General features: G+C 38.7%; 2 protein-coding genes, 1 long non-coding RNA gene and 1 pseudogene across 16 annotated transcripts; 1 reads left to right on the forward strand and 3 right to left on the reverse strand.

Moving 5' to 3' along the window:
- Positions 1 to 17,117: 17,117 nt before the first annotated feature.
- LOC143685844 (uncharacterized) lies at positions 17,118 to 56,259 on the reverse strand. The gene is made up of 4 exons (XR_013176773.1): positions 56,169 to 56,259; positions 47,803 to 47,870; positions 32,774 to 32,849; positions 17,118 to 18,387 (listed from the first exon to the last, which is right to left on the reverse strand). It is a non-coding gene; the product is annotated as an uncharacterized LOC143685844 (long non-coding RNA).
- Positions 56,260 to 89,037: 32,778 nt separating this feature from the next.
- MYL4 (myosin light chain 4) lies at positions 89,038 to 124,552 on the reverse strand. Of its 13 annotated transcripts, none has more exons than XM_077164020.1 (10): positions 123,811 to 124,008; positions 111,289 to 111,414; positions 109,257 to 109,413; positions 106,662 to 106,689; positions 100,929 to 101,078; positions 99,168 to 99,341; positions 98,990 to 99,022; positions 98,578 to 98,655; positions 97,961 to 98,005; positions 89,038 to 89,240 (listed from the first exon to the last, which is right to left on the reverse strand). In XM_077164020.1, the coding sequence occupies exons 2-9, from the start codon at positions 111,348 to 111,350 to the stop codon at positions 97,977 to 97,979; spliced, it is 711 nt and encodes a 236-aa protein (XP_077020135.1). In that variant the 5' UTR covers positions 111,351 to 111,414; positions 123,811 to 124,008; the 3' UTR covers positions 89,038 to 89,240; positions 97,961 to 97,976. The 13 variants fall into 13 exon arrangements, with proteins under 13 accessions (XP_077020135.1, XP_077020131.1, XP_077020134.1 ...); XM_077164016.1 differs by lacking the exons at positions 89,038 to 89,240; positions 123,811 to 124,008 and adding exons at positions 97,315 to 97,475; positions 124,429 to 124,548; XM_077164019.1 differs by lacking the exons at positions 89,038 to 89,240; positions 123,811 to 124,008 and adding exons at positions 97,315 to 97,475; positions 124,429 to 124,536 and having other exon boundaries at positions 111,289 to 111,411.
- On the forward strand, positions 124,116 to 222,659 carry CDC27 (cell division cycle 27). 2 transcript variants are annotated; one of them, XM_077164013.1, is made up of 19 exons: positions 124,116 to 124,295; positions 155,422 to 155,497; positions 159,893 to 160,040; positions 166,753 to 166,878; positions 172,011 to 172,108; positions 172,919 to 173,073; positions 173,179 to 173,390; positions 174,337 to 174,451; positions 176,670 to 176,785; positions 182,775 to 182,874; positions 183,524 to 183,731; positions 183,929 to 184,101; positions 207,059 to 207,211; positions 207,905 to 208,113; positions 210,283 to 210,400; positions 213,612 to 213,740; positions 217,432 to 217,506; positions 219,733 to 219,889; positions 222,087 to 222,659. In XM_077164013.1, the coding sequence occupies exons 1-19, from the start codon at positions 124,269 to 124,271 to the stop codon at positions 222,167 to 222,169; spliced, it is 2,478 nt and encodes an 825-aa protein (XP_077020128.1). In that variant the 5' UTR covers positions 124,116 to 124,268; the 3' UTR covers positions 222,170 to 222,659. The 2 variants fall into 2 exon arrangements, with proteins under 2 accessions (XP_077020128.1, XP_077020129.1); XM_077164014.1 differs by having other exon boundaries at positions 183,932 to 184,101.
- LOC143687243 (DDB1- and CUL4-associated factor 13 pseudogene) lies at positions 133,314 to 135,002 on the reverse strand (annotated as a pseudogene).
- Positions 222,660 to 225,324: the final 2,665 nt, after the last annotated feature.

Raw genomic sequence — 225,324 nt, forward strand, 5'->3', positions numbered from 1 at the left:
AAAATTGAGTCCTGATGTCAGGTGGAAGGTAGAATTTGAAAGTGATGAGCCTGGATACTTAGCTGAGGAGATTTCTGAATTAAATATGAAAGTGTGGCCTGGCTTCTCCTTGTAGCTTCCAGTAATAAGTGAGAGGAAAGGGATAAATTGAGCATTGAAGTTATGGGTACAAAGAAACAAGAAGTTGAAGGTTTGAAAAATTTTGAGCTTCCAGAAAACAAATCTCAAGAGAATAGTGCCCCGTGTGAGGATTTAACTGAACATGGAACCAATCAACATTTCAACATGTCAGGGATGGAAATGCAGTTTTCCAGAAGGGATCTGTGGGAAGTCCCATGGTCTGACAGTTGGGCCCCCTGGGTGCTGCATGCAAAACTGACAAGTTTGTTGAGAGATCTGTTTGAACAGAATCACTGCCATAAAAGGAACAGGAAAGGGACAGATTGAAGGATAAATTACTTCAAAGGCAGAGCCATGGAAGCCAAAGTCTGGAGCCAAGACAACTCAGGCCAGGAGAGTGGACCCACCCATGCATGTGGAAGGGGTGAGTCTGCCCCAGAGTTTGCAGAGGGCCAGCCCTCTTCTCCTCTGCTCAGGAAGAGTGTCAGCATCCCAGGGCTCTCAGATGCCTTAGGGGTTGAGGCCACCTGTCGATCAGGAAGAATGCTGCCCCAGGCTTGAGAGAGAGTGGAGCATATTCCCTAAGGACTGGGGAGACCCTGGCTACTACCCCACTGTTCTGAGGGGGTTGAGCCTGTGCCCCAGAGATGGAAGAGAGAGTTTGGCCACCACTGCAATGCTTGAGGAGGGGGGACTAGAGTTCAGCTGTAAAACCCTGGACTTGGGGGTGGGGTGGGGTGGACAGCATGGCTGTCTTCCCAATGCTCAGAGATGCTGAAGCCCTCACCCCAGGGTTTGGAGAAAGCAGGACCAGTGTACGAGCCCTTGGACATGAGTGGATGGGGAGGCTGCTGCTCTGTCAAATCCTAAGACCAGCACATCATTCTGTAGGTCACTTTCAGACCTGGACATCTAATGAAGTTTGCTCTGTAGGTTTTCGGAACTGTTTGGGCCAAGTGACCCCTGTGTATCTTCCAATTTCTCCCTGTGGAAATGGGAATGTTTGCTCTATGACTGTCCCTCCTCTGTCTTTTGGGAGCAGATAACTTGTTCTCAGTCTCACGGGTCCATAGCCTGAGGGGAATTTTGCCCCATTTACACTGGTAACTGATTTTGATGAGACTTTGCACTTTTACTATTACTGAAATGATTTAAGTTTTTTGGGATATTGTGATGGAATTAATGTATTTTGCACATGGAAAGAACATGTCTTTTGAGGTCCTAAAGGTGGAATGTGTTAGTTTGAAGCTGATACATGCCCCAGAAAAGGCCATGTTCTTTGAATCCATTCCTGTGTGTGTAGACCTTTAGATTAGGTTATTTCAATTGAGATGTGAACCATCGCATTCTTAATAGGCCTTACTTAACTTACTGAATTCCTTTCTAGGAGGATAAAACACATACAGAAACTAAGAGATGAAATAGAGAGAAGCACCCAGAGAACTTTAGAGAAAAAGCCACAGACATAGAAGCCAGAAACTAAAGCAATGAAACTTGGAGGTGGAGAGCCAGTAGACATCACCCTTGCTATCTGACAGAGGAGCCCAGGCTCACCAGTAACTGGTCTTCAGAGAAGGTATCGCCCTGTTGGTGCCTAAATTGCAGCATTTTCCTCGCCTTGGGACTGTAAATTTGTAAGCAAGTAAATCCCCATTGTAAAAGCCAACCCATTTCTTGCATATTGCATTTCAGGAGCTTTAACAAACTGAAACAATGGTCCATACAGAAAACCTTTCAGACCTGGAAATTCAGAAACTATTAATGTGGAAAACCAGACTTGGGACATACCAGACAAAGACTTTGAAAAATGATCTTCAATATGCTCAAGAAGATAAAGAAAAACATGGGAAAAGGATGAAGGGATATCAGGAAAATGAAGACTGAATGACATGGTAATCTCAATAAAGAGATAGAACTCCTAAAAAGGAAACAATTAGAAATACTGGAGTTGAGACTACATTTGAAATTCTCAAAGTCCCTGGAGGATTTTAAAAGCAGATTAGAACTGGCAGAAAAAAGAATCCGTGACCTCAAAGACAAGATAATCAAAATGATTCTGGCTGAGAAGCACAGAGAAATGAGAATTTTGAAAACTGAGCATAACCTAAGGACCTGTGGGACACCATCAAGTGCACCACTAAACACATTTCAGGGTGTCCCAGAAAGAGAAGAGAGAGGAAGGGGCAGAAGGATTATTCAAAGAAATAATGGCAGAAAACTTCCCAAATCTAAAGAAAAAAAAAAGAATATGTGTATTTAAGAATCCTAAAAGGGCAGTGCACTGGTGGCTCAGTGGCAAAATGCTTGCCTGCTGTGCCAGAGACTGGGTTTGATTCCCAGAACCTGCCCATGTTAAAAAAAAAAGAATCCCCCCAAACTCCAAAAGGATAAATTCACAGAGAACCTTGCCAGACACATAGTAGCCAAACTGTTAAATCCTAATAACAAGAACAGAGTTCTGAAAGTTGCCAAGAGAAAAGCAACCTGTTAAATGTACAAGGGAATCCCAATGAGTTTAGCATCAATTTCTCATAAGAAATCACAGAGGCAGGGTGGCAGTAGGATGAAATATTTAAAGTGATGAAATTTTTAAAATGTTCACCCAAGAATTTTACCTCTCTAAAGACTGTATTTAAAAAATAAAATGAGAGGTGGTGCAAGGGTAGTTCAGTGGTGGAATTCTTGCCTGCCATGCAGGGGACCTGGGTTCGACTCCTGGTCCATGTAATTCCCCTAAAAAACAAACAAACAAAAACCAAACAAACAAAAATTCAACAAATGGTGCTGCAATAACTCACATGGAAAAATAATGAAATGTGACCCCGCTATATAGCATACTAAATAAATAAATAAATAAATAAATAAATGAGAAATGAAGACATTTCCAGGTAAACTGCGAGTGCTCATCACCACTGGGTCTGCCCTACGAGCGCTGCCAAAGGGAGCTCTTCAGACTGGAAGTAAGGACACTGGGCAGTGGATTGAAGTAGCCTAAAGAACTAAAGATCTCCAGTAATGATATGGGTAGTTGCAAATGCCAGTATTGTTGTAACACTTTTGGTATGTAATTCAACTTTTTACTTTTTACAATTTCTAAAATGCAAAGGCATAAAACATAATGAAAAATCTATTGTTTGGGGCATACAATGTATAAATAAATAATTTGTAACAAGTACAACACAGAGGTGGGGGGTGGAGTGGTACAAAACAGTATGTGAGTATGTTATTTAAGGTAAGTTTGCCTCAACTCAAACATGATCATTACAGATTTAGGATATCAGATTTAAGCCCCACAGCAACAACAAATAAAACATCTGAAAAATATATACAGAACGAAATGAGAAGGGATTCAAAATGATACCCTCAAAATGAAAAAATAAATGGAAAATAGGCATTAATGGAATGAAGAGGGGATATTTTATTGTCTGTTTAGTAACCAGATGTATTACTACATCCGTGCTGTTTCATCAGAAGAAGCAAAAGCTTTCCACAAGCCCTCAGGAGGCTTCACCTGAACAGGTGTAAATGGCAGCCCCTTCCTACCTGACCACAAGGGAAATGCGAGCCCATTTCACTCGGAGCTGGGACAGGGGTGCCCGGGACAAACAGAGGCTCTCCAGTAAGAAGGAAGGGGTCCGGCAGCGCTGTCCAGTGTGTACCCGAAGCAGCCCATCAGCAGTCTCATAGTTGAGACATTATACAACTAAGATTAAAGAAAAATGAAGGCTAATATTTTCTGCTACTTATCACATATTCTGTTGTATAATTACTGCGTACCAACATAAAAACCTTTTACTGATTTCTGATTTTCCCTGACATGGATTATTGCCCTTATGACAAGGTTTCTCAATAATTACATCTTAGTACTCTAATGCATTACAATAACATCATAGAATATCTATTTTTTTCATTTCCCTCTGCTAATTATTAATGAAAATTCTTATCAGTAGTAATAATCTAGAGAAGGAGGAGAGAAAGCTAACCATTAAAGACCTGGGTACACACCTGTTCACCCAGGATAAGTGCAGAATAGGGTCTTAACATGGGAATTTTTGCTAGCATTGCACACTGGAGGATCATGTAGTGTCATATTGATTACATATGCAATATGGGTTACTTTCCATTGCGTGTGTGAGTGATGGAGAAGATGATTCAGTGAAGAAGCAGCGTTCCCACTTGTTGAGCTTCTTCTAGCCGCGAGGCGCTGTGCTACACCAGCTCAGGGCTTCGTGACCTCACAGCTCATGTCCCTGAGCTGCGCGAGGACTGGGCTTGATGGTAAAGGAGGCCTGCTGGGTTTCTGCAGCACTTCCAGCCACTCTAACTGCTCAGAACAACAACAATAAAAACTGTGGGGCGGGCAACAGTGGCGCAGTGGCAGAGTTCTCGCCTGCCATACTGGAGACCCGGGTTCAATTCCTGGTGCCTGCCCAGGCAAAAAAATCAAAACCAAGAACAAACCTGTGCACTTGGCAATAATGATCATAAAAGAACAATAATATTCATGTTGCAATGACACAGAAGTTACTGGCGCTACAGTATACGGTTCTAGCATCGGTAAAGAAGAATTATTCATCATCTCTGATTATATCCTGGTGTATAATTACTGAAGCTTTGTCTGTTGGTTTCAACTTCATAAGAAGCTCGAACTCGATGTCTGGTTTGCATAACCTGCTCGCCAGCTTCCTTCCTTCCCTGCCGCAGTCTACTAGATGGAGACGCTAGATGGAGAATCTAGCTCCACCAAAGGGTTAAAACGCCTAGGAAGAAAGTGGAGATGGATGAAAAAAATAACTTGAACCTCACAGATGTTTCAAAGGGCTGGTCGAGGTGCAAATTGCAGAGACATATCGTGTATAACTTGTAGCGCGCCCTGCCTCTCTCTATTTGCTGATGCTTGCTCTTCTGAGGTCTTGCCTTACATAAGCCCAGCTAAACTGCACAAGCAACATGCTCCACTGTCCCTGCAAGGCACCTTGAGTGGGGTTGGCTTGATTAAGGTCGTGCCCTAAAACCAGGTTGTGAGCTTCAGGACATGGGAGCCCCACGTGCCCGCACACCTGTGCAGGCAGCAGTGCTCGTAGCTACCTCCCATTCAAGAAGGACATGGACACGCATTGTGTGGCAAAGCTGAACACTCCGTATCAGTTTTCTGGTTTCCTTTTCATATTCCACTTCACTTTTTGACATTTTTGATATATATCATGGAAAACCATTTTCTCTTCAAGAAAGAATAGTGATTAAAGGCCAAATTCAAGTAGAAAACTTGAAGTACATGAGGGCTGAGGTTTATTTCAAACATTAAAGATAGCCTTGTATTTTAAAAAGTTTAAAGCTTAAAAGTATTTTGGTGAAGGTTACATTCCAAGTTCGTATCTTAAACACTGAAAATTTTAGCGTTTTGACTTAAACTCCCCAAATCTAAATCTTTAGGCATCAAACACTTTGCCACAGACCTTTAGTATATAACTCACACTTTGAGATTTTCCATAGCTACCATTAGGGAAGACTAGACAATGTGACAATGGAAATAACAGTGCAAGGAAACCTGAAAGGTCACTTTCTCAGTGAGACAGAGGATGTTCATTTTACAGTGTATAAACAGATAAATCTTACACACCTTCTGCAGTTTAAAATCAGGCTTCTTAATGACAGTTTTAAAACTGGCTTGCCATTTTATTTTAATGACAGCTATGATAAATAGGCTACTTCCAGAAAATAAAACAGGGATTCTTTACATCAAATTTTCAGTGATGTTTCAAAGTTAGCTGTAAAATATTATGCACCTAATATCACCTAAAGGCCTTGCTATTTTCTTTTCCATACACCTTTGGATTGTAACATGGCAGGTAAATCAGAAGAAATGAAGGAAGGTGAACTATAATAATAGCATCCAAAATCTACTTAGATTTACTTCTGAGGGAGCAGGAAGTTCAAACAGCTGCTCTTCCTTCCTATGTCAGATAAAATAGCCTGTCTACCCTAGCAGACAAAGCGCAGTATAACACGTTCTCTCATTTAAGAATTAGTGAAGGCTTTAGCCATGAGGCTGATACAATGTATCTTGACCAAGCAGGCGGGACATGTTCCTGGGCTCCCACTTAGCTCCACCAAGAGCCTGTACCAGGCTGGGGTCCACCTCTGCCGGGGTCCTGGGTTTAAAGGGCCCCAGTGCCTACCCCACCCTGCCCGCCCACTTGGAAGGGGCCTCAGCAGTGTGATTCCACAGCCCAAGCCCTGAACTGCTCTGTGGATCTTCAGATCACAACTACTTGTGTGTTCAGTAAGTGTGTCATCACCTTTATTTTCACATGGAAAGTGAAACTCTATGTGGTTTAGCTATTTTCATGTTTTTCCAATAACTATGGGAATTGACGTGTCCACTATGACAGAACATTGCTTATGGCATTAACACAGGAAAACCATTTTTAATATGGAATTAAAAATACAGTGGCATAACTGTTTTCTCTACCAAACCACCAGAAGTGTTCCTGTAAAACTAAAAGGCCATCATTATTAAGATGTTCCTATAAAATTGCAATAACATGTTAGGAAAAAAGGCACAATGAAGATCAGCCAGATAGAGCAGGCGCTGGAGGCAAAACTGCATTCAACCATGTGACAAAGAATAGGCCAACACCATGTGATGGAGAAGAGGCCAACAGGTACAACCTATACCACATGACAGAGAACAGGCTGGTAGGTACAACCTACACCAGGTTTCAGAGACCAGGCTGACAGGTACAACTTGCGCTGCATGATGGAGAACAGGCCGACAGGTACAACCTACACCGCATGATGGAGAACAGACCAACAGGTACAACCTACACCGCGTGCTGGAGAACAGGTCAAAAGTACAACCTACACTGCATGATGGAGAACAGGCCGACAGGTGCAACCTACACCGCATGATGGAGAACAGACCAACAGGTACAACCTACACTACATGACAGAAAACAGGCCGACGGGTACAACCTACACTGCATGACAGAGAACAGGCCGACAGTACAACCTACACCATGTGATGGAGAACAGGCCGACAGTACAACCTACATGCTGCAAGAACAGGATCAGCACCTCCAAGCTGGCACTGGAACGTCTCAAAAACCCATCTTATCTTTGTCCTGACTACAGCACGCCACTTGCTCTTAGCAGCGTGTGTCTGCTCTCAGTCTGATTCCCATTTCTTAGAGGAGCTTTTTTCCTGGGTGGGGCAGTGGTCCGGGGACCTACAAGACAACTTGTCAGTCCAGATTGGAACTAGAAGCAACCGATGAGGGGTCCACATTATGATGCTAAATAGCAGGCACACGACCCAGAGCATTTCCCCTCAGAGGTGTGGTGTCATTACCACAGACTCCCTGTGTGTCTGCAGCCCCAACGTGAGGCCAGCAGCGTGGCAGAAATACCCCACTGGTCCTAAAGTCTCGAGCCTGGTGGTGACTTCATAAGACTGGTGCCCCCACGAGCAAGGAGCCTGACTTCATGAGATTGGGTGGCTGGCATCTCACTGGTCATGTGGGGAACTGGACTTGGGTCTGAGGCTACACTTCAGCCCCTAGCACCTTGCAGAGAGACGCCTGCAGTGAGGAGCAGACCCCTGCTCAGCTGCAACCCTCCCCTGAGATGCTGCCCATGGGAGCCTGGCCCCCCTCACCCCAGCACGCACAACACTTGTGGGCCCCTGCTAGGGGGTGTTTCCCAGTGTGTTGGAGGCACCCAGTGGCCAGTCACCCTGGCAGCCTGGGCAGGTGGAACTTACAGTCAGATAAGGACTGCATGGAGTAGTGCACATCGGACGAAGGCCTTGAACTGTGAAGTGAAAACTTGAATGTTTCCTTCTCCTTTTCCTTTCCTCCATCTTTACTCCTCTTTTTCCCAGTGTCTTTTGTATCTGTTTTCTCTGGCATTAAAAAAAATTATAATAAATCTTTTAACCATAAAACCTCAAACTATGTTACGTATTCAGTAAAAATATCATAAAATGGCCAAAATCATAGCATTATTTAGATGTAAAACCGTAGTCCCAAGCTTCCTAGAACAATACCCCCTTGCAATGAGAAACACCAAAATGAAGAGAAAACTTTGGAAACTGACATGTGATGTGAAAGACACGCAAACGTTTTCCTATTAGCCACTTTACATAAACATGTTTCATGAAGATGATCATTTGAATACAATTTGTCCACAAATGTTATAATGCCAAACTAATTTTCTCATCCTAAAACATACAAGAAAAACAGCAAAACATACCTTAAGGTTGAGTCCTAAGTACGGAGCCTTCTCAGACCTTATTTGGGGCCCCATGTCAAGGAAACCCATGTTCTGCTCCAGAGCATCTTCTGTTGGGTCCAGAATCAGACTAACATGCATGGACCCTCAGTGCCCTGTCTGCATGACTGTGCCAGATGCCCGGGTGCCCAGAACCATCCCCACTGTGTCAATTCCCTTCATATCTAGAATATCTACTTCTACGAAATGTCTTCTCTCCACTTAAAATTTTCCCCCAAGAGTTTTGTTTCCTAATAAATCCTGCCAATTCTGAAAAGAAGCTACAGATCTCCTCCATTTAATTCTCTGCATCATCTCCTAATATCGTATTACCATTAGTCAGTTTAAATTTTATTTTTAATTTGCATAAGCAAAAACTCTGGCATTAAAAGCATGTAAACCTGTGTCATTTCTTAGCTTTTACAATGGATTTAATATCTACATTAGATATGAAAACAAAGGCAGTGATAATTCCAAACATAGAATGAGGCATTTAACTGGGAAGCATAAGTATAAAAAAAAGTTTATCAGAATTTTATTTTATTTTTTAAACTTCTTTGTTGTACAATATTACATATATAACATCTCTGCATCTGCTGCTTCCTCTACCCCTTTGGTAGTTCCCTCTCATCTGCAATCTCAGCTCAGATGTCCTCATAGAATCCTTTCCTCATGCCTCACATCAACAAACAGAGTGTCCTGCATCAAGGCTCATGTTTAGCTTGTGGAAATACCTTTGTATTTTCATACTTTGTTAGAAAATTCACCACTGTTAGTCTCTCCTACTAGATGGTAGGCTCCAGGGGGTGAGTCCCATGTCCGTTTTGCTCACCAAGTTATGCCAGTTCCCAGAGTGCTTTGGCAAGTAGTGCATTTTCAGGCATGGGTGGATGGATAGATGGGTGGACAGACAGATGTGTGGACAGACAGATGGGTGGAGGGATAGATGGATGGACAGATAAATGGATGGATGGATAGATGGATGGACAGACAGATGGATGGGTGGATGGATAGATGGGTGGACGGACAGATGGATGGGTGGATAGATGGGTAGACTGACAGACAGATGGATGGATAGATGGGTGGACAGACAGATGGATGGGTGAATGGATGGATAGATGGGTGGACAGACAGATGGGTGGATGGATAGATGGATGGACAGACGGATGGATGGACGGATAGATGGATGAACAGACAGATGGATGGGTGGATGGATAGATGGGTGGACAGACAGATGGATGGATGGGTGGACAGACGGATGGATGGATAGATGGGTGGACAGACGGATGGATGGATAGACAGATGGATGGATGGATGTTAATTTGTGAGACATGAAGAAGGGCTTCTAGGAACAAATTAATTTTGAAACACTTGGCAAAACCAATTCCACCAACCTCATTTGCCTGCTTGTCCTGAGCTATGGGGCAGCGGGTCATCCTGGCTGGGGCCTTGGAAGGTGGGTGTCACTCACAACCATGGCCTTGGACATTTTTAAAGAGCATCTAAAGTAATAAATTCTGGGCAGTATACTGTGGGAAATGCTGGTGGACAAGATCTTGGTGGGAAATAATTCTGAGAAAATACCAGTGTTTTATAAACATAAACATTTGAAAGCTTGTGCTAGATGCCACTGAGGCATGTGAGGCATCTGAGCATCCCTAGTATATGTAATTCCCCCTTACGGTACATGCTTTGTCATTCATAAGCACTGGGATATTTTGGAGACTGAACAAAATACATAATTAATTGATACATTTCCCACTTTGAAAAGAGAAATGATCTTGCACTTTGTAAAATAACTTGAAATTATTTTATCTTCAGATTTAAACTTCTACCTTACAGTAAGTTATTGGCAAACCATAATCTAATCTTCATTCAGTTTACATTCCTTGAAACAAAAACAAGGCAAAATGGATGACTCTTCTCTTAGCACACACTACATACAGCATGTAAGAAAGATGCAATTAATGGAAAGTGGAAAGGCAATGTCTCTCCCATTATTAATTCTATATTAATTTAGTATCATCAAGCAGACAATTGGCTTTCACTTTTAAATAAAGCAATGCATTGAACAATTATTTACAAATTCTTTACAAATTCTAAAATCCTAGGAACGGAGCATCCCGATTGCCTGTCTGTTTTCATAATACTTAAGAAATGATAATGATAAAAAAGAAGCATCCATTTCAACAATGATGATAAAATAGCCATATACAATATCCTTACTTAGTAGCATTTTGATAAAAGAGGCCTTACCCTTTGAAACTCTGTCACTTTTCTCTGGCCCTTTGAGTGCCGTAAATGAACTTTAAGGTTTGAAGTCTTTTGCATCTTTCACTTCTTTCCCTGCTTCCTTTACTTTGGCATCTGTCAGCATCATTTTGTTTTCAGAACTGGGCTCGTCTGACAGCTTAAACTCAGGCAGAATTTCTTTCAGAAACTCCCAAACTTTGTCCACATAGCGTGGGCTTAGAGAAAGGACACCAACGTTAATTTGAAGCACCAATAAATGAAGCTTCTCCCTCCACATCAAGAAATTACTGACAGGAAAAGCAACTTGACATTTCACAATAAGGATTTCAACAGTTACTTCTGTTTTGGTAAAAACTCCTGAGGGATGGGGACAGGGAGTGAGGCCGACAGTGCAGGGAGTGGACGGTGGTGGCCGCACCACTCGCATCGCGGATGTAATCAACAGCGCTGAATTATGCATTCTACTGCATAAAATGTGTCATTCACATATGTGATGTAACGGGACATTTCACAAGTTTAAAAACATCCAGGGACAGGCACGCCGCCAGCCGCGAGCCCGGAGCCCTCCGCAGTGAACAGCACACCTACAGGGCTCCTCGCCCGGCCGGCGTCAGGCGGCGCGTGGAAACCCCACATTTCCAGCCCGTCCCTAAATAAGCCCGCAGCTCCTCCAACAGAGAGACCCACACCACACTCGCTGATTCCACCAGCTTTTATCGCCTGGTGGGGCTGCGCCGGGCTCAGGGTGGCCTGGCTGGGAGGAGCACAGGCATTGCTCGGGCAGCGGGTGACCGGCGCCTTCCCGGCAGACAGAGGCACCCACCCCGCCCTCCTCCCTTCTTCCCCGGGCCCCCGCCTCCTTCGGACACCCCTCCACCGCCCATCTTGAGGAAGTGGGCTTCCTTCTTCCCGCGCTGGCCACCTACACTTTACTAACTCTCCTCCGGGGATGCACAGTCTTGCTTCCAGCTCCCCCGTGTACACCCCTGACCCACGTCTTAGCTCCGGCTCACACCTCTCTCCTGACGTCCGAACACCCACTGGGCATCTGCCGGGAAAGGCAGAGGACAGAAAGAACGAAAAAACAAAAGCTTCCTGCAACACCACCCACTGCTTAGCCCCATGTCAGGAACCTAAGAAGGACCAAGGGCCCTCTCCTCAGAGCCCTCCCAAATGGCCCAGCCCTTCCACTGCAGGCAACCTGAGTGTCCCCCCTGAGTGTCCCCTGCTCCGCAGAGGCTCCCAGCAAACCCCGACCCTGCACAGGCCAGCCTCTTTGGGGCCTTCCCAGAGCACCAACCTGATCGGCTCCCTGTCCTGCCGCCGCTGCTGGATGCCAGCACACCACCATGAGGACGCTCTGCCAGCTTCCCCACCAGCCCGGCCCACCGCGGGACCCCCGCCCCAGCCCTTCTGGAGCCCAGCGGCCCCCAGCCCAGGTCTGCAGAGCCACGTGTGTTCCGGGACCAGAGCCCGCTCTCCCCGCCTCTGTGCTGTCCCTTCTCTCTGCTGGCTTCCCCACTTCAGCCCACTGTGTCAGCGTCAACTCATCCTTTGAAGTTGGGAAATTAGGCTGCATGATCCTGCTTCGAGTCCCCAAGAGTCTTTCACACGCCTCTAGTGTAGCCTCCGCGGCACTCCTAAAACCGCTCCCCCCACAAATCCTGAGAACGTCCATGCCTTTGAGCAGTCCTCGCTCCCAGCACGAGGGACAGATGCTGAGAGAACTGTGGGGCCCCTGCCCTGTGGCCCCGCTGTGGCCGATGGGGACAACCACGAGAGGGACAGAGAGGAGGACACAGAGAGACAGTGATCACCTTCAAGAGGAAATGAGAAATGGATGGGAGGATGCGGCCTGACCTGGGGAGGGGTCGTTTAGGTTGGACAGTGGCATTTATGCTTGGGGAGACCTGGGGGGAAGGAAGGCCCTTCCAGGCAGAAGGAAAGGAAGAGCCCCCGGAAGACCAAGGGGTAGCCTGGGTCCAGCACCTGAGGGCAGCCTGCGAGCCTGTCGGGGTGGTGGGTTGAGACACGTGTGCCCATTTCACAGCGCGGACACCCAGAGAGACCCCCAGCCAGCCACGCGCTGCAGCGAGCCACAGAAAGTCTTCAGAGGGGAGGGGGGCACGACCAGATTTACAGTTCAGAAAAGCCCTCAGCCCGCCTTGGGGGGGCTTCCCAGAGGAGAGCAAACTAGATGCAGAGAGAGCGGCTGGGAGGTGAGGTCTTCGTCGCCATGAGCAGTGGTGCGTTGTCAACCCGGGATGCCGATAACGGAATGTAGGAAGTGGGCAGATTCTGGGTCCAGGCAGTAGGGAGGGAGAAAATCATTTAGCCTTTCAGCTCGGGTCACTGGGTGGCCAGGGTGCTGGATGAGATGCTGTAGGAGCAGAACCAGCTTCAGAGGCTGGGAATCAAGGGTTAATCTTTGAACTTTGAAATACATTTATGACACCCAAGTGACTATATCACTTAGGCAATTGTGTATATTTTCTGGAGTTCGGGAAAAGTCCATCAGGCATGCAGGTGAAAATTTGAAAGTCAATGGCAAATCAATTATTCAAAGTCATGGGACAAGGAGCTCTGCTGCACAACAGCATTTGGTGGTTGAAGAACCATCAAAGAAGGCAGAGAAAGGGCAGCAAAGAACCCAGGAGAAAGTGTGGGACAGCATCCTGTGGAAGCCGAGTAGATGGTATGTGGTGATGAACAGGTAGTGGCCGCAGGATTTGCTGACTGTAAGGACAGCCTTTCACTCGTGTGAACTCGTGTGATGAAGGAAGCACAAAGTGGGCAAGGAGGAGAGACGAGGAGATGAGGAAAATGAACAGACCACTCCTTCACTAGGATTTCTTCTGGGGGAAAAAAAGTGAGGTGAACTCTTGGCTGGAAAGTCCTCACTGGTTTCCTTGCACATCTCTGATCTTCTCCAAGTCCAAACTGCCTCCTGCTCATGGGCTCCAGGGGCCCAGCAAACAGAAGCGGGCAGCAGAGGCAGCCTGTCCCCTGCTCTGACACTTAGGTGACAGCCTGTCCCCTGCTCTGACACTTAGGTGTCACAGTGTCGGTGCTGAGGTGTAAAGAGGTGTTAAACGCCAGGCAGCCACACAGCTAGCAAATTACAGAACCAGGGTTCAACAGCTCTCTCTGATTCTGAAGCCTGTAGTTTCTGTTTCCATCTACAATACACAGAAATGCTAGGCTGGGACAAAGGGTGCTTCAAAGATCACAATGAGCCTGGACACTAGGCTTAAAGTGGAGGGAATGGGTGCTGTGCCCGGGGAGGACACTCCAACCCCGTGGAGCTGCCCAAGGGCCTGCTCATCTGGGACAGTTACTTCCCACACTGTCGGCTACCGCTGAGGTGCTTCCAGCATCACGGAGAGTGGGAAGGCATCTTCTGACCATTTCAAATGGCAAAGCTACTCATTTTAGGAAAACAGAAGAGGCAAGGTCAGCACTAACAGATGGAGCAGTGAGTGCCAGCCCTGTGCTGCTCACCAAGTGGATGGGGAGCTGGAGACACAGGACACGCTCACACGGAAAACACTCAGGAGCGAGCTGGGCCCGCAGTCTCCTTGGCCCAGTGAAACCGCGGCTGGCCTGCCAAGCGCCTCATGCACTTCCCTTTCAAGGAAGAGAAACAGCCACTCCTGAGAGCTCTCTGGGCCTGTTCTTGCATTTTTCTGTCTCCAAGGCCCCTAGCCCTTTCTAATACCTAGACAAATTTTCCCGATATAATGTGGACAATCTAAATGGGGAAAAAACAGAGTGAGAATGAGACTTAAAAGGAAGGATTTGCCTTAACCTTTATCTTCAGTGCTGAAGAAATGCCTAGAGTTTTGCCTTAACTTCCCTGTGATTAGCCGTTGAGCTACGGAGGACCATGTCATCAGAAGCCTGTCAGAGGGTGGCAAAGAAGCAAGAGATCAGAATAGAAAATTAGGGATTTAAAACTTGTGAACTGTCTTCCTAGAGCAAACAGAAGATTGAAAGTAGTTTCATTATTTTCAAAATTACAAGGGAACCATTTTAATAGTTAACAATAAACTTAAGGATTTTAGATGTTCAATTTGCATGAATTTCTGATTGATTATGAAATGTCAACAAGAACAATGTAAATAAAAAGGCTTAAACTTTTAAGTCAGAATTACAGAGCTAGGCTTCAATTCCGACACTTCCCATTTTCAGCTACATGAATTTTGCAAGCAGACTCACTTCCCTCATCTGTAAAACAGGGGCAATGAGACCTGCCTAAAAGGTTTTGAAGAGTGAGTCAGAGAGCATCGGGCAAAGCAGCATGGACCTGTGCCTTCAAGATCGATGGGCTTCCATGAAACAGAAAAAGTGCTGTTTCACATCATAGCATTTAACATGGTGCTTGTGCATTATTTGAGCCCTGGAGCCCAAACTGAGATGTGATTTTTATGGTAGCAAGATGATGACAAACTGCAGCGGGAAGGGACCTGATGCTGGTGGCAGCAGTGAGGCAAACAGCCCAGGAAAATTCAGAGGTTGGGCTCTGCATCTCCTCACCAGTATGAACCCATTTCCAGGCGGCAACAGTGGCGCTGACTTTGCACAGCCTGCCTCCTAGAGCCGGAGGGGCCTGGCCAGCAAGTGCAAGGACAGTTCCTGCAAGGGGTGCTGAAACAATGTATGAGACAGGGTGGGGCCTGCCCAGAGGCACCGCTCATCCCTGCTGCCTGGGTAGTGCCAGGGACACGGGAGAGAGTGACAGAGGGGGTGGGGAGGTGTACCATGCCATGTGCTTCTTTCTCCCTCCATCCCTTCCTTCAAAATGTATACACACTCCAATCTGGGGAGGTCACCAAAATAGCTTTAAAGTCCAGTGGTAGATGGCTTCATACGAAGTTATGATTTAGGGGAAATTTTTCAAATCATTGCAACTTTTCGTCACATATGCAGGTCGACCAACCAGCCCCCTTCTGATCTCAGGCGTCTTCTGCCATGGGCAACACACTCCAGTCCACTCACTAACTCCCACGGACACTCACTGGCAAGGGAGTTGCTATATCCCACAGCCAAATGATTTGGAGGATGCAGCTGCTCTATTTGTCCCCAAAATAAGTGCTAAAAAATTCATCATCACCATTACTACCCACTTTATTCTATAGAAGAGGTTTGTGTAAGCTCCATATGTTGAAATACTTTAGAAAATCATGGTGAAAAGTTGGCACACTTATTTGTCAGTAAAGAAGGTTAAAATAAGGAGAGATGCTTTCATCCAGTACCATTCTGCATTGGAATCATTCAATGAGGACATCGTTTGAAGAATACTTGAAAGGGTCAGATTGACATAAAAGGGAGCACTAGCTCTGAAATCAAAGAACCCAGCTAGGACTTTCCGTGACCTTAGTCTCTAGGATGTACTTTCCTTCTTTTCTCTGTAAATTGTATTGGCCAGAATTGTTATGACATGCCCAAATTTTTTCAAAAGTATATATTGCAAATTTATTATGCTTTCGGAAGCTTAACATTAAAACCAACAGCAGAGTAATAAGATATGTTACCTGTTCATGGCAGAACAGGTTTCAAAATATATTTTCTTTTAAGTGTATTTAGTCAGTAAACAGTCTTTTGTAAAAGTTGTATGTCTTTTCTGTCAATATCTTTGTTATATTTGCAAATATAAGATTTACACAGTGCTCCATCAAAAAATATATTTTTTGAAATCTATGGAACTGCACAACACAAACAGTGGAACCTAAGTTAAATCATGGAATATAGTTAATAGTACAATTATAAAATTGTGTTTCCATCAATTGTAATAAATGTACCACACCAACGCAAGGTGTTACTAACAGGATGGTAAATAGGAATCCTGTATTTTATGCATGATTATTCTTTAAGTCTCTAATTTAGAAAAAAAAGGATTTATCAGTGATCACTATTTGATAAAATACATGTGAGTATAAATCATTTAAATAAAATCCCTGGCTTTGCTATTTGTACATTTCTTCAAAACACCATAAAGAAAAACCTGCAACTGGAGTCATTTACATAGTTCCCTTCCCCCCAAATTCACTACTTAAAAAGCTTCAAATGCTTTAAACAAACAAATAAAAAACAAGAAGAAGCTAAAGCAATATTCAGCTTGAAAGAATTTATCCTGCCTGGTGCTTAAGTTATATAAATAAAGAGAACAATTAGTGACCAAATGCTTCTAGCTCACCATCCTGTTAGCTTTTTTGGTGCTTCAGAGCCATCTCCAGAAAAGGTGAATTTCCTGGAATTAAAACACAGGTTCCTTCAGAAAAATGGAGATGCTGGTAAAGATAATTCAGGTAAATAATGCTTATCACTTCCCCTACCCTTTTGCTATTTAATTGTGCTGCTTTCCAGGAGGTGAGAAATTTGGAGAAGAGAAAAATGAAATCCTCCAAGCCAGGTGAAGAGACTTGGGGCAGAGCTGTATCTCATGATGTGTTGAAAAGAAGTGACCCAGCCTCTTCCTCTGTTGCTTTTATTCCAACCAGACATATGAGCAAGTGACTCGGTACATCAGAACTCAGAAGTCTCCCAAATCACAAGCAAAGTATAAACAACACATGCCACAGCTGGGAACTGTCCTTTTGTGCCTCCCATCAGCACAAAACACTCCCTCCCAGGGTGTGAAGATATTACTGGCCATTCAGTGTTCCCAACAGCAACTGGAGTTTGGATGCAGTGTCCCCAAAACACAACCCAGAAATCTCCCAAGTCTTCCCCTTGTTCTCTTAAAAGAGAGAGAATGCACCAGAAGGTACTTCATAGAATAATAAAGTCCTACATAAATACAAAGGCTTATCACTACTGTTGTGTTTCGATGTCAGGAAACCAGGCCACTTATTCCACTATCCTCCACGGTTCTGGCTGTCTGCTCTCATACAAGGCATCATGCCTCTTTTTCTCACTTTCTCTAGAGAACTGAGTCACAGCTTCACACAGAGGGGATGGCCAAATACCTGAGGTTGGGGACAGTCCAAGTCTGAGTTGGTGGCTTTTCTTTGGGGGAAAAGATGTGGTTGGTTTTAAATCCTTTTGGTTCCCAATTCAGTTTTAAGTCCCCATGTCTGATCCATATGTCTGTGTATTCTTGGAACTGCAACCCCTGGTTAATTGAGTGCTAAAGGTGGATCAGGAATTTTGCTTGATCAAGTTCAACTTAATCTGATTGTGTAAAAAGATCTAATGGATGGTATCTGAAAGTGAAAGTATTTCTAAATCATTCAAACAAAGACAATCAACTTGGTTTTGTTGATATTTGAGGGGGATTAAGAAGGAGTTAGTTATATTTCAGCCAGTCTTGGGTTTGTTTCTATCATGGCAAATAAAGCAGCTTAGTTTTATTAGACGAAAACTTGTGACCTATATTTCTTTATCATGCAGATAAAGGGTGAGCTTGAGTGTTTTAATCAGGTTCTCCTGTGAATGCATCAAAATTGGATCTCGTTCACAACAATTCCATTTAATACCATTCTGACACTGTGACGGGCATACACCACAAACCTGCACAGTGTCTCACAGCAACTTCCCTTGGCACTGCCCTTGGAAGCCATTACACCTCTGCTCCATGTTTTGTGTCTGCCTGGGAGCCAGCCATGCTCCGCTGCTGCCCAGGGCTCTTGGCATCCCCGCATCTGGTCTTGTCTGGACTCTGCAGCATTGGTGGGTGCTCTTTCCTTTGGCAAAACAGTTCTATGCTGCTGCCTGATGTGCTGGGAACAGGCCAGGAAGTTCCTACAAAGATCAGGTCCAAAATTAATTTTTAAAGGTTCAGAATTTCTCACAGCCAGAGTTCAACCTCCTTAACCTTGAATTGTCTAAAATGTGTAAAAGCCACCAATTTTCCAAATTAGGAAGCTGTTTAAATGGTTCTGAGGATGAATTTTAAACCCACAGCTATTTTTCTCTTGTGTACCTGATAAAGCCTCTGGTATTGGAGTTCCTGAATAAAGGCTTCAAGAATTCATGAGGCAAAAGACTTTGGTCCTCTTTCTCAAAGTAATCCTAAAATCCTGGTCATGTATCTGAAATCTTTGCCAATTGTCACCTACACAGGAAACAAAGAGTCTTAAGGAACTGAACACTCAAACTAACAATGTAAGAATTTCTAACTTGGATCCCAAGATTCTGGAGAAGTTTTTCTTGAAAACTGCCCTCATGCTGTCTGCTATTTAATGTACTCAATCAGAGAAAAGGTAGGAAGGGTTTAGAAGTTAAGGAAGGCTTAAGTAGAAGAAAGCCAGGCAATAATTTGGGGAGCTTTTTTCCTTAGAAAACATTGATGTCTCTTTTCATAATTAAAAACATTGCTTTTCAAAAATTCCATTTACCCATAGGATCCAGTTGGGACTGTCATTTGTGGCATTTTCCTCTGCTTAAAATTAAACTGGAGATATGAAATAATGAGAATAAACACATTCACAAAGCCGGAAGCTTGTGTAAAGGTTATCGGGGTTGGGTGTGGGGATAGGAAATGGGTAGCTAATGCTTACATTGTACAGAATTTCCACCTGATGGAAGGAGTTTGGGCACTGGATATGGTAGTGATAGCATAAAATTGTGAACATAACTAACAGCACTGAATTATATATTTAAATGTGGTTAAAAATTGAAATTTTAGGTTGTAGGGATGTTACTAAAATACAAATAAAAACAAAAACCATAGGACTGTACAACCCAGGGAACCACATTATAAACAATGGACTGCAGTTAATAGTACTGTAAGAATTCGAGAATTCGAGAGTTTTGCCACGCAAAGGAGGACTCCAAGAGACGTTCTCTCATGCAACATGCAAGGGGTTTATTTTCCACACATGCGTAGGGCTCACTGAACACACAGGAGCAGAGAGGCCCCGTCTGAGTTTGCAAAAGCCTTTTAAGGGGTAAGATGAGGGGGGTGGGGGTTGAGCATGGGTCACAGGTGCTGTTTTGCAAAAAAGCAGATAAGAACAGTTTTACAATAAGCATTTCTTCACAGTTTTACAACAAGTAATCTTGGCGCCAGGATTGTTTATCTTCAGCCTGATGGGGCCCATAATTCTTTTCTTTATAATTCTTAACTCACACCAAATGCATAGCCGTGAATATAAAATGACACAAATGCTTTTGCTGGATATTTCAGAAGCTAAAATATATGTAAATAGCTAAATTAAGCAGGAAAAATTAGCTACTGTTAAGCTTTATAAAATTCCCTTTTACAGTACAACCATAAAAGTGTGCTTTCATATATTGTAACAAATGTACCACCCTAACGCAGGTTGTTAATAATAGGGTGGTATTTGGGAATTCTGAATATCATGCATGATTTTTCTGTAAACCTACAACTCCTCTAATAAATGACAAAAGGAAAAGGAAATTAAACCAGAAGCTATAAATGCTATTCTCAGAATTCCAATTCCTGTCCCACCCCCCCACCTAGCCTGTTTTTTATAAAGCAGGAAATATATATATATATGTATATATACACCAACAGGTTTTCAACTAGATTCCAGGTGCATAAATTTCTTTTGACTTTAAAGAGTCTACTTCAAGCCATTAAATTAATTAAAATGCTTACATGGCCCATATTAGCTTTAATTAAATAATTATATAGTCAGTAAGAAATGAATCTATATGGAAAAGAACCTGCTGTGAAGAAAGAAAATAACCATTTTAAGATTTGACATGGAAGAATAGATACTGCAGGAAAACTTATTTCTGCCTTATAATGGCGTTAATAAGCTCTCCTAAAAATAGCAGCAAAGTTTCTCATAAATATTCACTGTTCTTTAATAGGTATATAGAAATACTAAAATATTTATCCTGAATACAAACAAGAAGCTGGACACAGACTCCTTCCTGGATTGGGGGATTCTTGCTAGAGAAATCAGTATTACCATAAAAATAATCATATTTGGAATAAAAGAAGGCTGCCTACAAAATAGGAATCTTTGCTTCTTGCCTTCAAGAAGCATGTTTTAAAGCCTTGTTCCCAAAAAGCAACTTCCCATTACCTCTATTCTCCCATGAGAAAAAAAATTATAACACACTAGTTCAGCTCAATCATACCACCTCCCCCATTTCATCATCTTATATTTATTATAGCAGCTTTATGTATCCAGTGGGAACTGAAAAAGTGAGCGGCAAAGTTACCACTAGAACAAGCTTCTCACATCTTTTAAGAGATCCTATATTTTAAAAAGCTCAAATGTAAAGGCTCCCAGGCCATGTGAGAATTTGTACTGTAGCACGAAAACCAGGAACGAGGCCGCAGGCCTCCAGGAATGTTCCTCGAAGTTAGAACAGGCTGAGACTAAGGATCCGTACTTTCGGAAAGCAGGTTTTATTTGCTATGGCCATAAGGCTCAGTGAGTAACCTCTGCAAGTCTGAGTCTCGAACAAAAGGCAACCTTAGACTCTTTGACATGTGAAAGACAAGGTAAACAATTGGCTGATTTAAGCTGAGAATGGCCAAGAGCTGAACCATTGAGGGGCCCCCATCCCAGGAATGTCTTCTTTTGCCTATGTGCATTTTCACCGGTTCCTGAAGGCTAGGGGAGGGGGTTTCTATACCAGGAAATGTGCCTTATCTCACTTGCCTGCAAGGAGAGGGTGTTTGGGGATTTTCCACAGAGAGCACAGCTGAAATAGAAAGAGGGGAGGCCTGCCTGCTACAGTACAACATAATTCCTTTAAAGAAGGCCCAGAGGAGTGGGAGAAGGGTGTAAGGGAGTTTTAGGACTTTCTGTTTGCTTGATTTTGTCCTTGGAGAGTACTTTACATGTGGGATAAACCAACAAACATTTTTGAGATCTACTATGATTAACTCATGAGACGGCTGATTCAACAAACCTTCAAAGCTGGAATCATTATCCCTATTTTCCAGATAAAGGAACTGAAGCTCAGGAAGGTTCTATGATGTGCCCAGCATCACAGACCAGCTCAGAGAGAGCTGTGATGGGAACCTGGGAATCTCTGACTTCAGGTCCACTCTGCCGGCTACTCTCAGGGAACAAAGAAGAGGTCCTGGCTTCTTGACTATCCTGCACCTTGGCCCATCATGTCATAGTGTGTGCTTGTAAATGGCTCAGTGGCTTAAAACAAGTTAGGCTTATATCATGCTCATGCTACCTATCCAAAGCAGATTAGCTGTAGACTCTGCTTGCCAGAGTCATCCAGAGACTCAGCCAGCAGAGGCTCTGCCATCTTATTAAGTCAATATCTCAACACAATGCCTCAGCAATCACCTCAGCTCACAGTTTACTCATAAATGTGCCTCATGTATGGGTGTTTCTCACTTTATATAATAGGTGTATTCCCCCCCAAATGTGTTTTATAAACCAAATTTTAAAAAGATAGACTTACTGCCTGAGTTTCTGAGAAAAGCTTATTGGCCAAAGGAATATAATGTCAAAAGTCTTTTAAGAGAGGGTGAAAAGATTATCCCAAGTTATACTTTTTCTGAGAGACATTCCTTGTGAGCACGGTGAGTCTCTGGCACGGTACACCAGGTTCAAAGACCTTCAACCATATTTGTGAAGGAATGGATGAAGCCCAGTTTCCCATCTATGGTTGACCACAATTCTCATAAAGTAATCATTTCTCCTTGCATTTGAACAGAGCTTTCCTGTTAAAAGGCTTACATTTCCCCCAGATGAGAGTAGAAGGAGCATGAACCTTGATGTCAGGCGAGAGTCCTGACTATGGTTCTGTCTCTCACTAGTTGTGACCTTGGACACATTGCTACACCTCTCAGAGCCTCTGTTGCCTCATTTGTGAGTTGAGACTGAGGCCAGCTCCTCAGGACAGTTGAAGGGGTTTAATAAAGTCCGTGTATTAACATGTCTAATACAGGCCCCAGCATGAAGAAAGGACTTCATAAAAGGTGATTTCCCCTTCCTTTTCTGTGAAACAGGACGGGGAGCTTTTATTATCCCCATTTTACAGATGAGAAAGTGAGGTCCAGAGAGACAAAGTGGCTCACCCAAAGTGTCAAAAAGCTGGCCCACTTCTCAGGCAGCTCTCACTAGCACACCACCTTGACACACCACATGGGGATTCAATGACTGTGCATGATAGATATTTGTCCAGAATGTGTTTATCACATGCATTAGGGATGATATGCATTCTCTGTGTAGTTGTGTCATTTGAATTTGTCTCTCCTTCCTGACAGGGCTGGTCACATCCTATGAGCTGGGTCAGGCCTCTTGGCCTCAGTACCTCAGGGGAGGGTACTCAGTGAGCACTTACACACGAGTTGACTGTCCAGTTCTTAGACATCTGTACAACCAGTCAGGATACAGCCACACCTTTAACAACTGTACTGGTTTGAAAGGATGTATGTGCCCTAGAAAAGCCATGTTTTAATCTAAATCCCATTTCATAAAGGTGGAATAATCCCTATTCAATACTGTATGTTTGAAACTGTAATCAGATCATCTCCCTGGAGATGTGATTTAATCAAGAGTGGTTGTTAAGCTGGGTTAGGTGATGACATGTCCACCTATTTGGGTGGGTCTTGATAAGTTTCTGGAGTCCTATAAAATAGGAAACATTTTGGAGAACAAAGGAGATTCAGAGAGAGCAGAGAATGCTGCAGCACCACAAGCAGAGAGTCCATGAGCCAGTGATCTTTGGAGATGAAGAAGGAAAATGCCTCCCAGGGAGCTTCATGAAACAGGAAGCTAAGAGAGAAAGCTAGCAGATGATGCCATGTTCGCCATGTGCCCTTCTCACTTGAGAGAGAAATCCTGACCATGTTCACCATGTGCCTTTCCAGATGAGAAAGAAATTATGGCTGTGTTCACCATGTGCCTTCTCATTTGAGAGAGAAACCCTGAACTTCATTGGCCTTCTTGAACCAAGGCATCTTTCCCTGGATGCCTTAGGTTGGACATTTCTATAGATTTGCTTTAACTGAGACATTTTCTCAGCCTTAGAACTATAAACTAGCAACTCATTAAATTCCCCTTTTTTAAAAGCCATTCTGTTTCTGGTATATTGCATTCTGGCAGCTAGCAAACTAGAACAACAATTAAGAGAAGAACTTGGTTTTCAGAAACTTTATCATGCAAGGCTGTCAATTACTGGGGAATAATTCCTCATTTTAGGGTTTTGGTGAGAAAATAGTGACACAACTTAAAATGCTGAGAGGAATGATTATTGTTGGGGACCACCTCCCCTCCTCTCATGTGTTGCTTGGTGATCTTTTCTGCTCTGACCAAGCATGCATTCTTTAGCAGACACAGACTGAGCTCCTGCTGGGGGCAGGCAGGGTCCTAAGCCTGGGTGATAATGGGGAAACAGGCATAATCCCTCACCTCATGGAACTTACAGGGACTCAAGGCTGCCAACATATGAATACCTTTAATATTTGTACTTATTTTAATAGTAAATAATTCTAGGAAGGACAAGAACAAGATACAAGAGATAACAGAATTGGGTGACCTAATTTAGATTTTGAGTTTGAGGAATGTCTCTATGGAGAAATGGTCTTTACATTGAGACCCGAGAAAAATGGGTTGACATTAGTCAGGCAAAAAGTGGGAGAAAGATCATTCCAGGCCGAGGGATCTACAATGTGGAGCCCTGAGTTTGGGAAGAGCTTAGGATGGAAAGAACACCAGTGTCACATGTTGTGAGTGAGGGAGAGGTGTGAGAGATTGGAGATTGGTGGTAGTGCAGGGGAACCAAGCTGTTGAAGGCCCCGTCAAGTTGCAATAGAAGAATTTTAAGGGGAGGAATCATATGATGGAATTTATGTCTTAACAGATCGCTCCACTGTGTGAAGAATGAATTCAATTTAAAAAGGGCCAAAAAAGTGGAAACAAGACCAGGTAGGAGGCCACTGCAGTGGTTCCAGTGAAAGAAGGTGGTGGCCTGAACTCCAGCACTGGCAGCAAAATGAAGAGACATGGTTGAAATCATGAAATATTTGAGGGACAGAATTAACAGGACTTGGGATGAACTTGATACAGAGAGTGAGGGAGAGACACTTGACAGCAAGAACTTCCATGTTTCTGAGTGTCTGGACTGATTTACTGAGATCTGGATGGGAAGCAAACAGACAAGGAGTTTAGCAAGATTCACATTCGGTCAGTTTGCACTCAAGATGGCTCTGAGTAATACAAGAAGAGGAGATTATTGGCGTAGGAGTTTGGAGCTTAGATACACATTTGGGAGAACTTGGCAAACAGGCAGGACTACAGCAGAGGGCTGGTGAGATGGCCTAGAGAGAGTGTGTGTGTAGAAAGACCCCTGAGGAGACCCTGGAGCTGAACCCAGCTCTTTGAACAAGTTGAAGGAGTTGGGAAGAAAACCAGAATGAAGTGTCACTAGAAAAAAGAAAAACTGCCTGGGGAGGAGGGAGTGGTCTCAGTCAAAAAGTTAGGTAGAATAAAGCTTAAATAGTGTTCAGCCACTGAGGCCACATGGAGGCTACTGGTAACCCAACAAGAGCAGCTCCTTTGGAGGGTAGAGGATGAAGGAGAAAGCTGAGCCAGCTGAGCTGAGAATGGGAGAAGCAATGAGATAGCTTGTGAACAGTTCCTTTGAGAAACTTAGCTCTGAAAGGGAGTTGAGATAAAGAAGCTTGAGGAGCATCGGGGACAAGAGAATTATCTTAATAGTTTTTTTAGGGGTAGAGAAGTATTAAAGCACATTTGAATGCTGAGGGGAAGGAACAAAAGGGGAGGGTAAGAGAGAAGATGCTGGAGTGAGGGGAGTGCTGGTTCCCTGAGAACACTGGACCCCACCTCCCCGTGCCTCAGGTTCTGAGTCTCCTGCTGAGACACTGAAGGGAGTGATTTCTCCAGTGATGCCTGGCCCTGGAGTCCTGTGGGGCATATAAGAAGGCAAACACCTGGCGACAGAGAGAAGAAGAGGCTCTGTCCCCACTGGAGAGGAGAAGAAGGAAAGAGAAATGAAAAGGAAAAAAGAAGGAAGGGAGGGTGAAAGTAGAGACTGGATATGGCAGTCCTGCTCCTTCGGCAGTAAGGCTGAGCCTTGATGGTCTGGGGTCTCCAGCTGCTCAAGGCCCTGAAAAATTGTTTGCTCAGACTTCAGGTCAGTTAACAAACCTCATCTTTCCTGCAAATCTCAAAATCTTGACAGTCCTGCGAAACTTCCAGGGTAGAAACTTCCACCAACATCCCATGGGTGAGAAACCTGACTTTGCTGTGTTTGCAACTGCCGCCTCGGCCCGCCCCTTCTCTGGGTTCTGAGTCACAGAGGATTGTGAAGATTTCTTTTCTAATCTGGCTAATTTCATTTCAGTGAGCTGTCACTCAGACTAGAGCTTTCTCTCTTCCAAACCCGTCACGGTCCCTGTAGTAGAGATACAAGCATAGGCAGAGAGGAAAGAAGGTGGTTACATCTGGCAGAATTCATCCACTCTCTGAGGCATGAGATTTGATTACCAGTCTTTAATATGCATGAAAGCCAATGTTAATATTTGCCACAGAATTATCTAGCTCCCTTTTAAATTCATCTATGATGTTAGGCCCTTTGACCCAAGAGGTAGGGAGTGCCACAGGCTTTCATGCTACTTAATGCCACTGCCTCTTCTGTAGCAATAAAGCCTCTCTTGAAATATAAGACATAAAAACAATGAAGTGGCCGGTTTCTGGAAGTAAATAGTACAATTCACTGAAGCATCTGCTTACTTTATAAAACAACCAAATAACAATGATTCTTCAGCCTCCCACCTAAACCTTCAGTCAGTCTTCTGCACATGAGATTTTGTTGTTGTTGTTATCATGTTGTGACTGGCATTCTTAGGTCATTGTTTTAAAAAGAAAAAATTTTTTTTAAAAGCTATAACTGGCTTACATGCTTATTGCCCTATACATTTTTTCTCAGCCTTTCCCATTTTTTAACCCGTATTTGCCAACCTTTCCTATATTTATTTAAAAAGAAAAGTACCATTTTTTGTGAGTTCCAAATCCAATATCTTTCAGGCTACCAGTCCCTTATCAAAGGTGTGACCATTTTATAGCACTGGGTGGTGAGGAGCTTGGGGGCAATCTCTGAAACTGTTGGCAGGTGGGGAATCTAGAATTTAAGAAACAGAATTTACCCCTTGTTCTAGTTTGCTAGCTGCTGGAATGTGATACGCCAGAAATGGAATGGCTATTAAAAGGGGAATTTAAAAAGTTGCAAGTTTACAGTTCTAATCCTGTGAAAATGTCCAAATTAAGGCACCAACAAGAGGTTACCTTCACTCAAGAAATGCCGATGACTTTCAGGGTTTCTCTCTCAACTGGAAAGGCACATTGTGAACATGGCAAAGTCTGCTAGCCTTCTCTCCAGGCTTCTTGTTTCATGACGCTCCCCCGGGGGGGGGCATTTTCCTTCTTCATCTCCAAAGGTCTCTGGCCACGTGGGCTCTTGTGGTTTTCATGATTCTGTTGTGGCTCAAAAAAAGGACTCTCCAAAATGCTTCCTCTTTTAAAAAATTCTAGTAAACTAATCAAGATCCACCTGGAATGGGTGGAGTCACATCTCCATCTAATAAAAAAGTTAATACCCACAGTTGGGCGTGTCACATCTCCATGGAGATAATCTAATCAAAAGATGCCAATCTATGCTATTGAATAGGGATTAAAAGAAAGGGTTGCTCCCACAAAATTGGATCAGGATTAAAACATGGCCTTTTTAGGTTACTTAATCCTTTCAAATAGCACACCCCTTGGCTTCGTTCTCTACAAGTTTAAAGAGCTCACTTTTGCACTGCCTCTTCTAACATCCATCAGTGTCTTAAAAGCCATTATTCAACATAATGTATTTCAAGTTGTTGACAAGGAGACACTTTTGAAGCACCTGCTCACTCTCCTCCTCTCCTTGCCCCCCAGAGCTCCCTCCGAGAAATAGCAGCTTTCTTCCTCTTGTTCAACTACACAGGCATTTTGGCCCTCTCATAGGACCATTTCAAAATGCTCTATCTTTGTGATGTAAGTTTTTCTTGTGCTAAAACCTTTCATTTTCTCTATAGAGCACTTGTCACACTGCATAATATAAGCCAGACAATAGTGGCCTAGAGTGAAATAACAGCTGAACAAAATCATCTTCTATGGAACCACTAACGGGTAGTCTGCCTTTTGAAAGCTTCTTAAAAATTAAAATATAGATGAGGATAAAGGGCAAGGCTTAAGGAAAAGTCAATAGAACCTGACAATGTGAAGACTTAACCTCTGTCTCAGTCAACTCATTAGAGTTTTGAGTTGTATCACCAGCCAGAACCTTCTCTATTTTTCTAGGGCCAAGTGCCCTGTCAGAGCTTGGCAAAAAAGAATTGTTTTTTTCTCTCCATGCTGAGTTGTTACAAACTTAGAAATCACAATTCATTTTACAGATCATTATACATTTTGCACATACTAAAAATACATTGAAATCAGCATGGGTACATGAAGCAACATGGTTACATAAACATGTAATGACAAGAAGAAATTTTGCTGTAACCATTTTTATAAAGTATATGACATAGATAATATCTATGAGTTAGGCTGCTCCTACCATTTTTACTAATTTCTATTTTTTTTTCTTCGGATATTAGGTTAATGTTCAAGGTCCATTCTGGCTTTAGCTTGCAAAAGTAACGTCTAAGAGCTAACATAAAGGAAATAAAATTTTTTTTTTAAGGCTGCCTTGTGACTGGAATAAAAATATCCACCTGGCCATTCACCAACACTTCTCAAATGCCAAAATAATGGTGGTTATTCTTGTAATTTTCATTGAGGGTTTCCAGTGCCAGACACTGTCCTAAATGCTTTAGTGCATTAGTTAGTCTTATCCTCATGATAGCTCTATGAGGTAGTTGTATTAGCACTCTTAATGATTAAAACAGTAAATTTAGGCCCAGAAACTGGAAGTAAGTTACCCAAGGTCCTGGTATGAATTTGCCTCCAGAACCCAGGCCCGTCTTCACCAATACCCTATACTGCCTTCCTGGTGGATCTGTGCTGTGGCTGAGGAGTAACCTGAGCAGTGACTGGTGACATGTGGAGAAAATCGAAATTATGGAATCAATTACATGACCAAAGAGGGTGACATTTGGAAACGGTATGAGACCAGATTTATAAGCAGAGTCCTCAAATCATCCCCCCTAATGTCTTCTTCCTAGAAGGTCCCTCTTCTTCTAATACCAGTATCCCTCTCACCCACCCACATTCCAATGTGGTTTTGGGGCCCTGACATATGCTCACATGACCCCACACCTCACACCTGAACTGAGTCAGTCCAATCAGAGCCTTCCTAGCATCTTCCGGGGACTTCAGCTGGAAGACTTGGGGACTGTGGGCAGCTATGCGCAGGAGCCCGTCTGTGGTGAAGGAGCATGGACCCATGAATACACGCACAAAGATGCTGAGGCTGAGGTGGGAGAAAGTCCAAGTTGTGCTCAACTATCCGGCCTGGTTATTCCCAGTTTCTAGCTGCAAACCTGTCTCTCCTGCAGTTTGGTCTGTGGAACTTGTACTTGTATTGCATGAGCTGATAAATACCCTCTTTTGCCACAACAAGTTCAAAATGGGTTTAGGTCATTTGCAATGAGATTTTTACAACTATCCTGTACATTTTTCACCAGATATCTACCTCAGCAGGAAGGCAATGATAATTCAGTTCATGGTGATTATGCCTCAACATCTGAAAGTCACACAGTACTAATTCCAAGGGTTGCACTTTTATTTACAAATTAAAATACTTAAATCTCAACAATCTGATTTCCTTAACACCCCTCCCCCTCCCCATTTATATTCCAGTAAACCCGGACAATTTGGGCTAATTATCTCATAATATTATTTGCTCTAGCATGAAATTTTTTCTTTGAACTATCTCTTTAAAAAGGACTTCCCAGGTAAAATAAAAGGTTAAGCAAACACAAGGCTAGCTGTCTGGAAAATGTAAATCAAAGCCATGAGACAGCACTTAATACCCCCTAAGATGACAAAAACTAAAAAGAAAAATCACAGATTAAAAAAACACACAACAGGTGTGGATGAAGATGTGGGGAAATGGAACCGCATGCCGGCTGGGGGGAATGTAAATGGTGCAGCCACTTTGGAAAACAGTTTGGCAGTTCTTCAAAATGCAAAGCATAAAGTTCCCATATGACCCAGCAATTCCATTCCAAGGTATATGCCCAAATGAAAACATACACCCACACACACACTTGTACATGAATGTTCTCAGCAGCATTGTTCATAATAGTTCAAAAGCGGATACAATCCCAACTTCCATTGCCTGATGAGTGGCTTCATAAAATTGGGCAAATCCATACAATGGACTACTATTAGACCATAAAAAGGAATGAAATACTAATACATGCTACGATATGGCTGAACCTTGAAAATATCATGCTACATAAAAGAAGCCAGACACCAAAGCCCACATATTGCATGAGTCCGTTGATATGAAATGCCTGGAATAAGTTTATCTATAGAGATAGAAAGTAGAGTAGTGGTAACCTAGGGATGGAGGATTGGGGGCGAAATGGGGAGCAAATGCTCAAGGGAATGAAGTTTCTTTTCAGGTTGATGAAAATGTTTAAAATTGATTCTGGTGATGGTTGTAAAACTGTGTGATTACACGGAAACTATAGAAGGGTAAACTTTCAATGGACAAATTGGATGGCATATGAATTATATCTTAACCAATCTGTTATATTTTAAATATCTATAAGAAATCTATTTCATTCATATGGGAGAACATCTGAAGCATTTGATTTCAAACAGACCATGTGCTAATTACTTACTTATTCCTATCTCTTCATTAAAGTAGATTCTGGAAAATATCACTTGTGCAACAAAAATAGTTTAATTTACCTTTTTTGTCTTGCTAATTCATTTGGACCTTCTTCCCAATTAATATAAATTAGTAAGTTCCAATGATAGTTGATATAAACTTAGTAGTCAGACTTTCATAGAATGCATAAAGGACATAGTCCTTGAGGTTTTTACAGTCTAAAGATGATGATGTCTGGAGACTTTCCTGAGAAGAGGATTACCAGGATTTACAAAGAGCTCACCTTTGCAGTTGAGGCCACAGGTTATGCTAAGACACAGGATTCCCACACACATATTATCTCTTCCTCAAAACTAGTCTCCTTATTTCATAGTGTAACTCAAATGCAAACTACCCCCAGTAGGCTGTTGGCATGATCGAGGTCACACTGATATTTATACCCAAATGTCACCAGCTCTCTGCCCTACAGCAGATTTTTCTAGAAGCCCTCACAAGAGCTGGGCACTCCACTCTCTCACTGGACATTTGCTGGGCTTCCTCCAACTCCTGCTGAGCATCTCAGCTGTAGCAGGTCTCTGCTGCTGCTCCTCGGAGCTAACTCTGCCCTACCCAGGTATTGTTTCTGTACTCTCTTATGGGTACCTGAGAGCTTCACTTTTCATTCAGTTCTCACTGGGCCAGAGTTACACTTGGTACTGAACAGAAATGGGGGTCACCCTCTCTCTTCTTAGGAGCTAGATGCACTACTGGTTTTAGGGTAGGATCTAGATTACCAAAGCATAAATATTGACATGAGGGGACAGTCAGAGGACAGCCAGGAGAGCAGGAAGAGGTCAGGATGCACTGCTTTCTAGGGTTTGAAGCACTGAAAGGTCTATAATTCAGTTCTGCCAACTACACATCTTTAACCTAGGGCCAAGCCTGGGTGCAAAGCCTCAAATTTAGATTCAAATTTCAAGTACAATTTAATAAAGCAAAACAAAAATAGAAACAAAAACTCCACCTAAGGAAATCTATTAATTTCTTCCTTCAAAATGTATTCATATGCAAATCATTTTGGCATATACTCTCCTTCCACTTAATTAGAAGATAACTTTTGCTATTTTTTATCACCTTCTAAGAACATGTCTCTCTTTACTGACACCATAAGGCAAATTCATAGCTTTACTATGAGCTCAAAGCCATGTTGGGTAGAAGAAGCACTTGATAGCTACCCAACCCTTTAAAAAAAGGGGGGGGGATGGTACATCTTCTGACTTTTGATAACTAGACATGCAGAGGCTTCCTGGGCAGTGTGTGAATAGCTATGACCTGTGGAACCTAGAATCTCATGTGCCATATTCGCTTATTAATATTGCTGCCCTCTGGATAGAAGAGTCAAAGGAAGGTGAGAACCTGGTATCTGCCCATGGGTAGATGTAAAATCAGGTAAGTTTCATGGCATAACTAGATAATGATTTCAAAACAGTATATGAATGTACGTGAGAAAATTCAGGGCTAGAAGACACTAGAAGAGTATTTTATATGGGGAAACTGCTTAAAGAGTAGTAATATGTTATTTTAGGATGATTGTGTTAAATAAAATATCTGTGTGGTAGAAGGAAGCTGTACAACTCTACTTCCTAAATTTGGAAGGGGTGTTTACAGGCTGAATGGGCTCCCAGTAAATCAAGTAAGGGCATAGGGAACAATTTGCTGTGTGACTCTGGGCAAAGCTCTTCCCTCTCTGGGCCTCAGTTGCCTCATCTGAGTTGAACCGAAAAATTTGGTGTGTCTCTGGCACTTCTAATATCCAGAGAGACATAGACTGTGGCTGTGTGCCTGCACAGCAGCACAACAGGTCTGCCAACTGGCCCAGCTTTTGGAAGGATTTTTAACTCAGCAGTAGGTCTGCCACTAAAGGAGGTCAGTGAAGAGGATATTATCCAGATGAAGTTCCTGGGATATTGTCTTATGATGCTGAGAACAACCTTCCCTTTCCTTGGTGCATCTTCTCTAGAGCCTTCATCAAACTTCAGGACAGATGGCATCCCTCACTTTTGTAATTCAGAATCCTAGCAACTTCTTTGCCTTTTCTCTAACTTTTATGTTGCTTGATGGAGTTGATGAAATTTCTTTCTAAATTCAAATGCTCTAATTTATCTTTTTCCCCAGGACTTCTCTCCATCTCATATGCACATTGAGTTACTTAATCAATTTTACTATCATGGACTCCCTACTTAATTAAATCTTAAATTTTATCATCAGAATATTTTAGGGAGTTAATATGTTAAAAAATTTAAAGTAATTTTTAATTAACACCATAGCATGCTCATAATCACAGTTTCCATAAACTTCATTAAACATGTGGAATCCTCATTAAAAGGAGCGTTTGAACATAAATACTTACCATTGTAATACTTACCACTTTTTCCAAAATATAATATGGTGGACTTCTCAGATTAATGAATTATACCATGCAGCTGCTTTCTTTTGTGAGGCTAGTAGAAATAATATTTATACATTTTAACATTTTCCAAGTTTATAGCACTAGATAAATACAGGATAAGGACATTCATAACCTCTGTAGTAATTTATGGTTGAATTAGGATCTTGGAAAACAAGTTTCTAGAATTTAACATCAACACAGGTGGTGTGCGCCACTTCCTGCTTTTGACTCATTGAAAGCCTCTTGGTCATACACTCCTCCATGTTCTTTTCCCCCTTTCTGTCTTATTAAAATGGAAATGCCCCTCCCTTACCCTCTTGAAGCCAAGTTTTAAAGATGACAGTGTCACCATCAGCTTGGCTGATGGATCAGAGCCCCACCATGGCCTGCATCTCCTCTGGCTCCTATCCCTCTCCCAACTCAGATCTTCTGTTAAGTGAGAAAGAAATAAACTTCCACGTTGCTGAGCCCTGAGGTGTCTGGACCTGTTTGTCACTAGGGCCTAAGTTCTCCTAATCACACAGGTTCAAACATGTCAGTTTCTGGCATCCAGTAGGGCTCCACCTGTGGACTGCCCACTACCCCTGGGTCAGCTCAGCTATTGGTGACTGAGGCCTATGAGCCAAGCCTGCTGAGATGATGGAGAAATTAGTCTTGACCTATTTTGGGAACTGGGGTTGAGAAGAAAACTGCATGCATCTCACTTCTAGGAAGAAGGAAAAGCACTGAAACTTTACACTCAATCAAATTCAGAAGAATGAAGGTTTCTGAGCTCTTATTTTAACTGCAATGAGTCCTTGCACTTGAAGTCTTTGTTTCCTGAAGAGTGTCAAGTTCAGTTTCTGGAATTTTAGTTCATTGTTTAAAAGTAAATTTGATAGAAATAAATAAAAATAATATCTCCTCGTAAATTTTTCTTTCAAGCTGCTAAGCATTTGATGTTTTAGAAGAAAAAGAAAGAATAAAGAATAGTATTAACATTATCATGATATCAAGAGATTGGACTCAGGGAATCTAAATAGCTTTAAGAATAGGACAAATAGGACAAGTGGTGAGTTTAAAGAGAAATCTACTGTATTTCAAGTAGATAAGGCTGTTTCCTTTGAGAGAAAAGAAAAACACTACCTTAAGCAATGATTTCTTAGACTTTAAACACAAAGCACAAGCAATGAAAGAAAAAATAGATAAATGGGGACCTCCTCAAAATTAGATACTTTCATGCTTCAAAGGACTTTGTCAAGAAAGTGAAAAAATGCCTACTCAATGGGAGAAAATATTTGGAAACCACATCTCTGATAAAGGTTTACTATCCAGAATATATAAAGAAACCCTGCAACACAACAATAAAAAACACAAACTCAATTGCAAAATGGGCAAAAAAATCTAATAGACATTTTTCCAAAGAGGAAATACAATGGATAAAAAGCACATGGAAATACAAATGGATAAAAAGATCCTCAGTTTCACTAGCTATTAGAGAAATGCAAATCAAAACCACAATGAGATATCATTTCAAACCCTCTAGAATGACCACTATTAAAACCACTATTTAAAAAAAAATAGAAAATTACAAGTGTTGAAGAAGATGTGGGGAAATAGGAACACTCATTTCTGGTGGGAATGTAAAATGGTGTAACTCCTGTGGAAGATGTTTGGCAGATCCTCAGGATGCTAATCATAGAACTGCCATATTATCTGGCAATCTCGCTACTAGGTATTTACCCAGAAGAACTGAAAGCAGGGATGAAAATAAACATTTGCACACTGATGTTCATTGCAGCATTAAACACAATTGCCAAAAGATGGAAGCAACCCAAGTGTCCATCAATTGATCAATGGATAAACAAAATGTGATGCATACATATGATGGAATATTATTCAACTGTGAGAAGGAATGAAGTCCTGATGCATGTGACAACATGGATGAACCCTGAGGACATTATATTTACTGAAATAAGCCAGAGACAAAAGGACAAATATGGTATGCTCTTTCTAATGTGTTCTGATTATACAAAGCAAATGCATAGAGTTAAAATCTAGAATATAGGTTACCAGGAGAAAGAATGAAGGTAGACAATGGGGAGCTAATGCTTAATTTGTGCAGAGCTTTTAACTAGGTTGACTGTAAATGTTTGGAGATGGTTAGAGATGATGGTGGCACATTATTGCCAATGTAATTAACAGCACTCAAGCATGTATATGATTGTGGTTGAAAGGGGAAGTTTAGTGTATGTCACTAGAAGGAAAGTTAAGAGGATAAAACATGGGACTTTATAACATAGCAAATTTTGTGGATGATGACTGGGGTTAACAGAACAAGTATAAGAATGTTCTTTCATGAGCTAGAATAAGGGACGGCACTATTACAAGGTGTTAACAATAGGGTGGCATAAGGGGCAAAATACACCTGATGCAAACTATGGACCATGTTAGCAGTAACTTTTTAGAATTCTTTCATTGGTTGTAAGGAAGGTACCACACCAATTCTAAGTGCAATAATAAGGGGGTGTTAGGATTATGGGGTTTTTCTTTTTGCAGTAATGAAAATATTCTAAAATTGATTGTGGTGATGAATATACAACTTTGTGAATATACTGTGAGCCGTGGATTGTACACTTTGAATGATGTATGGTGTGTGAATATATCTCAGTAAACTGCTTTAAAACTATATATATACTGGGGGTGTGAGGGTAGTTCAGTGGTAGACTTCCTGCCTGCCATGTGGGAGACTCAGGTTTGATTCACCGCCCATGCACTTCCCCAAAACAAACAAAAAACAAAACAAAGGCAAACAATTCAACAAATGGTGCTGCAATAAGGGGATACTCACGTGGAAAAAGAATAAAATGTGACCCCCACCATACAGCATACAAAAAAAAAATATATATATATATATACTAATATATATATACAAAAAAATATATATATATATACTAATATATATATACTAACCTTGACTCAAAAGTACTAGACATGTTAAAAGAAAATGCAGAGGGTACAGTTAAGAAAATCATTCACTCATAAATAATAATTACTTAAGAAGAAAATGCTGTTTTACTTGAACTTATGTTCAGGATCAGTGTTTTCTAAGGTTTCCAGTTGTTGCTGAGAAGTTATGAAGCAGGGAGAGAGGCAGTGTGCAGATGAGTTAGCTCCCTTAGATGTTAGTTAAAACTGAACATCTCTTACATTGCTGGTGGAAATGGAAGTTCGGCAGTTTCTAATCATATTAAATGTACACTTAGCATATTGTGCTGATTTGAAAGGATGTATGTGCCCTAGAAAAGCCATGTTTTCATCTAAATCCCATTTCATAAAGGTAGAATGATCCCTATTCAATACTGTGTGTTTGAAACTGTAATCAGATCATCTCCCTGAAGATGTGATTTAATCAAGAGTGGTTGTTAAGCTGGGTTAGGTGATGATATGTCTCCACCCATTCGGGTGGGTCTTGATAAGTTTCTGGAGCCCTATAAAAGAGGAAACATTTTGGAGAATGAAGGAGATCCAGAGAGAGCAGAGAATGCTGTAGCACCATGAAGCAGAGAGTCTGCTAACCAGTGCTTTGGAGATGAAGAAGGAAAATGTCTCCCAGGGAGCTTCATGAAACAGGAAGCCAGGAGAGAAAGCTAACAGGTGATGACATGTTCACTATGTCCCCTTCCAGATGAGAGAGAAGCCCTGACTGTGTTCACCATGTGCCTTCTCACTTGAAAGTGGAAACCCTGAACTTCATCAGCCTTCTTGAACCAAGGCATCTTTCTTTGGATGCCTTTGATTGGACATTTATATAGACTTGCTTTAATTGGGACATTTTCTCAGTCTTAGAACTGTAAACTAGCAACTTACTAAATTCCCCTTTTTAAAAGCCATTCCACCCTCCATCAAGGAATTCAGACCAGTGCTTGGTAATTTGAAGCCATTAAAACCAGCCTACAACCTCTTCTCTGTCTCCAACAAACCCCCAGCCAAAGTTAAAGGTACCGCATCATCTTATGCTGGTGGGACCTGCAGTGAGACAAGCGCCACATACTGGGCAGGATAAGAAAAACAGAGTCCAGAGACTTCACAGGAAAGTTTTTCAACCTGCTGGGTCTCATGCTCAGGGAAAACCGACGCAGGTGACTCTTTCCTCCTGATAGGAGGCCAGTTTGGTCTGGGAAAATCTGGCTGGGATCTATAATATCTAAGCAGACCCTCCTAAGTGTGTGTGGGGGAAAGGTACCACACAAGCAGGGCAAGAAACAAGAAAACAAGAACTGAAAAATTCTCCTCTGTTAAACAAAACCTAAGCTAAAGGTTCAGATAAAGCTGAACAGAATGTCAAAGAACAGATAGACAACAAATTCATCCAGCAAGAAAACCCTAGATAAAAGAAGTGAAAGCAATCTCCAGAATAAACTAATTAAGGTAATTAAATGCCTAGACGCCAGCAAAAAATAACAAATCACACTAAGGAAATTGAAGATACAGCCCAGTCAAAGGAACAAACCAACAATTCAAATGACATACAGGAGCTGAAACAACTAATTCAGAATATACGAACAGACATGGAAAACCTCATCAAAAACCAAATCAATGAATTGAGGGAGGATATAAAAAAGGCAAGGAAGGAACAAAAAGAAGAAACTGAAAGTCTGAAAAAACAAATCACAGAACTTATGGGAATGAAAGACACAGTAGAAGAGATGAAAAAAACAATGGAAACCTACAATGGTAGATTTCGAGAGGCAGAACATAGGATTAATGAACCGGAGGACAGAACATCTGAAATCCAACAAGAAACAGAAACTATAGGGAAAAAAATGGAAAAATATGAGCAGAGACTCAGGGAATTGAAAGACAATATGAAGCACATGAATATATGTGTTGTGGGTGTCCCAGAAGGAGAAGAGAATGGAAAAGGAGGAGAAAAACTAATGGAGGAAATTATCACTGAAAATTTCCCAACTCTTATGAAAGACTTAAAATTACAGATCCAAGAAGTGCAGCATACCCCAAAGAGAACAGATCCAAATAGACATACTCCAAGACATTTAATAATCAGAATGTCCAAGGTCAAAGAGAAAGAGAGGATCTTGAAAGCAGCAAGAGAAAAGCAATCCATCACATACAAGGGAAGCCCAATAAGACTATGCGCAGATCTCTCAGCAGAAACCATGGAGGCGAGAAGACAGTGGGATAATATATTTAAATTATTAAAAGAGAAAAACTGCCAACCAAGAATTCTATATCCAGCAAAATTGTCCTTCAAAAATGAGGGAGAAATGAAAACACTTTCAGACAAAAAATCACTGAGAGAATTTGTGACCAAGAGACCAGCTCTGCAAGAAATACTAAAGGGAACACTAGAGACAGATACGAAGACAGAAGAGAGAGGTGTGGAGAAGAGTGTAGAAAGGAAGACTATGAGTAAAGGTAAAAGGAAGAAAAATTAGATATGACATATAAAATCCAGAAGGCAAAATAGTAGAAGAAAGTACTACCCATACAGTGATAACACTGAATGTTAATGGATTAAACTCTCCAATCAAAAGACATAGTCTGGCAGAATGGTTTAAAAAACAGGACCCATGTATATGCTGTCTCTACTCAAAGGTCACGAGGCCAAGGACACAAATGGACATTTACATGTTTATAGCAGCATTATTAACAATTACCAAGTGATGGAAACAGTCAAAATGTCCATCAACAGACAGTTGACTAAACAAACTGTGACATTTACATAAGATGGAATATTATGCAGCTATAAGACAGAATAAAGTTATGAAGTATGTAACAACATGAATGGACCTTAAGGACATTATGCTGAGTGTGATTAGCCAGAAACAAAAGGACAAATACTGTATGGTCTCACTGACATGAACTGACGTTAGTGAATAAACTTAGAATATTTCCTTGGTAACAGAGACCATCAGGAGATAGAAATAGGGTGAGATATTGGGTGATTGGAGCTGAAGGGATACAGATTGTGCAACAGGACTGAATATAAAATCTCAGATATGGACAGCACAATACTACCTAACAGTAATGTAATTATATTAAAACACTGAATGAACCTGCATGTGAGAATGATAGAGGGAGGAGGACTGGGGACATAAATGAAATCAGAAAGAAAGATAGATGGTAAAGATCGAGATGGTATAATCTAGGAATGCCTAGAGTGTATAATAATAGTGAAATGTACAATGTACAAATTTAAGAAATGTTTTTGCCTGAGGAAGAACAAAGGAATGTCATTATTGCAGGGTGTTGAAAATAGATGATAATTAATACTTTAAAATGTCACCTTATGTGTGAGACTAAAGCAAAAAATGTTTATTTGTTACAAAATTTATATTTTGACTAGAGCATTTCCTAATATAACTCATGTAGATAGTTTGAGTGAATGTCATAAGTACTTGGAATCTCAGGTAGCATATGAGATTTTGTTGGTTTGTCCAGAGTGATGCCCCGATGAATCCCAGAGTGATTTGATCAGTGACTGGAAAAGTATTTGCAAGCCCCCTTTGGGGAATGGTGAGAGTGGGGAGAAATTCAACTTCCCCAAGTTGAATTCTTGATATTCTCACAAGCAGTGTGGACAACCAAAGCTATAGGCTGAGCCCCCAGGCTTGGGGTTTGTTCACATGAAACTTAACCCCACAAAGGATAGGTCAAGTCTACTTAAAATTTAGGCCTAAGAGTCACCCCCAAGAGAGCCTCTTTTGTTGCTCAGATGTGGCCTCTCTCTCCAGCCAACACAACAAGCAGTCTCACCACCCTTCCCCTCTCTGCGTGGGACATGACTCCCAGGGGTGTGGACCTTCCTGGCAACATGGGACAGAGATCCTGGAATAAGCTGAGACTCAGCATCAAGGGACTGAGAAAAAACCCTAGAATGAGCTGAGAATTAACATCAAGGGATTGAGAGAACCTTCTCGACCAAAGGGGGAAGAGTGAAATGAGACTAAGTGTCAATGGCTGAGAGATTCCAAACAGAGTCGAGAGGTTATCCTGGAGGTTATTCTCATGCACTAAGTAGATATCACCTTGTTGTTCAAGATGTAGTGGAGAGGCTGGAGGGAACTGCCTGAAAATGTAGAGCTGTGTTCCAGTAGCCATGTTTCTTGATGATGATTGAACAATGATATAGCTTTCACAATGAGACTCTGCGAATGTGAAAACCTTGTGTCTGATGCTCCTTTTAGCTACTATATCTATAATATGTCTATAATATATAAAATATATTATATTTTATTCCATATGTTCTACTCTTCAGAAGAGTAGAACATATGGAATAAAGAGCAGAAGAGTAGAACATATGGAATAAAAATAAATAATAGGGGGAACAAATGTTAAAATAAATTTAGTTTGAAATGTTAGTGGTAAATGAAAGCGAGGGGTAAGGGGTATGGTATGTATAATCTTTTTTTTCTCTGTTATCGTTTTATTTCTTTTTCTGTTGTCTTTTTATTTCTTTTTCTAAATTGATGCAAATGTTCTAAGAAATGATGAATATGCAACTATGTGATGATATTAAGAATTACCGATTGTATATGTAGAATGGAATGATCTCTTAATGTTTTGTTTGTTAATTTTTTTAATTAATAAAAAAAGTTTAAAAAATAAAGTAAAATAAATCTGTTCTAAGAAATGAAAAAAAAAAAGGCCATTCCATTTCTGGTATATTGCATTCTGGCAGCTAGCAAAATAGAACACAAATGATCCAACAATTGCATTCCTGAATATTTATCCCAGAGAAATGAAAATTTACATCCACACAAACATCCATACCCAATGGTTTGTAGCAGCTTGCTTTGCAATAGCCCCAAACAGGAGATAAAAAAAATGTCCTACAATAAGTGAGTGGGTAAATAAACTATGGAACAGCCATACCATGGACTGCTACTCAGAAATAAAAAGGAACCAACTATTGATACTTACAACAACTTGGATAATCTCCAGGGCATTACGCTAAATGAAAAAAGTCACTCTCAAAAGGTCACATACTACAGAATATCATTTATATAATCTTCTCTAAATGAAAAGGTTAAAGAGTAAAGAACAGACTAGTGGTTGGCAAGGGTTAGGGATAGCTAAGAATGGTTAGTGATTAAAAAAAAAACAAAACCACAGTAGCCTATACACAAAAGCAAGGGTTACATTCAATTCTACAGTTGACACGAGCTGAATATCGTAGTCTCTTATTTGCTGACCAACCGGGATATGGAGTGAGGGAAATCCCATGGTTTTGAAGCAAGGTCAGATTTGGTATCATCAGTCTTCTCATCCTTCTGTCTGAAGGTACAGTTTTGTGCAGATTGCCTAGAAAGGCAGGGAGTCTGGGCTTGCCTCCTTTATGTTCCTCTTTTGGCAATTTTTGTTTTAAGCATATCTTCCACAGTGCCCTCAATTTGTTTAAGATACAAATTCTGAAGAATGAAAGGCATAGTTTTACTATATAGGAAATGTTTTCTTAAAAAAGGTAATAAAATATAGATTTGATTATTGCAGTGCAATGCCGCTTGGTGGCCAGAGAGCCCACCAATTTGTATCCAGTGACCTCTAGCCTGAAACGACAGCATGCTCTCTATTTCTCAAGCTCTGGCAGGATGCAGCACACAAGGGGCATGCTTATTGTTTCTCTTTCTGGTTGTCCAGGCATTGTGAATTTTTTCAAGGGCCTAATAGTTCTGTATTATCTTAACAGAAGTAAGCTATGTTTTTGGTGTATACACTGATTAACAACTTGATGGTTGAGATCATTCTTCATTCCTGCATTTAGCTACCCACCCACCCATCTACACATCCATCTATTCATCTACCACCTCTTCATCCCTTCCCATCAATCATCCATTCACCCACTTATGTACCTAGCATTCTTCCATCCACTTGCCCACCTATTCACCTGTTATCCATCCATTCATTTACTCACCCATGTAACCATCCAACCATCCACCTAGCCACCCATCCGTATCCATCTGTTCACCTATCCATCTATCCATCCAACCATCCATCCATCCATCCATCCATCCATCCACCTGTCTACTTATCCATTTATCCATACACCTGTTCAGCTATCCAACCACCCACCCAACCATCCATCCATCCATCCATTCATCAACCAATCAATAACTTCTATCCATTCATCCTTTTATGCATCCACATACCCACATGCCTTTTTATTCATCAATATACCTTTATATTAATCTTTTAAGGAAAATTATTTAGTGAATATTTATCAAACATCTAGGCATTGGCAATAGATACATATATTCTTAGATATCTCTCACTTTGCATTTTTGTGTGTGCTAAATATCTTTGAAAAATTGTAACCAATGCAACTTTCAGAATAATGACAATTTGAAGCATGTTTTCCCACATGAAGGAGAAAGTCAGGCAATCTGTCTTAATTATTAAATGTTCAAGAGTGAGGGAGTGGGCAGGCCATGGTGGCTCAGCAGGCAGAGTTCTCACCTGCCATTCTGGAGACTTGGGCTCAATTCCTGGTGCCTGCCCATGAAAAAATATAAAAACAAAACTGAGGGAGTATGTGGGACATGACTCCTGGGGTGTGTGTCTCTCTGGCAATGTGGGACATGACTCCCAGGGATGAGTCAGGTCCTGGCATCATGCAATTGAGATTCCTTCCTGACCAAAAAAGAGGAAAAGGAATGAAACAAAGCAAAATTTCAGTAGCTGAGAGATTTCAAATAGAGTCAAGAGATCATTCTAGGGATTATTCTTATGCATTGAATAGATATTCCTTTTTAGTTTCTAGTGTATTAGAAAAGCTAGAAGGAAATACCTAAAACTGATGAACTGTAATCCTGTAGACTGGATTCTTGATGATGATTATATAACTATATAGCTCTTATGGTGTGACCAGGTCATTGTGAAAACCCTGTGACTGACACTCCCTTTATCAGTGTACAGACAGGTGAGTAACAAGAGAAAGACTAAATGAATAAATAAATAATACGGGGGATAAAGATATGGGATGTTTTGGGTGTTCTTTTTTATTTTTTAACTTTTTCTTGGAGTAATGGAAATGTTCTAAATTTCATGGTGTTGATGAATGCACAACTATATGATGATGTGGTGAGACTGATTGTATACTTTGAGAGGATTACTTGGTGTAGGGATATATCTCAGTAAAATTGCATTTTTTAAAAAGATTGTATTTATGTTAAGTACAAAAAAGTGAGGGAGACTGTCCATCAACAGATGAATGGGTAAACAAAATGTGATATACACACATGATGGAATATTATTAAGCCATAAAAAGGAATGAAGGTCTAATACATGTTACAACATAGATGAATGTTGAAGACATCATGTTAAGTGAAATAAGTCAGAAAAGGACACAGTCTGTATAAATCCATGTGATGGTTAAGTTCATGTGTCAACTTGGGTAGGTTATTGTGTCAGTTATTTATTAAGCAAACACTGCCTGAACGTGGATTTAATTTCTGCTTTTTCTTTTTTTTAGGTGCATGGTCCAGAATTCCCAACTTGTGTCCTGCCCTACTGCCCTATGGAATTCAGATTTGCCAATCTCTACAGTTGTGTGAGGCAATTCCTATACAAAATCTCATAATTTAAATATGTTGGCTCTGTTTCCCTGGACAGCACTGACTAATACATCCCACTTCTATGAAATATCTAGAATAGGTCTAAATCCTTAGAGACAGAAAGTAGATCAGAGGTTGCCAAAGGCTGGCAGAGGGCAGAAACCTATCATTGATTAATAGGTACAGAGTTTCTGTTGGGGGTGATGAAAAAAGTTTGGCAATGGATGATGGTGATGGAAGCACAATATCATCAAAACAATTTATGCCACTGAATTGTATATTCAAAATGGTTAATACAGGAAATTTTGTGTAATGTATATGTTACCATACTCAAAAAAGTGTGAGGAGCTCTCCTGGGTGCACACAAGACAATCTATGGGGGGAGGGTGCAAGAGTAATATTAGGACATCTATTTATATTTATTACCTATCATTTTCTACTCTGGGGTATGTTTTATAATACATATGATTTACTAGTTTCATGGCACCGGTATATACTTTATAAATAAATAATGTAAATATGGATGCAGGCTCAAAAAGGCTGTATTGATAGGAGTGTATGATCTGGGGAATGATACGCCAGGTGCCAGCAACCAGCAGCATCCCATTCTTTGGTGTCTGTGGCCAGCATCTGACAGCGAAGGGCTTTCAGAATATCCTTGCGTTAGAATAAGGATTACTCATGCATTTCTAACTGGGGGAAACTATGTGTAGAATAAAAATAGACAACAATGTGTTTGGAAAATGTAAGAAAACTGTCCATGTTCTTTATTTACAACCCACCCTCTGGAGATCCCCTGAACGCAAAAGAAGCAGATGCTGCTTCAGACAGCTAAATAGTTTATTTCCTCTTCCTAATCTATTCACAGATTAGAAAGCACCACTTCTTTCATTAGAAAATTAAAGGTTTCTGTCTTTAAATATTGTTTTATTATTTTTTAATTGACATGAAATCGCCTTTAGAGCCAATTGCTATGGTTGTTGGCTTAAATCTAAAGGAAAGACTCGACCTTAGAAAGCTGTAAAAGAATAAACAAGAAAAGCCCTGTTTGTTGGTCCTCAACTGTTGGTATTTGTGGTTTAGAGTTCTGTCTGTGGTCTCTTCTCACTCAGCATGCATTTCCTGAGCAATCCTTGTAACTGTGGGTGCATAATAAGTGGTACAGCTTTATCTCAAGACCAGATCATGCTCTTGGGCAATCCCTAATCCCAGCCTCCCAGAGGGCATGCTCCATCAGTATGGCACCAATAAGTAAGCATCCCCACCCCCAAAACTGAGATCATTACCTTCCAGACCTCTCCACCTCCAACTTGTTCGTTTTGTCTTTTCCCTTGTCCTAGTCTATAATTCACGTGAACACCCTAGCCAGAAATCTGGTGGTCATCTAAGAGCCTGTTCTCTTTCTTGCATTTTCACATTGTCAATTTTCACTTTTTCATGATCTCTAAAATCCCTCTCTATATTAGGCCAATATGTATCAACATGGATAAGTCTCAAAAACATAAAATAAAAAAGCAAAGAGATTCAGGGATAACATCTGTGCCATTTGAATCTGTTGTGTACCCTAGGAAAGCCAAGTTCTTTAATTCTCATTCAGTCTTGCTGGGTGGGATCTTTTTTATTGTTTCCATGGAGATGTGACCCACCCAATTGTGGGTGGTAACTTTTGATTAGATGGTTTCCAAGGAAATGCATCTCCACCCATTCAAAGTGGGGTTGCTTACCAGAGCCCTTTGAGAGGGAACCATTTTGGGAAAAGCTTTAGAGCCTATTATCCAGAGACCTTTAGAGATAGAGAAGGAAAACACCCCTGGGGGAGCTTCATGAAACAAGGAGCTGGGAGAGAAAGCTAGCAGACTTCACCATGTGCCCTTCCAGCAGAGAAAGAAACCCCAAATTTTGTCGGCCTTTCTTGAGTGAAGGTAACCTCTTGTTGCCTTTAATTTGGACATTTTCATGGCCTTAGTACTGTAAACTTGCAGCTTAATAAACTCCCCCTTTTAAAAGCTGTTCCGTTTCTGGCATATTGCGTTCTGGCATCTTGCGAACTGGAACATCACTTATGGTGGGCAGATAAAATATTCTAGTTTTCAAGGCAAGTGAAGTCCTGGTTGTAAATCAATGCATTAGCATTCTAGTAAAAGTTTTGTTTTGTTTTTTCAATCTTATAATCTGGACAGTTACAAATGAGCTGGGCTACGGGGTCCCAATCTTGAATCATGGAATCAATATAATGCCAACACCCTGGTGGGGAGTGTCTTAAGAACTAGCTGCTCTTCCCTGTTATCTTGCTATGCAGTGGAATTTGAGGATGGAAGAGACCTAAGAGTTCTTGTCTTAGGAGCTGTACATGGGGGGAGTGAGCTAAGTAAATGAGAGAGCAAATCCTTTCCACTGTGTTAATAAAGTCGTCCACCCCTAATTCTTGTAAGAGGCCCGAAGATCAGACTGTGTTTGAGGCCCTACTATTCACTATTTCATGAGCGCTAAGGGAGGAACTGTAGCCATGCATGGCTGTCTTTGGATGATGTATTAGTTTCCCAAGTCTGCAATAATAAATTACCATACACTTAAAACAACAAAAATTAATTGTTTCACTGTTGCAGAGGCTAAACAAAATCAAGGTGCTGGGGGGCCATGATCCCTCTGAGGGCTTTAGGAAAGAATATTTCCTTGCCACTCACTGGCTTCTCATGGCCTCTGGCATGCCTTGGTGTTCCTTGGCTTATCTGTCTTCATCTTCACAGGGCTGATTTCTTTGTCTCCCTCACTATGTCCTCTTCTCTTTTTATAAAGACACCAGTCACTGGATTTAGGACCCAAATTGAATCCAGGATGATTTCATCTCAAGATCATTATCTAATTAAATCTGCAAATACCTTGTTTCTAAAAAAAGATCACATTCAGAGGTTTGGGGGTGGGGTGGGATTCACTATGCAACCCACTACAAGGTCCAAATGATCTTTTGTGCTATTCTGTTTCACATCACATATTCTTTCCTTGGGCAATACAGTCTCACTTTGGAGTGATGTGTACCAACCCTTTCTTTAAGGCATCATTGCATGTGTGCAAGGACAGTTCCTGGGCAGAAATACCTGACTTTCCCACCACTTGGGTTTATAAATAATGCAAAGATAGAATCAGTGAGACAAAAGTCAGCACAGAACATAATACTAGAAACAATAAAATCACTGTTGTTTATTGCTTGTTTATTTGGGGCAAACATGCAAATCAAAGAACAAGAAAACAATTATTTAGTCAACCAAGAAGCATAAATGGCACCCCCAAGGCTTTACATATTCAAGAGAGAGTTAATTACAGCATCAACAAATGCTTTACTACTACCCAGAGAGAGAACTAGCTGCTTCATCTGCTGCTTCTATTTCTAATTTCCTCAAATTCAGGAAAATGTACAAAATTACTTTATGCCAATATCACATGCTACAAAGCAGAGTACATTTGGGTGGTTCTGGCAAAGAGATTGCTCGTTAATGTTGTTAATGTACACTAGAAGACATCTGATGTGAAATTCATAATTGAAATGTTGTGAGCAGTTTAGCATATGGATCCTTCACATCTACTTAATTACCAGTTTAGTAATAATTTTATGTAATGAGGCATTATTAATAATACGTGAAATACTAAATTGACGTAATGCCCTAAAAACGTAATATGACATTTGCCTCTGAAAGAATATGATTCCAGGTGTCATTACCATAATTTCAAAAATGTGATGTTACATAAAATATTAAATTATTCTTTAGAAATAATTTGGGTATGATGTATTTCAGATTGAGTCTCTAGGTTGTAATCCTTTTTTTTTGGCAAAATGTACAGAACTTTGCCTGCCCTTGTGGACCTGCAGTGCAACTGTTGCTTATAGCAGGCACACCATTAAATGCTTGCCATCTTGCTGAGCCAAGGCTAAGGTGTTATTTGGTGTGGCAGGAGGGGGAAGCAAGCCAGAAAGATGTCAAAAGGTCTGTCCAAGTTCAAGCACTTGAGAAAATATGAGGAAGCAGAAGACAAATGCTCACTATTGGCAGAGGCCTCAAAATTTCATCACGGTTCAGGAATTTTACTTTGCCTTTCTATTAGGCCCACACTTACTGTTTGTGGGGCCTGATGGAAAGAGTTCCAGTGGGGGCTCACATATCATATGGCAACATGTTTAAAGTCATAAATGAAGCTAACAAGCTATTAAATAAAATGTCTTTTTCTACCTTGATAAATAGCCTTTTGTAATGACAAAATGGAAAAATATGCAAAAAGCCTTGGTTTTTAATAGGACTGAAATTCTGCATAATATCAAAGGCAACTGAATGTAATTATTATTGCACATGTTGAGGTCATCCATTGCTGGGCTGGCAATATTTGCATGAGTACAAAATAAGAACATACAAAATTCATAAAAATTTAAATTTAGACCATAAAATTTATTTTTCTTACCTTGATTTCAGAATAATTACTAAAGATGTTGTTATATTCAAGATTTCTATGTAATGGACAATAGTGACCTAAAAGATTAAAAAATAGAATAGAATTGTATTTGGTATGCAAATTTGAATATATTTTCATTAGAATATAATTAAATATTAAAGTTAAAATGATTTTCCTAAAGCTATTTTTCTTCTAAAATATTCAAAATTATTTATTAAACTTAAAAGGCAGAATGAAAATTATAATTAAGAATATCAAAAATTCAAATTCATTTGTTTAAGTAATGCTGAAACTTGTAATTTAACACTTTGAAATTTTAATTAAATTTTATTAAGTGTTTTATAAAGATAAAACTATTTATAATTATAATCCATCTGGTTGCCAATGTTAGGATCCAGTGTCACAGTTCTACATTATGGCTAGACATATATATATGTTTGTGTGCATATTTTTATATATACAAATTTAATAGTAATGAACTTTTTATACTGAAAGTTCTCAGCCACTCTGTGCCACAGTTGCAGATACTGCACCAACTCATGAGCCTTGAATTGGAACTCAACTGGAACATGAAAAGAAATAAGAAAATGGATACTTAGCACTACTGGGAAATGATACTTCATAAATGTAAGAGTCTATTGCCTTCATGCTGACAGGAAGGATTTGATGAGTTAATTAATTTGTCTTTTCTCTTACCTAAGCACTTCAGCCACTTAAACTCCCCTGCTCTCAATAGCAATGTCCATCTCTAAATCTGGCAGTTACCCAACCCCCAAACTTTCTCTACATTGGTTTCAGGACATAGAGCAGACCACGGGAAGAATTGTTTCCAAGGGGCCTGGAAACAGTCACATGAGCTAGGGTTTAGGGGTTCAGGTGCCCTATGTCAGCACTGAGCATGGGATCTCAAGTGCTAGAGGTGCACACATATTTAAGAAATTAATTGTGTGTGTATGGGGGGGTGGAGATTGAGAGAGAGAGACTGAAGCAACCTCTAAAATGCAGGTCCCAGAATAAGGCCATCTCTTGCCTGGAGCCAAGTGCAGCACAGCACGTGGTGCACACAGAAAACGTTGGACGCATGTTATGTTCACACCAACTAATAACACCGCCTCATGTACTCTGAAATTTCCCCCTACATTCTACCCTATTTGAGCCCAACCAGAGCGCAAATCTTCCTCCATCTATGTATTTTTGGGGAGTGACCATTTGGAATTTCATACCCATGGCCAAGGCTGATATTCAGCTGGTTTACACAGGCATGGCCTTATCAGTACTTCCATGCCCTTTGCTAAACAGTTCCTGCCTCAAATCCCGTGATTGTCCCCCACCCCACCCCTAGGACTTCCTCCCCAAGATCTCTACACAGAATCTCTATAGTACCCCACTTTTGTGCCTGAGCCACATGTTGTTCAATATCTTTAACATCACTCTTATGCATGTCTTAAAGCAAGGCAGAAGTGAACAATGGATTGATATTGTTCACACTTGTATCAAATAAATATATTTTTGAGAGAATCATTACTTAAAGAGGATATTTCTGGATGTCACCAACCTGTCTGGATAATAGGAGGGACCAGAGGAGCTCTTTCAATGTGAGGTTGGCTGTTGAAATCTGACTCAGTGTCAACTATACATAAAGCTGTTTCCATAACTGCCAGATGTTCAGTGGCTTTTGTCAAGTGAACTGGTGGCCTTTATGCAATTCTAAGTGGCCAGATGTCCAAATTACTAAACTCATCACTCTAGCTGATATGTGATCTGATTAAAGTCTTTCTTAGGCTTTTTGGCTCAGACTTCAGAACTGAGGTGGACCAGAGGTTGAGGCAAATTAAAGAAGAGCTACAACATACTATGGTTCTAAGGCAAAAACTGTATGCCTGAATCTGCCCAGCTCTCATCCATTTTGCAGACAAATCTAAAATTTAATTTTTTGAAATGTTATTTTGGCACCTGTGATGGTTTGACACTGTATGGACCCCAGAAAAGCTCATTCCTGAGGATATAAACCATCTGTAAGTAGGATCTTTTCATGAGGCTACTTCAGCTACGGTGACCTACCACATTCAGGATAGGACTTAATCCAAATAATTGGAGTCCTTTATAAATGGCATATATATATATATGCCCATATATATATACACTCTAGACCTTCACCTACTGTATGAGACCAAAGAGGTTTATTATGTCTAGAATCTAAATTCTCTGTAACATATAATCTAAATCAACCTGTCTGGGTAGCTAATTTAAACAACCCAAACTCCTAGAGTCCAGACGGGGAACGAAGCCTTGAAAGTCTACACATTGTAATGTAATTACAAATATCTCAGACTATGGTGGGCTGATAACTAAAAAGTATTGTAAAGTCCCTTGAGGGTCTGAAGGGGAAAAAAAAAAAACTATTAAACTTTCCCATCTGGGAAACCCCAGGTACCCACCCCCCTCAACCATTGGGGACTCCCAAGAAAATAGGCCAAGCCCTAGATTTTGAGGCTTGCCCTTATGAAACTTATTTCTGTAACAGAAAAGCTAACACTATCTATAACAAGGCTTAAGAGTTGCTTCCAAGAAACCGCTTTTGTTGCTCAAACGTGGCCTCTCTCTCTCTCTCTAAGCCCAATTCTGCAAGGAGAATCACTACCCTCCCCACTACATGGGAAATGACATTCAGGGATGAGACTCTCCCTGACAACCTGGATCATGACTCTGACGGATGAATCTGGATCAACACAACCTACCTGACCAAAAAGGGGAAAAGAAGTGTAAAAAGGCATCAGTGCCTAAGACAGATCAAATAGAGTCAAGAGGCTATTCTGGAGGCTACTCCTATGTAAGTTTCAGGTAGATAGTGATCATTACTATGGTTTGTCAAACTCCAACCAAAACCATTCCTGTTAACCCTGAAGAACACCTAGGGCTCGAGCTGAGACTCTATAAAAGTTGCATGCACTGAGTTTGCTTTCCTGGAACCTATAATTTCCAGAGGGTTCCTAGGCCAGATAAATCCTGAAACCCAGAGGGACCAGCCTTTCCAAGATTACCAATTAATTACATTCTCCTATCCTTTGGTGTCAGCACCCCTTCTCAACATGAAAAAGTCAGAATGGGCATTGCCTAAAGATCCCTATAGATATGGAGAAGGATCAAAGGAGAAGGAGGAGATATAACAGAGAAAATATGATTTAACAAACAATTATGACTGTTGAATCACTATACTGATATTTCTTTTAGCCTCCAGTGTTTTGGAGCAGCTAAAAGGAAAAATCTGAAATAGAAGAATGGAAACCCATAACAAACTCTGAAAGTGTACTTTGAAAATTATTGCTTCTTCTTTCTTTTATTTGTATAGATGTTTTATTACACAATAAAAAGCCTTTAAAAACTAAAAAAGAATTTTAAAAAAAATTCTTGCAGCACAAAAAGAAGGATATAAATATCAAATTAAAAAGTGGGCTAAAGGGGAGTGCAAGGGTAGTTCAGTGGTAGAATTCTTGCCTGCCTTGCAGGAGACCTGAGTTTGATTCCCGGCCCGTGCACTTCCTAAACAAACAAACAAAACAAATAAAAAACCAACCAAACAAAAATTCAACAAATCGTGCTGCTGCAATAAGGGGATACTTACATGGAAAAAGAATGAAATGTTACCCCTGCCATACAGCACACACACAAAAAAAAATGGGCTAAAGATTTGAATAAATTTTTTACCAGAGAAAATACACATATGGCAAATAAACACATAAAAGATGCTCTATATCATTAGCCATTAGGGAAATGCAAATTGAAACAATAATGAGATATCACTACATACCTATTACAATATCTAAACTTTTTACAGTGTTTTTTGTTTTTTGTTTTTTAACATGACCAGGCACCGGGAATCGAACCCAGGTCCTCTGGCATAGCAGGCGAGCATTCTTGCCTGCTGAGCCACCACGGCCCTCTAAACTTTTTAAAACTGACCATATCAAGTGGTAGCAACAATGCAGAGTATCTGAAACTCTCATATATTGCTGGTGGGAATGCAAACCAGGACAGCCACTTTGGAAAATAGTTTGGCAATTTTTTTTTAAGTTAGACATACCATAAAACCCAGCAATCCCACTTCTGGTTATTAACTCAAAAGTAATGAAACATGTTCACACAAAAATCTATACACGAATGTTTATAGTGACTTCATTAATTGTCAAAAAAAGGCAATTTATTAGCAGTAGTGCATTCATACAATGGAATGCCACTTAATAATAAAAAGGAACAGGCTAGTGATACATGCAATATGGATAAATCTCAAATGAATTACGCTAATGAAATAAGCCAGGATTAGAGACAGCATTGTGTGATTTCACATATATGACTTCCTAGAAAAGCTAAAACTATAGGGACAGGAAGTAGATCGGTGTTGCCAGGGACTGGAGGTGGGGATAGGAATTGATTACAAAGGGGCTTAACAAAACTTTTTTGGGTGATGGAAATATTCAAATATACAGTTGTCAAGATTCATAGAACTATATGCCTAAAAAAGGACAAATTTTTACTGATTGTTAATTATACCTCAATAGAACAAATTTGTAAATAAAAAAAAAGTGTTTCTGGGGATACGCTGTGCATGGAGAGAAAGGCAGATTTTATAAATGTTTTGCTGAGGAGCCTCACATTTACATAAATGCCAGCATTTTACTCAGCAGGAATAAGCGGTTCCCCTGAGCTATGTCATTTCCCTGCTCCCACCTTCATTTCCACTAGTGACCTGAGCTCCACCAGGCATAATATTCTTCCCACTCAGAAGGGCCAAGGTTCAGGGAAAGAAGAGGCGATGAGGTGAAGCAGCAAGCCAGCTCTGCGGGCAGCAGAGAGGGCTGGACCAAGGCAAGCGGCCCTGAAGCTGCTCCTCACTTCCCAATTAATTACCTGTCTGCTGATTCATGAGTTGTGGTTCCTGTGGGCACACTTCCTGGCTCTTCCTGCCAACAAGGGCAGAAGGATTCTTGGGGATGGGAGGAGATGATAACCGGAAGTCATTAGTGGGGTGCAGAGTTGCAGAGGAGGAATTTCTATTAGGAAATTCCAGAGTCATATCCAGACTTCCCCTCCTCACTGTGGCCTCCTCACCCCATCTTGTGCTGTCCCCAGGAGGCCTCCCCCACGCCTCACCTTTGCCCTTACCCTCAAAGGTTTGAGGCAGGTCCAGGGGAGTACTTGCTCCTGCCTTGCTCCTCCCAGGAAGGAAAACAGGAAGATAATTCACAGGGAGTCCACTGAGTTTCCAGCATCCTAAGTGGTCCAAGCGGTACAATAGCGCGCACCAAAGAATTCATGGTCTCAGGTGTATTCTAATACTTTACAGTGTCCAGTTAGAGCACTTAGGATCTTATACGATTGAAGATATGCAAACATCAGGCTTCTTAAAGTAAAGCCCACACCCCTCAACACCTTTTCGTAGCACTCCATAGATATTTATTTATTTTGCCACCTATATGCCAACACTGGAGATAATGTTGACCATAAATACACGTCTCTGTCTTCATGGAACCTGGAATTTTATGGACTCCTGTATCTTCCTCTTTTCCCAGAGTCAGGACTTGAAATCTTCTCCTGGATAAAGCCTCTGCTGTCCTCACCCCCTCCTGTAGGTTCTTGCTGGGTTAGATAGCTGAGATATGCCAAGCACCCAACAGGAATGGACTGAAATAAGAGGAGGTCCCTCCCACATAAGTGTGGGGAAAAGGACCCTGTCAGGCTCATTCTGGGAGCTGGTGTGCACTCATGTCCGGAACAATAATGGCTCTTGCACCCATACATGGTACATTCTACAGAATGAAAGAATAATGATAACAGTAGTTGCCATTTATTGAATATTTGCTTTGTGCCTTTATCTCATTTACTCCACGTAATCATCAAGGTATTGTTTCTGCCACTTTACAAACAGAAACTGAAACCCCAAGCGATTAAGTCATTTTTCCAGGGTCACATAGTCAATAAGAAGCAAGTCAAGAATCAAACCATATCCAACGACTCTAAACCATAGCTGTCCTCCCCCCTCACCTGAAGGTTCCTGCAGAGAGATTCGGTTGAAGAGTTGCTGGGATATAAACTCAACAGAAAAAATCAGCACCTCAACTCAGAATCAACCAACTTAGATGGTAAGAGCAAACAAAACTTACTATCCATCAGGTTCTAGGTTAAAATAAATACCTAAATATGAGGAAACCACAAAATCCAAACAAAACCCAATACTTCTTGGGTGAAGTTTGAAAGATCATTCTTATACATAAAATCCAAAATGCAGCTCTACCCTCAAACTTCTCTTCTCCCCATACCAGACTCTCCTACTCTGGGACAGTCTCCATGCCACCACCAGCTCTTTCTGTGTCCCCTCAAAACTGTCCCAACAGAACTCTCCTACTCTTAGCCCACCACCTGCTTCTCCTGGAATCTGATGACACCTGCAACACTGCCGCCAGCACCCGGGTGAGGGGTGCAAATATAACAGAAACTGCTCTACTGGGCACTTTTGATGGAGGTCTGACTCAACAGCCCCTGCTCTTAACCACCACACTACCCTGCCTCTCAGAAGGCATCTGAGCTGGATCCACCACTTCTGGGAGGCACCCCAATCACTACGATGAATCTGTGAACAGATCTCCTAAAGGACCTTTCATGCAAAGGACTGCCAACCAAACAGGCATGCCAATGCAGTGGAATTCTATATGGGTCATTACAATCATGTGTACTAGATCAGCACAAGATATACCCGGGGAGAGAAGACACTTTCATCTTCAGTAACACTGAGTGAAGAATCTTGCTAGGCACTATCTTATGTTACCTCTTTACTTCTAAAACTGTAAAAAAAAAAAATATATGGTTACACTCAGAAATGAGAAGCTGTGGATGCAAAAGATGTTTTAGGTTCATGGAAGCAGGCATCTCATGAGACAGTTGAGTTGTGCTTGTGGATTTCTCCAACCCCTCTCTCCCATCAGCAGCTGGCAGCATCTGAGCCAAAGTTATAATTTCTCAGCATCTCAGGGATTCACATTTCTGCGTGACAGTCACCAATCAGGCTGTTCACTGCAAGCTGAGGACATCAGTTGATCTTTTTCTAATCTTCATGACCTGGGACCTTTCAGCTATACCTATGTATCAAGCATACTCCTCCATCAAGATGCTGCTGCCCTATCCAGTATGCTCCTTTTATATATATTGTCTGCACATATAAGTCTTGAAGGCATTCACCAATAATTTGAACAGTTACCTTTGAAATTGACTTATCAGTTCGTACTTTGTTGTTGTTATCCCTTCCATATGGTCTAAATCGTTTTCCAAAGAGAATTGCTGCTTTTCTCAAAAATACAGGCATGAACTATGTGATGATATTGTGAATTACTGATTATATATGTAGAACGGAATGAGCATATACTAAGAATGTTTGTGTTTCTTTCTTGTAATTTTTTTAAATTAATAAAAAAAATTTTTTTAAACTGCAAAAAAAAAAAAAAAAAAAAATACAGGCATGCACACTCATGCGTCCTAAGCGGACGGGCGGCACCAGCGGACCTGAAGCCAGAGCTCGCCCTGGGAGCTCACCAGGCCCCGGAAGCACCACGGCCGCACTCCGGGTCCCTCCACCCGTTCCCCAGCACCAATGCGGCGGAATACCGAGTGCCCTGGCAGTTGATGGTGCGCTCAGCAGCGGGAGCGGCAAAACTAGGGATCCAAACCATCCCAGAGATCCTTGGTGTGGCTCCCCGAAAACATCAAGAGTTTTTCAGGTCCGCTTTCTGATACAGAAGCAGAAGTCCCGCAGCCCGCCAGGAACCCTGCTGGGGATAGGACCCTCATTCTGCTCTGAAACGAGCCCGCGGCTGTAACAACACTTGGAAGAAAGGCTAACACAAGGAGAAACAGGAATGTCAAGTAACTGGAAAATCCGCGCGTACACATCCATTTCCATCCAAGAAGTTACAACCACATGTCTCTGCCAGTGCGGAGGGGCAGCGTCGGGAAGGCCCACCTCGCCGGCTACCAGAGCGGGTCTTCTCTCTAGTGGTCGGGGACCAGCGGTGAAAGGCGCAGCGGAGGCTGAACGCGCGCCTGGGAGATGCGCCCACAGCACCGCTCACTCCGGAGCCGCCCCGGGAAGGCTTCCAACCTAGCTAACGGCTTCCGCGTCCAGCGGACCCACCTCCAAACACCGCGAGTCTCTCACCCTGCCCTCGCCGGCCCGTGAAAGGGCCAGCTCCGGGCTCCAGGGATGCAGCCTGCGCCGCGCACTACGAGGACAGACGCGAGGGACGCGCCAGTCCGGATTTCAGCTCTCCAAGTGCTGATCTGGCTGCGACGGGACGCGGGACGCGGAGCCCAGGGGAAGCGTCACTCACCTCCGACGCCGACACCCGCCAGCGCCCCCAGCGCCAGCAAAGTGGCCCAGAGCGGCCAGGACCGCGGCCGCGCTCTCACCCCGTCCCCTTGCCACCGCACTCCGCCTCAGCCGCGCCCGCCAGCCCCACAGCGAGCAGTGGCGCCCGCGGCCGCTTTTCCCGTAGCTGGAGGGGAGGGGACGTGGTGGGTGGGACGCAACGGGGCGGGCCGCGGACTCCGGCTTCCTCCCCTCGGGCCTTTTTCTGAACCCAGAACCCAGGGCCGGCGGTGGGAAACTGCGGCTGCTATCTCGACCCTTCGCCTCCGCCCACGTGGATCCGCCTGTCGGCCTGAGGGGCTGGAGAGGGTCGTGCGGGCATCCTCCACAGACCTCCAGGTCCGAGAAGTCCGCGCTAGGGCACTTGGTATTGTCAGAAAAGGTGGGAGCCTGCTGCTCTCCTTACACCTGGAAGTCACCTGGCACTGATCTCTTTTGCCTGAATTCCTGAGACACTTTGCGTTAGTACCATCAGCTTTTTTTTTTTTCATTCACACTTTCATTCATTTAATTAACAGACACTTGTTGACTACCAGCTCTGTACTTTTTCTTGGGTTAGTTTTGTTTTCCTGCAAACTGTAAACTGCTTGAGATCAAACGTGTGTAAGCAGTAATAATAGGCCTATAAAGGGCCTCTCCCTACAAATGCTTGCACCTATTAGGTGCCTATGAACCATTCAGGACACAATCAGGGTACTGCTTCCAAACTGAAATCCACAGGCTTTATTGTGTCTTCAGCAAAGACCCCTTCCCCTGAATCCTACCCCGTAGTCCTTGGGTCTGAACTCTGGCTGGAAACCTCTAGAGGCCCAGAGATGAAAAAATGCTATGGAAAAAAAGGCGTGGGGAGTGGGGGTGGTCAATGATGGCTCAGTGTCAGAGTTCCCACCTGCAGTGCTAGAGACCCGGGTTTGATTCCTGGTGACTGCCCATGGAAAAAGAGAAAAAATGCTCTGGAGGCCCCTAGGCCTGGGTCCCGGGCAGGCTCTGATAGGAATGGAAACGAGGCCTGAGGCCTCCGTTCACAGAAGAACTCACAGTCTCCAGCTCCGGGGCTTCCCTAAGGCTTTCAGACTGCCGGCCCTCTCCTGAGACAAACAAGATACCTGACAACAGCTCTGACTCATACCTACACCCTTCCTCTTACCCCAGCACAAGACAAACCCGGTGTCTTTTAGGAGCCGCTTTCTTCTTTTTCCACCTGGAAAATTCCACTTCCAGGGCGTATGTCATTTCTTCCATGTAATCTAGCCCTACCACCTCCATCTCCAGCCTGACCCTCTGCAGCTGTGGGCCCTCCCTCCTCAGATCTCCCATAGCATCAGGAAACATCTTAATGGTAGCACATATCAAGGCAGAGCATCACTAGCCATTTCCAATGGGGCTCCTAGAGCTGGGCTTTAAGACCCCAGCTCCAGCCATTTCCTCTAGCTGTCCAGGGCAAGGGGTAGGCGGCCGTGGCGGGTGGGGTGATAGCTTGCAGCATCTGCAGAAGCCTTAACAACACGAACAATGTTTTAAAATCACCAGTTTGATATTTTATGTCCTTTAAAATGTTATTGACCTGGAACAAAATAAAAGTCACACAGCCTGATTACACCTCTGCCTAGCAGACTATGCTGTAATTTGCTATTTATTTAGTTTGTTTTTTTTATTAATTAACGGAAAAAAAGAAAGTAACCCAACATTTAGAAATCATACCATTCTACATATGCAATCAGTAATTCTTAACATCATCACATAGATGCATGATCATCGTTTCTTAGTACATTTGCATCGGTTTAGAAGAACTAGCAACACAACAGAAAAAGATATAGAATGTTAATATAGAGAAAAGAAATAAAAGTAATAATAATAGTAAAAAACAAACAAACGAACAAACAAAAAAACAACCTATAGCTCAGATGCAGCTTCATTCAGTGTTTTAACATGATTACTTTACAATTAGGTATTATTGTGCTATTCATTTTTGAGTTTTTGTATCTAGTCCTGTTGCACAGTCTGTATCCCTTCAGCTCCAATTACCCATTATCTTACCCAGTTTCTAACTCCTGCTGGACTCTGTTACCAATGACATATTCCAAATTTATTCTCGAAGGTCCGTTCACATCAGTGGGACCATACAGTATTTGTCCTTTAGTTTTTGGCTAGACTCACTCAGCATAATGTTCTCTAGGTCCATCTATGTTATTACATGCTTCATAAGTTTATTCTGTCTTAAAGCTGCATAATATTCCATCGTATGTATATACCACAGTTTGTTTAGCCATTCTTCTGTTGATGGACATTTTGGCTGTTTCCATCTCTTTGCAATTGTAAATAACGCTGCTATAAACATTGGTGTGCAAATGTCCGTTTGTGTCTTTGCCCTTAAGTCCTTTGAGTAGATACCCAGCAATGGTATTGCTGGGTCGTATGGCAATTCTATATTCAGTTTTTTGAGGAACCGCCAAACTGCCTTCCACAGTGGTTGCACCATTTGACATTCCCACCAACAGTGGATAAGTGTGCCTCTTTCTCCGCATCCTCTCCAGCACTTGTCATTTTCTGTTTTGTTGATAATGGCCATTCTGGTGGGTGTGAGATGATATCTCATTGTGGTTTTGATTTGCATTTCTCTAATGGCCAGGGACATTGAGCATCTCTTCATGTGCCTTTTGGCCATTTGTATTTCCTCTTCTGATAGGTGTCTGTTCAAGTCTTTTTCCCATTTTGTAATTGGGTTGGCTGTCTTTTTGTTGTTGAGTTGAACAATCTCTTTATAAATTCTGGATACTAGACCTTTATCTGATATGTCATTTCCAAATATTATCTCCCATTGTGTAGGCTGTTTTTCTACTTTCTTGATGAAGTTCTTTGATGCACAAAAGTGTTTAATTTTGAGGAGCTTCCATTTATTTATTTCCTTCTTCAGTGCTCTTCAGTGCTTTAGGTTTAAGGTCCATAAAACCGGCTCCAATTGTAAGTTTCATAAGATATCTCCCTACATTTTCCTCTAACTGTTTTATGGTCTTAGAGCTAATGTTTAGATCTTTGATCCATTTTGAGTTAACTTTTGTATAAGGTGTGAGATATGGGACTTCTTTCATTCTTTTGCATATGGATATCCAGTTCTCTAGGCACCATTTATTGAAGAGACTGTTCTATCCCAGGTGAGTTGGCTTGACTGCCTTATCAAAGATCAAATGTCCATAGATGAGAGGGTCTATATCTGAGCACTCTATTCGATTCCATTGGTCAATATATCTATCTTTATGCCAATACCATGCTGTTTTGACCACTGTGGCTTCATAATATGCCTTAAAGTCCGGCATCGCTAGACCTCCAGCTTCTTTTTTTTTCCTCAAGATGTTTTTAGCAATTCGGGGCACCCTGCCCTTCCAGATAAATTTGCTTATTGGTTTTTCTATTTCTGAAAAATAAGTTTTTGGGATTTTGATTGGTATTGCATTGAATCTGTAGATCAGTTTAGGTAGGATTGACATCTTAGCTATATTTAGTCTTCCTATCCATGAACACGGTATGCCCTTCCATCTATTTAGGTCTTCTGTGATTTCTTTTAGCAGTTTTTTGTAGTTTTCTTTATATAGGTTTTTTGTCTCTTTAGTTAAATTTAGTCCTAGGTATTTTATTCTTTTAGTTGCAATTGTAAATGGATTCGTTTCTTGATTTCCCCCTCAGCTTGTTCATTACTAGTGTATAGAAATGCTACAGATTTTTGAATGTTGATCTTGTAACCTGCTACTTTGCTGTACTCATTTATTAGCTCTAGTAGTTTTGTTGTGGATTTTTGCGGGTTTTCGACGTATAGTATCATATCGTCTGCAAACAATGATAGTTTTACTTCTTCCTTTCCAATTTTGATGCCTTGTATTTCTTTTTCTTGTCTAATTGCTCTGGCTAGAACCTCCAACACAATGTTGAATAATAATGGTGATAGTGGACATCCTTGTCTTGTTCCTGATCTTAGGGGGAAAGTTTTCAATTTTTCCCCATTGAGGATGATATTAGCTGTGGGTTTTTCATATATTCCCTCTATCATTTTAAGGAAGTTCGCTTGTATTCCTATCCTTTGAAGTGTTTTCAACAGGAAAGGGTGTTGAATCTTGTCAAATGCCTTCTCTGCATCAATTGAGATGATCATGTGATTTTTCTGCTTTGATTTGTTGATATGGTGTATTACATTAATTGATTTTCTTATGTTGAACCATCCTTCCATACCTGGGATGAATCCTACTTGGTCATGATGTATAATTTTTTTAATGTGTTGTTGGATATGATTTGCTAGAATTTTATTGAGGATTTTTGCATCTCTGTTCATTAGAGAGATTGGTCTGTAGTTTTCTTTTTTTGTAATATCTTTGCTTGGTTTTGGTATGAGGGTGATGTTGGCTTCATAGAATGAATTAGGTAGTTTTCCCTCCACTTCGATTTTTTTGAAGAGTTTGAGGAGAGTTGGTACTAATTCTTTCTGAAATGTTTGATAGAATTCACATGTGAAGCCGTCTGGTCCTGGACTTTTCTTTTTAGGAAGCTTTTGAATGACTAATTCAATTTCTTTACTTGTGATTGGTTTGTTGAGGTCATCTATTTCTTCTTGAGTCAAAATTGGTTGTTCATGTCTTTCCAGGAACCCGTCCATTTCATCTAAATTGTTGTATTTATTAGTGTAAAGTTGTTCATAGTATCCTGTTATTACCTCCTTTATTTCTGTGAGGTCAGTAGTTATGTCTCCTCTTCCATTTCTGATCTTATTTATTTGCATCCTCTCTCTTCTTCTTTTTGTCAATCTTGCTAAGGGCCCATCAATCTTATTGATTTTCTCATAGAACCAACTTCTGGTCTTATTGATTTTCTCTATTGTTTTCATGTTCTCAATTTCATTTATTTCTGCTCTAATCTTTGTTATTTCTTTCCTTTTGCTTGCTTTGGGATTAGTTTGCTGTTCTTTCTCCAGTTCTTCCAAGTGGACAGTTAATTCCTGCATTTTTGCCTTTTCTTCTTTTCTGATATAGGCATTTAGGGCAATAAATTTCCCTCTTAGCACTGCCTTTGCTGCGTCCCATAAGTTTTGATATGTTGTGTTTTCATTTTCATTTGCCTCGAGGTATTTACTAATTTCTCTTGCAATTTCTTCTTTGACCCACTTGTTGTTTAAGAGTGTGTTGTTGAGCCTCCATGTATTTGTGAATTTTCTGGCACTCTGCCTATTATTGATTTCCGACTTCATTCCTTTATGATCCGAGAAAGTGTTGTGTATGATTTCAATCTTTTTAAATTTGTTAAGACTTGCTTTGTGACCCAGCATATGGTCTATCTTTGAGAATGATCCATGAGCACTTGAGAAAAAGGTGTATCCTGCTGTTGTGGGATGTAATGTCCTATAAATGTCTTCTAAGTCTAGCTCATTTATAGTAATATTCAGATTCTCTATTTCTTTATTGATCCTCTGTCTAGATGTTCTGTCCATTGATGAGAGTGGGGAATTGAAGTCTCCAACTATTATGGTATATGTGTCTATTTCCCTTTTCAGTGTTTGCAGTGTATTCCTCACATATTTTGGGGCATTCTGGTTCGGTGCGTAAATGTTTATGATTGTTATGTCTTCTTGTTTAATTGTTCCTTTTATTAGTATATAGTGTCCTTCTTTGTCTCTTTTAACTGTTTTACATTTGAAGTCTAATTTGTTGGATATTAGTATAGCCACTCCTGCTCTTTTCTGGTTGTTATTTGCATGAAATATCTTTTCCCAACCTTTCACTTTCAACCTATGTTTATCTTTGGGTCTAAGATGTGTTTCCTGTAGACAGCATATAGAAGGATCCTGTTTTTTAATCCATTCTGCCAGTCTATGTGTTTTGATTGGGGAATTCAGTCCATTAACATTTAGTGTTATTACTGTTTGGATAATATTTTCCTCTACCATTTTGCCTTTTGTATTATATATATCATATCTGACTTTCCTTCTTTCTACACTCTTCTCCATACCTTTCTCTTCTGTCTTTTTGTATCTGACTCTAGTGCTCCCTTTAGTATTTCTTGCAGAGCTGGTCTCTTGGTCACAAATTCTCTCAGTGACTTTTTGTCTGAGAGTGTTTTCATTTCTCCCTCATTTTTGAAGGACAATTTTGCTGGATATAGGAGTCTTGGTTGGCAGTTTTTCTCTTTTAGTAATTTAAATATATCATCCCACTGTCTTCTAGCTTCCATGGTTTCTGCTGAGAAATCTACACATAGTCTTATTGGGTTTCCCTTGTATGTGATGGATTGTTTTTCTCTTGCTGCTTTCAAGATCTGCTCTTTCTCTTTGACCGCTGACATTCTAACTAGTAAGTGTCTTGGAGAACGCCTATTTGGGTCTAATCTCTTTGGGGTGCGCTGCACTTCTTGGATCTTTAATTTTAGGTCTTTCATAAGAGTTGGGAAATTTTCAGTGATAATTTCTTCCGTTAGTTTTTCTCCTCCTTTTCCCTTCTCTTCTCCTTCTGGGACATCCACAACACGTATATTTGTGCGGTTCATATTGTCCTTGAGTTCCCTGATCCCCTGTTCAAATTTTTCCATTCTTTTCCCGATAGCTTCTGTTTCTTTTTGGAATTCAGATGTTCCATCCTCCAAATCACTAATTCTATCTTCTGTCTCTTTAAATCTATCATTGTAGGTATCCATTGTTTTTTCCATCTTTTCTACTTTATCCTTCACTTCCATAAGCTCTGTGATTTGTTTTTTCAGTTTTTCTATTTCTTCTTTTTGTTCAGCCCATGTCTTCTTCATGTCCTCCCTCAATTTATCGATTTCTTTTTTGAAGAGGTTTTCCATTTCTGTTCGTATATTCAGTATTAGTTGTTTCAGCTCCTGTATCTCATTTGAACTCTTGGTTTGTTCCTTTGACTGGGCCATATTTTCAATTTTCTGAGCGTGATCCGTTATCTTCTGCTGGCGTCTGGGCATTTAGTCAGATTTCCCTGGGTGTTGGACCCAACAGGTTGAAAGATTTTTCTGTGAAATCTCTGGGTTCTTTTTTTCTTATCCTGCCCAGTAGGCGGCGCTCATGGCACACATTTGTCTGCGGGATCCACCAGTAAAAAGGTGCTGTGGGTCCTTTAACTTTGGAAAACTCTCGCCATGGGGGAGGTTCACCAGCCGAAGAGTGCCAGCCGGCCCGGGGGTCCGAATGCGGGGTGGGTCGCCGGCCGCCGCAGCCCGGGAGAGCACACGACCGAATTTCCTAGTCGGCCTGGGGCGCCTAGCATGGTGGGAGGGTGCCAGCCGCCGCAGCCCAGGAGAGTGCACCGTTCCCAGCCAGACTGGGGAGTCACGTGTTTGGAAGGGACCCCCCCGGTCACCATTCTCCGCGGTCTGGGGATTTCCGACCCAACTCTCTCAGTTAGTCCGGGGGCCTCGCGTGGTGGGGGCGCCAGCCGCCGCAGCCTGAGGGGACTGCATGCCCAATTCTGCCAGCTCGCCTGGGAAGGAGGAAAGGAGGGACTCCGGCCGCTTGCCGTCCCGCCCGGGGAAGCCCGCGCCCCTCGGCGATCTCACTGGAGCGGGTTCTCCCAGACAGTCAGCCGTTCCAGGATGGGGTACGCCGTCCCTTTGATCTCCATCGTGGCTCCAGGAGCTGCTCTGTATCGTCTCCACTCCCCCAGTAGCTGTTCTGGAGGAGGAAAGGTGAGGGTGGCAAGGCTGTCGAGGACGGTGGTGGAGGAGCCGGTGAAGGCGGAAGAGGGCACAGTGGTGGTTGGAGCGCCGCCAGAGCAGAAGGGGAAAGGGAAGGGCAAGATGGCGGCGGGAGCGCCGCCGGCAGAGAAGGGGGAAGAGGAGGGCTGGCTGGCGGCGGGAGCGCCGCCGGCGGAGAAAGAGGGAGAGGAGGGCTGGCTGGCGGCGGGAGCGCCGCCGGCAGAGAAAGCTATTTAGTTTTTTAATGAGATAAGTTTTATATAGAATGAAATGCACAAGATGAAGAATATTTTCATCATCCTGTGAAGTTCCTTTGTCTCCTCTTCCAGGCAATCCTTACCCCCAGTAGGTCACCACTCTTCTAATTTCTTTCACCATAGATCAGATTAGTTTGCCTCTTCTGAAACCCATAAAATAGGGTCATACATTATGTACTTCTATGGCTTCTTTTCCTCGACAAACTGTTTTTTGAGATTCATTCATATTGTTGCATATATCAGTGATTCATTCTTTTTATTACTCAGTAATAGTCTATTTTATTAATATACCACAGTTTGTTTATTCATTCTTCTATTGGTAGACAGTGGGATGTTTCCAGTTTGGGGAGCTTACAAATAAAGTTTAGACACCTACCAGAATGCATGAGGGTACTAGTTGTTCTGCATTCTCACCAACAATAAGCATCATTAGTTTTTTCAAGTTTAGCCATTCTAAGAGGTGGGAAGTAGTATCTCATTATGGTTTTAATTTGCATTTCCCTGATGAGATTGAATACCTGTCCATGTGCTTATTGGCCATTCATAGACCCTTATTTCATGAAGGGTCTTCTCAAATATTTTGTCTATTTTTAAAATTGGGTGGTTTATCTTTTGTTAAATTTAACAAGATATAACAATTATAAATAAGCACCACCTAAAAGCAGAGATCCAAAATATAGGAAGCAAATATTGACAGGTTAGAAGAGAGAAATAGAGAGTTTTACATTAATATTAGGATACTTCAATACACCACTTTCAATAAAGGATAGAACACTAGACAGAAGATCAATTAAGGAAAAGAAGACTTGAACAATTCTATAAATTGACTAGACCTGACAGACATAGGTAGAACACCTCACCAACAATAGCAGAATCTTTTCTAGTGTACATGGATCATTCTCTGGGATAGACCATATATTAGATCACAAAACAGGTATCAATAAATTTTAAAAGATTGAAATCATGCAATGTGTCTTCTCTGGCCACTGTGGAATAAAGCTAGAAATTAATGATGAGGAAAACTGGAAAATTCACAACTATGTGGAAATTAAACAATATACTCAAACAACCAATGGGTCAAAGAAGAAATCACAAAGGAGATAAGAAAATAACTTGAGACAAATGAAAACAAAAACACGATATACCAAAACTTACGGGATGCAGCAAAGGCACTGCTGAGAAGGAAATTCATAGCTTTAAATGCTTACATTAAAAAAAAAGAAACGTCTGCAATCTGTGACCTAACCTCACAACTGGAGGAACTAGAAAAAGAAGAGTAAATTAAACCCAAAGTTACTAGAGTAAAGGAAATAACAAAACGTAGAGCACAGATAAATGAAATAGAGAATAGAAAAACAATTGGGAGCATCAATAAAACCAAAAGTTGGTTTCTTGAAAGATCAATTGACAAACCTTACCTAGACAAAGAAAAAAAGAGAGGACGCAAATAATTAAAATCAGACCCCACAGAAATAAAAAGGATTATAATAGGATGCTAAAAACAATTGTGTGTCAACAAATTAGATAACCTAGGTGAAATGAACAAATTCCTAGAAATACAATAATCACTTAAACTAAATCAAGAAGAAATAGAACTCAACAGGCCAATAACAAGTAAAGAGTTTGAATCAGTAATCAAAAACCTCCCAAAACAAGAAAAGTGCAGGACCAGAGCAGTTCACTGGTGAATTGACACTGACCTCAGCAATCATACTGACCAAAGGCCAGCCCTGGTGAATATGCTGGCAAATTCTCAACTGCTTCCAGCCTCAGCAACCAAGCCAATGAGTACTTGCGGAGCTCCCAGCCCCAGGGAAGGGAAATGACTCAGTCCATTTACATTCTAGTTCAATAATTGATGGCTTTATTTATGCCTACCATCTTTCTACTTGTTCCATCTTCTCAATTTGTTTTCCCTATTCTGCCTTCTTCTGGATTAATCCATTTTCCCCCGCTATTGGCTATTTAGCTAAACCTCTTCTTTATGGGGTGTGTGTGCATATTGTTGCTCTGAGGATTACAATATGCATCCTCAATTTATCATATCTAATCTACTTTGAATTAGCATTGTACCACTGCATGCAAAATACATTGTACAATAGTATAATTCCATTGGCACAACCCCATCTGCTATGCTATTTTTATCATATATTTTACTTCTACATACATTATAAATTACACAACATAATATTTTACTTTGGTTTTAAGCAGTTAGTTGTCTTTCAAATAATTTAAATAAGAAGCTAAAAAGATAGCCTTTTTTAATTTACCCCCATGTTTACTATTTCTGATGCTCTCTATTCCTGTGTTTTAGTTTCCATTTGGTATTATTTTCCTTGAGCTTGAATAACTTCCTTTAGCAATTATTGTAATTAAGTTCTGCTGGTAACAAATACACTTGGCTTTCATTTGTATCACCTTCATTCTTTTTTTTTTTTCTTTTTTTATCACCTTCATTCGTGATGGTATTTCTTAGATATAGATTTTCTGGATTAATAGGCCCCCTCCCCACTCCCTGCCAGTACTTTAAAGATGTTGTTTTACTGTTTTCTGGCCACCATTATTTCTGACGCAAAGTCAGTCATCATTTCTATTCTCGTTCCCCTGACTTTTCCCTTCGGCTTTTCTTATTTTAACTTTTTATTTTGAAATACTTTTACACATACGGAAGAGTTGGAAAAATACTAAAGAGAGTTTCCCTATGCCCTTCCCTAAGCTTTCCCTAATGTTAGCATCTTTTTTATTGTTATTAATTTTTAAAATTTAAAAAATATATATGACAAGAAAGAAACACGAACATCCTTAACATATGATCATTCCCAATGTTAACATCGGATATTACCAAATCATAATTATTGAACTCAGAAAATTGACATTGATACTATTAACAAATCTAGATAAAGTATTTGAATTTGGCCAATTTTCCCATGAATGTCTTTTTTCTGGTCCAGGAGCCAATGCAGGACCTCATATTACATTTAATTATCATTCTCTTAGTCTCCTTCAGTGTTGGGGGCAGTTCCTTGATCTTTTTTTTTTTTCTCATAACCTGGACACTTTGGAAGTGTCCAGGCCAGCTATTTTGCAGTATGTCACTCAGTTTGGGTTTGTCTGATGTTTTCTCATGATTGGGTTGAGGCATTTTGGACAAGAATACCACAAAAATGATATTGTGCCTTCTCGGTACATTATATCAGGGGTAGGTGATATTGATGTGTCTTATTACTGATACTATTAATTTTTATCCCATGGTTGTATCTGCCACATTTCTTCACTGTCAAGTTATTATTGTTCTCTTTGTAATTAGTAAATACCTGATGGGGCGATACTTTGAGTCTGTGTAAATATTCCATTTCTCTTCATACTTCACCCACTAATTTTAATATCCTTCAATGTTTGTTGACTGCAACAGTTATTATTGTGGTGTTTGATTAATAGTGATTTTCTATTTCCTTTTTTCTTCTGTATCTATAAATTGATATTCTATAGTAAAGAAGAGCTGTGCTTTCTGACTTATTCTCTTAATTTGATTTTTTATTTCTATTAGCATGAACTCATGAATATTTAGTTTATTCTCCAGGTTATAATAAAAAACTATCATTATTTATTTTGTTGCTCAATTATCCCAGGTTTGTTTCTGGCTACTTTTAAATTTTCTCCATATCTTTAATTTTCCTGCAGTTTGACCATAAGGTGAATAGATGTGCTTCTCTTTTATTTATCCAGCTTAAAATTTGATGAGCTTCTTGGATATTTAAGTGGTAATATATTTCACCACATATGGGATATTTTTAGCCACTATCTCTTCAAATGTTTTTTCTGCCCATTCTCTCTCTTTCCTTTCCTTATGAAACACCAATTACACATACTTTAGACTACTTGATATTACCCCACATGCTCCTGGGGCTCAGTTCATTTTTTTTCCACTCTTTTTTTCTTCTCTGATTTTCACATTAAAGAGTCTATTGATCTCTCTTCAAGTTTCCCAATCCTTCCTTTTGAAGTATCTTATATGCTGCTAGGCCTATCTAGGACATTTAATTTCAGATATTTGTAAATTTAAGTTCTAGAATTTCTCCTTTTTTCTTTTTTTATAGTTTCAATATCTCTGCTGACATTCACCATCTCTTCAGCCATTATGTTTATATTTTCCTTATACACATTTATAATACCTATTTTAAAATCTTAATCTGCACGACATATCAGATAAAGGTCTAGTATCCAGAATTTATAATGAGATTGTTCAACTCAACAACAAAAAGACAGCCAACCCAATTACAAAATGGGAAAAAGATTTGAACAGACACCTATCAGAAGAGGAAATACAAATGGCCAAAAGGCACATGAAGAGATGCTCAATGTCCCTGGCCATTAGAGAAATGCAAATCAAAACCACAATGAGATATCATCTCACACCCACCAGAATGGCCATTATCAACAAAACAGAAAATGACAAGTGCTGGAGAGGATGCGGAGAAAGAGGCACACTTATCCACTGTTGGTGGGAATGTCAAATGGTGCAACCACTGTGGAAGGCAGTTTGGCGGTTCCTCAAAAAACTGAATATAGAATTGCCATACGACCCAGCAATACCATTGCTGGGTATCTACTCAAAGGACTTAAGGGCAAAGACACAAACGGACATTTGCACACCAATGTTTATAGCAGCGTTATTTACAATTGCAAAGAGATGGAAACAGCCAAAATATCCATCAACAGACGAGTGGCTAAACAAACTGTGGTATATACATACGATGGAATATTATGCAGCTTTAAGACAGAATAAACTTATGAAGCATGTAATAACATGGATGGACCTAGAGAAAATTATGCTGAGTGAGTCCAGCCAAAAACTAAAGGACAAATACTGTATGGTCCCACTGATGTGAACGGACATTCGAGAATAAACTTGGAATATGTCATTGGTAACAGAGACCAGCAGGAGTTAGAAACTGGGTAAGATAATGGGTAATTGGAGCTGAAGGGATACAGACTGTGCAACAGGACTAGATACAAAAACTCAAAAATGGACAGCACAATAATACCTAATTGTAATGTAATTATGTTAAAACACTGAATGAAGCTGCATCTGGGCTATAGTTTTTTGTTTGTTTGGTTGTTTGTTTGTGTATTATGTTTTTTTTATTTATTTTTTATTATTATTATTTTTTCTCTATATTAACATTCTATATCTTTTTCTGTTGTTTTGCTAGTTCTTTTCCTAAATCGATGCAAATGTACTAAGAAATGATGATCATACATCTATGTGATGATGTTAAGAATTACTGATTGCATATGTAGAATGGAATGATTTCTAAATGTTGTGTTAATTTCTTTTTTTTTCTTTAATTAATAAAATAAATAAATAAATAAATAAATAAATAAATCTTAATCTGCCAGTTCTGGCTCATATCAGGTCTGTTTACATTGGTTGCTTTTATTATTATTATTGTTATTAGCCCCATTTGCCTGTGTCTTCACATGTATAATAATATTATATTGTATACTGAATATTGGGGATTACGCATTGTAAGTTTTTTACTGTTTTCCCTTGAAGATTTTTAAGTATTGTTGTAGTGAAAATTACTGGCAGATTATCTTGATCAAACAGTGCCCAAGTCACTCAGTGAGGTTTCTTCATTCTGAACAGTTCGAAACTCCAAAATCCCTAAGCCATGTGTAACCTCTAGCATCTCTGTCCAGCTCTCATCCCCACAGCTGATGCTATCTGCTAGGCCTTGTAGAGTCTCAACATGTACATGCACAGCCAAGCCTTAATCAAGGATTTATAGGGATCTTCTGGAAGTACCCCTCTGTTTAACATCTGCCCCTCCAAAACCTATCCCCAAAATTAAAGCTTCTTCAGTGGCCCTGAATTCTAATCTGTACCGTCTCAATTCGGTGACACCACCATGCACTCCTTAGGCTCCACTTCCCCACACCACAATCCAGTAAGTGCCCCCAGGCAGAAAACTGGGCAGTTGTTGGGTTCACCTCCTATGTTTCCCTTCCCTCAAGGATCATAGTTCTCCTCTGCCTATTATACTTTCCTGTGAACAGTGAATAGGTATTTATCTCTCTCCACATCTTCCTCAGCACTTGTATCTTTCTGTTTATTTTTTAAAGAGTTTTATTCACGTACCATACAGTGGATCATAACTGTGCAGTCAGTATCTCCTGGTATAATCACATAGTTATGCACTCACCAAAACAATCTATCCACAAAGAGAGAAGAAGAAAACAAAATAAAACTAAAAACTAAAAAAAGGAGAAATGACAACAGCAAGAAACTCTCACCCCTCCTTTATATGAAGGTGGCCTAGAGGTACATTGACTGATGAACAGAAGGACAAAATGTGATGTAATCATACAACAACATAGAGTGGTTATAAGAAAGAACGAATTTGTGAGACATGAAACCATGTGAAATTGAGGAAATTACATTGAGTGAAAGGAGCCAGAAACAAAAGGGCAAATATTGTATGGTCTCATTTATAGAAACTTATTATAATGAGCAAACTGTGAGAACTGAATTTAAGAGCATAGGTTATTAGGGAATATAAAATGGGCAGAGATTGGGCAATCAGTGGTTAAGGAGTACAGAATGTTCTATAAGGCTCGTTGAAGAAGTACCTAGACTGTAAGCTCTTATAGCAGAAAAATCTCTTCAATGAGCTTTAACTGTTATTTCTCAATTCTGAGGTGCTGTGCTCTTTGTGTATAGCCTGGTAGTTCCTTGGAACTTTTCCTTCTCACCAGAGGACAAGCTGGCTTGGGTGAAAGTAAGGGAGGAGTTTTACTCCAGAGACAGAAATCGGTTGCCTTAGGCCCAACCAGGCTCAAGCTCTGGAAAGCCAAGGCTTCATGTTCTTCACCACCACATCCTCAGGGTCCAGAGAAGCACCTGGCACACAGGTGAATGAATAAACCAAGCTGGTGACTGAACGTTAGAATGTCAAGGCTAAACTCATACCTCCACATCTAACTTAATGACATCTAGGGGTGTTTACTCAGATAGCTCTCTAGAGCCCAAAGATTCCAAGCTATGCCCTTGTAAATCAGTGTGGACTCTGAAAAGCCCTTCTTCTTCAAGCCAAAGGAACAGATAGATCATCTTCTTTCCCTCAATGGACAGAAGAAGAGCTTCTGCCAAATGTGTAGGAGGAGAAGATTCTGAGCCAACATACCTCACACTTAGGCTCCTCAACTAGAGGAATGGATTTGCACTGAGCTCTACAATCTCTCCACAAATAACAATAATAAGAATAACAAATGCTTTTCAGACTCCAGAGGGCTTACATTTCCATGGTCTCATGGAAACTCATAATCATGTGTGTGTGTTGGGAGGGGTTGGGTTGGGGTAGGGAAAAGGGCAGGAAACAGGCAGTTAATTTTTATGGATAAGGAAAATGGGTGTAGAGAGGATTTGGAGACTTTTTTCTGAGGTTATCTAACCAGTAAGAGGTATGGGGCAAGGGCCTGAATCCAGAGCTTCTAGCTCTCAGGACAAAGGGTGATGAAGTATGACCTCGAAGGTAAGAGAGGTTCAGGAAAAGGCCACAAACCTGGATTTTTCAACTTATAGTAGTTACAGCAAAGAACTGAAAAGGAGTGGGCATTGCTCCAGAAAGACCAAAATACCGGTGAGCGCTCAGGGAAAGGGTCCCTGTTTTGTTGTCAGCCTACCCAAGGGTAGACAAGGAGCAAAATAATGTGACTCTTTTTTTCCTTCTTAGATAGTTCTTGGGACAAATCTTCCACCTGTCATGCATTGGGTACCTCCCCTCCTACCTCACCATGGCCCTAACTAAGGGGAAGTATAACACGGGTAAATCACAGAATGGACACTCAGTTCCTCCCAGATCTTTGCTGAATTAGTATTTTGTTAAAATTAGTTGTTAAGGACTGCTCAGAAGGTCAAAAAATAGGGAAAGAGAGTCTCTTGTTTACTGAGGGCCAACCAGGGAATATAAAGACAATAAAGGTACTATACTAAGCATTTTTTCATACCTCATTCTATCTAGTCAGCACAAGGTAAGCATGGGAATTCTAATTGTACAAATGAAGAAATGGAGGCTCAGAGAGATTGGGTAATAGGTGCAAGAGCACCTTGGAAGAAAGTGGCAGAGCTGGTATTCAAAATGAATGGGTGGCAGTGTCCAGGAGGAGGACATGGAGGAAGATGCCTAGCAGCTCATCTTTCCCAAAGCCTGTTGTTTCAGAAAAATCTTCCTAAGTTTGAGTTGGCCTGTTTTGTCCAAAAACTGCCGAGGAGTCCAAGGTTCTGATCTCAAACCTGGAGGGGCAGTTTGAAGATGATGAGCTGCAAAAGATTCCTGATGTTATCCAGCCAAGTCATAGTTTTCAATATTAATCTCCAAGCCTCCCTGCAGCTTGAGGGCTAACATCCCTAGCACAGGAGCTGGGTCAGAAACTCTACTCCAGAAAACACATGGCTTCCTATGGCTAGCATGACACAGCTTGGTCTTGGTTTTGCTGCCATTTCAAACTTGACTCTTGGACCTGGTGAACATGTAGTTTTGGAGGGGCCTTGAAGTGGCTACCTGTGGCTTCCTGAGCATGCTAAATCTTCTCCAGCCTCTCGGAAGGCTGAGGTTGGATGATTTGACTATAAGCTACTCTATTGACTTCCTCATTACCGTGGTACTTGACCCTGGTGTTATTTTTGTATTTCATACTTTAATTTTGGTGTGTCTCTAGTTTTGTAACCAGCCTAGGACATATAAAACAGATTCGGGGAAAAGAACTGTCTTACCTCGATACAAAATGAAAAATTGAACCAGACTGGTATGTTGTTTGAAATTCTTAAAGAAAGGATGGCTGTTAATGACTGTGAGAGCAACTTGGCACCATTGCACCTAACCCAGGAGACAGAGAAGCAGTTTGCCATGGAAAGCAGTTCCATTTGAAGACCACATGCTGTTGTGGGGAATGTAGACTCGAGGTTAGGCAGGCACTTTGCTTTTCTCTTGGACTGTCTGGCAGAATGTGAATTTGGAATAAGTGGTCCTGAAGCACTCATTTTGTTACCCAAAATTAAGATTTTTCCTTCAGAGGCCAGATGTTGCAGGCCCGAACACTTCAAAGTCTCTTCCTCTTATGGGGCATCTAGTCCAAACTCGGCTTGCTAGTTAGCAACAGATGTTCAACAGGGGTGATTGGGAAGGAGAGTTTATCCTTTCCTGAGCCATTACCGGTGAAGCCACTTCCTCCAAGGATAGTTGGGGAAAACAGTGAGAGCTATACATTCTAGCTTTGATTTTTCTGAAGGGAAATAGACCTGTTTTCTTTACACTTTGCGATTTTTTTTCTTTGGAGCACCTGCTAACTGTATATGAATTCATGATCCAAGGAAAAGGCTGGGGAGAAAACACAGTTGACTTTAAAGATCACAATCATTTTATGTCAGCTGCTGGCTGAGGCAAAACTAAAATAGTCTTATTTTCATAAGTTCTTGCTCTTTCTGAAATAACATGGTTCCTGAGTTACGAATATTCTTGATCAGTATTTAGAGGAAATCATCTATCTTTTTCTCCATTTGGCAACTTCTCTTCTTTGAGCTTCAGTGTTCTTAATTGTAAAATGTGGATAATAATAGGATCTAGCTACCCAACAGATTTTTTAAGAATAGTTACTGTGAAAATTATTATAAAGAGACTAGGGGTGTCTGACACATGGATGCCTTCAATTAAAGTTATCTCAGATGCACAAGTATGTATAGATGGTCAGTCAGTTTGCTTCTCTAGAAATTACTACAAGAATTTGGTAGTGTGGCAACTGATACTGGTATCAGATTATGAAAACAAACCAAGTAGCTTCCTCCTTAAGTCTTCAAAACTACTTTTTTTTCCCAATTAAGAGTATCCTTAATGAGTTGTAAGAATTATTGATTGTATTAAATCTCGGGGAAAAAAATAACAAGTTAACCTGACTCTAATGCTAATCCTTCAACCCAGTGTCTCCCCCACTATAAGTGTGGATATAGGATGCCAGACACACCCAGATGTTTCAAATGGGCATTACTGTGCTAATGGGAGATGTTCCTAAGATTAAGCCTTCTGGAATTTTCCTTTTTCTGAGATAAGAAGTAGCTTTGCTTAGCATCCCTGCACCCCAAACCACGTCTAAGAATTCTATGCCACTAGTCTAAGAAGGCACCCAGGGTTGAGTCAGCCTATCCCCTCCTCCTCCCCCTGGGCTGCTGTATTTCCAGATCCTGGCCATTTCCTGTTTGAACTATTATAAGAAGTTACCAGCCATGTTGAGCTGAATCTTGAGATATGACAGACATACTGGAAAAACTGGGCATTAGCCCAAGGTCTGGGCTAAACAGATAGCCCCTGGGATTCAGCTTTTCCCTGGTGGATGACAAGGCCTGAGGACACAGGGTGAGATGATTGTGAGCTGGGGGTTTGGTCAGCAGTATGCCTCACTTCCCCATGGCCCCAGCTGTTTCCAACTCAGTAAGACCTGTAGTCCTCAGTCCTGACCTGGAAGCCATGAGGTCTGAGGAAGGAGCAGAAGGGAAGAACCCAGCCCCCCTTTACTCTGGCCCCTTCCTCACTCCCTCCTCTCTACAGAGGCTCACACAGCTGGGAAACCCCCAAGGGCTGCTTCCCCAGCAAGACCCTTCCTGGGCAGTTACTCTAAACCTTCCAGGCCCTGCTTCTTTGGTAGGAACTGTACCCTCCTACTCATCCTTAAATTCATAGGATTTTGTGTGTGGTAAAAACTTCAGGCTGAGAGCGTCCTAGTTAATGAATGTTCCTTTCCTTTGTCCATGTCACAAAATGAACTTGTGTTCCCTACTCCTTCAGAATTCCCCTAAATAATCCACTGAGTAAGATTTAAGCTATGATGAGAGGGTAACAACTTCACAGCTCGCAGTTATCGAGGACTTATTATCAGGCACTATGTTATACTCTTTATATGTATTACCTCATAACATTCTCCCAAAATACTCTTCCATGAGATGGACAGTTGTTTTGAATACCCATTTTACAGATGAAGACACTGAGGTTGAGAGTCACTGGCCCAAGGTCATTGTGGAGATTTGGAGTTGTACGGACCCCAGAAAAATATGTTCTTAAACATAATTCATTCCTATAGGTGTGAACCTATTGTAAATAGGACCTTTTGTTGAGGTTACTTCAGTTAAGGTATATTCCACCTCAGTCAGGATGGGTTCTAATCCTATTACTGGAGTCCTTTATAAGCAGAATTAAATTTAGACAGATAGCGAGAAAGTCACAGGAAGTAAGAAGCTGAAATTCAACGGAATCCAGAAGAGAGCGAAGAAGCCAGAAGTGGCTGCCATATGCATTGCCATATGTTAGAGGAGACAAGGACCTGAGATGGCTGGCAGCCAGTCTCAGAAGACCACAACTTGGGGAGAAAGCATCACTTTCATGATGCCTTAATTTGTAGTTTTTCTTGGCCTCAAAATCATGAGTTGTTAAATTCCCCCTGTTTAAGCCATCCTTTCACCTGGTGTTTACTTGAGCAGCCTAGGAAACTAAAACAGACCCTCAGTTGTTTAACTGTGCTCTCACTGGCATTCTGATTTCAGAGCCTAAAAACTTGACCGCCGTGCAACCTTCAATGTCTACCCCTCAAAATGGTGGTTAATAATGAACATTTGAGTATTGCAGCAGAGAACCATGAACACCCTCTGAGATTAGGGGACAGAACTCTCAGAGTCCCTCAAGAAATCACTGTAGCATGGCAGAGTGGCAAAGAAGCACATGCTGTCCCTCCCAAAGGTACATGAAATTAGTTACATAGGTTATAAGACATAAGTCCCAGCCCTATTTATCTGTGATGATTTTTTAAAAGGTATTTTTTTCATCAAGACAAAAAACAAGGCAGCGCCCACGCCCCACAGCAGCCGACCCGCCCGCCCTCCTTCTCCCCTCTCTTTCTCCGCCGGCCCGCCGCACGGCGCCCACGCCCCGCAGCAGCCGACCCGCCTGCCCTCCTTCTCCCCTCTCCTCCCCCTCCTGCTCCAGCCGCTCTCCAACCACCACGGTGCCCTCTTCCCCCGCCTTCACCGGCTCCTCCACCACCAGCCTCTACAGCCTTGCCGCCCTCACCTTTCCTCCTCCAGAACAGCTACTGGGGGAGTGGAGATAATACAGAGCAGCTCCCGGAGCCACGAGGGAGATCAAAGGGACGGCGTACCCCATCCTGGAACGGCTGACTATCTGGGAGAACCAGCTCCGGTGAGATCACCAAGGGGCACGGGCTTTCCTGGGTGGGACGGCAAGTGACCGGAGTCCCTCCCTTCCACCTTCCCAGGCCAGCTGGTAGAATTGGACAGGCGGTCCCCTTAGGCCGCGGCGGCTGGTGCCCCCACCACACGAGGCCCCCCGGAACAACTGAGATACTTGGGTCGGAAATCCCCAGACTGCGGAGAACAGTGACCGGGGGATCCCTTCCAAACACGTGACTCCCCCGTCGGCTGGGAATAGTGCACTCTCCCGGGCTGCGACAGCTGGCGCCCTCCCGCCACGCTTGGTGCCCCGGGTTGACTAGCTAATTCGGCCGGACGCTCTCCTGTGCTGTGGCGGCTGGCGACCCTCCCCGCATTCGGAACCCCAGGCCGGCTGGCATTCTTCCAAGACGCTTCGGCTGCCGAACCTCCCCTACGGCGAGAATTTTCCAGAGTTAAAGGACCCACAGCAACTTTAACTGGTGGAACCCGTAGACAAACGTGTGCCACGAGCGCCACCTACTGGGCAGGATAAGAAAAACAGAACCCAGAGATTGCACAGAAAAATCTTTCAACCTGTGGGGTCGAACACCCAGGGAAATCTGACTAAATGCCCAGACGCCAGCAGAAGATAACGGATCACGCTCAGAAAATTGAACATATGGCCCAGTCAAACGAAGAAACCAATAGTTCAAATGAGATACAGGAGCTGAAACAACTAATGCTGAATATATGAACAGAAATGGAAAACCTCTTCAAAAACGAAATCGATAAATTGAGGGAGGACATGAAGAAGACATGGGCTGAACATAAAGAAGAAATAGAAAAGCTGAAAAAACAAATCACAGAACTTATGGAAGTGAAAGATAAAGTAGAAAAGATGGAAAAACAATGGATACCTACAACGACAGATTTAAAGAAACAGAAGATAGAATTAGTGATTTGGAGGATGAAACATCTGAATTCCAAAAAGAAACAGAAACTATCCGGAAAAGAATGGAAAAATTTGAACAAGGTATCAGGGAACTCAAGGACAATGTGAACCATACAAATATACGTGTAGTGGGTGTCCCAGAAGGAGAAGAGAAGGGAAAAGGAGGAGAAAAACTAATGGAAGAAATTATCACTGAAAATTTCCCAACTCTTATGAAAGACCTAAAATTACAGATCCAAGAAGTGCAGCGCACCCCAAAGAGATTAGACACAAATAGGCGTTCCCCAAGACACTTACTAGTTAGAATGTCAGAGGTCAAAGAGAAAGAGAGGATCTTGAAAGCAGCGAGAGAAAAACAATCCGTCACATACAAGGGAAACCCAATAAGACTATGTGTAGATTTCTCAGCAGAAACCATGGAAGCTAGAAGACAGTGGGATGATATATTTAAATTACTAAAAGAGAAAAACTGCCAGCCAAGACTCCTATATCCAGCAAAATTGTCCTTCAAAAATGAGGGAGAAATTAAAACATTCTCAGACAAAAAGTCACTAAGAGAATTTGTGACCAAGAGACCAGCTCTGCAAGAAATACTAAAGGAAACACTAGAGCCAGAACCGAAAAGACAGAAGAGAGAGACATGGAGAAAAGTGTAGAAAGAAGGAAAGTCAGATATGATATATATAATACAAAAGGCAAAATGGTAGAGGAAAATATTATCCAAACAGTAATAACTCTAAATGTCAATGGACTGAATTCCCCAATTAAAAGACATAGACTGGCAGAATGGATTAAAAAACAGGATCCTTCTATATGCTGTCTACAGGAAACACATCTTAGACCCAAAGATAAATATAGGTTGAAAGTGAAAGGTTGGGAAAAGATATTTCATGCAAATAACAACCAGAAAAGAGCAGGAGTGGCTATACTAATATCCAACAAGTTAGACTTCAAATGTAAAACAGTTAAAAGAGACAAAGAAGGACACTATATACTATTAAAAGGAACAATTAAGCAAGAAGACATAACAATCATAAATATTTACGCACCGAACCAGAATGCCCCAAAATACGTGAGGAATACACTGCAAACACTGAAAAGGGAAATAGACACACATACCATAATAGTTGGAGACTTCAATTCACCACTCTCATCAATGGACAGAACATCTACACAGAGGATCAATAAAGAAATAGAGAACCTGAATATTACTATAAATGAGCTTGACTTAACAGACATTTATAGGACATTACATCCCACAACAGCAGGATACACCTTTTTTTCAAGTGCTCATGGATCATTCTCAAAGATAGACCATATGCTGGGTCACAAAGCAAGTCTTAACAAATTTAAAAATATTGAAATCATACACAACACTTTCTCGGATCATAAAGGAATGAAGTTGGAAATCAATAATAGGCAGAGTGCCAGAAAATTCATAAATACATGGAGGCTCAACAACACACTCTTAAACAACAAGTGGGTCAAAGAAGAAATTGCAAGAGAAATTAGTAAATACCTAGAGGCAAATGAAAATGAAGACACAACATATCAAAACTTATGGGACGCAGCAAAGGCAGTGCTAAGAGGGAAATTTATTGCCCTAAATGCCTTTATCAGAAAAGAAGAAAAGGCAAAAATGCAGGAATTAACTGTCCACTTGGAAGAACTGGAGAAAGAACAGCAAACTAATCCTAAAGCAAGCAAAAGGAAAGAAATAACAAAGATTAGAGCAGAAATAAATGAAATTGAAAACATGAAAACAATAGAGAAAATCAATAAGACCAGAAGTTGGTTCTATGAGAAAATCAACAAGATTGATGGGCCCTTAGCAAGATTGACAAAAAGAAGAAGAGAGAGGATGCAAATAAATAAGATTAGAAATGAAAGAGGAGACATAACTACTGACCTCACAGAAATAAAGGAGGTAATAACAGGATACTATGAACAACTTTACGCTAATAAATACAACAATTTAGATGAAATGGACAGGTTCCTGGAAAGACATGAACAACCAACTTTGACTCAAGAAGAAATAGACGACCTCAACAAACCAATCACAAGTAAAGAGATTGAATTAGTTATTCAAAAGCTCCCTAAAAAGAAAAGTCCAGGACCAGACGGCTTCACATGTGAATTCTATCAAACATTCCAGAAAGAATTAGTACCTACTCTCCTCAAACTGTTCAACATAATCGAAGTGGAGGGAAAACTACCTAATTCATTCTATGAAGCCAACATCACCCTCATACCAAAACCAGGCAAAGATATTACAAAAGAAGAAAACTACAGACCAATCTCTCTAATGAATACAGATGCAAAAATTCTCAATAAAATTCTAGCAAATCGTATCCAACAACACATTAAAAGAATTATACATCATGACCAAGTAGGATTCATCCCAGGTATGTAAGGATGGTTCAACATAAGAAAATCAATTAATGTAATACACCATATCAACAAATCAAAGCAGAAAAATCACATGATCATCTCAATTGATGCAGAGAAGGCATTTGACAAGATTCAACATCCTTTCTTGCTGAAAACACTTCAAAAGATAGGAATACAAGGGAACTTCCTTAAAATGATAGAGGGAATATATGAAAAACCCACAGCTAATATCATCCTCAATGGGGAAAAATTGAAAACTTTCCCCCTAAGATCAGGAACAAGACAAGGATGTCCACTATCACCACTATTATTCAACATTGTGTTGGAAGTTCTAGCCAGAGCAATTAGGCAAGAAAACGAAATACAAGGCATCAAAATAGGAAAGGAAGAAGTAAAACTATCATTGTTTGCAGACGATATGATACTATATGTAGAAAACCCAGAAAAATCCACAACAAAATTACTAGAGCTAATAAATGAGTACAGCAAAGTAGCAGGCTACAAGATCAACATTCAAAAATCTGTAGCTTTTCTATACACTAGCAATGAACAAGCTGAGGCGGAAATCAAGAAACGAATCCCATTTACAATCGCAACTAAAAGAATAAAATACCTAGGAATAAATTTAACCAAAGAGACAAAAAACCTATATAAAGAAAACTACAAAAAACTGTTAAAAGAAATCACAGAAGACCTAAATAGATGGAAGGGCATACCGTGTTCATGGATTGGAAGACTAAATATAGTCAAGATGTCAATCCTACCTAAATTGATTTACAGATTCAATGCAATACCAATCAAAATCCCAACAACTTATTTTTCAGAAATAGAAAAACCAATAAGCAAATTTATCTGGAAGGGCAGGGTGCCCCGAATTGCTAAAAACATCTTGAGGAAAAAAAACGAAGCTGGAGGTCTTGCGCTGCCTGACTTTAAGGCATATTATGAAGCCACAGTGGTCAAAACAGCATGGTATTGGCATAAAGATAGATATATCGACCAATGGAATCGAATAGAGTGCTCAGATATAGACCCTCTCATCTATGGACATTTGATCTTTGATAAGGCAGTCAAGCCAACTCACCTGGGATAGAACAGTCTCTTCAATAAATGGTGCCTAGAGAACTGGATGTCCATATGCAAAAGAATGAAAGAAGACCCATCTCTCACACCCTATACAAAAGTTAACTCAAAATGGATCAAAGATCTAAACATTAGGTCTAAGACCATAAAACAGTTAGAGGAAAATGTTGGGAGATATCTTATGGATCTTACAACTGGAGGTGGTTTTATGGACCTTAAACCTAAAGCAAGAGCACTGAAGAAGGAAATAAATAAATGGGAGCTCCTCAAAATTAAACACTTTTGTGCATCAAAGAACTTCATCAAGAAAGTAGAAAGACAGCCTACACAATGGGAGACAATATTTGGAAACGACATATCAGATAAAGGTCTAGTATCCAGAATTTATAAAGAGATTATTCAACTCAACAACAAAAAGACAGCCAACCCAATTACAAAATGGGAAAAAGACTTGAACAGACACCTACCAGAAGAAGAAATACGGATGGCCAAGAGGCACATGAAGAGATGCTCAATGTCCCTGGCCATTAGAGAAATGCAAATCAAAACCACAATGAGATATCATCTCACACCCACCAGAATGGCCATTATCAACAAAACAGAAAATGACAAGTGCTGGAGAGGATGCGGAGAAAGAGCCACACTTATCCACTGTTGGTGGGAATGTCAAAGGGTGCAACCACTGTGGAAGGCAGTTTGGCGGTTCCTCAAAAAGCTGAATAGAGAATTGCCATACGACCCAGCAATACCATTGCTAGGTATCTACTCAAAGGACTTAAGGGCAAAGACACAAACGGACATTTGCACACCAATGTTTATAGCAGCGTTATTTACAATTGCAAAGAGATGGAAACAGCCAAAATCTCCATCAACAGAAGAGTGGCTAAACAAACTGTGGTATATACATACGATGGAATATTATGCAGCTTTAAGACAAGATAAACTTATGAACCATGTAATAACATGGATGGACCTAGAGAATATTATGCTGAGTGAATCCAGCCAAAAACTAAAGGACAAATACTGTATGGTCCCACTGATGTGAACGGACATTCGAGAATAAACTTGAAATATGTCATTGGTAACAGAGTTCAGCAGGAGTTAGAAACAGGGTAAGACAATGGGTAATTGAAGCCGAAGGGATACAGACTGTGCAACAGGACTAGATACAAAAACTCAAAAATGGACAGCACAATAATACCTAATTGTAAAGTAATCATGTTAAAATACTGAATGAAGCTGCATCTGAGCTATAGGGTTTTTTTTGTTTTTGTTTGCTTGTTGGTTTGTTTGTTGTTGTTGTTTTTTACTATTATTACTACTTTTATTTCTTTTCTTTATATTAACATTTTATATCTTTTTTTGTTGTGTTGCTAGTTCCTCTAAACCGATGCAAATGTACTAAGAAACAATGATCATGCATCTATGTGATGATGTTAAGAATTACTGAGTGCATATGTAGAATGGTATGATTTCTAAATGTTGTGTTAATTTCTTTTTTTTTTTCTTTCCGTTAATAAAAAAAGAAAAAAAAAAAAAAGAAATAAACATATGAGGGTGAGTGGTGCAATGGTGGCTCAGTGGCAAAATTCTTGCCTGCCATGCCAGAGACCCGGGTTCGATTCCCGGAGCCTGACCATGCCAAAAAAAAAAAAAAATATATATATATATATATATATACACACATACACACACACATATGTGGGTGACTGTGGAAAGACTATGCCTATTATCGTGGTCAAGACTCACAATGGATGGAGGTGGCCTAAGGGTGCAATGACTGAGGAATGAAAAGGGAACTGTGGTGTAGACATACAATGGACTACTGAGCACTGCAAGAAGAAATGAAGTTGTGAGGCAAGCAACTAGGTGAACGAAACTTAAGGACTGTATGTTGAGTGAAAGGCAGAAACAAAAAGACAAATATTATCATGCCTCAATCATATGGACTAATTATAATATAAAAATTCAGTGAACTAAAGTTCAGAACATAAGTTTTCAGGTTGGGGGCTATTGTAAAGGGCCCTAGATTGTAAGATCTTACAGCAGTCACATATATTCAGGAGTTTTAACTGTTATTTCTAAATTCTGAGATACTGAGCTGTTTGTATATAACCTGGTCATTCCCAGAGACTTCAAGTATTTATGTGACACCTGAGACTCATAGTTAGAGCTCTGAAGCTGTAGAAATCAGAGCACTCCATACTGGAACTGCTTAAAAAGTTGAAAAAGTGATCAGACTTCGACTAGAGATAATGAATGAAGCTGATCTGAATAGGACTAAATTAAATCAGAATACAGAGTAAGGGATGATATGGTCCATATTTTAAAACTTCAACTTCTGTGTGAGACCAAAGGAAGAGATGTTTATTTGCTGAAAAATTTATATTTGGGTACCACATTATATAATTTAACTTGTATGGTCAACTTAGCTGAACACCATAAGTACACAAAATCTTGAACAGGGCTTGAGATCTTGTTGGTTTGTATAAGTTGGTGTGATGCCGCCATACATCCCAGAGTTATTTGGGCACTGAATAAAAATGTATCTACAAAGTCCCCTTTCAGGGAATGAGTAGAAAGGGGGAAATATTCAACTTCTCCATTTGGGGAATTCCTGATATTCTCACAAACAGTGGGGACCGATTCAATAGGCTGAGCCCTTGATCTTGGATTTCGCCCCTAGGGAAATTATTCCTGCAAGGGAGAGGCTAAGCCTACTTATAATTATGTCTAAGAGTCACTCCCAGAGATCCTCTTTTGTTGCTCAGATATGGCCTCTCTCTCTCTAAGCCAACTCAGCAAGTTGCCCTCCCCACCCTCTATGTGGGACATGACTCCCAGGGGTGTAAATCTTCCTGGCAACATGAAATAGAACTCCCGAGATGAGCCGGGACCCATCATTAGGAAACTGGAAGGCCTTCTTGACCAAAAGGGGAAGAGAGAAATCTTCAGTGGCCGAGAGATTTCAGAGTCGACAGGTTATCCTTCAGATTATTCTTATGCATTATATAAATACCCTTTTTTAGTTTATGGTGTTTTCGAGTAGCTGGAGGCAAATATCTGAAACTGTTGAACTGTTTCCAGTAGCCTTGATTTTTAAAGTCAATTGCATAACAATACAGCTTTTACAGTGTGACCATGTGATTGTGAAAACCTTGTGTCTGATTTTCTTTCTATCCAGGGTATGGACAGATGATTAAAAAAATAAGGATGCATAAATAAATAAATTATAGGGGGAGATAAAGGGTAAAAAATTGGGTAGATTGAAATACTGGTGATCAATGAGAGGGAGGAGTAAGGGGTATGGGATGTATGAGTATCTTTTTGTTGCTGTTATTTCATTTTCTGGAGTGATGCAAATGTTCTAAAAAATGATCATGCTGATGAATACACAACTATGTGATGATATTGTGAGCCATTGATTGCCCACCATGTATGGACTATATGTGTGTGAAGTTTTCTCAATTTAAAAAAAAAAAGACTATGTCTACCAAATCCAAATAATCTGTGCCTTGCTCCCCAGAAAAAAAGAAATTTGGTAAGATGTCCACCTAAGCATCAAATCATATCACACAAGAGACTCACTGCCTCTACCTTTGAACACTCTCCTGCACCATCTCTCCCTCCACAATACACAAGATTCGACTCAACCAGATGTTCCAGATGCCACCCAGTAAAGACCAGTGGGACGTGCTCACTAGGTAAACATTCCCTCATTTCACCTTCCTACCTAGAGCCAAGAACAGCGTTCTTCATTTCCTTTAGGACCTGTTTTTAGACTCCCGCTCCCTAGGAAGCATCTCTGACTCACCTTCAGTAGTTGTTGGCCATTTCCTTACTCCAGATCATTAAATATTTATGCCCTGGCTTTTTGACATGGATTTTTTGTTTTGTTTTCTTTTAACCTGCTGGCAGCTTCTTACCAAGGGTCTTGAGTGCTTTGCCCTCTACTTCCTTGTGCAGTCCTATCATCAGGATGTTTAGCAGCCAGAATGCTACCTAACAGCCCAATAAAGTCAAGCTGTGAGAAAAATCAGACTCCTTAGAGCTGACAGGGAGCTTGTAAAGCTTCCTTCGATCTCCTTTACTTCAAGAGGAAACTGAACCACAGTGAGATGCCACTTCACACCCACTAGGATGGCTTTTATTGAAAAATTGGAAAATAACAAATGTTGGCAAGGCTGCAGAGAAATAAGAACCCTCTTGCACTGTTTGTGAGAATGTAAAAGGGGGCTGCTGCTATAGAAGACATTTGGTGGTACCTCAAAACGTTAAACATATGCAAATTCATTAAGTCAGAATCTAGAATACAGGCTACCAAGGGTGGAAGGGAATGGGGAGTGAGGAGTTAATACTTCATTGATACAGAGTTTCTGTTTTGGGTGATGGAAAAGTTTTGGTGATAGATGGTGGAGATGGTGGTGTAACATTGTGGCATAATTATCATCGCTGAACTATATTATCGAAAGTAGATAAAATGGGAAATTTTAGAGTGTATATTTTTTAAAAATTGCTATGAACTTACTTTTGAAAAAAAAAAAAAACTTAAGTATAGAACTACTACCTGGAACTCCCACTTCGAGGTAAATACCCCTTAAGAATCAAGGGCAGGGACTCAGATACTTGGACCAATATTCAGAGCAGTACATTCACAATTCCCAAAAGGTAGAAGTAACCTTAGTGTCCATCAATAGATGAACGGATAAGCAAGATGTGGTATTCAAATACAGTGGGATATTACTCAGCTGTAAGGAGAAAGGAGATTCTAAAGCACGTTATAACATGGTTGAATCTTGAAGACCTCATCTAGAGTGAAATGAGCCTGACACAAAAGGGCAGATAGTGTAGGATTTCACTCATATGAAATAACTAGAATATGCAAATTCATAGAGACAGAAAATAGATTAGAGGTTACCAGGGGCAGAGGTGGGAGTGGAGAAAGGGGAACTAATGGTTAATAGGTACAGAATTTCTATTTGGGGGTGATGAGAAAATTTTGGTGATGGATGGAGTTGATGTGACTGTAATTAATGTCAGTGAATTGTATACTTGAAGGTGGCTTAAAATGGTATTTTATATATATATATATCTTACACCATTTTTCAAAAGAGGAAACTGAAGCCCAGAATGAGAAAGTGACTCAACAAGGTGACAAGCGTGGCCAGGGGCAACTCAGAATCAGGCAGTTTGCATTTTCTACTGCACGTTGAATATGGGGCAAAAGCGCCTGGGGAGGGGCCGAGAAAGGCAAAAGGCAACCCAGTGTGGCGCCTGAGAACACAGGTGTGGACAGCAGGGACGTGGTTCTGAATCCTGAGCTTCCACCCACACGCTGAGCGCCCTTGTGAAAACTACTTCACCTCCACAAGCCTTGGTCTTCCTGGTTGTCAAAGGGGGATAATCACATCCACCCGCCCCTGTGGAGTCACTGGAAAGGGTAAATGAGTAATGCAAGTAAAGCACCTGAACAGCTTTAGCCCAGGGTATGTCTGCAGTGAAGGGAAGCTGCTATTTTTATGAGCATTATTTCTCCCTTCATTAGTTTTCCAGGTAGTTCTAGATTTTTGAGCTCTCCAAAAAAGTAATTCTTTCATGTTCCTTCTTTTGCTAACACTGTGTCCTCTGTCTAGAATGCCCTTCTCCTCTGCAGTACTAGAAGAGCTTACTAACTTGCACATGCTGTTCAATTCATACAATAAACAAAATGAGGTCACTACTACTCTTATCCCCATCTTATAGATTAGGGAATTGAGGCATGGAGAGGGTGAGAAACTTGCCCAAGATCACACCACTAATGAGTTGTGGACCTATTCTGACTGAGAGACTATACTTTTAAGCCCCTCTCTCCACTGCATTTACGAGTGTGTGTCCAAGTCACTCCCATCCTTTGGGGTGCAATTTAAATGCAACCGTCTCCTCTAAGGAGCCTTCTCTGATCTCTTACCTGGAAATAATAATGCCTCTCCCTTTTAATTCCCCACTTCTTTGTTAGTGTCTCTCTTGCAGCACTGGCCTTCTACTTGGTATAGTCTATTTGTGCACAGTATATGCCTTAGCTTCCCTAACAGGCTAGATACTCCTTGAGGGCAAAGACTAGATCCTATTAAATTTTATAGCCCTCAAGGGCCTGGCAAAAGGCAGTTGCCATTACAAGAAACTAGGCACATGCTTGAGAAATTCCACCAAGACTGAATTCTAAATCAGCTATAACATGCATTAAATAAATAATTGTGAGATGACAGAAGAGCTTTCTCCACATTCCGACTGGTAAGCAGGCATGTCGACGCTAGGTCTTTGACCTCTGGCTTTTCCTTAAAATGTAGAGGAGGAAAAAAAAATGTAGAAGAAAGAGGGAACCAGCTGAGAGCTGAAGTGCGGGTAGGAGCGGGATGGAGAAGGGATATGCCCTCAAGGCCCTTTATCAAAACCCCTTTGAAGACCTGGGAGCTGGAAAGTTGAGAGACTAGTATGACTTTCAAATGCCAAGACCACTCTCACATGTCACACGGAAAACTGAGACATGAACTCCCTCAACTCATTGTCCCTTTACTGACCACAGTCCTTGCTTACAAAATGACATTTCTGTCTCTAAGAAGTAATGTCATATAGGAATGGTTTAAAAAAAAAAATTTTTTTTAAGACTAAGATTTTAAAGAAAGTGTACCTACTAAGTTTACTTTTCAGAAATTTAAAACCTTCAGGTGGTTCCTAGGCCAGATAAGTCCTGAAACCCAAAGGGGCCAGCCTCTCCAAGAATATTAACCAGTTGCATCCCCTGTCCCATGTTGTCAACACCCCTTTTCAACATGAAAAAGTTAGAATGGGCAATGCCCAACTATCCCTACATGTTGAGAAAGGATCAAAATAGGAGGAGTTAGAGCAGACAGAATTTAACAAATGAGTACAACTATTGAATTATTATATTGATATTTCTGTTTAGTGTCTTGGAACAGCTAGAAGGAAAAGGCTGAAACTATGGAACTGCGATCCATACCAAACATTGCAATCTGTTCTATAACTACTTGTTAAAATGTACCTTAAATTTATTGCTCTTTTGTACATATATCTTAATTAAAAATGTTATTAAAAAAAAGTGTGCATTCTCTCTTGGGTATGACCAAGACTTCACATGATGGGAATCATCTCCAACTGACGATGGAGTCAGCTCTAGAGAAAAATTAAACAGGTAGGACAGAGTATATATTTTAATCTATAAAATCTGATCATCAAGAAGATTCACATCTAACGAGAATTCGCCCGTCTGAGACAGGAAGCTCAGTGGAGGCCACAGGAACTAGAAGAGACGAGAGGAGCAGAAATGACAGCACAGTGCTGTGGGCAGCCTGTGGGCACTCAGATGCCATTGGAGGATGGATGTCGTGTGCAGATTCAACTGGATCTGGGGCAAGATTCAGAGGAGCTCGTGTAGGGATGCTTATTCAGCTACAAATGGGACCACAGAAAAGGAAAAAGTAAGAAGTAGAACCGCCTCTCTAAATTTAAGTGTGGGGGAAGAAGTGGGAGCAAGAAGAGTCCTGGGAGAAGGAGACAGTGCTGTCTTAGGGTTTGTGGTAGCCTGGGAGGAAGGCTGGCCACACCAGATGCACTGTCAAAATGCTGAGGGAAAGAAAGAATCCCACAACGGCTCTGAAACAGCAGCTCTTAACCTTCTTTGAGTCTCTGACCCCTTTTGAAAATATGATGGAAAGTATAAATCCTCTTCTCAGAAAAAAAAAAAAAAAAGCACAAATGTGCCCACAAGGGTCTTTTATGCTTAAAGAACCTCTGTTACTATGGCAAGACGAAGGGATGATAAGCAAAAGTGAAATTCTAACAATGTAATTGCAAACAACCAAATAAGGAAATAGGTGGGGAAGGGAGAGGAAGGGAAAGAGAGTCCTAAGGGGTCCTTATATCTATTAGAAGGGAAGAGGGGCAGCCAAGAGCTAATCATGAATATAACGTTGTGGCCATGGGGCTGTGAGAGGAGAACCAAGAAGGTATAAGTCCAAAGTGAGGTGAAAATTTTTAATATATTAAAATCAACAAAACTATGTTTTTCCTTATGTTCAGAGCAAGAAGAACAGCCGGGACACAAGCCTTTGTTCTAGCATACGACATTAGCAGGGCTCCCCAACTTTTATCTTCAGTTCAGTTCCATCTTTTCTGTCAAGAAAATTGATTTCCAAACTCCAACATGTGAAAATGATGTTAACAAGAGAGAACTGAGATCCCAGATAGATAGACAAGTTAGAGAGCAAACTGGCCATGTTAAATGGCTTGAATCTCGCGGTCTGGAACAAGTACCGGCTGGAGGTTCCTGAGGAAAATGGCCGAGGGAAGCGGAAATGCTGACTTCTAACGTGCAGAATGGTCTTCGATCCTTGCTGGTACACTTTGAAAGGCAAACCCAGGACCAGTAGACAGAAGCCTCAGGATGGAGATGTCAGATTCCTACGAGGACAGATGTAACACAATACAATTCAAAATACAAAAGAAGAAATTCCATTTTCCCTAAGGGGGTGGACTACTTAGGGAGGTACTGAGTCTCAGTCGGTATTCACGTGAACACTGGACCATCATTTTATAAGACTTTTAAAGGAGGGTTCGAATTACAGGTCTCTTCTAACGCTGAGAGCCTAGGCTTCTTCTGTGGTTCTATGAGAAAAAAAGAGTATTTTCCCATCACATCTTAGGTTTTTTAGCCTTACTTCTCTACCTTTAAATGGGTGATCCCAGTTCTTTTTCTCACTCTACTTTTATTCTTCTTTCTTTTTACCCAAATCCTAAAAGGCAGGCACTGTGGTTATAGTTGGAGAAGAAGAAGGTGCCTTGTGCTTTTCCCTGGGTTCTTCTCTTACTTACATCCCATCTATGCCTGTCCCACCTCTCTGAGCGGTTAGAGCTTTGACCCCATACCTTCTTCTTAGTCCTTAGACATACACTACCTGGTATGTTTTCTTCTATAGTGTTACCATAATGTAACTTTTCATGTGTGTATCATTTTTCCGTAAATAGAATATTAACTCATGGAGGAAAAGATCATGGGTGATTTTGTTTTTAAATTCCCAAAGCACCTACTACTTAATAACCATTTTGAATTAACAGTTGAGTTTTCTATCACGTTAGGTTCTAAACATGTATACCCCACAAGTCTGAAAGTAAAACAAACGAACTAAAGCTGAATATAGAAAAAGGAAGTTAATTAAGTTCTAAATGACCGGTATCAGAGACCTGGGAAGGACTTTAAAGATGATCTCATTAACTCCTTCATTTTGCTACCTATGGAATGAAAGCTTAGTGGGGAGTTGGTACCTGACATAGTAGAAATGGACTAGAAGCCAGGTCTCCATGTGTCCGGGTCACTGTCTCTCTATGACTCATCATTGCAAAAACTTTGGTGGGGTACTGAAGCAAGCAAACTAACTCTCTGAATTTTTGAAAGTGGATGAAACCTCCGGTTTCCTAAAGGCATAGAAATGGACTATGACTTCGGAAATTTCCTTCCAGCGCAGGCTGGAAATCAGTTTTCCTATAGTTAACCTCCTCTGTGTGCTCCTGCTTAGGCGTCCTGTTGGATGCATACTGCTGCAATTCTGCCATCTAGTGGTGTGAGGTGGGTATTGCACCATCAGCCATCTCACCAACATGCATCCTACTTTAAAAGCCCTAGTAACCAAAAAGAGTTTTTATAGCGTGCCAAACACACGACAGCAATACACTCTAGCTGTCCTCAGCAATTATACTAAACTGAAGTTTACAGGGTCTCCTCTATCTCTGGCAACTTCAGGTCCAATCTGACAACAGTGTTAAAGTGACTAAATTATGACTTCTTAGTGCAGAGAAGTTCAAGGAGGGCATTTGCTCGTGGCAGTGGGGAAAGTTCTAGGGAACAGGTGAGCCTTGATTTGGGTCCTGAATGTTATTGGCCCAATAGTCAATAGGAAGCTTTTATAGTTGTAACTGGGAATCAATTTGATGAAAATGGTGTTTAGGAATTTTAGTATTATACCATGCTATAGCCTTCAGCTGGAGGGGTAAAAACTGAAAAAATTAAGAGTTGGGCTTCTTAGTGTATATACTCTAGACCTTTATCTGCTGTATGAGACCAAAGGCAGAGAGGTTTGTTATGTCTAGAACCTAAATATTCTGTAACACATAATCTAGATCAGCCTCTCTGGATAGTTCATTTAAACATCTCAGACTCCTGGAGTCCAGAACAGGTATGAGTGTAGTTGTATGTGGCTTAATGTAATACCAGGATACGTCTCAGACTATGGGCTGATAATTTTAAAATAGTGGCAGAGTCCCTTGCAGGTCTGCCATATATATATGCATATAACTATTATATATATAACTATTAAACTTTCCCAACTGGGAAACCCCAGGTACCCTCTCAACCATTGGAGACTCGCAAGAAAATAGGCCAAGTCTTGGATTTTGAGGCATGCCCTTATGAAACAAATTTCTATATGAAGTTCAGACTACCCATAACGAGACCTAAGAGTTGCTTCCAGGAAGGCTCTTTGTTGTTCAGATGCTGCCTTTCTCTGGGCTCCACTCTACAAGGCAAATCATTACCCTCTCCTCTGCGTGGACATGATATCCAAGGGTGAAGGTCTCCCTGACAGCATGGGGTGTGGCTCCTGGGGATGGTGTGGCCCTGGCACCATGGAATCGATGACACCTTCCAGACCAAAGAAGGGAAATGAAGAATAATAAAGCGGGGCATCAGTGACCAAGGGAGATCAATGAAGTCGGGAGGCTAATCTGGAGGCTACTCTTATATAAGCTTCAGTTAGATAATGCTAATCACATGGTTTGCTAGGCCCCAACAACATCATAACTTGAGAACACCTAGGGCTCAAAATGAGGTTCTCTAAAGGTTTCATGCACTAGTTTGGCTTTCCTGGAACCTATAATTCCCAGAGTGTTCATGGGTCAGGTGAATCCTGGGACCCAGGGGGACCAGCATCTCCAGGATTATCAGTTAGTTGCATCCCCCTATCCTTTAGTGTTAACACCCCTTCTCAGCACGAGGCAGTCAGAACAGGCATTGCCCAGGGATCCCTATGGATGGGGAGGGAAATCAGAGGACAGGGAGGAGATATGGCAAAGAGGGTGGGATTTGGCAGACAAGTATGACTGCTGAATCACTGTTTTGATTTTCCTTCTGGCTTCAGGTGTTTTGGAGAAGCTAGAAGGAAAAATCTGAGATGGTGGAATGGCAACTCATGACAAACTCTGGGATCTGCTGAAATGTGCTTTGAAAGTTATTGCTTTTTTCTTTCCTTGCTTTGTGTATGTTGTATTTTACAATAAAAAGAAAAAACACTTTAAAAAAAGAAATATGGGGGAATGTGTTACAACATTTTGAAAGAAATCAAACTGGATCGATTAAATTAAAAAATGGATATACTGGGTGGACCATGGTGGCTCAGCAGGCAGAGTTCTCACCTGTTATGCCGGAGACCCGGGTTCACATCCCAGTGCCTGCTCATGTTATAAATAAATAAATAAATAAATAAAGGATATAAACCTTGAAAAAAAAAGAACAGGGCTTTTTATTGCTATTCTTTTTAGGTGGTATTTTAAAATTATTAATAGTGATAATAATTCCTACCTTACAAATTGCTATGAGAGAATGTTATATGAAGTGCTTATTTAGCACAATGTCCTGCGCATAGCACATGTTCAATAAGTCGAGAAGATATTATCTTCTCTCTGAAAATCAGCTTCGACAACTGGGGACCCCATTTCATGGTCACCTCACCTCTAGAGACTGCTGTGCCCACCTTCTCTCCAGGTGGAGAGTCTCTGGATGTTCTCAAGGAGCCAGAACATACCCACCGACCTCTAGGCAGGAGGTAGGAAAGGAGAGGAGTGGGGAGAGGTAAGCAGAGGCCTTTTCTAAATCTCCTCCCCTGGCTCATCCCCTCTGACAATTGGAACTTTAAATGAAGCTGCCCATCTTCTCTTATCTGGGGCAGAAAGCTTTCTCTCCAGCGTCTGTTCACCTGGATTGGAATGGTAAGGAAGCCATACTGGGATCCACGTTTATTGAAGCAGAGTCCAAGAGGCAGGAAGCCCGGCCTATGGGCTCACTCGGTCACCTTTCCTCCACACGGCAGCTGCTCTTTGTCTGGTCACTTCCCATCATCCTATCACGAGGCCTTGCCATTACTGGCTCTAGGCTGCAGCCTCCTTAAATCTGCCCTGAAGCTGGGACACCTGTTCCCCTCCCTCTCCCACTGAGCTCATTCTTCCTGTCCGAGGCGCTGCCTTCTTAGGCCCACAGTCTGCCACCCCTCAGGAGCATGGCAGGGGGACTCTCAAAAGCACTCAAGATGGTGAAAGAGAACACAGTGGGCTCAGTCCCATTCCTAAAAGCCATATGATTTTTTAGGAGTCAAACAAAATCTAGGAAATAAAGATACCTTTTACCCATATGTCTTCCCAGGTAGGGCAGGGGCTGAAGCTTATTCAGGGCCTGGAGGTGGGGTTCATGGATGACTAAGAGGAAGGGAATTTGTTCTGTCTTCAAAAGGACAATCCCAATACCACAGGTGTGTCGAAAACATTGTGCTCACTCTTGAAGAGAGTCACCAAGTAGGAAATGTCTCCTGAACTCTTCCTTCAGTGGGAGTGATGGCTGAGCTATTTTAGACCATTATGTGACCTTAGGAACAGATATCATACACTGCAATGCCACAAGATAAAAGGAGCCTGGGTCCCCGGGGATTTTGCCATGACAGCCAGGACTACTAACTTCTGGGCTTCAATGGGAGGAGAAATGCACTTATATTTCTTTTAAGTCACTATTCCTTGGTCTCCATAACTTACAGCCAAATATAATCATAACTGATACTGCGTCCAATAAATGTTGACTGTTGTCACATGTCACATGATTACAATTCCTTTAATGTCTGTCTTCCCATCAGACTGTAAGCTCCATGAGGGGAGGGACCATATCTGTGTGTTCAGTATATCCCCAGAGCCCAACCCAGGGCCATGCACACAGTAGGCACTCAAAAAGTGTCTATTGAATGAATGATTCAGAAGAAGCTTTTCTTCTTGCCTAAGTGCCTAATCTTGGGGCATCTTTTCCTTTAAGATCTCACCTAAAGATCCAAGTGGAAGCTCCAAAGGAAAGGTTTCTTGCCATACTTCACTTCCTCTAGTTCCCTTTCTTCAAGTTCACAGGAACTTATTCTATACACAGATGGCATTAACCTGCTAATGATGCCAGTTGGGGTTCATTCTCTAGTTAGTCCCTGGATGCTTATTTCCTTGCTTAGCAGGGCTTTAAGCTACTCTGGCAGGGAAAACCCATTTTCAGTTTTTTGACAATTGGGATCCTTAATCCCAATTTCTCATAAATGCATGCAGTGGACAATAAATACTTGTTAAAGAAAGAAAGATATAGAGGGAGGAAACTTTGACAAGGTTTCTCAACACTGAGGAAAAATGTTTGCATTCCAGTTTGGGGAGAATGATTCAAGGAAAGGAGCCAAACTTGGAAAAAAAATCAAAGGTATGCTGGTATGTTGAAAAAGGCAACAAGATGGAATTCAGGGGATCTGGACTCAACTTCCATTTGCTGTAACCTGGGCACATCACTTCACCTCTTCGGATCTGTTTCCTTATTTTTACACTGGAAGGTCTAAAAGACTAAATCAGTGAATTTCTAGCTGTGCTCCAAGAAGTTCAGTTAAAGACCCAAAAATGCTGGAACCCAGACCCCTCCCCACGTTATCCAGAGAAGCTCTGCAACCTTCTGCTTCACACATTGGCTCTCCTATAAAACGTGGTTTGAACAAAAAACTATAACAGTTAAACTATGACTAAATAAAGTTTAAAAAACATTGAATTCAATGAACCGCCTCCCAGCTGTACAATGATCTCTGGTTTTATGATAGAACATGTCCATTCTTGGTACCTGAACCCCTTCCCAAAGAAGAAAATGTTCCATGGGTTCCAGTCTTGTCTCCCGAGCCATACCGTAAATTCTGAGAGGGCTGAATTTGGGCTCTTGGTTCTCAGCTTCCCAAGGCAAGCAAGTATGTGTGACTGGGTGCCCCAACTGTCAGGGGCAGCAGAAAGGCTGTGAGGAGGAGTGTATGCCCACCATGGGGACATAGGGAGGCATGGGGACCTCCATACTGGGGCAATTGGGTCTGAACTCCAATATGTGTTTCTGCTCATATGTGTGTTTCTTTAACATCATCACATCATCTTTCTCCTTCTCCCCGATAACTGCTTTTCTTCTCTCCCCTCATCCCTCTTACCTCTCCCCCATTCCCTTGCGCCCCCTCCTCAGACCCTGAGCCTCATCTGGTCCCTGCCCTAGCTTCCTGGGTCTAGAGCCCAGAGTTTGCAGGAGGGAGTCAGTGAAATGTCCAGGAACAAGCAGGGCTGATTGGGTACTGAGGAAAAGAGGCACCTAAAGGGTCTACGTCAAGAAGGGTTGTGAATGAACCTTAAGGGTTATAGGTTGAATGAAATGTCAGGAACAAAAAGACAAATATTATCATGCCTCACTCATAAGGACTAACTTTAATATAAAAACTCAGTGAACGGGAGGTACAAGGGTAGTTTAGTGGTAGAATTCTTGCCCGCATGCAGGAGACCTGGATTCTATTCCCAACCCATGCACATTCCAAACAAACAAAGACAAACAAACAATTCAACAAATGGTGCTGCAATAACAGGATACTCACACAGAAAAAGAATGAAATATGACCTCACCATACAGCATACAAAATACTACTGCTAAAAATTCGGTGAAGTCAAGAGCATGGGTTATCCAGTTGGGGACTACAACTGGTAGTAAAGGATCCTACATTATAAGCTCTTACAGCAGTCACATATATTCAGGAGTTGTAACTGTTATTTCTGAATTCTGAGATACTAAGCTATTTGTTTATAACCTGGTTTCCCAGAAACCTCAGGTATTTATATGACACCTGAGACTCAGAATTAGAGCTCTGAAGCTATGACAGTCAGCAGTACTGCATACAGGAAATGTTTAAAAAGTTGAAAAAGTGATCAGACTTCTACAAGAGATATGAATGAAGCTGATCTGGATAGGACTAAGGTAAATCAAAATACAGGGTAAAGAATGATGTTGTCCCTAATTTAAAACTTCAACTTCTGTGTGAGGCCAAAGGGAAAGATATTTATTTGGTGCAAAATTTATATTTTGGGTAGTGCATTTCCTAATTTCACTTGTATGGTCGGTCAGTTTAGTTGATTGCCATAAGCACATGGAATCTTGAATAGGGCATGAGACTTTGTTGGTTTGTCCAGGTTAGTGTGATGCCCCAATATAACCCAGAGTAATTTGGGCAATGAATAAAGAAGCATTTGCAAGGTGCCTTTGGGGGACTGGGAGAACGGAGGAAATATTCAACTTCCGCATTCGGAGAATTTCTGATATTTTTGCAAGCAGTGGAGACGACCAAATCAATAGGCTGAGCCCTCGATCTTGGGGCTTGCCCCTATGAAACTTATTCCTAAAAAGGATAGACTAAGCCTACTTAAAATTAGGCCTCCAGAGACCCTCTTTCGTTGCTCAGATGTGGCTTCTCTCTCTAAGCTGATGAAGCAACTGAACTCACTACCCTCCCCCTCCATGTGGGACATGACTCCCAGGTATGTAAATCTCCCTGGCAACATAGAACAGAAATACCAGGACAAGCTGGGATCTGACATCAAGGGATTGAAAAAACTTTCTTAATCAAAAGGGGGAAGAAAGAAATGAGAAAAAATAAAGTTTCAGTGGCTGAGAGATTTCAAACAGAGTCAAGGGATTATTTTAGAGATTATTCTTATGCATTATATAGATATCCCTTCTTAGTTTATGGTGTATTAGAGTGGCTAGAGGGAAGTATCTGAAATATAGAGCTAGTGTTCCAGTACCCTTGTTTCTTGAAGATAATTGTATAATGATATAGCTTTATATATTGATTGTGATGACTGTGAAAACCTTGTGTCTGATGCTCCTTTTATCTAGGGTATGGCCAGATGAATCAAAAGTATGGATAAAAACTAAACAAATAATAGGGGGGACAAAGGTTAAAATAAATTGGGTAGATGGAAATATTAGTGGTCAGTGAGAAGGGAGGGATAAGGGGTATGGAATATATGTGTATTTTCTCTTTTATTTATTTTTCTGGAGTGATGCAAATGTTCTAAAAAATGATCATGGTGATGAATAAACAACTGTGTGATGAAAAAAAAAAAAAACAACCAGCAGCAGCAAGGACCATTTGAAAACCCCCAGTTCAGCGTCTGGTTTCCAGCCTGCCACCTGGAGGTGAGATGAGGAGAGAATGAGCCTCCTCCAGATTACCACTCCTCAAACTGCAGATTCTACCAGAATTCACTGCTTATGTGTCTGGCCCTACCATTTTCAGATCCGTGGGCTTCTGTCCTTGCTTCTCTAGCCCCTAGATACTGCTTATTTCTCTGAGGAATATACATGAGGCCTCAGATGAGACCACCACAAAAACAACTCAGAGACTGATTAGAATCAGGGTACTTAGCCCCACTTTGCCTGGGCTGTTTATTTACAGGGAGGTCCCTGGGGCTGGGGTGCAGTGACAGGTCCAGGACTCCAGCTCCAGCTCAGTCACTCAGGGTCTCTTGCTAACTCACCCTGGGAAGCTAAAGCCAAGGGCCAGGCACCTGAAAGAAAGTACGAGATGGAAAGCACATTTCCCCTCCCCAACCCAACCCCTTATACAAACCCCACCACATATTAGGACAGCACCAATCCCCAGAGGAGCCCAGGGAAAGGAGTGGAGAGGAAGAAGTTCAAGAGCACAGGCTGGGGACACTGTCTTCCACTTGGGATCCTACTTCTTACCCCAGGAGCCTGTACAAGAGGCCCCAGGCCTGAGGGAACCTGGGAGTGGCAGAAGGATGTGACTGATGGGGGTCAAGATAGGGTGAAAAGACAAGGGAGGGCATGAGAAGGTGGGGTGAAGGGAGGTAGGAGTGCTAGGAGCAGAGGGGAAATGATGGGCCAGGGCCGTGCTGCTTTCATGCCAGGATCCCAGGCAATTTCCTCAAGGGGTCAGGGCTGGAATAGAAGACCTCTTGGACATGCAGTTTTGTTCCTAAACGCTTACATGGCACAGAAGGGACCAGAAAGGAGAGGCTGCACTCACCTTGGAGAAGTCTGCTTCACCCAGACATGATGTGCTTGACAAAGGCTGGGAAAGAAGATGAAAATCAGCCACTGTTCTTGCCCTAAGCAGCTCTTTATTTCTTTTTGCTCCTTAAAACTTCCTCTTTCCCTATATTGCCTGATTTGAAATCTTCCCACTACCACTTCTCCAGTGATTCCTTCTCCTATTTGAGGGTTGGTGAGAGACCTAAATCCTGCTCATACCCTGACCTGTGCTCATTCCCTGACCTGATACTCGACATAGATGAAATGAGCCACATTATCTCAACCAATTCCCATAACAACCCTATGAGAAAGGTGTCAGTATCACCCCAATTTTCCTGATGAAAAATTGAGGTTCAGAGAAGGTAAGTGACTTGCTCAAGGTCACAAAGCTATTACATCACAGAGTTAGCTACAAAACCCATGCTCCTCCCTTTATACCATGACTCTCATTCACAGGATGGAAAAACCAATGACCCTGGGGCACCCATGTCCATCTGCTGCTTAAACCTCCTTCCTAGCTCCTGGACTTGTTCTGCAGACTCATAACCGGTCCAGGTGTGCCCGCCCTCCCATCCCCCAATAGCCCTGGGGAGCAAGGGCATGACCTGATACCTTCGTAATTGATGCAGCCATTGGCATCCTCTTGCCCAGCTAACAGCTGTTCCACTTCAGCCTCAGTCATCTTCTCTCCTGGGGTGGTGGGAAGTGCTTCTTATTTACAGACGGCAAGAGAAGGCAAGCAAAACCCAAGTACTCCCTCAAGTCTGAAGCTCTAAGACTCCCTGAGGCTAGGAAGCAGTCATACAAGCCTCTCCCAAAAGAATGGAGCCAGGGGTCTTGGAGGCCCTGTCCTGTCCATGAGACCTTTCCTCTGCCTTATAGCCACAAAAGGATAAGTAAACCAGGACCCCAGTGCTGGAGGCAAAGCCAAGCACAGAAAACCTTGGGTCCCACCTGCTGGGGCCCAGCAGTAAACGCCTCCTGCTCTGCCTACCTGCCCTCCTTTTCTCTCCCCAACCCTTACCTGATGAGCAAACCCAGCTGGGGAGGATTGTGCCTGAAGAGCCCAGAGAAACAGGGCCTGGATCAGATTGTGACCCTCAGCCTAGGAAACCCTTCTATTATCCCCCAACATATGCACCTCACTGCCTCCCCCCACTACCTTCCTCTCCCTTAGGCTTCAGCCTCTGCCTACTGCATACCCAGGGTGGCAAGAACATGCCGAAGTTCAGCACCCATGACTGTGCCATTACTCTCCTTGTCAAAAACACGCAGTCCCTCCACAAAGTCCTCGTAGGTGCCCTGCTCTTTGTTGCGGGATATGTGCTGCAGGATGGGCAGGAACATCTCAAAGTCCAGCATCTTGGTGCTCATCTCTTTAAGTGGACATGGGGAAGAAAGAAAATAATGTGAGCAGAAGCTCAAGGGGAGCACAGGGTCAGGAGGGAGCCTCACCCCAGCCCCACCAGGCTAACACCCAGCCCTGCAATCTGTTGGCACCCAGTTCTTAGACTGCAGCCACTTCTGGGTGGGGCATGCATGATCCCAGAGGACAAAGAGCCTACCAGAGCTCGGCAGGAGACTGGCTCTGGGGCATCCTTTTTTTAACAAAAGGACTAGGGCAGAAGTCCACTCAAGAACACCAAGCTCCCATGGCCCACCAGGCACAAGAGCTGATGATGGTACCAGCAGCATTTTGAGGGGTCCAAAGGATCACACAGCCCAGGCCTCACTTTCACAATTTAGACTTGTGATATGTGTCAGACATACTGTCACAGAGGTGAACCCATAGGATAAAAAAAAAAAGGAAACTATGCATAATTCTGTATTTGTGCCCTACTAATAGCTCACACTGCCTGGAGTTACTCTGAACCAATGATTTTTGTAAATTTGCAGTTATTTTGTGAGTAACACACTTCTCCATTAAAGGGTATTAGGAGTTTTAACTCAATAGATAAAAACAAATTTTAAATACCACAAATGATGGTATTTACTTTTTTTATAATAACCCAGGAATTCCCCCAAAATGGAAATGGTCCAGGTATCTCTCAGCCTCTAAGTAGCCCTGCTAACAAGGGCAAGCTCTGAGCCTCTGGGCTGTTCCTGCCCACATCTTTTACCCCGACTGGTATCTTCAGCAAGAGGAGGAGGAGAAGGAGCTAAGACCAAGCAATAAGGAGGAGGGACCAAGGTGAGGCCCAGGAAGCCTCTTAAGACTGCCCACTCTTGCTGACCTAGCCCACCTAATGCCTACACCTCTGAGAAGGAGGTACATGTTTTAGAGCCGCTGTTCATTGGTTTTACTCTGCCACCCATGACAGATGACATTCACAAATGGAACACACTCCCTTTTACAATTCCTAGGATGCCAGCTATCGAAGTACCACTTTCTAAACTCTCACTCACTCAAAGCTACCAGAATGTAAATGAAAGAAGCATCATTATTGAGCTAATGTTGAATCTGCTTGGATTTATATAAAATGAATAATTTGCAAACTTCAGTGCTCTGATCATTATCTGAAATAAATTGTGATGCAACTCGCAATGGTCCTGGGAAATCTCATGCTGTCACACTTCCCCTGAGAGTTTCTGGGCAGTGGTGTGCAGTTGGCGATGAGTTATCAGATGTCACCGAGCCTTCCTGCCTCAATGTCCTGCCACCCCAGGAAGTCAGGAGAAGATACTGAAGAAATAAAATGTAGCTACTGCCCTCTAGGAACTCCTAACCTCCTGGGGGAACAATATCACGTGGGATATGATCTGAGAACAAGTCCAGGCAACATTCTTCAAGGGTTAAATAATGCCAGGGGCATCTGGATAAATGATCCAATGGGACAAAGGTATCCTGGGGAGGTGAGGCTGGTCCCGGAGGGCTAAAGGGAGAAGAGAGTAATGGACAGGAGACAGATCTGGGAGAGGAGCCAAGGCCACAGCCCGAGGGGCAGACCATGGCCCATTCTGACCTTCAGGCTTGGGCTTGCCCAGGACCCGCAGCACCTCGGCGTTGGTGGGGTTCTGGCCCAGGGCCCGCAGCACATCCCCGCACTGCCCGTAGGTGATCTTCATCTCTCCAGTTGGAGTACGGTCAAACAATGAAAAAGCCTCTTTGAACTCTGCAGAGAGGAGATACAGCTGCAGCCTCCTGGGCCTAAGTGAAGGTGGTGGCTGGTGGCTGATCAGCCTCCACCCAGGGTTGAAAAGTAGGTCAGCGTGGTTGTTAAAATACTTCAATACATCCCCTCGGCTACCTTCCAACTTCTGACAACTAAAGAGCCAGCCTGGCCCAGCAGGGGTCTCCAAGATCACCTCCATCCCTGGTCCTGGAATATCTTCTGATCACTCAGTTGTTCAACAATTTCAATGTCTCCTGTCTCCATCCCTCCCTGCCTTTCCTTCCCTGGTGCAGGTGAGGTTCTTGATTGCTGAAAATGGCAGGGAAGTAAACATAGCAGTCGAGTGGGAATCAGGAACCCTGGGTTCTCAGCTCTGCCACGAGGCACAGGATAAACCCAGCTGGGTCTCAGTTTCCTTGAGCCAACACACAGGGAGTAAAGACTCCATCCCACCAACCCTTCCAAGTTACTGACTGTCAAAGGAGGTGGCAACATATAGAAGCACTTTGCAAAGGCTGTTCCAGAGCCAGCTATTAATCCGAACTGCATGTTCCAGGTTGAAGGACCCTTCCAGGTCACAGGATATGACCTTACAGGCAGACCACCCTATCTCTGCCCTGACCCACATGCAGCTTTGGGCAAACTACTAACCTTTCTGAGCCCTTGCTTTCATAGTCCTAAATGGGGATACAATGTCCCCCTGAGTGGAGTGCTGGGAGGATTACACAATATGCCAAGCAGGGCGTCTAGCACGTGGTAAATGAATCAACAAAGGGTGATAATTATTATATATACCAGTTCTGAAGCCAGTACAGAATTATAGGGATTGGATTTCCCAAAGGTATTAACACAGGCAAATGAGGGGCAAGGTCAAATTAAGGCACTGTCAGGTCTTTTACAAAGAACCTCAATTCCTCAGTAATTTGTACTCAACCAATTCATTACTGGGGATAATTTGGACTGGGATTAGCATTGAAGTTACTTATATTTACTAAGCAGATTAAGAGTTTAAACCGAGGTATGCATAAAGCACTTACAAGAAAAGCTGTTTTTAAGCCTAAATCCTTTAGAAATACATATTTACTTAGAGGCTGCATATGGATTACTTACAAATCATTCCACATATCAAAGCAAGTTCCCCAAATCTACTTGTGACTCTTTATTAGATTTCAAATGCATTTAAAAGATATAAAAGTGGATGTCTTTAACATTACTGAATAATTGAGCTCAATTTCTATTTCCATTGCTTGCTAACTGTGTGACCCTGGACAAGTAAATATTTAACCTCTCTACAACTTCTCTATAAATGGTTCCTACCTCATTGGGTCCTTGTGAGAATGAAATATAATGTATGTTAAAACCTTAACACATGTCTGGCACATAGCAAATGCTCAAAAAATACCGTTATTATCTTACTGAGCTAATCCCAATTTCACCACTTAACTGTATAGCCTGGGTCAAGTCACTTAACTTGGCTGAACCTTGGTTTCCTCCTCTGTAAAAAGGAAGTATTATCTACCTTCTTCTTAAAGGATTTTTTTTGTATACATATATTATATTTTATAACAAAAAAAGGTAAAAAAAATCACAGGCAGTTATAGTAATATTAGATAAAATAAATTCTTGAAATAAAAAATTTGAACATATTTAGTAACAAAGCTCACTATTATAGAAAAGTTGATATTTGCAATAACTTTTTACTTGGTATTTTGAGAATGCACACAGTTTTGATAGTTAATCAAGTGGTATTTAAAATACTGTTTAATATTTAGAATTCAAGAAACCCTGATATCTGTACTTATAGATCTTTTCCTTCATTGTTTTAATTTTTTTTTCTCTTTTTAAATTTTTTTATTGTATAGTATAACATACATACAAAGCAAAGAAATAAAAAAGCAATAGTTTTCAAAGCACTCTTCAACAAGTAGTTACAGGACAGATCCCAAAGTCTGTCATGGGCTACCATACGATCCTCTCAGATTTTTCCTTCTAGCTGCTCCAGAATATAGGAAGCTAGAAGGCCTAAATATCTTTTTATCATCACAATCAACTTTTTTCCCTTATTTTTTTGTGAAAAATAACATGTATACAAAAAGCAATAAATTTCAAAGCACAGCATCACAATTAGTTGTAGAACAGATTTCAGAGTTTGACATGGGTTATAATTCCACATTTTTGGGTTGTTACTTCTAGCTGCTCTAAGATACTGGAGACTAAAAGAGGTATCAATTTAATGATTCAGCATTCATATTCATTTGTTAAATCCTGTCTTCACTGTATAACTCCACAATCACCTTTGATCTTTCCATCCCTCTCTTTAGGGATGTTTGGGCTATGGCCATCCTAACTTTTTCATATATAGAAGGGTCTGTCACTAATATGGGGTAGGGAGATGGAACTATCTGATGTTTTGGAGAGGCTGGTCCCTCTAGGTTTCAGGACTTACTGGACCAGGGACCCATCTGGAGATTGCAGGTTTCTGGAAAATTATTCTAGTGCTGGAACCCTTGTGGAATCTTATATATTGCCCTAGATGTTCTTTAGGATTGGCTGGAATGGTCCTGGTTGCGGTCTGGCAAGTTATGATAGGCAGCAAGGTCGACCTGAAGCTTGTGTAAGGGTAACCTCTAGAGTAGCCTCTATTTGAACTCTCTACCACTGATACTTTATTATTTACACTTCTTTTCCTCTTATTTAATTTTAAATTGTTTTATGAAACATATTGTACAAACAGGCTTTATGATGATTACTTAGATATTTTTTTAATATGCCTATGGATAAACTAAGTTATCCATTTTAGATGGCTAAGATTTCCATTTGTTAATTGCAAACATATTTATATCTTCATATTTTCCTGAAATCAGGAAACTATAAAACATAGGTCATTACCATAGCAAAACAGATTATTTGTAAGAACTTTCTACTTGATATTTTGAAAACATTCACTGTTTTGACAGTTGGTCAAATGGTATTTAAGTTAGTGTCTAATACTTAGAATTTAAGAACTTTGCTATCTAAATTTGTAAATTTTTTCCCTGTTGTCTTAATTTTAAATTGGTTTATGAAACTTACTGCACAAACACAGGCTTTACAATGATTATATGGATACTTTATTTAAATATGCCTATGGATAAGCTAACTAAGTGTGATATATATCCAGTATATTATTAAATGAAAAAAAGTACAGAAGAGTATGTATCACATGGCTCAATCTGTGTAAACTTATATATACACACATATGTACATATACATTCTGATATATCACAATACTTTCTTCTCAAAGGATACCTAAAGACCTGTTAACTAGTTGTCTTGGGGAAAGGAATCAGCATGAAGGTAAAATAAGGGGAAAAAAACCTATTATTTTTTATTATTTACTTTTAAAAAGTAAATGATTTTTTTAAAATAATTTCAAAATATACTTTTTTAAAGAAAAGTATTTTTTAGTTTGTGCATGTACTAATTTAATTTTAAAAATATAGTGTATGAAGTGGGCAATGGTGTTGCAGTGGCAGAGTTCTCACCTGCCATGTGGGAGACCTGGGTTCGTTTCCCAGTGCCTGCCCATGTAAAAAAAAAAAAACAAAAAACATAGTGTGTGTTTAAAATCAGGGGGTTGGACCTGATGATTTTTCAAGATCCCTTCTAATCCATATGATTTTATGTCCTGGAGTGATTTGATGGGAGAAACAGAGGGATCAATTACAATGAAAGCGAGTCCTGTTTTACAGTGGGGATTTGCGGATGTCACATAATGAAATATTTCATTCTCAAATATCAGACCCCTACACATGGGAAGTTAAGAGACAACAATATGGTTGGAGGATGGGAGATTTTAAGGCTTGTCTTGAAGCTGCATTTAACAACAGCTTATAGAAGATTGAGACAACGTAAGTTATTTCATCAAAGGTAGGGAGAGGTAGTTGATGTAGATCACAGGCAGACTAGGACACCCCCAAGTCACCCTTGACCCTGCCACTATTAGTGGGTGAGCATCTTAGCAAACTTGATGTTAGGGGAAGAGAAAGTTGGTAATCTAAGTAGGGCTTTCTAATGACAGGAACAGAAATGAGAGTTTCTACATATTTTAGACAGTAGATTTGAGAATGGGGATTTAAAAAAAAAGGCATTAGCATTTGTTATGCATCTGTTATGCTCCATGCAGTATGGCAGGGTGGCTGAGAGCAGAGGTCTGGAATCAGAATGCCAAAGTTTGAATTCTGGCTCTACCACTGACTGCCTGTATGAGACTGGGCAAGTTCCCAGCCACCCCCGCCCCGCCCTGCCACCTCTGTTTCTCAGTTTTCTCACTTATAAAATAGGGGTGTTAATAGTCTTTACCTCACAGAGTTATTTTAAGAACTAAATAAGTTATCCCATGGAAATTGCTTAGGACTGTGCCTAGCATGCAGATGGTACTCAAAATAGGTTTGCGATTGTTCTAGTTTGCTAGCTGCCGGAATGCAACATACCAGAAACAGAATGGCTCTTAAAAAGGGGAATTTAATAAGTTGCTAGTTTACAGTTCTAAGGCCCAGAAAATTTCCCAATTAAATCAAGTCTATAGAAATGTCCAATCTAAGGCATCCATGGAAAGATACCTTGGTTCAAGAAGGCTGATGAAGTTCAGGGTTTCTCTCTCAAGTAGCGAGCTCGGCATCATCTGCTTGCTTCTTCTCCTGGCTTCCTGTTTCATGAAGCTCCCCGGGAGGCATGTTCCTTCTTCATCTCCAAAGGTTGCTGGCTGGTGGACTCTCTGCTTCGTGGTGCTGCAGCGTTCTCTGCTCTCTTTGAATCTCCCATTCTCCAAAACGTTTCCTCTTTTATAGGACTCCAATAAACCAATCAAGTCCCACCCAAATGGGTGGAGACATGTTGTCACCTAATCCAACTTAACAACCACTCTTGACTAAATCACATCATCCAGGGAGATGATCTGATTACAGTTTCAAACATACAGTATTGAATAGGGATTATTCTACCTTTATGAAATGGGATTTTGATTAAAACATGGCTTTTCTAGGGGGCATACATCCTTTCAAACCAGCACATTCCAGGTATCTTTAGAGTACACACTTCTACAAGGAACATGCCTCCTAGGGAGTGTCATGAAACAGGGAGCCAGGAGAAGAAGCAAGCAGATGACAACATGTTTGCCATGTGCCCTTCCAAATGAGAGAGGAACCCTGACTGTGTTCACCATGTGCCTTTTCAGATGAGAGAGGAATTCTGACTGTGCTCACCATGTGCCCTTCCACTTAAGAGAGAAACCCTGAACTTCATTGGCCTTCTTGAACCAAGGTATCTTTTCCTGGATGCCTTAGATTGGACATTTCTATAGACTTGTTTAATTGGGACATTTTCTTGGCCTTAGAACTGTAAACCAGCAAATTATTAAATTCCCCCTTTTTAAAACCCATTCTGTGTCTGATATATTGCATTCCTGCAGCTAGCAGACTAGAACAGCGATGATGATGATGATGATGATGACAATGGCTGTTACTATTTTGACTCCTGCTCCTCCTCTTCTCCAGGATAGTGGGACAGAGAGGATAGTGGGGAGGTGAAGTTGTTGGTACTCACCTTCGATCTGGTCAGTAGTGAAGTCTATCTGTGGGGAGGGAAAACAGGACAGTGAGGGCTGGCACTGCTAAAGGCTTCCAAAGGGAACTAAAAATGGCTTCCACCGAAGTCTGGTCCCCTCTAGCAGGGGACTGCTGGGGAGGAAAGGAGACTGTGGGCTAACTGCAATAAATCAGTCTACCTAGAATGGTCCACTCTAAATTAAATATGGCCTCCTAAGCTCCCTCAATACTGCATATTAAGTGATGGCTCTGGGAGAGAGGGGAAGAGAAAGAGAAATATTCTGCTTGGACACCTCTAGAACCACACCACTAGAATTGATTTCTAGTCATGCCTTTATGTGTACCCTGTTACTTGAAGCCAGGTTTCCTACAGAGCAGGGATTTTATTTTTGATCATTAATGCCTGGCATATAGGAAGCACTCAATAAATATGAGTCATCATTTTAATTCAGGATCTTGTATATTACTTGATTGTTCTTATCCCCTCTCCCACCCCAGTCCTCTCTCCACTGATGGTGGTACCAGTCCTGGAGCATCTTTTTCATGTACCACCATTCCTGGTCCTAAGCCTACTGCTTGTGCTATGGCCATTCCATCTCCTCATATGTCCTCTGTTAATGAGGACCCTTGGAGGTAGCTGGCATGGGCCAGAGAGTGGGTAGGAAGTGTTTGTTCTAGGTTGGGAAGGATACTAGCCCAGGAGTGGACTTTGCTAAAGAGTGAGGGCAGAATGGGTTGTTTAGGGAAATTAAAGAAATCCCCCTAAGTAAAGGATGATTTGCATTAACTCTGAGGAAAAGGTGTGGTATGCCTTACTTCACAATGCTTTAAGCCCAGGAGCAAACATGTAAGAAAATGAATATAAAAACATCAAATCAGGTCATAGCCACACATATTAGATTTATGTTTACTTTTGCTCTATCTTTGGACAAAGAATCTTCTAAGCAAAGGAACTGAGTAAGTGCAATAGTAAGGGATATGACCCTCATGAAAGACACCTTTTCTTTTTTCCAAATTTAACAATTCCCACGATTGGAAAATTCAAACATGGCAAAGAGAAGCACAATTAGCAGCAATAAACAGGGGCGTCCAGGAGCATGAATGGAGGGAAATGATAGGCTGAGGGAAGGGTCTTATGTCACTAAGAAGCTACTGCCCAGATGCCAGAGACTAGGCCTGGTGGAGGCTGCCCAGTTGGAATGGTACTTAACCAGAATAAATCAGAGATAAAACTGAAGAAGGATCCTGAGGCAGGGAGATGGTCAGCTTTTCTTGCCAAGCTCTGCCCAGAGAGGGAGCAATATATAACCTAGGAAAACTTTCAGGTAATTTCAAGATCTTACACAATATCTGTTTCCCCAGTCTGCTCAACCAAGTCCAGGGGAGGCAACTCCCTCCATCTCTTAGCCAAGCCAGCTCTGCTTAACCCTTGTCCCTTGTAGGGGATTACTATGGATCAATGCTGGGGCCCCGGCATAACAATCACAGGGTCCCTGGACAGGGATGTGGGGAAGAATCCTGAAGGGCCAGGGAAGATCATACAATTAGAGGCCTGGGTTTTTTGTTTCCCTACATACCAGTCACAGATCCTAGTCCTGGGTTCTTATTTGGCCTGATTCCCTACCACAACCAGCCCTGCTAAGGGCTGAGATCCCTAGGGGCCCACCACTCCCAACTAGTTATTAATAGCTCTTCATACCAGTAGCCACTTGACCTCTTACATTCTGGTGCCAAGGCTTAAAACTGCTTCACTCTCCAATGGCTTCTGGCCCCTCCCTCCTCGGTCCCCCCTCCCAGTTCCATTCCTTCAGCAGCTGGGCCAGATAGCTGGGAAGCCTTAAATGACTGAGTCAGCAGGCAGGGGCTCCATCAGCTCAAGGAGAGGAACACTCCACTATGAAGGGAGTAGAGCAGAAAGGGAACAGGACTGGGGAGACAGAGAGACCCAGGCCCAGGTTTCTCACCAGGTTAGAGAGAGGTCTCAGCCTGGGACGGGCCAGTCCTCTGCATACTCCAGATGGGAGCTCAGACTGAGGCTACAGCAGGAGGAACCTATCTGGGTAGGGAAAGAGGATAGAAAGGGCCAGTCTCCTCTCATCTTATCCTCAGTTCTCCTGCCCCTCTCAGGCCCCAGCACATCAGGGAACATGCTCCCAGAACTCAGCTCCAACTGCTTACATCACTCATTGCAAGCTGCATTGCCTGTTATCATTGTGTCTTTTCTCCATAAAGATATAAGACCTCCAAACTTTCCACAATGGTGGCCCCTACTGTGCCTTAAAAAAAGTTGTAAAGTTGGTTGGTTGCACTTCCCCACCATTCCCAATTCCCCTGAGCTAATATGGGGTGACAGTGCAGAGCTTCCTCAGACAGTGTATCAACCTATTCTTGAGGGAAAAGGCCTACAACCCTAGATGGCATTCCCCAGCCCCAGTATCTGCTCCACTGCCCCATGGAATTTTAATTCAGGGCATGAAGACCACAGCCCTCATTCGAGTCTAGCCCCCATCAATTGAAGTAGATTCCTAACTCCAGGGCAAACAGGATCTTGAATGTCATCCTCACTCCCCTCCCATGGCTGTGCCTCACTCACCTTTATACTCTTGGGGTCAAATGCAGGTTCTTTGGGGGCTTCGGGGGCTGGGGCAGGAGTAGAGGCTGCCGCTGGGGCTGCCTTGGCTGCCTCCTTCTTAGGCTCTGGCTTCTTGGGAGGCATACTACCCTGTTGGGGTCTTTCGTGGAGGTGGCACCTAAGAAGGAAGCAAGAGATGCAGTGCCTGAGAGATGAGATGGGAGACTGGGCTGCCTCCTTCCCCTTTTATCCAGGCAGGAGCCCCCACAGAGGGGCTGGGTAAGAGCAAGAGCAACTGCTGCTGACTATAAAAGGAAGAAACACCAGCAGGGTACAGCTGACAACTGTGTATTGTCACCAGGTTTGGGGCTACCAGCCCCTCCCTCTCTTCCCACACCTCAAACTTCTGATGGCCTCCACCTCTGGGACAGGCTGACCCCTTCCTACCAATTGGTGGACACCTAGAAGGGCCAGGAAAACAGACCCTCTCAAAAATGCCAGAGTCTGGCCAGGGAGATGAGCTGACCTGAGCAGTTGATAACCCTCACACAAAGCCCAGGGCAGCATGAGGCTTTTTTTAGCTCTTCCTGAGCAGGGGCAGCCCACTGCACATTCCTTTTAAGCCAAGATCCTTTAAGCTGAGATCCACTGTGGGCCCTCAGCTCTGTTTGAGGCTCAGCTCTCTAGCTTGAAGCTCTGAGCAACAGCTGGTTCAGCCAACCCACACTGTCCCACACTGTCCCACGGTCGCCCACGAGGCAGGATGAAATCCTCCATTTTCTAGAGCAGGCATCCCAGGAACTCAAATCCATTGTTCTGCTGCCCCCACCAACCTCAATCATTCCACAAGTTTTGACCACTTAATAAGTAATTGCTTAGTGCAGGTGAGAAGCAGAGTCAGCAGGATCGAGGGCCAGAAAATTTGTAGTCTAGTTTTTACTCTACCTCTAAGTCATTCTGTGTCCTCTGTACTCTGTGTGTGTGTGTACCAGGCACTGCTAGGTATTATTCATATAGTATCTCGTTAGATCCTCATCACAATCCTATAAAGTAGATACTATAACTACCCCCATTTTACACACCAGGAGTTTGGGTTGAATACCTTAGGCAAGGTGAGTCAGCTAATTACTTTGGGCTGGGATTACCCAGGTGTGTCTGATTCTAAATTGAATTTATATTATAATCCCATTTATAGGGGGAAAATGAGTGTTCATCAAAAAAGTCACTATGGGTACACACTAAACTGTTAAAAGGAGATACCCCTGGGGATTTGGTGGATGAGGACAGAAGGATAGGAGCAATTTTCAGTTTTTAACTTTTTTCACTTCTTGTATTAATGGAAATTTTTGTAACAAACATGCATTGTTTTGCAGAGTTAAAAGCCAATCAAATGTTCAGAAAAACAACTAAAACCTTTATCCACTGCAAAGAACTCTCTTAAACTGAATATTTAGGCCCTGAAAGTTCAGAAGATAAAGAAGAGTAAAGCTGGGAGAAGCAGAAAAGCCACCTTGCCTTTCTAGGTCCAGTTTCCTCACCTAAAAATGAGATTACTAGACTGCATGACATCTGATCTCTGTTGGCTTCCAAGCCTGCAATTCTAGGTGCTCTGGAGCTAATGTCTGTCTGTGCCCCAGTTCCTCAAGCTTAAGCTCCATATCCAAGATCATTCATTTCAGAACCAAAAGGAACCTCAAAGACCATCTTGTCCCACCCCATTTTATAGGTGTGGAACTAAGTCCCAGGGAATTTCTGAGCTGCGTCAAGACATTAGGGTATTCACTGTCAGCGCTGGGCCACGTAATTCTGACTTCAGGTGTGCGGTGTTCTCTTCTCCCACACTGCCCCTTCTACAGCCCGTGCAGGTGCTCCGCATTGGTGGACAGAGAAGCCTTCAAAGGAATCCAAGATAGGAAAATGGGCCAGAACTTTCCCAAGGTGATACCAGAGCAAGGCCAGAGCCCAGACCCTCAGCCAGTCCTCCTGGTCCTGAGTTGTGACGGCTGCTACTTTACTCTTTTTGCCTTACCTCTTCGTTTGTCTTATGACTTACCTTCTTCCTTCCTTCTCTCCCATCAGTCCTGACTCCTTGTACCTCTGCTTGTATTCTTCCATATTCCTGGTCTGCTCTCTCCCTGGCCCACTGCATTCCCCCAAAAGGGCTTAAGGGCTCAGCCTGCTGGTGATGAGAAAAGAGAACAAAGAGGAAGACCAGTCCCTCCTCTCTCCTTCCCCTCCCCCTGCCCCACTCTCCCTTCCTGGACAAGCTGTACCGCAGGGTCTGTACAAAGATACATAAAGTGAGGTTTCTGTAGAAACCTGTAGGAAGCTGGAGGTTAGAAGCTGGAAGGCCCAGGAACAAGTCCTGACTTTGCTAGCCACTTTCCCTCTCTGGACCTCAGCCTGGATACCTCTAAAATAAGAGATAATGAGGAGTTTTCAAACTGCATTCCACAGAATCCTGAAGCTGCACCAACATGCTTCTGGGTGCAAGGGATGTAGAGAGGCCAGGACTTGGAGATCCCCCACCCCTGCCACTTCAACCAACCACTTCAAAAAACCACTCCTGGTGTTTTATATGCTGGGGTTCTCATGATCATTTTAAGAAACGATTCCATAGTTTAAACTTTAGAAAACAATGAACGAATGAGATGTTCTCAAATGTCTTCAGGCAGCATTTTTTTTTTTTTTTTTTTTTTTTGTATAGGCAGACTCAAACCTGGGTCTCCGGCATGACAGGCGAGAACTCTACTTCCAGGTGGGAGATTTTTCATTTCCCTTCTCTCTTTCTTTTTAATTTTTTTTTTAATTCTAAGGATAAGCAAGATATCAAATCTGTACTAGGAATAGATTTATGAGATGAGGGAACAGGGAAAGCAAAACGGGGTTCCAGGGGCATCTAAAAACAGTCTATGGGTTTTGGAGACAGAGAAGTGTAGGTCTGAATCTGGATTTGCTCCTTCCATAAACTGCCAGTGCCCTCAGGACCTTCATCAGTAAACATTTCCTTCTTAAGTTATTGTGAAATTTATATGAAATAAAGTAAGTAAAGCACCACAAACAACCCCAGGCACATAGGGAAAAAATTCATAGATGTTAATTTCCTCTGCTTTCTCAGGCAGATGAACTTAGAGGTGCGCCCAGGTTTCTCAGATTTCCCAGAAGGAACTCAATGACAGGGACCCACACGGAGGGTGGGACAAGATGAGGTTGCAGCGGGTGAAAGGATTGTGAGGTATGGTTTTAGGAATGCAGAAGAAGGGGCAGGGGGCAAGGGGTGGAGGAGGGAGAATGGCAGCAACTGGGAACCCAGAGTGTGAAATATTTGTGGCTCAGAAAGCATGTGTCAGGTCCCTGGGGCCAGGCAGCCACTCAGAAGAGGAGTCGGCCTGCCTGAAACCTTGGACCATGGGTGCAGAGGGGAAGGAGACCCGCCTCAGGTTAGTTTCTTCTTCTCTTTGAGCAAGTCCAGCTAAATGAGGGTCTGGCACTTCAGGGGCAACTAAAAGAGAACCGTGGCTTCAGAGAAAGAGGCATGCATCAGGGATCAAGACATCTGATACCAGCCTTTATATTAAAGCTCATGACACCCCCAAAAGTTAGAGATTTCATTTGCTTATGGTCCTCATTCTGTCTCACGGTCATCTTCAAATCTTGTCTACCTAGAGTATCCTTTACAGGGCCTATAAGACATGTCACCTACCAGAGAGAAGGAAAAGGAAGGCAGGAGCATTGAGAGGTAAGTACTTGGTGGGTCCTGGCAGCCCCACCAGGAGATGCCTAGGAGAGGCGTCAGTGGTTTCCTGAACCAAAGTGCTCTGGCACATCCAATGCTCCTGCTGGAAGGACTTCAAACTCAGAATATGGAAAACACAGGACAGAATTTCACACCAGCTAGGTTACATCAGATGTCAAATTAGGAGACAAATGCAGAGGAGAACTGACAGTAGCCCTCATTTGGGCTGGACTGGGCACACACTCCCCCTTTTCCTCCCATCACCTTTCACCACTCAGGGCCTGTGTCCTGTGTGAGAGAGATCCATGAGCATCTCCTGCCTAGGATCAAATGCTGCTGACAACAGACCTAGCTATTAATGCCTTGTCCCTGTTACCCTCCCTCCCTTCCTCTGGCCAATGGCTCATAAGCCTGGGCATCACGGAGCAGGGGCCTGGCAAACCTTATGTTAATCTGTTCCATAGAGGGTACTGGGTAAACCGGGCTTTGCTGCAAGGCAGAGGTTTAGAGGACGCACTCAGGAGCTGGACTGTCTGAGTTAGAGCCCTAATTCGGTTACTTCCCAGGGCAGCTTAGTTAACCTCTTTAAGTCTCAGTTTTCTGATCTGTAAAATGGAGTTGCTAATATCAACCTCAAAGGCTGTTTATGAGGATTAAACAAGTTATACAGAGGTACATGCTTAGAACAGTGTCTAGCACAGAACAAGTGCTCAAAATACTTGTGTAGGTCCTAATTGAACTAGTGTGACTTATGCTCCCTTCCCCAAGATCAAGAATGATAAAGAGAGAGAACCAGGAAATGAAGAAGACTGTGAGAAAACTCTGGGTAAAGGAGAAGGACTGTTTTGACCTGGCATTTGTGTAGTCGGGGGTGGCTCTGGTTTGGGGCAGGAGGTAGCCAGGTCTGGCTGTGGCATGATAAAAAATAAAAGAAGCTCTTGGGGTTCTGATGTCTTTTCCTCCACCATTGTCTTGGAATACGGTGCCACTCTGTCACCTGCCATTACTCACACCTCTGGTCCAGGCATTGGGAAGGGTCATATCAAGGGCTCAGCAGGAGCACTGTACTTCTGAGGAGTTCATCAAAACAGGTGGGCACAACCTCACTTTGGGCAATTGTTTCTCCTTCTCATCCCCTCTAAACTCCCAGGGCAAGAAAACTGAAATCTAAGAAGTGCTTTTCCCTAAGGGTAATTCTTCTGGGGTGAGGATAGGTGTGTGACATGAGGAGTTATTTTGTGGGTTGGGCACGACTGACTTGGGAGTTTGGATGCCTGGGGTTGTCAGTCTTAGGGTTCATCCAAGCCCCATCCCTCACCCCTGATCTCAATGGCACTGGTATGTACTGTTGACAGAGCAACCTACATTTTGCCCAGGGCCAAAATGACGAGACAGGTGAGGAGCACAACTAATTCAAAAGAGATGAGTTCTTTGATTATAAATTCTACTTTAAGCAGAAATATGACAACAGACACATCAAGATTTTTAAAGTAGCCTAATAAACATACTAAAAGTGATAAAGGAAAATATCAAAATGACACCAGAACAAGAAAACATAAAGAACTGAACAGAAATATCAAATATTAAAAATGTAATAGTCGATAATAAGAAAAAACTTTAAAAAGCAAACATATATTAAGTATGAAACTACTAAAATAGGGCATCCAAAAATTTCTTTTGTTGTTCCCAAACAAACAAAACAAGCAGAAACAAACAAATGTAAAACCAAACCAAAAAATAAAAATTCAACAAATGGTGCTGCTATAAAGGAGATACTCACATGGAAAGAGAATGAAATGTGACCCCCGCCACACAACATACAAAAGAAAAAAAGAAAAGAAATCTACAGTTCTGAATAGGGATTAAAGATCCTCCACAAGATGGATCAAGATTAAAACATGGGTTTTCTTGGGTAATAATCCTTTCAAACCAGCACAGCTGGCTATAGTGGGTGTTGTTTGGATGAGATGGGGGAATCAGATAAAAGGGAACAAAAAAATGAATAAATAAGTGAAAAAAAAAACCCCACCACAACAAATACCAGAGAGGTCTCGCGTGGACCATTGATGAAAGAAGGCCATAAATCTAGGAGAATGATTACCCTAAACCTCTGTATCTGAGATTCCCACTCACCAAGGAGGGAGGATAAAAGCAATGAATAACCTGAAGGCTCAGTGACCATTAAGACCCAGATCACCAAAGGCAAAGGCAGAAAAGGAGTACAGAGGTACCTAAAATAAAAATTTTCAGGACCATGGTGGCACTGGCTCTTAGAGCACTTTAAATCATCCTGCAGACTTCATTTTCTCAGCTACTTTAGCATAGGTGGAGAATGCTGCCTATGTTTGGCCCAGTCACTCAAGAATCCTTTTAAATGGTTGATGCTACTTTCTGTGCTAAGACTAAGGCAGTGCCACCTAGTGACATATCTGTGAACTGAACTATGTGAGGAGGACGCTGGGAGGGGCTCAAAAACGGTAGATTATTGTCTGCCTGAGAACCTAAGGCAGAGGGCAGGACAGCTGGTGTTCAGCAAAGCAATTGCTTAGCTGAAAAGCAGCAGAGCAAGCAGGAATCCTTACCAGTCATCCAAACATCCTGACAGCTGTGAGGAACTTTACAGGCCCAGAGAGAGGAGAGGGTGACTTTCCCAAGGTCACACTGTGAGTCATGGCTGACCTGAGATTAGCTGCCAGGACTTTACTTTTCTAGGCCTGGGCTCTTTCCCTAATACCACTCTAAGGTAGGAGTGGGAGCTGGTGGAGCTGGTATGGGTTTCCTGCTGTAGATGGCTGGCCCCCAAGAGGGCAAGGAGAGAAGGAAATGTCACTGAAGGAGATGACGTTGGCACCCACAGTACGGGTAACTATCAATAAGGAAAGGAGGCTCAAAACCTTAGCAGGCACTTTTCTTGACATTTTGGAGATACGCTTTTAATGCTGAGGATAATTCTTTTTTTTTTGTTTTTGGTTTCCCTTTCTGCCAACTTCCTCTTTTACTCCTGAATTCTGATTTCCTCCCTAGCACTCCACTTCTCTGTGGCTAGATCTAATTATCTTGTCCCTGGGTCATCTGTCACTGACCCTTCTCTCCTTTATCTCTATACTCTCTTCTTTGCTGAGTTCATCAAGATTATGCTCTTTCTTTCATCCAACCAACACTTGAGCACCTACCGCATGTAAGTATTTGCTAAGATAAATAAAAGGCCAACCCTGGACCTCATCCAGGAGGACGTAAACAGATAAATTGTTTTAATATAACAATAAATACTGCCACAAAAATGTTTACAAGGATTATATAAACAAAAAAAAAGGATACATTTAGTTCTGCCTGAAAAATGGGTATCTCCAGCCCCAACTTCTTTCCCAAATTGAAGTTCCACATTCTCAATTGACCTTTGGACATTCTCACTGGGAGCACTTTAAACTCAGTATATTTTAAATCTAATTCATCTTTAATCTCCAAAAACATACATTTAAAACACCAAACACAAGTGGCAACAACAACATCAACAATTAAGTCTATTCAAGGCAACCATAGTCTGTTCTCAAGACTGAAATGTAACCAAATCTGTGTTTAATCCATTGCTCCACAATATATCTAGAGAAAACGTTTTACCTAGAACCTAGAAAAGGGAGAAACAAAGAATCTATTATTTGGAGGCTGCCCTCTCTAGATGATACAAATATTTTTAACCACCAGTCAGGCATATATGTTCCTTCTGAGGAAAGGAGTCAGCTTGTAAAATCACTCTTTTGGTTCTTAATCTTTCTCCCTAAAAGCCTTCTAGTTCAAATGTTAATTATCAAGTGCTATAATCTCCCATAGTAGAAGGAATTGGATAAGAATATTTCTCACTTTAAATGAGTAACTTGGTACAGTTTTCATATTCTGTTTTCAGATTCAACTACCTAGGATCCTAGAATCATGGAAATTTAGAGCTGCCTATCCTCTGTAGCAAACTTTTTGCTGTATTTCTGGCTCTCCATTTTCTCCCTCCTCCAATTTATATAACCCTCAGCTGTTATCATAATCTTTCTCAAATTCCATTTTCATGAGGTCACTCCCCAGCTCAATCACCACCAGTGACTCCCTAGGTCTACTTTATCAGATCTAAAATGATTGGCCTGAAACCTAAAGCTTTTAATCAACTGTCCCCATTTCAACCAAGCTTATTCAGTCTCCACTCTAGGCAAGCTGTTTTCTTTACTGTCCTCTTGCCACCACTAGCTTCTTTCTGCCCTGTGCCTTTGATTCTGCCCTGCCCCTCCTGGCCATCAGCCCATGTAGTACATCTCAGAGCTCACCTAACCAAAATGCATTATCTAATCAGCCCCAACACGCCAAACACCATACCACCTTAACTTTAAATCCCTCAAAGACTTCTATGCCAGAAGTTCTCTGGGTCCATAAAGGGAGAGTCAAAAAAGCATCAAGTTTAGAACAATAAGACATAAAATTAAATAGTCAAGTCACTCAATTATCATTCTAAAAATATTCATCGATTCATAATATTTTAATATCTTCTTATAATTTTTATGCAGAGCACAGTGTTAGCTGATGGGGACATCATGGCGAGTTTAAATCTCTGCCTTTATGGAGCTCATATTAAACAAGTGCAATTAAAATTGCCATATACACTATGAAAGAACAAAAATGCCATTTGAAAGTATTATGTATCTACCAGTTTGAATCTACGGTGGACCCTAGAAAAGCCATGTCCTTTAATCTTCATTCAATATTGCTGGGTGGGAACATTTTGATTGTTTCCATGGAGATGTGACCCATCCAATTGTGGGTGGTAACTTTTGATAGATGATTTCCATGGAGGTGTGTCTCAACCCATGAAGGTGGAGTTGCTTACTGGAATCCTTTAAAAGAGGAAACATTTTGGAGAGAGTCTCTTTTGGTAGAGCCAGGAGAAAGCCAGCAGACACCGCCATGTTCGCCATGTGTCCTTTCAGCTGAGAGAGAAACATTGAATGTCACCGGCCTTCTTGAAACAAGGTTTCTTTCCCCAGATGCTTTAAATTGGACATTTCTATAGACTTGTTTTAATTGGGACATTTTCTCAGCCTTAGAACTGTAAACTAGCAACTTATTAAATTCCCCTTTTTAAAAGCCATTTTGTTTCTGGTATATTACATTCCAACAGGCAGCAAACTAGAACAATGTATCCCCAGAAAAGCCATGTTTTAATCCGGATTTTGTACTGTAGAGTGAACAATTTTGAGTAGATTATCTCCAAGGGGTTGTGACCTGCCTAATTGTGGGTGTGACTTTTCAATTAGATGAAGATGTGACTCTACCCATTCAAGTTGGGTCTTGACTGGTTTACTGGATCCTTTAAAAGGGGAAACATTTTGAAGAAATCTCAGAAACGACAGAAAGAGCAGATGTAGATGCTTGGAGAACAGCTGCTTCAGAGAACAGAGATACAGATGTTTGGAGATGCTTGGAGTCCAGCAGACATTGCCCTGTGCCTTCCTATGAAATGCTAAGCAAGCCAGAACCTGGAGAGAGCCAAGGTAATCCAAGAGATGAAAGCCAGCCCCAGAGAAGCAAAGTGAGGAGCCCCCACAGAAACAGAGGCTGGAAGCAATGGAGCCCAGGAGCAAGGGACCAGCAGATGGCAGCCATGTGCCTTTCCACCTGACAGAGGTGTTCCAGACCCATCAGTCTTTCTCAAATTAAGGTATCTTTTAACTGGGTGCCTTAGTTTGGACATTTTCATAGGCTTAGAACTATAAACTTGTAACTTATTATATTCCCTTTATAAAAGCCATTTCATTTCTGACAGCAGTTTCCAAACTAATACACTGTGAGAGAGAACAATAGGATGGAGCTAATAATTTGGATTTGGTAGAACAGGGAATATTCTGAGAATGTGATATTGAAGAGGAGGCTTGCCAGATTAATAGAATTTAGTTGGTCAAAAAGTAAGGGGGGGGGGGCCACAGTGGCTCAGTGGCAGCGTCGCCTGCCGTTCCAGAGACCCGGGTTCGTTTCTCGGTGCTTGCCCATGTATTAAAGAAAAAGTAAGGGGGAGGCGGTGCAAGGGTAGTTCAGCAGTAGAATTCTCGCCTTCCATTAGGGAGACTCAGGTTCGATTCCCAGTCCATGTATGACCCCCCCGCCCCCCCAAAAAAATGAAAAAACAAACAAGCAAACAAAAATTCAACAAATAGTGCTGCAACAACAGGACACTCACATGAAAAAATAATGAAATGTGATCCCACCATATAGCATACAAAAAAAAAGTAAGGGAAAAGTGGTTTAGGAAGGAGTAATACATATAAATGCTTCTAATAATAATTAAGTATCTATTATGGATGTGATATTTGTCAAAGAACAATATAGACAAGTATAAGAGTTGACCTCTCTTAGGGAGCAAGACATAAATAAAATAATCAATCAATAAGAAACAGTAATAGGGACAGAATGAGACTCTATTTTTCATTAAACAAATAAAAACGAGCACCCATTATGTACCAGATACTGAACTAGGTTTGGAGAATACATTCAGGGACAAAGCAGACAGGGTTTCAGCCCTCATGGAGTGTTCAGACTATATGGGAAGATGTACAATTAAACAAGTGATTCCAGTTAAAGGTGATGATAATAACGGTAAGTAAGCATGGTGGCATTGGAGCAATGGCAGAGATAGCCAACCTATTACAGTGGGTCAGAAAGGTCTGGAGGAAGTATTTTTGGAGGATAAGCAGTGATAATCAGATGAAGAGTGGGATCAGAGTGTTCCAGGCAGAAAGAGCAGTACATGAAAAGCTATGAGGCAGGAGAGTGGGTCAAGAAATTCCACGTGGCTGAAATGTAGAGCACGATGGGGAGATGGGGTGAGTCAAGGCTGAATAAGGAAGCAGAGACCTGACCTTAGAAGGTTTTATAAGACCAGTTAATGGGTTTGGACTATATCTCAAGGGTAATGGGAAGCCCTGAATTGGGACAGGGTAGGGAGGGGAGTACTGACATGATCAGAGTTGGTTCTGGTGGTAGGTAAGACTAGAGGCAGGAACAATAAGGTACATTTAGGAGGTAAATTTACCAATTTTGCTGGAATCACTTGTTTAATTGCCCATTTTCCCATATAGCCTATAGGTCTTTGTGACTAAATGTTGGAGTTAAAAGAAAAAGAGTGATTTCTGGTTTGTTCAATGGAGAGGATGATAATCCTTTAAACTGGGATAGGAAATATTTCAGGTATAGGAAATGAGGCATTCCATACTGAACAAGGTACCTGTGAGAGATCCAGATAGAGACAGTTGGCAGCTAAGCATTTGGGTCTGGAACTCTAAGAAGCAACCTGGCCAGAGATACAGATTTTTTTAACAACTTGCAGATGAGAAACTGAGACCACAAGAATGGGTGGGTTTGCCTAAGCAGAAGGCGTAAGGTGAGAGGAAGGCCTAGAACAGATTCCTGAAGCACTTCAAAGATTATACCTAGCAGAGCTGCTGTAAAGGAAGCTAGCAATCAACAGTAAACTAAAGGGAAAAAAAAGCAAGAGGCCTTTTTTTTTTATGTTGACAAGAAGCTAAAGGAAAGGGTAAATTGACTAGGAGAAAGGAACAAACATGGGGTAAAAAAAAAAAGGAAAAAAAGCCTCTAAGTCAGTTAAGATAAGGAGAATGTAAAGTAGCATACAGCAGGGACAAAATGAAGGGGACGACAAGGAGGAAAGACGGAATTGACAGGAAAAGCACACTTACTCTGGGCTACATTTCAGTGGAACCTGCATTTTGCCAATGAAACCATATATAGCTTCTTCAATAGTTCCCTAAGTATTGGCCTCCAAATCTGATTGAACATGATGGACCAGGAGGCAGGATAAGCAGAAGAAATAATTTACCATTTTTGGAATAATGTTTACTGCAACCCAATTTCACTCACCAGCTAAACATATGTGGATAATGGATAAGAGTAGGTTGTCAAAGTGTTTACTGGGTGGTGATTAATCAGGACAGAGAAGGAAGTAAAAATGCTATAAAAGAATTTATCAAAGCACAATTTCAATGTGGCCTTGCTATGGATGATTAGAAAATAACAACAGATATATTAGCATGAAAATGGTCAAAAAAAAAAAAAAGATTCTTGGCCCATGGTGGCTCAGCAGGCAGAGTTCCCACCTGCCATGCCAGAGACCCAGGTTCGTTTCTTGCCTGCCCATGCAAAAAAAAAAAAAAAGATTCTCATTTTTAGGGGAAAAAGGGCTGTAGGCAAATTCTAAGCTTAAAAGCCAAAGTGCCAAGCATAACAGACTCCTTAAATGCTGGCTCTAGAGGCACGTTTACATGTAAATAATTATCTTTATGTATCCTGTGGGTAAATTCTTACATTCAGATTTACCAAAAAAAACTATTGCACAAGTACAAGACTTGGGTTGGCAGCAGGTTGCATGAAAATGAGCTGGGTTTGTAAAATGATCACAAGCTTAGCATAAGAAAACAGTGTGCGGTGGTTGCAAACAAATGCAAAGACAACTTTAGTCTACTTAAAAGAAGTATCCAGATACTAAAAATAACAGTTATATTGCATCCCGAATTGATTAGAACAAATCTAGAGTATTGTATGCAGTTAAAAGGGTCAAATTTTAAAAGTGATATTCTTATCCATTACTTTCTTTCCATTCCTAATGACCAGGTTCTCTCATCTCATACCTCTGACGGTAGATTGTTTCCAAAGAAGGTCCAAAAGTCCCTTCCATCTCACATGTCTTTTGCTGTGCCTTTTTTGCCACTCTTCCTATCAAGAGTTGGGTTCTCCTCCTGGTGAATGCAGGCTGATCTTGTGTCTTACTTAAACCAACAAGTGATGAGGTTTAACTTATAGTCCTAGGCCTTGAGGGGCCTCACAGCTTCCATTTTGACCTCTTGGTTGCCAGCCACTAAATCAAGAAGCTGAGGGTACTTCTGACTGATGAAAGGTCAATGTGGAAAGAGAAGTATGTGCAACGAATTGAGCCAGCCAACACTAACACCAAGACCCCATACATGTGAGTGAAGTCATCTTGGATCTTCCAGTCCCAGTAAAGACACCCCAACTGTCACTACATGAAGCAAAGAAGAGCCTTCCCATTGGGCTCTCTCTGAATCCCTGACCCACAGAATCATGAGCAATAAAATGGTTATGGTTATAAGGCACTAAGTGTTGGGGTAATTTATTCTGTAACAACAGACAACTGAAACACCTCGATTACTAATTATTCTCCACGACATAGCATGGGGTTAGTAAGAAATGTGAAGCCAGATTTCCTGGATTTGAATCCATTTGTGTGACTGTGGTAAGTTATTTAACCTCAGTTTCCTCATCTATAAAATAAGAGAACTACCTGTGCTGGCTAATTGGGGATACACAGGTAGTTTAGGGGTAAAATTCTTGTCTGCTATGTGGGAGACTTAAGTTCAATTTCCAGCCCATGCACCCAAAGAAAATTTTTAAAGGAAAAGTTAATCAATCAAAAAACCTACCTAGAACTGTGCTTGACACAAAGTAAGGCTCAAGAAATTTTAATTAATATCATTAGTCCAGTGCTGTCTGAAAGAATTGTCTGTGATGGTAATGTTCTTTACTGGTGCTGGCCAATATGATGGCCCCTAGCCACATATGTCTATTGAGTACTTGGAATGTAACTAGGGTGACTTAAGAACTTAATTTTTAATTTTAATTAATTAAACTTTAAATAGCTAGCTGTTAATAGCTACCATATTGGACAGTTAAGAAGTTTATTTCCACTGTAATTCATCCAGTATAATCTTACTAAAAGAAGAGGGCACAGGACAGCAGAAAATCACCTTTTGCAGGAGTACAAGTGCATGAGCAGTGACTAAAGAGGCTGGCTGGTAGAGAAAGAGGTACCTATGTCAGTTGGTATGAAAAAGAATAAAAAAGGCATTTCTCCAACCTCACCAAAAGGAAGGGAGTAACCCACTCTAACTTGATTTCCTCTGCATAAAAATGTGGGAACCAGAAAGGGGAATTTTCCACACAATACCTTGAGTCCCATATCTAGCCTAAAGAGGCCCTGACTAGAAAATTAACCTTTAAAAACTGTTTTCATCATCTGCTGAAAAACAAAAACAAAATTTTAGTAGTTCCCTAGCTCACTCATTTTTTTACTTGGCAGGAAGGAAATTTGAGAGACATGTGCTGAGCACAGCCACATACGTTACTGCATTTCATTATTTTAATCTTTTTTTTTTTCCAGTCTAAGCAAATAGAAGTGAAAAGGGATTGTTGCTGAAGAACCTAAAACCGGATAGTGCCAGAATTGAAATTCAAAATCAGGCCTTTTTCCAATAGACGAGAATTCCTCTCCTATCAAGAATAAAAATTTCTACCTGCCTTCTGAGATTCTTTCATAATTTGGTCACCTAGATAACTACTTCAAGTTAATGTCTTAATTCTTACCAGCCTGATCTTTCTGCTTCCTTTCCTTTGGCTTAATTTTACCTATCTTTCAAGGCCCAATTTAAATGTCCTTTTTTTCCCTCCAAGAAACCTTCTTTATCTTCAATCCCAATTAATTTATCTCTCTTAATTTTTACATCACTTATAATGGGAATCACGTAATGTAGCACTCTTTGTCACACTGCTTTTCCTTTAAATAGATCGTAATCTCCTTGAAGACAAGGGCCCAACTAAATCATCCGGCACGACAATCCTTTCGAATTTCCTCTGATTTCCTCTAGAACCGTGAGAAAGTAGCTAAATGACGAAAACTCAACAGACAAATACGTCTTGATTAAGGTCAGCCTCGAACTCTAGTGTTTTACCCTTTGCTTAAACCACCGAGCACCAATTATTCCACAAAGGTTAACTGACCAGCGAATCCAAACATCACCGCAGCCACGTAACGCTCCGTCCCGCCACGCCCAGCCTGCCGGTTGCCGCTTGGGCGTGGCCCGCCTGCTGGAGGCCGATTGGGCGTGGCATGCGTGGGTGAAGGCGTTGCTGAGAAGGGGAATTTACACTCTCAGTTACACTCGGTAGTTTCCGATAATCCTCGACAATTTCCGGTAACGGTCTCCCTCCCCGCCACTTCACTTCGGGTATTTCCGGCTCCTTTCGGGCCTTTCCGTCTGGCTCCCGCTCGGCCATCTCCACTTCGGGTATTTCCGTGTCCCGCTCGGAGATATTCGGCAATCGCTCGGCCTCCCCCATCCCCCGGTAACGGTCGCTGGTGAGTTTAAATGAGCCGGGGCTGGCCGGGGCTGGCCGGCCCGAGCCGCTACGGGGGGTGGGGGCTGAGGCACTGCAGAAAGTGGGCCTGAGCCTCAAGGATGACGGTGCTGCAGGAACCCGTCCAGGTAAAGATAAACCCCCCTCTCTGAGGCTTGGCTCGCAGCCTCAGTCGGGAAGCGGCGTATGGCCACTCCGCGGCCTGGTGCGGCCTAGGCCGGGTTGCTTCTCCCGCCTCTCCTTATGCCGGGTTCTGCCTACCTTTTCGTCAGTTCAGCTGCCTTGCCCGCAACCTAAGGGTGTTCCCTCTGGCCCTACATTACTTCTACCCCCATTCTGGTCGATTCGGTGATAATACCTCCTTGCCCTTCCGTGCCAGCGTTCGGCCAGCCCCTCCTGTCAGTCTAGGGGCCTGGCCTCTACTAGGGCGAGACATGAACGGCCGAAAACTCGCCCCAGGTGCTCTCCTGTCGAAAGGATGATGGAGAAACATGTTGGATCAGAGCTAGTATGATCTCCCTAATGGTGGAGCAAGTTTGCGGGATTGTGCTTCATTTTATGTGAGACGGTGAAGGGAAGGTAGTATGGGTATTTTTAACACTTATTATTTCTGTTTTAGTAACTGACTTTCTAGCCTCTGTTGCTTTTCTCGATTAGTGAATTTCTTACTGGACAATGGTCCGAGAAGAGAAGTCCAAGGCCCAGTGCTGAGGTGCAGAGCATCTATTGAAACGGGAGGAGAGTGAAAACGGCCAATCTGTTTTTTATCCCTTGCCTGTCATGGGGGTCAGGAATATTTTACTGTGCGTGTTTATAAACTTTTTGGGAAGCAGAAAGACAAATAATGGTTTTTCCATCCATTTTACTGTGCCCATCACACCAAGGTATTCTTTGACGCACGGTGCTCTATCTGTATGGAAGAAACCCCATTGGATTTTAAGTGTGTGATGCAGTGCCAAGTCATTTCCACCCCCCACCCCCCGCCATCGGAAGAAATGGAATCTTTTGTCCTTTAATTATTGACCAGGTTTGGGGAGCTTTCATGCCAAGATCTTTGACTTGATTGAAGAGTTGACTTCTATCACCTGCTGTCATTGAGTCTTGGACTTTCCTTATTTTGAAGTTAGAAAGCAAACCGATTTTACACAGATTACTTCATATTGCTCTTAATAGGCCTGCGATAGCTAATAATAACTATTTCAATACATTACTACTTCCATATTTCCTTAATTTTCTTCACAGCCTAAACTACTCATTTCTCCTAGTTTGACTTCTCCAGGTCTTAACACGTTGCAACTCCTTAGTGTTTGAGTTAATGTAACGTGGGATTCTTTCTCAGCAAAGTTATTTCTTTACAAGTTGTGCCAGTGCTTCCAAAGGTATTTCTTTCCATCCACATTTGTCTTACCAGTAGAGAGTCTCTTAAGATTTTTTGAGGCCTAACAGGAAATGAAGTTACTAACTGTACCTTCTTAAGTGGATAAACATATTATTCAAGTTGCTTAATTTCTGTTTTATATCTTGTAATTTTGTCTTAATAATTAATACTTTTGCTCTGTCTGGCCCTGAAAGGCTTCTAAAGTGATAAACTAGTTTCATTGTTAGCATATGACACGATTTAATAATAGTTCCAACCTTTATAAAAGCAGGGACAAGAAAAATATGTAGGTTATTTCTAGATAGTGCCCGTCAGTTTTCCTCTTTTCCTTAGAATACTCTTTGCAGTTAATGCACTTAGATATCTCTTAAAGCTTAAAAGCTGAGTATGTCTTTTTTTTTTACCCGTCACTAGCTTTGTCCATTAGATTTTGGGTTGGTAAGAAGTTTTAGGATATGGAGCAGTGGGAAGAGCAAGCAACTTTGGTTAAAGTGATAAAAACCAATGGATCAGGGATAGTGCTGAAAATGGGAAAGAATTAGTGAGGAAAAAAGTAGGACAGATGAATATGATGCTGTCTATATTTTAATAAACTAGGGTAACCGATTGCATGTAATGGGTAAAGGGTGAGAGTAGGTTGGGAAATTACTTTGTTCCTTTCTTGGGATGCCTTAGAGTTCATAGTATTAACCAGCATTGGAAAAAGTTGAAAGATGACCAACTGTTATTCTGCTTTTCTTTTTTTTTCATTAAAGGTTTAACAAGGAATAGCCAGTCTGATAAACCACATATGCACATAATCGTAACTATAAGGGCATTGCCCCTCCCCAAATTTCCTTTCATACCAAATGTATTACTTTGTATTTGTATATTTACAAAAATCTCATTTTGAGGCAGAAGTTCTGTTGATTATTTTATTTTTAATATTAACTTTTTGAGGAAGACACGCTGGCCTAAATGACTATACTCAGAGCTAGTTGGATCTTTATAAAAGTTTCCTGATGAACTCAGTCTTTAAAAAAGAGGCAAAAATGTTTATGTAAGTTAAACCATTGTTCTTAGAAGTAGGACCTAACAGTTGGATGTGTTGGATAAAGTTGTAAACAAGCTTTTTAAAACTCAATTTTAATAAGCAATATAGTTAAGTGGGTACTATATACGCAGTATCGCTGTAAGATCACTAGATAGTGAAGGACTACTTTTGGCTTGGAATTGTGTCTTGTGATAGCACTTAACATGGATTCAAAGATTACCATATTTCAGATAACTTAGAATTGGAGGTAGTATACTCTGGAAAATTGTGTTAAATGACCAAAAAAAGTGGCTGTAGTGATGACGACAATACTGATGTCAAAGATGTATGTGAACAGTTTGGGTGAAATTCTTATAAGCAGTAAGAGTAGAAAAAAATGAAATTACTAAATATATTTTGTAATTTAAAAATATGTGTGATTAAATTAATAGGTATTGACTATTTGATTACATACCAAAAATTTGTATATTCTAATTGGCTAGAACCTTATATTTAGGATTACCATATATTTTAGATACAATAGAGTATCTTGAAGACAGTGCTGCCTAAGATCTGAATTGAGAGAATAAGCCTTGAGGGGGAAAAATCATTGCAAATACATAATAATTTATTCCCTTTATATCTAGTATCCTGATGTAGCCTGTATTGTGCTTATGGTCTATAGGAAGTGAAAAACACTTGACAGATAATCACAAATCAATAATTACAATTGTTAATAAGCTAAGGACACAATAAATATTAAAAATAAAATAATTATTAACAATTGTTAATAAGCTAAGGACACAATAAATAGAGGTTTTCTGAGACCGACCTAAGTCCAGGTGTCAGGTTTGCTTATGCAGCAGTAAAGGTACTGCAAAGCAGCAAAACGTTAAGTAGCCTCAATGAAAAATTCAAATAAGAAAGAATGCATTGTGCATCTGCTATATGCCAATCATAGAAGAATATAAAAGACATTCTAATACTTCTCTAAAAAAGTTGTCAGGAAAGTCCTTTTAGTTTAGAGGAAATGACATTTAAGCTGAGATCTGAAGATTGGGAAGGAAACAGTAATTTGAAGAACATTACAAAAAACATGTCCGTAAGACAGCCAAACTTGGCATTGGAAGAACTGAATGAATGTCAGTGTGGCTGGAGTTGCATAGTGAGGGAGAAGGAAATGGGAAAAGATGAGTTCAGCAGGGCCTGGATCCTGCAGGGCCTGGAAGGCCATTATAAGCAGTTTAGTTTTCATTCTAAGTGCAGTAGAGATTATTGAAGGATTTTCAGTAGAGGGTTGACATGATCTGACTTACATGTTAAGATCTCTCTGGCTACTGTATGAGAAATATAATGTGGGGTGTTGGGCATGAGTAAAAGCAATAATCTTAGAGTTGATGGTAACCTTTACTGAAGTGATAACAGTGAAGTAGGAGAGAAGTAGATGAATTAGATGTTTTGAAGATAGAAATTCAAGAGATGTTTGGGAGATAGAACCGATGAGACTTGGAAATTGATTGAATGTGTTTATTGGGAAGGAATCAATAATTATTGCCTGGATTTCATTAGTGGCGTGGGAAGACAGATTTGAAGGAGGACACAAAAAAAATTCCGTTTTAAACAAATTAAATTGGAGATATCTGTGAGATCACTAGCTAGAAATATGGAGACATAATCCCTAATCTTTTGAGAATCCTAGTTTTGTTGGTGAGATATAAACGCTAAACAGGAGCAATTGGATAATTTTACAAATCAGTATGTATTTAATTGCATGGATAATAATATAAAGGAAATCAGGAAACAGATCCTTGTAGCCTGGGAAAATGGGAGAGGCTTCTTGAAGGAATAGAACTTAAACCCATAGGAGGATGGTAAGTATTTGAATTGGGAGAAAAAGAGAAAGACTATTCCTGGTGTGGAATGGCTTGAGCAAAAGCCTGAAGTTGAGCGTGAGAATGGTGTTTAGGGAGAAGACAGTAAAATTATTACCTTGATTAGAATGGGAATTGCAGAGCAGAAAGAGTTAAGGGTTTGCTACCCAGGTAGACTCAGATTGTAAGGGACTCATCCAGGCTGAGGAGTTTGGATATAATGTATTGGTAATAAATAACTTTTTAGGTTTTTGATCAAAAGAATTATGTGATGAAAACAGTGCTGCAGGAAGAATTATCTGGCGCTATTAGGAAGGAAGGAAAAGACAAGAAGAGTAAGGCAGACATTCAGGCTAACAGAATAATCTGGTTACATGGTGATGTAAACCGGGGTTTTTCAACCTCAGCACTACTGATATTTTGGCAAGCTACTTTGTTGTGGGGTTGTCCTGAACATTGTAAGTTGTTTTGCAGCATCCCTAGCTTCTGCCCACTAGATGCCAGTAGTCTCCCTACTTTCTGTTTGTGACAACCAGAAATACCCCACAGACTGAGAACCACTGATGTAGACTAAAGATAAAGGAGTTCTAGAAATAAGGTTGTAATTTACAATATAAAATTTCCAGTGTTTTTTTTTTTCTTTATACCTTTTTATAGTATCCATTTCTTTTGTAGTTAAAAAAAAAGGCAGCTATTTTCTTTTTTACAAAAACAAGAATAACAAAACGATGTATGAGGTTCACCTTAGTACAAACTAAGTCCAAATTAGTACAACTTTTAGTGGTTTGTTTATATTTAAAGTCATTTCATAGTCAGGAAAAGCTAGCAAGTAAGAAAGTTTGCAATTTTTCTTTTTAACTGGGAAAATATAGACAACATAATATTTCTCATTTTAACCACCTTCAAGCATAAAATTCAGTACTTTTAATTACATATGTAAAGTTGTGCTATATAACTGCCATTCTTGACCAAAACTTTTCTATCACCCCAAACAAGCTCTACACCTGTTAAGTATTAACTCCTCATTCCTCCTCCCCCAATCCCTGGTAAACTGTAATCTACTTTCTGTCACTATGAATTTGCATATTCTAGTTATTTCATTTGAGTGAAATCATGTAATGTCTGTCCTTTGCATCTAGCTTATTCAGCTCAACTTGATGTCTCCAACGTTCAACATCTTGTAGCATTTATCAGAATGCAGAATTATTCATAATGCTTCACTCTTTATGGCACACTTTTACCACACTTTGTTTATCCATTCTTCTGTGGATGGACACTTGGGTTGCTTCACATTTTAGCTGTTGTGAATAAAACTACAATGAGCATTAGTATATAAATATTTGTTCAAGTCCCTGCTTTTAATTCTTTGGGGTAGATACCTAGACGTGGAATTGCTGGGCCATATGATAGTTTTGTATTTAACTTTTTTTCTCCAAAAGTACCTCTATAGCAATTTTTAAAATATATATACAATCCAAAATTTCCCACTTTACCCACTTTCAGTAATACAATTCAGTGGTGTTAATTCTGCTTACAGTGTTGTGCCACTATCCATTACCAAAACTTTTCCATCACCCCAAACAAATTCAGTATCAATTAAGCATTCCCCATCCCTTCCCAGCCCCTGTAGTCTAGTTTCTGACTTTATGAATTATTATTGAAAGTGGGTAAAGTGGCATATTCTCCTATGTTTTCATCTAAAAGTTTTATAGTTTTAGTTCTTAGATTTAGGCCATTGTTGCATTGTGAATTCATTTTTGTACGTGGTATAGTAGGGGGTTACTTTCATTATTTTGCATGTAGATATACTGTTTTTCAAAGAGACTATTCTTTCTTTATCGAGTGGACTTGAAACACTTTTCAAAAATCATTTGGCTATAGATGTGTGTATTTATTTCTGAACTCTTGATTCTATTCCACTGATCTATATGTTTGTTCTTATGCTAGTACCACAGTTTTGATTATTGTTGCTTTGAAATAAGTTTTTAAATTGAGAGGTATTCTGGTTTGCTAGCTGCCGGAATGCAATATACCAGAAACAGAATGGCTTTTAAAAGGGGGGATATATTAAGTTGCTAGTTTATGGTTCTGTGGCCGTGAAAATGTCCCAATTAAAGCAAGTCTATAAAAATGTCCAAATTAAGGCACCAACAAGAGATTACCTTCACTCAAGAAAGACTGATGAAGTTCAGAATTTCTCTCTCAACTGGAAAGGCACATGGCGAACATGGCGACCTCTGCTAACTTTCTCTCAGGGTTCTTATTTCATAAGAAGAACTCTTCTGGGGATGTTCTCCTTCTTCATCTCCAAAGGTTGCTGTCTGGTGGACTCTGCAGTTCTCGTGGCTCTGTCGTGGCTCTAAAAGGGACTGTTTCCAAAATGTTTCCTCTTTGAAAGTATTTCAGGTCAAGGCCACCTGGAATGGGTAGAGTACATCTCCCTCTAATCAAAACTTATTACTCACAGGGTCCTGCAACAGTGGCTCAGTTGCAGAATTCTCTCCTGCCATGTCAGAGACCCAGGTTCAGTTCCCAGAGTCTGCCTGTGCCAAAAAAAAAAAGTCAATACCCACAATCGGATGAATCACATCTCTATGGGAACAATAAAAAAGTTCCTATCTGTTCTAGTTTGCTAGCTGCCAGAATGCAACACACCAGACATGGATTGGCTTTTAATAAAAGGGGATTTATTTCATTAGTTCTTCAGAGGAAAGGCAGCTAACTTTCAACTGAGGTTCTTTCTTATGTGGGAAGGCCCAGGGTGATCTCTGCTGGCTTTCTCTCCAGGCCTCTGGGTTCTAACAACTTTCCCCAGGGTGATTTCTTTCTGCATCTCCAAAGGCCTGGACTGAGCTGCAAGTGCTGAGATGAGGTATACTGAGCTGCTTGGGCTGTGCTGTGTTGACCACTCTCTTTTAAGCACCAGCCAATTAAATCAAACATCATTCATTGCAGCGGGCACGTCTCCTAGCTGACTGCAGATGTAATGAGCAACAGATGAAGTTCACATACCATTGGCTAATGTCCACAGGAACAGAACTAGGCACCTTCACCTGGCCAAGCTGACTCCTGAACCTAACTAACACACCATCCAAGGATTTAACAAATGAATATGAGTGCTGAGTCATTAAATTGATATCTCTTTTAGTCTCCAGTATATTAGTGCAGCTAGAAGTAAAAACCTAAAAATGTGGAATTGTAACCCATGTCAAACTCTGAAATATGTTCCATAACTAATTGTGGTATTGTGCTTTGAAATTTATTGCTTTTTTGTATATATGTTATTTTTCACAAAAAAAGCCAATTGTGATGATTAAAAAAATATTCAAGTTTTCTAGCTTCCTTTATTCTCCTGGAGCAGCTGGAAGGAAAAATCTGAGAGGTTGGTGTGGTAGGACAGATCCCATGACAAACTCTAGGATCTGTCCTGTTACTACATGTTGAAGAGTGCTTTGAAAACTTGTTTTTTTTTCTTTCTTTGCTTTGTATATATGTTATATTATACAATAAAGAAGTTAAAAAAAAAAGATTCTTGGGGGGAAAAGAAAATTCCCACCCATCGATATTGAATGAGGATTAAAGGATATGGCTTTTCTGGGGTTCGCCACAGATTCAGACTGGCAGAGGAAGTATAAGTCTTCCATTTTTGTTCTTTTTCAAAATGATTTTGGCTATTCAGAGCCCCTTGCTTTTCCATATGAATTGATGATTGACTTTTCATTTCTGCAGAGAAAGCTGTTGGAATTTTTATTGGGATTTCATTGAATCTGTAAATTACAGATTTACAGGTAATAAATTTTTTGATCTATGAACACAGACTATCATACCATTTATTTAGGTCTTTAATTTCAGCAATATCTTGCTGTTTTCCATGTATAATTCTTTTATATATCCTTTGTATTCCTGGATATTTTATTTTTTTAGTTGCTATTTTTTTTTATTTCCTTTTGGATTATTCATTGCTGTTGTGTAGAAATCCTACTGGTTCTTTTTGTGTGTTGATCTTGTACCCCATCACTTTGCTCAATTCATTTATTAGCTCAGGTAGCTTTTTTGTAGATAATTCAGGATTTTCTATGTGTAGAGTCATGCAATTTATAATAGGGATAGTTTTACCTCTCCCTTTCCAAACTGATGTCTTTTATTTCTTTTTCTTGCCTAATTGCTGTGGCCAGAATTAACTACACAGTATTGAATTGCAGTAGTGAAAGCAGGCATCCAGTCCTATTCCTGATCACCTATTACCTTTCATAGGGTGAAAGCTTTCAGTCATTATTGAATATGATGTTACCTGTTGGTTGTGATTTAATTTTTATGCTTTTGATATATTATCTTTTAAATAAACGCAACCCGATTCAACCCAGTAATTTAATCAGTAGGAGTTCTCTTTAAATATTTTTCCTGTTGGGGGAGGGTCATTGCTCTGTTTTGCTTCATAAATTTCTTTTAGCTGCATGTCATCCAGCTGGTTGATGTGTAGAATTCTAGAGGTGATACAATGAGTGCTATGCTTTTAGGGGTCAGCCTACAGCAGCAGTTGGACAAAGGCAAATGAATAATCAGGGAACTGATTTTTTTTTTTTTTTTTTTTTTTGATGCTGAGAAGAAGGATGTTTTATTATCCCAACCACAAATTATAATTATTTATAAGAGGTATATATAAACACAGGCTAATCGTCTTTTAAGTCTCAAAAAGTTAAATATATATAAAGCACAGAAAATAAATTCAGTTGAAAAATGTTCTGAATGTTATGAGGAATCATAGATTCTAAAGAATAATGGCAATCATTATCCCATCTAATATTAACAATAACAAAGAGATACTGGGCCTAAATGTAAATTCAAACATATAATGTTTGATACTATATAATAAACAGATCAGAGAAAACGCATAGCTGGAATGCCTAATAGCAAAAATTAAAGTGGTTTACACATATTATATGCTTTAATAAAATAAGAAAGCAGACCAAAGTATAAAACGCTGGATAGTCCTGGCAGCCAGGTCACCTTTAAGGATAGTTTTTCAGGGCAGCAAAAATGAGCAATGATAAAGTTCTACACATATAACTGAAATGGGTGATATTAAACAGGAGCCAGTATTTTTATTTCTAGAGTTTACACACCCAAATATAACAAATAAGTATACGTTAGGATTGGGAGGAATACCAAATATTATTTTACAACTGCTACTATGTGTTTCTTCTTCTCCGACACAACTGGCACAGATCCAGGCTTGCTATGTTTACGACGATTCACTTCCTTTCGTCGACGAGCTTCTTTCATGATGCGCTGCTCCTGAATCTGGCTGTAGATAGATTTTGGTAGATGTCGGTGATGAGCTATACGTTTTATCTGAGGATGATGTTGAAATTTTTCCTTCAATTTCTGATTATAATCCTTGGCTGCTTTTTCTCGTGATGTAAGCACACCCAACTTTTCAGAAGCATTAGCTTTCCACAGACGAATGTTCATTTCATCAGATCCACACATAATGTACTTGCTGTCAGAAGTCCATTTTACGCAGATAACATGCTGCATTCGCTTTGTGTGATAAACTTCCCTGCTTCGACCTTTATTCACAGGAAAGATTCGAATAGATTTATCAAAGCTAGCAGACACAAACTCTTTCCCAGTAGGAGAGGAATCCACATCAAGCACTGCAGATACATGATCCATATGTACCATTACAGGCATGTCAAGTGCCCGCATATCAAAAGTATATAAGTTGTAATCTTCATTTGCTGCAGTAAAAATGAAAGCCTCCATAGGATTCCAACAGATTGTATTCGTTCTCATATCTAAGATAACCTTTTTCAGAGGGGTGGCTTGCCTCATATCATACAGTACTGTATTTCTGTCAGAAGCACAACTTCCCAAGAGAAATGTCTCAATTGGGTTAAATTTAACACTACTTATACTGTCAAATCCCCAGGTCATTGAACATATAGGATTGGTTCTTTGTTCATCCCAAATGTCCACTTGCTGTCCACATGTGGCAAAAACAGCTTCTTTCCAGTGATGATCAATTCCAGTATACACTGTCTTTCCTAACACTGTATGCAGTGGCTCCTCCTCTTCTCCATAGCCTGGGCCATCCATTTTCCAGTGCTTCACAGTTTTGTCATCACCAATAGTAAAAAAAGAAGTCCCACAAAAGCGAGTACATATTCCTCGTACAAAACCTTCATGTGCTTGTATTGTACGAATACATTTTCGTTTAGTCAAGTTCCAAATTCTAACCTCTCCATCACATGCCCCAGAAAGGACTGTAGCCAGACTCTTTGGATGTTTTGCCAAGCAATTAACTCCATCTCGGTGACCATCCAGGGAGGCAAGGAATGGTTTTGCAAATACCCGCTCTAGTTTGGTAGCATTTAAAGCTCTTATATATTCTCGTGGAACCTCAAAAGGATGCAAGGCAGGATCATAGTTTCTTGGAACTCTCTGTAAGTCCAACTTCGTTTCGCGGACGTAGTTGTCCGGGTTGCGGCTCAACATCTTTACCTTCATCTTTGCGGCTCGTTCTCACCCGGGAGCCTTTCCGTCAGAGTTCCTCTTACACCCACCTCTTCCGCCACATAGGGGGAACTGATTTTAACCTTGCTCATCAACTGCCAGTTTGTAGTTCCATAGAAATTAGTCCATTCTCTTCCTACCTCCCAAGAGATGCCATCACTAAGGAACTTAGTGGTGATGGAAGCTGTATGTGGGATTCTCAAAGTGGCTAGTTTTACTTCTGGGATCCATGGGAGTTTGAGTTGACTGCCATCATTTTCTTTCTGACACCTTTAAGAATTTGTGATAAAGGAAAAATTTTGTCCTCAATAAAACCTCATTTTAAATTAGAAATGGATAGGGCCTTTGGATATGATTCTTTTTTTTCTCCCCTTCATGTCTTTAAAAAATACAGGAAAAAATTCAAAGTTCTAATATGTATGGCCTTACTATATATGTGTCAAATTTCCCATGGTGATCGGTAGTTCTAAGGTAGCTGTTGAATAATTTGGGTCTTTAATGGTGTATGTGTTACAAAATATGCAATTGTAGTAAATAAGCTTGGGAGATACTGTATTATGAAAACTAGAAACTAAACTATTGAGTATATTGAGTTTGTTCATATTGATATGAAAGGAAGACCATTTATGTGCCTAATGTGTGCTAGTCAGCGTATTATCACTGTAGATACGTATCATTTCATTTAATCTACATCACAACCCTAAGAAATAGAGTCCCATTATTAAGATGAAGAAACTGAGGCCAAGAAAAGTTAAATATTTGCCCCAAAGTCACACGGCTGGAAATGCTGGCACACAAACTTTTTTTTCCCTTTTTGTATGCCTTATGGTGGGGGTCACATTTCATTATTTTTCCACGGCAGCACACAAATTTGAACCCAGGTTTCCAACATCAAATCTTGGGTATGTTTTTTCTCATACTCACATGTTCTTTCACTTACAATAAAACTAAACAAGTAGGTTCTTAGAAAATCCCCCGATTTTATAAAGGAGTTATTAGGTAGTAATTATTTGCTTTACAAAATAATTCTATTTGCCACAGTTTCTTTGAATAGAGACTCCCAGAGATCCTTTACTGTTAGATATATAGGAATACAGAAAAATTGAAGGCTAAAACTAACATATAAAAATATTAAAAATGAGAAGACTCCAGAAATGGAAATTCACTTGTCTATTCATTCAACTTAAATTTACTAAGCACCTACTAAAAAGCATATAGGAGATGCTGGGAGTATAATAGTGAGCAAAAACAGATGTGGTCCCTGCCTTAATGGTATTTATATTGTTGTCATGGTTAGGGACAGGTGTCAACTTGGCCAAGTTGTGGTACCTGTTCATCTGATTGGGCGAGCGCTGGCCTGTCTGTTGCAATGAGGACATTTCATAGGATTAGGTCATGATCACATCAGCTACATCCACAGCTGATTCCATTTGTAATCAGCCAAGAGGGAGTTTCTTCTGCAATTAGTGATGCTAAATGCAATCATGGGAAGTCTTTTAAGGAGGACTCAGAGGAGACAGGTTCCATTCCTGCTTTGGCTGGTGAGCCTCTCCTGTGGAGTTCATCCAGGCCATCCATCGGAGTCATCGGCTTCGCAGCCTGCCCTGTGGATTTTGGACTCTGCGTTCCTACCGTCACGTGAGACACTTTCATAAATTTTATATTTGCAAGTGTTCCCTGTTGATTCTGTTTCTCTAGAGAACCCTAACTAATATAATTGTATTGAGGAAGGCATTAGTCAAATGCTCCCCTAGATAAATGTAACATTCTAGCTGTGAAAATTATTGCAAAGGAATGATACTTGGTGCTATTACAGTGTATAATAAGGATATATACCTTGATCTGGGAGTCCCAAAATGCCTTCCCTGAAGAAGAGATCTGAAAGATGACTAGAATTTAATTTGGGTGAAGAGAGGAGTATGCATACATAAAAGACAAGTGGTAGGAGGGTAACATGCAGATTTGAGGAGCTGGAAAAAGCCCTTTGTGGCACAAAGAGCATGAAAGAATGTGGTACAAGATAACACTGAAGAGATAGACACAGGCTGCACCAGCTACCTAGTTTGGTGGCTTTGGCTTTTATCCTAGAGCAATGAGATGCCATTGAAAGATTTTAAGCAGAAGGGTGATATCAGACTTGATTTGTGAAACCTTCACGGGGCAAGAATGATCATAGGATAGAAAGGAATTCAGGGAGACCATTTAAGACACTATTAAAGTAGTCCTGGCAAAAAAAAAATGGTATGCTTAAAATGTAAATGTTTATGAGGTATCTTCCTTTCAGTATTACAATATAATTTAAATTAATGCCTTTTTAAAAACACTGTGGTTAACATATATAACATAAAATTTGCCATTTTAACCACTTTAAAAGGTACATTTCAGTGGCATTAATTATGTTCACAATGTTGTAAAACCATCACCACTATCCATTACCAAAACTTTTTCATCAACCCAAATTAAATGAGTGTCATTTTAAAAAAAATTTGTGGTAACATATATATAAATATATATGCTATTTTAAGTATATGGTTGAGTAGCACTAATTACATTCACAGTGAATGAATTAAATTCACAATCATCAAATGCATGTCAGTTTGAAAGATACTTACATGCGTGGTTTCAGAACCCTAGAATATGCCAAGTCTGGTAGAACACACCAAAAGACCATATCAGTTTTTATAGGGGTTTAGGCTAAATTCTATTCTGGACTTTTACACACCTATCTAGGAGGTAGATGTTTTTTATCATTATTTTATAGATGATGAAACATAAATGAGTGTCACTTTGATTAATAAATGTCAAAGGAATCCTCTTTATTGGCTTTGGATTAGAATTGGAGGTCATTCTATACATTCAAGAGATAATTGTTAAGTCAAATTAAATTTGAATACCCTTTAGTTTATTGTTTTCTGGAACCACTTTTTAAAATTATTAACCCAAATATTGAGATTCTCTTACACATTTCTTTTTATGTATCACTTTGCCGTGTTGTAGTATGAAGGGCATGTAGGCTCTATTGCAGTGATTCTATAGCATATTTAAAACCTGTCCTAATATTCATTCCCTTGCCATTCCCATGTATTTGTTCTAAGGTTCAGCTTCCCAATTGTGTAATAAAACAAAAGCACTCACAATGGCAATGACTAAAACAGGTGTCTCCCTATGAAATAATGCCTGGCTTGTATATAATTTCATATTGTCAGTAGAAAGCCAGAAACACAAAATGGTAAGGCTTTGTGCAGCCCACCCGAAGAACTTGATTTTCTCAAATTGGGTAGATACTTTTGTTGTTGTTTTTTGTGTTCTGTTTTGTTTTTATTACTGTTTTACTGGAATCAGGATTGTGTAAAAATGAAGTAGGTGCTCAATAAATGCTTGAAGAATGGATGTTTTTCAAAGTGGTAGGCATATTGAAATGTTAAGGTACATGACCAGAATAGATTGGAGGGAAACATAGGATGTGCTCTAGGCTGGCTGTTAACCAGAAAAATCTGGATATGTTCCAGATAGATCACACCATTAAGAGAGTTTATTACCCTAAAGTCTAATCAGCTCCAGCCCTTCAGTCAGACTTTGACCTGAATCTACCTACCAGATAGTGCTTTTTTTTAGTACAGCTCAAAATTTTTAATGCGTAGCAAAGGTACAAGCTTGAAGGAAGATGAGCACAGGCATTCTCCAAAGGAAAAGCGGTCTAAGGTCAGGATCCTTGCATTATAAAAGCTGGGGGGGGAGCTGTTCCCCCTCTGTCTATGCTAATAAGGGATTGATGAGCTATACTTTTCATTGGTTCCTTTTTAGGTACCAACCAGAGGAGGGCTAGGTGTGAGAGGGCTAGGTAGGTGTGAGGGAGAAAATGGAACCTGATTTTTATTATTAAGAAGTTGCATTCTGTCCGGAGAAGATGGCGGCTTAGTAAGACGCGCGGGTCTTAGTTCCTCCTCCAGAAAAGCAACTAAAGAAACAGAAACAATACGAAACAGCTCCCGGAGTCACGACAGAGACCAAAAAGACAGCGTACCCCATTCTGGAACAGTTGAACGGGCAGGGGGAATCCGCTGCGGTGAGATACCCGCGGGACGCGCGTTTTCCCGGCCGGGGCGGCTGGCGACTGGGGTCCCCTCCACGCACGTGGCTCCCCGGTCTGACTGGGAACGTTGGATAGCGGGGCCCTCCCGTCACACTTGGCGTCTCGGGCCAGCTGGGCAATTTGGACTGGCACTCCCTCAAGCCGCAGCGGCCAGCGACCCCCGCCTCCACGCGCGGTTTCCCGGGCCGACTGCGAGATTCGGATTGGCGAGTTAAAGAGCCACAGCATCTTTTACTGGTGGGCCCCGCAGACAGACGAGTGTCACGAGCGCCACCTACTGGGCAGGAAAAGAAAAAGAGAGCCCAGAGATTTCACAGAAAAACCTTTCAACCAGCTGGGTCCCACACCTAGGGAAATCTGATCAAATGCCCAGACACCAGCAGAAAACAATGGATCACGCTCGGAAAATTGAAGATATGGCCCAGTCAAAGGAACAAACCAATAGTTCAAATGAGATACAGGAGCTGAGACAACTAATGCTGAATATACGAACAGAAATGGAAAAACTCTTCAAAAACCAAATCAATAAATTGAGGGAGGACATGAAGAAGACATGGGCTGAACAAAAAGAAGAAATAGAAAATCTGAAAAAACAAATCACAGAACTTATGGGAGTGAAGGACAAAGAAGAAAAAATGGAAAAAACAATGGATACCTACAATGGTAGATCTAAAGAGACAGAAGCTACAATTAGTGAACTGGAGGATGGAACATCTGAATTCCAAAAAGAAACAAACTATAGGAAAAAGAATGGAAAAACTTGAGCAGGGGATCAGGGAACTGAATGACAATATGAAGCGCACAAATATACGTGTTGTGGGTGTCCCAGAAGGAGAAGAGAAGGGAACAGGAGGAGAAAAACTAATGGAAGAAATTATCACTGAAAATTTCCCAACTCTTATGAAAGACCTAAATTTACAGATCCAAGAAGTGCAGCGCACCCCAAAGAGAATAGACCCAAATAGGCGTTCTCCAAGACACTTACTAGTTAGAATGTCAGAGGTCAAAGAGAAAGAGAGATCTTGAAAGCAGCAAGAGAAAAACAATCTGTCACATACAAGAGAAACCCAATAAGACTATGTGTAGATTTCTCAGCAGAAACCATGGAAGCTAGAAGACAGTGGGATGATATATTTAAAATATTAAAAGAGAAAAACTTCCAACCAAGATTCCTATATCCAGCAAAATTGTCCTTCAAAAATGAAGGAGAAATTAAAACATTTATAGACAAAAAGTCACTGAGAGAATTTGTGACCAAGAGACCAGCTCTGCAAGAAATACTAAAGGGAGCACTAGAGTCAGATACGAAAAGACAGAAGAGAGAGGTATGGAGTAAAGTGTAGAAAGAAGGAAAATCAGATATGATATATATAATACAAAAGCCAAAATGGTAGAGGAAAATATTATCCAAACAGTAATAACACTAAAAGTTAATGGACTGAATTTCCCAATCAAAGACATAGAATGGCAGAATGGATTACGACCCAGCAATACCACTGCTAGGTATCTACTCAAAGGACTTAAGGGCAAAGACACAGACGGACATTTGCACACCAGTGTTTATAGCAGCATTATCTACAATTGCAAAGAGATGGAAACAGCCAAAATGTCCATCAACAGACGAGTGGCTAAACAAACTGTAGTGTATACCTACGATGGAATATTATGCAGCTTTAAGACAGACTAAACTTATGAAGCATGTAATAACATGGATGGACCTAGAGAACATTATGCTGAGTGAGTCTAGCCCAAAACTAAAGGACAAATACTGTATGGTCCCACTGATGTGAACCGACATTCGAGAATCAGCTTGGAATATATCATTGGTAACAGAGACCAGCAGGAGTTAGAAACAGGGTAAGATAATGGGTAATTGGAGCTGAAGGGATACAGACTGTGCAACAGGTCTAGATACAAAAACTCAAAAATGGGCAGCACAATAATACCTAAGTGTAATGTAACTAGGTTGGAACACTGAATGAAGCTGCACCTGAAATATGTTTTTTTGTTTGTTTGTTTGTGTGTTTGTATCTTTTGTTTTTGTTTTTTTTCTTTTTCCTTTATATATATATATATATATATTATTAGTATTATTAACATTCTATATCTTTTTCTGCTGTTTTGCAAGTTCTTTTCCTAAATCGATGTAAATGTACTAAGAAATGATGATCATACATCTATGTGATGAAACTAAGAATTACTGAGTGCATGTGTAGAATGGAATGATTTCTAAATGTTGTGTTAATTTCTTTTCTTTTTTTTGATTAATAAAAAAAAAAATTAAAAAAAAAAAAAAAAGAAGTTGCATTCTCGGGCAGGTCATGATGGCTCAGCAGGCAGAATTCTTGCCTGCCATGCCAGAAACCCGGGTTTGATTCTGTGGTGCCTGCACATGCCAAAAAATAAAAAAGAAATTGCAGTCTAGTTATTTAACCAAATCTAATAAACAGTGTGATGTAAGAATATAATCAAAATTGTCTAGGATCTCATAGGAGGGAACAATTAATATTGCATGGAATAGAGCAATGAAGGCTTCATGACAGGCAGGGGAACATGTAAGGTGAATTTTCAAAAAAGGATGACTCAAACCTTAGGAAATAGAATTAAAGACAAAGAATAGCCCAAGGAGAGGCAACAGTATAAGCAAAGACTTTGAAATATGAAAATGACGTGAGTCTTTAGGGACTAGTGGAGGATTTTTCTGATTCTAGACATAGGCAGCTTTGGTGAGATGTGAAAACAGAACTGAAAAAAGGGAGGTGAATGCCACATGAGATTTAAATATCTTACTCTAAGGAATCTGTGCTTCCTTCTGTAGATACTTGTTTAGGAAAGTTTGTGGGGCTATCTAGAAGGAATTGTTGGAGAATTTTGATGAGGAAGGAAGAAATGAGGATAATGATGATGGCGGCAGCTAAAACTTATGAATAGTTATTAAGTATGGACTAGAAACTATTACTTACTTTACTAGAGTTTTATGTTTTAAATGGAGAAACCAAGACTTAAGAGACATTGATTTGCCCAAGACACAGAATAAGTGGTAGAGCAGGAATTTGAACCCATGCCTCCCACTATAGTCTTCTGTCTCCCTGTGATGATATTTGTGTTTGAAGAAGATAATTCTGGGACAGGATGAATTACACCAAAATTTACAGGTGGGAAGACCATTTAGGAGACTTTGGAGTTTAGGAGAAAGAAGATTCTGTTTTGGATTGGGACTAAGAGGGGATATATTCTAAGAACCTTTCTTTGGGATCACTTCTGTAAATGATGAATAGGTTCATTGATCAACCCATTAAAACCTTGTTTAATCCATTAATTGAATTACTGGCTGTGCTGGTTTGAATCTATTGTGTACCCCAGAAAAGTTATGTCCTTTAATCTTCATTCCATATTGCTGGGTGGTATCTTTTTTTTATTGTTTCCATGGAGATGTTACTCACCCAGTTGAGGGTGATAACTTCTGATTAGATGGTTTCCATGGAGTTGTTTCTCCACCCATTCAAGGTGGGGTTACTTACTGGAGCCCTTTAAGAGGGAACCATTTTTGAAAAAGTTTTAGAGCCACCAAAATCAACAGAGCCAATAGAATGGACAGAGCCCCTGGGAAACCATTGAAGAGAAAACTAGCAGATCTCGCCATGTGCCTTCCCAGCTGAGAGAGGAACCCTGAACTTTATCAACCTTCTTGAATCAAGGTATCTTTGCCTGAATGCCTTAGATTGGACATTTCTATAGCCTTTAATTTGGACATTTTCATCGCCTTAGAACTGTAAATTTGCAACTTAATAATTTCCCCTTTTTAAAAGCCATTCTGTTTCTGGTATATCACATTCCAGCAGCTTGCAAACTAGGACACCACCATATTAGTTACTTAATGTATACTTACCTGACATCTATGACTTTGTATTTTTGAATTTTAAACAAGGAACGTCACTCCTAGCCTTGGTAGCAGCAGTTCTTCCCAAGGCAGTAGTAATAGTCTCTAATATGCAAAAGACAGACCACCTTTCTAGGTCAGTAACTTGTCTTTACCCTTTTCTGTATCCATATTCAATTCCACAAATATTTATTGAGCACTTACTATGTATCGTACTCTAGTATTGCCTCAATCAGTTCCACCTTTGGTTACCCGTGCTTAGCTAAAACAGTGGTTCTTAAAGGACCAGGATAACGGAACCCCTAAAAACTGTGTGTAGATTTTCTGTATGTAAGCAAATAAGCTTTTTTCTGGGAAGGTGCATAGTTTTTATAAGTTTTCAAAAGTGTGTGTTATAGAAAGAAGAGAACTACTTCTCCAGAAAAGTAGAATAAGTCTGAATCCTAAATGTTTATCAGTGGACTTGTTTTTAAAAAATTATACTTAACTCAATCCTAGCTTCCAGGGATTATGATTCAGTGTATCTGGTATAGAGCACCGTCAAGCTAGGGTTGAGAGCTAGGCAGGAATGACATTAAAATGTAGTCAATGAAATCAGAAAATACTTGTTCATTACTGTACTCCTAGAGTCTAGAAGAAACATGGCACATAGTAGACATTCAGTATATATTTATGGAATAAATGAATACTATCCTTCCAGTTTAGAAAAGTTTTTTTTTTAAAGATGCACACCTCCTCCAAAATTGTTTTATCATTCATGACAAGGCATGCTGGAATCATTAAAAAAACTTTTTTTTTTTAAAGGGGAATTTAATAAGTTACAAGTTTACAGTTCTAAAGAAGTGACGCGATCCAAATTAAGGCACCAACAAGAGGTTACCTTCACTCAAGAAAGGCCCATGGGTCAGGAATAACTGTCAGCTGGGTAGTCACCTGGTTGTCATCTGCTGATCTCTTGCTCCTGGGCTCCGTTGCTTTCAGCCTCTGTTCCTGTGGAGAGTCCTCACTTTCCTACTCCAGGGCTGTCTTTCATCTCTTGGCTTCCCTTGTCTCTCCCTAGGTTCTGACTTGTTTAAACATCTCATGGCAATGTCTGCTAGGCTCCAGGCATCTCCAAACATCTGTGTCTCTGTTCTCCACATGTCTGCCTCTGTGTCAGCTCAGCTGTGAAGTTTCTGTCGGCTCTGAGGCTTGTTAAGGCTTCTATCATTTCTTTAGGCTGTGTCTTTCTCCAAAGTGTTTCCTCTTTTAAAGACTCTAGTAATCTAATCAAGATTTACCTATAGTGGATAGAGTCACATCTCCATCTAATCAAAAGATTACACCCACAATTGGGTGTGTCACACCTCATGGACATAATCTGATCAAAAGTCTCCAATCTGTACTATTGAGTCAGGCTGCCTCCACAAGATTGAACCAGGATTAAAACATGGCTTTTCTAGAGTATGTACTATTTTCAAACTGGAACATTCCACCCTCTGGACCCCAAAGCAACATGTTTTTGCCATATACAGAATACATTGATTCCATCACAGTATCATAAAAGCTTTAAACCATTTCAGCAACAGCTAAAATACAGCACAAGGTTAAAGCCAGTACAAATTCTTATCAAAATGTGTTAGAGGCATGGGTCTGTTCTAAGGCAAAGATTTTCTTCTGGCTCTGGACCTGTAAAACTCGTTCTAAGTTATCTGCTGCCAATATACAAAGGAGGAACAGTCATGATACGTATTTCCATTGCCATAAGGAAAAATTGGAAGGAACACAGGGGTCACTGAACCTATACAGTTCCAAAAACCTTCAGGGCAAACTCCATTAAATTTTAGACTGAGAGTCATTTACCCTTGGGGCTTTAGGAAGCAGCAGTCCCACCCTTTCCGAGGACCTATGCAGTGGCTTTCCTTTCTCTCCAGACGCTGGCATGGTGTTTGCAACCTTGGGGGACCTTGAGGAGACCTCCTTTTTCTTGGCTCCACCCTCTCCTAGCATTGGGGCCTCACCTGGACTCTCTGCCAACTCTGGGGCACATACTCAGCCCCTCCAGAACAATGGTGTGGCAGCCACGCTTACCCCAATCCCCAGTTTATGCACTCCACCCTCTCCAAGACCTGACATGGCACAACTGTTCCTGAGCAACAAAGCAAAAGGCCCACCCTCTCTCCATGTGTATGAGTTGGTCCACTCTCCTGTCCCAAGGTTTCTTGACCTTAGCTTCCATGGTTCTGCCTCTGAAGACATTTTACCTTCACTTTGTCCCTTTTCTGAGCCTGTTAGTCCTGACTGGCAGTGGTTCCATTTATACAGATCCTGCAGCATCCTTGTTGGTTTCCTGTGCACTATGCTGGGATTATGTCCGTCAGACAAAAGGACTTTGCACAGATCCTTTCTGGATAACTCCATCTCAAATCCTCGCTTGTCCTGTAATGGCTGAGTACTTCGGTGCTTGGATAAATCCTCACACAGGGCCCTATTCACTGTGGTCTCAATTTTGGGAAGCCCAGAATTTTCCAGAACGCCAATTTCTGGTTTCTTTGTACCCAAGAATTCAATTCTCAACTTACCTGTTTGCTCTTGCATTTTACAATAAGCTGCAAGGAGAAACCAGGCCTCACTTTTCCACATTGTTTGTAAATCTCCTCAGCCAAGTATCCTGGGTTGCCACCTTTAAATTCTAACTTTCACCCAACAGCAGTACACAATTATGCAAAATTCTGTCCCGCTTTAAAACAAGGGTCAAATAATAAAAACAAAATAATAATAAAACAAGGGTCACCTTTCTTCAATTTGTAATGGTACATTCCTCATTTCTGTCTAAAGCCTGGCCAAAGGTATCTTTAAGAGTCCACATTTCTACTAACAGTCTCTTCAAAGCAGTTCAGGCTTTCTCTATCAAAATCCTCACAACTCTTCCAGAATCTTCCCCTTATCCGTTTAAAAGTTATTCCAACGTTTTGGTATTTGCAAAGCACAGCAGCACCCCACTTCTCTGGTACCAAAATCTATGTTAGTTTCCTAGCTGCCGGAATGCGATATACCAGAACTGAAACAGCTTTTAAAAAAGGGAATTTAATAAGTTACAAGTTTACAGTTCTAAGGAAGTGAACAGGTCCAAGTTAAGGCAACAAAAAGAGGGTACCTTTACTCCAGAAAGGCTGACGGGTCTGGAATACCTCTGTCAGCTGGCTGGCATCTGCTGGTCCCCTGTCTATGTGGGGATTCCTCACTTTGCTCCTCCTGGACTGGCTTTCATCTCTTGGCTTCCCTTGGCTGTCTCCAGGTTCTGGCTTGCTTAACATCTCATGGTAATCTAAAAAAAAAAATCTTTATACTAAGTAATACTTTTAATATATGTTTCCTAGATTTCTTCACACAATAATAGTATACCTTTGTGTATACTAAATAGCTAAGTATGTTGTTGATATACACCACAGACAGAGGCTATCATGCGAAGCAAAGCCAACAACTATCATTCTTATGTAAGGAGTATGAACTTCAGATCCCTTAGCTAGTGGTATGTGGAAGAGTTTGCAGCAGCAAATATGATGGAGAACTTTATTAGGGGTTCTGACTTGTTTCAGTGTAGGTTTGGTACTTTTTTTTTTTTTTTAGGTGGCTCTAATTGAGGAATAATCTTATTGTGGTCTAACATACTTTTTTTTTTTTAACATACCTTTTGAACATTGGTATTTAGTGGGCTATGTATTTTAGTATTCTAAGTATTCCTTTCTGCAAGATTGAAAGGTAGCGTGGGACTAATTTGCATGGAGGTATCCCAGAAAGAATATTTATGACAACTGTCAGAGAATTAAAGTATGGCAAAATTACAATTATATGAGCACCTATGTCATCTGAAAAATTGTCAGATGGTGAGGGAGGTGTTGGAATAACCCAGGCTTTCTGACAACAAATTATCTTTAGTACTGAGGCTATAAGTATCTGGAAATTTTGGAATTTTTATGATATAGAACAGCCAGAAATTCACATATTTATGTATACTCCTGAGATCATCTTATGGGATTTGCCAATGACTTTTAAAAATACTGGGGGGGGGGGGGGGTATACTGGTAGTTGATATTAAGTGTCAGATCAAAGGGAAATTTCTTTGTAGCCTGTCTCATTTGGATGGATTGTGGAAGGATATGGTATTTGTGATTAATTTCCATTAAGGCATAGGATGTTTAATAGATATAAGAACGGGGTTAGGACCTAGAAGGGACATAAAAACCTATGAACAAAGATGCTTTGGAATTTGAGTAATTCAGGCATTTCTTTTAAAGTAAGAAGACGTGGCCTAAATGCTTAGAAATATTTTACCTATGACAACTCTTAGAACATTGGATAAGACACTTAACCTTTTGGCTTTTGGGATTCTGTTGAGCAGAGAGGTTTTTAATTAGAATAAGTGTTTTTAGATCAGTGTCTCAAACTTTAATATGCAAATAAATCACCTGGGGATCCTCTTAAAATGCAGATTCTGATTTAGTGGGTCTGAGATACAGGTCTGAGTGTCTGTACTTATAAAATGCTCCCATGTCACAAATGTTAAAATAACTTTGGTAGATTGAAATGCTAGTGATCAATGAAAGAGAAGGGTTAGGGGTATGGTATGTATGAATTTTTTTTTCTGTTTTCTTTTTATTTCTGTTTCTAAATTGATGTAGATGTTCTAAGAACTGATCATGGTGATGAATATACAACTATGTGATAAAAAAAGAATGTTCATATTGTATGTTGATTTATTTTATTTATAAAAATTTAAAAAATAAATCATAGGGGTAACAAATGTTAAAATAAATTGGAAAGATGGAAATACTAGTGGTCAATGAGAGGGAGGGGTAAGGGGTATGGTATGTATGAGTTTTTTCTATTTATTTCATTTTCTGGAGTGAGAAATGTTCTGAGAAATGATCATGGTGATGAATATACAGTTATGTGATGGTATTGTGAGCCATTGTTGCACGCCAAGTATGGAATGTTAAGAATGTTCATGTTTGCGTGTTGATTGGTTATATTAATAAAAAATTTTTTAAAAGAAAAAAAAAATGCTCCCATGTCATGCCAGTGTTGCTGTTCCTTGGACCACATTTTTTTTTTTGTAAGCTTTTATTGTGGTGACATATATTCAACATAAAATTTCCCACTTTAAACACTTTCATATATGCAGTTTGCATGTTCTAGGTATTTCATATAACCAAAATCATACAGTATTTGATATATTCCCTTTTTTTTTTTTTTTTTTGGAGAGGGTGTGCATGGGGGAATTGAACCCGGTTCTCCTGCTTAGAAAGCAACATTCTACCACTGAACCACCCATGTACCCTGATACATTCTCTTTTTAGACAACTTTTTATATTCAGTCCGGTATTAGTCATTCTATAACTTTAAGGTCATTCATGTTTCTTGTCTGATTCATTATGGTTTTTTTTGTTTTACATTTTTTAAAACAGTTTTATTCACGCACTATGCAGTCCATCCTAAGTGTTCAATCTGGCTGTAGGTGTGATTACATAGTTATGCATTCACCACTGCGTTCAATATAAGAACATTCTCATTTCTTCTGAAGAAAAAAAATCCCATGCTCCTTATATCACCCAATTATTAACATTTAGTGTAAATTAAATTTGCCTTTGTTAAAATTATTGAAAGAATATTAACAATGTTACTGTTGACTATAGACCTTAGTTTACATTAATTGTATTTTTCCCCATATAACACCCTATTATTAATACCTTGTAATGGTGATGTGTGTTTATTCTAGTTCATGTAAGAACTCTCTTATATTTATACAATTAACTACCGTCATTATCCACTCTGGGTTTCACCAAATTATACAGTCCCAGTTTTTATCCTGTAGCTTTCTTTCTGGTCACATATACGGCTCTACTCTTCCTTTTTCAACTATACTGACACCTTGCTTTATTAATTATACTTACAGTATTGTGCTGCCATCACACAGTTTTGTGCTATTTATTTCTGAACCTTTGAAATGAACCTTATTGAACAGTCTGTACTCCTTAATCGATTGCCCAGTTTCTGTCCACTTTCTAGTTCCTGATACATATGCTTTCAAATTTAATTCTGAAAGTTTGCTCGTTATAGTTAGGTCCTATTAGTGAGACCATACAATATATGATCTTTTGTTTCTGGCTTCTTTCACTCTACATAATGTATTCAGGGTTCGTTCACCTTGTTGCACGCCTCATGACTTCATTCCTTTCTGCAGCTGCACAGCATTCCATCATTTGTACACAACACACTTGCTCCTTCTGCTCATCAGTCAGTGGACCCTCCATCCATTAGCAATCTTGAATAATACAGCCATAAGCATCGGTGTGCAGATGTCTATTTGTGTCCCTGCTTTGGGACACTAGTTCTTCCTAGTATGTATCTAGTAATGGGATTGCAGCATCATGTGGCAACCCTTTACTTAAGCTTTCTGTGGAATTGCAAGGACCACATTTTGCGCAGCAGAGTTTTAGACAGTTCTTTGAAGTGACAAGATATGACTGAGTTAGGAACCCTGGCATGGGATCTGTAAAAAAAAAAAAAGTTGCCTTTATTAGTATAGTTTACTCAAAAAGGAAGTTTAAAGCTCTTCTTTCTCCTTTCCTTTGTATCTGAATGGGAATGGTCAAATCAAATATCTTTGAATCTTTGTACACTTTTAGACTACATAGATAATAAAGTTAAACAAAAGGCTCTAGAGACATCAAACTGAGTTAATTTACTATTCTTTCTTGAGGGAATAGAAAAATACACCCTTGGGCTAAGTAAGTTATCTATTGCTATGACTGCTGGGACTTTTAATTTAAAATATTATAATTAGTAACTCTGATAGCAATATATTACTTATTTGCTGGTTCATTCAACAAATATTTGTATCAAGGCATGTCAATTATATAATCTAATCTAAAGTTACTGTGTTAGCTAGTGATCTCTATTAGGTAACCAGATCTTCCTGATTTTGTTACCTTTATTTAATCATTCAACAAATTCTGAGCTTTGTATATGCTAAAAATGAAAACACTTTTATCCCAATCAGTTGTGAGATATCTCAAAAGTAATTTGTACTAAGAAAATGTAAATTATTGAATGACTTATTTTCTTTATTAATTTTTTAATTTTTAAAAAATATATAACAACAAACACGCAAACATTCTTAACTTATGATCATTCTGTTCTGCATATATAATCAGTAATTCACAATATCATCACATAGTTGCATATTCATCATCATGATCATTTCTTAGAACATTTGCATCAATTCAGAAATAAAAAGACAACAGAAAAAAATTCATACATACCATACACCTTACCCCTCCCTTTCATTAATCACTAGCGTTTCAATCTAAATTTATTTTAACATTTGTTCCCCCTATTATTCATCTTTATTCCATATGTTTTGCTCCTCTGTTAATAAGCTAGATAAAAGGAGCATCAGACACAAGGTTTTCACAATCACACAGTCACATTGTGAAAGCTTTATCATTATAAAATCATCTTCAAGAAACATGGCTACTGGAACACAGCTCTGCATTTTCAGGCAATTCCCTCCAGCTCTCCATTACATCTTGACTAACAAGGTGATATCTGTTTAATGTGTAAGAATAACCTCCAGGATAACCTCTCAACTCTGTTTGGAATCTCTCAACCATTGACACTTTATTTTGTCTCATTTCTCTCTTCCCCCTTTTTGTCGAGATGGTTTTCTCAATCCCTTGATACTGAGTCTCAGCTCATTTTAGGATTTCTGTCTATGTTACTGGGAAGGTCCACACCCCTGGGAGTCATGTCCAATGTAGACAGGGGGAAGGTGGTGAATTTGCTTGTTGTGTTGGCTGGAGAGAGAGGCCACATCTGAGCAACAAAAGAGATTCTCTTGGGGGTGACTCTTAGGCCTAATTTTAAGTAGGCTTGACCTATCCTTTGTGGGGTTAAGTTTCATATGAACAACCCCCAAGATTGGGGGCTCAGCCTATTGCTTTGGTTGTCTGCACTGCTTGTGAGAATATCAAGAATTCAACTTGGGGAAGTTGAATTTTCCCCTGTTCTCACCATTCCCCAAAGGGGACTTTGCAAATACTTTTTTATTCACTGTTCAAATCACTCTGGGATTTATCGGGGCGTCACTCTGGACAAATCAACAAAATCTCATGCCCTACTCAAGGTTCCATGTACTTAGGGTGTTCAATTAAGCTGTCTACATAAGTTATATTAGGAACTGCACTAGTCAAAAATATAAATTTTGTACCAAATAAACATTTTTTGCTTTAGTTTCACACATAAATTAAAATTTTAAAATATTAATTACCGTCTATTTTCAACATCCTGCAGTAATAATATTCCTTTCTTCTTCCTCATGCAAAAATATGTTTTAAATTCATATATTTAGTGAATGACTGATTGTTAATTAAGTTGGAGACTCATTTCTTGCAGTGTGACAGACTAAAAATTAGAAGAAACTTCTGGTTTAGTGCTTCTAAAGATGCTGGGTAAAAATTTGTATATTTTATTTATATGTGTCTGGGGTATAATTTTTAAAAAGAAATGATGATAATGATGAATCTCTGTCACAACTACTCAATTTTGCTGTTGTAATGTGAAAATAGCCATAGCCGATATGTAATGAATGATCCTGGTTCATATGAAAGCAGGTAGTGGCCCAGATTTGGTCCACATGACAGTTTGCTGACCTTGATATAGATAATAAAAAAATTCCTACAAAAGTTACTAAGAAAAGGTTAATCACCCAATATAAATATGTATGACACCTGAATAAGCATTTGCCAAAAGTCCGACAAAGATAAAATAAATTACCAAAGTATGAGAACGGGGAGAAATTCAACTTCCCCAAGTTGAATTCTTGATATTCTCACAAGCAATGTGAACAACCAAAGCTATGTGCTGAGCCCCCAATCTTGGGGTTTGTTCATATGAAACTTAACCCCACAAAGGATAGGTCAAGTCTACTTAAAATTTAGGCCTAAGAGTCACCCCCAAGAGAGCCTCTTTTGTTGCTCAGATGTGGCCTCTCTCTCCAGCCAACACAACAAGCAATCTCACCACCCTTCCGTTGTCTACATGGGACAGAAATCCTAGAATGAGCTGTGACTCAGCATCAAGGGATTGAGAAAACCTTCTTGACCAAAAGGGGAAAGAGTGAAATGAGACAAAGTGTCAATGGCTGAGAGATTCCAAACAGAGTTGAGAGGTTATCCTGGAGGTTATTCTTATGCATTGAGTAGATAATCACCTTGTTATGCAAGATGTAAGGGAGAGGCTGGAGGGAACTGCCTGAAAATGTAGAGCTGTGTTCCAGTAGCCGTGTTTATTGAGGACGATTGAATAATGATATAGCTTTCACAATGTGACGTGTGATTGTGAAAACCTTGTGTCTGATGCTCCTTTTATCTATCTTGTCAGCAGACGAGTAGAATATATGGAATAAAAATAAATAATAGGGGGAACAAATGTTAAAATAAATTTAGTTTGAAATGCTAGTGATCAGTGAAAGCGAGGGGTAAGGGGTATGGTAGGTATAATTTTTTTTTTCTGTTTTCGTTTTATTTTTCTATTGCCTTTTTATTTCTTTTTCTGAATGGATACAAATGTTCTAAGGAATGATGAATATGCAACCAAATGATATTGTGAATTACTGATTATCTGTTAATTTTTATTTCATTTGTTAATTTTTTAATTAATAAATAAATTAAATAAATAAATTACCAAAGTAAACATAAAGAGATGTTCAGTCTCATTTTAAATATTCAGGGGCATGCTAATTAAAAACAATTCACATTGATCAGTTTGGGAAAAATTAAGTTTGACAATACTTAGTATAGACAAGAATGTGGAGTAATGAGGACTCTTAAACAGTTGTTGGTGGAAGTGTAAATTAAATCAGTTTTCAGAAATTGACTTGACATTACCTAATAAAGATGAACATATGCATATTCAGCAACCCAGTAATTCCATTCCTAAGCATGTATCCTAGTTTGGTAAGATTCTTATGCATATGCCCCAAGAGACAAATACAAGAGTGTTCACTGCAGCTTTGTTCATAATTGCAAAAACAAAAGTAAATGGCCAGAAATAACCCAGATGTCTCTCTGCTATCAGGTAGATAAAATACCTTTTGGTATATTTATCCAAGGGAAATACATTTATTCAGCAATGAAAATGAATGAATTCCAGCTACACGCATCATCAAGGATTAATTTTCAAAACATAATATTGGATTACAAAAGCAAGTCACAGACTGGAAACATTCTAGTATATTAAGCAGATAATCAGAAAGTATTGGTAAAGTCCCCTGAGGAAGGGGAGAAAGAATATGGAACTATTAAACCTTACCATCAGGGAATCCCCTGATACTGTGTCAAAACACCTAAATCAATAGACCATGCCCTCAATCATGAGGCTTACTCTTGTGAAGCTTATGTAGGTAGTGGAGAAGCTTAGAGTACCTATAGGCATGCCAAAGAGTTGTTTCTGGAGGACCTCTATTGCTTAGATGTGGCCTCAGTCTCTCTAAGCCCGACTCTGCAAGTGAAATCATTGCCCTCCCTCCTACGTAGGACATGACATCCAGGGATGAAAGATCTCCCTGACAATGTGGGAGATGGACTCTCAGAAATGAATCCAGACCTGGCACCATGGGATCAACAATTCCATCCTGACCAAAAGGGGGAAAAGAAGTGTAATTAATGAAGTATCAGTGGCAGAGAGAGTTTAAATAGAGTCAAGAGAGGTTACTCTGGAAGTTGCTCTTACTCAAACTTCAGGTTAGGTGGACCTTGCTACTTAGCATAACGTGCCAACTCCCAACCAGGATCATTCCAGCCAATTCTAAAGAACACCTAGGGCAATATATAAAGATTCCACAAGGGTTCCATGCACTAGAGTCACTTTCCAGAAACCTGCAACCTCCAGATGGGTCCCTGGTCCAAATAAGTGCTGACACCTGGCCTAGCCTTTCCAGAACGTCAGATAGTTCCATCTCCCTGCCCCTTCCAATATCAAAAATTTATCATTGCCATAGCCCAACAACCCTAAAGAGAGGTATGGAAAGATCAAAGGTGGTGATGGAGTTACACAGTGAAGATAGGATTTAACAAATGAATATGAATGCTGATATCTTTTCTAGTCTCCAGTATTTTAGAGCAGCTAGAAGTAAAAACCTAAAATTGTGAAATTGTAACCCATGTCAAAATCTGAAATATGTACTAATTCAGATTAGTACTGAACACAACTAATTGTGGTGCTGTGCTTTGAAATTTATAGCTTTTTTGTATGTATATTATTTTTCACAAAAAAGGGAAAAAAGTCGGTTGTGATGATAAAAAATTATTTAAGCCCTCTAGCGTCCTATATTCTGGAGCAGCTAGAAGGAAAAATATGAAAGGATCATATGGTAGCCCATGAGAAACTCTAGGATCTGTCCTGTAACCACTTGTTGAAGAGTGCTTTGAAGACTATTGGTTTTTTATTTCTTTGCTTTGTATATACGTTATACTATACAGTAAAAAAAGAGGCAAGTCACAGTAGGATGTATGCAATATGATTGCAGTTATTTCAGTTGCAAAAAAACTAGATGTTATATTACCTACAAGTGTGTACCGTTTGTGCAGAAAACCAAAAGGGAAATTAACAAAATTCAGAATGGTGATTTCCTCTTTAGGGCAGAGAAAGGTTATATGGTTGAGTATGGGCAACATACTGATTGAAGATCTTGGTAATGTTTTTTTTTCCTTCAGCTGTATAGTAAATACATAGTCTAAATGCTTTTATTTATTATTGCTTAAAATATATTTCTATTTGATAAATAGCTTATGTGATGTTTCATAATTTTGAAAAAAAATATTAAAATAAATGAAAAGTTATTCCTATGTTAACTTTACTCTCATTTACATTCCAATATGTTTCATTGAGTGAGTGAAATAGGGTAGAGTTGAAGCTAATAGGTAGGGGAATTTGCATGGGAGGATTAACATGCATTTAAACATCTCCTTCATGTGTTTCATGAAGAATGGTTGAGAACCACTGCTGTAACAGCCTGTAGATTAGTAGGGGCAGGCAGTCTTGTAAATAAATAACTGTACTATACTAGAAATATATTTTTTAAAAAATGGTTAGAGATCACCCAGGAAACCTTTATGGAGTAGATGTTATTTAAAATGGATCTTTAGAGATGAGAAATGTCTTAAGTGGGGAGGTAAGTGAGAGAGTTCATATTCCCCAGTGAAGGAAAAGAGTGTAAAAAGACACAGGGCCTAAAAGTCCATGGAGAGTTGAGTGAGTAAATTCAGCTAAGTTGTAGTTGTACTATAAAGGGCCTTATATATCTTATCACACTAAGAAGTTGAGAATTTGCACAGTGGGCATTGGGGTTTTATCACTTGAATTAGGGTTATTAATTTGAGTGTTATATGCACGACTCTATTCTATGGTTTATGTTGAAACTGTACAGGTATGTATATTTATGTTCTTTTTCGTCCCTTGCAGGCGGCTATATGGCAAGCACTAAACCACTATGCTTACCGAGATGCGGTTTTCCTCGCAGAAAGACTGTATGCAGAAGGTATGTACTCTATTCATTGCTATGGAACCGTAAAGGAATAATAAAATATATGGAATTCTGTAACTTTTTGTGAATGTACCAAGATTCTGGGTATTCTTTCCATATTGTTCTTAATTATCATTGTAAACAGATCTTTTTGTTTTTTCCTTATGATTTACACTAGTTTTATAAAAACTTTACTTTGTATCCATGTAGCTCCTTTATATGTTCTTTTTATAACTGTGTAGAACTCTACACTATATAAACTCTTTGGGTTGCTGTACTGTGGTTTATATAGTATATATATATACTCTTTGGGTTTATATACCATGGTTTATGTAATCATTTTATAATCTTTAGTTATTTTTTCTCCAAGTTTCTCGTTAGAAAAGAATCTGTATTCTGTGGCTAAGAGCATGCATGGATTTAGAGTCAGCGGCCTTTGTCCAAATCCTTCCACCACTTAAATGTACAGTTGTGTAGCCTTGTACAAGTTACTTAACCTCTGAGTATTTCAAATAGGTATAATAATAATTGCCTCATAGAATTGGTTGAAGAATTAAATGAGAATGTATTTAAAGCGCTTGGCACAGTTGTCTGGCCTGGTAGTTAATGCTCAGTGAGCATCATACTGCATGTGTGTTTGCTTTTTATAAGATATTAGTATAATGATGATATTGTGAGTTATTGATTATATACCAAGAATGGGATGCTCATATGTTAAGAATGTTAGTGTTTGTATGTTATGTTTAAAAAAAATAAAATTAAATTAAAAATTAAAAAAAAGATAGTATAGATAATTGTATGCAGCTTTATTTTTCTTTTGAATAATTTCCTTGGGTTATATAAAAAAATGGAATTTGAAGTCAAAAAGTGTGATTAGTTCTACAAGAAATTATTAATCCAGCAGAGAGAGGTGTAATAAATAATCTGAGTTGTCACCAGCAGTGTTAAGAATACACCTTTCGTCATTGTCTGTCAGCTTCAGATTTGACCATATTAATATATTGTTTAATTAAGGAATCTGAGGTGTTTTGGTTTGCATATTTATAACCATTAGGAATTCTGGGAATTTTTCCGAGTACTTAAAAATATTCCCATTTCTGTGGGTTATATTTTTGTTTATTACAGTATTTGTCTCAGATTGTTGCTTTTTAATTTTTATTATTTTTATTATTCTGATACTTACTTTTTGTGTAATTGAACTCATCATTTTTGTCTTTTATAATTTCTCCTAATGCTCTTTTGTAGAAAAATTGTCATTTTTCTATAACTACAATATTGTTCTTAGCTTAAAAAAAAGTGCAGAATTTATTATAGTATATTGAGTAAGATGCGAGCCAAAGGTTCTTTTATTTTACATTGCTACTTTATTCCATATTATTTAGTAAATAATGTGTTTTTTCTCCCATTATCATCTTTTACTTGGTTTTATATTAATTTTTTGAAAAATGTTTGGTTCTGTCTTCAGAATTCTCTTTGTCCCTCCCATTAGTTCATTTCTTCTTTTGGATCCAATATTATACTCTTTGCATAATTAACATTTATTCTTTAACCAAGCCTATCTCTCATCATTGCTTTTTTTTAAGTCTTTCATTTTTCCACATGAATTTTATTATTGCTTTGAAGTCTGACGAAGTTTTTGATCAATGCTGACTTGTAATCATGTAAGTCTCTAAATCAATTAGAAAGTATTGACATCTCTACAGTATATAACTTCCCAACCAGAAACCATTCTTTCTTTTTATTCACATATTTTTTATTTGTTTACTTAATTCAGTTTTTCTCCTTTTTTTGGTAAGTTCTCATTGGATTACCTGTCAAGAGTTTTCATTGTTTTATGGTTATTTTGTATATTTTGTCTATTCTTGCATAAATTGATAATGGAACCATTCTGTTCAGTTGTGTGATTTTTCTCAAGTTGTGAGTGCTTAGTAATCTCAGCACAAGGATGAACAAAATAGATAATAGAGTTTTGCCATGTATGTGTCACAAAAGGACAAGAATATTGAAAATATAAATAAGTTGTGGACTGGGAAACATAAGCTAGATAGGAAAGACAATATTACTAAATGAGAGGAAATATAGGGAGGTCAGGGTACCAAAAATCCAGATGATGTTGAATTAGGAGTTGTATAGGAAAAAGTTTGAGAGGAAGACCATGAACCAGGTACAGAATACTTTCATGAATGAAACTGAATGTTCTAAGTTTAGTAGCTGAAAGTTATGAGGAAAAGACATAGACCTCAGAGAAGTGGGGCATTTCACAGAAGAGTAAGAAGTGATGTGTGAAAATAGTTTTGACTCCAGCCTTATGTCTTTATTCAGAGGTAGGTGTAGGATATGAGAGTATTAGCATCCCTCTGAGATGCTGTCAGGTCCTTAAGGGAGAAGAACATAAGGGACGTTCAGTGAGTAAAATGGGAAACATCTGTGGAGTCGGAGTTTGAGGTCCCAAAGAAAGTGTCAAAAGGGTAAGAAAAAGTGGAAGACATAGAAAGAAGATAATAAAATAGACTGTCTTACTCTGTATAATTAATTATGTAGAAGCAAATTTATAAGGAATCACCTATTATTCAGATTCTTTTTGATACTTAGTCCCTGTTTTTTTCTGTCTGGTATTTCTAATCTTTCTTCCTTGAAATTGATTATTAAAGAATATTTATTTTGGCTCTTTATGGTTAGGTTCCAAAAGATTGTGAGTTGTTTAGAATTCAGATGATTAGGTTTTCCTGATGGTAGAATTTCTGTATTAGTCCACGTAAAGCTGTTTAATCCACATCATATCAGTGCTTAGCAATGCTTGACGCTTGGAAAGCCTCTCAGTAAATGTTAGTTTTTCTCTTGATATAGAACCTAACTACTCTGTTTAACCATCATTCTAGGGAAAATTTCAGAATTTAAGTCTAGTGTGAGCAGTTACTGTCCTAGTTCAATAGTAATGACAATAACTTCTACGATTTATCAGTCTCTTACTATGTACTAGGTACTGTCAGCACTTAAGAATTACTTCTTTAATCTTATGAAATAGATATTGCTATTGTCATTTTATAAATGAAGAGACTGAAGCTAGTGTTAGGCGCAGTAAGTGGTAGATCTGTGTGACTCACTTTCACCAAGGGTAGCAAATAACTTGCCATTCCCTCTAACTTGCAGACATACTGGACATCATTAGTCTGCCAGAGTACCCTTTCCGAGTAAACCAACCTTAGAATTCCTCTCAATACAGTGTTCCAAACTGACAATACCAGTTGATCAAAGTTGGTATGCTAGATGTAACATGTTTGTCCCTTTGCACAGTGACCTCCTCTGCCACTAGTGGTAGCATCTGTTTTGGGGAAAGACATCCAATAGGGCATGAGGCTAAAGAAATTGATGAGTGAGATTATCTGTAAATCAAATTCTTGAAATAATGTTTCCATTTCACAAGTTCCTTTTCACCCGTTAATCTTTCTCCTAAGAGAAGTTCCATAGATAGACTGCCTATAGGTGGTATAAGAGGAAGAAATGGCAGAGTGGTATAAGAGAGAACCCAACTCAGATATTAATTAGTGATTTGATCTTCTGCAAGAAGTTATTCTGAGCATAATTTTTCTCATCTTTAAAATGGGAAGAGAAACATCTATTTAACAAAGTAGCTTTAAGGACCAAATATAATAATGTACATAAAGAGTTTACTATAGTTTCTGGCTTATAGGAAGTCTCTTACAAATTTCCCTTTTTTCCCTGGCAACTACTTAATACAGTGGTTTTTCAAATTTTTTTATCCTAACTGTATATGATGCACTCTGATAATTTCCATTTGAGGTCTTTTTGTTTGTTTTTTAATGCAAGTTGATAGATACGAATAAATTGATTTCATAATGCACTAGTAAATTGAGACTTGCTGTTTGGAAAAAAAACCAGTCCTAATCTGGTAATCTTCTACAGTCCAGCCTCCATTGTAACCTCATTTTTCCTTTCTACTGCCGTACCAGTTGATCTTATCTTATATTACCTTGAATATAATTTGGTGTATATTTGGTGTGAGAGATAAGTAAGTGTTTTTTTAAATAAGTAGAAATTACTTGATTGGTAAATAGCTTTATGACCTTCCTTTTCTTTCTGTAATGAAATTTGACTTCTAGTCTCCCAATAGTTTTATCAGAAAAAATTACATAAAATCAAGAGCTTTACTGGTAATCTATTTAAAAAGTATGCGTATATTTTGCTCTTTTTGAAGGAATTACGTAGAACACCATGATTGACTTTTCTATCAGAAAAAATATTTCTCCTTAATTCAAACTTGGATTAGTAAATTGTTTTGAGATAAACAGGATGTCTAATTTTTGTTGCTAAATTTATTTATTGCCGGATGAACAATGGTGATCATTCAACATACTAAATAATAGATAACTTTTTTTTTAATGTCCTTAGTACACTCAGAAGAAGCTTTGTTTTTACTGGCAACCTGTTATTACCGCTCAGGAAAAGCATATAAAGCATATAGACTCTTGAAAGGACACAGTTGTACGACACCACAATGTAAATACCTGCTTGCAAAGTGTTGTGTTGATCTCAGCAAGTAAGTTTTTAAATCTTTTATCACAAATTTTGTTCTATTTGTACTGTAGAATTTGGATAAAAACTGTTCCGTCAGATTGAACTCCACTCCCCTCTATTTTCGTATAAGGTATCTATTTCAGTAATAATCAAAATGCTTATACTTTTTCCAGAGGCATTATTATTTTTGTTATAGAGAGATTTCATTGTTATGGTAATTAACAATAGAATCTAACTCTGAAGAAACTTAAGTTAAAACTAATTCCCATCAATGCCTAAAATGATCATAAATGGTATTTCCTTTCCTTTGCTTTTAGTGTTAGACCAACTAGAATAAGTCTGAAAACCTATCATCAGTTCACTTGAAATTAATGCCCCTTTGGCAGTGTATAGGTATTAGTGTAATTAAGAATTTCCTTTCAGAATCATTCTATTTGAGAACCTCTGCTTTACCCTTTTGAAAGAGGCAGGTTCAGGGAAGCACCTCTTTGGCACATTATAACTAAACCAAGTTAGCAGTGCCTATTCCAAATGAGGAGCCAGGTAGAGGTTTAAGTAATTACGTTCTGTTAAACTCTTTTCTTTGCTGTATGAGGTGAAATAATGGTAGAAGTTACTAAAAAAGTATTTGTAAAAGCCTATCTGTGTATTTAGGTGTATAGTGAGACATTAAAAATAAGCCTCCTTAGAACAAAAATAACTATTTTATTTGTCCAATGACTAGTTGATTACTTTTTTTTAACTTTTCTTATTGTATAATATAACATATTTACAAAACAAAGAAAGAAAAATGCAATAGTTTTCAAAGCACTCTTCAACAAGTACTTACAAGACAGATCCCAGAGTTTGTTATGGACTACCACATCATCCTCTTAGATTTTTCCTTCTAGCTGCTCCAGAATATAGGAGGCTAGAAGGAATAAATATTTTGTTATCATCACAATTGACTTTTTCTTCTTTTTTGTGAAAAATAGCATATACACAAAAAAGCAATAAATTTCAAGGCACAGCACAACAGTTAGTTGTAGAACAAATTTCAGAGTTTGATATGGGTTATAATTCCACAGTTTTAGATCTGTACTTCTTGCTGCTCTAAGATAATGGAGACTAAAAGAAATATCAACTTAATGATTCAGCAATCGTACTCATTTGTCAAACCCTACCTTCTCTGTATAAGTCCATCATCACCTTTGATCGTTCTGTCCCACTCTTTACAGGTATTTGGGCTATGGCCATTCTAAATTTTTCATGTTGGAAGAGGCTGTCACTAATATGGGGTAGGGAGATGAAACTAGCTGATGCTATGGAGAGGCTGGGCCCTCCGATTTCAGGATTTATCTGGTCCAAGGACCCATCTGGAGGTTTTAAGTTTCTGGAAAGTTACCCTAGTGCATGGAACTTTTGTAGAATCGTATATGCCCTAGGTGTTCTTTAGGATTGGCCGGAATGGTTTTGCTTGGGGTTTGGCAAGTAATGATAGATACCAGTGTCCAACCGAAGCTTGCCTTAAGAGTGACCTCCAGAGTAGCCTCTCGACTCTAATTGAACTCTCTCAGCCACTGATACTTTTTGTTACATTTTTTTGTCCCTCTTTTGGTCAGGATGGAATTGTTGACCCCATCGTGCCAGGGCTAAATTTATCCCTGGGAGCCATCTCCCACACCACCAGGGATACTTTCACCCCTGGATGTCATGTCCCACGTAGGAGGGGATGGCAATGATTTCACTTACAGACTTGGGCTTAGAGAGAGTGGGCCACATCTGAGCAACAGAAGAGGTCCTCCAGAAGTAACTCTAAAGCATACCCATAGATAGGCTAAGCTTCTCTACGATATACACAAGTTTCACAAGAGCAAGCCTCAAGATGAAGGGATTGGCCTATTGATTTGGGTGTCCCTAATATTTAACACAGTATCAGGGGATTCCCTGATCGTGAAGTTTAATTGTTCCATGATTTTTCTCCCATCCCTCAAGGGACTTTGCCAATACTTTTTGATTATCTGCTTAATATGTTCTAGAATACATTAAGGCATTACACTAAACTATACAGGATTAAAGGCCCTTATTCTTATTCTGAGCTCCTTGTGTTTCAGTTGTTCAAATGAACTATCCAGATAAGTAGAACTGGATTATGTGCTACAGAAATTTAGGTCCAGACAAAATAAATCTTTCTTCCTTTGGTCTCAAAGAGTAAGTGCGGTTCTAAAATATAGACAATGTCTTCCTTACCCTGTGTTCTGAATTACCTTAATCCCAACCTGATCAGCTTCATTCTTATCTCTAAATACCGGGCTATACATATATACAACAGCCTCTCAAAATCCAGAAATAATAATTACTATTCCAGACTCCATGTGTCTGCTATAAGAGCTTGCAGTCTAGCGCCCTGTTTTCTTATGAGCATTTTCTGAAGGAGTCCGTACAATAACTGTTCTTTTGTTTCTGACTTATTTTGCCTCACCAAATGTACCACAGGTTCATTCACATCATTGCACGCCTCACGACTTTGTTCCTTTTTATAGCAGCACAATATTCAGTCATATGCATACACCATCGTTCACCAATCTACTTCTTAGTGCATCCTTCAGCCACCTGCATTCATTAGGCATCATGTATAATGCCCAAAGTCCATAGTCCATCAATTTCAGATAAATTCATTGTCCCCAAGAGAAACATAACCAATAAACACACCCTTACCAAATATGAAACCTAAATCTCCCTTTAACTCTTATCCTTCTCCCCATTATTTACCCCTGCTGTTGCTGTGGTACTGGTGATATTTTCCTTTTGAACATAGCCCATGGCATGCGATCAGTTTTCCCCCTGTACCCTGGACTTAAATGCTCTTTGTACACGAATCATACCTTTAAAGTAGTGCTTGCAAGAACTTATTTATATTTGTAGTGTTAATCTATACAACCCCTTTCAATCTTGCTCACCTTTAATATGGTAATATTACTTATAGACCCACTAGAAAACCACTGTCACTTCTGTCTGTTCCCTTACATTTGAGTTCGACCTCATTAGCTAACCGATCACCCATCTTTACCTTCTATATATCTCTAAGTCCCCTATATTCTGTATTATAAGCCTCTGATTTTATCTTTACCATGGTCATAAAAGCAGAGTCATACAATATCTATCCTTTTGTGTCTGGCTTATTTTACTCAGCATTGTGTCCTCAAGGCTCATCCATCTAGTCATGTGCTTCAGGACGTCATTTCGTCTTACTGCTGCGTAATATTCCATCATATGTATATATACCACATTTTGTTAATCCACTTGTCTGTTGATGGGCATTTGGATTGTTTCCATCTTTTAGCAATTGTGAATAATGCTGTTATGACAATTGGTATGCAAATGTCTGTTCGTGTCACTGCTTTCAGCTTATATACCAAGCAGTAGTATTCCTGGGTCATAGGGCAACTTGATGTTTAGTTTCCTAAGGAACTACCAAACTGTCTTCCATACCGGCTATACATTATACATTCCTACCAGTAGTGCATACGTGTCCCAATTTCTCCACATCCTCTCCAGTATTTATAGTTTCCTATTTGTTTAATAGCACCCATTCTTATAGGTGTGAGGTATTATCTCATGGTAGTCTTGATCTGCATTTCCCTTATAGCTAATGAAAATGAGCATCTCTTCATGTGCTTTTTGACCATCTGTATTTGTTCTTCAGAAAAATGCCTATTCATATGTTTAGTCCATTTTTATAATTGGATTGTTCCTTTGTTGTTCAGTTGTATGATTTCTTTATGTATACATTATATCAAACCTTTGTCCGATGTGTGATTTCCAAATATTTTCTCCTATTGAGTTGGCTGCCTCTTCACCTTTTTTTTGACGAAGTCTTTTGAGGTGCAGAAGCATTTGATTTTGAGGAGTTCCCATTTGTCTATTTTTTTCTTTCGTTGCTTGTGCTTTGGGTGTGAAGTCTAGGAAGGTACCTCCTATTACTAGGTCTTGAAGATGTTTCCCTATATTTTCTTCTAGAAGCTGTATGGTGCTAGTTCTTAGATTTAGGTGTTCGGTCCATTTTGAGTTAATTTTTTATGTAGAGTGTAAGGTAAGGTCCTCTTTCATTCTTTTGGCTATTGATATCCAGTTCTCCCATGCCCATTTATTTGAAAGCCTGTTTTGTCCCAGTTCAGTGAATTTGGGGGCTTTGTTAGAAATCAGTTCCCCATAGGTTTGGTGGTCTATTTCCACACTCTCAATTAGATTCCATTGGTCAATACTTCTATCTTTATGCCAGTACCACGCTATTTTGACCCTGTGGCTTTATAATAAGTTTTAAAATCAGAAAGTGTTAATCCTCCCACTTCGGCCTTCTTTTTTAGGATGCTTTTAGCTATTTAGGTCTCTTCCCTTTCAGATGAATTTGGTGACTAATTTTTCCCAAGTCTTCAAAGTAGGTTGTTGCAATTTTGATTGGAATGTCTTTTCACCTATTTAGATCTTCTTTGATTTCTTTTAGCAGTGTTACATAGTTTTCTGTGTACTAGTCCCTTATGTCCCCAGTTAAGTTCATTCATAAGTACTTGATTCTTTTAGTTGCTATTTTGAATTGAATTTTTTCCTTAATTGACTCCTTAGTTAGGTCACTTTGTGTATAGAAATGTTATTGATTTTTGCCCATTCACTTTATATCCGACCACCTTGCTGAATTTGCTTATTAGCTCAGGTAATTTTGTTGTAGATTTCTCAAGATTTTCCGAGTATGGTGTCATGTCCTCTGCAAATAATGAAAGTTTTACTTCTTCCTTTCCAATTTGGATTCCTTTTATTTCTTCGTCCTGCCTGATTGCTCTAGCTAGAACTTCTAGTACAGTGTTGAATAATAGTGGTGACAGAGGGCATCCTTGTCTCGTTCCTAATCTTACAGGGAAAGCTTTCAGTCTCTCTCCATTGAGTACGATGCTTGCTGTTGGTTTTCCATATATATGCCCTTCAGCATATAGAGGAAGTTACCTTTGATTCCTGTCTTTTGGAGTGTTTTTATCGGAAAAGGATGTGGAATTTTGTTGAATGCTTTTTCAGTATCAATCGAGATGATCATGTGATTTTTTTTTCCTTTTTGATTTGTTAATGTGCTGTATTACATTAATTTGTCTTGTGTTGAACCAACCTTGCATTCTGGTATAAACCCCACTTAGTCGTGGTGTATGATTCTTTTAATGTGTTGTTGGATTTGATTTGCTAGTATTTTGTTGAGAATTTTTGCATCTATGTTCATTAGGGAGATTGCCTATAGTTTTCCTTTTTTATAGCATCTTTACCTGGTTTTGGTATTAAAATGATATTAGCTTCATATAATGAGCTAGGTAGTGTTCCTTTTTCCTCAGTTTTTTTGGAAAAGTTTGAGCAGGATTGGTGTTAGTCCTTTTTGGAATGTTTGATAAAATTCCCCTGTGAAGCCATCTGGCCCTGAGTATTTCTTTTTGGAAGATTTTTGATGACTGATCAAATCTCTTTACTTGTGGTTGTTTGTTGAGATCTTCTGCTTCTTCCTGAGTCAGTGTAGCTTGTTTATACATTTTCTGGAATTTGTCCATTTCATCTAAGTTGTCTAGTTTGTTGGCATATAGTTGTTCATAGTATCCTATTATGATTTCTTTTATTTCTTCAGGGCCTGTGGTTATGCACCCCTTATCATTTCTGATTTTGTTTGTTTGCATCCTCTTTGTTTTTTTCTTTGTCCGTTTTGCTGGTGGCCCATCAATTTTACTGGTTTTATCTAAGAACCACCTTTTGGTTTTATTGATTCTTTCTATTGTTCTTTTGTTCTCCCGTTCATTTAACTCTGCTTTAATTTTTGATTGATTACTTTTTAAGTACAGCTATGTAAATATCAACAAAATTCTGAGACTTTTCTTATTGAACTATTTTTAAACTCCAAAGCATCTAATGTTAAACTTTTAAAAATTTACTTTCTTCTTTAATTTGCTAGTAAACGTCCCAGGATAGGCTATATAAACCTACGTGAGAGTTTACCACATGATTTGTTTTTAAACATGATCTGTTACAACTCTGATATGCTAAAAGTATATAGAATGAAATAAGGCACATTTTTTTTCACTTGTGGAATAAGTTTACGATTCTCTATATCAAGGAAAGGTAATTGACAGATAAAAAAGAGATAAGGTGCTATTCAGGCTTTATTAAAAATCCTAAAGTGGCTGAGACCACTAAGTATGCAATTTTTAATTAAAATATTTTAGTCTTGGTTAATGTGTTCACAGATTCTTACCAAGGAATTATGGAACTCAGAAGGACTACCACATTCTTTTCACATGGGCAAGCACCAGAAATTGAACCTGGGTCTCTGGCATGGCAGGCAAGAACTTTGCCACTGAAAAACCAAGCCTGCCAACCAAATTTTTTTTGATGAATGATTCGTATCTTTTTCTCTATAGCATTTGGCCGCCTTCTTTTTTTTTTTTTGACATGAGTGTTGAATATGCTGCTCACATAAATTTGCACCTGCAAAGATTAAATTAAATTTAATATAACAGGTTCTGTTTTAAAAAATGGCAAAATTGGAATTTTAAGATCATAAATTCCTAGCTTCCCAAATGATTCTAAATACATGTTTACCACTATTCTAAAAGTACCATGAACTTTTACTTTATCTTTCTTCATAGTTAGAGGTATATTGGTAATAAAGATGTCTTTGCTCACGGTGCTCTTTATTGATTTTTTTAAACCTGTACATTTGTATTTTTAAGGCTTGCAGAAGGGGAACAGATCTTATCTGGTGGAGTGTTAAATAAGCAGAAAAGCCATGATGATATTGTAACTGAGTTTGGTGATTCAGCTTGCTTTACTCTTTCATTGTTGGGACATGTATATTGGTAAGTATGAATGATTCAAACTACAGGAAAATTATTCCCAAATTTTTTGGGGGGAATCTGTGTTGATCTGTGTTTATCAAACAGTATTTGGATAAATAGTTGGTACAGTCTTCTGGTTCTTTGACCTTGCTAAATTGTAAAATAGCGATGATCCCATTTTTGACACTTAGCCTTAATGATGACTATAGCAGTACTGCCTAACAATTGAGTGTGCAAATATTGTGTTTTGACCTCGGGGAGAAGAGTATCTTCATGTGATCCATTGAAGGGAAAAGAAGAGTGAAGTTCTTTTTCTATATTAAATATCACTGCTACTTCTTAGAAAGATATTTGAATGCAAGTTTTAGTAATAGAGAAAAGCATTTTTCATCTGGTATGCCATAATGGTTTTGAAGTGGGTCATAAGAAATTTCCAACAGTGGTAGCTGAAATAATGGTACGTTTATTTTTTGAAAAGTGAGATGGGCCACAGTGGCTCACCTGGCAGAGTTCTTGCCTGCCATGCTGGAGACCCGGGTTCAAGTCCTGGCGCCTGCCTGCCCATGTAAAAAAAATAAAAAATAATTTAAAAAGTGAGATGAATCCAAAATTATCACTAGTAACATAATTTTCAGTCCTTTTCATTTTGAAATACTTTTTTAAATAGGAGTGTAGAGAATGAAGGTAAAATTAGCATGACAGAATTGTTCCTAATTCTGCCCATGAGAGTGCGCCATATGAGTAAATGTCATCTGCGGTATATCAGGGGAGAAATGATTGAGTTCTGCTTGTCTAAAGAAGCAGAATAACATCAGTTTAACATAAACTGAGGTCAGTTTGATTAGTGATTTTTAAAAATCCTTGCAAATGCTAGAATATATTATTTGACTTAATTTGGGGTCTAGTTTTCCAATGTGGTAGAAGTGTGCTTAGCCTTGATGTTGTTTTTGGTTGCAGTAGTAAGTAAAGCTGTAACATCAGGATCTTTGTATATCTTAAGAAAATGACAGAGAGTCATGAATTTGGCTCATACAATTATGATTGTCATTTTTTTTCAAGAAACTTTGAGATTTAGACAGTTTAAGTTTTAGTCACAATAAAAGTGCTGTTGTAAAATTAAAACAGTATTTTTGTTTGAATAAGAGAATAATCCATTCTGTCTGATTAAGGTGAAGGATGAGATGGTAATTAGTAAGTACTCAATAGAAAAAGTAAAATTTTACATTTCTTATCTTTTGAGTGACTTCCAAAGGAATGGTATAAATAATTTGAGGGGAGACTTATGAAATTAAAAGTTGGCAAATGTTATGAGGGAAATATTGTAGAAATATTAATTCTTTAGAATTTTGATTAAAATTGTACTTTTTGGTTAAGAATTGGGTTAAGCAACATACTTTTAAATCATGGGCCAAAAAAACTCACAAGAAATTAAAAAGTAAAGTAAAATGAATGAAAAGGAAAATAACCTTTTAAAAACTGCTGTAGCTAAAGACTACTTAGAGGGAAATTTATAACACTAAATACTTAAATTATAAAGAACACTCTCGAACTGTTTTGCACCCTCTATGTGAATCTAAAAGTATCTGAAAATTAAGTTAAAAAAAAATAAAGTTAAAAATCATAAAAATGCAATGTATGTATTACTAATTTTTAAATAAAATTATTAAAAGTTTTTGAAGGTACAGTTGAATCAGGTCTTGAGAAAGGTTTGTATGTTGTGTATATAGATGATATGAAAAGGCAGTTCTAATCATGAAGAAGGTGAAGCTCCTTTTTTTCACCCCATTCTTCAGAGGAGCAGGTTGGGTTATTTTTACTCATCATAAAGAAAAAGATTGAGTATCCAAAAGAGGACAACCCTGCCCCCAAACTGGTTTTTGATTTAGCTATCAGATGCCTGTCTTGTGACTAGCACTGCACACAATAATCTAGATAGGATGCATGGTATAGTTTTGTAGCTAAGGCATATTAAGTTTTCTCTCTCCAGTATTTTGACTGACATTAATGGTCTTATCTATAAGCATATAATACCCAACTGATACTAAATCTGGTTCTTAAGTTAACCTATTTCCTCCTTGTATCAGGCAAATAGTATTTTTACCCCAGTTTTTAGTGAAATTCTTTGCCAAGTTTTATGTACAGACCCTCAATTTTAGTAGAAAAAAAAATGCATTTAAACTTGACCACCCTCAGCAGTTTATTTTCTTAATCTTTTTTTCTCTATCGAATAATTAGAGATATCTCCCAGACTAGATTCCACATTGGGCTTCTTTCTTCTATCCTTTATCCACACATCTGTATATCTAGATGTTTGTGGTATCTAATCTTTTCTTAGCAAACACTAATTTTGCTTTAAATTCCTTCTATTCTATGGTCTGTCAGTCAGGTCATAGCTCATTATAAAATTCTACATTGCATAAGAAGAAATTAGAATGGGCGTAGCCCAAATATCATTAAATATTGGGAGAAGGATCAAAGGAGAAGGAGTTATAAGAGAGAAGATAGGATTTAACAGATGAGTATGATTGTTGAATCATTATATTGATATTTCTTTTAGTTTCTAGTGTCTTATAACAGATAGAAGGGAAAACCTGAAATTGTGAAACTGTAACTCATACCAGACTTTGAAATCTGTTCTGTAACTACTTGTTAAAATGGGTAGGCAATGGTGGCTCAGTGGCAGCATTCTCGATTACCATGCTGGAGACCCAGGATCAATTCCTGGTGCCTGCTCATGCAAAACAAATATTTTTAAAAAATCAACATTGCAAACCTATCAAAACATTTGAGAGAATTTTCCTTTCGCTAAAGTAAAAAGAAAATACAATAATAATTTAAATAATATTGGAGAAAGGGGCATTTTTCACAAAGGATCACATCTTACATTTCAAGAATATCTTTGCTTAAACCAATGTTTGTCTACCACCTTTCTGGCCATTTAAGTAAATCATATTGTCTATTTAGTGCAACTTTGAATTATTTATAAGAGTGGTTGCTTTATGTTACATCATTCAAGCAAACAAACAGAGCAGGGCTACTTGAAAACAGGAAAAAGTTAATAAATAAATGAAGAAGATCTAATTCCCTGTCTTTAGCAAGCTTATAATCAATTGCAAGAAAGAACATTTCATAGTTACTTATGAAAGATAAGTAACTAATGAAGACTAGATTAGTAATATAAAAGAGGATGGAGCTATCTACCATGAATTGAAGAGATGGAGAGAAATAGGAGATAATAATTGGGGGTCTGTTGCGTAGTTTGGGTGAGAAGCAGTAAGGGCCATAGAAGTGAAAACAAGGAGGGATCTTTAAGCCAGAGAAAAAAATGCAAGTCTATCAATTAAGGCTCAGTTAAGTCTAGAAAGGCTATAAAGTCTAGAAAGAAGAATGATTCAGTGATGTCTCTAAGTAGCATCCATGTACGTGTAAGAATAGTGTTTCCCATACACACAGAAATGAGTCAGGAGCAAGAGAAGATTTTGGAAGAAAAAATAAATTTGGTTTTGAACATATTAAATTTTAGATAAGGAAGTAAACTTAGATAAAACTCTAATAGGCAGAGAAAAGGTAAGTTCGAAATCAGAAGGGTAGATTCAAATACGTCTCTATCGAAGTGATTATCACCAGAGGAGATTATATAAGGAAGAGGACTGAGGACAGAGGGAATATCTTTATTTAGGAATTATAAGAAGAAAAAATACAAAAGAAATGGTCACAGAACTGTTGGAATCTTAGAATAATCCTCAGATATGGAGATTGTACTATATTTTCCTTTCCCTGGCTTTGTGTGAAAAGTTCCCAAGCATTAATTTGCCACTTACCACCTCCAACTTTTACGTTCAGAAAAGGTCTTTTTATGCCTTTTCTTTGTCTCCTGTTTTTAAGATACTCCTCTATCCAAAAGATTATGCTAGTCTTATAATTATTTTGCCTTTTAAAATTTCCATCCAGTCTTTAATAAACTTACTGACAAAACTTAAATTTTCCAAATCTACCTCCTGTTCCTGCTTCCTTTTTTGTCCATGTGTAAATTGGCTCAAATTAGACCACGTGGGAAGCTAAATATCCTTCAACCAGTGGCACTTTCTTATCTTCGATATACCATCTATTGTAGTTTCTACTTGCTTGTAAAATTTTGAGGTGAAGCAGACTAATCTATAGTTCTCCAAAGAGTATTCTTTATGTTTCTCAGAAGTTACACTAACAGTCAGCACTTAAATAGATGATATATTTTAGCTGTTCATTTCACTTGAGAGTTCATTTGAAAATTTTGACTAGATGCCATCTGGTCCTTTATAAAACCCTAAGAACTTTGAAAGAACTGGTATATCTTAATAGTCTTCCATTTTCTGTTGAAGAATTTCAACCCCAGTATAGGTCATTAGTGAGACTCATTAGAACATTCAGGTAAAAAATGCTAACCATTAAACCCCTCCCCTCTTCCCATTTAAAATCTTGGGGAGGCAGCAATGCCATTTGGAGATTGATCCAAGTATATATGTTCCCAGTAATACTATCTAGATTCTAAAGTAATGCTTCATACACTTGATTAAGAAAAAAATGTGCATTTTCCTTTTCATTAAGAGCTACCACCTCTACTTTGTTAGAAAATCTGAGCATTTAAATATACTATATTAAAAGCATTTTAGATGGGTGCATGGGTAGTTCACTGGTAGAATTCTTGCCTGCCATGCAAGAGACCTGGTTTGATTCCCAGCCTGTGTACTCCAAAATACATACACACACACACATTTAGTACTGCTATGATAATGGGATATTCACACGGAAAATGATGAAATGTGACCCCCATCGCACAGCATAGATTAAAGGGAAAAAAAAGGCATTTTAGGTAACTTTCATAATTACCATTGGGATATTTTATTAGAAATTAAGAAGACTGAGTATTTGGATGTTTTTCATATCTTCTTCAGTAAGTATGTAACAGTGAATAAAAGCAGCGGTAATATTCAAGAAGGCAATGATAATTTATTTTGTTAGCAATCATTTCAGTTTATGTTCTGTGTTCTTTCACCTGATTTTTGACTAGAACTGTCCTAAATAAAAGATTTATTTAATTTTCTATTCCAGAATTTTCTTTCTAATGAATGTTTTGGGTTATCTAGCTTGTTTAATCTATTTGTTTCTCTCTACAGCAAGACAGATCGGCTTGCCAAAGGATCAGAATGTTACCAAAAGAGCCTTAGTTTAAACCCTTTCCTCTGGTCCCCCTTTGAATCATTATGTGAAATAGGTAGGTTCGTACAGGTGGTGGGAAGAGGGTTCCCACATTTCTTCCTCTTCTTTTTTTTTTTCCTGCTTTATTTTTAGAGAGTAATACAACTCATCTATCCACCAGAAAAAGATTTTTCAAAGCTAGGGGCTGTTAAAATTGAAAACAATAAATAAGTTATATCTAAGGAATGTGGCCGTTCGTTTCTCTATCCTAAAGATTGGATTCAGTAGTTTCTTCTGTTTAGCCAGTCAGGCTTAAATATTTTGTAACCTCTAGAATGAATTGTATTAAGAGAACAGGGCTAGCCAAAATGGTTTCTTCTCTGAATAAGAACTTTCAAAAGAAATTATTAGAATGTCTGGGGCAGAAACTGTTATATAAATAAGGCATAAAGAGTATGGAGAGAGTTTCTCAGTACTAAAATGCTTTTGGATGCATATAGACCATTTTTAAACATTTTTGTTTCTATATATCTGAAAGTGCTTAAAATTTCACTGTAGTATCTATAGGGTTTCAACTCCACAACTCCACTCCTTGCCTTGAGAAAAATCAGATCTGGTTGCTTTCTGCCTTAAAACTAACACAGAAACCTACATTTTTCCTGTGATTTACTATAGAATATTTATTATTTCCTAAATTTCTATCTTTATCTTTGGAGGAAACTTTTACCATAAGTTGAAGGATAGGCTTTTGGCAAATTTGATTAGCAGAAATGGGCAGAAGAATTTTTAAAACTCAGGAAAGGCCTTATTTCAGCCAGTATACATAACTTGCAACAAAATTAACCCTCATTTCCTTAGAAGAAAATATCCTTTTTTGTCTTCACAGGTGAAAAGCCAGATCCTGACCAAACATTTAAATTAACATCTTTACAGAACTTTAGCAACTGTCTGCCCAACTCATGCACAACACTAGTATCTAATCATAGTTTATCTCACAGACAGACTGAGACAGTTCTTACAGAAACACCCCAAGATACAATTGTAAGTTTATCATACTGTCGTGTTCAGAATATTATGAAAACTAGTAAGAATGATCTGAGCTAAATAATTTTTCATAAATGACATGGTAGAAATTTTCTGTTTCAGGAATTAAACAGACTGAATTTAGAATCTTCCAATTCAAAGTACTCCTTGAATACAGATTCTTCAGTGTCTTATATTGATTCAGCTGTAATTTCACCAGACAACGTCTCTCTGGGAACAGGAACTTCCATATTATCTAAACAGGTTCAAAATAAACCAAAAACTGGTCGAAGTTTGTTAGGAGGGCCAGCTGCTCTTAGCCCCTTAACCCCAAGGTAAGACAAGAAAAAAAATACTTTGAATTGTGCTGTAATTTAATGATTGTATAACAATCATATTAATTAGTAATATAAATTAATCTGGACAGCAACTGCCTAAATCATTATGGAAATTGAGGCATTCAGTAAGTCAGTAATGGACCTATTCTATTTTCAGAAAATAAAATAAAAGAAATATAGTACATATGATAAAAATATAATAATATTGGACAATTTATTTTTAATTCTTAAATATGCCTTTTCAGCTAGTGTGTTTATTAAAAGATATTGTCTTTATAGCTGTGTATCAATGGGTAGCAGCAAACCCCTTGAAATGTTGGTATGCTTATAATGAAATCAGAGCAACATGAAGGAAATACTAATACCTATCAATATAAGATATTTTGTCAGTTCCTGCATTTATAAATACAGGAACCTCGCCCAGAAAACAAGTACCCAAAAGTACAAAGATAAAATATAAATATGCTAGAACAAATTCTGTGAATTGGGTCCAGGGGCCAGAAAAGTAGCAAGACTGAGATTATAGCAATTCATTGAATCCACAGATAATAGTTCTAGGAACCACTGAATAATTAAGTGCTCTCTAGAGACATTTTCTCTGGAATCATGTCTAAATCATGTAAACTCCAAGAATTTGGAATAATTTGATCATTTTGATCTTAGTTTTTATAAAGCCACTCTTCTTTATTTGTAATAAATCTTCTGAGATCAGTAGTTGCTGCTCAATTTAGTTCCTTGTTTGTTTTCTTTAATTTAAAATCTTACTTAACGGTGGGTGGGATAGTCTACAGTCACAGTTTATTTTTAATCTGCCCCTCAGATCCTTACTGCCCCCAAGACTGATTTGCCATTCTCTTCCTTTTAGACCTTCTAATTTAAGTATACTGCTGCTTTATATATGCCTTGATGACTTTTTGACACCTTGATTTCAACCTCTTCTCAGTTTTGGGATTTTGCCATTAGAAACCCCAAGTCCTGGAGATGGATCCTATTTACAAAACTACACTAATACATCTTCTGTAATTGACGTGCCATCCACCGGAGCCCCTTCAAAGAAGGTATTTTCCATGTAGAATGCAGTTTGGTGTAGATAAAAGAAACTCGTTTAAAATTCCAGTCTTTTAGGTTCGTTTCAGGGAGAATCTGAGTTTATGTAACTATTTTTGCCGTAGAGTTTTAGAGTTGTTGATCTAAATGTTGAAGGTTATCATTGTCATAGCCTTTTGTTATCTTAGGAGACAAAAAACTATTGCTCTTTTTCCAAGTAAGATTACAACTCACAAGTCTAGTTTAGGCATTTAGCTAAATGTATATATTCAGATTTTTCTTTTTTTTCTTTTTTCACAAAATTAAGATGTTTTCTATCACCTTGAATATAAATAACAGTAATTATATCTGCCATAGATTTTACTTGTCCCTACCACTGTGTGTGTGTATGTTTTTTGAGTAATTCTAATAATAACATGAAAAAGATTTGTTTGAGTAAAGCCAGCTACTTCTGATACTAGAAATTTTTTGGTGGATCTACATAGAGATGATGTATAGGAAAATGAAAAATATTTGACATATACTAAATATGTTTCTGGTTTTTGTTTTGCCTTTTTTTAAACATCTTTTTTTCTACTCTTTAGGAAGTGATAATAGGAACTCTAAGGGTTGTAAAAATGAATTGCAAAGTAGTTTATGTTTGGATTAGTTTAAACCTGAATTTTAAAAGTTGGGAAGTACCCACTGCTATATTGTTATGGGAGTGAAATATAATTCTGGAAATTAGTTAATTACAGTTATGAGAAGAAAAGAAAGATGGCAGTTAGCGTATCAGATGAATTAGACCAAAGCCAGGAGAGCATAGCAAACCAAAAGCAAGTTAGGCAATGAAACAGGTACAGGATTTCAGTATCCCAATAATAGAAGCTACTTGCTCTCTCATCACCTTCTGCCTCAGTTCCCATCTTACCCTATTAAGAAACATTCCCAGAAGAGCTTCACTTGCAAGTCTGCATGCAGTAGCAAATTGAGTAGTGAGTGTAGAACACAGTTCTTTGATAAATAAAGAAGGACCAGAATAGACTTCAAGTTATGTCCCTTGAAGAGGTCAAAATGGATGAATGGAGAGGTTCCAGTTCGGGGCACGTGGAAGAAGGATTATGGAGTTTTATTTTGAGTTGGTGGTAGATCAGGTGAAAATATTCAGTGGATAGTTAGTGATAGCAGAAAGAATCTGGCAATAAAAATAATATTTAAGCTAAAAATAATTAAAACTAATTTCCCTAGGATCTCCTAAAGAGAGTAGCTAATGAACACAGAGTTTACTTAAATTTAAAACAGTGGAAGGAAGAGGGGCCAGCAAATGGAATGGTAAGACACATAAGATACATACCTATTTTGAAAGTTATATGAAGTTTCAAAAAGGAAGGGATATTCAGTGATGTTGAAGCACAATCAGATGAGAAAGTGATTATTAGTGATTTTGAAATGAGTTGTGTGCGTATTATGTGCAGTGAATATTGGAAACAGTAAATTTCAAAGAAAATTACCTGGTGGTAGAAAAAAACAAAACAGTAAATAGAAAGTATCCACTGATGCAATAATTACAGATCACTTTTTAAAGAAGCTAGGTGGTAAATATGAATAGAGAATATAGAAGAGGCAAACAAATATATATTTTTTCCTCCAAAGTAAGCAGAGACCAATTAATTAAAGATTGTAAATGCTAGAAAAGGAATATTAAGCCTAAGAGCAAGGTCCTTAGAATTTGGAAAGTAACTGGGTGATTTTTGCAGTCTTCTCTGAACTTCTGTAAGAACTGTTTTTATTAATTGCCAAAGGAGTATAAATTCTTATTGTTATGATTACTTTTTTATGTGTACTAAATGAGACCACAAATCTTGAGACTAGTGTATCCGTCTTAAAATTCTTTTTATCCCCAGTGCCTAGGATTCGGTAGCACTTGGCCCCTTACATAGAAGATGTATAATAAATAGAGAGTGATCGCGGTGAAATATAAAGAATAGCTTACAATAATTTGAGCCTTTTCTTTGAAACTTAAGAGAAAAATGGAAGCATAGTATGGAAATAAAAATATGCTGAGGTTAAAATAACATGCTTATGTTCATACTAGATAAATAATGACTTATTAGTAGTTCTTGTTTTAAGATGAGGGTATATATTCTGAAATCTTTCATTGAAAGACTGCAGATCAGAGAGTTTTGATATCTTTTATCATTTACAGTGCAGTTTATAATTCACAAACCTTAAACTTTTTGTGTTTTACAGTCTGTTGCCAGAATCGGCCAAACTGGAACAAAGTCTGTCTTCTCACAGAGTGGAAATAGTCGAGAGGTAACTCCAATTCTTGTTGCGCAAACACAAAGTTCTGGCCCACAAACAAGGTATTTATTATGGTGTCATTATTTAACATTGTTAACTAAACTTTTGCTTTCTTTTCTTGCTGTAAGACTTGATTCTTTATACTTCTTCATTTAGGCAAGTTTTGACTCTCCCAGTAACTCTACAGTGAATATTATACATTCGTGTGTGTGAATTTAAAAATTTATAGCTGAATGCTAAGGCGTGTAATTTTTAGTTGATTATTTTAATGTAAATCAAGAAAAGAATTAGGTAAAATATCATCTTAATTTAATGTAATTGCCTCACAAATTTGTTTAAACTAAAAATTCTAAATACTCTTTCAAAATAATTTTCTTCTTATACATATGACCCACTTTATAGGTCAATTACAAATAGGTTTCATTTGCCCCCCCTCTCATTCTATAACTAGATCATGAAATTATTTTTCAAATAAAACTATAACCAGATCATCAAAGTATTTTTCAAATAAATCTTCAAATAATGAATCCATTTCCACACAGAAATGGTGTTAAATAGGATTTATTTTCCTATCAAGGACTGAAAAATAAATTAAAGCTGGTAATATAAAAGAAAGATACAATTTGGCCTCATTCTAAATTAGTAAACGTGTAAGTCTTAAAACAGATACAAATGAGTATATTCCTTGATGGTAAAAAAGGGCTCAGTATTTCTATAATGCCAGGATGAAAAGTCTCTTCGTTAGTGCAGACAGATAATAGTGATTGCCTGGGGCTCTGTTAGAAGGATGCTGTCATCTCCTACAGAACAGCAGCATATAGGCTGAGTATATGCAAATCCTAAAGAGTATATAAACATAATTCAGTAACAAATTTAATAACTGTAATAGGTACCAACTATAATAATTTGGGGTTTTTTATAGTGATTATTCCATTTTATCTATTTTATTAGTTTTATCTATTTTATTATCTATTTTATCTATTTATTTTATCTAGTTCCTTATTAGCAATTATATTTATCTTTTTAGAGGTCATTTTAGGGTTTATAGTATACATTTTAGCATGTCAAAGTCTACCTTTAAGTAATATTTGTACCACTTCACATATAAAACCTTAAAATAGAATACTTCCATGCTTCTCTTCCAGTCTTTATGCTGTCATTGCCATGTTTCAGTTCTATGTATTTATAAGTCCCACAATGCATTGTGTTGTATCTGCTTTAAACACTCAGTTATCTTTTATAGTTTTTTCTCTACAAGACATAACTTTTCTTTTTTTTATGTATTTTTTGTTTTTCTTTTCTTTTTTTGTAAAAAATAACATATATTGAAAAGCAGTAAATTTCAAAGCACATCACAATTAGTTATAGAACAGATTTCAAAGTTTGGTATGGGTTATAGTCCTACAATTTTAGGTTTTTACTTCTAGCTGCTCTGAGATACTGGAGACTAAAAGAAATATCAGTTTAAATGATTCAGCAGTCATACTCATTTGTTAAACCCTACCTTCTCTGTATAATGCCACCATTTCCTTTGCTCTTTCTCCCACTTTTAGGGGTATTTGGGCTATGCCTATTCTAGCTTTTTCATGTTGGAAGGGGCTGTCACTAATATGGGATAGGGGTATGGGACTAGATGTTCTGGAGAGGCTGGCACTTCTGCATTTCAGGACTTACCCAGTCCAGGGACCTATCTGGAGGTTGTTGGTTTCTGGAAAGTTAGCCTAGTGCATGGAATCTTTATAAAATCTCATATAATATCCAAGATGTGCTTTAGGATTGCCAGGAATGGTTTAGGTTAGGGGTTGGCAAATTAAGGTAGGTAGCAATGTCTAACTGAAGTTTGTGTAAGAGTGACCTCCAGGAGTTGCCACTCAACTCTATTTGGGCTCTCTCAGCCACTGATACATAATTTGTTACACTTCTTTTCCCCCTTTTGATCAGGATGACATTGCTGATCCCACAGTGCCAGGGCCAGACTCGTCCCTGGGAGTCACCTCCCACTCTGCCAGGGAGACTTTCACCCCTGGATGTCATGTCCCACATAGAGGGGAGGGCAATGATTTCACTTGCAGAGTTGGGCTTAGAGAAGCCACATCCCAGTAACAAAAGAGGTCCTCCAGAAGTAACTCGTAGGCATACCTATAGGTAGGCTAAGCTTCTCCGCTACATACATAAGTTTCACAAGAGTAAGCCTCAAGATCAAGGGCTTGGCCTATTGATTTGGGTATCCCTAGTGTTTGACTGTAGACGGTTTTAAAAATGAGAAAAAAGCCTATTATATATTTACCCACATATTTTCTATATCTGGTACTCTTTATTTCTTTCTATAGATTCAGATTTCAGTCTAGTATCATTTTCCAACAGCTGAAGGACTTGCTTAAACATTCCTTGTAGTCCGAGTCTGCTGATAGTTTTTGTATGTCAGAAAAAGCCTTTTTCATCTTTATTTTTGAAAGCTATTTTTTCATTAGGTATAGAATGAAACTGTCTGGTTGACAGTTTTTTCCTTTAAAAATGTTACTTAACTGTCTTCTGACTTGTCTTATTGCTGACAAGAAGTCTGCTGTTATTCTCAACTTTGTTCCTCTGTATGTAATGTGTGTCTTTTCTCTGATTGTTTTAAGATTTTCTCCTTATCGCTAGTTTTAAGCAATTTGATTATGATGCACCCTAGTGTAGTTTTCATGTTTCTTGGCCTTGGGTTCATTGAGCTTCTTGGATCTCTGGGTTCATTGTTTTCATCAAATCTAGCTAAATTTTGGCCATTATTTCTTCAAATATTTTTTCTGTCCACATCTCTCTTCTTCTAAAACTCCAATTACATGTAAATGAGACTGCTTTATTTAATTTGTCCCACGGTTCACTGATGCTCTGTTCATTTTTGTTTCCAGTCTTTTTCCTCTCTTTCATTTTGGATAGTGTTTATTGCTATATCTTCAAGTGAACTACTCTTTTCTCCTGCAGCATCTAATACTCTTAATCTCATTCAATGTATTTTTCATCTCAGACATTATATTTTCCATCCCTAGAAGTCTAATTTGGTTCTCTCCTTAACACGCTAATGTTTTCATTTACCTTTTTGAACATATGGAGTATATTTATAGTTGCCTTGTCAGTATTCTTGTCTGTTAATTCTGTTACTGTGCTATTCCTGGGTCCATTTTTATTAATTGGTTTTTCTCTTCATTGTAAATCGTATTTTCTTGCTTCTTGGCATGTCTGATATTTTTTACTGGATGCCAGTTATTGTAAGTTTTACATTGTTGTGTGCTGCATTTTTTGGATTCCTTTAAGTATTTTTAAGTTTTGTTTTGGAATGCAGAAGCCATTTGATCCTTTCAGGTCTTGCTTTTTTAAACCTTGTTAGGAAAAAAAAACAAAACTTTGTTAGGAAGGACAACAGCAGCTTTTAGTCTGGACTAATTTTACTCCACTATTGATGTAATACTCTTCGAGTACTCTACATAATGGCCTGTTAATTATGAGGTTTCTCCACTCTGGCTACCAAAAATGAAAACTATTCTCAGACTGGAGTAAGTGTCAAAAGTTGTTTTGCTTTTTCTGTTCCAGTAGTGTTTTTTTTTTTTTTTTTTTTGGCTTCAGATAGTTTCCTCACATACCTGCTATTAGCAGTTTTCAGCTGAAGATGCTAAGGAAACACTCCTACAGTTCTTTGGGAGTTCTCTGTGTGTGCATCTCTTTTCTCTCCAGTAATCTATCCTGCACTTGCAGCTTTGATGTCCTTTAATTCATTATAGCATTTTCTTCTTAATATTTGGCAACAACTGAGCTCTATATTTGCATTCCCCTTCTCTGTATCTGGCTTTAAAATGCCTCAGACATTTGCTGCCTTACCCAATGTATGAAAATGATTGTTTCATCTATTTTGTTCAGTGTCTTAGTTGTTTATGATGTGAGAGTAAATCTGGTCCATGTTACTCAATAATGACTGGCAGCAGTCTATTCTTTGTATTTAGAATATTTTTGTTTTTGTTTTTTAGAGATAATTAGAATGCATAGTATTTGTTTCAATTTGCTATAATGGCTGGAATGCAATATACCAGAAATGGTTTGGCTTTTACAAAGGGGATTTATTAAGTTAAAATATACAGTTCTAAGACCATGAAAATGTCCAAATTAAGGCATCAGGAGGAGGTAACTTTCTCTGAGAAAAAGCTGCTGGCATCTGGGATTCTTCCATCACATGGAAAGCATATTGGGGGCATTTGCTGATCTTTCTTTCCTGGATTCTGGTTTCAAAATGGCTCTCTCAGCTCTTACGGGTCCTTCTTGCTTCTCATAGGATGTTTTCTGTCTTTGAGAACTCTTCAAAATGTCTCTGCCTTTATCCTCTCATAAAGGACTCCAGCAAGGGGATTAAGACCTACCTTGAATGGGTTGGGTCACATCTCTTTGGAAATAACCTAAGCAAAAGGTCCCACCCACAATAGATCTGCATCCTCAGGGCTGGATTAAAAGAACATAGGCTTTTCCAGGGTACAGAACAGATTCAAACCAGCACAGTATTCTTAGCTAAATCATCAAAAAAAGTTTGTGTCTTCATTTTTTCCTCATAAATTATGCTCAAAAACTCATTTCTATATCTTTCCATGATTTTTTGGATAACTATAAGAACTCTTATATTTTTTAGAAAACATAAAGCAGTGGTGCTAGTTCCAAAAAAAAATGTTTTTAAGTTTAAAAAACCTGGCTCAAAATCACGAGCTAGTTAAGTTGTGGGGCCAAATTTCAAACCTAGGCAGTCTGATGCCAGAGCATACTCCTATATTGTCAAACACCTAAATAGATACAATTTGTAATAATTCATATATAGATATTTCATACAATGCAATCATTGCTTCAAACTCAGTATCCTGCTTCATTTTTTTAGTGCCTATTAAACTGGGCATTTTCTTCTTCTATCAGGGAGGTCACTGAAGCCTAACTGAACCTTTACTTTTGATTATAATATAGGAAGAATTTGTCTTCTCCTCCCTCCCAGTCCCAGAGCCCTCTTTTTCTTATTGTTACTTTTGCCCCCACTAGATTTATGTTACCCTCAAGCAACCTTCTGTCTGTCTAAAACAATCTCAACAGTATTCTCAGGCTTGTCCTTCCTATAAACTGTCTCATACTATGAAATTATTCCTTCCCATTTCTCAGGCAAAGCTGTTTTCTATAACTAGACTATCTTAATAAGGAAGTATTTTCCATTATTTGTAGTATAAATGACACAGAGTTGAGCCTACCAAATAAAGGATGTTGTACTTTTTAAATGAACTTTTTGACCCAAATGGCCTCACTTGCTGAAATCCCTACATTAAAGTTTTGTGTTTTGAAAAGTTTGAGGAGAGACCTGGGCATTCTTTATTCACTGCTCAGCATCTCTTTGTCCAGACATAGATAACTAGCAGGATTTCCCATAAACTGCATAAAATATAAACAGTTTCATCCATAGACTTAATTCTGAATTAGATAAGTCCAGGTTTTAAATTTGATTACTTTCTAAGAATGGAATTTCTTATATCTTAGGATTTGCCTATAAAGTAAAAATGTGTCCAAGCAGTTATCAGAATCCTTTTGCTATAAATAGGATATATTTGGATGTACCTATTTGAATTTACAGGGAAAAACCTTTCCAAGTATCAGTTGTTCTACTTGTAGTTGGCAAATATCCCACATTAGAGTTTCTATGCCTGGCTATCTTTTCCTTTTTACCTGACTTTCTATAGGTGCAAATGAGGGCTGGATATAATTGACTTACAGATGTTTGCCACTTATTGTCCTAGAATTTAATATATATTTTACCTAATTCAAATTAGTAATGTCAGATAGAATGAGGATCTGTTCTGTAATCTCTAGTATTTTAGGGAACATGAATGGTCTTTTTTAAATCCTGAATTTCCATGGAGCAAAGAGAAAAAGATAAACAAACTCATCAACTTTAGAATACAAACATGATGAATTTTCTATTTTTATATACCTAAATTGAAACAATAAAGATCATCAACCATGTAAAAAATAAATGTCTTCTTTTATATATTTTTTTAGTACTACACCTCAGGTATTGAGCCCCACTATCACATCTCCCCCAAATGCACTGCCTCGAAGAAGTTCACGACTTTTTACTAGTGACAGCTCCACAACCAAGGTAATTTAAAGATGTCTGTATGTCACATTTGCTTAATGCTTCCCCCTCTCTACAATGTCTGTTTATCAGTGACTCCATCTCAAATAATTTTCTTTAAGAGATCATTTAGAATTAAAAAGATTTTTAACTTGGAGGACCTTCTTATAACTTTTATAAATTTTCTTGATTCTTCAATAAATATTATATAATATGCTCAAAATGACAAAATTATCATGATGGAAACTGATCACTGACTACCAAGAATTAGGGTTGGGGAGAGGGTGTGACTATTAAATGATAACACTAGGAAGTTTGTGGTAATGAAACAGACCAATATCCTGATTGTGGAGGTTGATTACACACATCTATAAATGTGATTAAAAAAAAAAAAAAACAAAGAAGAGTACATTTAAAACTGATGAATGCCAAATAAGGCTGGTCTATAATTTGGTTCATAGTATTGTACCAATACCAGTTCCTGAATTTGATGTACTATGGTTATGTTAGATATTATTGTTGGGGGAAATTAAATGAAATGGGAATTTCATTTAAATGGGAAATACAGGTTAATCAAATTTATACTTATTACTTTGTATCTAATACTTGAAAAGTGCTTCAAAAGGAGTCTAAAATACATGTGTATAATAAATGGGATTTCCCCCCTTTACAGGAAAATAGTAAAAAATTAAAAATGAAGTTTCCACCTAAAATCCCAAACAGAAAAACAAAAAGTAAAACTAACAAAGGAGGAATAACTCAACCTAACATAAATGATAGCCTGGAAATTACAAAATTGGATTCTTCCATAATTTCAGAAGGGAAAATATCTACAATCACACCTCAGATCCAAGCTTTTAATCTACAGAAAGCAGCAGCAGGTCTGTTTTAAATGTTTAATATCTTTTTTGTAGTTTACTTTATTACTCATTTATTGCTTTAAGTAAATTTCTTTATTATCATTACAGTACCTTTATTGTTTTCTAGATAGATGTTGGAATTTTTAATGAATTAATTTTATAAATAGCCATTCTGTTTATTTTGTTTTTCTCTTTTGTTTACTGTATTTTTCTCCTAGAAGGTTTGATGAGCCTCCTGCGTGAAATGGGGAAAGGTTACTTAGCTTTGTGTTCATACAACTGCAAAGAAGCTATAAATATATTGAGCCACCTACCTTCTCACCACTACAATACTGGTTGGGTATTGTGCCAAATTGGAAGGGCCTATTTTGAGCTTTCAGAGTACATGCAAGTAAGTATAGAAAGTAGTTAAATATGCCTTTCTAGAAATAATTTAAATTTTCATGCTTGAGAAAGTTAGATCTAAAAAGGTCAATATTTATTATGTAATAATAAACATTACATTATGTAGTATTTTTATATTTATTTGCTCCATGTTATTTATATATATATAATTCTTTCTTGTATTAAAGGGTGAGCAATTTAAATTTTGTGGGATTACTTGAGGGAGATTCATGAAGAATCACCTTATCAATATATTCTTATCTAGAACTCTTGTACACTTCTTCATTGGATCTGAAAATGCATATTTATGATGTAATAGATCTTTTTTAATTTTCTTTATTGTATAATATAACATATATACAAAGCAAAGAAAGAAAAAAAGCAATAATTTTCAAAGCACTCTTCAACACAACAAGTTGTTATAGAACAGATCCCAGAGTGTGTCATGGACTACCGTTCCATCATCTCAGACTTTTCTTTCTAGCAGCTCCAGGGTGCTTCATCACAATTGACTTTTTTTCTTTTTTGTGAAAAATAACATATATACAAAAAAAGCAATTTCAAAGCACATCCAAACAATTAATTGTAAAATGGTTTTCAGAATTTGGTATGAATTACAGTTCCACAATTTTAGGTTTTTACTTCAAGCTGCTCTAAGATACTGGAGACTAAAATAAATATCAGTGTGATGATCCAACAGTCATAGTCATTTGTTAAAAAAAAGTTAGATATATTTATTTTGTGGGTGGGGATGGATTTGGTGGTCTATTTCTGCACTCTCATTCCAGTGGTCGGTGGTTCTGCCTTTGTGCCAGTACCATGCTGTTTTGACCACTGTGACTTAATAATAGGTTTTAAAGTCAGGGAGAATTAATTCTCCACTTTATTCTTCATTTTTAGGATTTTTTTTAGCTATCTGAGGCCTCTTTCCCTTCCAGATGAATTTGGTAATTAGCTTTTCAAAGTCTTCAAAGTAGGTTGTTGGAATTTTGATTGGTACTGCGTTGAATCTGTAGATCAATTTGGGTAGAATTGACATCTTAACTATATTTAGCCTTCCTCTCCATGAGCAGGGAATGTCTTTTCACCTATTTAGATCTCCTTTGATTTCTTTTAGCAGTGTTATGTAGTTTTCTGTGTACAAGTCCTTTACATCCCTAGTTAAGTTCATTCCTAAGTACTTGATTCTTTTAATTGCTATTTTGAATGGAATTTTTTCTTTAACTGACACCTCAGGACATTGCTTGTATATAGAAACGTTACTGATTTTTGCCCATTAATTTTCTACCCCGCTACCTTGCTGAATTTGCTTATTAGCTCAAGTAACTGTGCTGTACATTTCTCAAGCTCTTCCAAGTATAGTATCATGTCATCTATACATAATGAAGTTTTATTTCTTCCTTTCCAATCTGGATACCTTTTATCTCTTTCTCCTGCCTGATTACTCTCGCTAGAACTTCTAGCACATTGTTGAATAGGAGTGGTGACAGTATTCATCCTTGTCTCATTCCTGATCTTAGGGGGAAAGCTTTCAGTCTCTCTCCATTGAATATGATGCTGGCTGTCAGGTTTTCATATATTCCCTTTATCATATTGAGGTAGTTACCTTTGATTCCTATCTTTTGGAGTGTTTTTATCAGAAAAAGATATTGAATTTTGTCGAATGCTTTTTCAGCATCAGTCAAGATGATCATATGAGTTTTCCCTTTTGATTTGTTAATGTTCTTTCTTACATTAATTCATTTTCTTGTGTTGAATGATCCTTGCATTCCTGGTATAAACCCCACTTGGCTGTGGTGTATAATTCTTTTAATGTGTTATTGGATTCAATTTGCTAATATTTTCTTGAGAATTTTTGCATCTCTGTTCATTAGGGAGATTGGCCTGTAGTTTTCTTTCTTATAGCATGTTTACCTGGTTTTGTATTAAAATGATATTAGCTTACATTCTATATCTTTTTCGGTTATGTTGCTAGTTCTTCTAAACCAATGCAAATGTACTAAGAAATGATGATCATGCATCTATGTGATGATGTTAAGAATTACTGATTGCATATGTAGAATGGTATGATTTCTAAATGTTGGGTTAATTTCTTTTTTTCTGTTAATTAAAAAAAAAAAAGAGAGAGAAGGGGTAATCGGAGCTGAAGGGATACAGACCGTACATCGGGACTGGATATAAAAACTCAGAAATGGACAGCACAATACTACCTAATTGTAATGCAATTATGTTAAGACACTGAATGAAGCTGCATGTGAGGTATAGGTTTTTTTTTTTTTTCTTTTTTCTTTCTATTATCGTTTTAATTCTTATTCTGTTGTCTTTTTATTTCTTTTTCTAAATCGATGCAAATGTACTAAGAAATGATGAATATGCAACTATGTGATGATATTAAGAATTACTGATTGTACATGTAGAATGGAATGATTTCTAATTGTTTTGTTAATTCTTTTTTTAATTAATAAAAAAATGATATTAGCTTCATAAAATGAGTTAGGTACTATTCCTTTTACCTCAGTTTTTTAGAAAAGTTTGAGCAGGATTGGTGTTAATTCTTTGTGAAATGTTTAATAAAATTCCCCCTTGAAGCCATCTGGCCCTGGGCTTTTTCTTTGTAGGAAGATTTTTGATGACTGATCAGATCTCTTTACTTGTGATTGGTTTGTTGAGATCTTCTATTTCTTCCTGAGTCAATGTAGCTTATTTATGTGTTTCCAGGAAATTGTCCATTTCATCTGAGTTGTCTAGTTTGTTGGCATATAGTTGTTCATAGTATCCTCTTATAATTTCTTTTATTTCTTCGGGGTCTGTACCATGCACTCCTTCTCATTTCTGATATTGTTTATTTGTATCCTCTCTCTTCTTTTCTTTGTCAATTTTGCTAGTGGCCCATCAATTTTATTGATTTTTTCAAAGAACCAACTTTTGATTTTATTAATTCTTTCTATTGTTGTTTGTTCTCCCATTCATTTATCTCTGCTTTAATCTTTGTTATTTCTTTTCTATTTGCTTTGAGGTTAGTTTGCTGCTCTTTCTCAGATTCCTCCAGGTGAGCTGTTCAGTCCTCAATTTTTGCTCTTTCTTGTTTTTTAGTGTAGGCATTTAGGGCAATAAATTTCCCGCTCATCGCAGCCTTTTCAGCATCCCATAAGTTCTGATAAGTTTTATTCTCATTTTCATTCATCTCCAGATAGCTACTGATTTTTCTAGCAATTACTTCTTTGACCCACTGGTTGTTTAAGAGTATGCTATTTAATCTCCATATATTTGTGAATGGTCTCATTCTTTGGTAGTTATCGAGATCCACCTTCATCTGTTCTGAACAGAGAAAGTGCTTTGAGTAATTTCAGTGTTTTTAAATTTATAAAGATCTATTTTGTGCCCCAGCATAAAATCTTCCCTGGAGAATGTTCCGTGAGCACTAGAGAAGAATGTATATCCTTGGGTTTGGGGGTACAATGACCTATATATGTCTAATTCATTTATAAAGTTTTTAATTTCTCTGTTTCTTTGTTGACCTTCTGTCTGGTTGTTCTATGGTTTAGAGGAGAGTGGTATATTGAAGTCTTCTGCTATTGTTTTTGAAGCTTCTGTCCCTCCCTTCAGTTTTGTCAGTGTCTGTCTCATGTACTTTGGAGCTCCTTGATCGGGAGCATAAACATTTATGATTGTTGAATCTTCTTGGTGAATTGACCCTTTAGTTAATATATAGTGTCCTTTGTCTGTTATGATGTCTTTACATTTCAAGTCTATTTAATCCAATATTAGTATAGCTACTCCTGCTTTCTTTTGGTTACAACTTGAGTAGAAAGTCTTTTTTCCATTCTTTCATTTTCAGTCTATTTGTATCCTTGTGTCTAAAATGAGTCTTTTTTAAAAAATTTTTTATTAATTAAAAATTACAAGAAAGAAACACAGACATTCCCAACACTTACACTCAGCAATTCACAGTATCATCACATAGTTGCATATTCATCATCATGATCATTTCCCAGAACATTTGCATCAATTCAGAAAAAGAAATAAAAAGAAAACAGAAAAATAAAACAAAAACAGAAAAAAAAGATTTTACATACCATACCCCTTACCTCTCCCTTTCATTGATCACTAGCATTTCAAACTAAATTTATTTTAACATTTGTTCCCCCTATTATTTATTTTTATTCCATATGTTTTACTCATCTGTTGACAAGGTAGATAAAGGGAGCATCAGACACAAGGTTTTCACAATCACACAGCCACATTGTGAAAGCTATATCATTATACAATCATCCTCAAGAAACATGGCTACTGGAACACAGCTCTACATTTTCAGGCAGTTCCCTCCAGCCTTTCCATTACATCTTGAATAACAAGGTGATATCTACTTAATGCGTAAGAATAACCTCCAGGATAACCTCGCGACTCTGTTTGGAATCTCTCAGCCATTGACACTTTGTCTCATTTCACTCTTCCCCCTTTGGTCAAGAAGGTTTTCTCAGTCCCTTGATGCTGGGTCTCAGTTCATTCTAGAGTTTTTCTCGATCCCTTGATGCTGAATCTCAGCTCATTCTGGAATTTCTGTCCCACATTGCCAGGAAGTTCCACACCCCTGGGAGTCATGTCCACGTAGGCAGGGGGAGGGCAGTGAGTTTGCTTGTTGTGTTTGCTGGAGAGAGAGGCCACATCCGAGCAACAAAAGAGGTTCTCTTGGGGGTGACTCTTAGGCCTAATTTTAAGTAGGCTTGACCTATCCCCTGTGGGGTTAAGTTTCATATGACCAAACCCCAAGACTGAGGGCTCAGCCTATAGCTTTGGTTGCCCACACTGCTTGTGAGAATATCAAGAATTCAACTTGGGGAAGTTGAGTTTTCCCCCGTTCTCACCACTTTGCAAATACTTTTCCACTCACTGATCAGATCACTCTGGGATTCATCAGGGCATCACATGGACAAACCAACAAAATCTCATCTCCTATACAAAGTTCCATGTACTTAAGGTGTTCAACCAACTATCTACACAAGTTATATTAGGAGATGCTCTAGTCAAAGTATAAATTTGTACCAAATAAACATTTTTTTGCTTTAGTCCCACACATTAGTTGAAATTTTTAAATATTAATTACCATCTATTTTCAGCACACTGTGGTAATGACATTTTGTTCTTCCTCATGCAAAAACATTTTTTAAATTTGTACATTTAGTCACTATCATTATACACTCTAGGCATTCCTAGATAATACCATCTCAGTCTTTATTGTCTATCTTTCTTTGTGATTTCATTTATGCCCCAGCCCTCCTCCCTCTATCATTCTCATATGCAGCTTCATTCAGTGTTTTAACATAATTGTATTACAGTTAGGTAATATTGTGCTGTCCATTTCTGAGTTTTTATATTCAGTCCTGTTGCACAATCTGTATCCCTTCAGCTCCACTTACCCAATATCTTACCCTATTTCTATCTCCTGATGGTCTCTGTTACCAACAAAATATCCCAAGTTTATTCACTAATGTCAGTTCATATCAGTGAGACCATACACTATTTGTCCTTTTGTTTCTGGCTAATCACACTCAGCATAAAGTCCTTAAGGTCCATTCATGTTGTTACATACTTCATAACTTTATTCTGTCTTACAGCTGCATAATATTCAATCTTATGTAAATGCCACAGTTTGTTTAGCCAACCGTCTGTTGATGGACATTTTGGCTGCTTCCATCTCTTGGTAATTGTAAATAATGCTGCTATAAACATTGGTGTGTAAATGTCCATTTGTGTCCTTGGCCTCGTGTCCTTTGAGTAGAGACAGCATATAGACGGGTCCTGTTTTTTAATCCATTCTTCCAGACTATGTCTTTTGATTGGACAGTTTAATCCATTAACATTCAGTGTTATTACTGCATGGGTAGTACTTTCTTCTACTATTTTGCCTTTTGGATTTTATATGTCATATCTAATTTTCCTTCTCTTTACCTTTACTCATAGTCTTCCTTTCTACACTCTTCTCCACACCTCTCTCTTCTGTCTTCGTATCTGTCTCTAGTGCTCCCTTTAATATTTCTTGCAGAGCTGGTCTCTTGGTCACAAATTCTCTCAGTGATTTTTTGTCTGAAAATGTTTTAATTTCTCCCTCATTTTTGAAGGACAATTTTGCTGGATATAGAATTCTTGGTTGGCAGTTTTTCTATTTTAATAATTTGAATTTATCATCCCACTGTCTTCTTGCCTTCATGGTTTCTACTGAGAGATCTGCACATAGTCTTATTGGGCTTCCCTTGTATATGATGGATTGCTTTTCTCTTGCTCCTTTCAAGATTCTCTCTTTTCTCTTTAACCTCTGACATTCTGATTAGTAAATGTCTTAGAGTGTGTCTATTTGGATCTGTTCTCTTTGGGGTACGCTGTACTTCTTGGATCTGCAATTTTAAGTCTTTCATAAGAGTTGGGAAATTTTCAGTGATAATTTCCTCCATTAGTTTTTCTCCTCCTTTTCCCTTCTCTTCTCCTTCTGGGATACCCACAACACCTATGTTCGTGCGCTTCATGTTGTCTATGAATTCCCTGAGTCCCTGCTGATATTTTTCTATTTTTTTCCCTATATTTTCTTTTTCTTGACAGATTTCAGATGTTCCGTCCTCCGGTTCACTAATCCTATGTTCTGTCTCTTGATCTACCATTGTAGGTTTCCATTGTTTTTTTCATCTCTTCTACCTTGCCTTTCATCCCCATAAGTTCTGTGATTTGTTTTTTTAGACTTTCAATTTCTTCTTTTTGTTCATTCCTTGCCTTCTTTCTATCCTCCCTCAATTCATTGCTTTGTTTTTTGATGAGGTTTTCCATGTCTGTTCGTACATTCTGAATTAATTGTTTTCAGCTCCTGTATGTCATTTGAATTGTTGGTTTGTTCCTTTGACTGGGCCATATCTTCAATTTTCCTAGTGTGATTTGTTATTTTTTGCTGGCATCTAGGCATTTAATTACCTTAATTAGTTTATTCTGGAGATTGCTTTCATTTCATTTACCTAGGGTTTTCTTGCTGGATGAATTTGTTGTCTGTCTATTCTTTGACATTCAGTTCAGCTTTATCTGGACCTCTACCTTAGGTTTTGTTTAACAGAGGAGAATTTTTCAGTTCTTATTTTCTTGTTTCTTGCCCTGCTTGTATGGTGCCTTTTCCCCTCCACCCTTAGGAGGGTCTACTTAGGTATTATAGACCCCAGCTGGATTTTTCCAGACAAAACTGGCCTCCTATCAGGAGGAAAGAGTCACCTGCGTCGGTTTTCCCTGAGGGTGAGACTCAGCAGGTTGAAAGACTTTCCTGTGAAGTCTCTGGACTCTGTTTTTCTTTTCTTTTTTTTTTCAGTTCTGGAAAGCGTTTATTTGGGGTAAGGCTCTTAAGGGATTTTGAGTCTAGATTATAAATTAATGAGGCGGTCACATTTTTCTTTCCCCTGGAACTTCTCATTGTTTTAAAATTTTACTTCCTCGTAGTTGACCTAATTGCTCCTGGCAGCTTTGGAGCAAGACCCCTGCATCAGTGTTCAGACAGTGGGGTTTGGAAGAGCTTACCTGCTTCACTGGGAGGTGTCCCCTGTTTCTAACTCCTGCTGGACTCTGTTACCAATGACATATTCCAAGTTTATTCTCGAATGTCCGTTCACATCAGTGGGACCATACAGTATTTCTCCTTTAGTTTTTGGCTAGACTCACTCAGCATAATGTTCTCTAGGTCCATCCATGTTATTACATGCTTCATAAGTTTATCCTGTCTTAAAGCTGCATAATATTCCATCGTATGTATATACCACAGTTTGTTTAGCCACTCGTCTGTTGATGGACATTTTGGCTGTTTCCATCTCTTTGCAATTGTAAATAACGCTGCTATAAACATTGGTGTGCAAATGTCCGTTTGTGTCTTTGCCCTTAAGTCCTTTGAGTAGATACCCAGCAATGGTATTTCTGGGTCGTATGGCAATTCTATATTCAGTTTTTTGAGGAACCGCCAAACTGCCTTCCACAGTGGTTGCACCATTTGACATTCCCACCAACAGTGGATAAGTGTGCCTCTTTCTCCACATCCTCTCCAGCACTTGTCATTTTCTGTTTTGTTGATAATGGCCATTCTGGTGGGTGTGAGATGATATCTCATTGTGGTTTTGATTTGCATTTCTCTAATAGCCAGGGACATTGAGTATCTCTTCATGTGTCTTTTGGCCATTTGTATTTCCTCTTCTGAGAGGTGTCTGTTCAAGTCTTTTTCCCATTTTGTAATTGGGTTGGCTGTCTTTTTGTTGTTGAGTTGGACAATCTCTTTATAAATTCTGGATACTAGACCTTTATCTGATATGTCATTTCCAAATATTGCCTCCCATTGTGTCGGCTGTCTTTCTACTTTCTTGATGAAGTTCTTTGATGCACAAAAGTGTTTAATTTTGAGGAGCTCCCATTTATTTATTTCCTTCTTCAGTGCTCTTGCTTTAGGTTTAAGGTCCATAAAACCGCCTCCAATTGTAAGTTTCATAAGATATCTCCCTACATTTTCCTCTAACTGTTTTATGGTCTTAGACCTAATGTTTAGATCTTTGATCCATTTTGAGTTAACTTTTGTATAGGATGTGAGATACGGGTCTTCTTTCATTCTTTTGCATATGGATATCCAGTTCTCTAGGCACCATTTATTGAAGAGACTGTTCTGTCCCAGGTGAGTTGGCTTGACTGCCTTATCAAAGATCAAATGTCCATAGATGAGAGGGTCTATATCTGAGCACTCTATTCGATTCCATTGGTCGATATATCTATCTTTATGCCAATACCATGCTGTTTTGACCACTGTGGCTTCATAATATGCCTTAAAGTCAGGCAGTGCAAGACCTCCAGCTTCGTTTTTTTTCCTCAAGATGTTTTTAGCAATTCGGGGCACCCTGCCCTTCCACATAAATTTGCTTACTGGTTTTTCTGTTTCTGAAAAATAAGTTGTTGGGATTTTGATTGGTATTGCATTGAATCTGTGAATCAATTTAGGTAGGATTGACATCTTAACTATATTTAGTCTTCCAATCCATGAACACGGTATGCCCTTCCATCTATTTAGGTCTTCTGTGATTTCTTTTAGCAGTTTTTTGTAGTTTTCTTTATATAGGTTTTTTGTCTCTTTAGTTAAATTTATTCCTAGGTATTTTATTCTTTTAGTTGCAATTGTAAATGCGATTCGTTTCTTGATTTCCCCCTCAGCTTGTTCATTACTAGTGTATAGAAATGCTACAGAGTTTTGAATGTTGATCTTGTAACCTGCTACTTTGCTGTACTCATTTATTAGCTCTAGTAGTTTTGTTGTGGATTTTTCCGGGTTTTTGACGTATAGTATCATATCGTCTGCAAACAGTGATAGTTTTACTTCTTCCTTTCCAATTTTGATGCCTTGTATTTCTTTTTCTTGTCTAATTGCTCTGGCTAGAACCTCCAACACAATGTTGAATAATAGTGGTGATAGTGGACATCCTTGTCTTGTTCCTGATCTTAGGGGGAAAGTTTTCAATTTTTCCCCATTGAGGATGATATTAGCTGTGGGTTTTTCATATATTCCCTCTATCATTTTAAGGAAGTTCCCTTGTATTCCTATCTTTTGAAGTGTTTTCAACAGGAAAGGATGTTGAATCTTGTCAAATGCCTTCTCTGCATCAGTTGAGATGATCATGTGATTTTTCTGCTTTGATTTGTTGATATGGTGTATTACATTAATTGATTTTCTTATGTTGAACCATCCTTGCATACCTGGGATGAATCCTACTTGGTCATGATGTATAATTCTTTTAATGTGTTGTTGGATACAATTTGCTAGAATTTTATTGAGGAGTTTTGCATCTATATTCATTAGAGAGATTGGTCTGTAGTTTTCTTTTTTTGTAATATCTTTGCCTGGTTTTGGTATGAGGGTGATGTTGGCTTGGTAGAATGAATTAGGTAGTTTTCCCTCCACTTTGATTTTTTTGAAGAGTTTGAGGAGAGTTGGTACCAATTCTTTCTGGAATGTTTGATAGAATTCAGATGTGAAGCCGTCTGGTCCTGGATTTTTCTTTTTAGGAAGCTTTTGAATGACTAATTCAATTTCTTTACTTGTGATTGGTTTGTTGAGGTCATCTATTTCTTCTTGAGTCAAAGTTGGTTGTTCATGTCTTTCCAGGAACCCGTCCATTTCCTCTTAATTGTTGTATTTATTAGCGTAAAGCTGTTCATAGTATCCTGTTATTACCTCCTTTATTTCTGTGAGGTCAGTAGTTATGTCTCCTCTTCCATTTCTGATCTTATTTATTTGCATCCTCTCTCTTCTTCTTTTTGTCAATCTTGCTGAGGGCCCATCAATCTTATTGATTTTCTCATAGAACCAACTTCTGGTCTTATTGATTTTCTCTATTGTTTTCATGTTTTCAATTTCATTTATTTCTGCTCTAATCTTTGTTATTTCTTTCCTTTTGCTTGCTTTGGGATTAGTTTGCCGTTCTTTCTCCAGTTCTTCCAAGTGGACAGTTAATTCCTGCATTTTTGCCTTTTCTTCTTTTCTGATATAGGCATTTAGGGCAATAAATTTCCCTCTTAGCACTGCCTTTGCTGCGTCCCATAAGTTTTGATATGTTGTGTTTTCGTTTTCATTCGCCTCGAGGTATTTACTAATTTCTCTTGCAGTTTCTTCTTTGATCCACTCGTTGTTTAAGAGTGTGTTGTTGAGCCTCCACGTATGTGTGAATTTTCTGGCACTCCACCTATTATTGATTTCCAACTTCATTCCTTTATGATCCGAGAAAGTGTTGTGTATGATTTCAATCTTTTTAAATTTGTTAAGACTTGCTTTGTGACCCAGCATATGGTCTATGTTTGAGAATGATCCATGAGAACTTGAGGAAAAGGTGTATCCTGCTGTTGTCGGATGTAATGTCCTATAAATGTCTGTTAAGTCTAGCTCATTTATAGTAATATTCAGATTCTCTATTTCTTTATTGATCCTCTGTCTAGATGTTCTGTCCATTGATGAGAGTGGTGAATTGAAGTCTCCAACTATTATGGTACATGTGTCTATTTCCCTTTTCAGTGTTTGCAGTGTATTCCTCACGTATTTAGGGGCATTCCGGTTCGGTGCATAAATATTTATGATTATTATGTCTTCTTGTTTAATTGTTCCTTTTATTAGTAGATAGTGTCCTTCTTTGTCTCTTTTAACTGTTTTACATTTGAAGTCTAATTTGTTGGATATTAGTATAGCCACTCCTGCTCTTTTCTGGTTGTTATTTGCATGAAATATCTTTTCCCAACCTTTCACTTTCAACCTATGTTTATCTTTGGGTCTAAGATGTGTTTCCTGTAGACGGCATATAGAAGGATCCTGTTTTTTAATCCATTCTGCCAGTCTATGTCTGTTGATTGGGGAATTCAGTCCATTAACATTTAGTGTTATTACTGTTTGGATAATATTTTCCTCTACCATTTTGCCTTTTGTATTATGTACATCATATCTGATTTTCCTTCTTTCTACACTCTTCTCCATACCTCTCTCTTCTGTCTTTTCGTATCTGACTCTAGTGCTCCCTTTAGTATTTCTTGCAGAGCTGGTCTCTTGGTCACAAATTCTCTCAGTGACTTTTTGTCTGAGAGTGTTTTAATTTCTCCCTCATTTTTGAAGGGCAATTTGCTGGATATAGAAGTCTTGGTTGGCAGTTTTTCTCTTTTAGTAATTTAAATATATCATCCCACTGTCTTCTAGCTTCCATGGTTTCTGCTGAGAAATCTACACATAGTCTTATTGGGTTTCCCTTGTATGTGATGGATTGTTTTTCTCTTGCTGCTTTCAAGATCCTCTCTTTCTCTTTGACCTCTGACATTCTAACTAGTAAGTGTCTTGGAGAACGCCTATTTGGGTCTATTCTCTTTGGGGTGCGCTGCACTTCTTGGATCTGTAATTTTAGGTCTTTCATAAGAGTTGGGAAATTTTCAGTGATAATTTCTTCCATTAGTTTTTCTCCTCCTTTTCCCTTCTCTTCTCCTTCTGGGACACCCACAACATGTATATTTGTGGGGTTCATATTGTCCTTGAGTTCCCTCATACTCTGTTCAAATTTTTCCGTTCTTTTCCCTATAGTTTCTGTTTCTTTTTGGACTTCAGATGTTCCATCCTCCAAATCACTTATTCTATCTTCTGTCCTTTTAAATCTATCATTGTAGGTATCCATTGTTTTTTCCATCTTTTCTACTTTATCCTTCACTTCCATAAGTTCTGTGATTTGTTTTTTCAGTTTTTCTATTTCTTCTTTTTGTTCAGCCCATGTCTTCTTCATGTCCTCCCTCAATTGATCGATTTCTTTTTTGAAGAGGTTTTCCATTTCTGTTCGTATATTCAGCATTAGTTGTCTCAACTCCTGTATCTCATTTGAACTATTGGTTTGTTCCTTTGACTGGGCCATATTTTCAGTTTTCTGAGTGTGATCCGTTATCTTCTGCTGGCGTCTGGGCATTTAGTCAGATTTCCCTGGGTGTTGGACCCAACAGGTTGAAAGATTTTTCTGTGAAATCTCTGGGTTCTGTTTTTCTTATCCTGCCCAGTAGGTGGCACTCGTGGCACACGTTTGTCTGGGGGTCCCACCAGTAAAAGGTGCTGTGGGTCCTTTAACTTTGGAAAACTCTCGCCATGGGGTAGGTTCGCCAGCCGAAGCGGCTTGGAAGAGTGCCAGGTGGCCCAGGGATCCGAACGCGGGGAAGGTCGCCGGCCGCCGCAGCTCGGGAGAGCGCCCGTCCGAATCTCCTAGTTGGCCCGGGGCGCCAAGCGTGGCGGGAGGGCGCCAGTCGCCGCGGCCCGGAAGAGTGCACCGTTCCCAGCCGGACCGGGAAACCACGTGTTTGATAGGGACCCCAGTCACCGTTCTCCGTGGCCTGGTGATCTCCGATCCAATTCTCCCAGTTGGTCCGGGGGGCCGCATGTGGAGGCGGCGCTAGCCGCCGCGGCTTGAGGGGACCGCCTGTCCAGTTGTCCCAGCTGGCCCGGGAAGGAGGAAGGGAGGGACTCCGGCCGCTTGCCGCCCCGGCCCGAGGAAGCCCGCGCCCCTTGGCGATCTCACCGGAGCGGTTTCTTCCAGCCAGTCAGCCGTTCCAGGATGAGGTTCACTGTCTTTTTGATCTCTATCGTGGCTCCGGGAGCTGTTCTGTATCGTTTCTACTCCCCTAGTAGCTGTTCTGGAGGAAGAACTAAGATCCGCGCGTTTTACTAAGCCGCCATCTTCTCTGGAAGTTCCCTCTGTTTTTCTTATCCTGCCCAGTATGTGGCGCTTGTCTGCCTGCGGGTCCCACCAGCATAAGATGATGCAGTACCTTTAACTTTAGCAGACTCTCCTTGTTGGGGGCATGGTGAAGACAGAGGAGAGGCTGTAGGCTGGTTTTAATGGCTTCAAATTACCATGCCCTGGGGTCTGAATTCCTTGAGGGAGGGATTCCACCTGAGTTGGGCTTCACCCCTCCCCTGGGGAAGAAACAGGCTCCAGACAAGCCCCCAAAAGAGCTCACTTCTGCCTATGCCTGGGGCAGTTGCAGCCTGAAAAGTCCTGCCGCTTTATCCAAAGGCAGTCGAACCTTTGTAGAAACACAGCCACAAAAACCTCCATTTCCTTCTTTTTTTCTCTCCTTTCTCTGTCGGCCCTGCCCCCTTGGCGCCAGGGCAAAAATGAGCAACCTCTGCTTTGACCAGGTTCACCCAAGTTTTGGGGTCTTATTTTTAGTAGTCAGAATTTGTTAATTAATTCCACAATTGGTGTTTAATTGTGCTCAGTCCCTGCTGCTGGTGAAGTCCCCTTCCCCTCCGGGAAGCAGCCTGTGGGGGAGGGGCGCTGGCTGCCACAGCTTTGGGAATTCACGGTTCTGGGGAGGCTCGTAGCCGGTCCAGCTGGTTCAGACTGAGGTACGCTGTGTGTCTCATCACTGACGCGGCCCCAGGAGCTGCTCTGTACTGTTTCTGGTTATTCAGCAGTTGTTCTGGAGGACGAACTAAAATGCGCACATTGTTAAGCCGCCCTAAAATGAGTCTCTTGTAAAGCAACATATAGCTGGATTATATTTCTTAATCCTTTCTGCCAATGTTTATCTTTTAATTGGTAAATTTAGTCCATTAACATTCAAAGTTATTACTCAAAATGCATTTCTTGAATCCACCATCTTTTTTATTTTATTTGTCAGAACTATATATTCTTTTCCCCCTTTCTCTTTTTATCCTTTAAGTTACCCTTACTGGTATTCTTCAATTCTGTGTCCTCCTCCAGGCCTCCCTATCCTGTCTTTTTTTTCAGCCGGCAGAACTCCTTGTATTTCTTGAAGGGCTGGTCTTTTTTATTGTATAATATAACATATATATACAAAGGAAATAAGAAGTGATAGTTTTCAAAGAACTCTTCAACAAATAGTTACAGGACAGATCTCAGAGTTTTTCATGGGCTACAATACCATCTCTCAGATTTTTCCTTCTAGCTGCTCCAGAATATAAGAGGCTAGAAGGAATAAATATTTCTTTATCACAATCAACTGTCTTTCTTTTTTTGCTAGTGAAAAATAACATAGAGACGAAAAAGCAATACATTTCAAAGCACAGCACCACAATTAGTTGTAGAACAGATTTCAGAGTTTGGTAAGGGTTACAATTCCACTATTTTAGGTTTTTACTTCTAACTGCTCTAAGATACTGGAGACTGTAAGAGATACCAATTTAAAGATTCAGCAATCATATTCATTTGTTAAATCCTATCTTCTCTGTATAACTCTACCATCCCCTTTGATCTTTCTGTCCATTTCTTTAGGGGTGATTAGGCTATACCACTCTAACTTACTCATTTTGGAAGGGTCTGCAACTAATATGGAGTAGGGAGATGGAACTATCTGATGTTCTGGAGAGGCTGGGCCCTCCAGGTTTCAAGACTTGTCTGGTCCAGGGAACCATTTGGAGGTTGTAGGTTTCTGGAAGGTTACTCTAGTGCATGGAACCCTTGTGGAATCTTATATATTGCCCTAGGTGTTCTTTAGGGTTGGCTAGAATGGTCCTGGTTGGGTTTTGGCAGGTTATGGTAGGTAGCAATGTCTAACTGAAGCTTGTATAAGAGCAGCCTCCAGAGTAGCCTCTCGATTCTATTTGAACTCTGTCTGCCACTGATACTTTATTAGTATCACTTCTTTTTTATCTTTTTTATCACACTTCTTTTCCCCCTTTTGGTCAGGATGGAATTGTCAAGTGGTGGTTTTTAAATAGTGTGTTTAGAGTAATAAGATTCTTTCTCCCTTCATGAGCCATGCAAAGATGTACAGGAAATGTGTTCTTCCAGGCAGAGGATAAATACAGAAGATACCTTTTCATGTAATTTTGTTTAATAAATAATAGAGGGTTATATCCTGAAAGCCTTATTCATTGCTCAAAGACCTATGTTTGAATTATGCTTCCTTGGTGTTTGGTAAACAGTATGTACACAGGTAAGCCCTTGTGTTTAGCAAACTCTTTGTCAAAATTACTTCTAGTTTATAATTTTACAGATACTTTAAGTACACAATTTTTTTATTTCCTCAGTTTCGAGAGTAGTGACCCAAATATTTAACTAAAGAAAGCTGTCATTTCAACTTAATTTCACGCATTTTTTTTTATTTTTACTTCTATGCCATAATCACTTTTCTTTCTATCTATACCATGGTCACACTTTGAAAGAAACATTAGATTCTGAAAAATTTTAAACCAAAAGTTTCCTATATTTGACTTTTGGTTAAATCTGTTACCTTATAACCAATAATGGATTAAATTAATTGAATTAGGCATTTACCTGTAAACATTATCTTTATAATGTTTAAGAGATTTCAGAGAAGTTCTAAATCGTCACATTAGTTCTAGACAGTTTATAAACATTTCTTGGAATTACGCTCCTAGTTTTGTGAGTACTATTTCCTTATTTTCTTTCATTTGGAACAATCCAGATATTCCTTATTCCAAACTAAACTTGATTTTCAGAATTTTGAACTTACTAATTGATAAAATAGGGAACCAATTGTTTTAATATAACCTAAAGCCTTAAACTTCAAGGAAACCGAAGGAAAGATCTGCGAGCGATTAGTGTGGAGAGGAAAGAATTTGACCTACTAGCTGAGTAGAGACCCTAAAGTCAAGAAAGGGTTGCAGAAGAAAAGGGAATTACTAGGTGGGGACTCTAATTCCCAGTAGGTACAACATTGATGGATGTGTGCCAGTGATCACCATGCCATAGGATTGGTGACCATCTGACCTATTTTTCCACTTAAGTTTTTATCTCAATTCCTTAATTAATAAAAGTCTGTTGGAAAATAGGTTTTGTGTTACAGAAGTTATTCTTCCATCACCTTTCCAGACATAATTATTCTGTTAAGCCATTATTAAAACTTGGACATGAGGATGCAGAAGGATCAGCAGCCTTGAAGGAAAAACATTGACATTGTCCAGATTGAGAAACAGAAAGAAAAAGAATGAAAAAAAAATTAATGGAACCTGAGGAACTTGTGGGACAGCATCATGATCACCAATTTATGGGAATCTGAGAAGAAAAGAGAAATAAAGGGCCACAAAAAATATTTAAAGAAATACAAGCAGAAAATTTCTTTAATCTCATGAAAGAGATGTATATACAAATCCAAGATGCTCAGTGAACACCAAGCAAAATGAACCCAAACACATTTACACCAGGACACATCATGGTCAAAGTGTCCAATGCCAAGGACAAAGACAGAATCTTAAAAAGAATAGTAAAATTAACATCCAGTTTCTCAGTAGGAACCATGGAGCCTCAAAGGCAGTAGGAGGACATATTTAAGTGCCGAAAGAAAAAGCTTACCTGAGAATGGTATACCCAGCACAGCTTAATGAGGGAGACATTAAAACATTTCTGAACAAACAAAAACTGAGGGATTCGTTACTTCTAAACTTGCCTTATAGAAAATGCTGAAGGGTGTCCTCCGTATTCAAAAGGAAGAACACTAGATGGCACTACCTAAAGTAGGTAAGCAGTATTTCCATCAGAATTGTTAGTTGTCTTTGCAAATGCCTATTTTCATAACACTGAACTGCGCACACCAGCAAATGGTTTTGCTGCTCCCCTTTTTTCCAATTTTCTTCTTTGTTATAAACACCATAGTTTATATTACAAAAAGCTGTTTAACAGAGAAAAATACTGTAGTTCTTGATTTTTCTGTTACACTTAACATGGAAAAATCCACACCGTATGCCCACCACTTTCTCTGAGTGCTGAGAATATGGCTCATAGCAAAGGGGGCTTCCAGTGATAGTATGTCAATGCTGGATAAAGAAACAAAATCTCCAGTGCAGTAAAGAATATTTTGTTTACATAAATATATATGGCAGTGTTTTTTCATTTTTCTTTTGTAATACAGTCTTTTACTTTTTATTAAGGTTGAAATTTTAAATGCATAAATAGCAAGTAGAAATCTTTGTTACTGAGCACACAATGCATAAAAATGTAATTTGTAACCTAAACAGCATAAAAGGTGGGAATGGAGAGAGATAGGTACTGTGTATGTGTAGGCTACTGAAGTTAAGTTGGAATCAACACAAATTTAACTGTAGTAGATTTAATGTGCTAAAGGTAACCCTCATGGTAACTATAAAGCAAAAATCTAAAAAATCTACATAAAAGGAAAGGATAAGTGATTCAAAATTTCTCATTATAAAAGACTATCCAAACAAAAAGGAAGGTTGTAATGGAGGGAAGGTGGGACAGGAATTGCATAAGACTTACAAGAGACAACTAGCAAATGGCAGAAGTAAATCTTCCCTTATTTGTAATTTCTTAAACATAGATGGGTTAAACTCTCCAGTCAAAAGGCAGACATTGGCAGAATGGATAGGAAAAAGTATGACCCAGTTAGATCCATAGATATAAATAAGTTGAATGTGAAAGAATAGAAAAAGTATTTCACACAAATAATCAGAAGAGAATATGGGGCAGGCCATGGTGGCTCAGGAGGCAGAGTTCTCACGTGCCATGCCTGAGACCCACCTGGCCGTGCAAAAAAAAAAGATACGGTTGGCTACATTAATATCAGACAAAATAGACCTCAAGTCAACTCAACAAGAAGATTTAACAGTTAAAAGCATATATGCACCTAACAGAGTGGCAAAATATGTGAAGCAGATATCGACAGAGATAAAGAGAGAAATAAAAAAGTTCTAAAATAAAACTTTGAGTTTTCGGGTGCACAAGTGGTTCAGTGGTAGAATGCTCACTTTCCATGCAGGAGACCCAGGTTCAATTCCAGGACCATGCACCTCCCCCCCCCCCCAAAAAAAAGTTTGAGTTTCTAATATACCACTTTCAGCACTGGCTAGATGATCTAAACAGAAAATCTAATAAGGAAATAAAGGACTTGAGCAACACCATAAACCAGCTCTATATAGAACACTTCATCCAACAAAGGCGGAATGCATATTCTTTTCAAGTGATTAAGGATCATTTTCTAGGCGAGACTATGAGGACACAAGAGAAGTCTAAATAAATTTTTAAATATTGAAATAATAAAAAGTATCTTCCATAATAGAATGAAGGTAGAAATCAGTAACAGAAAGTAAACTGGAGAATTTGCAGACATGTGGAAGTTAATCAGCACTCTTAACCAATGAGTTAAAGAAGAAATTACAAGGGAAATTAGAAAATACTTAGAGATGGTTAAAACAAAGACACATCATACCAAAATGTGTGGGATACAGCGAAGGCAATATTCAGAGGAAACTTATAACTATGAATGCCTATATTAAAAAGAAAGATTTCAAATTAATCCCTTAGCTTTACATCCTCAGGGACTAGAAAAACAAGAACAAAATTAGCAGAAGAAAAGGAAATAAGATTAGAGTGGCCATGTGAAACAGAATCGAAAAACAATTGAGAGAATCAACAAAACAAAAAGTTGGTTCTTTGAAAGACATGAAATTAACAAGCCTTCAGCTAGCCTGAAAAAGGAAATATGCAAATAACTAAAATCATAAAGGATAATGAGAATATCACTACTGACTTTACAAAAATAAAAAGGATTATATGAATATTAAGAACAATTGTATGCCAACAAAGTAGAAAATGTAGAAGAAATGGAAAAATTCTTAGAAATACCTCTACTATCCAAATAGACTGAAAAAGGAGTAGAAAATATCAACAGAACTATAAGTGCAGAGATTGAATCAAGAATCAAAAATGGGGTGTGAGGGTAGTTCAGTAGAAGAATTCCTGCCTGTTATGTGGGAGACCCAGGTTCAATTCCTGACCCATGCACTTCCCAAAAACAAACAAACGAAAAGCCAAACAAAAACAAAGCAAAAATTCAAATGGTACTGCAGTAAGGGGATACTCACATAGAAAAAGAATGAAATGTGACCCCAGTCATATACCATTCAAAAAGAAAAAATCAAAAACCTTCTACCAAAGAAGTATCTAGGACCGGATGGCTTCACTGGTGAATTCTACCAAATATTTAAAGAAAAATTATCAGACTTTTAAGAGAAAGGAACACTTTCTGATTCATTCTATGAGGACATCATTACTGTGATACCAAAGCCTGATAAACACCTCACAAAGAAAGAAAATTACAGACCAGTTTCCCTTATGAATATAAATGCAAAAATCTCTAACAAAATACTAGCAAATTGAGTCCAAAGGCATATTGAAAAGATTATATGTGATGACCAAGTAGAAGTTATTCCAAGAATATAAGGGTGATTTAACATAAGAAAATCAAACAGTGTAATACACTACATATAGAGTAAAGAAAAAACCACACGTTGTCTCAGATACAGAAAGGTATTCAACAAAATCCGGTACTCTGTTTTGATAAAAAAACACTCAGAAAAGAAGTAATGGAAGAGAATTTCCTCAATATAACAAAGATCATTTATGAAAAACCCAGGGCTAATATCATACTCACTGATGAAACACTTAAAACTTTCCCCTAAAGATGAAGAACAATACAAACATACCCATTTTCACCACTGCTGTTTAATGTTGTACAAGGAATTGGGCCAAAAGAAAAGAAATAAAAATTATCCAAGTTGTAAAGGAAGAGTTTAAAGTTCTCTTTTTGAAGATAACTTGATCTTTTATATAGAAAGCCCAAAAGAATCCACAAGAAAACTATTATATTAGAACTATTAAATGAATTCAGTGAAGTATTAGTATACAAAGTCAACTTAAACGCAAAAAGAAAAAAAAACTGTGTTTCCACACACTAGCAATGAACAATCCAAAGAGGAAATTAAGGAACTACGTCTATTTACAATAACATCAAAAGAATAAAATTATCTAGGAATAAATTTAAATAAAGGTACAAAAAATTTGTATACTGCAAACTACAAAATACTGCTGAAAGGAATTAGAGAAGACCTAAATAAATAGCAAGACTCCCCATGTTCATAGATTGGAAGAGTTAATATTGTTATGTCATTATTACTCAAAGTGCTATATAAATTCAATGCAAACCTTATTAAAATTCCCACAGCCTCTTTTGCGGAAATGGAAATACCAATCCTCAAGTTTGTAAGGAATTGCAGAGGGCCCCTGATAGCCAAAACAATCTTGAAAAAGAACAGAGTTGGAAACTCACTTCCTAACTTCAAGTTGTTTATAAAGTAACAGTAATCAAAATAATGTGATATTGGCATAACAAGAGTCAAGTAGATCAGTGGAACTGAACTGAAAGTCTAGAAATCAACCCACATATTTATGGCCAATGATTTTTAACAAGGGTGCTAAGTACATATAGTAGGGAAAGAATAGTCTCTTTAACAAGTGGTGTTAAAAAAAGAACTGAATATCCACATCCAAAAGAATGAACATAGAGCCTTACCTCACACCATATTCAAAAATCCACTCAAAGTATATCTGAAACCTAAAAATAAGAGCTAAACCTAAAACCCTTAGAAGATAATTGTTTTGCTTTGCTAAAGCTGCCAAAATGCAATATACCAGAAATGGAACAGCTTTTAAAAGAGAATTTATTATATTTAAAGTTTGCAGTTCTGTGGCCTTAAAAATGTCCAAAGTACTGCGTCTAGAAGAAAGATACCTTGATTTAGGGTTTTTCTGTCAGCTGGGAAGGCACATCTGCTAGCTTTCTTTCCTGGTTTCTTGTTTTGAAATGTCTTCCCCAGAAACATTTTCCTTCTGCATCTCCAAACACCCCTATCTGTGTCAGCTCTGAAGCTTTTTCTAAAATGGTTCCCTCTTAAAAGAGTCCAGTAAGCAATTCCACCCTGAATGGGTAGTGACATATCTCCATGGCACCACTGAATCAAACGGTTCCACCCATAATTGGGTGGGTTACATCTCCATGTAATCAACCTAATCAAAAAAGATCCCACCCATACCAGGCAATGGTGGTTCATTGACAGAATTCTTGCCGGCCATGCCGGAGACCTGGGTTTGATTCCTGGAGCCTGCCCATGTCAAAAAAAAATCTTACCCAACACCGTTGAATCAGGATTGAAGAACATAGCTTTTCTGGGGTACACAGCAGTTTCAAACCAGCACAATAACGTAGGGACAGATCTTTTCAACCTGGAATTCAGCACTGGATTCTTAGATATGACACCAAAAGCATGAATAAAAAGAAAAGCCATAGTTAAATTTGATTTCATCAAAATTAAAAACTTTTGGGAGACTGTGCAATAGTGGCTGAATAAGAGAATTCTTGCTTGCCATGCCAGAGACCTAGGTTTGATTCCCTGAGCCTGCCCATGCCAAAAAACGAAACAAAACAAAACTTTGATGCACTGAAAGAAGTTATGAAGAAAGTGAAAGACAACCTACGAATGGGAAAATAGTTTCAAACTATATATCACATAATAGATTAATAATCCAGAATACACAAAGAATTCCTACACATCAATAACAAAAAGACAACCCAATTTTTTGATTTGTCAAAAAGACAAATCAACGCTCTTGAATAGGCATTTCTCCAAATAAAATATACAAATGGCCAATAAACACCTGAAAAGATGCCCAACACCATTAACCACTAGGAAAATAGAAATTAAAACCACAGTAATACTATTTCATATACACAAAGATGGCTTTTTTTTTTTTAATGGAAAATAAATGTGTCAGGAGGCAGAAAAAAAGATTGAAACTGTTGAATTGTTGGTGGGAATGTAAAATGGTGCAGCCACTGTGGAAAGCAATATGGTAGTTTCTCTGAAAGTTAAATATAGAATTACAATTTAACCAGGCTCTACTACCCCACTTCTAGGTATATACTCAGAGAATGAAAACATAGTCACAAGCAGATACCTGTACACCAATGTTTAAAACAGCATTATACAGACTAGCCAAAAGCTAACAACTTTAATGCCATAACAGATTAATGGATAAACAAAATTTGGTACGTACACAAAATGGAATATTATTCAGCCATAAGAAAAAGTAAAGTTGAGATATGCTGCAACATGAAAGAACCTTGAAAACATGATGCTCAGAGAAATATGCAAGAAACAAAAGGACAGAAAATGTATGATATTTATAAAAGATGATTAGAAGTAGCAAATTCATAGAGATGGAGAGCAGGATAAGGGGGATTGTGAGGGGACAAGACGTAGTGTTTGTAAAATTTTTTTAAAACTAAAAGCCTCAGACATGTTTTTGATAATAAGGTAATTGATTTGTCCTTCTAAAATTCTAACTAGATTTTTCTTCTCTCTTTTTGGAACTTAAATTTTCTTTACAAAATTCATGTTTTTACTGTGACTTATATGTGTAAAAATCATGTTAAATGTTTATATGAATATATTATATTGGCTTACCACAGAAGGTTGCTTAATTTGGCCTTGTGTCATTACTACTTTTCACATAAAAACCTTAATGCATAACAGCATTTAGGTCCTATGAGAAGAGTTTTTGCTCTACCTGTATAAATGTAAATTGTATCAGCTCGTTTTCTTCTTACTAGTTTTTCTGTTTCAGGCTGAAAGAATATTCTCAGAAGTTAGAAGGATTGAGAATTACAGAGTTGAAGGCATGGAGATCTATTCTACAACACTTTGGCATCTTCAAAAAGATGTTGCTCTTTCAGTTCTGTCAAAAGACTTAACAGACATGGATAAAAATTCACCAGAGGTTTGTTGATTGAAACACTGTGCTTGCATAGTTATCAATTAATCACTTTTAACAAGTGGAGATGAACTAAATAATTCAAATACCATTTGCTGTCATCCACACTTATTTTTTTAGGCAGGGACCCAGAGAAGAAGAAAAAGTCCTAGAATATATTATGCATATTCGCAAATAGACAAAACATAAAGCAGATATTTCATTTAGAACTAATGAAGATTTAACTGTTAAAATTGCTGTTGCCACCAAGATTAGAATTCATTAAACAGAAATTTTGTAGTTTGAAATAAGTGCTGATTTTAAATTAAGTTACAGTGTAATTTCAGTTGTCATTTTAAAACATATACACTGTTAATGTTACATGCTCCACTCCTGTAGGAACTATATTTCAGTGCATCTCAAGAATGTCTAGCTAGACTTTCTTTCTTAATATAGTTAAGTTTTGAATTACTATCTATTAAAACTCTTCTGTTATTGTTTTTATGTTCTAAGCTGGGTTGGGGGCTTGATTCTAGTCATAGATTTGGTATTGTTAATTAGGAAAAAATAAAACAATTTTTAATTGTGTATTTGGTTTTTGTTTCCCTTTTTTTTAATTTTATTTATTTTTTAAAATTTATTTATTAAAAAAATTTAACAAACGGAATAAAACATTAACATATATAATCAGTAATTCACAATGTTTTCCTTTTTTTAAAGGCCTGGTGTGCTGCAGGAAACTGTTTCAGTTTACAACGGGAACATGATATTGCAATTAAATTCTTTCAGAGAGCTATCCAAGTCGATCCAAATTATGCTTATGCCTATACTCTCTTAGGACATGAGTTCGTGTTAACTGAAGAACTAGACAAAGCATTAGCTTGTTTTCGAAATGCTATCAGAGTCAATCCTAGACATTATAATGCATGGTAAGTGCTAATAAAATGCATAGGCTAAGTCTTTATTAATGAGGCTGACACTCAGTTTTTTCTTGTTAGATATCCCTTTACTATCATGCATTTGGTGATTAATACTTAAGGATAGTACATAGGGGTTCATAACTTCTAATTGAATTGGTTTTTTTATGAGAAATGTATGCTCTTAACTATTAAATTAACTAATGATCATTAAAATACTAGGTGCTTATAATCAATAGTTTCAGTCTTTTCTCCTACCAAGCTTTTACAAATGGTTGGCTTTGTTAATTGTTTTGTTACTTGGAATATGAAAATGGTGATTAGAATAGAAGGTCATTGGTAAGTGAAGAGGAATAGTATGACTACTATAACTGTCTTTATCATAAAGAGATAATAAAGAATAAATATTCTCTAGTGGTTGTTCTTTGACATAGAATCATGAATATTTATTTCTATTCAGTGTTCTAGTTTATTAAGTAGTGTTACTATTTTACTTTTTTGTACTTGGGCACAGGTAAACAAATAGGAAGTTACTACCTGGCTCATGCTGTTATCAAACAAAGAGTACCTGAACAATTTTTTCCTATTTCTGCCTCAGTATCATATTTACTGCCAGCATTTTATTGTATTTTCTTAACCCACTAAATAGGTTAAATATCAAGGGAGAAGTATAATTCTGAAATTAGAACTATAGTACTTTTATGTCAGTTTTTTTTTTTTTTGTATTTGGGTTTAATTATTATAGCAGTCGAGTTTTATCCTTCTGTTTGTCACTAAATCTAAAGCATTATATGATTATAATTTTGTACTTGGTATATATGTTTTTTAGTGTATCATATTTAATTTCTGTGTAGTTGCATGGCCTGAAAAATTGCCTTATAATTGCTAGCTTTTGCTAACATGAAACAGTCAAGTTTGCAGATGATAGAGAGATATAAACTTTCTGTGATATTAAAGAACTCAGTTGTTAAAAGTACCTTTGTTGTTTTATTTATGTGTAGTGTCTGTTCTGCTATATTGTAATATTTGCATTCTTGAGAAACTTTTATTAAAATAATTGTTTCTGTCAGATAAAAAGAGGAAAATCCAGACTAGCAAAGTTTTACTAGGAGGAATTTAAACAATAAGATTTTTGGTTAGGTCTAACTATCTAACCAAATGCTGAACAAATTTATTATTCCAACTTCAGCATAACCAGCCTTTCTTTTGTTATTTCCACCTTCACGATCATTAGCATAGAGCTTTTTTATGTTTTCTTTACCTGTAACCCCACTGTAATGGTAAAGAAAGCCACTCATATGAAGCAAATATTTGTGCTTTTTTTCTTATGCATTGGATCTTATTCCCCATTATCATCATCATTTAGTGGCCAAAAGAGGTCTTGTTAATGTAAATCATTCATACTATATTGATGTTTCGTTATTTATTTGATGTTTTAAAAATTCAGGAGGTACCTGTATATCAACTTGATATACCATTACATAGCCTTTAAAAATTATAATTTTGAAATCTATAGATATGGGAGCATGTTTTTGATATAGTAAGCAGGAGAAAGGAAAGTCAAACATGATTCTATGCATACTGTAATTCTAATGATATAAGATATATATACATTTGGACACAACATATGGATGTAGCTTTTTGATTAGAAGTTCAGGTTTTAGAATCATAAAGGAAGGGTCTGCTTAGAATCCTTATTAGCTGTATAACTTTGGACAAATTATTTAACTTCTTTAAGCCTAAGTTTTCTTATTTAAAATTGATAACAATTTTAAATTGTACCTCCTTGGTTCTTCTAATAATTAAATGAGATAACTCATATAAAGCATTTAGCAAGGTTTTTGGCACACACATAATAACCATCAGTAAAAATTAGCTATTAAACATAGATTGTTGTGGTGGGCTTAAAGATGTGTTTTGGGTTTTTCACCCCTACTGTCATAGTTTTGCTTGATTGATTTATTTGTTTTACTTGTAAAAGTGACTCCTTCTGTTAAATGTTTGACTGCTTCGATGCCTTTTATCATGACTGATACTTTTTGTGCCTTCCTTATAAGACCACTAGTATTTTCCACTGGTTTATTAAAATTCCAGGTTCCGTACATACCCTCATTTAAGTTGAACCATGTGTTAACAGCCAAAAGTTCTTATCTCTGAAATTGTTTTGTTTTATGCTTTCAGGTATGGCTTAGGAATGATTTATTACAAACAAGAAAAATTCAGCCTTGCAGAAATGCATTTCCAGAAAGCACTTGATATCAACCCTCAAAGTTCAGTCTTACTTTGCCACATTGGAGTAGTAAGTAGTTTTCTAATAATTTCTAATATTATTACTCTGTTAATTCTCTTTTTGAAATGTGTTTGTTACTGACCTAATTGCTATATAATGAAAATTGGGACTTCTGTTTTTGTTCTTGTTTTGGCCGAAACCATCACGTTTTGGAAAATCACCGAATCTTGCAAGTCACTTAGTTTCTCTGAGTTTGTTTTATGAGTGACAGAAATACCTGCCTTGCCCAGCTCATAGGGTTGATATGGGTCTCAAATGAGATTCTTCATATTTTTGAAAACACATTTTCTTATGCTAATATTAACTCCTGAATTAAATAATTGATATTTTAAGGCATTGTTTCCCTGTGTTTAAGCCTCTGAGTGATAGCAGTATATCAGAACTAATTTAAATTCTTCTAAGATGACATGAATCACCATTTTTATGTTTGCATATTTTAAAAATACCTGACACTAAAGTGTACTTTGATAGTAGAAAGATATGTTCGCTTTTTAAAATCTTTTTTTAGTTAGTTTCTCCGTAAAGTTCCTTTCATCCCCACGTGCCCCAACCCCAAATAATTTTGTCTTTTTGGAATGGAAAAATATGAGGAAATTATGTTAGTTTGAAATTTCACTATTTAATATGAGGGACCAATTCTAGTAGTTCTTTATTGTGTATTTATGCTGAAATCAACCATAATATTTTGCTTAAAAAGTGACATGGTAATGTCTTTATAGTTAGATACCATGCAAGTATAGAGGAAATATATCTACTTAAAATCTATTTTGTTCTGTCACCACTTTATCTACATAAGCAAATCAAATGATTATCTCTTGACACCTTTTAGTAAAGTTGGATATGTTTTACAGTAAGGATTCTTCCAAAGTTATAGAACAGAGTGTTAAAAAATTTAGGTTTTTTTTTTTTAAATACCAAAAAACACCAAGCAAATGCAAACATTCCTATTTTGATCATTCCGCTCTACATATATAATCAGTTATTCATAATATCATCACATAGTTGCATATTCATCATCATGAGCATTTCTTGGAACATTTGCATCTATTCAGAAAAAGAAATAAAATGAGAACAGAAAAAAAAATTATACATACCATACCCTTTACCCCTCCCTTTCATTGATCATTAGCATTTCAAACTAAACTTATTTTAACATTTGTTCTCCCTATTATTTATTTTTATTCCATATGTTCTACTCATCTGTTGACAAGGTAGATAAAAGGAGCATCAGACACAAGGTTTTCATAATCACACAGTCACATTGTGAAAGCTTTATCATTATACAATCATCTTCAAGAAACATGGCTACTGGAACACAGCTCTACATTTTCAGGCAGTTCCCTCCAGGCTCTCCATTACATCTTGAATCACAAGGTGATATCTATTTAATGCGTGAGAATAACTTCCAGGATAACCTTTCAACTCTGTTTGGAGTCTCTCAGCCATTGACACTTTGTCTCATTGCACTCTTCCCCCTTTTGGTCAAGGTTTTCTCAATCCCTTGATGCTGAGTCTCAGCTCTTTCTAGGATTTCTGTCCCACACTTCCAGGAAGGCCCACACCCCTAGGAGTCATGTCCCATGTAGACAGGGGGAGGGTGGTGAGTTTGCTTGTTGTGTTGGCTGGAGAGAGAGGCCATATCTGAGCAACAAAAGAGGTTCTCTTGGGGGTGACTCTTAGGACTAATTTTAAGTAGGCTTGACTTGTCCTTGTGGGGTTAAGTTTCGTATGAACAAACCCCAAGGCTGGGGGCTCAGCCTATAGCTTTGGTTGTCCACACCGCTTGTGAGAATATCAAGAATTCAACTTGGGGAAGTTGAATTTTCCCCTGTTCTCACCATTCCCCGAAGGGGACTTTGCAAATACTTTTTTATTCACTGTTCAAATCACTCTGGGATTTATCAGGGCATGAGTCTGGACAAACCAACAAAATCTCATGCCCTACTCAAGTTTCCATGTACTTATGGTGTTCAGTTAAGCTGTCTACATAAGTTGTATTAGGAAATGCACTAGTCAAAATATAAATTTTGTACCAAATAAACATTTTTTGCTTTAGTCTCACACATAAGTTGAAATTTTAAAATATTAATTACCATCTATTTTCAGCACCCTGCAGTATTGGGTTATTTATTTTAAGAAGTTTTCAGAGTATGCTTTTCTCTTAGGGTACTAGTATTTTGGGTCTCAATCCAATATTTGTCCACATGTAATAATAACCTTCTGCAAATAAAGTTGCATAGAAGATTAGGCAGCCAGATGTTGGCAATATCCACTCTTAAATATTTGTGATAAGTTGTTAAAGTCCACGGCCACATCCATGCACCCTACTTTATATTTGCATATAATTTTTTCAAGGTAAGAACACAGAAGAATATGAAGATATGCATGTAAATGAATAGTTAAGCTAGGTAATTTTTTTTATTTTTTAAATTGTGAATTATTTAAAATAACTTGAATAATTTAAAATAACTTAGATAATTAAAGTTAAATAACTTAAATAAATTTCCTATTCCCAGTATTAAAGATTAGTAGTGTTACAAATGTGTAAAGCAGAAGTATTTTTTTTTCCCAAAAAAAAAAAAAAATTCTTAAAATAGGTAAAGGTATAACAGTTCTGAGTGAAATAGGGTTGGTAAGATTTAGGGCTGAATCTTCTAGGGATTCTTTGGACACAAGAATCCATTTTTGTGGATTCTTTGGACACAGTTATCAAAATTCTCATGTTTGGAGGACCTGTTATACGTTTATTACAACCTGTTGAAATGTGACTATTTTCTAGCCAGATATTACAGGCTTTTCTTTTGAAGAGAAAACCAAGGTTTTGCTTGCCTTTTAGACTTAAAGGTATCCAAATATCTGCTCTAAAGATAGAATCTAGATTTTCATTATGAATACATAATGGAGACTGAAAGAGCACTAGATTGGGAGCCATAAGACCTAGGTTCTGAGCTCAGAGCACGTGATATAACATCTTTGGACTTCATTATTCTCATCTTTAAAGTGAAAACAGTTGAACTAGAATTTGAAGAGATTTTAGAGGTAATATATTAGTAGCTTGATAATCATGAACTAAGTCCATTTAACCCAATGAACCGTCCAGATAGACCATAAAACAATTTCTAAAGACTTTGTTATCTATATATTGGTTCTGAGTCATATTCTTTAGTTTTCACCTTTCTTCATTAAGAGGATATGTAAATATGATCTCTATTCCTTGTAGGTTCAGCATGCATTGAAAAAATCTGAAAAGGCTTTGGATACCCTAAACAAAGCCATTGTTATTGACCCCAAGAACCCTCTATGCAAATTTCACAGAGCCTCAGTTTTATTTGCAAATGAAAAATATAAGGTAAGATAGATATGGTCTTATGCATTGTATTGCTTAAGTTGGATGTCTTTTATAATAAACTAAAACATATTTAGACAGTTTTGATCCAAGACAGTTCATTTTCCCTGTTTTCAAAAACTATTAATTTCATTTTGTGATTTTACTTCTTTCATGAAATACTCATAGAAAGGACCATTGTGTGGCTATTTAGGAATGTGTGGTTATCCCTTATAAAGAATCACTATTTAGGAAGGCAGTTTTCTTTTCCATCAAGGAATTAACTTAAAAATAACAACAAAGCCATCCTCTCAGAACCAAAGTAAGTATAAACAGGTGACAAAGGAATGTGTGTATGTTTATTCAAAAAAACTTGAGCACCTACTATGTGTTGGTGCTTGCTAGCAACTAGAGATAGAGTGGAAAGAAAGGCATATTTTCTGCCTTTGGGAAATGTACTGTCTAGTAACCCCTCTAGAGGGAGAACAGTCATAAACCAAATAATCACAAACATAAAGTATGTTGAGTACATGAAGAAAAAGTATAGTGAGCCATTAGAGTGTATAACAAAGAAACCTGATCCCATCCGATAGGTTTCTCTCTTTGCTTCCCTCCATGTTTTTCAAATTGTGGATCTATAGCTTAAAAAATGTAGTGAGGAAAATTGAGAAAGATAAAAGAGGTTTAAAGTGACAAGGGATTTTTGCTGTAATTTATTCAGTCATACCAGGAATCTAAAGTTTTTTTTTTAATTCAGGTTCCATTTTTTTAAATAAATTCAAGCTATTTTTATTAAAAATAGTAAAAACTTACTATAAAAAGAAGATAGCGTCCATGCACCACCAAAAAATAAAAAGAGAGAAAAAGAAAATAGCCCAAATTTAAATACACAGAAAAACTTGGACCATAATCTATTTTGGTAAACTCTTTCTCCAGAAATCTGTTCTAGTACACACTTATATTTGCTGAAATTGAAAATACAGCAGACAAATAAAGATACGTAAAGGATTAAATATTATATAATTTATTCTTTATCATTTATTCAGTAAGTCTTCTAGATTTACTCTTTTTCTTTGTGAAGAAGTAGATTTTCTAATGCCATTCTGTCCTTTTACAAAAACTTATTTTGAATCTAACACTTTTCAACTTTTAACTTGCTCTTTGAGGTATAATAATTGTAATTCAGCATTTGTTTTCATGGTTTTGCTTCGTTGTACTTCTTTAATAGTTTCTTTAATTGAAGGACTTCATTCAAATTATTATTCTTAAAACTTTTAATGCCAATAGACCTACTAGGTGTGCCATACTAATCAGCCCTTTATTTATGTCAGGGAGCCCAAGTTCTGATCTGAAATGTTTTCACTCAAAATGGAAATCAAATGATGGAAAAAGGGCATCTTACCCTTTCTGTGGCTAAAACATTGCTAGCTACTACCCTATTTAATATATTCCTATAGATATCTAATCATTTAAGTCTTAGGCCTTTTAGGGCAAAATAAGAACTCTGAGACTGTGTCAGACACTATTTCTCAATAAGTCTTTGTAACTAGACTATGTTGGAAGAAATGACTGTTTCTTTGGTTGAAGACCAAATAAAGCTGTTGATTGTTTAGGGGGCATTTTGTATTAAAAATACAAACCTTTAAACACCAGAATTACTCAGCCCTGCAAGATGCTTGCCTTCTGAGAGGCAGATGTTAACTGACAGTGGCTGAGGAAATGCCAGATTGATTACATTCAAACAGGCACTCATATTTTGAGTAGCAAAGAATAAAAACATAAACAATACCTGGATATATGTTTGTGCTGTATTTTGGCATTTTATTGAAAACTATTAGCCTTTTTATGATTATTAGTTTTAATAAGCTTCTATGTGGAATAAAAATGTTTAGAAGCAAAACTAATAAATAAGTCATGTTTTTTTATTAGGATCTAGTTATACATGTATAAAACCTGTTGCAAACTTTTAAAGATGTTTTGTAATAGATTATGTTACTACATGTTGGAGACAAGCGAGAACTAAGTAATCAAGTGTCATTGACCAAAAAGAGCTGAATAGTCTAATATTAGAGTTTTTAAAAATGTTTTTATGTTGATAGCTAGTTTGAGTTAAATAAAAACAAATAATGAAAAATATTTAAATTTTTTTAAAAAGATACACCGGATTGCTCCTCCATACTTGCCAAAAAATAAAAAGCAGTATGTAAACTTTAATTTAAACAGATACATTACTCTTGAAAACGTGTGTCAGTTTTGAATTCACTCTTTTTTATCCTACTCTTTATTGTGAAAATTTTCAAACATCACTGTGGTTGGTAGGATGATATAGTGAATCCACATGTGCTAAAGATACCAACGATGAAAGGAATTCCCTTGTTACCTAAGTTCCATAATCATCTGATACCTTTACTAGCTCTTTGATCCCTGCTTTAGTCTTTGTATCTTTTTGTTTTTATTTTTATTTTTATGAAGGTAATATGCTTGTTTAAAAAAATTTCAAGTAATATAAATATATAAAAACTGTAAAGTGAATGTGCTTTAATAACAACTCAGTACATACTTTTCTAGATCTTTTTCTCATTGTTGTTATGTATTTTAAATTGTTTGTAACAAAGTGGGGTTTTACTATTGTGGTAGGTAGAATAAATAGTGCCCTAAATATATCTATGCCCTAATCCTCAGTACCTGTGAAAATGTTACCTTAGACGGCAAATAGACTTTGCAGATGTGATTAAGGATATGGACCTTGAGATAGGCAGTTTAATCCCGTTAGTCCTTAAAAGTGAAAGTCCTTTTCCATTTGTAGTCAGAAATTTGATTTGGGTCCTGTGAGAATCGTGTTGGACTTCTAAAATCTACAAAACTGTAAGATAATAAGTGTTGTTTTAAGTCATGGTAATTTGTTACAGTAGTAATAGGAAATTAATACACTGCTTGCCTTTTTTCACTTACATACCCCCCTGTTAATAGATATTTGATGTTTATCTTTTTTTTTTTTAAATCTAACCTATACTGGATTTTATTTTACGGCAAAAATGCATAGAGAATAAAGCAAAAAGTAAATAACTTTTAAATGTGGACATTAAAGAGAAAGTATAATATAATATTAGAAAATTCAAAAAATAGCAAAAGCTACCAAATGAAAAGTAGAAGACTCCTCCTGCCCCAGTCCCATCTATCATCCCCTCTCCTAAAGGTAAATCATTCTTACCTATTTTTAAGGTAAATTTGATTTCTGCCAGAAAAAAGAAAGTGATTACTAGTTTTAACTTAATTCACAGGGTTAAATTTTAGCCTCTTCATCATTAAATGAAATGGTAAATTGGTATTCAAAGCTCAGTGCTTGCAGCAGGGAGAAGGGCCATTCACTGAACTTCAGACTTGTTCTGCAACTTAGTTTTCAAAGCACTTTAATACACAATGTGATAGGTTATTTTAGGTAAAATGGTGACAACAACAAGAGTTGTCACACCTACAGATTTCACAGAGATAGGTGTCTTTCATTGTACACCTGATAAATACTATAATATGTATTAGTCCCTGTTATCATAAATTTTGTTTTCACCACAAGAATTAATGCAATAAAGAAGTGCATTGATTAAGATCAAGAATTTTTCCCCACTTCTGTTAAGATTATTTGGAAAATCAAATTCAAAACACTTGCCTATCAAATAGTGAAATTTTCTATATTAATGTTTTTCTTTGCTTTTTTCAGTCTGCTTTACAAGAACTTGAAGAATTGAAACAAATTGTTCCCAAAGAATCCCTCGTTTACTTCTTAATAGGAAAGGTAAAGATTGGGGTCATAGCCATGACCCTAAACTGACTTTCATAGCAAATCTTAACATTTGAAGAATATGAAACTTATTTATACGTATTTTTTTTTCTTTTTTCAGTAAATCCACCTAGAACTTTGAATTAAGGGCTCTGGGAATAAAGGATTATTTGCTTATTTATTAATATTTTTAGTGCAATCTTCACATACATACAGTCTATTCAAAGTATACAATCAGTAGCTCACAATATCATCACATAGTTGTGTTTTCATCACTATGATCATTTTTAGAACATTTACATCACTTTAGAAAAAAAAGATTAAAAGAAAAACTCATATATCCCATGCCCATTTCCCCTCCTTCTCATTGACCACTAGTATTTCAGTCTGCCCAAATTTTTTTACCCCTTATTCCCCCACTATATTTATGTTTCCTTGTTTTTTTACTTATCTGCCCATGCTCTGGATAAAAGGAGCATGAGACACAAGGTTTTCATAATCACATGATCACATTATAAAAGCTATATAGTTATACAGTCTTCTTCAGGAATCAGAGCTAGTGGAACACAGTTCAACTGCTTCAGGTACTTCCCTCTAGCCACTCCAATGCACCATAAACTAAAACGAGATATCTATGTAATGCATAAGAATAACCTCCAGGATAACCTCTCAACTCTGTTTAAAATCTCTTAGCCCTGAAGCTTTTTTTTTGCCTCATGTCTCACTTTCCCCTTTTGGTCATGAAGGCTTTTTCAGTCCTATGATGCCAGGTCCCAGCTCATCCCAGGAGTCTTGTCCCACATTGCCAGGGAGATTTACACCCCTAGGAGTCTCGTCCCACATAGTGGAGAGGGCAGTGAGTTCACTTGCTGAGTTAGCTCAGGCCACATCTGAGCAACAAAAGAGGTTTTCTGGGGTGACTCTTAAGCATAATTATAAGTAGAATTAGCTTCTTCTTCACAGGAATAAGCTTCATAGGGTTGAACCCCAAGATCAAGGACTCACCTTATTGATTGGTTGTCCCCACTGCTTGCAAGAGTCAGGAATTCCACAAATGGGAAAATTTAGTATTTCCTCCTTTCTCCCCAGGGGACTTTGCAAATACATTTTTATCACCTCGCTGAAGTAGCTCAGTTAGGAGAGCATTGGACTGAAGAATAATTTTTTTTTAAACTTAAAAAGACTTTATTTTAATGAAATGTGTAGGGAGAGAGGAATGGAGAGGGGAAGGAAGGGAGAGAGGACCATAGAGGATGATCTCCAGCCACCGCTTAGCAACTCATCCACACTAGTAGTTATCTCACAATGGTAGGATTTCAGACTGTTTATACAATCTTTACTCGTGTTTTCACAATGCACAAGTGTGATATAACCAGCAATAAAGCATGACTATTTTCACTGCATTATAAAAATAAAGGCTGAGGGGCTTCTTGTCAACCAAGATGGTGTTTCAAGATGCTCCAGGGTGCCATTCTCCCACAGAATGTTTGAACAGCTAGCAAAAACTAGCAGAGCCAGCTTCCTCAGAACTCCAGAAAACAGTAAAGAATGATTTAATTTTAGCATCCAAGAAGATGATATCTGAATGGAGCAAGAATACACACCCTAATATCTTAACCCTACTATGGATTTGTAAGTAGATTAACCCTTGCAGCCCAAGGCCAGTAATGAGTACGTAACTGAGGCTACCTCATATAAATCCCTTAGCTTCCAACTGTCTTTCAGAGACCCCCAAAAAGAAGAATATGAAGGTACCGTGTGTCCTTGATTAAAAGAAATAGCTTCTGAGATGTTCAAGTCACACTAGTCAGGACTTCACAGACTGGGTCTCCAGATGGCAGTTGGTTAAGGTAGCTGAGGATAGTGGACAGGTGTTGAGAATTGACATAATAACACCATTAAAAAAAGAAAAAACAGTGTAAATGAATGCTAATTGAGCAGTTTACAGTCCATTTATTCCCATTGTTACTGTTCCAGCCAAAGTGAGATTTCATGGAAGCTTGGCACCTGATAAAAAGAGACAATGAAAATAGTCCCTGAGAATATTATGTCTATGTTTATATGCATAAAAGAAACTCACCAACTATTATAAGTTCATCTGTAGGGTGAACAATGTCCTACACTTCAGAATGGGCTTAGAACACATGAATGAGGAGCCTAATTTAAACTATGAATGTTTAGGATTTTATAGTTAAAACTCACAACTTAATGAAAAATGTAGTGCTGCTTGTTTATTTTTAGGTTTACAAGAAGTTAGGTCAAACGCACCTCGCCCTGATGAATTTCTCTTGGGCTATGGATTTAGATCCTAAAGGAGCCAATAACCAGATTAAAGAAGCGATTGATAAGCGTTACCTTCCAGATGATGAAGAGCCAATAACCCAAGAAGAACAGATCAGTGAGTATCATCCGTATGAAATAGTCTTGTTTTGTATATCATTACTCAAATTAGAGATCTGGTGAAATACCACAACAGAGTTAGGTACATTGGGACAAATACATCTTTAATACACAGTTTAAACAGACATTTTTGTAAGTATTCAGAAAGTTACCTTTTATGCAAAACAATATGTGGGCTGCGTATTTTATTTTGTTTTACTAATCATGATATATTCTTTATATCAAATGGAATTTTAGGGAAATTGGACATGGTGATATAACAAAGTGCATATGGAGTCAGGTAATTAGTCTCAGTTCTGGATCTAGTTTTCTCTAAGACTTTAACAAATTCATTGCTGATTTTTACAGGGCCTCATTTTACATATGAATATGTAACTGCCTCATAGGAAAGTCATAGGGGAAGAAAAGATGTTAGATGTGAAGAAAGGTTGAGAAGATTTTGAATTCTAAGTGAATGTACAATAAAATTTGTGTACATTTTAAAATAGTGACAGAACTATAGTAATGGCCTTTAAATTCTATGCTATAAGTCCAGAATCCGAATATATGGCTTATGTATGTAAATTTAGAGATTAAGAGGAAGAAACTAAGATTTATAGTGTAAGGCAGTAAAATCTTTATCCCTAAATTGAGGGTATGTCTTAAAATAATTGGTGTAGACCAAGGCTCAGTGTATCAATAAAATTATTTTAACATTTTTATTGTGAAATATATATATACTAAAAAAAGAGAAAAAGCAATAATTTTAAAGTATACACCAACAAGCAGCTGCAGAACAGATTTCATAGTTTGGTGTGGGTTACCAGTTCACAGTTTCAGGTTTTTCCTTCTAGCTGCTCCAAAACTGGAGGCTAAAAGAAGCATCAATATAGCAGTCATACTCATTTGTTAACTCCTATCTTCCCTGTTATAACTCCTTCTTCTCTAATCCTTCTCCAACTCTATAAGGCTGTTTGGGCTATACCCTAACTTTTTTCATGTTGAAAAGGTATAGTATAGATGGGGGGGTGGAATTAATTGATATTCTTGGAGAGGCTAACCCTTCTGGGTTTCAGGACTTAACTAGCGTAGAAATCCTTTGGCGGTAATGGGTTTCAGGAAAGTGCTTTAGTGCATGAAATTTGTATAGAGTCTCAGTTCGATCCCTAGGTGTTCTTTAGGGTTAATAGCCATAATTTTGGTTGGGGTCTAGCAGACCATGGCAATTAGCAATATCTAGCGATATCTAACTGAAGCTTGCAAAAGAGAAGCCTCCAGAATAGCCTCTTGACTCTATTTGAACTCTCTTAGCCACTGATAATCTTTTTTGTTACCTTTCTTTTCCCCCTTTTGGGCTGGAAGGCATTATCGATCCCATAGTGCCAGGGGCAGGTTCATCCCTGGGAATCATGTCCCACATTGTCAGGAAGACTTTCACCTCTGAATATCACGTCCCCCATAGTGGGGAGGGTAGTGATTTTCTTTGCAGAGTTGGGCTTAGAGAGAGAGAAGCCACACGTGAATTGCTCCTAGAAGCAATTATGCTCTTAGGCATAATTATAGTAGTCTTAGCTTCTCCTCTACAGAAATGAGTTTCACAAGGGCAAGTCCTTAATGTTTGAGAGCACACCAGGGGTTTCCCAGATGGGAAAGTTTAATAGTTCCATATTTTTTCTCTAGTCCTTCAAGGGACTTCAATAAAATTTTAATAAGAGAATTGAGAAACTTCACATAAGATAAACTAAAATGGCTTTGTTCCAGAAAATTTGTTGCAAAGCTTCTGATTAATAGTATAACTTCTAAAATCGTAATATCTGTTTTCATTTTTAAAATGAAGATTATGTTCTAGATTTCTGTGGACTAGCAAGGACTATCCCAGAGTAGAGCAACAGATTGAGGGTGGAGAGTAATGTCAGTTTCTCAGAAAACTAGTTCTAATCATGTATAGAACCCTAGGGCAGGAATAAGGAATTCATTAGGGAGAAGCAGTTTGGTTAATTAAAGCCCTTAAAGGTTATATGCAATAAACTGATCTTCTCAGACATGCTATAAAATAAGATACTTGAATTGCATTTTATTAAAGGAAATTGGGATATGGACATATTTAAGGGGGCTTATCTTTCTAAATGTAATGCAGTTTTCCTAATTTGTTTTCATAAACGACAAAAAAAATATTTGTCAGATACCTTACTGTAGACTTTTGTTTGTTTTTAAAGTGGGAACAGATGAATCCCAGGAGAGCAGCATGACAGACGCAGATGACACACAACTTCATGCAGCTGAAAGTGATGAATTTTAACTTCTGGAAATCAGACTTTTGCAACTGGATGTGTGACTAGTGCTGACATGTTTCTTGTCCTTCCATGTACTGAGTCTTCACTCTTGAGCCGGCAATGTCATCATCCATCACTATACCATGAGTGTGCCACTTTCATTGGACCCTGACTGTACACAGAATGAAAGGCAGTGCAATATTTAGCTGCTAACAAGACCGGCTCTTTCACCAATATGACAATTTAGGGGGATAGGGTGAGGGACTTTCTTTTCTTTTTGTCTTTAATCTACCTTTGTTGGAAAGCTATCATGGAAGGAAGAGTTGTGTTTTATCTTGAAGGAACCATTGGATAGGGAAAGCAGTGATGAACCAGAATTTCTTGGTCTCTTTTCCAAAAATTTGTTTTATTTGGTTCTGTTCTTGATAGAGTAACTGACCTTCATTTCTAGGTTCTTCAAGAATGGTGTTAGAAAGTGCCAGATGGAACAATAAAAGACATTGCCTATAACAGTAACTTGATTGCCAAGGAATATAAATTACCTTAAACTTGCAGTGTCTCCTATAAACAAATGTCATGGGTATATTGGGACTTGAGTGTAGGAATAAATATCCCTCCATACAGTGTACACTTATTCTTGGCAAGGATGCTTTAATGTCTAACCAAGAATTTTAATTTATTCATCTTGCTTCAAAGTGTTGATCATTGTTGTCTTGGTATTGCAAACTTTGTTCCTTAAGATATTGCCTCATCTCTTTTGAGCTCTGTGGGATCACCTTTAACATTTAGAGATAATAGAGTGGCTGACCACTGAAAAACCAAAACAAGGCCCTTAATAACCATTTAAGTTCACCATAAGAATCAGTATCGGAACACTAAAGTGGAAAGACTTTAATAGATCATGATAGTGAAAGCCTTAATACAATCAGAATTGTACCATAAACTTGAATCTATATTTGTTCAATACATTATCCTTTGACTTTTCTAAGTGTGTAAGCAGGGTGCAAACATGTGTGGGTTGCCTTTGGCTAAAGTCATATCCATTCTTTTCAGCTCTCTGTTTTTATTATTTTCAGTAGTGTGGGTCACCAAAATGTTTCCTGAGAGTGATTGGATGTAGGATATTGAAAGCTTTTAGCTAAAAAAAAAAACCTCCTCTAATGAAGGAGATGTATGTCCTCTCCTGAGTTTAAGTCATAATATAGGTTGGTGTCTTTGGGGAATGGCCACAATTTTAAAGATCTAATTATGCATAATAAAATGGGAATTGTTGAAATTTGACAGTAACAGATTTAATCAGACTTAAATTGTGTACTTTACTGTAATGTGTTGAAATTTTTAGAGAATTTTAGTTGTTAACATTTTATTTTATTAAGTGCCAATGTCAGAATATAACAGATTATAGTTTATTAATGAATAACAGGCCTGAAGCTATTATTTTGGATTTTTTGATGAAGGACAAACTTATCTACTAGTTACCTGTATTTGTTAGTCAAGCTGTGAAAATAAGGTGGATCACAGAAGATGTGAAAACATTTTTAGCTTGTAGATTCAAAAATTTTGTCATTTGCTGTTAATGTTTTCATTTGAATATGGATTAAATACTATTATAAATTAATTCAAATCAGAGTTCTAGATTAGGTATTGGGTACCAGAGAGACTAAGAAAATTTCCTACTTAAATCTGTCTTTATGTGCTACCTAAACAAAAAAATTTATGAGGAAAAGGAAAGGTTGGGAGTAAATGAATATCACAAAAATTCCCAAAGGCTATCACTTTAATTCTAACAAATATTCCATTTTATTATCCATTAGTTCTGTAATATTTAATTTCAGATTCTTTTATTTTTTTAATTGACAAAAATCATAAGCCAACTGCATAAGAGTACCAAATATAAAATTTCATAGAAAGCTTCAAGCTGTTAGAAAGCCTGGAAAAAGCTAATTTCCTAACATAATTTGCTGAAATATAATTAGTTGTCTTTTTGTAGTAGGAATTTATGTCCTGAACCAGAGGTGGGACTCTTTCTGGTACTGATGTTAAGACCAAGGGTAGAAGGATAATTGTGGGTGGCACACTGTAGCAGGGGCTGACTAAGGGACACTGTCAGTCCAATCTTGGCCCAGGCTCTTTTCCTCACACCTACTTTCAAAATCATTTAGGTGTCGAGACCCTTATTGGGACCTAGTAACTCTTTCTAGCTATTTTATTTGTTTTGCATATGATGGGGATCAACCAACCAAAAGAGGAAATACATTTTAATCAAGCAAAATGTTGGCTTCAAATTTCAGAAGTTACTTTAAAGGAGATTAAAAGTACTGGGTACTTTCACATACTTTTTTTCTGTCTTAAGTTTTTCACACATATACAGTATATAAACACACAATTTTGTTGAGAAGTTACGTTGTGGCATTGGATTTTTCCCCCTTGGAATTTATTCTTAACTCGGGGATTTTAGAAAGTTGAAAATATTTTTTCAAGAGAACAGTGGTACTCAAAATAATGAAAGGTGGTCCCTACTTTTTCTGTATTTCATTACTTAAAATTTTTAATTTTTCTAAGAACTGCAAGTAACATTTGAACCATGCTGCTGTTGTACCTTAAACAAAAACTCAGTGATAACCAGTATTTAGTCTAATAAAAATGCTCTTTTTTGAAGAAAAATGTTTGGAAGTCTCTGATTAGCCAGAGTATAGTATGAGTCTTCACTGAGAAATATGGTGACACATTTTCTTTGTGAAAACCTGGGAAATGTAAGTGTGGGTGGGTGTGATGTGTATGTTCTGTTCACATTGAAAAATGTAAATTTTATGTCTTTTTGCTTTTCCTGACATTTCAGAAATTGTACAGTTGGGGTGGGGGGTGTCTTTTCTGTTAATATATTTGCAATTCATTAAAGGATACAGAAAATCCAAATAAATTACTTTTGAATACAATTTATAATCAAGTTGTTAAAGCTATATAAAAGCTGTGCCATCTGTATTTTTATAGTAAGGCACCGCAAAATAGAGATGAAGGATGACAGCTTTATGTTTCATAAAATTCTAGAGCAATGTTTCTCTAGGTTTTTTTAATTTACACTCTCTTCTAATATATATGTATATATTTTAATCACACCCTCCTTTAGTATTATTTGGAATTTAAAAATAAATATTATGACTAAAACAATGGCAATTTTTAG

Source organism: Tamandua tetradactyla, chromosome 6 (genome assembly GCF_023851605.1).
Source record: "Tamandua tetradactyla isolate mTamTet1 chromosome 6, mTamTet1.pri, whole genome shotgun sequence".
Classification (NCBI taxonomy): Eukaryota; Metazoa; Chordata; class Mammalia; order Pilosa; family Myrmecophagidae; genus Tamandua; species Tamandua tetradactyla.

What these genes read in the sequence shown, in the direction of transcription:
- MYL4 (XM_077164020.1), bottom strand. Translation starts at nt 111,350, where the DNA reads ATGGAAGAATACAAGCAGAGGTACAAGGAGTCAGGACTGATGGGAGAG. An exon ending in TTGACCCCAAGAGTATAAAG is followed by an intron (nt 106,690 to 109,256) that starts GTGAGTGAGGCA and finishes CCCTCCCCACAG; the next exon opens with ATAGACTTCACTACTGACCA. An exon ending in CAGCTGGGTTTGCTCATCAG is followed by an intron (nt 98,656 to 98,989) that starts GTAAGGGTTGGG and finishes CCACCACCCCAG; the next exon opens with GAGAGAAGATGACTGAGGCT.
- CDC27 (XM_077164013.1), top strand. Translation starts at nt 124,269, where the DNA reads ATGACGGTGCTGCAGGAACCCGTCCAG. An exon ending in TGTTGTGTTGATCTCAGCAA is followed by an intron (nt 160,041 to 166,752) that starts GTAAGTTTTTAA and finishes TGTATTTTTAAG; the next exon opens with GCTTGCAGAAGGGGAACAGA. An exon ending in TTTACTTCTTAATAGGAAAG is followed by an intron (nt 217,507 to 219,732) that starts GTAAAGATTGGG and finishes GTTTATTTTTAG; the next exon opens with GTTTACAAGAAGTTAGGTCA.